At 38.9% G+C, this 288,358-nt stretch overlaps 4 protein-coding genes, 1 long non-coding RNA gene, 2 other non-coding genes and 3 pseudogenes across 7 annotated transcripts; 7 read left to right on the top strand and 3 right to left on the bottom strand.

Moving 5' to 3' along the window:
• The first annotated feature begins 13,379 nt into the window (after positions 1-13,379).
• On the top strand, positions 13,380-13,845 carry LOC143670482 (iron-sulfur cluster assembly 2 homolog, mitochondrial pseudogene; annotated as a pseudogene).
• Positions 13,846-62,482: 48,637 nt separating this feature from the next.
• Positions 62,483-171,149, bottom strand: ZNF182 (zinc finger protein 182). Its single transcript, XM_077146076.1, has 11 exons — positions 170,488-171,149; positions 169,921-169,980; positions 153,048-153,174; positions 152,707-152,799; positions 146,847-147,057; positions 143,407-143,601; positions 141,565-141,623; positions 109,600-109,679; positions 72,710-72,836; positions 72,306-72,398; positions 62,483-65,398 (listed from the first exon to the last, which is right to left on the bottom strand). The coding sequence occupies exons 2-11, from the start codon at positions 169,933-169,935 to the stop codon at positions 63,768-63,770; spliced, it is 2,631 nt and encodes an 876-aa protein (XP_077002191.1). The 5' UTR covers positions 169,936-169,980; positions 170,488-171,149; the 3' UTR covers positions 62,483-63,767.
• Positions 145,427-148,298, top strand: LOC143671116 (sperm acrosome-associated protein 5-like). The gene is made up of 4 exons (XM_077146080.1): positions 145,427-145,657; positions 146,053-146,211; positions 147,942-148,020; positions 148,120-148,298. The coding sequence occupies exons 1-4, from the start codon at positions 145,513-145,515 to the stop codon at positions 148,217-148,219; spliced, it is 483 nt and encodes a 160-aa protein (XP_077002195.1). The 5' UTR covers positions 145,427-145,512; the 3' UTR covers positions 148,220-148,298.
• Positions 170,676-191,116, top strand: LOC143671117 (uncharacterized). The gene is made up of 3 exons (XR_013169491.1): positions 170,676-170,957; positions 171,633-171,827; positions 190,481-191,116. It is a non-coding gene; the product is annotated as an uncharacterized LOC143671117 (long non-coding RNA).
• Positions 191,117-193,131: 2,015 nt separating this feature from the next.
• Positions 193,132-204,805, bottom strand: ZNF630 (zinc finger protein 630). Its single transcript, XM_077147022.1, is given in 13 exon segments — positions 193,132-193,259; positions 193,262-193,345; positions 193,348-193,506; positions 193,509-193,574; positions 193,577-193,753; positions 193,756-194,049; positions 194,052-194,123; positions 194,126-194,368; positions 194,371-194,685; positions 194,688-194,774; positions 194,939-195,032; positions 195,292-195,401; positions 204,799-204,805. Coding segments are annotated over 13 exon segments (1,836 nt in total).
• Positions 204,806-210,843: 6,038 nt separating this feature from the next.
• LOC143672062 (putative protein SSX6) lies at positions 210,844-276,067 on the top strand. The gene is made up of 9 exons (XM_077147021.1): positions 210,844-210,868; positions 211,743-211,878; positions 212,342-212,456; positions 212,796-212,894; positions 215,172-215,221; positions 215,877-215,932; positions 218,410-218,597; positions 219,305-219,409; positions 275,755-276,067. Exons 2-8 carry the CDS (start codon positions 211,810-211,812, stop codon positions 219,403-219,405), a joined length of 678 nt encoding a protein of 225 aa, XP_077003136.1. The 5' UTR covers positions 210,844-210,868; positions 211,743-211,809; the 3' UTR covers positions 219,406-219,409; positions 275,755-276,067.
• On the top strand, positions 216,085-216,155 carry TRNAD-GUC (transfer RNA aspartic acid (anticodon GUC)). Its single transcript has one exon. It is a non-coding gene; the product is annotated as a tRNA-Asp (tRNA).
• LOC143672061 (cell division control protein 42 homolog) lies at positions 233,836-273,752 on the bottom strand (annotated as a pseudogene).
• Positions 237,399-237,562, top strand: LOC143672298 (U1 spliceosomal RNA). Its single transcript, XR_013169766.1, has one exon. It is a non-coding gene; the product is annotated as a U1 spliceosomal RNA (small nuclear RNA).
• Positions 274,537-283,025, top strand: LOC143672059 (sodium/potassium-transporting ATPase subunit beta-1 pseudogene; annotated as a pseudogene).
• The last annotated feature ends 5,333 nt before the right edge of the window (positions 283,026-288,358 follow it).

Genomic DNA, 288,358 nt, shown 5'->3' with positions numbered 1-288,358 from the left:
AATAGAAGGAGACTCCAATATACCAAACTCCACTATAGATAGAATAAGCAGACAGAGGATCAATGAGGAAATAGATAACATAAACAATATGATAAATGAATTAGACCTAATAGACATATATATAGATGATTACACCCCAGAATACCAGTATACACTCTTCTCTAGTGCATATGGAACATTCTCCTTTATAGATCGTATGCTGGAACAAAAAATGAATCTTCATAAATTTAATAAGATTGAAATAATCCAAAGCAGTTTTTCTGACCACAACAGAATGAAGCTGGAAATTAATAGTCACAGAGTTTTCACAAATAATTGGAGATTAAATAACACAATATTAAATAATCAGTAGGTCAAAGAAGAAATTGCTAGAGAAATCAGCAAATATCTGGAGACAAATGACAACGAGAATACAACATATCGGAATTAATGAGATGCGGCAAAGTCAGTGCTGAAAGGGAAATTTATTGCCCGAAATGCCTATATTAAAAATCAAGAATGAGCAAAAATCAAGGACTTACTTGCTCACCTGGAGAAGTTAGAGGAAGGACAGCAAACTACTCACAAAGCAAATAAAAGAGGAGAAATAACAAAGATTAAAGCAGAAATAAACAAACTGGAAAACAATAAAGCAATAGAAAGAATCAATAAAACTGAAAGTTGGTTCAATAAAATTGATGGACCACTAGTCAGACTAACAAAGAAAATGACATGATCCTATACTTAGAAAACCCCGAGAAATCTATGGCAAAGCTATTTGAGCTAATAAATTCAGCAAAGTGGCAGGATACAAGCTCAATGTAAGAAAATCAGTAATGTTTCTATACCCAGGTGCTTTGGTTTGTTAAAGCCAACAGAGGGCAATATACCAGAAATGGAGCAGGTTTTAAATAGGGAATTTAATAAGTTACAAATTACAGTTCTAGTGTTGAGAAATGTACAAATGAAAGCATCAAAAATAGGTTACCTTCTCTCAAGAAAGGCTAACGTTGTCCGAAATACCTCTGTCAGCTGAAAAGGTATGTGGCTGGCATCTGCTGGTCCCTTGTTCCTGGGCTCCATTGCTTTCAGCCTCTGTTCCTGTGGGGGTTCCTCACTTTGCCCCTGCAGTGCTGGCTTTCTTCTCTTGGCTTCCCTTTGCTCTTTCCAGATTCTGACTTGCTTAAAGTCTCATGGAAGCTACATGGCTATGTCTGCTGGACTCCAAGCATCTCCAAATATCTGTATCTCTGATCCCCAGGTGTCAGCATCTGGGTCAGCTCTGCTGCCTCCAAAATGTTTCTCTTTTAAAGGACTTCAGTAAACGAATCAAGACCCATCTGAAATGGGTAGAGTTACATCCCCATCTAATCAAAAGGTCACACCCACAATTGGGCATGCCACATCTCAGTGGAGATAATCTAATCAAAAGTTGCCACCTACAATATTGAATCAGGGCTAAAAGAAACAGCTTCTCTAACAAGCACAACAAGCAACAACTTGTCTGAGGAAATAGCTAAAAAGAAAAATTTCCCTTCAAAATAGCAACCAAAAGAATCAGGTATTTAAGAACAAGCCTAAGGAGGGATGTCGAGGACTTGTACACAGATTATTACAAAACATTTTAAAAGAGATTTTAAAAAATGGTCATATGTTAAGAATGTTTGTGTTTGTTGTTATATTTTTTTAAAAAATTAAAAAAAGAAATCATGGAAGAACTAAATAAATGAAAGAGCATTTCGCTTTCATGGCTTAGAAGACTAAATATAGTTAAGATGTCAAATCTACCAAAATTGATTTATAGATTCAATGCAATGCCAATTAAAATCCCAAAAACTTACTCTGCAGAAATAAAAAAACAACAACCAAATTTATTTGGAAGGGAAGGTGTCCGGAATAGCTAAAAATATCTTGAGAAAGAAAAATGAAGTGGGAAGTCTGACACTAATTGACTTTTAAGCACATTACAAAGCTACAGTAGTCAAAACAGCATGGTACTGGCATAAAAATAGATATACTGGCCAATGGAATTGAATAGAGTGTTCAGAAATAGATCTTCTCATCTATGGACAATTGATCTTTGATGAGGCAGTCAAGCCAACCCACCTTGGACAGAGCAACCTCTTCAATAAATGGTGCTTGGAGTACTGGATATCCATATGCAAAAGAATGAAAGAGGATCCATATCTCACACCCTATTCAAAAATTAACTCAAAATTGATCAAAGACCTAAACATTAGAACTAAGACTATACAACTTTTAGAAGAAAATGTAGGGAAATACCTTATAAAACTTGTAACAGGAGGCAGTTCCCAAGATCTTAAACCCAAAGCACAAACACTGAAAAAGAGATAGAACTCCTCAAAAGTAAACACTTTTGTGCATCAAAGAACTTTTTCAAGAAAGTAAAATGGCAGCCTACACAATGGTAGACAGTATTTGGAAACCACATATCAGATAAGGGTTTAGTATCCAGAATATATAAAGAGATTCTTGAAATCAACAACATAAAGACAAACAGCCCAATTAAAAATAGGCAAAAGGAACTGAGTGTGGGACATGAATGGACATTTGCACACTGGTGTTTCTGGCAACAGAGTTTATGATCCACAATGAATGGAGGTGGACTAAGGGTACAACGACTGAGGAATGGAAGGGGGAACAGTGTTGTATACATACAATAGAGTACTGAGTGACCACAAGAAGAAATGGAGTTGTGAGGCATGTACCTAGATGAATGAACCTTAATGAATGAAATGTCAGGAACAAAAAGACAATTTTATCATGCCTCAATCATATGGACTAACTATCATATAAAAATTCAGTGAACTAAAGTTGTGAGCATGGGTTATCAGGTTGGGCTTATTGTAAAGGGTCTTAGATTGTAAGCTTTTACAGCACTCACATATATTCAGGAGGTATAATTGTTAATTCTAAATTCTGAGATACTGAGCTGTTTGTATATAACATGGTCTTTCCCAGAAACTCCGGGTATTTACTTGACACGTGAGACTCAAAGTAAGAGCTCTGAAGCTATGAGAGTCAGCAGTACCCTACTCAGGAACTGTTTTTAAAAGTTGAAAAACTGATCAGACATTGAGTAGAGATATGAATGAAGCAGAGCTGGATAAGACTAAGGTATATCAGAAGACTGGGAAAAGGATGATATTGTTCATATTTTAAAACTTCAACTTCTGTGTGAGACTAAACGGAGATACATTTATTTGGCGCCAAATTTATATTTTGGGTGGTGCATTTCCTAATTTAACTTCTAAGATCAGTTTAATTGAACACTATTAAGTACATGGACTCTTGAACAGGACATGAGGTTTTTTGGTTTGTCCAGGTCAGTGTGATGCCCTGAGAAACCCTAGAGTAATTTGGACAGTGAATAAAGAAGTATTTTTCAAAGTCCCCTTGGGGGAATGGGGAGAAAGGGGGAAATATTCAACTTCCCCATTTGGAGAATTCCTGATACTCTTGCAAGCAGTGCGGACAACAAAATCAGTAAGCCAAGCTCTCGATCTTAGGGTTTGCTCCCATGAAACTTATTCCTGCAAAGAATAGGCTAAGCCTACTTAATATTAGGCCTAAGGGTCACCCCCAGAGAACCTCTTTTGTTGCTCAGATGTGGTCTCTCTCTCTAAGCTGACACAGCAAGTGAACTCACTGCTTCCCCCCACCTTGTGGGACACGACTCCCAAGGGTGTAAATCTCCCTGGCAACATGGGACAGAAAGCCTGGTATGAGCTGGAACCTGGCATCAAGGGATTGAGAAAATCTTCTTGACAAAAAAGGAGAAAAAAGAAATGAGGAAAAATAAAGTGTCAGTGGCTGAAAAATTTCAAACAGAGTCAAGATGTTATACTGGAGGTTATTCTTATGCATTATACAGATACCTTTTTTTAGTTTATGGCGTATTGAAGTGGCTAGAGGCCTTGTTTATTGAAGATGATTGTATAAAGATATAGCTTTCACAATGTGACTGTGATTGTGAAAACCTTGTGTCTGATACTCTTTTTACCTAGAATATGGACAGATGAGTAAAAAATATGGATAAAAATAAACAAATAATAGGGGGGAGAAAGGTTAAAATATATTGGGTAGAGGAGGAAATACTAGTGGTCAATGAGAGGGAGGGTTAAGGGCTAAGGTATGTATGAGTTTTTTTCTTTTTTCTTTTTATTTCTTTTTCTGGAGTGATGCAGATGTACAAAAAATGATCATGGTGATGAATACACAAGTATGTGATGATACTGTGAGCCATTGATTGTACACCATGTATGGAACGTTTGTATGTTGTTTTATCAATAAAACTATTTTTAAAAAAGTGAGTGATACAAGCTAACATTTATCCTTTTAACTGAACTTAGATATTTCAGTGCTATTAATTATGTTCACAATATTGTGCCACCATCACCACTATCATTATCAAAACAGTTCCATCCTTCCAAATAGGAACTCTATAAATTTTAAGCCTTAACTCCTTATTTCCTATCCCCATCTTGTTTCTTGGTAACCTATATTCCAGATTCTGATCCTAGTTTGCTTATTGTTATTATTTCATATCAGTGGGATCATGCAGTGTCTGTCCTTTGTCTCTAGCTTATTTCACTCAACATGGCTTCTTCAGGGTTTATCCCTGATGTAACATGTATATACGGTAATAGAATAAAACTTTTTAAGAAAAATCCGTTGAATGACACTACACAAAGAGTAAGCCCTAGGCTAAATCACGGACTATGGTTAATAGTACAATTACAAAAATGTGGTTTCATCAATTGCAACAAATGTTCCACACCAATGCAAGGTGTTAATCATAGGGTGGTTTATGCGAATACGCTATTTTATACATGATTATTCTGTAAACTCACAAATTCTCTAATGAAATAAAAGTGAATGATAAAAAAGAATGTATGTTTGTATGTTAAGTTTTATCAATAAAAAAAGAAAGAAAATGGGCAAAAGACATGAGTAGACACTTCTCAGAAGAAGGAATAGAAATGGCTAAAAGGCACATGAAAAGATGTCCCCAAACAGGACACCTAGGTCAATATATAAAATTCCACAAGAGTTCCATGCACTAGAGTAACCTGCCAGAAACTTACAACCTCCAGATGGGTCCCTGGTCCAGGTAAGTCCTGAAACCTAGTCCACCCTCTCCAGAACATCAGATAGTTCCAGCTCCCTACCCCATATTAGTGACAGAACCTTCCAATATAAATGAATATGAATGCTGAAAAGATGAAGGCTATTAGAGAAATGTAAATCAAAACCACGATGAGTTATCATCTGACACCCACTAGAATGGTCATGATAAAAAAAAAAAACAAACAAACAATAAACGACAAGTGCTGGATGCGGAGAAAGAGGCACACTTATCCACTGTTGGTGGGAATGTAGAATAGTGCAACCACTCTGGAAGGCTGTGTGGCCATTTCTCAGGAAGGTAAGTATAGAATTGCCATATGATCCATCAATCCCATTGCTAGGTATATATTCAGAGGAACTGAGTGGGCAGTGTGTTCCACAAGAGGCTAGGAGTGGGGTTGCCATGTGATCCTGAAACCCCATTACTAGGTATATAACTGCAGGAACTGAGAATGGGAACATGAATGGGCATTTGCATATGCTATGTATGGTTAGAAATGTTCAGGATTCCCAATGGATGGAGGTGTCCTAAGGGTACTAAGGCTCAGGAATGAAAGGGGGAACTGTGGTTTATACATACAATGGACTACTAAGGGGTCCCAAGAAGAAATGGAGTTGTGAGGTCTTTAACTAGGTGAATGAAACTTAAGGACAGTATGAATGAAATGTCAGAAACAAAAAGACAAATATCATGCCTCACTCATATGGATAACTATAATACACAAACTTGGCGAATTGAAGTTGAGAGCATGGGTTATCAGGTTGGGGCCTATAATAAAGGGTCCTAGATTGTAAACTCTTATAGCAGTCACATATATTCAGGAGTGGTCACTGTTATTTCTAAATTCTGAGATACTAGGCTATTTGTATATAACCTGGTCTTTCCTTGAAACTTGGGGTATTTGTGTGACACCTGAGACTCAGAGTTAGAGCTCTGAAGTTATCAAAAGCAGCATTACCCATACAGCAACTGGTAAAAAATCTGGAAAATTGATCAGACTTCATCTAGAGATATAAATGAAGCTGATCTGGATAAGACTAAGGTAAATCAGAATACTAGATAAAGGATGATATGGCCCATATTTTCAAACTTCAACCTCTGTGTGATACCACAGGGAGAGATGTTTATTTGGTGCAAAATTTGTATTTTGGGTATTGCATTATCTAATTTAGCTTGTATGATCAATTTACTTGAACACCATAAGTACATGGAATCTTGAATAGGGCATGAGATCCTGTTAGTTTGTCCAGGTTAGTGAGATGCCCTGATATATCCCCAAGTAATCTGGGCAGTGAATAAAGAAGTATTTGCCAGTTTCCCTTGGGGGACTGGGGAGAAAAGAGGAAATATTAAACTTCCTTATCTTAGAAATTCCTGATATTCTCACAAGCAGTGGGGACAACCTGTTCAATATTCTGAGCCCTCGATCTTGTGGTTCAAACCTATGAAACTTATTCCTGCAAAGGATAGGCTAAGCCTACTTATAATTATGCCTAAGAGTCAGCCCCAGAGAACCTCTTTTGTTGCTCAGATGTGGCCTCTCTCTCTAAGCCAACTTGGCAGGTGAATTCACTGCCCTACGCCCCACCCCCATGTGAGACATGACTCCCAGGGTGTAAATCTCCCCTGGAACTTGGGACAGAAATCCCTGGATGAGCTGAGACCTGGCATCAAGAGATTGAGAAAGCCTTCTTGACCAAAAGGGGCAAAGAGAGAAATGAGACAAAATAAATTTTTGTGGCTGAGAGATTTCAAGCAGAGTTGAGGGGCTATCATGGAGGTTATTCTTACGCATTATTTAGATATCCCTTTTTAGTTTATGGTGCATTGAAGTGACTAGAGGGAAGGATATGAAACTGCTGGAGTGTTCCAGTAGTTTTGATATTTTTAAATTTTTTATTTTATAGTATAGCATATACACAAAGCAAAGAAATGAAAAAGCAATAGTTTCCAAAGCACTCTTCAACAAGAAGTTACAGGACAGATCCCAGAGACTGTCATGGACTACCATACCATCCTCTCAGATTTTTACTTCTTGCTGCTCCAGAAGATTGGAATATTTTTTTGTCACCACAATAAACTTTTTTCTTTTTTTTGAAAAGTAACATATATACAAAAAAGCAATAAATTTGAAAGCACAGCACAACAATTATTGGAGAACAGATTTCAGAGTTTAGTATGGATTACAATTTCACAATGTTAGGTATTTATTTCTAGCTGCTCTAAGATATCAGAGACTAAAAGACATGAATATAATAATTCAACAATCATACTCATTTGTTAACCCTACCTTCTCTGTACAACTCCACCATAACCTTTGATCTTTCTATCCCACTCTTTAGTGGTATTTGGGGTATGGCCATTCTAACTTTTTCAAGTTGGAAGGGGGTCTCATTAATATGAGGTAAGGAGATGGAACAAGCTGATGCTCTTAAGAGGCTGGCTTCTCCAGGTTTCAGGACTTATCTGGTCCAGGGACCCATCTGGAGGTTGTAGGTTTCTGGAAAATTACTGTAGTGCGTGGAACCCTTGTAGAATCTTATATATTGCCTTAGGTGTTCTTTAGGATTGGCTGGAATGGTCCTGGTTTGTGTTTGGCAGGTAATGATAGGTAGCAAGGTCTAACTGAAGCTTGTGTAAGAGCAACCTCCAGAGTAGCCTCTCAAGTCGGTTTGAACTATCTCTGCCACTGATACTTTATTAATTACACTTTTTTCCTCCCTTTTGGTCAGGATGGAATTGTTGGTCCCACGGTGCCAGGACTGGATTCATCCCTGGGAGTAATTTCTCACGTCGCCAGGGAGACTTTCACCCCTGGATGTCATGTCCCATGTATGGGGGAGTAGCCTTGATTTTTTAAAAAAATATTTTTATTGACAGAACTTCACACATGGACATTCCTTACGTGGTGTACAATTAGTGGGTCACAGCATCATCACATAGGTATGTATTCATCACCACGATCACTTTTTATAATATCTACGTCACTCCAGAAAAAGAAATAAAAAGAAAAAAGAAATACTCATACATACCATACCTCTTACCCCTCCTTCTCATTGACCTCTAGTTTTTCCGTCTATCCAATTTAATTTGCCCCTTATCAACCCTATTACTTATTGATTTTTTTACCCATATTTTTTGCTTATCTGCCCATATCCTCGATGAAAGGAGCATCAGACACAAGGTTTTCACAATCACACACTCGCATTGTAAAAGTTATGTCTTTATGTATAGTATATGTATGTATAGTATAGCATATATACAAAGCAAAGAAATTAAAGCACTCTTCAACAAGTAGTTACAAGAGAGATCCCAGAGTTTGTCTTGAGCTACCATACAATCCTCTCAGATTTTTCCCCCTAGCTGCTCCAGAATATAGGAGGCTAGAGGGCTTAAATATTTTTTATCATCACAACCAACTTTTTTCCTTCTTTTTTTTGTGAAAAATAGCATATATACAAAAAAAAGCTATACATTTCAAACCATAGCACCATAATAAAGTTCAAGATTTAAGGCTACTGGTGAAGTGAGGCAAATGTGCTAGAAAAAGATAGAGGACAAAGACTGAGACAGTATAATTTAAGAATGCCTAGCGTTGACAATGATGGTGATTAAATGTACAAATAAAAATACATTTTGCAAAAACAAAACAAAACAAAATTCACATGGAAGGGTAAGGAATTCCAAATACATAAAGCCATCTTGCAAAAGAAGAATGAAGTTGGAGGACTCACACTTCCCAATATTAAACTTGTTACAAAGCCACAGCAATCCAAACAGCATGGTACTGGAACAAGGACAAATATATAAACCACTGGAATAAAATTGAAAGTTCAGAAATAAACTCTCAAATCTATGGTTGTGCTGATTTGAAACTGTTATGTACCCCAGAAAAACATGTTCTTTAATCCTGATTCAATATTGTTTCCACGGAGATGTGACCCACCCAATTGCGTGTCGGCCCATTTAATTAGGTGGTTTCCATGGAGATGTGTCTCCACCCATTCAAGGTGGGGTTGCTTACTGGAGGACTTTAAGAGGGAACCATTTTGGAAAATGCTTTAGAGCTGACATAGGCAGAGACTTTTGAGATGAAGAAGGAAAACGCCCCTGGTGAAGCTGTTCGAAACAAGAAGCCAAAGACCCTAGCATAAGCCAGCCACATGCTTTCCAGCTGATAGAGGTATCCCAGACTCATTGGGCTTTCTTGAATCAAGGTATCTTTCCCTAATGCCTTAGTTTGGACATTTTCAGGGCCTTAGAACTGTAAACTTGCAACTTAATGAATCCCCCTTTTGAAAGCCTTTCCATTTCTGGTATATTGCATTCTGGCAGCTTTAGCAAACTAATATGATGGCTAACTGATTTTTGACAAGGGTGCCAAGTGCACTACTCGGGAAAGAATAGTCTCTTCAAGAAATGATACTGGGAGAATTGTATATGTAAAAAAATGAAAGGGGACCCCTACCTCACACCACATACAAAAACTAATTCAAATAACTCATTATATCAACCATGACTACCTTGCTACCTATCATAAACTGCCAACCCCAAACAGGACACCTAGGTCAATATATAAAATTCCAACAAGAGTTCCATGTACTAGAGTAACTTTTCAGAAACCTACAACCTCCAGGTGGGTCCCTGGTCCCGATAAGTCCTGAAACCTAGTCCAGCTTCTCCAGAACATCAGATAGTTCCATCTCCCTACCCCATATTAGTGACAGACCCTTCCAATATAAAAAATTTAGAGCTGCCATAGCCCAAACACTCCTAAAGAGAGGGATGGAAAGATCAAAGGGATGGTGGAGTTATACATACAAAATAGGACTTAACAAATGAATATGAACGCTGAGTCATTACATTGACATCTCTTTTAGTCTCTAATATTTTAGAGCTGATAGAAGTAAAAACCTAAAATTGTGGAATTGTAACCCATGTCAAACTCTGAAATATGTTTTACAACTAATTATGGTGCTATGGTTTGAAATTAATAGCTTTTTTTGTATATATGTTATTTTTCACAAAAAAAGAAGGAAAAAACTTGGTTGTGATGATAAAAAAATATTTAAGCCCTCTAGCCTCCTATATTCTGGAGCAGTTAGGAGGAAAAATCTGAGAGGATTGTATGGTAGCCCAAGAAAAACTCTGGGATCTGTCTTGTAACTACTTGTTGAAGAGTGCTTTAATTTCTTTGCTTCATATATATGCTATACTATACATACATATACTATACATAAAAAAGTTAAAAATTTAAAAAAATTCATGAATTTATGTTGGTATTTTCATTCAAATTTAATACTAAAGTTTTTATCTTAAATTTTCTTTTATATGTACCTCTTTTCTCATTGCATTGAATGTCTAACTTCCTAATAATGATAATATATTTGTTTTGTGCTTTATACTGTACATAGAATAGCATCCAAATTACAATATTAAAATCTATCAAGTAAGGTTTAAACTAGTTTACAGTTTCTTTTGCCTTCATCCCACTAAGGATATTCATTCAGGATTCTGTACTCAAAAGTAACCATAAAGAGAATTTTGTATGGTAATGTTATCAACTTGATATACAGATAGATTCATTTGCTTCAGTCTATTTTCAATATTGAGTTATTTTTTCTTTTAAATTTTATTTTTTGGATATGTAAAATATTTATATGATTAAAAAGTTAAAACCATAAAAAAAAGAACCAGGACTATAAAATTCCTAGAAGAAAATGTAGGGAAGCATCGTCAGGATCTTGTGTTAGGTAATGATTTCTTAGACTTTACACCAAAAGCACAAGCAACGAAAAAATACAAAATAGAAAAATGGGACCTTCTCAAAATGAAAAATGTTTGTGCTTCAAAGAACTTTGTCAAAAAAGTGAAAGACAACCTATTCAATGGAAGAAAATATTTGGAAAACACCTATCCAATAAAGGCTTAATATCTAGAATATATAAAGAAATCCTACAACTCAACAACAAAAAGACAAACAACCCAATTTTAAAATAGGCAAAAGACTTGAATAGATATTTCTCCAAAGAGAATATACAAATGGCCAAACAGCTCATGAAAAGATGCTCAACTGCATTAGCCATTAAGGGAAATCCAAATCAAAACTACAACAGGATATCATTTCAGTTCACTTCCTGGTGCCTGCCCAAGCAAAAAAACAAAACAAAACAACAAAAAATATCATTTCATACTACTAAAATGGCTACTATTTAAAAAGGGGGGAATTACAAGTTTTGGAGAGGTTGTGGAGAAATAGGAATACATATTCTCAGGTGTAGGCAAATTCTTAGGTGAATGCAAAATGGTGTTGGTGCTGTGCAAGACAATTTGGCAGTTCAGAAAGTTAAGTTTAGAATTACCATATGACGTGACAAGTCCACTTCTAGGTAGATACCTACAAGAACTGAAAAAAGGTACTTGAACATATGTTTGCACACCAGTGTTCATAGTGGCATTATTCACAATTGCCAAAAGATGGAAGTAACCCAGTTCCCATCGGATAATGAAAGGATAAACAAAATGTGGTATATGCATATGATGGAATATTATTCACCTATAAAAAAGAATGAAATTCTGATACATGTGACAACATGGATAAACCTTGAAGACTTCATGTTGAGTGAAATAAACCAGACACCAAAAGGACAAATATAGTATGATCTCACAAATGTAAAATTATCATAATAAGAAAATTCATAGAGTCAAAAACTAGAACACAGTTTTACCAGGTGCCAGGGTGGGGGTAGGGAATGGAGAATTAATGCTTAAATTGTATACAGTTTCTATTTGTGGTGATGGAAAAGTTTTGGTAATGGAAGCTGGTGATGGTAGCACAACATTGTGATTGTAATTAACACCACTGAAATATATATATTTAAATATGGTTAAAGGGGGAAATCTTAGGTTGGATAATTGAGTAAAAGTTTCTACAAACCCATAGAACAAACAGTACAACACAAAGAGTGAACCCTAATGTAAACCATGGACTTAAATCAGCAGTACAATTTCAATAATATTCTTCTATCAATTTTAACAAATGTACAACACTAATGTATGATGTTAATAATAGGGGGTGTATATGAGAACTCTGTATTTTCTACATGATTTACCTGTAAGCATATCACTTCTCTTAAAAAAAAAGTAATTGCTGCCACTAAGTATGTATACATGCATACACATTTTCTTCAAAGCATGGACAAAAGAACTATGGAAAAATGAGATATCACTGAACCTCAAAACCCATTCAGCCTTATTGACTGTGCAGCAGGTACCCCTTGCAGAGACAGCACCTGGAGACCACCTCACCTTGCCTGCTAGGCCCTAAGACGGGGAAGTGGTTGCCCTTAGGCCACCAGGCAGAGCAGGGACTGGTGTGAGCCCAAGGACTCTGGAGAGTGCCTCCTGGTCAGAACTTGGAGGATTTGAGAGCTCTGACTGTATCTAACTTATCTTTATGCTCAATGACATGTCTGGTGTAAATATTTCATTAAACACCAAGGGGAATAATTGAACTTAGGGAGGGAGAAAAAGTTGGGGTGAAAGGAAGACAGGATGGGAGAGAGATGGAAGAAGAATGAAAAGGAGGAAGTGGCAGAGGAGGTGTGAAGAAGAGGTGGAAAAGAGGGAGAAAGAGAGAGGAGCATAGCGAGACGAAGGGAGAGAGGAAAGAGAGAAGTGAATAGACAGAGGGAGAAGGGAGAAAGGGAGCAGACTGAGAGGGATATAGGGAAGAAGGAGGGAGAAAGAGGGGGATATAGGAAGAGAGAGAGGGAGGGAAGGAGATGGTTAGGGGAGAGGGTGGGAAGCAGGGAGGGAGGCCTGGGGGGTGGACAGAGACAGAGATGCAGAGGGAGAGAGAAAGCAAGAAGGAAAGGAAGGGAGAGAGGGAGGGGAAGAAAAGGGAAGAGAGTGAGACAGGAAGGAGTAGAGAGAGAAAAAGACCAGAGGGTTTGAGGAAGAAAGAAAAGTTGTTACAGAGTAAGGAAAGGAGAATATGGAAGGAAGGAGAAAAGAGAAGGTTGAATAAAGGAGGGAGGGGACGCCAAAAGGGAGGAGAAAGGGAAAGAGGGAGCAAGGCAAGGAGGAAGAAAGCGGAAGGAGAGAGGAGGAGGGAGGGGAATGAGGGATAGAGGGAAGGAAGAAGGAGAGAAAGGGAAGGAGAGAAGGAAGGAAGGAGAGTCCTCTGGGACACTGTACTAGGTTGAATAGTGACCCCCCAAAATTCATGTGCCGTTTGTGGTAGAAGATGGCAGGTGCCGGGACGTTATCCTTAACGGCCAGGGTGCTGAGAGCAGTCACCCGCTGGCCGCTGGCCGAAGGCTCTCTGCAGCCTCTCCCGGCCTCAGGCTCCTGGGGAATTGTTGTCCTCCAATCCCGAGGCCGGCAAAGGAGAGATCTGCTTCGCTGTTACCTGCTTCCAGAGGCTTCTGAAAATCACGGAGGGATCAGAATTCCTCAGACTGCAGATGGAAGGAGATGGATGCTCCAGATCCCGATACAGATGTTCACTGGATACAGTTATCGACCTCGACGACAGAGTTTTGAACAGAATGGGGGCTAGAGTGGTGGTTGACTGTGATTGCTTGGCCTTCCTGAAAGGGGCCCAGGCAGAGTTCAGCCAAGAACTAATTCAAAGCTCATTTCAGGTGTTAAGCGCTCCTCAGGCACAGCAAGGCTGCCCCGGTGGATCATCATTCTCTGTCAAACTTTGATGGGTGACCCAGAGATTGTCACTAGTCATACCAGTTTGAAGAACCTATGCTTAGAGGAATTCTAGAAGCTTCCTTCTAATCATGGTCCTCTCTCAATTTTATTAGCCCAGGAGTGCTGTGTTTTGCCACTGTTATTTTCAGAATGTGAAGCTTTTACTCTTGGCTTTATTTTTCCCTCACAATCCTGAGACCACGCCCACAAATGTTGCTGCCTCAGATTTAATAACTGGTTGAAACCCATTGTAATCTACAGAGCCTTCTAGATCCCAGAATTTGGAGCTACTGTCCTGACTTTCAGAGGCTGCTTTCACATATACATACAGCTACGTATAAAAACTTCATTTTAAGAGAAAGTCCTTATTTACATATGTTTTGGATCAGGGTCACAGATTGGCTAGCTTAAAGAGTGGTTACTAGGCCAGAGAGGATAAGTAAGGCAAATGTTCTCTTCTTCATCTCACCCTTGTGAGTATGCCACTTGATACTTGACTTATCCTTATTTTGTATGCAACTCTCCACTCTCTACTTCCTATTTGTTAGAGCAAATACGTTCTCCTTTCCTACTCATGGCTCTGATAGATTCACAAAACTAAGAACCTGTCACCCAAACAACTTGGGCCAAGCCCCTGTTGATACCTGAATCATTTGAAAACTAGCCTCTATACTCATGCAGACATGTCAAGTTTCTGTGATCATTTAATGACGGAATCTTCTCAGGATATTTTGCTTCATTCATTTTATGGTGTAAAATGTTTCTGATCTCAAGCATAAGCAGGAAATAGTACCTTTGTTGATACAGATAATAGATAATTAGGGACCTTTTCATAGGTAGGGTTACCAGATAAAGTATAGGATGCCCAGTTTAGATCTGAATTTCAGATGGACAATGAACGATTTTTTAATATAAGCTAGTCCCAAATATTGCATAGGACAGATTTATACTGAAAAATATTTGTTGTGTGTCTGGGGTTCAATTTAACTGGGCATCCTGTATTTTTATTCACCAAATTTGGTAACCCTACTTTTAGGTCACTAAAAAAAAAGAAAGCTCTTTTTAAACCCCAAATTCCAGTGAATTATAAAGTATCTATTTGGGTGTGGTACTTAAATCAGATATGGAGTTTAAAATAACTATGGTCCCTGTGTGGCAGGATAGAGGAGCCAGAACAGTGTGGACAGTGTATCCATCAAGGTTCTCCAGGGAAACAGAACCAACACAACATAAATATGTATATAAAGACATTTATTATAAGGAATTGACTCACACAATTGTAGGAGCTGGCAAGTCCGAATTTGTACGGCAACCTGGAGGTTGAAAGTTCTGGTGAGAAAGATATTGAATTCTTGAGTCCTAATTCCTTAGGCTGGAAACTCAGGAAGAAGTGGAGGATATATTCTTAAATCCTTCTAATCTCTGCAACCCTCCGTTCTCGCTATTGAGACCGCCAATGGATTGCATGAGGCCACCCTCATTATGGGGGCTAATCTCCTTTACTTAAGGTCAACTGATTGTAGATGCTAATCCCATCTATGAAATACCTTCGTAGTAAAAAAGTAGGCTAGTGTTTGACCAAACAACTGGACCCCATAATCTAGCCAGGTTGACACATGAAATTAATCATCACAGACAGCTAAAAGAAAAGAAGAAAATCCACAACAGCAACAACAACAACAAAATGATTTATTACTGCTAATGTTTAACAAACTACAACTAAGTTGATTCTGGAAGAGGTACTGGTTATATATTGGCTTGGGAGACTTAAAAGTCCATTATAGCAAAAACGCATTTCTAGACTGGATTGGAATTAAGGTCGTTTTGTGAGGCATTTTACCAGTTTTAAAAATGGAAATAATTTAGAGACAGAAACTTAGAAACTTACATTTCCAATGTGGGAAAATCTGGGATTTAGGGAAATCACACATATTGTGTTATTAGAGGAAAGAAGGGTACACTCAGAAACCAAAACCAGAAAGCAGTACAGCATGGAAGAATCTGTGTGTAACGTTATTAATACACTAAATCTGCTGCTGATACCTGGGCATAATAAAGATTTTCAGCTCAGAGAAAAAAAAATCATGTTCAACTGGAACCTCAGAATGTCACCTAATTTAGAAATAGGCTCGTTGTAGATGCAATTTGTTGATGAGGTCATACCAGATTAGCGTGGTGTCCTTATAAGAAAGTCATGTGAATACACAGAGAGAAATACATTAGGAAAAACAGCCATGTGAAGACACAGGCAGAGAGTGAGGTGTTACAACTGAAAATAAAGAAATGCCTAGTATTGTGGGCAACCACCAGCAGCCAGGAGATGCAAGAAAGAATTCTGCCCCAGAGCCTTCATAGGGAACCGAGCCCTGCCGACATCTTGATATCAGACTTCGAGTCCCCAGAACTGTGAGAGAATGCATTTCTGTTTTAAGTAAACCAGTTGTGGTAATTTATAACAGCAATCTTAGGAAAATAAGACAGGCACTGTCCCAAACTTTCAACCTTTCCATTTCCTCACACTCCATAAAAGCTCACTCTGGCCCTTCTTTTTTTTTACACTTTAATAAGACTTTAATAATATTGGTAAGAAGTCAAATGACAAAATGTCCTAGAATATGGAGTACAAAAACCTCAGAGACTAAACAAAAACTCATGCAAATATAAGACCCTTTAAAAAGATCATCTTTAGAATAAAGAATCATTTTCTCAACAAAGGTCCAGAGCATGTTTAATAAAAATTAAATGAGATTAAAGACGGAGTGCAGGGCCACGCAGTCACTAACTCCCAGTGATTAGGTGGGTGATGTTTGTGTAAACAAAGGCACCATGCCAGCAGCACAAATGAGCTCCAATCAGCAACAGATGTGCAATAAACTGCCCCCAAGTGGGATGAATTGGTCACATTTCACTTACAGGCTAGGAATTAATTTGCTCTTGGGTTGTAGAGCAGCCTTGGAAATGAACTGTGCTGACGCAGAGAGGGATAACAGACAAGGCATTTTCAGAGAGGAAGGGGCCAAGCGGGTGCCCACCTCTGCTGTCCACACACCCCTGCTGCCATCAGGGCAGGGTGTGGTCTTGGGGGCGCGGGGAAACAGGTTTGTTTCCTGCAGGAACCGCTCACTATTCAGATAAACTAAATCTAAGAACTCCATGTGTCAACAAACCAAAATTAAGAAACAAAACCAAGAGGCGTCCCCACCCCCAAAGGGACAACAAGCCGCCACCCTGCATGTGGCAGGACAGCAAGGGCGCACTACCTAGTTGTTGTTGTTTTTTTGTGGGGGGCGGTGTTGGGGGGTGTTCACTCAACCTTCAACAGCAATACTTTAGCACTACTGTCATCTGGGCCCTATTTTGTTTTTCCGAGGGCACTACATGTTCTGTTTCATTTTGGCCAGATGTTTAGATCAGTGTTGTCTGCTCATCCGCACTAAGAACACAACAACAATGATTTATTTGTCCTTCCAGCACATGGAGCAGCTGCAGAAACAGGAGGGAACTGAGGCTCAGCTTCGAGTCCAGAGATACATCTAGTTTCAGGCCCAGACACAAGTCAAGGTTCTCCCAACATTCTGAATTCTGAGCAGAGGACTAAACCACTCATCCCCCAGCCACAGGTAAGAGTCACTTTTAAAACTGAAAATACAGTCCATCACTAGATGGACTCAACAGCAGAATGGAGATGACACAGGAAAGATTTGATGATCTTGAAGATGATCTTGAAGAGCAATAGAAATTATCCAACCTGAAAAACAGAGAGAAAAAATATTGAAAAAATGAACCTGTCATCAGCGACCTGTGGGACAATGAAATGGCAAAAGGTTTAATATTCGTGTCATTGGTATCCCAAAAGGAAAGGAGAAAGAGTGCAGTGCAGAAAAAATTTTTAAATAATGATCAAAAACTTCCCAAATTTGGCAAAAGACATAAAACTACAGACTAAAGAAGCTCAACAAACCCAAGCAGAATAAACCCAAAGAAATCAATGTCCAGACATATAGAAATCAAACTGTTGAAACTAAACACAATGAAAAAATCTTGAAAGCAGCCAGATAAAAAGCAACACATTACCTATAAGGAAACAACAATTTGAATGACTGTGGGTTATCCCTCAGAATCATGGAGGGAAGACGGAAGCGAAACATTTTTAAAGAGTTGAAAGAAAAGAACAGTCAATCCTTAGTTCTATATCCAGTGAAAATATCCTTCAAGAATAAACGGGAAATAAAACTATTCTCAGATGATGGAAGACTAGGTGAATGTGTTCTAAGCAGATATCTGTAAAAGAATTGCTAGGGAAGTTCTTTAAATAGAAGGGAAATGAGCCCAGCAGGTATTAAGGAAAAGCAACGCATTTGGTTCAGTAGCTGGGTACACAGATTATTTTCCCCCTTGTGTTCTTTAAAATGTGCATTACAATTGAAAACAAAAATTATAACATTGTCTGGTAGGGCTTTTATGTCTGTAGTTGTAGCAATGTGGGTCCAGTCAGGAGGCAGAAATGAAGCAATAGGTTACACAGGGGGAAGTTTATGTAAGAATGATTAGTTATAATAAAAGACACTAAGATATAAGGAAACTCTATTTGGTACCCTAGGGCTGAAGGTAAGTGCCCAAACAAGGACAAACTTGGCAGGAGTTCAGAATTTTGTTGGAGAAGGTGTGCCTCAGCCACCTGATAGAGAAGTCCTCTGCTTTAGCAGACCAGAGACAGTCTGGAGTTGGAGTGTTGGCAGGGGAGCAGTTACCTGTAACTGGTAGCACCGGTGTGCAGAGGGAGTCTGGGTTTCGGTAAGGGCAGAAGGCCTTCAGAACACATTAGCAGTGTGGGAAGGGGAACTCGCAGGTGGAGTGGCCACTCTGCACCACAAGCAAGAGGAGCATTTGTAGGAGCAGCAAATCTGTGTCTAGAGGGTTGCACACAGGCAGGCCAAGGCTGCAAGGTCTTAGCGAGATCACTCCTGATTCTGTGTGAGCACCAGGCTCCCCTTCATCTCAGATGATTCTTTCCCATACCTAAGGCAGTTTCCTCATACACATGTACTGATCAGTCTCTGCTGACTACTCAAAGGGCACCCTTTCTCAAATATCAGGAGTTCCTTTTCTGTGCAGCTCTCTGCTCTCCTGTACAGGCCTGAAAACTCTACTGTCCTTGGTCTCCCCAGACTTCCAGCTCCAAGCCCTGAACACAGGTGGCTCGCCAGACTCCACCTGGGTTGCCCCTCCTGGTGCTGTGGAATGAAAACTCCCTGAAGGCAGTAATATGGGGCAATAGTAGGACCCACTTCATTTATTTCCTATCTCTTAGGGAACGCTCTTTCTGATGTGATGTTATATGAATTTTGACAAATGGATAGAGTTCTGCATCCACAACCAGAATTATGTTACAGAATAGTTCCATGGCCCCAAAAATGTCCTCCTAAGTTTCCTTTATAGTCAACCGCTCCCCCACTCCTTATCTCTGACAACTACTGATCTGTTTTCTGTCCCTGTAGATTTGCTTTTTCCCAAATGTCATATACATTGAGTCATATGATATATAGACTTTTTTTTTTTTTTTTTTTTTTTTTTTTTTTTTAAAGGAAAGACAGAGAGAAGGAAGGAAGGATAGAAGGAAGGAAGGAAGGAAGAAAGGGAAACATTTTTTAAACATTTTCTTGTTTTATTGTATTCTGTTTCTCCGTTTTTGTTACATGGGCTGGGGCCGGGAATCGAACCGAGGTCCTCCGGCATAGCAGGCAAGCACTTTGCCCGCTGAGCCACCGCGGCCCGCCCTGATATATAGACTTTTGGACCTGGCTTCTTTGACTTAGCAAAAGGCATTTAAGATTTGTCCATGTTACTGCATGAATATATAGTTCTTTTCCTTTCATTGCTGAATAATACTCCATTATATATATACCTGAGTTTCTTTATCCATTCACCGTTTGAAAACATCTGAGGTTTTTTTCCAGTTATGGCAATTATGAGTAAAACCACTATAAACATTTGTGAGCCTGTATGTACATGTGTGTGTGTGTGTGTGCGTGTGCGCACGCGCGCACGTGTGAAGGTTTCATTTCTCTTCGAATGGGATCTCTGGATCACATGTTAGGTATATACTTACAAAAAACAGTTTACATGATCGCTATAGATTATATAAATGAGCCAAAGATGTCCTCTGTGTAGTGGCCTTGTGTGTTATTTGCTTTTTCACACAGTCTGGTTCTGTAAGAAAAACCTGCTGATGCCCAACTCAAATCCTTACACATCCAGTTGTTTTGAAAATAGCCCAAATACGCAATTTTTAGTCATTTACAGTCAAACTCCTTTGCATACCCTGTGAAACCCCTCCCAGCTTTGCCCAGAGTCTGATCTCAGTTGTCGACTTAAGATCCTGCACTTTTAAAGTCCTACGCTGCTTCAGTCCTTAGCAGCTCTCTGGCCCAAAGGCCACAGCCATGCTGCCTCAGCACCTTCATCTAAACACTAAAGCAACACCCACCTTCTTCTCTCCTCCCTCCCCCCAAGAAATATGGGAGTTTTCCTCTAGATCTGCTTCCCTTCTGTTGGCTCCTTGTCCTGCTGCCTTCTGGAAGGTTTCCTACTTGCAAGGGCTTGTCCCTCACATGCAAATCTGTCAGTATCACCCCCTCCAATAAACAGCTTTTGTGTTACTGCCATCTAGTGTTCAAATCTTTTTCTTAGGCAGCTCTGAAATCTGCAAACTCGAACTCACTACACTATTTTCTTTTGCATTCCTATGAGCAATGTTTGAGAGGCATAGTTGCTTAGCATCTTCACCAGCACGGCTATTTTAAAGGCCTTTTTCACCCATTCTAATAGGTGCATAGTGGTCTGACTGATTTTTCTTTCTTAAACTGTTTATTTTAAAATAATTTCAAACCTACAGGACAGTTGCAAGAACAATACATTTCCCATACAGAGAATATCAACATACCACCCCCAGATACCCAAAACCACCAGTTGTAACATTTTGCCACATCTGCTACATCATTCTACCTACCTATCCATCTATCCATTTTTCCATTTATTTGTCCATATATATTTTCTAAACGTTTGAGAGTAGGTGTGTACATATCATGTTCCTTGAGCACAGAACACTTCCATATACATTCCCTAAGAACAAAGATATTCTCGTATGTAACACCTTAAGGACAGTTGTGAAGTTCAAGAATTTTAACATTGATATAAATTTTACAGATTATATTCCAATTTATTCATGTGTCCTGTAATGTCCTTTTGAGCCTTTTCTCTTCCATTACTAGATCCTTTCAAGGATCATGTAATTCATTTAATTTTCATTTTTATTGCTCTTTTTAAATTTGCAGAAACATTCAGTATCTTCACCACCTTCCATTACCAGCACTTCCCATCACCCCAAACATAGACCCTACATCCATTATGCAGTATCTCCCCATTCTTCCTCTTGCATCCTGTACTTAGGCATATTCTAGCCATTTCATGTAAGCGGAATCATACGGTATCTGTCCTTTTCGTCTCTCTTATTTCACTCAACATGATGCCCTCAAGATTCATTCATGTTGTAGCATGTATCAGAAATTCATTCCTTTTTAAGGCTGAGTAATAATTCACTGTTATGTATATATCACGTTTTGATTATCCATTCGTTGATTAAAAACTTAGGTTGCTTCTACCTTTTGGCAATTGTGGATAATGCTGCTATGAACATCAGTGTGTAAATATCTTATTGAGTCCATACCTAGAAGTGTAATTTCCAGGTCATATGGAAAGTCTATGTTTAAATTTTTGAGGAACCAACAAACTGTTTTCCACAGTGAGTATACCACTTTACATTCCCACCAACAATGTACATAGGTTCCTATTTCTTTGCATCCGTACTGGCATACATTATTTTTAAAATAATAACCATTCTATTGGATATGAGGTGGTTTTGGTTTGTATTTCCATAATGGCTAATGATGTTGCAAATATTTTCATGTGCTTATTGGCCATTTGTATATTTTCTTTAGGGAAATGTTTATTCAAGTCCTTTGCACAATCTTAATGCAATTTTACTGAGATATATTCACACACCATATAATCCATCCAAAGTATATAATCAGTGCTTCAAAGTGCCATCATATAGTTGGGCATTCATCACCACAATCAATTTTAGAACATTTTCATCACACCAAAAGAAAAAGAAAAAAGACAACCCAAAACAACCCCTACCCCTTACTCCCCTCTATTATTTTTTTGTGTTTATTTCTCATTTACCCGTATACTGGATAAAGGGAGCGTCAGTCACAAGGGTTTTACAATCACACAGTCATTTAATAAAAGCTACACAATTATACAATCATTATCAAAGATCAAGGCTACTGGATTGCAGTTCAGCAATCTCAAATATTTCCTTCTAGCTATCCTAATAAACTAGAAACTAAAAAGGAATATCTATATAATGACTCAGTAGTCATGATCATTTGTTAAATTCTAATTTCTCAATTACACCTCATCCCTCTCATTTGCTCTTTCTCTCAATCTTCAGGAATATCCAGTCAATGACTATTTTACCTTCTTCATGCTTCAGAAGGGGTGTTGACCTTATGGGGTAGAGGAATGAAACTGGTTGATGTTCTTGAAGAAACTGGTACCTCTGAGTTTCAAGGCTTATCTGGCACAGGAACAATGTGTAGGTCCTAAGTTTCTGAAAAAAATAAATTTACTAATAAAAACTTTTTTAGAGTCTTAGATAAAGCCCAGGTATTCTTTAGGGTTTTCAGGAATACTATTGGTTAGGGCTTGGCATACTGTGGTCACTTGTAACGTCTGGCTGAAGCTTGCATAAGAGTAACCTCCAGAATAACTTCTCAACTCTATTTGAAACCTCTTAGCAACTGAAACTTTATTTTGTTTCATTTTTCTTCCCCCTTTTGGTCAAGAAGGCTTTCTCAGTCCTACTGAGACCAGGCTCATCCTTGGGAGTCATGTTCCATGTTGCCAGGAAGACTTACCCCACTGGAAGTCACTTCCCATGTAGGGGAGGACAGTGAGTTTATTTGCAAAGTCTAGAATAGAGAGAGAAAGGCCACATCTGAACAACAAAAAAAGGTTCTCTGCGGGTGACTCTTAGCATAATTATAAGTAGGCTTAGCTTCACCATCCTTTGCACAATTTTAATTGGATTATTTCTCTTTTTGTTTTTAAGAAAATGTTCTACTGCAAGGAAAGAGAATTATCGATCTGAAATTCACCATGGGAAGTAAAAATATTGCTGACTCTTCTGGCTACATCACCTTGTAAAATGAGTAGCCGCTGTATGAGGAATTGCAGGGAAATTTGCATCATCAAGAGAGAGCCAAATATTTCTTATTATAAAGAGATAAAAGAAGCATTCTGTGAATTTAAATATAGAGTGTAGTGTAAGGTAGTTTCCTAAAGAAGAAACTGGCATTCCAATGATCCAGTTAGCAAGAGTTAGCAGTGACACTGACAAGAGTAGCAAAAGGTAAAGCAGGAGAGGGTGAGATTATGGTAATAGTTTGTTGACTAGAGACTAGTGGCAAAGGGTGATAAAGATAAGAGATCTGGTAACAGTATGTAGTTTCATAGTTCCAAAGAAATTCTTCTGTTGTTTCCGGGTTAACAGACATTGATATTTAAGGATTGACACATTTTGCTGTTTGCTACCTAGACATCCTTGACCTTTTTAAAATTTTACTGATATATATATTAACATACCATCTAATCACCCAAAATGTATAATCAGTGGCTCACAGTATCATCATATCGCTGAGCATTCATCACTATAATCAATTTTTTAACATTTTCATTACTCCAAATGAAAGAAGAAAATTAAAAATAAAAGTAAAAAGACCACTCAAAACATCTCATCCTCCCCTCCTCCCGACTATTTATTTACATTTTCTCTTTATTTTGTTACTCATATATATTTGTAAAATCATCTTCAAGAATCAAGGCTATTGTATTGTAGTTCAACATTATCAAGTATTTCCCTGTAGCTACTCCAATTCATAAAAAAACTGAAAAGGCATACCTATATACTGCATAAGAATAACCTACAGAATGACCTTTTGGCTCTATTTGAAATCTCTCAGTCACTGAAACTTTATTTTGTTTCTTTTCTCTTCTCCCTTTTGGTCAAGAAGGCTCTCTCAATCCCGTGATGCCAGGGCCAGGCTTGTCCCCTGGAGTCCTGTCCCACATTGCTAAGGAGATGTACATCTCTGGGAGTCATGTCCCACATGGTGGGGGGCGGAGGCAGTGAGCTCACTTGCAGAGTTTGCTTAGAGAGAGAGGCCACATCTGAGCAACAAAAGAGGTTCTCTGGGGGTGAATCTTAGGCCTAATCATAATTAGGCTTAACTTCTCTTTTGCAAGAATAAGTTTCATAAGGGCAAGCCCCAAGATCAAGGGCCTGGCCCATCAAATTGGCAGTCCCCAGTGATTGCAAGAATATCAGGTCTTCCCCAGGTGGGGAAGTTCAATATTTCCACCCTTTTCCCCAGTCCTTCAGGGGCACTTTACAAATACTTGTTTATCTTCTGCTCGAATTACTCTGGGATGTATCAGAGCATCACACTAACCTGTACAGACCACCAAGATCTCACTCCTTATTCAAGGTTCCATGTAATTAAGATGTCTGAATAAGCTGATCATACAAGTTAAATTAGATATTGTGCTACAAAAAAATATAAATTTTGCACCAAATCAACAGCTCTTCCTTTGGTCTCACACAGAAGTTGAAGTTTTAAAACATATCCAATATCATCCTTTACCCTTTAGTCTGATTTTACCTTAGTCCTAACCAGATTAGCTTCATTCATATCTCTAATTGAAGTCTTATCATTTTTTCAGTGTTTTTAACAGTTTGCTTATGGGGTAATGCTGACTTTAATAGCTGCAGAACACTGGCTCTGAGTCACAGGTGTTTTACAGATACCTGAAGTTCCAGGGAATGACCAGGTTATACACAAAGAGCTCCACATCTCAGAATTTGGAAATAACAGTTACCACTCCAGAATAGATGTGACTGCTATGAGACCTTAAAATCTAGAAACCTTTATAAAAGGCCTTCTCCTGATAACCTATTCTCTCAAGTTTAATTCCCATAGTTTGCACATTATAGTTAGTCCATATTAGTGAGGCATTATAGTATTTGTCTTTTCGTTTCTTATTTCACTCAACATACTCTCCTCGAGGTTCATTCACCTAATTGCATCAACCACTCAATAGTCCATTGTATGTATACACCATAGCTCCCCCTTCTGTTCCCCAGTCAATATACAATTAGGTCAAGTCCATCCATTGTAGATCTTGAACACTGCCGCCATAAACATAGTGTGCAAATGTCCATTCATGTCCCCACTCTCAGTTCCTTCAAATATACACTTGAAGGTTTCAGGATCATACGGAAACCCCACCCCTAGCCTCCTGTAGAGCCACCACACTAGCCTCCAGAGTGACTGCACCACTTGGTACTTCCCTACCAACAGTGAATAGGTATGTCTCTCTCTCTCCACATTTTCTCTAGCACTTGTATCTTTCTGTTTATTTTTACACAGTTTTATTCACACGTCATACAATCCAACCTAAGCAAAAAGTAAATGGTTCCCAGTATAATCACAGAGCCGTGCTTTCACCACCACAATTTATATAAGGACATTTCTGTCTCTTCCACAAAGAATCCCATACCCCTTCCTCATATCACCCACTTTGACATTTAGTTTTGGCATAGTGCCTTTGTTACATTCAATGGAAGCATATTATTATGTTACTGTTGACTATAAACCCTAATTTGTATTGATTGTATTTTTTCCATATACCATCCCATTTTCAACACCTGCAATGTTAACATTCATTTGTTCTCCCTCATACAAAAACATTCTTATATTTGTACCTTTAATCACCATCATTGTTCACTCTAGGCATTTCTAAGTTATACTGTCTCAGTTTTTATCCTCTATCTTTCCTTCTAGTGTCATAGATGACCCCAACCCTCCTTCTTCGACCAAACTCACACTCAGCTTCATTCAGGTACTTAGAATATCATGCTACCATCAGATAGTTTTGCACTATCCACTTCTGGATCTTTACAATCAATTCTGTTGAACATTCTATACTCCTTCAACATCAAATGCCCAATCTCTTAGCTGTCGGAATGCAATATACCAAAAATAGAAAGGTTTTTTAAAGGGGGATTTATTCAGTTGCAACTTAAACAGTTCTAAGGCCATGAAAATGTCCAAATTAAGGCACCAACAAAGGTTACTTTCACTCAAGAAAAGCTGATGCCATCCAGAACACCTCTATTAGCTGCGAAGGCAATTGGCTTGCATCTGCTGGTCCCTTTCTCCTGGGCTCCATTGCCTTCAGCCTCTGTTTCCTGTGAGGGTTCCTCACTTGGCAACTGTGTGCCTTCACTTAGCTCCTTCAGGACACAACTCTGGGTTCTGGCTTGCTTAGCATCTCATGGGAAGGCACATGGCAACCTCTGCTGGGCCCTGCATCTCCAAATGTCTGTATCTTATGTTGGCTCTGTCAGCTCTGAAGCAACTGTTCTCCAAATGTCTACAATTAATGTTTCTTCAGAATGTTTCCCCCTTTTAAAGGACTCCAGTAAATTAATCAAGACCCAACTTGAATGGGCAGAGTCTCATCTCCATCTAACCAAAAGGCCACCCAAGATTTGGCATGCTACTTCTTCTTGTAATCTTCTTACCTTCTAATCACAAGGTAACACAATGTGAGTGTCACGTATTCGTGGAGACATCTAATCGAAAGGGTTTCCACCACACAGTATTGAATTAGGATTGAAGGACATGGCTTTTCTGGTGTACAGAACACTTTCAAACCAACACATTTCACCCTGCAGACCCCAAAAGACATATTTTTTACATATACAAAATACATTCATTCCAATACAATATCAGAAAGGCTTAAACCATTTCAGTAACAATCAAAATACAATACAAAGTCAGAAACAATACAAAATCACAACAAAGTCAGCTACAGGCATGGTCTGTTCTAAGGCAAAAATTATCTTCTGGCTCTAGACCTGTGAAACTCAGAACAAATTATCTGCTGACAATGTACAAAGGAAAAGAAACATATGATACATGTTTCCATTGCCCTAGGAAGAAATTAAATGGTTAACAGAGGTCACCAGACTCAAATAATTCCAAAAAAACGTGCAGGGCAAACTCTATTTCAAAATCTGAGAGTCATTAATACTCAAGGCTTTAGAAAGTGCCAGTCCCACCCTTTCCAAGGGTCTGCACAGTGGCCTTGCTCTCTCTCTCTCCAAATACTGGGGTGAGTTGCAGTGCTGGAGCACATTTGGGGGAACCACACTTTCCTCGGCTCCACCCTCTCCAAACATCAGGGCAACACCTGGGATCTCTGCCATCTCCGGGGCACGTGCCCAACCCCTCCAGAACAATGGGGTGGCAGCCAGTCTCCCCTTAATCCCTGGTTTATGTGCTCCACCCTCTCTAAAGCCTGGGGCAGCACAGCAATTTCTAAGCAACAAAGCACAAGGCCAGCCCTCTGCTTCAGGGCAAACTCCCACTCTCCACATGTGTGGATGGGTCCTCTCTCCTGTCCCATGATTTCCTAGCTCCAGACCTTAGCTTCCATGGTTCTGCCTTTGAAGCCACTTTTCTTCAATTTGTTCCTTTTCTGTCTCTTTTATTTCAGACTTGCAGTGGGTCTGTTCACACAGATCTCACAAAAAATTTGTTGATTTTCCACTTAGAAGACAAGGATCAAAGCCATCAGACAATAAGACTTTCCACATATCCTTTCTGGATAACTCCATCTCCAATCCTGACTTCTTCTGAAATGGTTCACTGGTTTCATGTTTGGTTAAGTCCTCACGTGGAGCCCTATTCCCTGGGGTCTCACTTTCTGGTAGCACAGAATTTTCCAGACTATCCATTTCTGGTTTCTTTATACCCAAGAGTTCCATTCTCAACTTATCTCTTTCCTCTCACATTTTACTATAAGCTGCAAGGAGCAGCCAGACTGCATTTTCCACATTTAGTTTGGGAATTTCTTCTGCTAAATATCTAAGTTCATCATTCTCAAATTCTGCCTTCCAACCACAAAGAATCCATGCCTTCCAGTTTGCAACAACATGTTCATCATTTCTGTCTAAAGTCTCATTGGAGATGTCTTCAGAGACCACATTTCTAAGAGCAGTCTCTTCAAAGCATTCTAGGCCTTCTCTATCAAGATCTTTACAATTCTTCCAAATCTTCCCCTTATTCATTTAAAAAGCTGTTCTAACATGGCTAGTATTTACAAACTGCAGCACCCCATTTCTCTGGTACCAAAATCTGTATTCGCTTGCTAAAGCTGCTGGAATGCAATATACCAGAAATAGAATGGCTTTTATTTTTAATTTTTATGTTTTTTTTTTACATGGGCAGGCACCGGGAATCGAACCCAGGTCTCTGGCATGGCAAGCAAGAATTCTACCACTGAGCTACTGTTGCACCTGGAATGGCTTTTCAAAAGGGAAGTTATTAAATTGCAAGTTTATAGCTCTAAGACTATGAAAATGTCCAAATTAAGGTGTCCTGAGAAAGATACCTTGGCTCAAGAAAGGTTGATGGTTCCCAAACACCTCTGTCAGCCGGGAGGCACATGGTCACAGCTGCTTAGCTTTCTCTCCAAGCTTCTGGTTTCAAAGGACTTCCCCCAGGACATTTTCCTTCTGCATCTCCAAAGGTCTCCAGCTGTGTGGACTCTATAAAGTTTTTCCCAAAAATGGTTCCCTCTTAAAAGATTCCAGTAAGCAACCCCACCTTGAATGAGTAGAGACACATCTCCATGGAAACCACCTAATCAACAGGTCCCACCCACAACTGGATGGGTCATATCTTCATGGAAACAACTTAATCAAAAGGATTCCACCCAGAAACCAGAAATACTGAATCAGAGTTTAAAAACATGGCTTTCTGGGGTACATAACAGTTTCAAGCCAGCACACTTGTGCTCACAACTTTAACTCTCAAACTTCGCTTATTAATGTTAGCTATTGTTACTGAGACCATAGAGTATTTGTCCTTTTGTTTCTGACTAATTTCACTCAGCAATATGTCCTCAGGGGTCATCTATGTTGTTGCATACTTCATGACTTTATTCTGTCTTACAGCTGCATAATATTCCATTCTATGTATATACCACAGTTTGTTTAGCGCTCTCTCTCTCTCTCTCTCTCTCTCTCTCTCTCTCTCTGTCTCTCTCTCTCTCTCTCTCTCTCTCTCTCTGACAATGGCTATTCTAGTAGATGTGAGGTGATATCTCATTGTGGTTTTGATTTGCATTTCTCTAATAGCCAGTGAGTTGAGCATTTTTTCATATGTTTTTGATCCATTTATATTTCCTTTTCAAAAAAGTGTTTGGCCCATTTTTTAATTTTTTTTTTTATCGTTTTGTTGTTGACTGGTAGAATCTCTTTATATATTCTGGATATTTAACCCTTATCTGATATGTGATTTCCAGATATTGTATCCCATTGTATAGGCTGCCTTTTTACTTTCCTCACAAAGCCCTTTGATGCACAAAAGTGTCGAATTTTGAGGTGATCCAGTTTATCTATTTCTTCTTTCGTTGCTTGCAATTTGGGTGTAAGATTTAGGAAACTACCTCCTAACACAAGGTATATAAGATATTTCCCTAAATTTTCTTCTAAAAGTTTTATGGTCTTAGCTCTAGTGTTTAGGTCTTTGATCCATTTTGAGTTAATTTTGTATAAAGTGTGAGAAATGGGTCGTCTTTCATTCTGCTGGCTATGGATATTTAGTTCTCCAAACACTTTATTGAAGAGGCTTCTCTGTCCCAGTTAAGTTGGCTTGACCACCTTATCAAAAGATCAGTTGTCCATAAGGGTCTATATTTGAACACTCTATTCGATTCCATTGGTCAGTATATCTATCTTTATGCCAGTACCATGCTATTTTGACCACTATACTTTGTAATTTGCTTTAAAGTCAGGTAGTGTGACACCACTCATTTCATTCCTCTTTCTCAACATGTTTGTAACTATTCAGAGCACCCTGCCCTTCCAAACAAATTTAGTTCTGCAAAGTAAGTTGTTGGGATTTTAACTGGTATTGCATTGAATCTATAAATCAGCTTAGGTAGTATTGATATCTTTGCTATATTTAGTCTTCCAATCCATGAACACAGTGTATCTTTCTATTTATTTAGGTCTTCTTTGATTTCTTTTAGTAATTTCTTGTAGTTTCTTGTACTTTTCTGTGTATGGGTCTTTTGTGGCCTTGGTTAAATTTATTCCTAAATATTTTATTCTTTTGGATGCTATTGCCTTCTGTGTGTGTGTAGCTTAAAACAACAGAAATTTATTCTCTCATAGTTCTGGAGGCCAGAAGCCTAAAACCAAGGTGTTGTCAGGGCTGGTTCCTTCTGAAGGCTCTGGGGGAGAAACTGTCCCATACTTCCCCGTTAGCTTCTGGTAGTTGCCAGCAATCCTTGGTGTTCATTGGCTTGTGGATGCAGCATTTCAATTCCTGCCTCCATCTTTTTTTTGATTTTTTAATTTTTTAAAGATATAAAAACAAACTAACACAAACATTATTAACATATGATCATTCCATTCTACATATATAATCATATATAATTCACAATATCTTCACATAGTTGCGTATTCATCATCATGATCATTTCTTAGAATATTTGCATCAATTCATAAAAAGACAACAGAAAAAAATTCATACATATCATACCCCTTACCCCTCCCCTTCATTGATCTCTAGCATTTCAATCTACTAAATTTATTTTAACATTTGTTTCCCCCTATTATTTATTTTTATTCCATATGTTTTTCTCATCTGTCGATAAGGTAGATAAAAGAAGCTGGATGCTATTGTTTTGATTGCTATTTGGTTCTTTGGGTTCCTGAATGAAATTTTTTTCTTGATTTCCTCCTCATATTGTTCATTTCTAGTGTATAGAAACACTACTGACTTTGGGGTGTTGATCTTTACCCTGCCACTTTGCTGTATCTGCACCTAATGATTTCTCATTAAATATTGGCTCTTCTTATTACTAGTCATTTTAAGAACAGTAAGCAAGTCATTTTTCAATGCTCTGAGAGTTACAAAGATGAATGTGACTGTGTCAGCCCCTACATATCACAGGAGTGACAAGGTAAAACAGTACCAATGATATAAGGTAGAATGTTATTAGTGCATGAAATAGAGAGACCAGCATGGTGTCATGGGAGTTCAGGTGATGGTGAGACAAAATCTGTCCAAGATGTTCAAAGGAAGGCCACATGGAGGCCATACTATTTGAGCTGATTCTTAAAGAATGGGAAGATTCAGTAGACTGACCAGTAGGAGACAAGAGGAAATTCTAGGAAGGAGGCTTGATGTGGACAAGGGCAAGGAGATATGAAATTGTGGAAAGTTTTTGGAGAAGAGTGGGTCATCTAACATAATTCATGACATTTTAAGCAGGAAATCCTGGATGTGGCCCCTTCACAGGAGTGGGAACCTTAACTGGAATATGCTTGAGAGCCACTAAAGGTAGAATGCACCTGTAGCTGTCATAAGTTGTTAGGAATCACACAAAAAAAGTTAAGACGTGTTATAGAAAGCAGCCACAGAAATAAGGCAGAGTGATTGGAAATCTTTGGGCCCAGATAAGAAATTTCCTTCTTATTCCATACATTCAGAGACCCAAATCTTTGTATGCTTGCTATGTGCAGGATTATGCTAAGTTCTGGGGATACAGACAAATATAAAACAGAGTCTGCTTTGGAGGAGCTTAAAAATCTAATGTGGAGGACAACGCCATAAACAGGTGGATTCAATACAATGAGGCACCAAGAAGACATAAGTCAGCTCTGTTGGGAGGGCCTGGTGGGCCAAAGCTGCTAGCATTGGTACATGGGAGTAGTTAAGGTGGGTACAAAACTGCAGTAACAAGGAGACCTCAAAATACTTTGGCCCAAACAAGATATAGCTTCTTTTCCCACACATAACGATCCAGGGCAGATGGGTGCTTCATCTTTGAATAGGAGTAATAGGACAGTGATGTCATTCCCTAAGGACGGCTCTCTTCTGCTTGGTGAAACTGGGGCATCACCCATCCAAGTTTCAGATGGCCAGGGAAGAGCAGAGACTGCACTGGCAAGGGAATGGGTGAAATTTATTCTTGAATACACCCGAGGAAGTATCATATGAAGTCCTTTCACAGTGCAGACTCTCAGCTCTCAGGGGGCAGAGACTGATCTCTGACCCAGCAAAGAATCCAGCATGTTGCAGAGTGACTGAATGACTTAAAGAATGAATGCACAATGGCTTTCTAAATGTGATGTGTGCCCTACCACCTGGAAGTTGCTTATGGTGTGGTCCTGAGGAAGTAGAGGCGTTCCTGCAGCTAAGAATAGGAAACATGGTGGTAGGCTCAGGATTCAGGAAAGGACCCAAGGAAGTGAGAATCTCAGCCACAATTTGGGGAAGCGAATTTCACTGCAGATGAACAGAAATGATGGTGTGGCAAATACGAAGGGCTGAGGCAGGGCAACTTTGGGGTTTTCTTGGGATCAGTTTGGGCAAAGAAGGTTTCCCCTGGCTATGGGAGGAGAGATGCCGGACTGGAGGAAAGCTCAGGGAATGGGTTCAAAGGAATCCCTCTAAGTTATGATAGTAAGAAAGGGTTCTTTTCTGCCTTCAAAGTGGGGAGAGGCTTGACAATGACATGCAGGCCAGGAGCAAGTCTTCTGCTGGGGGGAGACGCCAGGCTCTTCCAGAAGAGTCCTGAGTGTGTCCCATTTATCCAATCAGCTTTGCCATGCAGCCTGTGCAGCTGGAGACGTAATATGGTGAGTGAGGTCAGGGATTTGGACTTTTTGTTTGGCACAAGATAGAAGGAGGAGTTGGAGGAAAAGATATGTCATGAATTACTGTCATGTTCTGGGCAAGCACGAATGGGGACTTGTGCTCTGTCTCACACAAAGATCCTTTATGCCTTTGAGGAGAAGGGAAATAATTTCAAGTGTCAAGGGCGAATTTTGGTGTGGTGACCCTCACAGCAGTCTAGGGTAATGACCCAGACAACCCACTCTCAGCTGTGACAGCCTCATCCTTAAAATGATTGTATTAGTTTTCTAAGTTGTCAGAATGCAATACACCAGAAGTGGAACAGCTTTTTTAAAAGGGAATTTAATAAGTTACAAGTTTACAGTTCTAGTGCCAAGAAAATGTCCAAATAAAGGTACCCACAATAGGTTCCTTTCACTCAAGAAAGGCTGATGCTGTCTAGAACACCTCTGTCAGCTGGGAAGGCACACGGTTGGTATCTGCTGGTCCTTGTTCCTGGTTCCATTGCTTCCAGCTTCTGATGCCAGTGGTTTCCCCTCTAAGCATCTGTGGGCCTTCACTTAGCTCCTCCAGGACACAACTCTGAGTTCTATCTTGCTTATTATCTCATTCGAAGGCACATGGCTACATCTGCTTGGACCTACATCTCCAAATGTCTGGGTCTTGTTTTGGCACTAAAGCAACTGTTCTCCAAGCATCTGCATCGGCTCTCTCTATTGGGACACCAGTAACATTTCTTCAGAATGTTCCCCCTTTTAAAGGACTCCAGTAAACTAATCAAGACCCACCTGGAATGGGTGGAGTCACATTTCCATCTAACTAAAAGATCACACCCACATTGGGCACGCCACATCTGCGTGGAGATAATCTAATCAAAAGGGTTTCCACTCCGATATTGAAGTAGGATTAAAGGACATGGTTTTTCTGGGGTACATAACAGCTTCAAACTGGTACAATGATAAAGCACTTTTGTTCAATATAGACACAAGATTATATAGAGGGTGAAGTAAGATAGGGAACATCAAAGTTCTGTAGAAACGAGAGACTGATACTGTCGTCCATGTAAGGAGACAGTCTTTGACTAAGCAAAGTGAGCTTAACCAAAGGTTGAAAACATTCCATGTTATTGGTCCAAATCAGACATACTGCTCTAATTCCTACTGTTCCTACCTCTTGAAGGAACAATCAGAATGAATTAATTTTAAATTTTGTATTTAGAAATAATTTTAAACATAGAGATGATTTCCAAGAATAATATAGAGAGCTCCTATATGCTCTTCAACAAGATTCAACAATTACTAATAACTTGCCAAACTTGTTTTATGATCTTTTCCCCTCCCCATTCCCCTCAATTCCCCCCAATCTAGGTGTACACACAGACGCACACACATTATTATCTCCTTTTTCCTGAACCATTATGAGAATAAGTTTCAGACATCTTGCCTCTTTGTCCCTAAATAATTCAGTGTGCATTTCCTAAGGACAAATACATTCTTTTACATAACCACCAATGTAGTACAGTGGTTAAAATCAAGAAATTTAACACTGATACCAGAGAACTATCTCACCAATAATTCTCTCTTTTTCTTGCCAATTCTGGTCCAGAATACAATACATGATCACCTGTTGCATTTAATTGTCATCTCTCTTTGGTTTCTTTTAACCTGGAACAGTTCCTCAAATCTTTCATTGATTTCCATGACCTTGACACTTTTGAAGGTTAAAGGCCCTTTCCTTTTAGAATATCCCTCAATTTGGGTTTGTCTGATGCTTCCTCATGATTGAATTCAGATTACACATCTTTGGTAGGAATTATATAGTCTCACAGAATGCTCATAGCCTAGCTCTGAGCACCCTGCTGATTGCCATGTTATAGTAATAGTAATCCTTGGTATTTATACTTCTCATAATCACCCAATGTGGGGGATATGATCACCATTCCCATCTCACAAATTAGAAAACTGAATCGCAGAAAGGCCTAGGGACAAGATGTCCAAATTTCCACATATTTCAAGTTTCTGGGGTGGGATTCACACTGGGTGACCCTAGCTCTAAATCCAGACCCCCTAATAGCTAGGCCATTGTGCAGCACCCTCTTGCCCAATGATCCAACTGTATCTAATCAAACTTTCAGCTTCAGTTGTGGATGAAGGGTGATGTCAGGAGTGGACAGATCCCTGAACATCTCACCTCCAACTCAGACAGCTTTGCCCCAAGCACAGAGGATACCCCAGGACAAAAATTGGGGGTGAGTCCATCTGGATGGAGTGAGGTAAAGTTCCCAGTCCTCCAAGTTTGCCACTAATACCCGCCTAACCTAAGCCCTTACATGGAGAATGGCCCAGCAAACGATGGAGAGGCAGGAGAGTCAGCCAACCAAACAGCCCAGGGAGGGGTGGGCAGGCCCAAGCAGAATCAGAATGACAGGTGGAGAGATGGGAAGGCCATTGCTGTACAGGAGTAGATGAAATCATAGTGGACTGCAAAGCATGGTAATAAGGATAGTAGGTAAAGTTGGCTGATGGGAACTGTGAAGGTTATGTGCAGAACCTACCGGAGTGTGTCTTGCAGGGAGGCAGGGGTTAATGGCATTGAGGGTGGGGATGTGGAGGCATGACACATAGGTGTAGTCAGAGCAGGAGTGAATAATTTGTTTTGGGCAAATTATTTGGTTTGGGGCAGGGCTGGGGTATCTGACCCATAACATGTAATTATGTCCCTGTGCTCTGAATCAGGGTTTCTCAACCTCAAAACTATTGACATTTGGGGCTGGATAATTCTTTGTTGTGTTTTGCATATACCATATTTTAATTGATTCACCAGTTAATGGACATTTTAGAATGTTTCTAATTTTGTATATTATGAATATTGTTGCTATGATTATTGTTGCTGTGAACATCTACATACAAATTTTGTGTGGATCTATGTTTTCATTTGTCTTCAGTAGTTACCTAGGAGTGGAAATGTTTGGCTTTATGGCAAGTGCATGTTTAACTTTTTAAGAAACTGGCGAACTGATTTCCAAAGTGACTGTACCATTTTACACTCCTAGCTGCAATGTATAAGAGTTCCAGTTGTTCTACATCCTCACTATTGGTATGGTCAGTTTTTTAATTCTAAACACTCTAGTGGGCGTGAAATGGTATCTCAATCATAGTTTTAATTTGCGTTTCCCTAGTTACTAGTGATGTTGACCATCTTTTTGTGTGCTTATTAGTCATTCATATACCTTTGCTTAAATTTCTGATCAAGTATTTTGCCTATTTTGGGGTTGTCTTCTTATTGACTTGTACATTTCTTTACATAATGTGGACACAAGCACTTTATGCAATATATGATTCACAAATATTTCTCCAAGTCTGTGGCTTGCCTTTTAATTTTCTTAATGATGTCTTTTGAAGAGAAAAAGGTTTTAATTTCAATGGAGTCCAATTATGCTTTTATGGATTGCACTTTTGGTATCATAGCTAAGAAATCTTGGTGTTACCCAAGATCACAAAGATTTCTTCCTGTTTTCTTCTACAAGTTTTATCATGTTAGTCCTTACATTTAGGTCTACAATATATTTGAAGTTAATTTTTGTGTATGATGTGAGATAAGAATCTAAATTCATTTTTTTTTTTTTGCATGTTGATATCCAGTTGTTCCAGGACCATTTTTGAAAAGACTGCCCTTTCTTCTTTGAATTGCTTGGTACCTTTGTAAAAAATCAGTTTTCCTAAAATGGGAGTACTTATTTCTGGACTCTTTATTCTGTTCAATCTATATGTTTATCTTTACGCCAATAGCACACTGTCTTGATTACTGTAGTTTTATACTAAGGTTTGGAATCAGGTCAAGTCCTGCAAGTTTATTCTTTTTCAAAATTATTTTGGCCATTATATGCTCTTGGCATTTTCATGTAAATTTTAGGATCTGCTTTTCAATTTCTAAAACATAACCTGTTAGGATTTTATAGGGAGTGCATTGAATCTATAAGTAAGTTTTCAAACAATAAATATCTTAGAAATATTGAGACTTCAGGGATGCCAGTGTAGTTCAGGGGTAAAATTCTTACCTGCCAAGTGGGAGACCTGGTCCATTCCCAGTCAATGCACTTCCCAAAAACAAACAAACAAGTAAAACAAGCAAACAAAAACTCAACAAATGGTGCTACAACAGCAGTATATTCACATGGAAAAATAATGAAATGTGACCCTGCCATACAGCATACAAAAAAAAAATACTGAATCTTCAAATCCACATCTCTGTGTATGGTTTTATTCATTTATTTATTTTGAGATCTTTAACTTCTTTAACTTCTCTTAGCAATTTTTTTTAGTTTTCAGTATACAGATTTTAAATTTCTTTTGTTAAATTTATTCCTAAATATTTTGTTCTTCATGATACTATTGTAAACAGAATTAGTTTTTTTAATATTCATTTGGGATTACCTGTTGTTAATGTATGGAAGTTGAATTGATTTTTGTATATTAACCTAATGTTCTGCAACCTTACTGAACTTGCTTATTAGATCTAATAATTTTTAGTGTCTGTTACTGAGGATTTTATATATATAAGATCATGTTTGTGATTAAAAGCAGTTTTATGCCTTTCTTTCCAATCTGTATGCCTTTAAGGTCTTTTTCTTGCTTTGTTGCACTGACTAGTCCTCTAGCATAATGGTCCTCATAAAATTTTGTGTAGAAGTGGTAAGAGTGCACATTATTGCTTTTTTCATTATATTAGGGAGAAACTATTCAGTACTTCACCAGTAACTATGATATTACTTTAACTTTTTTGTAGTCCCCTTTTATTAGACTGAGGAAATTCTCTGTATTTCTACTTTATTATAGTTTTTATCATGAAAGGACACGGAATTTAAAATATATATTTTTTCATTGAAATATCTTCATGTACCAAACAATCCATCCTAAGTATACAATTGATGGCTCATAATATCATGTTTAAAACATTCACATCACTCTAGAAAAAGAAATAAAAAGATAAAAAGAAACACATACATCCCACACCCCTTACCCCCCTCATTAACCACTACTATTGTAATCTACCCAAATTTTTACACCATATCCACTCCTATAATTGATTTATTTTTTCTCCTTATTTTTTAACTCATCTGTCCATACCCTGGATAAAGGGAGCATCCAACACAGGGTTTTCACAATCACGCAGTTACATTGTAAAAGCTATATAGTTGTACAATCATCTTCAAGAAACAAGGCTACAGGAACACAGCTCAACAGTTTCAGGTACTTCCCTCTGGTCATGCCAATACACCACAAACTGAAAAGGGATAGCTATAAAATACATAAGAATACCTTCCAGGATAACCTCTCGACTCTGTTTTAAATCTCGTAGACACCAAAACTTTATTTTGTCTCATTTTCTCTTTCTCCTTTTGGTCAAGAAGGCTTTCTCAATCCCATGATTTTGGGCTCCAGCTCATCCCAGGAGTTCTGTCCCACACTGCCAGGGAGATTTACACCCCCTGGGAGTCATGTCTTACATAGGGGGCATGGCAGTGAGTTCACCTGCCAACTTGGCTTAGAAAGAGAGTCCACATCTGAACAACAACAGAGGTTCTCTGGGGTGGGTGACTTATGCATAATTATAAGTAGGCTTAGCTTCTCATTTGCAAAAATCAGTTTCATAGGGTCAAGATCGAGGGCTCAGCCTATTGAATTGTTTGTCTCCACTGCTTACAAGAATATCAGGAATTCCCAGATGGGGAAGTTGAATATTTCCTCCTTTCTCCTCAGTCCCCCAAGAGGACTTTGCAAATACTTTTTTATTCTCTGCCCAGATTACTGTAGGATATATCAGGACAACACATTGACCTGTACAAACCAACAAAATCTCACTCCTTATTTATGATTCCATGTAATTATAGTGCTTGAATAAACTGATCATACAAGTTAAATTACATAATGCATTACCCAAAATATAAATTTTGCACCAAATAGCCATCTCTTCTTCGGTCTCACATAGAAGTTAGAGTTTTAAAATATTCAACATGATCCTATACCCTGCATTCTTATTTACCTTAATCCTAACCAGAACAACTTCATTCATATCTCTAGTTAAAGATGATCATTTTTTCAAAATGTTTACCAGTTCAGGAGGTGCCAAGATGGCAGCATAGCAAGGTGCGTGATTTAGTTTGTCCTCCAGAACAGCTACTGAATAACCAGGAATAGTACAGAACAGCTCCTGGGGCCACGTCAGTGACCAGACACACAGTGTACCCCAGTCTGGACCAGCTGGACTGGCTGAGAGCCCCCCCAGAACTGTGAGTTCCCCAAGCCAAGGTGCCCCTCCCCCACAGGCTGCTTCCCAGAAGGGAAAGGAAAGGGACTTTACCAGCAACAGGGGCTGAGCACAACCGGACGCCAATTGTGGAATTAATTTAAAAATTCTGACAACTAAAAATAGGCCTTCGGCTCAGGTGAACTTGGTCAAAGCGGAGGTCACTCATTTTTGCCCCGGTGCCAAGGGGGCAGGGCTGATGGAAAAAGAAGAAAAAAAGAAACAGAGGTTTTCACGGCTGTGTTTCTATGAAGTCTTGACTGCCTTTGGACACAGCAGCAGGGCTTCTCAGGCATAGGCAGAAACAAGCTTGTTTGAGGGCTTGTCCGGAGCCTGTGCCTTTCCCAGGGGAGGGCTGAAGCCCAACTCAGGTGGAATCCCTCCCTTTAGGAATTCAGGAACCAGGGCTTGGTAATTTTAAGCCATTAAAACCAGCCTACAACCTCTCCTCTGTCTCAATTACGCCCCCAGCAGGGAGAGTCTGCCAAAGTTAAAGGTACCACATCATCTTATGATGGTGGGACCTGCAGGCAGACAAGTGCCTCATATTGGGCAGGATAAGAAAAACAGAGTCCAGAGACTTCACAGGAACGTCTTTCAACCTGTTGGGTCTCACCCTCAGGGAAAACTGATGCAGGTGACTCTTTCCTCCTGATAGGAGGCCAATTTGGTCTGGGAAAATCCAGCTAGGGTCTATAATATCTAAGTAGACACTCCTAAGAGTGGTGGTGGTGGGGAAAGGCACCATACAGGCAGGGCAAGAAACAAGAAAACAAGAAGTGAAAAATTCTCCTCTCTTAAACAAAACCTAAGCTAGAGATCCAGAAAAAGCTGAAATGAATGTGAAACAACAGACAGACAATAAATTCATCCAGAAAGAAACCCCTAGGTAAAAGAAGTGAAAACAATCTCCAGAATAAACTAATTAAGGGAATTAAATGCCTAGACACCAGCAAAAAACAACAAATCACACTAGGAAAATTGAAGCTCTGGCCCAGTCAAAGGAACAAACCAACAATTCAAATTAGATACAAGAGTTGAAACAATTAATTCAGAATATACGAACAGACATGGAAAACTTCATCAAAAACCAAATCAACGCATTGAGGGAGGATATAAAGAAGGCAAGGAATGAACAAAAAGAAGAAATGGAAAGTCTGAAAAAACAAATCACAGAACTTATGGGAATGAAAGATACAGTAGAAGAGATGTAAAAAACAATGGAAACCTACAATGGTAGATTTCAAGAGACAGAGGTTAGGATTAGTGAACTGGAGGATGGAACATCTGAAATCCAAAAAGAAGCAGAAACTATAGGGAAAAGAATGGAAAAATATGAGCAGGGACTCAGGGAACTGAATGATAATATGAAGCACACAAATATACGTGCTGTGGGTGTCCCGGAAGGAGAAGAGAAGGGAAAAGGAGGAGAAAAACTAATGGAAGAAATTATCACTGAAAATTTTCCAACTCTTATAAAAGACCTAAAATTACAGATCCAAGAAGTGCAGGGTACCCCAAGGAGAATAGATCCAAATAGATGTTCTCCAAGACACTTACTAGTCAGAATGTCAGAGGTCAAAGAGAAAGAGAGGATCTTGAAAGCAGCAAGAGAAAAGCAATCCATCACAGACAAGGGAAACCCAATAAGACTATGTGTAGATTTCTCAGCAGAAACCATGGAGGCGAGAAGACAGTGGGATGATATATTTAAATTACTAAAAGAGAAAAACTGCCAACCAAGAATTCTATACCCAGCAAAACTGTCCTTCAAAAATGAGGGAGAAATTAAAACATTTTCAGACAAAAAGTCACTAAGAGAATTTGTGACCAAGAGACCAGCTCTGCAAGAAATACTAAAGGGAGCACTAGAGACAGATACGAAAAGACAGAAGAGAGAGGTGTGGAGAAGAGTGTAGAAAGGAAGACTATGAGTAAAGGTAAAAGAGAAGAAAATTAGATATGACATATAAATCCAAAAGGCAAAATGGTAGAAAAAATTACTACCCATACAGTAATAACACTAAATGTTAATGAATTAAACTCCCCAATCAAAAGACATAGACTGGCAGAATGGATTAAAAAACAGGACCCATATATATGCTGTCTAAGGAAACACATCTTAGACCCAAGGATAAACATAGGTTGAAAGTGAAAGGTTGGGGAAACATATTTCATGCAACTAACAATCAGAAAAGAGCAGGAGTAGCTATACTAATATCCAACAAATTAGACATCAAATGTAAAACAGTTAAAAGAGACAAAGAAGGATATTATGTGTTAATAAAAGAAATAATTCAGCAAGAAGACATAACAATCATAAATATTTATGCATGGAGCCAGAATGCTCCGAAATACATGTGGCAAACACTGAAAAGAGAAATAGATACATCTACCATAGTAGTTGGAGACTTCAATTCCCCACTCTCATCAATGGACAGAACATCTAGACAGAGGATCAATAAAGAAACAGAATTTGAATAATACAATAAATGAACTAGACTCAACAGACATTTATAGAACATTACACCCCACAACAGCAGGATACATCTTTTTCTCAAGTGCTCATGGATCATTCTCAAGGATAGACCATATGCTGGGTCACAAAGCAAGTCTCAATAAATTTGAAAAGATTGAAATCAGAGAAAACACTTTCTCAGATCATAAAGGAATGAAGTTGGAAATCAATAATAAGCAGAGTGCCAGAAAATTCACAAATATGTGGAGGTTCAACAACACACTCTTAAACAACCAGTGCATCAAGGAAGAAATTACAAGAGAAATCAGTAAATATTTTGAGGCAAATGAAAATGAAAACATAACATATCAAAACTTATGGGACACAGCAAAGGCAGTGCTAAGAGGGAAATTTATTGCCCTTAATGTGTATATCAAAAAAGAAGAAAGGGCAAAAATTGAGGAATTAACTGGCCACTTGGAAGAAGTAGAGAAAGAACAGCAAATTAACCCCAAAGCAAGCAAAAGGAAAGAAATAATGAAGATTAGAGCAGAAATAAATGAAATTGAGAACACAAAAACAATTGAGAAAATCAACAAAACCAGAAGTTGGTTCCATGATAAAATCACTAAGATTAATAGACCCTTAGCAAGGTTAACAAAAAGAAAAAGAGAGAGGATGCAAATAAATAAGATCAGAAATGGAAGAGGAGACATAACCACTGACCCCACAGAAATAAAGGAAGTAATGACAGGAAACTATGAACAACTTTATGCTAATAAATACAACAATGTAGATGAAATGGACAACTTTCTAGAAAGTCATGAACAACCAACTTTAACTCAAGAAGAGATAGACGACCTCAACAAACCAATCACATGTAAACAAATAGAATCAGTCATTAAGAAGCTCCTCAAAAAGAAAAGTCCAGGACCAGATGGCTTCACATGTGAATTCTTGTTGCTTCCTATTGAAACTGAGCTCGAAGGATATTAAGGAATGATGAGGAAGAAGAGAAAGAAAGACACAGACAGGCTCAGGGGGTCTGAAGCTTAAGTTTACTACAGACAGACTTCAGCCAACGTTATTCTTAACCAGATCCTGGTTATATACCGCAGGATGACAATAGGCATGCATGCATTTCCTGGGGGAACAAAGTTCTTATCTTTCAGTGTTCTTCCTTCGTACTTAAAATAACCATTTGGGGTAAACATTCTCTTCCTCCCAGACTGCTCTACATAACAATCTCCACAGTTTACTGCCGCCATCCTGAGGCCAGCTGCTCCCAATAAAACCTGCAGGTCTTGTTTTAACCCTTGGCTCCTACAAATTCTACCAAACATTCCAGAAGGAATTAGCACCAATCCTGCTCAAAACTCTTCAAAAAAATTGAAGACGAAGGAAAGCTAACTAACTCATTCTACGAAGCCAACATCAACCTCATACCAAAGCCAGACAAAGATATTACAAAAAGAGAAAACTACAGACCAATCTCTCTAATGAATATTGATGCAAAAATCCTCAACAAAATTCTAGCAAATGGAATCCAGCAACACATTAAAAGAATTATACATCATGACCAAGTAGGATTCATCCCAGGTATGCAAGGATGGTTCAACAGAAGAAAATCAATTAATGTAATACATGATATCAACAAATCAAAGCAGAAAAACCACGTGATCATCTCAATTGATGCAGAAAAGGCATTTGACAAGATTCAACATCCTTTCTTGTCGAAAACACTTCAAAGGATGGGAATAGAAGGGAACTTCCTCAAAATGATAAAGGGAATATATGAAAAACCCACAGCTAACGTCATCCACAATGGGAAAAAACTGAAAACTTTCCCCCTAAGATCAGGAACAAGACAAGGATGTCCACTATCACCGCTGTTATTCAACATTGTGTTGGAAGTTTTAGCCAGGACAATTAGACAAGAAAAAGAAATACAAGGCATCAAAACTGGGAAGGAAGAAGTAAAACTTTCACTGTTTGCAGATGATATACTATATGTTGAAAACCCGGAAAAATCCACAGCAAAACTATTAGAGCTAATAAATGAGTGCAGCAAAGTGGCAGGTTACAAGATCAACACTCAAAAATCTGTAGTGTTTCTATACACTAGTAATGAACAATCTGAGTGGGAAATCAAGAAAAGAATTCCATTTACAATTGCAACCAAAAAAATAAAATATTTAGGAATAAATTGAACTAAAGAGATGAAAGACCTATACAAAAAAGTACAAGAAATTGTTAAAAGAAATCACAGAAGACCTAAATAGATGGAAGGGCATACTGTGTTCATGGATTGGACGACTAAATATAGTTAAGATGTCAATTCTACCTAAATTGATTTACAGGTTTAATGCAATACCAATCAAAATCCCAAAAACTTACTTTTCAGAAATAGAAAAACCAATGAAACCAAATTTATCTGGAAGGGCAGGGTGCCCCGAATAGCTAAAAGTATCCTTAGAAAATAAAAATGAAGTCAGAGGTCTCACTCTACCTGACTTTATGGCATATTATGAAGCTACAGTGGTCAAAACCGCATGGTACTGGCCTAAAGATAGATATATTGACCAGTGGAATCGAATAGTGTTCAGATATAGACCCTCTCATCTATGGACATTTGATCTTTGATAAGGCAGTCAAGCCAACTCACCTGGGACAGAATAGTCTCTTCAATAAATGGTGCATAGAGAACTGGATATCCATATTGCAAAAGAATGAAAGCGGACCCATATCTCACACCCTATACAAAAGTTAACTCAAAATGGATCGAAGACCTAAACATTAGTTCTAAGACCATAAAACTGTTAGAAGAAAATGTAGGGAAATATCTGATAAATCTTACACTTGGAGGCAGTTTTCTAGATCTTCCATCCAAAACAAGAGCATTGAAGAAATAAATAAATAAACAAATGGGAACTCCTCAAAATTAAACACTTTTGCGCATCAAAGAACTTCATCAAGAAAGTAGAAAGATAGCCTACACAATGGGAGACAATATTTGGAAACGACATATCAGATAAAAGTCTAATATTCAGAATTTATAAAGAGATTGTTCAACTCAACAACAAAAAGACAGCCAATCCAATTACAAAATGGGCAAAAGACTTGAACAGACACTTCTCAGAAGAGGAAATGCAAATGGCCAAAAGGCACATGAAGAGATGCTTAACGTCTCTGGCCATTAGAGAAATGCAAATCAAAACCACAATGAGATATCATCTCACACCCACCAGAATGGCCATTATCAACAAAACAGAAAATGACAAGTGCTGGAGAGGATGTGGAGAAAGAGGCACACTTGTCTACTGCTGGTGGGAATGTCAAATTGTGCAACTGCTGTGGAAGGCAGTTTGGCGGTTCCTCAAAAAGCTGAGTATAGAATTGCCATATGACCCGGCAATACCATTGCTAGGTATCTACTCAAAGGACATAAGAGCAAGGACACAAATGGACATTTGCACACCAATGTTTATAGCAGCATTATTTACAATTGAGAAGAGATGGAAACAGCCAAAATGTCCATCAACAGACAAGTGGCTAAACAAGCTGTGGTATATAAATATGATGGAATATTATGCAGCTGTAAGACAGAATAAAGTTATGAAGTATGTAACAACATGGATGGACCTTGAGGACATTATGCTGAGTGAGATTAGCCAGAAACAAAAGGACAAATACTGTATGGTCTCCTTGATATGAACTGACATTAGTGGATAAACTTGGAATATTTCATTGGTAACAGAGATCAATTGGAGCTGAAGGGATACAAATTGTGCAACAGGACTGAATATAAAAATTCAGAAATGGACAGCACAATACTACCTAACTGTAATACAATTATGTTCAAACACTGAATGAAGCTGAATATGAGAATGATAGAGGGACGAGGGCTGGGGGCATAAATGAAGTCAGAAAGGAAGATAGATGATAAAGCTTGAGATGATATAATCTAGGAATGCCTAGAGTGTATAATAATAGTGACTAAATGTATAAATTTTAAAAATGTTTTTGCATGAGGAAGAACAAAGGAATGTCATTACTGCAGCGTGCTGAAAATAGATGATAATTAATATTTTAAAATTTCACCTTATGTTTGAGACTAAAGCAAAAAATGTTTATTTGGTACAAAATTTATATTTTGAATAGTGCATTTCCTAATATAACTTATGTAGATAGCTTGATTGAACACCATAAGTACTTGGAATCTCAGGTAGGATATGAGATTTTATTGGTTTGTCCAAAGTGATGCCCTGATGAATCCCAGAGTGATTTGATCAGTGAGTGGAAAAATATTTGCAAAGTCCCCTTCGGGGAATGGTGAGAACTGGGAGAAATTCAGCTTCCCCAAGTTGAATTCTTGATATTCTCACAAGCAGTGTGGACAACCAAAGCTATAGGCTGAGCCCTCAGTTTTTGGGTTTGTTCATAGGAAGCTTAATTCCACAAAGGATAGGTCAAGCCTACTTAAAATTTAGGCCTGAGAGTCACCCCCAAGAGAACCTCTTTTGTTGCTCAGATGTGGCCTCTCTCTCCAGCCAACACAACAAACAAACTCACCACCCTTCCCCTGTCTACGTGGGACATGACTCCCAGGGGTGTGAACCTTCCTGGCTACATGGGACAGAAATCCTAGAATGACCTGAGACTCAGCACCAAGGTACTGAGAAAACCTTCTCGACCAAAAGGGGGAAGAGCAAATGAGACAAAATAAAGTGTCAATGGCTGAGAGATTTCAGAGTCAAAAGGTTATCCTGGAGGTTACTCTTATGCATTAAATAGATACCACTTGTTAGACAAGATGTAATGGAGAGACTGGAGGAAACTGCCTGAAAATGTAGAGCTGTGTTCCAGTAGCCATGTTTCTTGAAGATGATTGTATAATGATATAACTTTCACAATGTGACTGTTTGTGATTGTGAAAACCTTGTGTCTGATGCTCCTTTTATCTACCTTACCAACAGATGAGTAAAACGTATGGAATAAAAATAAATAATAGAGGGAACAAATGTTAAAATAAATTTAGTTTGAAATGCTAGTGATCAATGAAAGGGAGGGGTAAGGGGCATGGTATGTATAATTTTTTTTCTTTTTTTGTTTTATTTCTTTTTCTGAATATATGCAAATGTTCCAGGAAATGATCATGATGATGAATATGCAAAAAAATGTTTAACAGTTACTTTATGGGTAATGCTGACTTTCATAACTTCAGAGCTGTAATGCTGAGTCTCAGGTGTCACACAAATATCCATAGTTCCAGGGAATGACCAGGTTGTATACAAATAGCTCAGTATCTCAGAATTTAGAAATTTATAATTTAGAAACTCTGGAATAGATGTAACTGCTATAAGAGCTTACAATCTACAAAAGATTACAATAGATTGTGTAAGTTTACAATAGGCCTCAACCTGAAAACCCATGCTCTGGACTTCAATCCTCTGAGTTTGTATACTATAGTGAGTTCATATAAGTGAGGCATGATAATATTTGTCTTTCTGTTTCTGACGTTTCATTCAACATACTGTCCTCAAGATTCATTCATCTAGTTGCAGGCCTCACAACTTCATTCCTTCTTGCAACTGCTCAATAGCAGTTTGAATGTATATACCACAGATCCCCCTTACATCCCTCAGTCAATGTACCCTTAGGCCACCTACGCCTATTGCAAAGTGCAAACCCTGCCGCCATAAACACCAGTGTGCAAATGTCTATTCATGTGCCCACTCTCAGTTCCTCCAAGTATATAACTAGTGATTGAATGGAGGATCATATGGCAACCCCACCCCTAGCCTCCTGTGGAGCCACCACACTGCCCTCCAGAGGGGCTGCACCCCTCTACTTCCGTACCAACAGTGAATAGGTACATCTCTTTCTCCACATTTTCTCCAGCACTTGTATCACTCTTTTCATCTTTAAACAGCTTTATTCATACATCATACAATCCAACCTAAGTAAAAAAATCAAGAGTTCCTAATATAATCACATAGCCATGCCTTCACCACCACAATCTATATGAGGACATTTCCTTTTCTTCTTCAAAGACTCCCATACCCCTCCCCTATATCACCCACTTATTGACATTTAGTCTTAGCATATAACCTTTGTTACATTCAATAAAAATATATTACAAGATTACTGTTAACTATAGACCCTAGCTTGCCTTGATTGTATTTTTTTTCCTTATGCCATCCCATTCTCAGCACCTTGAAATGTTGACATTCATTTGTTCTCCTTCGTGCAAAAAGGTTTTTATATTTGTACATTTAATCACCATCACTGTCCACTCTAGACATTGCTAAGTTATACCATTTCATTCTTTATCCTCTGTCTTTACTTCTGGTGTCATACATATCCCCAACCCTCCTCCCTCAACCATACTCAAATTCAATGTAATTCAATATATGTATATTATCGTGCTTCCATCAGATAATATTGTGCTATCCATTTCTGAATCTTTACAATCAATCTTGTTGCACATTCCATACTCCTTTAGCTCCAATTGCCCAATCTCGACCCACTTTCTATCTCCTGATAACCTGCATTCTTAATTTTAATGCTCAAAGTTCACTCATTAATGTTAGTTCATGTTATTGAGACCATACAGTATTTATAATTTTGTTTCTGGTCATTTCACCCAGCATAATGTCCTCAAGTTTCATCCACATTGTTATATGCGTCATGATTTTGTTCTGTCTTACAGCTGCATAAAATGCCATCATATGTATATACCACAGCTTGTTTAGTCACTCGGCTGTTGATGGACATTTTGGCTGTTTCACCTGTTGGCAATCGTGAATAATGCTTCTATAAACATTGGTGTGCAAATGTCCATTTATGTCCTTGAATTCAGTTAATCTGAACATATACATAGCAATGGGATGACTGGATCATATGGCAATTCTATACTTAGCTTCCTGAGAAACCACCAAATGGCCATTCATAGCAGTTGTACCATTTTAAATTCCTACTAACAGTGGATAAGTGTGCTTCTTTCTCCACATTCTCTCCAGCACTTGTTTTCTGTTTTTTTTTTTTTTTGATAACGGCCATTCTAGTGGGTGTGAGATGATAGTTCATTGTGGTTTTGATTTGCATTTCCCTAATAACCAGTGAAGTTGAGCATCTTTTCATATATGCCCCATTACCCATTTGCGTTTCCTCTTCTGAAAAAAATGTCTGTTCATGTCTTTTGCTCATTTTTTAATTGGGTTGTTTGTATTTTGTTTTTGAGTTGTAGAATCTCTTTGTATAGTTCAGATATTAACCCTTATCTGATATGTGGTTTCCAAATATTGTCTCCCATTGTATAGGCTGCTGTTTTACTTTCCTGAAAAATTTCCTTAGGATCCCATTTATCTTTTTTTTTTTTTCATTGCTCATGCTTTGGGTGTAAGGTCTACAAAGCCACCTCCTATCACAGATTTATAACATATTTCCCTACATTTTCTTCTAAAAGTTTTCTGGTCTTAGATCTAATGTTTAGGTCTTTGATCCATCTTGATTTGGTTTTTGTATAGGGTGTGAGACATAGGTCCTATTTCATTATTTTACATATGGATATCCAATTCTCCAAACACCATTTATTGAAGAGGCTGCTCTGTTCTAGTTGGGTTGGCTTGGCTTGACCACTTTATCAAAGATCAATTGTCCATAGATTAGAGGGTCTATTTCTGAACACTCAATTCAATTACATTGGTCAGTATATCTATCTTTATGTCAGTATCATGCTGTTTAACCACTGTAGCTTTGTAATGTGCTTGTAGCGTACCTTTAAAGTCAGGTAGTATGACTTTCTTTCTCTTTCTCACGATATTCAGGGCACCCTGCCCTTCCAAATTAATTTGGTTATTGGTTTTTCTGTTTCTATAAATTAAGTTGGTTTCTTGTCTATTTTTCAATATTTTTACTGTAATCCTTAACAAACATACAAACATTCTATACATAGCATACAATCAATGGCTCACAATATCATCATATAGTTGTGTATTCATAACTATGATCATTTTTTTGAACATTTGCATCTTTCTGCAAAAGAAAGAAAAAAAAATACTCATACATACCATACCCCTTATCCCTCCCTCTCATTGACCATAGTGTTTGAATCTACTGTGTATATTTTAACGTTTGTGCCCCTATTATTTATTTTTTATCCATATTTTTTACTCATCTGTCCATACCTTAGATAAAAGGAGCATCATACACAAGGTTTTCATAATCATACAGTCACATTGTAAAAGCTATATCATTATACAATCATCTTCAAGAAACATGGCTACTGGAACACAGCTCTATAGTTTCATGTACTTTCCTCTAGCCACTCCAATACCTCATAAACTAAAAAGGGGATATCTATATAATATGTAAGAATAACCTCCAGAATAACCTGTCAACTCCGTTTCAAATCTCTCAGCCACTGAAACTTTATTTTGTCTCATTTCTCTCTTCTTCCTTTTGGTTAAGAAAGTTTTCTCGATCCTTTGATGCTGAGCCCCAGCTCATCCCAGGATTTCTATCCCACATTACCAGGGAGGTTTACACCCTTGGGAGTCATGTACCATGTAAAGGGGGGAGGGCTGTGAGTTTAGTTGCCATGTCAGCTTAGAGAGAGGCCACATCTGAGGTTCTCTGAGTGTGACTCATGGGCCTAATTTTAAGTAGGCTTAGCCGATCCTTTGCGTGGATAAGTTTTATAGGGGCAAACCCCAAGATTGAGGGCTCAGTCTATCAATTTGGTTATCCCCACTGCTTGTGAGAATATCAGGAATTCTCCAAATGAGGAAGTTGAATTTTTCCCCTTTCTCCCCATTCCCTCAAGGGGACTTTGCAAAAGCTTCTTTATTCACTGGTCAAATCACTCTGGGATTTATCGTGGCATAACCTGGACAATCCAACAAAATCTCATGCCCTATTCATGATATTTTTAGCTATTCAGGGTACCCTGCCCTTCTAAATAAATTTGGTTATTGGTTTTTCTGTTTTTATAAATTAAGTTGTTGGGGGTTAAATTGGTATTGAATTGGATCTATAAATCAGTTTGGGTAGAATTGGCATCTGAATTATATTTATTCTTCCAGTCATTGAACATGGTATGCCCTTCCATTCGTTTATATCTTCCATAATTTCCTTTAGCAATTTCTTGTGTATAAGTCTTTTGTGTCCTTAGTTAAACTGATTGCTAAATGTTTACTTCTTTTGGTTACTATTGTAAATGGATTTTTTTTTCCTGATTTCCTCCTCAGAATGCTCATTGCTGGTGTATTGAAACACTATGGATTTTTAGGTGTTGATATTGTACCCTGCCACTTTGCTGTACTCATTTATTAGTTCTAGTAGCTTTGCTGTAGATTTTTTGGGATTTTTTTTACATATAGTATCATGCCATCTGCAAACAGTGAGAGTTTTATTTCTTCCTTTCCAATTTTGATACCTTGTATTTTTTTTTTTCTTGTCTAATTGCTCTGGCTAGAACTTCCAACACAGTGTTGAATAACAATGGTGACAGTGGGCATCCTTCTCTTGTTCCTGATCTTAGAGTGGAAGCTTTCAATCTTTCCCCATTGAGGATGACGTTAGCTGTGGGTTTTTCATATATTCCCTTCATCATATTGAGGAAGTTCCCATCTATTCCTATCCTTTGTAGTGCTTTTATCAAGAAAGGATGCTGAATTTTGTCAAATGCCTTTTCTGTATTGCTCGAGATGATCATGTGGTTTTTCTACTTTGATTTATTATGTGGATTATTGCATTAATTGATTTTCTTGTGTTTCACCAGCCTTGTGTAACTGGAATAAATCGCACTTGGTCATGGTGTATAATTCTTTTAATGTGCTGCTGGATTCAATTTGCAAGTATTTTGTTGAGGATTTTTTTTCATCTATATTCATTGAAAAGATTAGATTGGAATTTTCTTTTCTTAAAGTATCTTTGTCCGGCTTTGGTATTAGGGTGTTGTTGGCTTCATAGAATGAGTTAAATAGCTTTCCCTACTATTCAATTTTTTTTAAAAATTTGAGCGAATTGGTACTGATATTTTCTTGAATGCTTAGTAGAATTCACATGTGAAGCCATCTGGTCTTGGACTTATCTTTTTTGGGAGCCTTAGCATAACTGATTCAATCTCTTGCTTGTGATTGGTTTGTTGAGGTAATCTGTTTCTTCTCGAGTCAGTGTTAGTTATTCATGTTTTCCTAGGAAGCTGTCTATTTCATCTATGCTGTCTAGTTTGTTAACATATAGTTGCTCAAAGTATCTTCTCATAACCTCCTTTATTTATGTTGGTTCAGTGGTTATGTCCCCTCTCCCATTTCTGATTTTATTTATTTGCATCCTCCCTCCTTTTTTGTCAGCCTGGCTAAGGGGCCATCGATTTTATTGATTTTCTCAAGGAACCAGCTTCTGGTTTTGTTGATTTTCTCTATTGTTTGCATATTCTCATTTCATTTATTTCTGCTCTATCTTCGTTATTTCTTTCCTTCTAATTGCTTTGGGGCTAATTTGCTGTTCTTTCTCTAGTTCTTCCAGGTGAACAGTTAATTTCTCTATTTTTGCTTTTTCTTCTTATTTAAGATAGGCATTTAAGGCAATAAATTTCCCTCTCAGCACTGCCTTTGCTGCATACCATAAATTTTGATACATTGTGTTTACATTTTCCATTGCCTCGAGATATTTACTGATTTCTCTTGTAATTTCTTCCCTGATCCGTTGGTTGTTTAAGAGTGTGTTGTTTAGCCTCCAAATATTTGTGAATTTCCTGGCCCTCTTCCTTTCATTGATTTCCAACTTCATTCCGTTATGATCTGAGAAAGTGTTTTGCATAATTTTAATCTTTTTAAATTTATTGAGACTTGCTTTGTGACCCAGCATATGGTCTATCCTTGCAAATGATCCATGAGCACTTGAGAAAAAGGTGTATCCTGCTGTTGTATGCTGTAATGTTCTGTAAATGTTTGTTGAATCAGGTTCATTTATTGTATTATTTAAAAATCTCTATTTCCTTATTGATCCTCTGTCTAGATGGTCTATCCTTTGATAGAATGGTGAATTGAAGTCTCCAACTATTATGGTAGATGTGTCTATTTCTCCCTTCAGTGTTGTCAGTGTTTGCCTCATGTATTTTGGCTCACTCTGGCTTAGTGCATAAACATTTATGATTATTATGTCTTCTTGTGGAATTGTTCCTTTTATTAATACATAGCATCCTTCTTTATCTCTTTTAATTGTTTTACATTTGAAGTCTAATTTGTCAGATATTAGAACATCTATCAATGCTCTTTTCTGGTTGCTGTTTGTATGAAATATCTTTTTCCAACCTTTCACTTTCAATCTCTTTTTGTCCTTGAGTCTCTTGTAGACAGCATATAGAAGTATCCTATTTTTTAATACCCTCTGCCAGTCTATGTCTTTTGATTAGGAAGTTTCATCTATTAACATTAAATGTTACTACTGTAAAGGCAGTACTTCTGTCATTTTGTCTTTTGGATTTTATGTGTTATATCTTATTTTTCCTCTTTTCACCTTTACTGATAGTCTTCAGTTCTACACTCTTCTTCAAGCCACTCGCTCCTGTCTTTTCCCATCTGCCTGTAGTGCTCTGCTTAGTATTTCTTGCAGAGCCAGACTCTTAGTCACAAACTCTGCCAGTGACTCTCTGAAAGATACCCTCAATTCTGAAGGAAAATTTTGCTGGGTATAGAATTCTTTGTTGGCTGTTTTTATCTTTCAGAATCAAAAATATATCATACCAATGCCTTCTTGCCTCCATGGTTTCACTGAGAAATCCACACAGTCTTACCAAACTTCCTTTCTGTGTGATGCATTGCTTTTCTCTTGCTGCTTGCAAAATTCTCTCTTTCTCTTTGACGTTTGGCAATCTGATAAGTGTGTGGAGTTAGGTCTATTTGGATCTATTCTTTTTGGGTTACGCTGCCCTTCTTGGATCTATAATTTTATGTCTTTCATAACAGATGGAAAATTTTCAGTAATTATTTTCTCCATTAGTATTTTTGCCCCTTTTCCCTTCTATTCTCCTTCTGAGACACCCATAACACATATATTCATGCACTTCATGTTGTCACTTAATTCCCTGAGACCCTGTTCATATTTTTCCATTCTTTTCCCTATCTGTTCTTTTATGTGTAGGATTTCAGATGGCTTGTCCTCTAGTTCACTAATTCTTTCCTCTGCCTCTTCAAGTCTACTGTTCTAGGTCTCCATTGTTTTTTCATCTCTTCTATTGTGCCTTTCATTCCCATATGTTCTGCCATTTGTGTTTTCAAATGTTTGAGTTCCTCTTTATGTTCACCCAATGTATTCTTTATATCCTACATCTCTTTTGCCATATCTTTCCTCAACTCGTTGATTTGATTTTTGATGAGACTTTTGCATGCCTCTTCAAACATACTGAATTAGTTGTTTCAACTCATGTATCTTATTTGCATTTCAATTGTTGATTTGTTCCTTTGACTGGGTCATATCTTCAATTTTTCTAGTATGATTCATTATTTTTTGCTGACATCTAGGCATTTGAGTTCCTTAGTTTATTCTGGAGGTTGTTTTCATTCTTTTACCTAGGGTTTTCTTGTTGGTTGGTTTTGTTCTCTGTCTATTTTTTGGCATTCATTTAACTTATTCTAGACCTATAGCACAGCCTCTATTTAACTTATCAGAATTTTCAACTCTTGTTTCTCTGGTTTTTGCTCTGCCTGTATGTAATCTTTTTTTGAGGAGCATTTCCTTAGATATGATCAACCCCAGTCAGGTTTTCTCAAATCAGACAGGCCCACATCTCAGGGTGTAACCAGTATCAAGTTTCCCTGAGGGTGAGACCCAGCACAGGTTATCAGACTTTCCTATGAAGCCTCTAGACTCTGTCCTTTTCCTATCCTGCCCTGCCTGTGGCACTTGTCAGCCTGCTTCTTTTCACCACGCTAAAGTGATGTGCTGCCTTTCATTTTCAGCAGACTACCACTGCCAGTGGTGTGGTTAAGACGGAGGCTAAGGTAGAAGATGGGCTTAAGTTGCTTCTGTTTTCCAGCCCCTGGGGCCTGAATTCCCTGAAGGAGAGCCACCACTTGAACTGAGCCTTGCTCCCCTTTTCTTGGAGAAGTTATACCCTTTAGGAAATTATCCCCATTCACTTGACTAGTTAATTTGTCTTTCAGATATGCCTTAATTCTACCCTAACCTGGGGCAGCGCTGAAACCTTAGAGTGCCTGCAGTTCTATCTAATAAGATGTTAAGAAGTAAAAAACGGGGAAAAAAGAGGTGAAAACAGCCTTTTCAGACCCAATTCCAGCTCCCAGCGTTTGTCGATCAAGAGCTGGAGTTGGTATATGTCTCTATGTGTCCCCCAGTTCTATATGTCCCTTTTCTTGGGGCCCAGCCCTTTTCAGTATTTTGTGTTGCACAACTCAGAAAGCCTCTGTTTTTGTTTCTGTCAGACCCACCCCCCCCTCTCCCAGAGCAAAAATTCCTGGTTCCTTTAGTGCTTACTCCAGGTTTATTTGTGCTAATGTCCTGTTTTCAGAAGTCTGAATTTGATAATTACTTCCACAATTGTAGCTTGATTGAGCTGCCTTCCTTGCTCCTAGTAAGGTCTGTTTCTGTTTCCCTTGGAAACAAGCCTGCCATGGCCATGGGAGAGGGATGCCAGCCTCTGCAGCTTGGGAGACATACAATTCTGCACGGGATCTCAGCCATTCCACCCATTCCACACTGGTGGACAATGTGTGTCTGGTCACTGATGTCCACCCAACAGTTGTTCCATTCACTTCCTGGGTATGTACTAGCTGCCCTGGAGTTTGAGCCAAATTCCACACTGCACTACACCACCATTTTGCCCTGTCCTCTCAGGGCATAGAATTTGTTGTTGTTGTTGTTTTTAAATTTTTTTATTTATAGTATAACAACATATATTCAAAGCAAAGAAATAAATGGTCAGTCTGTGTACTTACTTGAAACTCTTACATTATGTTTTAATTTTATTTTAAATCTGTGATATGTGTAAACCGAAACACTGGATTTTCAAATTTATACTTAAACTGTGCACTGCAGCATTTTTAAAAGTAAAATGTATTCTTATTTTTACACAAGTTTACGTGCCAAATAAAACATATTAATATATGGATAATAATTTATTTAACTGGGATTTGTAATGATGTCTGTATAAGTTGTTTCCAGTATTCCTTCTTAGAAACAATGTGGCATCACTTCTCAGTCTTTTGACAAAGATCAAGTGTAGAAACAATGTAACAGTGAATATCCTCCTGAACAGTCAGGAAGATGACCCCCAATAATTCCCACCTTCTGGTGTCCATGACTTTGTGTAGTCCCCTTTCCTTGAGTGCAGATGGGCACATATGACTTTCTTATAATAAACAGAATATGGCAAAAGTGATAGACTGTCACTCCCTTGATTAGATTACAGTTTATAACAAATTTGATGAGATATTTGCTCTTGTGATTACGTTACAATATATGACTCCATCTTAGCAAATTGTAAAGATAGATTTCCCCTTGGTGGCATTGAAAAAGTAAGCTGTCATGTCAAGAGAGGACTTATGGAGAGGGATACACGATAAGGAACTGGGGATGGCCTCCAGAATCGAAAGTGGTCCCCAGCCAACTACCAGCAAGAAAACAATCTTACAGTTGCTAAGAGATGAATTTTGCTAGCAACCTCAGGGAGCTTAGAAGCAGATCTTTCCCCAGTTGAGCCTCTGATGAGACTAAAACCCCAGCCAACACATGGATTTCAGCCAGGTGAGACCTGAAAGTAGAGAAATCAGATAAGTTGTGCCCAGACTTCTACATAAACAGTGATACCATAAGTATGTGTTGTGTTAAGCTAAGTTTGTGGTAATTTGATATGCAGCAGTAGAAATATACTATATGCTACTTTGGGCATAGGTGCAAGAAGACCTATGAGATGATTTCCTAGAAGTGGAGTTTCAGGATAAGTGAGTATGTTTGCTTTAGTCTTCGGTACATATCCCCTCTAAAGAGGATGCACCCATTGACACTGGCGCTAACTGTGTCTGACAGGGTTAACTTGTCCACACTCTTGGAAAGTTGATACAGGAGTCAAGTTCGTTGGTTACCATACTTCGATCAGTCCCCCATTGCCAACCTCTCACCCCACTCCAATCCTCCTAGAGGCTTGATATTTCTAAGTCCGAAGACCTTTTGAGCTTCTGTTTCTCTTGTTTAGCTGGGTCTGTGCCCACTCCAGCTACTTTTCAGAAATTTATGGTGCTTTCATCTCCTGATATCTCCCCTACTCTTCCCATTGCCCATGTGGTGGGTTTATATATTAAAAAAATTCTTTGGCATTTATTACATCTGTGTTGTATGCAGGAGATGAAATAAATGCTTGTGGTCAATCTGTGTACTTACTTGAAACTCTTACATTGTGTTTTAATTTTATTTTAAATCTCTGATATGTGTAATTATGTTCCTTTGCTCATTCCTAATGCTGGTTGCTTTTATCTTTATCATCTTCATATTTGTTTGATCTATAGACTCTTCCTAATGAGTTGTCTATCTATTTTAGTGGTCTTTTGGTTTCATTATCATATCTACGTATTTTCTATTGAGTAAATATCTCATTTTACTCATCAATGAGGTTGACCATTATATCATGTGCTAATATTGGTGATGTGGATATCCTTCTTTGTGATGTGTATGTCCAAGTTATCTGCCCATTTTTTTGTCATGTGGTCTTTGACTTATTAATTTGTTAACAGATTTTTATTTGATAAGTTGTATTTTCTTGAACAATCTAGAGTTCCTTACTTTATTAGTCTTTTCAAAGAACCAGCTTTGATTTTCACTATTGTTTTCTGTTTCACTGATTGTGCTGGTTTAAAATTTGTGTACCCCCAGTAAAGCCATGTTCTTTAATCCTCATTCAATATTGTTGTGTGGGATCTTTTTATTGTTTCCATGGAGATGTGACCCATCCAACTGTGGGTGGTACCTCTTGATTAGGTAACTTCCATGGAGAAGTTTCTCCACTAATTCAAGATGGGGTTGCTTATTTGAGTCCTTTAAGGGGGAACTATTTTTTGGAAAAAGCTTTACAGCCCACACAACCAAAGATCTTTGGAGATACAGAAAGAAAATGCCCCTGGGGAAGCCATTTGAAGAAGCCAGTAGGGAAAGCTAGCAGACCTCACCATATGCCCCCCCCCCCCCCCAGCTGAGAGAGAAATCTTGAAGGTCACGGGCCCTTTCTTTGAAGTTATCTTTTCCTGGATACCATAGTTTGGAAATTTCTATGGCCTTAGAACTGTAAATTTGCACCTTAATAAATTCTCTTTTTAAAAACCATTACATTTCTGGTACATTGCATTCCATTTGCATTTAGCAAACTAAGACAGACTTTGGTACCAGAGAAGTGGGATGCTTCAGTTTGCAAACACCAAACATGTTGGAACAGCTTTTTTAATGAATAAGGGGAAGATTCTGAATAATTGTGAGGATCTTGATAGAGAATCCTAGAATTCTTTGAAGAGACTGTTGGCAGAAATATGGACTCTAAAGATATCTTTGACAAGGTTTTGGACAGAAACAGTGAATGTGTCATTGAAAACTGGAAGGAAGGCGATCTTTGTGGATGGAGGCAGGATTTGAGAACGATGAACTTGGATATTTAGTAGAAGAGATTTCCAAACTAAATGTGGAAAATGCAGTTTGGCTGCTCCTTGCCCCTTATAGTAAAAGGTGACAGGAAAGGGATAAGTTGAGAACAGAACTCTTGAGTACAAAGGAACCAAAAATAGATGGTTTGGAAAATTCTGGGCTTACAGAAAAGTAGACTCCAGAGAATAGTGCCCCATGTGAGTATTTAACCAAACGTGTAACAAGTCAGCCATTTTAGGAAAAGTCAGGATTGGAGATAGACTCATCCAGGAAGGATTTATGAAACTCCTATTGTCTACTGGTTATGATCCATGCATACTACATAGAAAACCATAGTTCTGTATAAAGGAAACCACTGCCAATCTGGACTAAACAGGACAGAAAAGGGACAACTTGAAGAAAAAGTAACTTCAAAGGTAGAACCATGGATATAAGGTCTGAAGCCAAGAAGCTTCAGGCCAGGAGAGTGGACCCACCCATGCACTTGGAGAGGGTGAGTTTGCCCCAAAGGCAGAGGGCAGGCCTTCTGCCTAGATGTTCTGGAAGGCTTATGGTGCCCCAGGCCTCTGAGAGGGTAGAGCACATTCCTTGGGGATTAGGGGGAGCCTGGCTGCCATTCCATTGTTCTGGAGGGGTTAAACGTGTACCTTGGAGATGGCAGAGATCCCAGCTGCTGCCGCGATGTTTAGCGAGGGTGGAGCCAAGAAGATGGTCTCTGCAACGTCCCCCTAGGTTGCATTTAGAGAGAACAGGGATGCTCTATAAGCCCCTGGAAAGAGTGAGACTGCCACTTTCTAAAGCCCTGAGGATAAATGACTCAGACTTTGAAATCTAATGGAATTTACCCTGCAGGTTGTGTTCCTTCCAATTTCTCCCTATAGAATTGGAAACATGTATCCTATGACTGTTTCTCCTTTGTTTGTATATTGGTAGCAGATAACATGTTCTGAGTTTTTACAGGTCCAGGGCCAAAGGATAATTTTGCCTTAGGACAGACCATGCCTGTGTTGACTTTGATGAGATTATGTACTGTTTCTGACTTTGTATTGTTATTGAAATTGTTTAACGCTTTGTGATTTTGTAATGGAATGAATGCATTTTGTATACGGAAAAAACATGTATTTTGGGGGTCCAGAGGGTAGAATGTGGTGGTTTGAAGCTGTTGGGTACCTCAGAAAAGCCATGTTCTTTAATCCTCATTCAATATTGTACTCCATGTATGGAATGCAAGTTTTCACCCCGATGACCTGGGTTGGATTCATGGTAAGATTGTGGCTATATTACAAAATAAAAAGATAAATTTTATAAAATTCTTCCTTGCAGACTCCAACTCCACCACCTCAAACAATAGAACAGACCAAAGCGAAAATTGACTATGTTGATATACTATCACCACTTTTATAAATGGGAAAGCTAGTAGTTTCGTCAGTTCTCAGCCCCAGATCAGCCATGTTGGAGTCAGAAATATTTTCCATTTTTTAAATTGAAATTTTAAGTTATTCATTTTTAAGTACTCAAGTAACATGGTATAATTTCCCCTAATTTTATTTTGCAAATGGTACCATAAGTTTTAAATGGGAAACGAGTTTTTGTGAAAAACACGATTCATATAATGAATTCAAATGTGGGAAACCAAGAAAACTAAAGTAAATTCACCATAATTCCCACTGTTGACAGACAAATCCCAGTTGGTTTGTCAATTTCCTTCCTCTCTGAGCACATATAAAAATGATAAGTAGAACATGGAAAACTGACATTCTTTGAGGACTGTGTCCCTAGCACAGACTGTTTCCACACCACATACCTGTGGTCACTGAAGGGACCTTGGGGCAGCTCCTCTCTGTGCACAAACTCTAGTGGCCACATCCTGCTTCCTGGACTCGCTCAGTCCACACCTATTCCCCATTATCAGGATGAGATCCTGCATCACTGAAATCCCCAGACCCTATAATTCCTGAAGCCACAGACCACCATCATTCTCTCACTACAGAATTATGCCCACCATTGACTGCCCATCACTCCTCTTTTCACTATCCCATTCACTACACTTTACCGTCACTTGCACTACTCTTCACTCACAACATTCACTCCACTCTGCCCCCATTCAACACTTTTGCTCACACTTTGCCTCATATTACTCCCAACTTATGAACATTGTCTGCATTTCCAACATTCACTCAGCCTGTATTCATTTCCATTCTCCCCAACATTACTCACACTTATGTATACTCTATTGTCTCTTCTTCAGTGATTCACTCCACCTAATATTTCTCCCATTTACCTCTAGTCTTCCCCTTATTCATCCACGCTCTGGCTCTCATTATCCCATTCAACCACACATAGCCCTTCATTACTTTCCTCTCTCTTCCCCTAATTCCAGTCCATTTATTCATCCTGTTTGTTCTCATTCTTTTGCCTCTAGGTCTGTGCTTCAGCCACCTCCATTCACCCAAAGGCTGCTGTGCTGGTTTGGAGCTGTTATGTACCCAACAAAAGGCCATTTATTTTAATTCATGTGGGTGGGATCTTTTGTTTGGTTCAATTGAGATGTGACCTAGCTCATTCAGGGTGGGTCTTAATTCCTTTACTGGGGTCCTTTATGGGGCTGTGAGAAAATGCCCACAGACATTTGGAGAGAGCCACTGAAACCAGAACCTAGGAGAGGAGGGCCAGAAGATGTCACCATGTGCCTTCCTATGTGACAGAGTGTGATAGTTAGGTTCAGGTGTCAACTTTACCAGGTGATGGTGCCCATTTCTGTTGCTGTGGACTTGATTCATCAACATGTGAAATTCATCTATGGCTGATTACATCTGCAGTTGGCTAAGGGGGGGTGACTTCTACAATGACTGATATTTAATTAGCTGGAGGCTTAAAAGAGAGGTCAGAAGGGAGCTGAGCACAGCAGGGCCCAAGCAGCTCAGCATACCTCATCTCAGCACTTGCAGCTCAGCCCAGACATTTGGAGATGCAGAAAGAAATCACCCCAGGGAAGGCCTTTGGAACCCAGAAGCCAGGAGAGAAGGCCAACAGACATCACCATGTGCCTTCCCATGTAACAGAGTACCTTAGATGAAAGCTAGCTGCCTTTCCTCTGGAAAACCATAAATTTTTAACTAAATAAATCCCCTTATTAAAAGTCAATCCATTTCTGGTGTGTTGCATTCTGGCAGCTTTAGCAAACTAAAACACAAAGGAACCCTGGATGTCAGCAGCTTTCCCTCAGAGAAAGTATTTTCTTCTTGATGCTTATTTTTGACATTTTCATGGCCTTAGAACTGTAAATTTGCATTCCAGCAGCTTCACCAAACCAAAACAGCTGCCAAACAGGTTTCCATCTGTCTTGCTGAAAGCAAGAGCTCAAGATCCACCTGACATGGCAAGACCTTACCCCCACCCCCATCCTACTGCAGGTTGGCCTTTGGTTGCCTGAAACCACAGGAAGATTCCCTCTCAATAGAAAGATGAAATGTCTTCATTTCCAGTGCCCTTGAGTATCCTCCCAGCAGACTGTGCAGGCCAGTCAGCCCATTTATTCCCCAAGTTCCTGCTCCCTAGAAAAGCATTGAATGTGGTGTCTGAATTACATACCCTATGTAAGTGTGAGCCCATAGCTCATTTCCATGCAGGATAATGCCAGCAACAAACAAAGCCTGGGAGGACACAGACAGGCTCAGGTCTAACTAACCCACCTGTTAGGTGAAATCTAAACGCTGGCCATCTTCAGGGTTTGCACGGCTTGGGTTGTCCAGCTCCACCACAGAGCTATCCCCAGTGAAAAACCACAAGAAAGCATGAGGACCACAAATATGTAATTCATACAAATATGTAATTTATTCTGAAGCAAATGTGCTGATATTACCTGGTCTTTGACTGTGTCCATTCAGACCATCACTCTAAATCTTTACCTCACGTTGGAAAATGTGTTTCACTAGTAGTGATGTGACCACATAGTAAACCTTTCTGTGGATTTGTGCTTTACATCTCTTGTAAAAAAAAAAAAATATATATATATATATATGAAATAATTTAATTTTGTTAAGATATGGAAAAACATTGGTGGTCTTTAGTGAAGGATATTTTCACAGGTGTTTCGATGTGCATACTAAATTAGAAATGTGTTGCAGTCTAAATTATTCGAGGTTTACATAATGTGGTCCGAGCTGACCTGAGAATCACTTTATTTGGCCCCTTCAAGAAAGTAATGTCAATGTGCTTTAGGAACTGATTGGATACATTGCTCTGTCTGCCTATTTAATTTACTCACTCTTTTTAAAAAAATTAAGCTCCATATTGAACATATCTATATTAAATATATTATGAAATCCTGACTCTAGAATCTGGGTTGATGATAATATTAATACTATAAAATAAAAATATGCTTGTTAAAATTTTTATTTATTTTTGAAAAGGTAGCAGTACATCCACATAGTAAAATTTTCCAAAGTTATGAAAGGATATAGTTTTCCCTCCAAATCCCATCCCTCAGCTGTCCCCTTCCCCTTCCCAGAGGTAATCAATGTTACCAGTTTCTTGTGTATCTTTCCGGAGATAGATTATGAATATACTATCAACTATGTACTTACCATTTTCTCCCCTTTATATATAAGTGCTAGCATATACTATCCTGCATCTTGCTTTTCTCGCCTAATAACGTATCTTAGAGATCATCCCATGGCACTATATAAACGCTATCCAAATTCTCTTTATTTTTTCATTTTTGTCTACCTAGGAGTTTGCTGAATGAAAATAACATGATTTCAGGAACCACACCTTGGTGGTGTTATTTGCACAGTCTTCACACTTTTGAGTTCACAAATACTGCATCAATACCTTTGTGCACTCAGCATTTTGTGCATGTGTGAGTATAGACATTGCCTGAACTAGAATTGCTGGCTCAAAAGCCACGTGCATTTGTGGGTTCGATTACTTTTTGATGATTCATCTGTGAATGAGAAGAGTTTTTCCTGGACTTGCTATTTTCTGGAGGTTCATGTGGGGTTACAAACTGGGGCAACATTAAAGCAAATCAGAGTTTTTCTTACAACTGGGAATTTTTTTGCATTTTTGTGTTAGTTCTTTCAGATTTTACTTCTGTTCACACAGTAAATAGGGGCAGCTGTAGGGTTCTTAACAAGCAAAGTACCCTTCTCTTTCCCCCGACTCTGTCCAACTATACAAACTACTTTCTCCAAATATGGCTTGTCTGCGTGATTGCTTGTCAAGGCCCCTGCCTGTTTCTCCTTAGACCCCAAATAAGCCTAGGAAACATCCTACCATTTACATGCCCATGCACTCTGTTACCACTGTTTATGTATATATATGTGAGTTTGCGCCACCAGGTGTATCCTGAGCCTCAGATAAGAGTCTTTACCATGCTGACTCACATGTGCAGCCCTGATCATTCTCTCGCTGAAATATCCTGCACTGATTGATTTCCTCTGATTCTGGCAGCCCTCTCGTCAGAGTTTCAGCTATCTCCTAAATCAGATATAGAAATTACCCTTTTGATTCTCTTTCTCCCTATAGCTTCTGGGTGAAAACATAGATGAAAAGGGGTAAGACTAACTTTATTCTACCCTATTTAAACCAGAAATATGTTTAAAATGTTTATTAAATTGACAAAACTTTCATTCAGTGTGCATAACAGACATGGTTGATTCACTCTCTAATGTGTGATGAATTTTGACTTCCGAGTATGGCCTTTCCCATGGGCTTTCTTTCCTGTATGCGTTCTCTGATGCACAATAAGGTTAGATTTTTGGGTAAAAGCTTTCCCACATTCTGTACACTTATAGGGTTTTTCTCCAGTATGCGTTCTCTGGTGTACAGTGAATGTTGATTTTTCTCTGAAGGCTTTACCACACTCTGTGCATGCATAGGGTTTTTCTCCTGTGTGTGTTCTCTGATGTATTATGAGCTGTGACTTCTGACTGAAAGCTTTCCAGCATACAGGACATTCATAGGGTTTTTCTCCTGTATGAATTCTCTGATGTATAATGAGTTTTGACTTTTCTCTGAAGGCTTTGCCACATTCATTGCATTTATAGGGCTTTTCTTCTGTATGAGTTCTTTGATGTATAATGAGATATGATTTCTGGGAGAAAGCTTTTTCACATTCATTGCATTCATACGGTTTCTCTCCAGTATGACCTCTCTGATGTAACATGAGATAAGACTTCTGAGAGAAAGCTTTCTCACATTCATTACATTCAAAGGGTTTCTCTCCTGAATGAGTTCTCTGATGTACACCAAGGTTTGACTTTTGGGTGAAGGTTTTTCCACATACATCACATTCATAGGGCTTCTCTCCAGTATGAGTTCTCCGGTGCACAATGAGAGTTGACTTCTCATTAAAGGACTTCCCACATTCAGTACATTTATGGGGCTTCTCTCCTGTATGAGTTCTCTGATGTATAATAAGGGTTGATTTATCACTGAAAGTTTTTTTACACTCGTTACATTCATGGGGCTTCTTTCCTGTATGAGTACTATGATGTATAATTAGGTCAAGCTTCTGTACAAAAGATTCCCCACATTTAGTACATTCATAGGTTTTTTCTCCTGTATGAGTTTTCTGATGGACAATGAGGTTTGACTTCTGAGTGAAAGCCTTCCCACATTCATTGCATTCATAAGGTTTCTCTCCTGTATGAGTCCTGTAATGTATGATGACAGTTGACTTCTCTCTGAAGGCTTTCCCACATTCAGGGCACTCAAAGGGTCTCTCACCTGTATGAGTTCTCAGGTGTATAATGAGCTGAGACTTTTGGCTAAAGGCTTTTCCACATTCAGTACATCCAAAAGGTTTTTCTCCTGTATGAGTTCTCCAATGTACAATGAGGTGGGACTTCTTGCTGAAGGTTTTCCTACATGCAGTACATTCAAAGGGCTTCTCACCATTTTTAATTCTCTGATGTAGACTAAGACCTTTCTTTCGCCTGAGGACTTTTCCACATTCTTTATATCCATAGGATTTCACACCTGGATTTGTTTTCTCATACTCGGTATGGAAGAATAACTTTGCACATCCAGTATCATGTTTCTTTACTGCAGAACTTCTACTAAATAAGTCTAAACTATCTGTCATATTATTTCCAAATGATTCATGTTTATGGGGTCTTTGAACTAAAGAAACAAGATTTGTACTCAGATGAAGTGTGTTTCCAAATTCATTACATTCATGGCCAGTCTTGTTGGTAGCTGTTTTCTTGTCAGGGAATCCAACTTGCTTCAACAAATGTTTATTTCGGTTATCCTGGTGCTGCTTCTCAATCTGTTCATCAACTTGGCAGACTTCTAGAAAGAAGCACAATAAATCATCTTTACACTTTAACATTAAGCAATGGACCTTCTTTAGAAATGCCCTGCCATATGAAAGCTAATTCTATCATCTCATTTTCTCAGGGTTCTTGGAGAAAGAATTTTGACCATCAAATACAATTCTTTTACTACCCTCCCAACTGCAAGTCTTTTTCTTACCAAGAACAATCTTACCTGACACCTCAGTTTTTCTTACCTCTACTTTTATATCATTTCTGATTTCCATCAACTCTGAGGGCCTGAATATCAGATTCCTTATTGCCCTTTACTTTCACTCATCATATGAACTCTTTTTTTTTAACATGGGCAGGCACCGGGAATCAAATCCAGGTCTCCGGCATGGCAGGTGAGAACTCTGCCTGCTGAGCTACTGTGGCCCATCCTATGAACTCTTAACTGTATCTGACTTATATGGCAAATCTTACAACAACCTTGAGTCCGTGTTCCCAATGAACAAGAGAAAAATATAGAGTAATTAACCTTACAAAAACAAAGAAAGGAAAAGCAAAAAAAAAGAATGTTTGCTCAATCTGGGTTCACTTGTGTATCCATCCAATACTGCATTCACAATTTTTCAACACTACCTTCTGCTCCTGTCTATACTATTCCCTGTAAAAGTTAAGTATATTGTTAACTCCAAACTCTTCCTCATGTTCCATCACTCACTCACCTGACCCTGTCTTTTATATTTTGTTCTTTTCAGATTCTAGATAACTTCCAAAAAGCAGTTCAGTCTTTACAAAGATGCTTACTCTGATCTTCCTACATCATTTTAATTTTAATTTTAGTAATTTCTAAAGTATGCATGTGTTTACTCATTTAGATGGTTAAAAATGCAAAGCCTTGCCTTTTATATACATTTCATCAACTGCAAGCTACACCTTATTTCACATTTTAGTATCTCTGACACCCAGATACACCATAAAATCAGTGGCATGTCATAAATTAAGCAGTAGTCGTTTTTCTTTCTTAATGGTGTGTCTTGCAATCAACGGTATAAGGAGTCAATAAATTATGGTAAATACTTTTTGTACATATACTGAATTTTTTATCAGTTTTATCATTTACTTTTCTTATTTCTTCCCAAGTTTTTATATAAAAGCTTTCAAGAGTTCAAAAAAGCTAAAAGAAGAACACAATAACTACTCATGTTGTCATTGAGATTTGAAAGGTTAACACTTTACCACAGTAATACTGAATTTTTAAATGGATCATGCAGCTGTGGATACCCTCCTTATGACTTCCTGTCTCTGAATAGTAAAGCACTGCTTCTTAATCAGGGATAAACATCAGAATTACAGGGAAAAACTTCTACAAAATAGTCTTGGTAGAACCCAAACTCCACCAAGAATCTGCTCAATCTCTGAACCTTCTAAGGTGGTAAGAAGCGGTATAGCACAAGGGGTTAGAGTCATGGGCTCCAGCTCAGGATCAAATCTTGTGTCAGACTTTCATATGCTCTGCAACCTTGGAGAGGTTACCTAATCTATTTGTATGTTACTTTTCCGCCTGTAAAAGAGAAATTATAACAGAGTCCACCAAAATGGTTGTTGAGAAGATCAAATTACCTATAACAGGACATGGCACATACTAAATGTTTAAGGATATATACTAATATTATGACTATTAGCCATAACATTACAGTAAAAAGAAATAAGGACTATTTCTATATATTTAATATGTCCAAGGATATTAAGTGAAAGAAATAAGGTGCTTAGTAGGCTATAATTTTCAAGGAAGGAAGTGAATATAAATATATATATTAATATAGGCTCATACTATTAAAAAATGGAAGGATAAAATGTTAAATCTTAATAAATAGTTACCACAGCGGGGAGGAAAGAAGTGGAATGGAGAGGGAAGGAAGCTGGACTTCTTTGAATATACCTTATTTTCTAGATTTGACTTTGGAAGTAAATATTCTGTAAATATCTTATATAATTATAAGGCAAAACTGAATATAAAATCATTCCCTAATAATAACAAACATCCCCTCATCTATATTTCCTTCTGACAATGTTGAAAAATCTTGATTCTAAATACAACATGATTACCTCAATTAATCTAATGCACTATATTCATACAACAGTCTCAGAATAATATTAACAATATTATCATCAAATGTAAGATTAATAAATTAAAAATCACTAAGTCCAGAATTTTATTTGGATGACTTTTTACTTTAAAAAAAATGTACTTATTCCCTAGCTCTATCCAAAGAAAAGGCCTAGAAACAAATCTCTAACATCCAAAATGTAATCTCAAAACAATATTTCCCACTAAAAAGAACCAGGGCTTCTTGGAGAGATCACTTGTTCTAGCTCAGAGACAGGAAATATATAAAAGGAGCCTGGAACATCTTGTAACACCAAAAAGCTAGAATGCTACCAAAGATTAAGGAGCCAACTTGGAGGGATTTTCACAGACCAGAGATAGGACAGTTTGGGCTCAATAAGGATAATATAGCAATGAATTAAAACATGAAAGTGTTTAAATTCATAAGTCCATAAAAAATACTCAACAAAAGATAACTTATTGGTCACCTTTGGATGATACTATGAAATGAGCTCATTATTTTGAAAACTGGTAAATAAAGGGAAAACTCAATCACTTAGCCTGCCTTTTCTGTATAATCTCTACTTTATGGTAGCAAATACTAGATGAGGGGCAATTTATATTTAAAGAATCAACAATGAAGGAATAATAAAATCAGAATGTTACCATTTTTGAACCATTAATGAATTAATAGATCTAAGCAATAATCACCAATAACTAGGTGTGATAATGGTATCTTTATTAAAAATAGAAGTCCTTATTTTTCAGGAAACTAATGAAATATTGACAGATTAAATGATACTGTGGCTAGAATTTGCTTCAAAATAATATGAGCAAAGGGGTGCATGGGTGGTTCAGTGGTAGAATACTCGCTTGCCACGCAGGAGACCCCGGTTTGATTCCTGACGCATTTACCCACACCCCCAACACACACACAGAAAAGAAAAAGAAAATAAAAGAATATGAGCAAGGGGTATGGGTGGGAATATAGATAAAATGAGACTTATGTGATGGTAATTGTTGACAATCCATCAGATTTGTTCTACTAATCTCCCTACTTTTGCTTACAATTTAAAATGTTTAAAATCCTGGATTGAAAAAACAAGCTATATTAAATAAATCTTTACTGACAAGATGAATAAAAATGATTTTGCCCCATTCCTAACTACAATTACCAAAAATTTTACTGAGGGTATAATATGGGGTATCCAACAAAGTTAAGAAAGAATAAATCATACAACTTTTAATTTAGTGGATTAAAATTCAGAAGTATATAAAACCTCAAGTTCCTACATGCTAAAATACAGGACAGGGTGTGTATATGATGAGGTCCAAGTTTTGGTAATCAAATGCTAAGTCAGATGACAGTGCAAACTGGATTATTTTAGGAATAGTTCATGGAGGAGTAGAAAACTGAATTCAAGCTCAAAAGATCTACCATCTTTTGAATGGCAGTATACACAATAAGAAGGGCAAGTACAGGAAAGAGCATAAATTTTTTGGAAGGCATCAATGAGATTATTGCAAATGGAGTAGAGACTAACTTTTGAGAAACAGAAAGAAATAACTAAGTAAAGTAAAGTTAAATAAAAGGCAGTTATTTAAAGAAATAGAATTTAAATGTCACACAGGAAGTAATAAAGGGATATGAAGGAAGGTTTGGGAAAACATAATCAGACAAAATCAATACACAAAAAAATCAATTGTATTTCCATACACTAGCAATAAAAAAATCCAAATATTAAATTAAGAAAACAATTACGTTCAATAACATCAACAAATAATAAGACATTTTAAAATAAATTTAACAAAAGAAGTACAAGACTTGTACAATGAAAATCACTAAACATTACTAACAAAAAGTAAATGTGATCTAAATAAGTGGAAAGACATTTCATGTTCATGGATTGGAAGACTTAAGATTGTTATGATGGCAGTTCTCTCCAAATTAATCTATAGATTTAATGCAATTCCTATCAAAACCTCAGATAAGTTCTTTTCAGAAACTGAAAAATCAATCTTAAAATTCACATGGAAATGCAAGAGTCCTAGAATAGCCAAAACAGCTGAGGATTCACATTTCTCAATTTCAAAACTTACTACAAAGAGAGTATAGAACTGGTCTAAGGATACACATATAGATCAATGGAAAAGAATTGAATGTCCAGAAATAAACCCTCACATTTATGATCAACTGATTTTCAACAAGGGCTCCAAGACAATTTGACAGAGAAAGAACAGTCTTTTCAACAAATAATGCTGGGATAACTAAATATCCACATGTAAAATAATACTGCTGGATCCATTACTTCACACTTGATACACAAAAATTAACTCAAAGTGGATCACAGAGCTATATGTAAGTGCTAAAACTGTAGCATGCTTAGAAGAAAACATAGGAGTAAATATTCATGACCTTCAGTTAGGCAATGGCCCAGATATGACACCAAAAGCTCAAGCAATGAAGAAAAATAGGTAAATTTAACTAAATCAAAATTTTAAACTTTTGTGCATCAAAGTACACTATCAAGAAAGTGAAATGACAATACACAGAATGGGAAAAAATATTTGGAAATCATGTATCTGTTATATATATAATATTATATATATAACATTATATATATTATATATATATATGTCTTATATATATTATATATATATACAGATACAGAATATATAAAGAACTCTTACAACTCAAAAATAAAAGACAACCCATTTTTTAAATGGGCAAAGGACTTGAAAAGACATTTCTCCAACGAAGACATACAAATGGCCAATACGCATAAGAAAAGATGCTCTACATCTGTGGTGGCTCAGAGCTATGTACTCCAGAATAAAACATGTTCTTAAACTTAATCAATTCCTGTGGGTGTAAACCCATTTTAAATAGAACCTTTTGATGATGTTACTTTACTTATGATGTGGCCTAATTGATTCAGGATGGGTCTTAATCCTATTACTGAAGGCCTTATAGGGAAGGAAGAGAAGAGAGAAAACCAGAGGCAGCAGCTGAAAGTCAACAGAACCCAGAAGAGAAAAGGCACTATGCACATTGCCATGTGAAAGAAAAAACAAGGACCAAAGATCACTAGCAGCTAGCCCCAGAAAGCTACAATCTTCTAGAAGAAAGCGCTGCCTTGATAACAACTTGATTTTGGACTTCTCCTAGCCTCAAAACCATAAACCAATAAATTCCTGTTATTTAAGCCAACCCATTACATGGTATTTACTTTAGAAGCCATGAAACTAAAACAATATCATTAATCATTAGGGAAATATAAATCAGAACCACAATGAAATAACACTTCATATCCACTATGCTAGCTATGAGAGGGAAAATAAGTGTTGGAAAGGATGTGGAGAAATTGAAACACTCATACATTGCTGATGGTATGTAAAATGGTATAGCTACTGTGGAAAACAGTTTGGCAGTACCTCAAAAAGTTAAGTGTACCTTTTATCTATGGTATGGACAGGTGAGTAAAAAATATGGATAAGAAATAAATAATAGGGGGAAGAACAGTTGAAATAAATTGAATAGATTGCAATCCTAGTGGTCAATGAAAGGGAGCAGTAAGGGGTATGACATATATGAGTTTTTTTCTTTTTCATTTTTCTTTCTTTTGCTGGAGAGATGCAAATGTTTAAAAAATGATCAAGATGATAAATACACAACTATGTGATAATACTGTGAGCCACTGATTGTAACCATGTAAAGAATGTAGGCCAAGAATGTTCGAATGTCAAGAATGTTTGTATGTTTGTTCGTTGTTTATAATAAAAATATTTTTTAAATAAGTTAAGCATACAGTTATAATATGACCCAGCAATTCTACTCCTAGGTATATATCTAAGAACTGAAAACATATGTCCACATAAAAACTTGTATATGAATGTTTGTAGCAGCATTATTCTTAATAGCCAAAAAGTAGGAAACAATCTAAATGCTATCAACAGATAAATGGATAAGTACAATGCAGTATATCCATATAATGGAATATTACTCAGCCACAAAAAAGAATGAAGTACTGATATAGTCTACAACATGGATAAACCTTGAAAACATGCTAAGTGAAAAAAGCTAGATATGAAAAGACACATACTGTATGATTCCTTTCATATGAAGTGTTCAAAATAAGCAAATGCACAGAGACATAGAATAGATTAGTGGTCCAAGGATTGGGGACCTAGGGGAATAGGAAGCAAGTGCTAAGGGATAGGGGTTTCTTTTTGTTGTAATGCAAATGTTCTAAAATTAGGTAACGGTGATGGTTGTACAACTTGGCAAATTATAACTTTAAGAGTGAATTTTATGGTATGAGAATTATATTTCAATAAATTATTTTTAAAGAGATAAGGTGTTTTGGAAGGAGTAATTCTGACAGGAACATGTAAGCTGAACAAGAATGAAATCATGTAATCTGATATGGAATTAGAACATTAGGTTCCAAGCCTATGATTTCTGATAAATCAGTGAGAAATGAGGTTAGTGGAAGTGGCAGGAGCAGGATAGAATATCTTCAAACAAGCACATGCTGATATGAAAAAAAAAACCCACCTTTAATCACCTAGAAATAGACCAAAAAAAACTAGGAATAAATGAAATGATACTTGATTGAAATCAGGAAAGAAATTGAAGAAGACAAAATCATCTCATAAATGAATATTAAAATGCAAGGTGCCCAAGGAATATTAAAATGCAAGGTGCCCAAGAGTTGAATGAAAATTTAATAAGGGGCATTAAACAAAGGCAAGATACTCCTGGAAGCCCTTTCTGAGGTTCTCAACCCTGACTGACAAGCTAGGACCTCACAGTAATCCCACTTACCTGGAAAGCTCCAAATTGAGATTTTTACTTCTGCTGGGGACGGCTCTTCTACCTCCAATTTGAGGATAAGGTCTGGTTTGGTAACCTGACGCCCTGTTAGTGAGAGATGATAGAGATACCTCCTTGGTCTTCTGAGTCTTTAAGAAAGAGGAAGTTGCAGTTTAGGGCAATACAAGAGCACTCTCCCTTGACATACCATTAATTGCAAATCCTTTAACCTGGGTTTTAAGTTCACACATATCCTGTAAGGGGAGCAAAAGGGGAAAAGGACTTTGACCCCTTGAATTCAATGTCAAATCTTCAAGCGGTTCAGAGACCTTGTAAGTTTTGGAAATTGAGAAAGAACAGGCCCCATATTAGACACAAGAATTACAAACGGAATTGCCTGAGGAAGCCATTCTTACCCACAGAGACCAGGTTTCTGTAGGTCTCCAGCATCACATCTCTGTACAGGGTCCTCTGTGGAGGATCTAGGTACTGCCATTCCTCCTGGGTGAAATCCACTGCCACGTCATCAAAAGTCACTGGTCCCTGTAATTGCACATTCCTTTTATTCTAAAATTCTGAGCACTACGTGATGTGGATAGAATGTGGAACTTCTGATTTGGTTCACCATTCATTATAACAACTTAATACAGGATATCTACTTTATATCAAGTTAGACCTACTCTTTGGGAGAATCATAAATCGTGGTAAAAAAAATCCCATTAAGTAATAAAATAATAAAGACAATATGGTATTGCTACAAGAATAGACAAATAGTCCAATGGAACAAAATAGAGAATCTAAACATGAATGGATACATGATTTATGAATACATTTGATACTTGAAAAGCAGTGGGGAAAGGATGATCTTTTAAATAAATGTGGATGGGTTATTAGATATCTATATAGGAAAAAAATGAAATTTAACCCTTAACTCTTACCATACACAAATATCAGCTGCAGATAAATTTAAATCTAATGTGAGAGGAAGCAAAGTGTCTAGAAAATAATATAGGAAAATACGTTATTTATATATTACAAGCTTGGGATAAGGAAAAATTCTAAAACAAGACAAAAAAGCATTAATCATAAAGAAAAAGACTCAAATGTTACAACACTGAAAGAAAGGCAGTGAAAAGGCAAGCCATTGATGGGGAGGAGACTACATGCAACATTCACAATTGATAAAGGGATCTTATCTGGAATATACAAAATAACTCCTACAAATCAGTAAGAAATATACAAAAGACATAACAGAAAAATGGACAAGAAATATGAATAAGTATTTCACTAAAAAGGAAAACCAAATATGACATAGGAACATAAGATAATGCAAATGTACTCAACCTATTAACAATCACATAAATGAAAATTTAAGCCACTCTGAGATATCACTATGCACCCACCAGAAAGTTTATACTTAAGGAGATTAAAATAATATAAGATTGTGGAGAAATGGGAACTCTCACATGCTATGACTAAAAATGTAAAATGGTATAAATGCTTTGAAACAGCCTAGCATTGAGTACTAAAGTTAAAAATTTACATACACTATGACCCAGTAGTTCTACTCGTAGGTACATATATACCTTAGAGAAAATCATGCACAAGTAAACCAAAAAGCAAATACAGGGATGTTCATAGAAGTATTATCTAATACTGTGTAAAACATCCAAATAGCCATCAACAGTACAGTAAATATATTTGTGGCACAGTCATTTAATGGATTACTATACAGTAATGAAAATAAATGAACTACAACTGGTGAATCTCAGATGTAATGATGAGCAAAAGAAGCCAGACACAAAAGAATACATACTGCAAGGCTAATCCATGATTTTAGAAGTCAGGACAGTAATTATCTTTGAGAGGTGGCACTAATTGCAAGAGGGCATGAGAGAGAAATTCTGAAGTCCTGATGATGTTCTGTACCTTGACCTGGGTGGTAGCTACATCAAATTCATCAAGCTGTACACTTATAAACCTTGTACTTTTCTTTATGTAAGTTATACTTACATTAAAATGATATTTAACAAAAGTGCTAAGGCAATTCAATGGAGAAAGGACAGCCTTTCTCCACTGAATTGCCTTTACAACAAATGGTGCTGGAACAATTAGATATCCATATGGAAAAAAAATGAACCTTGATCCATACCTCCAAACCTATATTAAAAATAATTCAAATAGATTATAGACCTATATCTAAAATCTAAACTTTAAAAATTTCTAGAAGAAAATATGAGAAAAATATTTTTATTTTTAAAATAACATTTTTAATCAAAGATTTCTTAGCTATGACAACAAAATTCAAAAAGACAACATTAAGAGAATGAAAAGACAAGATATAGACTAGGAAAAAATATTTACAAACCACATACCCAGCAAATGAGTTTTATTGAGAATATATAAAGAATTCTCAAAGCTCAATAATAACTAAATGGTCTGTGGTGGTTTGGAACTGATATGTACCCCTGAAAAGGCCATGTTCTTTTAATCTATTCCTGTGAGTGCAGACCTAATGTGGATGGGAACTTTTGGTTAAGTTATTTCAATTGAGATGTGACCCAGCCCATTTAAGGTGGGTCTTAATCCTTTTACTGGAGTCCTTTATGAGGATAAAATACAGAAAAAGCCCAGAGAGTTCAGAGAGAAATACCTAGAAAAGTTTAGAAAGAGAAAAGCCCCAGAGAAGCAAGCAAAGAACCACTGAAGCCAGAAGCTGAAAGCAACAAAACCCAGGAGAGAAGGACCAACAGATGCCGGGCCATGTGCTTTCCCGTGTGACAGAGCTGTCCCAGATGCTAGCAGCCTTTCTTCAGAGAAGGTATCCTCCTGTTGATGCTTTAATCCGAACATTTTCACAGTCTTACAATTGTAACTTGTAAGCTAATAAATCCCCATTGTTAAAAGCCAATCATTTTCTGATAAACAGCATTTCAGCAAACTTAGCACACCAAAACATGATCCAATTAAAAAAACATGGGCAGGGCGGGCCGCGGTGGCTCAGCGGGCAAAGTGCTTGCCTGCTATGCCGGAGGACCTCGGTTCGATTCCCGGCCCCAGCCCATGTAACGAAAAACGGAGAAACAAAATACAATAAAACAAGAAAGTGTTTAAAAGATGTTTCCCTTTCTTCCTCTCTTCCTTCCTTCTATCCTTCCTTCCTTCTCTCTGTCTTTCCTTTAAAAAAAAAAAAAAAAAAAAAAAAAAAAAAAAAAAAAAACATGGGCAATAGACAGATACTTCTCCAAATAAGATATGCAAATGACAAATAAGCACAAGAAAAGATGCTCAACATTATTAGCCTAGAAGGAACTGCAAATTAAAACAACAATGAGATACCACAACACACCTACTAGCATGGAAAAAACAAATGACAATACCAAGTGCTGGTAAGAATACAGAGCAACTAGAACTATCATATTTCATAGGTAGACATAAAAATAGTGCAGCCACTTTGAAAAATAGTTTGCTAGTTTCTTATAAAGTTAAACATATAGTTACCATATGACCCTGCATACTCACTCTTATGTATTTATCCAAGTGAAATGACAACTTATGTAAACCCAGAAACCAGAACATTTATATAGCAGCTTTATTTGTAATCAACAAAAACTGGAAATAAAACCCAAATGTTCTTCAACCAGTGAATGTATAAACAAATTAGAACAATATAATGTAATACTACTCAGCATTAAAAATGAACTACTGATACATGCAATATGGGTGAACCTCAATATATTGTGCTAAATGAAAGAAGCCAGACTCAAAGGTTACAAACTATATAATTCCATTTATATGACCTTTGGGAAAGGTAAAACTATAGAGACCAACAATAAATCAGTGATTGCCAGGGGCTGACCACAAAGAGGAAATATTGTTCTATAGCTTCATTATGATGGTAGTTACATAATTATATGGGTTTTTTGAAACTTGCATAACACTTGGGTAAGTTTCACTGTATATAAATTATACTTTAATCTTTGAAAATGAAAAAAAATAAAGGGCTTCCCGTAATCTATGATAAATATATCTGTATAAACCCAAATCTTTCCACACGTCCTCTAAAAACCTGTATAGATCAACATGAAGAGCAAATAAAACCATGCATAACCTACATCTTCAGTATAACATAATAACAATAGACAATGCTACAAATTTCAAATCATCTATAAGTAAAAAATAAGTAGCAAAATAAAAATAAGTATCAAATTCCACAACACTTTCAAAACTCCTGTCATAAACCTTTCCAGAGTATGAAGCAGGTCCAAAAAAGATGGTAAAGAGAAGAGAAGAGGGGAGTAGAGGGCCTAAGGATGAACTAAAATCAATCTTAGAAAGAAAAAATGTACCATAAGTATGAAAATACTGAAAAACTGTTCAGATATGTCAGAGCACCAGTGTCTCAAATGTGTGTGGGACACAAAAAATGTGTGTGGGACACAAAAAGCATCACTTCTAAGGGAGAAAAGGGTAAGAAGGAAAAAAGCACCTTTCAGAGACTGCATGGTAAAGGGAAAAAACAAGAGGAGAAATTGAGTCATGTGAGACAATCCTTTTTCCCACTGCCAAAATAAAACATCATCCATTAAAGAAACTGCACTTCACTTCACTGACAAGAGGCTGCTCTTTAACTAGTAATTGTGTAAGCCACCCCAACCCTATACCCTGTGCTCAGATAGACAAAAACAGTATGAATCCATTCAAACGTTCTTTAAGAACAATAGAAAATGAGAAAACAGGTCAGGTAATTAAAAATTCACCCTACATAACCAAACACAAAGCAGAAGAAAACAGAAATTCAGTATTCCAAACTGGATAAAATATCTTCAAACAAGCACATGCTGATATGAAAAAAAACCCCACCTTTAATCACCTAGAAATAGACCAAAAAAAACTAGGAATAAATGAAATGATACTTGATTGAAATCAGGAAAGAAACTGAAGAAGACAAAATCATCTCATAAATGAATATTAAAATGCAAGGTGCCCAAGGAATATTAAAATGCAAGGTGCCCAAGAGTTGAATGAAAATTTAATAAGGGGCATTAAACAAAGGCAGGAAAACAACCAAAAGAATAAAAATGAGATAAGTGAAGACAAAAGGATCACAAAGAAAGTGGTTGAAGTGGAAGACAGGCTGAAAATTTAACATACTGATACTGGAATCCCTGACGAAAAAAACAAAACAATGGAATAGAACTAATATTTAAAACTATAATCCAAGAAAACTTTCTATAAATAAAAGAAGTAAAAAAAAAAAAGAACATAAATGTGTTCCATAAATAAAACACATTGAAACAACCCATGGAATACTTGACCTGCAAAAGTCAACACTGATACATATCCTGAAAAAACTCAGTGGACATAAAAACAAAGAAAAAAGTCCTCAGGGCCTCCAGGCAAAAAGACCAAATTACTTAAAAAGGTAAGAAAATTCAGCTAGCATCAGAGTACAGGAGAGTAAAATAAAAAGCCAGACAATAGTGGATTGGCATTTTCAAGAAACCCAAGGGAAAAAAGTGTGAACCAAGGATTTTTATATCCAGCCAAGCTGTCCTTCAAGCATCATGGCTTTAGAAAAACAGTTTTAAATGTTCAAGAACTCTGGACATAGTATCCTCAAAGGCCCTTTTTGAGGAACTTACTAGAGAAATGAGCTTTATACAACCATAAGATGACTGAGGAAACTTCATCAAAAGGACTGATCATGAGCATTTAATATATTTAATTGTAGATTCTAGATCTAAATAAAGGGGTACAAGGGTAGTTCAGTGGTAGAATTCTCGCCTGCCATGTGGGAGACCTGGGTTCAATTCTTGGCCCATGCACATCCCCCCTGAAAAAAAAAAGAAATTCAACAAATGGTGCTGCAATAACAGGATATTCACATGGAAAAAGAATGAAATGTGACCCCACCATACAGCATACAAAAAAAAATAGACTTAAATAAAGGTGGGGCAAGTATGGAAGAATATGTAAATGTTATATAGTTTACCAAAGTGGTTGTAAGGCAACTTAAAAAAATGTGAACAGAAGGAGAAGGGAAAAGGGAAAATAGAATAAATTCATTGATCGTTGTATAGGCAATATATGGGAATCAAAGAATACTATTAAAAACTTCCGAGCTAGAGAATAAAAGGTAAATTTTATTAAAACAACAACAACAACAACAGGAGACTAAGGGCATTTTTTAAAGGATTAAGGACAAAGGAAACCACTAAAACAAAAATACAAACTTTCCTAAATATCAAAATAATTTTTTTAAAAAACAGAGAAAACACATAAGGAAGCACAGAAAATATAGCATAATACACATAGTAATTATAGCCAAAAACATCATATCAAATAAACACATAGTAATTATAACATAAAACAGCATACCAGAATTCAGATAAAATACATCAGTCAAACTAATAAATGTGATTAGGATTAACTAGCCTATTAAAAGAAAAAGATTTTGAGATTGGGTCACAATGCAAGACCCAGGTATGTTATATACAAGGGACACACCTAAAACAAAGTGATTTAAAATAGCTAAAAGTACAGAGATAGACGAAAGCACATCAGATGAATGAAAACAGTAAGAAAGCAGGGTTTGATATCTTGACATCAGAATTCAAACCAAAAAAGCAAAAACATATTAAACATGGCAAAGAAGGGCATTATAAGCAAACACCTATGTAAAGCATAAAGTACAAGAGATGCAAAGAGAAACATACTAACAATAGGAGATACCACTCTCAGTACAAGTCAGATCAAATAGGCAAAAATTAAGAATACAGATGACCTAAACAACAGAATCAGTAAGACAGATCTCATGGCTATCAAAGTACATCCCAATCAAAGGAAATACACCTTTTTCTCAAGTTCATGTGGAACATTCATAAAAATGATCATATGTGTCACAAATCAGTAAGCTCCATTAAGTAGAAATATTGCAAACAAAATTTGGACAACGACGTAAGAACTAAAAGTTAAAAACTAAAAAATCTTCCACCTTGAAATAAAAAAAACAACTTTAAACAATTATTAAGAGAAGAGGAAATACAAACAAAAACAAAATTTCTCAAATTAATAACAAAAACACTACATTTCTATGGGATATGTTAAAGCAGTGAACAGAGAAAAATTCAAAACTTTAAACACTGATATAAATAACAGTGAAAGAATGAAAATAAATCAATTAAATTCCCTACCCAAAACCCTAGAAAAATAGCACAGCAGTAAAGCAAAATTAAGCTCAATAAAGGAAACAATAGAGATAAAAGTAGAAAGTTGACCTAATCAAGAAGAAAGAGAATAAAGTACAAATATTTAACATTAAAAAATGACTAGAGACAACAAACACTGAAACAGGAAAAAAAAAATTTTAACCCTAAAATACCTGTGTATCTCTGTGCAAACGAATATGAGAACTTGGAGGAAATGGACAATTTCTTAAAAGAAATACATTTTAACAAAATTCACCCCAGCAAATATAGTAAGTTTAAAGCAGACCAAATTACATAGGATAAAGTTAGTAAACAACTATCCCACGAAAGTTTGACAAAGAATTTTACCACACCTTCAAAGCCCAGACAATACCAATGCTACAAAAATTCTTCCACAGCACAGAAAATGAAAAGCTTTCAAATTCTTTTCATGAATCAATTATCTTGATACATAAACTCCTTCAAGATTGTACAAAACAGGAATACTGCAATAACATAGATCAGTCTTACTTATGAATATTAAAGGAAAAATCCTAAATATAAGCAAAAAAATGGAATCACATTAAGTCAATATTATAAGATGACCAAGTAACATTTATTTCAGGAACACAACGACGGTTCAGTATTTGATAATCCATTAATATAATTCACCATTTAAACAGATCTAAGGAGAAAATTTGTATAATTACCTCCATCAATGCTGAAACAAAAAAGTTGGAACAAAATTCAATACCCGATCCTGCTGAAACACCAAAGACTGAAATTGATAGTAATTTCCTTAAAGTAACCAAAAATAGATAGGTGATTAGATAGATAGATAGATGATCAATAGATAAATAGATATAAATACAGATATACATCAACTCTAAAGTCACATTTTACTTAATGGGGGGATTATAGAGGCATTTCCACTAAGGTCAGGAACAAAGCAAGAATACCTACTGTCACCCCATTATGTAACACTGTACTGGAGGAATTAGCTAATGAAATTAGACATGAGAAAACAATTAGAGTCCTAAGAATTGAAAAAAAAAGTAAAACTCAATTTGCGGCTGTTATGAGAGTGTATCTAGAAAACAGTAGAAAGTCAAAAGTAAAACACAGTCATTCGAAGAATACAGTAAGGTGTCAAGATATAAAACAAACATACAGAAATCAGTAACCTACAAACATCAGTTAGAATATGTAAATAGTAGGAAAAAAACATTTATAATAGTAACAAAGAAAATATGAAAAACCTATGAAAAAAACTTTAGAATATTCCTGAAAGACACAAAATTACACTTCAATAAATGAGAAGACATCTCCTATTCTTGGAAAAAGTCATACAAAATCACAAAGATGTCAGCTATCTCTAACTCATAAATTTAATATGATCCCAATAAAAAATAAGCTTTTAATGGTGCTAAACAAGGTAATATTAAAGATCACATCAAAAAGTAAATACATGGAGCAAATAAAAGGAAACACCTAAAACTGTGGAACTGTAACCCATACCAAACTCTGAAATCTGTTCTATAACTACTTGTTACAATGTACTTTGAAATTTATTGCTTTTTTTGTATATATGTTATATATCACAATAAAAAATGTAAAAAAAATACACAAGAATAGACAGAAAAACACCAGAAAATAAACTATGAAGGAGGAGTAACCTACCAGATACTAAAACATACTTTGATACAAAAGCATGGCGTGAAATGGTGCTAGGACAACTGGAGAGCCATATACAAAAAGATGACATCGGATTGATACTTCAAAACCATACATAAGAATCAACAACAAATGAATCAAGGAGCTAAATTTAAAAATGAAACTATTAAAAAACACAAGAAGAAAGCATGAGTGAATACTCCTATAACCTGAGTGTAGCCTTTCTAACTATGAATCAAAATCCAGATGCATAAAAAATGGAAAAATTCAACCAAAAAATATCAAAACACTTTGCAAATCCAAATATATAAGCAAAGGCCAAAGGCAAATGACAAAGTGGGGTAGGAGAAGGGAACTGTTGCCTCCTAACCCTATACCAGAGATAAAGGGTAACATCCTTAACATATAAAGAACTCTTAAAAATCAAGGAATATGGGATTATAAGAAATAGTAATGTATTGTAGGTAAATTTGATTGAAAGTGGTTGTTTAAAGCCATGCATGTAAATAAGTTCATGTATGAACTACTACAAATGTAAAAAAAATAATACAGGAGTATAGGGGAAAAAACATAGCTATTGCAAACTATAGACTATAGTTAACAGTAATATTTTAATATTCTTCATCAACAGTAGCAAATTTATTATACCAATACTATGAATCAACAATAGTGGAGAATAAGGGGTATAGAGGATTTAGATTTTATTTTTTATTCTTATTTCTGTTCTGGAGTAATGAAAATGTTCAAAAATTCATCATATGAAAAAAATCAATCATATGGATGTATGCACAAATACGTGATGATACTGTGAGCCAATGATTGTAATTTGAATCATTTGTGTGATGTGTGAATATATCTCAAAAAAATTGAAAAAAAAATCAAGGGACATACCATAAACAAAAATTAACTCAAAATAGACCAACAACCTAAATATAAGAGCTAAAACCATAAACCTCTTGGGAGAAAACATGGGGGTAAATTTTTATGAACTTGGACTGGACAATGGCTTCTGAGATATGAAACCAAAAACATGAGTAACAAAAGAAAAAATACATAAATTAGACTTCATTAAAATTATAAAAATTAAATATAAAAAACAAAAACTTGTGCATTAAAGGACATTATCAAGAAAGTGAAAAGACAGCTACAGAATGGGAGAAAATTGTTGTAAATAATATATTTGATAAGGGTTTGTTTTAGTTTGTTAAGTTGCTGGAATGCAATACACCAGAAACAGAACAGCTTTTAAAGAAGGAATTTATTAAGTTACAAGTTTACAGTTCTAAGGTTGTGACAATGTCCTAATTAAGGCCTGGAAGATAAATGACTCTCAGTCTGTGAAATCTAATGGAGTTTGCCCTGCAGGTTTTCGAGACTGCTTGGATCCTGTGACCCCTGTGTTCCTTCCTGCCTATGAAATGGGTATATGTATCTTATGACTGTTCCTCTTTGTATGTTGGCAGCAAATAACTTGTTTGAGTTTCACAGGTCCAGAGCCAGGGGAGAATTTTGTCTTAGAGCATACCATGCGTATAACTAACTTTGATGGAACTTTACATTGGTTTTAACCCTGTATTGCATTTGATAATTATTGAAATGCTTTAAGGTTCTCTGATATTGTTATGAAATAAATGCATTTTGTATATGGAAAAAACATGCTTTTTTAGGGACCAGAGGATGGAATGTGCCGATTCGAAAAGGTTTATATACCCTAGAAAAGCCATGTTTTAATCCTAATCAACCTTGTGGGAGCAACGGTTTCTTCTAATCCCTATTCAGTACTGTATGTTGGAATCTTTAATTAGCTTATCTCATTGGAGTTTTGACTCAACCAAGTGTGGGTATTACACTTGATTACCATTCCAGGTAGGTCTTGATTGGGTTTACTGGAATCCTTAAAAAGAAGAAGCACTTTGGAAAAAGCTGGAGAACAACAACAGAGAAAGTCAGGAGATTCTGAGAGACCAGAAAATGCCACAGAACCACAAAGCAGATAGTCTACCAGCTAGTGACTTTTGGAGATGAAGAAGGAAAATGCCTCCTGGGGAGCTGGAGAGGAAGTTAGCAGATGACACCATGTTCACCATGTGCCTTTCCAGATGAGAGAAAAACCCTTACCGTGTTCACCATGTGGCTTTCCACTTGAGAGAAAAACCCTGAACTTCATCGGTCTTCTTGAATCATGGTATCTTTCCCCGGATGCGTTAGATTGGACAGTTCTATAGACTTGCTTTAATTCGGACATTTTCATGGCCTTAGAACTATAAACTTGTAATTTATTACAATTCCCCTTTTTAAAAAGCCATTCCATTTCTGGTATATTGTATTCCAGCAGCTAGTAATCTAGAACAGTTACCTTTACTCAAGAAAGGCTGATACCATCCAGGAACACCTCTGTCAGGTGGGATGGCACAGGGCTGGCATCTGCTGGGGTCTCTGACTTCTAGTCATCTCTATCAGCCAGGAAGACACATGGTGACATCTGCTAGCTTTCTCTACCAGCTTCTTCAAACGGCCTCCCCGGGGGCATTTTCTTTCTGCATCTCCAAAGGTCTCTGGCTGTGTGGGCTCTATTGGCTCTAAAGCTTCTTCCAAAATGGTTCCTTCTTAAAGGGCTCCAGTAAGCAACCCCACCTTGAATGGATGGAGACACATCTCCATAGAAAGCACCTAATCAAAAGGTCCCACCCACCTAGAGATACACAGAAGCTTGAGATGGGTGAACAATAGGTAATAAGGTTGAACTTAACTGTAAGGGAATAGAGAAAAGTGAACGTGGTTCACTAATGGGTCTATAATCAATATTACCATATGGAAGGAGAACGTGATTGAAAGGTGTTCTAGTTTGCTAGCTGCTGGAATACAATATACCAGAAATGGAATTGCTTTTTAAAAGGGGAACTTAATAAGTTGCTAGTTTACAGTTCTGAGGCCGAGAAAACATCCCAATTAAAACAAGTTTATAGAAATGTCCAATCTAAGGCATCCAGGGAGAGATACCTTGGTTCAAGAAGGCCAATGACATTCAGGGTTTCTCTCTCAGCTGGAAGGGTACATGGTGAGAAGTCTGCTAGCTTTCTCTCCTGGCTTCTTGTTTCATGAAGCTCCCCAGGAGGTGTTTTCCTTCTTCATCTCCAAAAGTCACTGGCCAGTGGACTCTCTGCTTCAGATTCTGCAGTGTTCTATGCTCGCTCAGAATCTCATGGCTTTCTCTCTAGTTGTTCTCTAGCTTTTTCCAAAGTGCTTCTTCTTTTAAAGGATTCCAGTAAACCCAATCAAGACCCACTTGGAATGGGTGAAGACATTTCTCTACCTAATCAAGCTTAATACCCACACTTGATTGAGTCACATTTCCACAGAGATAAGCTAATTAAAGTTTCCAACATATAGTACTGAATAGGGATTAGAAGAAACTGGTGCTCCCACAGATTGATTACGATTAAAACATGGCTTTTCTAGGTTACAGAAACCTTTTCAAACTAGCACAAAAGGGGTTGTATAGACTCACGTGTACCGCCAATTAACACTACAAATATAAATAAATTCTTGCATGAACTACTGCAAAGGTATTGTTCTGGTTTGCTAGCTGCCGGAATGCAACACACCAGAGACGGACTGGCTTTTAATAAAAGGGGATTTATTTTGTTAGTTCTTCAGAGGAAAGGTTGTTAACTTTCCACTGAGGCTCTTTCTTACGTGGAAGGCACAGGATGGTCTCTGCTGGTCGTCTCTCCAGGCCCTTGGGTTCCAACAACTTTCCCCAGGGTGATTTCTTTCTCCATCTCCAAAGGCCTGGGCTGAGCTGCAAGTGCTGAGATGAGGAATGCCGAGCTGCTTTGGCTGTGCTACGTTGTGTTCTCTCATTTAAGCACCAGCCAATTAAGTCAAACGTCACTCATTGCAGCAGGCACGCCTCCTAGCCGACTGCAGATGTAATCTGTAGCAACAAATGAGGTTCAAGTACCATTGGCTTATGTCTGCAGCAACAAGACTAGGTATGCTCACCTGGCTAAGTTGACAACTGAATCTAACTAACACATGTCCACCCCTTGTCAACTTGGCAACTTCAAGCATCACCTTAGACAGGTGCAAAAAATTCTCTTCTTGCTGTGGACCTGTGAATCTCAAAACAAGTTGTCTAATTCCAAGATGCAAAGGAGGATACTCACAGGATACAGATTTTCATTTCCATAGGGAGAAATTGGAAGAAACACAGATGTAAAACCTGCAGGGCAAGCGCCACGGAATTTCAAAGTCTGAAAGTCATTCATCCTTCGGCTTAGAAAGTGGCAGTCCCACCCTTTCCGAGGGCCTATGCAGTGGCCTGCCTCTTTCCAAATCAACCTCGGGGAACATCGAGGAGACCACCTCTGGGCTCCACTCTCTCCAGGCATCAGGGCCACCCCTGGGCTCTCTGCCAATTCTGGGGCACACGCTCAACCCCTCCACATGGTGGCAGCCAGGCTCTCCCAGTCCCCCAAGGAGCGTGCTCTACCTTCTGTAAGGCCTGAGGCTACACAACTCTTCCACTGCAACAGAAGAGAGGCTCATCCTCACCCTTCAGGGTAAACTAACCCTCTCCATGTATACAGGTGGGTTCATTCTCCTGGCCGAGGTTTCTTGGCTTCAGACCCGAGCGTCCATGGTTCTCACTCTGCAAACTCCAGTCTCTCCCTTTTGTGTCCTCCTTTGTCAAGATTGGCAGTGGTTCCATTTACACCAACAGTCCCTTCATGCACTCCAGGTCTTCTCCATAATTCTCTTCACAATTCCTCCAAAATCTTCCCCTTAGCCATCCAAAACATCGTTCAAACATATCTGGCTTTTGCAAACCGCGGCAGCACCCCACTCTCCAGTACCAAATCTGTTCTGGTTTGCTAGCTGCCGGAATGCAACACACCAGAGACGGATTGGCTTTTAATAAAAGGGGATTTATTTTGTTAGTTCTTCAGAGGAAAGGCAGCTAACTTTCCACTGAGGCTCTTTCTTACGTGGAAGGCACAGGATGGTCTCTGCTGGTCGTCTCTCCAGGCCCTTGGGTTCCAACAACTTTCCCCAGGGTGATTTCTTTCTCCATCTCCAAAGGCCTGGGCTGAGCTGCAAGTGCTGAGATGAGGAATGCCGAGCTGCTTAGGCTGTGCTACGTTGTGTTCTCTCATTTAAGCACCAGCCAATTAAGTCAAACGTCACTCATTGCAGCAGGCACGCCTCCTAGCCGACTGCAGATGTAATCTGTAGCAACAAATGAGGTTCAAGTACCATTGGCTTATGTCTGCAGCAACAAGACTAGGTATGCTCACCTGGCCAAATTGACAACTGAATCTAACTAACACAGGTATGACTCTTTGCGAAAAGTGTATAATTTGGGGGTATAGGAGGAAAAACATTATCACATGCTGTTCTAGTTTGCTAGCTGCTGGAATGCAATACACCAGAAACGGAATGGCTTTTTAAAAAGGGAATTTAATAAGTTGCTAGTTCACAGTTCTAAGGCTGAGAAAATGTCCCAATTAAAACAAGTCTATAGGAATGTACAATCAAAGGCATCCAGGGAAAGATACTGTGGTTCAAGAAGGCCAATGAAGTTCAGGGTTTCTCTCTCAACTGAGTAGGGACACAGCGAACACAGTCAGGGCTTCTCTCTCAGCTGGAAGTGCACGTGGTGAATATGGCATCATCTGCTAGCTTTCTCTCATGGCTTCCAGTTTCATGAAACTCCCCAGGAGGCGTTTTCCTTCTTCATCTCCAAAGGTCGCTGGCTCGTGGACTCTCTGCTTTGTGGTGCTGCATCATTCTCTGCTCTCTCCGAATCTCTTTCATTCTCCAAAATATTTCCTCTTTTATAGTACTCTAGAAACTTCTCAAGACCCACCCAAATGGGTGGAGGCACGTCATCACCTAATCCATCTTAACAACCACTCTTGATTAAATCACATCTCCAGGGAGATGATCTGATTACAGTTTCAAACATACAGTATTGAATAGGGATTATTCTGCCTTTATGAAATGGGATTTAGATTAAAACATGGCTTTTCTAGGGACGTACATTCTTTCAAACCAGCACAGTCTACCCTCTGGACCCTAAAAAAGACATGTTTTCCCCATATACAAAATACATTCATTTCATAACAATATCACAAACCCTTAAACCATTTCAGTAGCAATATACATGAAATACAAAGTTAAAAACACACAAACTCCTATCAAAGTTAATTACAGGCATGGTCTGTTTTAAGGCAAAATTATCCTCTGGCTTTGGACCTTTGAAAACTCACAAGTTGTTTACTGCCAACCATAGAAAAGAGGAACATTCATAGGATACATATGACAATTTCCATAGGAAGGAAGGAACACAGGGGTCACCGGACCCACACAATTTCAAAAACCCACAGGGCAAAGTCCATTAGATTTCAAAGTCTGAGAATCATTTATCTTCAGGGCTTTAGAAAGTGACAGTCCCACCCTTTCCAAATGCCTACGCAGAGGCCTGCCTCTCTCTGAATGCAACCTTGGGGGACACGGGGGAGACCACCTTTTTCTAGGCTCCACCCTCTCCAAGCATTGGGGCTACACCCAGGCTTTATGCCATCTCCGGGGCACATGCTCAACCCCTCCATGTGGTGGCAGCCAGGCTCTCCCCAAACCCCAAGGAATGTGCTTCACGTTCTCCAAAGCCTGAGGTGGCATGACTCTTCCACTGCAACGAGGTAGAAGGCCCATCCTCTGCCTTTAGGGCAAACTCATATGGGCTATGTTTAACAGGAAAACATCAACAGTACTGCAGCCACACCAGGGGTACATAATAGGGAGAGGGACAAGAGGTAGGGGGAGGTCTGTATTTTCTTTTTGGTGAGGGTGTGTTTATTGGTTCTCTCTCTCGGAAACAATGAAATTATGTAAAATTGATGGACTGTTTGCTTAGGACATTGTACATGAGGCCCAGTAGATGGAGATGGCTGAAAGATGCACTGACTGAGAAGTAGATTGGTGAACGAAAGTGTAAATATATGGTCGAACATTGTGCTACTACAAAAAGGAACGAAGTTGTGCAGCATGCAACAATGTGAATGAACCTGTGGGACATTTGGTGAGGCAAAATAAGCCAGAAACAAAAGAGCAAATATTATATGATCTCATTTAGAAAATACTTATAAGAAAACTGGGGCCTAGATTTTAAGCTCTTATAGCAGTCACATTTAGTCCAGAGTGGTACTTGCTATTTCTGGATTTTGAGGGGCTGTTTTATATATGTATAAACTTGTATTCAGAGATAAGAATGAAGCCAATCAGGTCAGGATTAAGGTAATTCAGAATACAGGGGTAAGGAAGACATTGCCTGTATTTTAGAACTTCACTTATACTTTGAGACCAAAAGAAGAAGGTATATTTTGTCCAGAACCCAAATTTTCTGTAGCACATAATCTAACTCGATCTGTCTGGATAGATCATTTAAACAATCCAAATAAATGGAGCCCAGAATATGAATGAGAACCTTTAATCCTTTATAGCTTAATATTAATGCCTGGATACACACCAGAGTATATTAAGCAGATCATCTAAAAAGTACTGGTGGTGGAAACACATTACCTGCTCATGAATAGAAAAGTTAAATACAGTTAAGTTGTCAGTTCTGCCCAAATTGATCTACAGATTCAACACACTACCAATCAAAATTCCAACAACCTACTTTGAAAACTTGGAAAAGCTAGTTACCGAACTCATTTGGAAGGTAAAGAGAGTATGAATAGCTAAAAGTATCCTAAAAAAAGAAGAACAAACTGGGCAGATTAACACTTCTTGAATTTAAAACTTATTATAGAGCCACAGTAGTCAAAACAGCATGGTACTGGCACAAAGCTAGAAGGATTGACCAATAGAATCGAATCACAAGTGCCGAAATAGACCACCAAATCTATGATCAGTTGATTTTTGACAAGGCCCCTGAATCCACTGAACTGGGTCAGAAAACTCTTTTCAATAAATGGGCATGGGAAAACTGGATATCAATAGCTAAAAGGATGAAAGAGGACCCTTACCTTATACCCTACACAAAAATTAAGTCATAGTGGATCAAACACCTAAATATAAGAACTAGACCATAAGGCTTCAAGAAGAAAATATAGGGAAACATTTTCAAGACTTAGTAATAGAAGGGTAGCTTCCTAAACTTTAAACCCAAAGCACAAGCAACAAAAGAAAAAAATAGATAAATGGGAACGCCTTAAAATTGCATACTTCTGCACCTCAAAAGACTTTGTCAAAAAGGTGAAGAAGCAGCCAAGTCAATGGAAGAAAATATTTGGAAATCACACATTGGACAAAGGTTTGATATCCTGTATACATAAAAAAATCATACAACTCAACAACAAAAGAACAAACAACCCAATTATAAAATGGGCTACAGATATGAATAGGCATTTTTCTGAAGCACAAATACAGATGGCTCAAAAATACATGAAGAGATGCTCCTTTTCATTAGCTAAGGGAAATGCAGATCAAGACTACAAGGAGATACCAATTCACACCTATAAGAATGGTTGCTATTAAACAAACAGGAAACTATAAATGTCAGAGAGAATGTGGAGAACCTGGGACACTTATGCACTGCTGGTGGGAATGTACAATGGTGCAGCCACTATGGAAGACCATTTGGTGGTTCCTTAGGAAACTAAATATCAAGTTGCCCTATGACCTGGCAATACCACTACTTGGCACATACCCAGAAGAGCTGAAAGCAGTGACACAAACAGACATTTGCATTCCAATGGTCATAGCAGCATTATTCACAATCGATGGAAACAATCCAAATACCCATCAACAGACGAGTGGAGTAACAAAATGTGGTATATACATACAATGGAATATTATGCAGCAATAAGATGAAATAACGTCCTGAAGCATATGACAAGATGGGAAACTCTCGAGGACATAAGGCTGAGTAAAACAGGCCAGACACAAAAGGAGACTTAGAGATACATAGAAGCTAGCAACGGGTGAATGGTTAGCTAATGAGGTTAAACACAAATGTAAGGGAATAGATAGAAGTGAAGGCAGTCTTGAGTGGGTCTGTAAGTAGTATTACCATATTGAAGGTGAACAAGATGGAAAAGGGTTGTATAGACCTATGTGTCCCACTAATTAACACTAGAAATATAAATTAGTTATTGTAAGAACAACTTCAAAGGTATAATTCATATACAAAGAGTGTTTAAGTCCAGGATACAGGGGGAAAATTGCTGTTGCGTGCTATAGTCTATGTTTAACAGGAAAACATCAGCACTACCACAGCAAGAACAGGGGTAAATGATGGGGGGAGGGACAAGAGTTAAGGGGACGTTTAGATTTCCTGTTTGGTGAAGGTGTGTTTATTGCTTATCTTTCTCTTGGGAACAATGAAATTATCTAAAATTGAGAGTGTTGATGGATTGTGGACTTTGGACATTATACAGGATGCCTAATGAACACAGGTGGCTGAAGGATACACTGACTGAGAAGTAGACTGGCGAACGATGGTGTATACATATGATTGAATATTGTGCTGCTACAAAAAGGAACGAAGTAATGAGGCATGCAACGATGTAAATGAATCTATGGGACATACAGTGAGGTAAAATAAGCCAGAAATGAAAGAACAATTATTATATGGTCTCCTTTAGAAAATGCCTAGAAGAAAACAGGGATCTAGATTGTAAGCCCTTATAGCAGACACATATAGTCTGGAAGGTAGTTATTATTTCTGGATTTTGAGAGGCTGTTTTATATATACCTGGTATTTAGAGATAAGAAAAAAGCTGATTAGGTCAGGATCAAGGTAATTCAGAACACAGGGGTAAGGAAGAAGGAAGACATTGTCTATATTTTAGAATTGCACCTACTCTTTGACACCAAGGGAAGAAAGTTTATTTTGTCCAGAACCTAAATTTTCTGTAGCACATAATCTAACTCAACCTGTCTGTATAGCTCCTTTGAATAACTGAAACACAGGGAGCCCAAAATAAGAATGGGGGCCTTTAATCTTGCACAGCTTTATGTAATGCCTAGATATATCCTAGAATATATTAAGCAGATAATCAAAAAGTATTGGCAAAGTCCCTTGAGGGATGGGAGAAAAAATATGGAACTATTAAATTTTATCACCTAGGAATCCCCTGATACTGTGTTAAACATTAGGGACACCCAAATCAATAGGTCAAACCCTTGATCTTGAAGCTTGATCTTGTCAAGCTTATGTACATAGCGGAGAAGCTTAGCCTACCTATAGGTATGCCTAAGAGTTACTGCTGGAGGACCTGCTTTGTTGCTCTGATGTGGCCTCATTCTCTTTAAGCCCAACTCTGTAAGTGAAATACTTGCCCTCCCCACTACGCAGGACATGACATCCAGCCCTGACATGATGCAATCAACAATTCCATCCTAACCAATAGGGGTAAAAGAAGTGTAACTAACAAAGTATCAGTTCAAATAAAGTCAAGAGGCTACTCGGGAGGTCACTTTTAAACAAGCTTCAGTTAGACATTTCTACCTATCATAACTTGCCAAACCCCAATCAAAACCATTCCGGCCAATCCTAAAGAACACTTAGGGCAATATGTAAGATTCTACAAAGGTTCCATGCACTAGGGTAACTTTCCAGAATCTTACAACTTCCAGATGGGTACCTGGATCAGATAAGCCCAGAAACATAGAGGGTCCAGCCTCCCCAGAACATCAGATAGTTCCATTTCCCTACCCCATATTACTGACAGACCCTTCCAACATGAAAAAATTAGAATGGCCATAACCCAAATACCCCTAAAGGGTCATATAGAAAGATCAAAGGTGATGGTGGAGTTAAACAGAGACAGTAGGGTTTAACAAACGAATATGACTGCTGAATCATTAAATTGATATTTCTTTTAGTCTCCAGTATCTTAAAGTAAGTAGATGTAAAAACCTAAAATTGTGGAATTGTAACTCATACCAAACTCTGAAATCTGTTTTAGAACTAATTTTATGCTGTGCTTTGAAATTTATTGCTTTTTTTGTATATATGTTATTTTTCACAAAAAAAGAAAAAAAAAGTCAATTGTGATGATAAAAGAATATTTATTCCTTCTAGCCTCCTATGTTCTGGAGCAGCTAGAAGGAAAAGTCTGAGAGGATGTGATAGTAGCCCATGACAAACTCTGGCATCTGTCCTGTAACTACTTGTTGAAAAGTGCTTTGAAAACTATTGCTTTTTTCTTTCTTTGTTTTGTATATATGTTATACAATAAAAAAGCAAAAAAAAAAAAAAAAAAAGTATCGGCAAAGTCCCTTGAGGGATGGGAGAAAATATATGGAACTATTAAACTTTACTGCCGGGAATACCCCGAATACTGTGTTAAACATTAGGGACACCCAAATCAATAGGCCAAGCCCTTGATCTTGAGGCTTGATCTTGTGAAGGTTATGTACGTAGTGGAGAAGCTTAGCCTACCTATAGGTATGCCCTTAGGCATCACCTCTGGAGGACCTCTTTTGTTGCTCAGGTGTGGTCTCTCTCTCTCTAAGCCCAACTCTGGAAGTGAATCTATTGCCCTTCCCCCATGTGGAACATGACATCCAGGGATGAAAGTCTTCTGCAACATGGGAGATGACTCCCAGGGATGAGCCTGGCCCTGGCACAGTGGGATCAACTATGCGATCTTGAACAAAAGGGGGAAAAGAAGTGTAACAAATAAGGGATCAGTGGCTGAGAGAGTTCAAATAGAATCAAGAGGCCACTCTGGAGGTCACTCTTATGCAAGCTTCAATTAGACATTGTTACCTATCATAATTTGCCAAACCCCAACCAAAACCATTCCTGCCAATCCTAAAGAACACCTAGAACATCATATATGATTCTACAAAGGTTCCAGCCACTAGGGTAATTTTCTAGAAACCTACAACCTCCAGATTGGTCCCTGGACCAGATAAGTCCTGAAATGAAGAGGGGTCAGCCTCTCCAGAACATTAACTGGTTCCATACCCTTATCCCATATTATCAACAGCCCCTTCCAACATGAAGGAGTTAGAATGGGCATAGGCATAAATAATATCCCTCAAGAATGGGAGAAAGATCAAAGGTGAGGGTGGAGTTAAACAGAGAAGGTTAGGTTTATCAAATGAGTATGAGTGCTGAATCATTATATTGATATTTCTTTTAGTCTCCAATACCTTACAGCATCCAGAAATAAAACTCTAAAATTGTGGAACTGTAACCCATACCAAACTCTGAAATCTGTTCTACAACTAATTGTTGTGATGTACTTTGAAATTAATTGCTTTTCTATATATAAGTTATTTTTCACAAAAAAGAAAGAAGGAAAAGTATAACAGTGAAGGTAGGATTTAACAAATGAGTATGACTACTGAATCATTGTATTGATATTTCTTTTGGTCTCCAGTGTCTTGGAGCAGCTAGAAGAAAAAATGAAAAATCATGGAACTGTAACCAGTACCAAACTTTAAAATCTGTTCTATAACTACTTGTCAAAATGTACTTGGAAATTTATTGCTTTTTTTGTATATATGTCATATTTCACAATAAAGAAAATGTTTAAAAAAGGTCCCACCCACCATTGGGTAGGTCACATCTCTAAGGAAACAAGAAAAATGATCCCACCTAACAATATTAAATTAAGGTTAAAGAACACGGCTTTTCTGGAACTGTTGTGGAAACACAATAGTTTCAAACCAGCACAGGATTTAATATCCAGAATATGTAAAGACTTACAATTCAACAACAAATGGACAAACAACCCAATTTAAAAAATAAGCAAAGGACTTAATCACAAATTCACAAATGCTCACAAGCATATGAAAAGATGCTCAACATCATTAGTCATTAGGGAAATGCACTTCACACCCGTGAGGATGGGTACTATCAAAAAAAAAAACAAAACAGAAAACAGCAATTATTGGAGAGGATATGGAAAAATTGGAACCCTTGTACATTGCTGGTGGGAATATAAATGGTACAGCAGCTGTGGAAAGCTGTTTGGCAGTTCCTCAAAAAGTTAAACATAGTTATGATATGACCCAGTAATTCCATTCCCGAGTATATACTCAATAGAATTGAAAATAGGGACTCAAACACATACATGTATGCTAATGTTCACAGCAGCATTATTTACAACAGCCGAAAGTGGAAACAACCCAAGTGTCCATCAACAGATGAATGAATAAACAAAATGCAGTATATTTATACAATGGAATATTATTCGGCCATGAAAAGAAATGAAATTTTAATAACTGCTACAAGATGGTAAAAACATGAAATCAAAGGAAAAAAACAGGACATAGTATCTGATAGAAAAATAGGCGAAAACCCTGAAAAAGTCACAAAAAAGATAGGAAAATGGCTCTTAAACATATGAAAAGTTGATCAACTTCCCTCATAGTAAGAGAAATGCCAATTAAAACTACATAGATACCATTTCTTACATATCAGATTGGAAAAAATTTAAAAGGCTGATGTACTCTATTGGCACAGCTATGGAAAAACAGGCACTCTCATATGTTGCTTTTGGGAATGCAAAACAGTATACCCCCATAGAAGGGAATTTTGAGATATCTAACAGAAGAACACTGTATCTACCATTTGACCCAATAATATCACCTTTAGGAATTTACACACCAGACACACCTGCACAAAAAGGAAACAACATATGCAACAAGGTACTTATTTCATTGCAGTCTTATTCTTAATTGCAAAATGCAGGAAACAAACTAAAGTCCCAAGTACAAAACAAACTGACTGAATAAATGGTACCTCATCAATGGAATACTACACAACTACAAAAAAGAATGAGAACAATATCTGTAAACCTACATGGAGAAATTTCCAGGATATACTGTTAAGGGAAAAGCAAAGTGCAAAAGAGTATATAAATGAAGTATACTACCTTTTGTGCAATAAAAAAGATAAAATAAAAAATAGATTCATCTATTTGCCTATTTTTAAAAAGAAACATCATAAATAAATCAGAAACTGACAAGATTGGTTATCTCCAGAGTGGAGTGAAAATGGAGTGGCAGATACAAGAGAGATGTGACAATTCTGAGTATACTTCCTTATATAGTTTTGTATGTTCAAATCATGGTACCATTTTTCACATAAAATTAAGAATAAAATTAAATAAACAAAGATAGAAAGAAATAAAATCTAAAATGGAATAAAAACAGATAACATAAACCTAACCATATACCAAACAAATAACATAAGCCATACTATGTAGGAAAAAAGAAAAAGAGAAACTAAGCCAAGTAACTTTAGAACAGAGAACTTTAACTACGTATCTTCAGTCAAAAGATAAAAGGCATGTAAACAAATCAATAAACTGTTTTTTCACAAGTGGTATGGGTATAGCAATTCTGAAATTTACTTTCTGTGTATTATAACACTGAGCAAATAAATTAATCTATTGAAGGTGGTGAGCTCATTTTTGGAAAAGGGAGATGCAAATATGGAATGAGGAAGGACTAGGAAGATTCCTAGGATAATATATTGGAATAACTATCAAAATTTGTATGTGCTGCCTCAGCATTCATCTTACTTTGGCTAAGCTTGCCTCAACACTGACCTTTGGCCTAGTTAATAAGCAGCTTTCTGGCTCTGGGGCATAAACTCCCCCAGAGCCCAAACCCCCATCTGTGCCCACCACCCACACACCTCACCCCAAATCCACAGCTGGTTCCAAATGATACCTTTGTATGTATAGACACACACAGCTCTGTCCAATGAAATGCACTAGAAGTAATGATAACAAGTAGCAATAAGCACACCTAGCACCCATAATTTGGTTTCTAATTATCAATATCCACTGCAAGCAACCAGTGCTCCTTGAAGAAATAGCTGAGCCCAGGGCTGGAGCAGGTAATGTAAGAAAGGAGGGCTTTTTGTGCCAGAAAGTAAGGAATTGCTCAGAAAATGATAGAGACACATTAAAAAGATACAAAAGCCTTGGCTCAATCCTAGGGAACACCTAGGTGTACAACCTCCAAATGGGTCCCTGGACAAGATGGGTCCTGAAGTGTAGAGGGGCCAGCCTCTCCAGAACATTGACTGGTTTCATCTCCCCTCTTCTATCCCCCATCCCATATTACTGACAGCCCCTTCCAATGTAAAAAGGTTAGTGGGCATGGCACAAATACCTCTAAAGAATGGGCAAAAGATCAAGGGTGATGGTGGAGTGATGCAGAGAAGTCAGGGTTAAAAGATGAGTGTGACTGCTGGATCATTATATTGATATTTCTTTCAGTCTCCAGTATCTGACAGCACCTAGAAGTCAGGACCAAAAATTGTGGAATTGTAACCCATACCAGGCTCTGAAATCTGTTCTTCAACTAATTGTTGTGATATGCCTTGAAATTTATTGCTTTTTGTATACATGTTATTTTTCACATAAGGGGAAAAGGCCATTTGTGATGATAAATGCACAGCTATATGATGATATTGTGAACCACTGAGTGTACACTTTGGGTGATAACATGGTATGTATATCATGTTATTGTATATCAATGGTATTGTATATCAATAAAAATAATTTTTTAAAAAAGATCAAAGGAGAAGGTGGAGTTACAAAAGAGAAGATAGGATTTAACAAATGAGCATGACTCCTAATCATTATATTGATATTTCTTTTAGTCTCCAGTGTCTTGGAGCAGCCAGAAGGAAAAACCTAAAATTGTGGAACTGTAACCCATACCAAATTCTGAAATCTGTTCTGTAACTAACGGTTGTGGTGTGCTTTGAAATTTTTTCCTTTTATTTATATGCTATTCTTCACAATAAAAAAAAAAAGGAGGGGAAAAAAAGAGCCTTGGCTCCAACTGGCCGACTAACGGACAACTCAGTCTCAAAGTAAATAATGATAGTAGTGGATTATAACCCACTGAATAAAATAAAAATCTATAAAAATAAAATAAAATATTTATTACTGATAATAAGTAAATAAATAAAGATTATGCTCTTCATTTTAGTAAAGCAAGAATAAATAAAGAAAAAATGCTAAGAGTTAGAAATCACTTGGCAGCTATAATAACTGATTCAGGCAAGATTCATCAATAGATACTGACACAAATAGGTAATAGCTTGATAAGGAACAAGATAACTTCAATCTCTGCCTTTGTCTTCACATAACCATCTTCTCTCTGTCTCATCTCTTCTTATAAGGACATCACTCATACTGAATCAGGGTGGGTAGGCCCTAATCTAATATGACCTCATCCTAACTTAATTACTATCTGAGAAGACACTATTTCCAAAGGTCACAATCACAAGTACCCGGGGTTAGGACTTCAACATATCTTTCTTGGGGACACAATTCAACTATAACACAAAGAAAAAAATATATAGTAACTTTACAGTGGATAAACCTGGCAAATGAGATAAACTTAAGCAAGTTATCAAAGTAAATATCCCCCAAAATGAGACAAATTGACATATGCCCCTTGATATGAGGCACCAAGAAAGACACAGCATCACTTATGTAGAATTTCTGCCCAAAATGCATATCCTACATCTAGGAAGCATCAGACAACCCCAGGTGAGGAATATTTTTACAAAATAAATGGCCTGCATGCTTTAAAAATGTTTCTTTGAAAGACAAAGAAACACTAAGGAACTCTTCATTAAAGAAGAGCAAGATTAAGGAAGACTAAAAAGACATGACAACTAAATGCAATGTGTAATCTTGGAGTGTATTCTGGGCCAGGAAGAATAAATTCCTATTAAAGACATCATTGGGACCACTGGAGTAAGATCTCTAGATTAGAAATAGCTTTGTATCATATTTCAATTTCCAGATTTTGATAATTATACTGTAGTTATATAAGAGTTCTTAGAATATATACACTTAAGTATTTACTGGTAAAGGAGCACGGTGTCTGTAACTTACTCAACTGTTGCAGAAAAATTTTATATATATTTAACTTTTATATATTTTTATACATATATATATACACATATAGTTTTTCTGAAATTTCTGAATAACTTACAAATGTAAATAAGTACATTTTTAAATATACATTATATATACTTATAAGTTGCATGTAAAAATATATTTACAGATCCAAGATGGCGGCTTAGTAAGGTACATGCATCTTAGTTCCTCCTCCTCCAGAGCAACTACTAGGTGAACAGAAACAGTGCAGAACAGCTCCCGGGGCCATGGCAGGGAATGAACACACAGCGTACCCCAGTCTGGACTGGCTAATCTAACTGCGAGACTCTGCTGCGGTGAGATCCCCGAGCAGTGCGTGATCCCCCAAGCCGCGGCAGCTGTGGCGGCCGGAGCTCCTCCCTCCCTCCTTCCCGGGCCGGCTGAGAGTCTCGGAGAGGCAAGTTTCCCAAGCCGCGGCGGCCGGCGCCCCTCTTTTGCGGGCGGCTTCCTGGACCGGCTATGAGTCTCGGATCAGAGGGCTACCCAAGCCGCAGCGCCCGGCACCCCTCTTTTGCGGGCGGCTTCCTGGTCCGGCTACGAGTCTCGGATCAGAGGGTTACCCAAGCCGTGGCAGCTGGCGCCCCTCTTTTGCGGGTGGCTTCCTGGTCCGGCTACGAGTCTCGGATCAGAGGGCTACCCAAGCCGCGGCACCCGGCGCCCCTCTTTTGCAGGCGGCTTCCTGGACCGGCTACGAGTCTCGGATCAGAGGGCTACCCAAGCCGTGGCAGCCGGCGACCGACGCCCCTCCCCCGCGGGCAGCTTCCTGGTCCGGTGGCGAATTCCCCAGGCCGCCGCAGCCAGCGACCGACACCCCTCCAGGGAGAGGAGGGAATTTCCGACAGTGGCAGGGACTGGGTCCAACCAAACACCAATAGGGGAATTAATAAAGGAGCCACAGGGTCCCCTCAAGCCGCGACGGCTGACGCCCCCACCACGCGCGGCCCCCCGGACCAACTGAGAGAATTGGATCGGAAATCCCCCAGGCCGCAGAAAACGGTGACCGGGGGGATCCCTTCCAAACACGTGAGAAAAAATGTGTGCCACGAGCGCCACCTACTGGGCAGGATAAGAAAAACAGAACCCAGAGATTTCACAGAAAAATCTTACAACCTTGTTGGGTCCGAAACCCAGGGAAATCTGACTAAATGCCCAGACGCCAACAGAAGATAACGGTCCATGCTCAGAAGACTGAGAATATGGCCCAGTCAAAGGAACAAACCAATAGTTCAAATGAGATACAGGAGCTGAGACAACTAATGCTGAATATACGAACAGAAATGGAAAACCTCTTCAAAAATGAAATCAATAAATTGAGGGAGGACATGAAGAAGACATGGGCTGAACAAAAAGAAGAAATAGAAAAACTGAAAAAACAAATCACAGAACTTATGGAAGTGAAGGATAAAGTAGAAAAGATGGAAAAAACAATGGATACCTACAATGATAAATTTAAAGAGACAGAAGATAGAATTAGTGATTTGGAAGATGGAACATCTGAATTCCAAAAAGAAACAGAAACTATCGGGAAAAGAATGGAAAAATTTGAACAGGGCATCAGGGAACTCAAGGACAATATGGACCGCACAAATATACATGTTGTGGGTGTCCCAGAAGGAGAAGAGAAGGGAAAAGGAGGAGAAAAACTAATGGAAGAAATTATCACTGAAAATTTCCAAACTCTTATGAAAGACCTAAAATTACAGATCCAAGAAGTGCAGCGCACCCCAAAGAGATTAGACCCAAATAGGCGTTCTCCAAGACACTTACTAGTTAGAATGTCAGAGATCAAAGAGAAAGAGAGGATCTTGAAAGCAGCAAGAGAAAAACAATCCATCACAAACAAGGGAAACCCAATAAGACTATGTGTAGATTTCTCAGCAGAAACCATGGAGGCTAGAAGACAGTGGGATGATATATTTAAATTACTAAAAGAGAAAAACTGCCAATCAAGACTCCTATATCCAGCAAAATTGTCCTTCAAAAATGAGGGAGAAATTAAAACATTCTCAGACAAAAAGTCACTGAGAGAATTTGTGACCAAGAGACCAGCTCTGCAAGAAATACTAAAGGGAGCACTAGAGTCAGATACAAAAAGACAGAAGACAGAGGTATGGAGAAGAGTGTAGAAAGAAGGAAAATCAGATATGATATATATAATACAAAAGGCAAAATGTTAGAGGAAAATATTATCCAAACAGTAATAACAGTAAATGTTAATGGGCTGAATACCCCAATCAAAAGACATAGATTGACAGAATGGATTAAAAAACAGGATCCTTCTATATGCTGTCTACAGGAAACACATCTTAGACCCAAAGATAAACATAGGTTGAAAGTGAAAGTTTGGGAAAAGATATTTCATGCAAATAACAACCAGAAAAGAGCAGGAGTGGCTATACTAATATCCAAAAAATTAGACTTCAAATGTAAAACAGTTAAAAGGGACAAAGAAGGACACTATATACTAATAAAAGGAACAATTAAACAAGAAGACATAACAATCATAAATATTTACGCACCGAACCAGAATGCCCCAAAATACGTGAGGAATACACTGAAAACACTGAAAACGGAAATAGATTCATATACCATAATAGTTGGAGACTTCAATTCACCACTCTCATCAATGGACAGAACATCTAGACAGAGGATCAATAAAGAAATAGAGAATCTGAATATTACTATAAATGAGCTAGACTTAACAGACATTTATAGGACATTACATCCCACAACAGCAGGATACACCTTTTTCTCAAGTGCTCATGGATCATTCTCAAAGATAGACCATATGCTGGGTCTCAAAGCAAGTCTTAACAAATTTAAAAAGATTGAAATCATACACAACACTTTCTCAGATCATAAAGGAATGAAGTTGGAAATCAATAACAGGCGGAGTGCCAGAAAATTCACAAATACGTGGAGACTCAACAACACACTCTTAAACAACGAGTGGGTCAAAGAAGAAATTGCAAGAGAAATTAGCAAATACCTCGAGGCGAATGAAAATGAAAACACAACATATCAAAACTTATGGGATGTACCAAAGGCAGTGCTAAGAGGGAAATTTATTGCCCTAAATGCCTCTATCAGAAAAGAAGAAAAGGCAAAAATGCAGGAATTAACTGTCCACTTGGAAGAACTGGAGAAAGAACAGCAAACTAATCCCAAAGCAAACAAAAGGAAAGAAATAACAAAGATTAGAGCAGAAATAAATGAAATTGAAAACATGAAAACAATAGAGAAAATCAATAAGACCAGAAGTTGGTTCTATGAGAAAATCAATAAGATTGATGGGCCCTTAGCAAGATTGACAAAAAGAAGAAGAGAGAGGATGCAAATAAATAAGATCAGAAATGGAAGAGGAGACATAACTACTGACCTCACAGAAATAAAGGAGGTAATAACAGGATACTATGAACAACTTTACGCTAATAAATACAACAATTTAGATGAAATGGACGGGTTCCTGGAAAGACATGAACAACCAACTTTGACTCAAGAAGACATAGATGACCTCAACAAACCAATCACAAGTAAAGAAATTGAATTAGTCATTCAAAAGCTTCCTAAAAAGAAAAGTCCAGGACCAGACGGCTTCACATGCGAATTCTATCAAATATTCCAGAAAGAATTAGTAGCAACTCTCCTTAAACTCTTCAAAAAAATCGAAGCGGAGGGAAAACTACCTAATTCATTCTATGAAGCCAACATCACCCTCATACCAAAACCAGGCAAAGATATTACAAAAAAAGAAAACTACAGGCCAATCTCTCTAATGAATATAGATGCAAAAATCCTCAATAAAATTCTAGCAAATCGTATCCAACAACATATTAAAACAATTATACATCATGACCAAGTAGGATTCATCCCAGGTATGCAAGGATGGTTCAACATAAGAAAATCAATTAATGTAATACACCATATCAACAAATCAAAGCAGAAAAATCACATGATCATCTCAATTGATGCAGAGAAGGCATTTGACAAGATTCAACATCCTTTCCTGTTGAAAACACTTCAAAAGATAGGAATACAAGGGAACTTCCTTAAAATGATAGAGGGAATATATGAAAAACCCACAGCTAATATCATCCTCAATGGGGAAAAATTGAAAACTTTCCCCCTAAGATCAGGAACAAGACAAGGATGTCCATTATCACCACTATTATTCAACATTGCGTTGGAGGTTCTAGCCAGAGCAATTAGACAAGAAAAAGAAATACAAGGCATCAAAATTGGAAAGGAATAAGTAAAACTATCACTGTTTGCAGACGATATGATACTGTACGTCGAAAACCCTGAAAAATCCACAACAAAACTACTAGAGCTAATAAATGAGTACAGCAAAGTAGCAGGTTACAAGATCAACATTCAAAAATCTGTAGCATTTCTATACACTAGTAATGAACAAGCTGAGGGGGAAATCAAGAAACGAATTCCATTTACAATTGCAACTAAAAGAATGAAATACCTAGGAATAAATTTAACTAAAGAGACAAAAAACCTATATAAAGAAAACTACAAAAAACTGTTAAAAGAAATCACAGAAGACCTAAATAGATGGAAGGGCATACCATGTTCATGGATTGGAAGACTAAATATAGTTAAGATGTCAATCCTACCTAAATTGATTTACAGATTCAATGCAATACCAATCAAAATCCCAACAACTTATTTTTCAGAAATAGAAAAACCAATAAGCAAATTTATCTGGAAGGGCAGGGTGCCCCGAATTGCTAAAAACATCTTGAGGAAAAAAAACGAAGCTGGAGGTCTCGCACTGCCTGACTTTAAGGCATATTATGAAGCCACAGTGGTCAAAACAGCATGGTATTGGCATAAAGATAGATATATCAACCAATGGAATCGAATAGAGTGCTCAGATATAGACCCTCTCATCTATGGACATTTGATCTTTGATAAGGCAGTCAAGCCAAGTCACCTGGGACAGAACAGTCTCTTCAATAAATGGTGCCTAGAGAACTGGATATCCATATGCAAATGAATGAAAGAAGACCTATATCTCACACCCTATACAAAAGTTAATTCAAAATGGATCAAAGATCTAAACATTAGGTCTAACACCATAAAACAGTTAGAGGAAAATGTAGGGAGATATCTTATGAATCTTACAATTGGAGGCGGTTTTATGGACCTTAAACCTAAAGCAAGAGCACTGAAGAAGGAAATAAATAAATGGGAGCTCCTCAAAATTAAACACTTTTGTGCATCAAAGAACTTCATCAAGAAAGTAGATGGGAGCCTACACAATGGGAGACAATATTTGGAAATGACATATCAGATAAAGGTCTAGTATCCAGAATTTATAAAGAGATTGTTCAACTCAACAACAAAAAGACAGCCAACCCAATTACAAAATGGGAAAAAGACTTGAACAGACACCTCTCAGAAGAGGAAATACAAATGGCCAAAAAGCACATGAAGAGATGCTCAATGTCCCTGGCCATTAGAGAAATGCAAATCAAAACCACAATGAGATATCATCTCACACCCACCAGAATGGCCATTATCAACAAACAGAAAATGACAAGTGCTGGAGAGGATGCGGTGAAAGAGGCACACTTATCCACTGTTGGTGGGAATGTCAAAGGGTGCAACCACTGTGGAAGGCAGTTTGGCGGTTCCTCAAAAAGCTGAATATAGAATTGCCATACGACCCAGCAATACGATTGCTAGGTATCTACTCAAAGGAATTAAGGGCAAAAACTCAAACAGACATTTGCACACCAATGTTTATAGCAGTGTTATTTACAATTGCAAAGAGATGGAAACAGCCAAAATGTCCATCAACAGACGAGTGGCTAAACAAACTGTGGTATATACATATGGTGGAATATTATGCAGCTTTAAGACAGGATAAACTTATGAAGCATGTAATAACATGGATGGACCTAGAGAACATTATGCTGAGTGAGTCTAGCCAAAAACTAAAAGACAAATACTTTATGGTCCCAATGATGTGAATCGACATTCGAGAATAAACTTGGAATATGTCATTGGTAACAGAGTCCAGCAGGAGTTAGAAACAGGGTAAGATAATGGGTAATTGGAGCTGAAGGGATACAGACTGTGCAACAGGACTAGATATAAAAACTAAAAAATGGACAGCACAATAATACCTAATTGTAAAGTAATCATGTTAAAACACTGAATGAAGCTGCATCCGAGCTATAGGTTTTTGTTTTGTTTTGTTTTGTTTTGTTTTTACTACTATTACTTTTATTTTTTCTCTATAGTAACATTCTATATCTTTTTCGGTTATGTTGCTAATTCTTCTAAACCGAGGCAAATGTACTAAGAAACGATGATCATGCATCTATGTGATGATGTTAAGAATTACTGATTGCATATGTAGAATGGTATGATTTCTAAATGGGTTAATTTCTTTTTTCCTGTTAATTAATAATAAAAAAAATTCAAAAAAAAAGAATATGCTAAAAAATAAAGTATTAAAAAAATAAAAAAAATATATATATATTTACATTACTTATAAATACAAAGAGAATAATAACTCAAAATAGGGCAAAATAAAAACAATTGGTAAATTTGAGTAAAGGTTTTGTAGGAGTTCCTTTCACCATTTCTTAAAATTTTTCTGTAAGTTTAAAATTACATCAAAATAAAATGTTACTCCAAAGAATGAATAATGATAGGAATGAATTACAACTCACTGAATAAAAAAGAAACCCCAAGTCCATACTAATAATGAATAAATAAATAGGTGAAGAAAAATCTTTCTTTATAGAAGTATGCTAACTAATGTACAATGAATGACAGAGTTAGAAAGATCACCATTCTGTGGCCATCAGACAACAATCATCAATGGACACCAAAACTATTTTATAAAATGAGTTTGTAAAAGACTACTGGAGAATAGGACAGTTACACAGTCTCATAATAGTATGCCACATAGGCGGTGCAACGGTGGCCAGTGGCAGAATTCTTGCCTGCCATGCCAGAGACCTGGGTTCATTTCCCAGAGCCTGACCATGAAAAAAAAAATAGTACGTCACAGATTACTTACAAAAGGGAAAAGGTAAATTTACAATGGAAAGAACTGGCGGACACCATCTTAGCCATGTGTGCTAGTTTGAAAGGATGTATGCACCCTAGAAAATCCATGTTTTAATCCTAATCCCATTTTGTAAAGGCAGCCATTTCTTCTAATCCTTATGCAGTACTGTATGTTTGAAACTTGAATTAGATCATCTCCCTGGAGATGTGATTCAATCAAGAGTGGTTGTTAAGCTGGATTAGGTGGAGATGTGCTCCACCCATTCCAGGTGGGTCTTGATTAGTTTATTGGAACCCTATAAAAGAGGAAACATTTTGGAGAAAACGAGAGATTCAGAGAGAGCAGAAAATGCTGCAGCACCACAAAGCAGAGAGTCCACCAGCCAGCAACCTTTGGAGATGAAGAAGGAAAATGCCTCACAGGGAGCTTCATGAAACAGGAAGCCAGGAGAGAAAGCTAGCAGATGATGCCATGTTCGCCACATGCCCTTCCTGCTGAGAGAGAAACCCTGACTGTGTTTGCCATGGGACTTCTCACTTGAGAGAGAAACTCGGAACTTCATCTGTCTTCTTGAACCAAGGTATCTTTACCTGGATGCCTTAGACTGGACATTTCTATAGACTCGTTTTAATTAGGACATTTTCTTGGCCTTAGAACATAAACTAGCAATTTATTAAATTCCTCTTTTTTAAAAGCTGTTCCGTTTCTGGTATATTGCATTCCAGCAGCTAGCAAACTAGAACAGATTTTGGTACCGAGAGTGGGGTGCTGCTACAGTTTGCAAATACCAAACATGTTAGAACAGCTTTTTAAATGGATAAGGGGAAGTCTTTGGAAGAGTTGTGAAGAGTTTGATAGAGAAGGCCTGGAAAGCTCTGAAGAGACTGTTGGTTAGAAATGTGGACTCTAAAAATACCTCTGACCAGGCTCCAGATAGAAATGAGGCATATGTTATTGCAAACTGGAAGGTAAGCAAATCTTGCTTTAAAACAGCAGATAATCTGGCAAAATTGACTAGTGGCTTTGACTGGAAGGCAGATTTTAAAAGCCATGAACTTGGATATTTAATAGAAGAGATCTCCAAATTAAATGTGGAAAGTGCAGCCTGGTTTCTCCTCACAGCTTATAGTGAAATGCAACAGAAGAGAAAGAAGCTGAGAACTGACCTCTTGAGTATAAAGAAACCAGAAATTGATGTTCTGGAAAATTCTGGGCTTCCAGGAAGGGAAACCCCAGAGAATATCACCCCATGTGAAGGTTTCGCCAAATGTGGAAACAGCTGGCCAATTCAGAGAAAGCCAGGATTGGACCTGGAGTTATCCAGGAAGGATTTGTGGGAACTCCTTATGTCTGATGGGCATGATCGCTACTGCAGAGAAAGCCAATGAGAGTGCTGTGGGACCTGTATAAACAGAGACGCTGCCAGTCTGGACTGGGGGGTTCAGAGAAGGGACACATTGGAGGAAAAATTACTTCAGAGGCAAAACCATGGAGGCTGAGGTCTGAAGTCAAGAAGCCTCAGGCCAGGAGAGCGGGCCCACCTAAGCCCATGGAGAGGGTGAGTTTGTACAAAAGGCAGAGTGTGGGCCTTCCACCTCATTGCAGTGGAAAAGTCATGCCACCTCAGGCCTTGGAGAGACTGAAGCACATTCGTTGGGGTTTGGGGAGAGCCTGGCTGCCACCACACGGAGGGGTTGAGCTTGTGCCCCAGAGATGGCAGAGAGCCCGGGTGCAGCCCCAATGCTTGGGGAGGGTGGAGCCGAGGAAAAGGTGGTCTCCCCAATACTCCCCAAGATTGTGTTCAGAGAAAGACAGGCCTCTGAAAGGCCTTGGAAAGGGTGAGACTGCCGCTTTCTAAAGCCCCGAAGATAAATGACTCTCAGATTTTACAATCTAATGGACTTTGCCCTGTGGGTTTTCGAAACTGTATGAGTCCGGTGACCCCTGTGTTCCTTCTTCACTATGGAAATGCATATATGTATCCCATGACTGTTCCTCCTTTGTATGTTGGCAGCAAATAACTTGTTATGAGTTTTTACAGGTCTAGAGACAGAGGAGAATTTTGCCTTAAAACAGACCATGCCTGTAACTAACTTTGATAGGAGTTTATACTATTTTTAACTTTGTATTTCATTTGTATTGCTACTGAAATGGTTTAAAGATTTCTGATATTGTGATGGAATTAAGAGAAGTTGCAAGAATAGAACAAAGAATAGAATATACCTTCACCTCAATTCACCAATTATTGACTTTTTGCCACATTTATTTTCACTTTATCTCTCTTTCTCTGTAACTACACATGAGTGTTATGTTATTTTGGGGGTAACAGCTTGAGAGGTGATGGCAGACATAATGACACTTTTATATTTCCTATGAGCAAGGCCATTCTCCCATATCATTACATTAAAGTTACCACACTCAGAAAATTAATACAGATATAATTCTATTATGTTAGATCTAGTCTTTATTCCAGTTATTCTAATTGTCCCAGTAATGCCCTTTGACAGCTTATTACCTGATCTAGGATTTGACCAAGGATCATGTATTGTATTTACTTGTCAAGTCTTTTTAGTCTTCTTTAACCTATAACAGTTTCCTGGTCTTTTATATCTTTCATAACATTGACATTATTGAAGAATCTAGGCCAGTTGTTTTGCAGTGTCTCCCAATTTGCATTCACCTGCTTATTTCTTCATGGTTATATTATTTCAGGTTAACAATTTGGACAGGATTCCTATATGGGTAATGTTATATTCTTTTTAGTGCATCATATTAGGAGATACACACTGTCAGTATATTCCATTATTGTGATATTAATTTTAATCACATGGTGTTTGTTCTAGTTTGCTAGCTGCAGCAATGCAACACACCAGAGACAGACTGGCTTTTAATAAAAGGGGATTTATTTTGTTGGTTCTTCAGAGGAAAGGCAGCTAACTTTCCACTGAGGTTCTTTCTTACGTGGAAGGCACAGGATGGTCTCTGCTGGTCTTCTCTCCAGGCCCCTGGGTTCCAACAACTTTCCCCGGGGTGACTTCTTTCTGCATCTCCAAAGGCCTGGACTGAGCTGAGAGTGCTGAGATGAGGAATGCCGAGCTGCTTTGGCTGTGCTACCTTGCGATCTCTCATTTAAGCACCAGCCAATTAAGTCAAATGTCACTCATTGCAGCAGACACGCCTCCTAGCTGACTGCAGATTAATTGGCAACAGATGAGGTTCACGTACCATTGGCTTATGTCCACAGCAACAAGACTAGGTATGCTCACCTGGCCAAGTTGACAACTGAATCTAACTAACACAGTGTTCTAGTTTGCTAGTTGCCAGAATGCAATATACCAGAAACAGAACAGCTTTTTTGACTATGATTACTGAATCATTATATACACATTTCTTTTTAATTTTTTGTTTATTAGAGTAGCCAGACAGAAATACCTGAAAATTCTGAACTGTAATCCAACTGCCTTGATCTCTGATTATGATTGTATAACTATATAAAGTTTATCTTGTGATTGTAGAAACATTATGACTGACCCTCACTTGTACCCCTTTATCCTGTTTTTCAACTTTAGTGTCTTATGGTCACTAAAGACAGCCCCAAATGTTTATTAGTGAAAGCTTTTGAGTCAGCCTAGAACTAACCCACACCAATTCCAAAACTATCTTGCAGACGTAGCTGGATCTAACCAAATATGGCCCGTGTGACATGCACAGTAGCTTAAACTTTAACCTATAAGTGACTTATACCTCATTATAATAATAAAAATCATGCTCATCATCATTGTTAAGGCCCCATTTTCTTACATACTCTCCGTGACTAAGCGTGTAATCAATCTGTGCATGCCCAATATTTAGATCATCTCTAACCTCATCATCTCGAGCCACTGAGCTCATTATCCTAAAACCTGCCATCTTTTGGTACTATAAAACCATCAGAGTTACTGCAGTTTGGGGAGACAGAGTTTTAGGCTGATAGGCCATCTGATCCCCTGTTTTGTGCCTAGCTATAAACTCTTTCTGTCTTTGAAATCCCAGTGTCTCAGAAATTGATCATTTGAGCTCACTGTGTAAAGAACCCCCTGCTTTTGATCAGTATCATGACCACAATTTAGTCAGAATAAATATCTGCTAAATTACTAAGTTTAGTGAAAACCATGAACTGGTAAACTGTATATTTACATGTTTTACTGTTTCAAAATAAAGAAATAGATATTAATTAGATATAAAGAGTAGATTTCTAGTCTGGACAAGATGGCATTGACTCCTCTCTCCCTTCTCTTTCCCATGGAGTACAACTATAAACCTGGAAATAATGTAAAAGGCAACCAAAGGAGGACTATGAAAGGAAGGCAGACTGATTAGGCACCCAAGGACTGGAAAAACAACATAGGAGCAAGGCATCTTACAATCCCCCATACAATAATAAAAGGCAACCCAGGCCCAGCATCTCTGATCCTAACCTTGCAACAGAAGGCAGACCAGGTAGTCTCATTCTTCCCCCAGATTGAACAGGAGTCCCTCCAACAACACCAGGCAAGACCTGAGGAACCAGCAAAGGAGATTAATCGGGAGCCCCAATGACAACAAGCAACCAGAGAAAATGTTTTCCTTCCCCACTAGGTCTGAGACTTCCTTTTCCCATCTAGACACCTCCCCCACTTAGAGACACTTGGCAGCCAGGTAATAATGACAGGGGAGATCCCAACACAACAAGTACCCATCTGGGAAATGCTCTTCATCCCTGCAAGCCAAAGAACCTCTTCTCCCACTGAAAAACACCAGGCAACCAAAAAGGTTTCAGGAGGGGGGAATCCTGCCACAAAAGACATCCAGCCCAGGAAGCACTCTTTATGCCCCCATACTGGAGAATACCTTTCCCCGCCTACAGACAACAGACAATGAGGGTGGGGGATGGGCAGCTGGCAGGAGGATCCTGACACAACACAGATCCAGTTGGGAAAGGACACCGTCTCCCACAGAAAGATATAGGTGGCCAGGGGGCTCCAGCAGGGAGTATCTTGCTGCAATAAGTTCCCAGGAAGTACTCTTTTTCCCCACAAGTGAGAGAATCCCTAAACCCGAATAGATACACCCAGTTACACTGAGTGGCTAGGTAGTACCAGTAGAGGGTATTCCACCATAACAAGCCCCCAGTCCTGAGAAGCAGTCTGTCCCCAGGGGTCAGGACTCTCTTCCCTTACCTAGAAGAAACAAACAGCTCAGACCAGGTGGCACTAGCAGGGATCAATAAGAAGCCCCAGGAGCAAAACACAAATCAAGCAGACCAAATTAGCACTTGAAAGGCTCTGAAAACTAAACTGATATTAGAACTCAGAACCTGTAAGTAATATTACCTTATTGAAAGTGAACATGATTGAAAGGGGTTATATAGAGCCATGCATTCCACCACTTAACAATACAATATAAATAAGTTATTGCATGAACTACTTCAAAGGTATGAATCTTGTATAAAGAGTCAACAATAGAAGGGTATAGGGGGTAAACTACTATTGCATGCTATGGTCTATATTTAACAAGAAGACATCAACAGTACCACAGCAATACCATGGGTAAATAAATTGGGGGGGGGGTGATTTGGACTTTCTATTTAATGAGGTGTGTTTATCGATCATTTTTCTCTTTGAAGCAATGGAAATTGTCTTAAATTAAGTGCTGATGATTATACAACTAAGTGAGAATTATGTGAAACATGAACTTCTACTGTGGACATTATTCATGATGCCCAATGGATGGAGGTGGCAGAAGGATATATTGACTGAGAAGTAGAATGGCAAACTGTGGTGTATAGATATGATGGGATATTGTGCAGCTAGAGAAAGGAATAAAGCTGTGAGGCATGCAACAAGGTGAATGAATCCAACAAGGTGAATAAATGAAGGGGACATTATGTGGTACAAAATAAGGCAGAAACAAAAGAACAAATATTGTGTGGTATCTTTTAGAAAATACTTATAAGAAAATTGGGGCGTACAGCCTCTCCAAAACATCAGCTAGTTCCATCTTCCAACCCCACATTATTGACAGCCCCTTCCAACATGAAAAAGTTAGAATGGCCATAGCCCAAATACCCCTAAAGAGTAGGGTAGAAAGATCAAAGGTGATGGCGGAATTATACAGAGAAGGTAGGGTTTAGCAAACAAATATGACTGCTGAATCATTAAACTGATATTTCCTTTAGTTTCCTGTATCTTAGGGCAGTCAGAAGTAAATACCTAAAATTGTGGAATTCTAACCCATGCCAAACTCTGAAATCTGTTCTACAACTAATTTTTGTGCTGTGCTTTGAAATTTATTGCTTTTCTGTATCTATGTTGCTTTCCACAAAAAAGAAAAAAAGTCCATTGTGATGATAAAAAAAGATACTTATTCCTTCTAGCGTCCTATGTTCTGAAGCAGCTAGAAGGAAAAATCTAAGATGATGGTATGGTAGCCAATGACAAACTCTGGGATCTGTCCTGTAACCACTTGTTGAAGGGTGCTTTGAAAACTATTGCTTTTTTCTTTCTTTGCTTTGTATATATGTTATATTATACAATTTAAAAAGTGAAAAAAATAAATAAATGAAAGAATGCCTAGTAAGAAAAAAAAAAGAAAATTGGGGACTAGATGGTACTCTCTTATATCAGTCACATTTAGCCTGGATCTGTAAATGTTATTTCTAGATTTTAAGATGCTATGCTATATATATATATAAAACCTGGTATTGCCCTGTAAATTTGGCTACCAGTGTGAGATTCATAGTTGGAGTTCTGCAGCTCTGAAAGTCAGCAAACAACAACTTTTAAAGAAAATGAAAAAGAGAGTAGCCTTCAATTAGAGATAGAAATTTAGCTGATCTGTTCAGGACTAAGGTAAATCAGTACAGAGGAGTGTGATGTTTTAAAATTGTTATGTACCTAAAAAAAAGCCAGGTTTTCTTTCCTCATCCAATCTTGTGGGGGCAGACCTATTGTTTAGGGTGGAAACTTTGATTTGGATTGTTTCCATGGAAATGTGACACACCCAGTTGTGGGTATAACCTTTTGATTAGAATACTTCCATGGAGATGTGACTCTGCCCATTCTAGGTGTGTTTTGACTAGTTTACTGGAGTCCTTTAAAAGGGGAAACATTTTGAAGAATGCTCACAGCCGAGAGAAACACAGACATTTGGAGATGCTTAGAATGCCAATAGAGAGAGCAGACGCCTAGACACAGAGGTATGAAGATGCATAGCCCAGCAGCCATCACCAGTGCCTTCACATGACATCCTAAGCAAGCCAGAACCCAGAATCATGCCCCAGAGGAGCTAAATGAAAGCCCACAGATGCGTAGAGAGGAAACCACTGGCATCAGAAACTGGAAGCAAAAGAACCAGGAACAAGGACCAGCAGATGCCAGCCACATACCTTCCCATGTGACAGACATTAGCCTTTCTTGAATCAAGGTATCTTTCTTTGAATGCTTTAGTTTGGACATTTTTATGGCCTTAGAACTGTAAACTTGTAATTTAATAAATTCCCTTTTTAAAAGCTGTTCCACTTCTGGTATATTGCATTCCAGCATCATTTAACAAACTAAAACAAGGGGTAAGGGTAACATTATATTTTAGAACTTCACCTACTCCATGAGACCAAAGGAGGAGAGGTTTATTTGTCTAAAACCTAAATTTCCTGTAGCACATAATCTAATTCAACCTATCTAGATAGCTCATTTAAACAGCCCAAACACATGGTGCCAAGAATGGGAATGAGGGCTTGTAATTCTGTATAACCTAACGTAATACCTGGATAAATCCCAGAGTGTGTTGGGCAGAACATCAAAAAGTATTGGCAAAGTCCCTTGAGGGACTGTAGAAAAAATATGGCACTACTAAACTTTACCACCAGGGAAACCCCAAATACTGTTATCAAACATTAGGCACTCCCAAGTCAATAGGCCAAGCCCTTGATTTTTAGGCTTACTCTTATGAAGCTTGCTTCTGTAGCCGAGAAGTTAAACCTACATATAGTTATTCCTAAGAGTTACTTTCAGAAAACATCTTTTGTTGCTCAGATGTGGCCTCTCTCTCTCTAAGCCCAACACTTCAAGGAAAATCATTACCCTCCCCACTACATGGGACATGCCATCCAGTGTTGAAAGTCTCCCAGGTAACGTGGGAAAGGACTCTGAGGAATGAGCCTGGCCCTGGCACCATGGGATCAACAACACCTTCCCAACCAAAAAGGGGAAAAGAAATGTATCAAAATAAGGTATCAGTGGCTAAAAGAGTTCAAATGGAGTCAAGAGGCTATTCTGGAGGATACTCTTGTGTATACTTCAGCTAGATATTGCTCATTACCACGGTTTGCCAAACCCCAACCAAAACCATTCCTGTTAACCCTAAAGAACACCTAGGGCTCTATCTGAGATTCTACAAAAGTTTCATGTACTAAGATTACGTTCCAGAGGTGTCCAAGATGGCAGCTTAGTGAGGTGTGGAATTTAGTTTGTCCTCCAGAGCGGCTACTAAATAGCCAGGAACAATACAGAACAACTGCTGGGGCCATATCAGTGACTGGACACACAGCATACAGCAGTTTGGACCAGCTGGACCAGCTGCGATCCCACCCAGAACCTTGAGGATCCCAAGCCACAAAGGCTGGCACCCGTTCCCCACAGGCTGGTTCCCAGAGGGGAAAGAAAAGAGACTTTACTAACAGCAAGAAGCTGAGCTCAACCAATCTCCAATTGTGGAATCAATTAAAAAATTCTGACTACTAAAAATGGACCCCCCAGCACAGCTGAACCTCGAGTAAAAGCATAGGTTGCTGGGTTTTGCTCCTGCACAGTAGGAGGAGGGCTGATGGAAAATGAAAAAAAAAAACAAAAAACAAAAAACAGGTTTTTTTTTCAGACCGGACAGCACAAAATACTTGAAAAGGTCTGGGCCTTGAAGGAGAGGAGGGGGAGCATAGATCTGGAGATACACAGACCAACCTACCAGCTTAAGCTCTTGATTGGCAAACCTGAGGAATGGGGGTCCTGCTCTGAAAAGGATTTTTTTCTTTTCTTTTTTGTGGCTGTGTTTCTATAGCTTGACTGCTCTTTGCATACAACTGCAAGGTTTCTCAGGCTCCAACTGCCCCAGGCAAGGGCGGAATTAAGCTTGTCTGAGAGGCAAAGAGGCTGGTCAAGTGAAAGGGATTAATTCCCTGGAGGCTGTGCCTTCCCCAGGAGAGGAGTGGGGCCCAGCTCAGGTGGATTCCCTCACTCAAGGAGTTCAGACCCCAGGGATCTGGAGAATTAAAGCCATTAAGGCCAGCCTACAACCTCTCCTCTGTCTCGACCACACCCCAGCAGGGAAAGTCGGCTGAAGTTAAACGCACCACATCACTTTATGCTGGTAAGACCCATAGGCAAACAAGCTCCACATACTGGGCAGGATAGGAAAAACACAGAGTCTAGAGGCTACATAGGAAAGTCTTTCAAACTGCTGGGTCTCATCCTCAGGGAAAACTAATGCAGGTGACTCTTTCCTTCTGAGAGGGTACCAGTCTGGTCTGGGAAAATCTGACTAGGGTCTATAATACCTAAGTAGACCCCACCTGAGGAAAAAAAAGGCACCATGCAGACAGGGCAAGAAACAAGAACTGAAAAATACTGATCTGTTAAAGAAAACCTAAGCTAGAATAAACTGAACTGAATGTCCAAGAACAGACAGACAACAAAGTTATCCAGCAAGAAAATCCTAGGTAAAAAAGTGAAAACAATCTCCAGAATAAACTACTTATGGAAATTAAATATCTAGATGCCAGCAAAAAATAATGAATCATACGAGGAAAATTGAAGATATGGCCCAAAGGAACAAACCAACAATTCAAATAATATATAGGAGTTGAAACAATTAATTCAGGATGTGTTCGAACAGACATGGAAAATCTCATAAAAAATTAAAAAAATGAATTGAGGGAGGATATAAAGAAGACAAGGGATGAACAAAAAGAAGAAATTGAAAGTCTGAAAAAAAATCACAGAACTTATAGGAATGAAAAACACAGTAGAAGAGATGAAAAAAACAATGGAAACCTACAATGGTAGATTTCAAGAGGCAGAAGATAGGACTAGTGAACTGGAGGATGGGACATCTGAAATCTGACAAGTAAAACTAAATATAGATAAAAGAATGGAAAAATATGAGCAGACAGGGAATTGAATGCCAAAATGAAGCACATGAATATACGTGTTGTGGGTGTGCCAGAAGAAGAGAAGGGAAAAGGAGGAGAAAAATTAATGGAGGAAATTATCACTGAAAATTTCCCAACTCTTATGAAAGACTTAAAATTACAGATCCAAGAAGTGCAGTGTACCCTAAACAGAATAGATCCAAATAGACGTACTCCAAGACACTAACTATTCAGAATGTCAGATATCAAAGAGAAAGAGAAAATTTTGAAAGCAGCAAGAGAAAAGCAATTCATCACATAATAGGGAAGCCAAATAAGACTATGCATACATTTCTCAACAGAAACCATAGAGGCAAGAAGACAGCAGATGCTATACCTAAGACATTAAACAGAAAAACTGCCAACCAAGAATTCTATATCCGGAAAAATTGTCCTTCTAAAATGAGGGGGAAATTAAAACATTTTCAGACAAAAAAATCACAAGGAGAATTTGTGACCAAGAGACCGGCTCTGCAAGAAATACTAAATGGAGCAGTAGAAACAGATAGGAAAGAGAGGTGTGGAGAAGAGTGTAGAAATGAAGACTATCAGTAAAGGTAAAAAGAAGAAAAGTTATATATGACATATAAAATCCAAAAGGCAAAATACTAGAAGAAAGTACTGCCCTTACTGTGATAACACTAAATGGAATGGATTAAACTCCCCAATCAAAAGACATAGACTGACAGAATGGATTAAAAAACAGGACCCATCTATATGCTGTCTACAGGAGATGCATTTTAGACCCAAGGATAAACATAGGTTGAAAGTGAAAGGTTGGGAAAAAGATATTTCATGCAAACAACAATCAGAAAAGAGCATGAGTAGCTATACTAATATCCAACAAATTAGACTTCAAATGTAAAACAATTAGAAGAGATAAAGAAGGACACTATGTATTAATAAAAGGAGCAATTCAACAAAAAGACATACCAATCATAAATATTGGTATTTTTTGGTAAATATTGGTATTCCAAGCCAGAGTGCTCCAAAACACAGGAGGCAAGCAGTGAAAAGAGAAATACCATCTATCATAATAGTAGAAGACTTCAATTCCCTGCTCTCATTAATGGACGTAAGATCTAGACAGACATTCAATAAAGAAACAGATAATTTGAATAATATAATAAACAAACTAGACTTAACACATATTTATAGAATATTACACCTCACAACAGCAGGATACACCTTTTTCTCAAGTGCTCATGGATCATTATCAAGGACAGACCATATGCTGGGTCACAAAGCAAGTCTCAATAAATTTTAAAAGACTGAAATCATACAAAACAGTATCAGAAAGTAATGAAGCTGGAAATCAATAATAGGCAGAGGGCCAGAAAATTCACAAATACACGGAGGCTCAATAAAACACTCAAACTACCAGTGTGTCAAGGAAGAAATTCAGAAATAGATGGAGGCTGAATAACATACTCTTAAACAACCAGTAGATCAGGGAAGAAATTACAAGAGAAATCAGTATATATATCAAGGCAAATGAAAATGAAAACACAACATATCAAAATTTATGGGATGCAGCAAAGGCAGTGCTAAGAGGGGAATTTATTGCCCTTAACGCCTATATCAAAAAAGAAGAAAGGGCAAAAGTCGAGGAATTAACTGTTCACTTGGAAGAACTAAAGAAAGAACAGCAAACTAACTCCAAAGCAAGCAAAAGGAAAGAAATAATGAAGATTAGAGCAGAAATAAATGAAATTGAGAACATGAAAACAATCGAGAAAAACAGAAGTTGGTTCTATGAGAAAATCAATGAGATTGATAGACCGTTAGCAAGGTTGACAAAAAGAAGAGAGAGGATGCAAATAAATAAAAGCAGAAATGGAAGAGGAGACATAACCATGGACCCCGCAGAAATAAAGGAGGTAATGAGAGGATACTATGAACAACTTTATGCTAATAAACCAGACAATGTAAATTAAGTGGACAACTTCTGAGAAAGGCATGAACAACCAACAGCAACTCAAGAAAAACATAGACAACCTCAACAAACCAATCACAAGTAAAGAAATTGAATTAGTCATTAAGAAGCTCCCAAAAAAATAAAAGTCCAGGATCAGATGGTTTCACATGTGAATTCTACCAAACATTCAAGAAAGAATTAGGACCAATTCTGCTCAAACTCTTCAAAAAAATTCCCAAGGGAAGGCTACCTAAATCATTCTATGAAACCAACATCACCCTCATGCCAAAGCCAGGCAAAGATACTACAAGAAAAGAAAACTACAGACCAATCTCTCTAATGAATATAGATGCAAAAAATCCTCAAATTTTTACAAATCAAATCCAGAAGCACATTAAAAGAATTATACACCATAATCACGTAGGATTCATCCCAGGTATGCAACGAGAGTTCAACATAAAGAAATCAATTAATGTAATACACCATATCAACAAATCAAAGCAGAAAAACCACATGATCACCATGACTGATACAGAAAAGGCATTTGACAGAATTCAACATCCTTTCTTGTTGAAAACACCTCAAATGATAGGAATAGAAGGGAACTTCCTCAACATGATAAAGGAAATATATGAAAAAACCCACAGCTAATATCATCCTCAATGGCGAAAAACTGAAAACATTCTCCCTAAGATCAGGAACAAGACAGGGATGTCCACTGTCCCCACTGTTATTCAACATTGTGTTGGAAGTTCTAGCCAGAGCAATTAGACAAGAAAAAGAAATACAAGGCATCAAAATTGGAATGGAAGAAGTAAAATTCTCACTGTTTGCAGATGATATGAGACTATATGTTGAAAACCCGGAAAAATCCACAGCAAAACTGCTACAGCTAATAAATGAGTACAGCAAAGTGGCAGGTTACAAGATCAACACTCAAAAATCTGTAGCGTTTCTATACACTAGTAATGAACAATGTGAGCAGGAAATCAAGAAAAAAATCCATTTACAATTGCAACCACAAGAATAAAATATTTAGGAATAAATTTAACTAAGGATACAAAAGACCCATACAAAGAAAGCTACAAGAAATTGCTAAAAGAAATCACAGAAGACCTAAATAAATGGAAGAGCATACCGTGTTCATGGACTGGAAGACTAAATCTAGTTAAGATGTCAATTCTACCTAAATTGATTTATAGATTCAATACAATACCAATTAAAATCCCAAAAACTTACTTTACAGAAATAGAAAGACCAATAATCATATTTATCTGGAAGGGCAGGGTGCCCCGAATAGCTAAAAATATCCTGAGAAAGAAAAATGAAGTCAGGGTCTCATACTACCTGACTTTAAGGCATATTAAAAAGCTATAGTGGTCAAAACAGCATGGTACTAGCATCAAGATAGATATACTGACCAATGGAATCGCGTAGTGTTCAGATATAGACTCTCTCATCTATGGACAATTGATCTTTGATAAAGCTGTCAAGCCAACTCGCCTGGGACAGAACAGTCTCTTCAATAAAGAATAGTCTCTTCAATAGAGAACTGGATATCCACATGCAAAAAAATGAAAGAGGATCCATATCTCACACCCTCTACAAAAATTAACTCAAAATGGATCAAAGACTTAAACATTAGATCTAATAACATTAGATCTAAGACCATAAAGCTTTTAAATGCAGGGAAATATCTTATCAACTTTATAATAGGTGGCAGTTTCCTAGACCTCACACCCAAAGCACGAGCATTGAAGAAAGAAATAAATGGGAACTCCTCAAAATTAAACACTTTTGTGCATCAAAGAACTTCATCAAGAAAGTAAAAAGACAGCCTACACAATGGGAGACAATATTTGGAAATGATATATCAGATAAAGGTCTAGTATCCAGAATATATTAAGAGATTGTTCAACTCAACAACAAAAAGACAGACAACCCAATTACAAAATGGGCAAAAGAAATGAACAGATGCCTCTCAGAAGAGGAAATACAAATGGCCAAAAGGCACATGAAAAGATGCTCAACTTCCCTAGCTATTAGGGAAATGCAGATCAAAACCACAATGAGATATCATCTCACACCACCAGAATGGTCATTATCAATAAAACAGAAAACGACACGTACTGGAAAGGACGTGGAGAAAGAGGCACACTTATCCACTGTTGGTGGGAATGTCAAATGATACAACCACTGTGGAAGGCAGTGTGGTAGTTCCTCAGAAAGCTAAGTACAGAATTGCCATATGACCTGGCAATACCATTGCTAGGTACCTATTCAGAAGACATGAGGGCAAAGACACAAACGGACATTTGCACATCAATATTTATAGCAGCATTATTTACAATTGCCAAGAGAAGGAAATAGCACAAATGTCCATCAACAGACAAGTGGCTAAACAAGCTCTAGTATATACATATGATGGAATATTACGTAGCTGTGAGACAGAATAAAGTCATGAAGCATGTAACAACATGGATGGACCTTGAGGACATTATGCTGAGTGAAATTAGCCAGAAACTAAAGGACAAATACTGTATGGTCTCACTGATACAAACTAACATTAATGAATGAACTTGGAGAATTTCAGTTAAGAACAGAGACCATTAGGAAATAGATATAGGGTAGATATTGGGTAATTGGAGCAGAAGGGATATAGATTGTGCAACAGAACTGATTGTAAAAATTCAGAAACAGGGGGAGGGGCCAAGATGGTGGCTTAGCAATGTGCGCGTTTTAGTTCGTCCTCCAGAACAACTACTCAATAACCAGAAACACTACAGAACAGCTCCCGGAGCCACGATAGAGACCAGACACACAGCATACCCCAGTCTGGACCAGCTAGACCGGCTGTGAGTCTCTGGAACCGTGAGTTCCCCAAGCCGCAGCGGCCGGTGCCCGGCGCCCCTCCCCCACAGGCGGCTTCCCGGAGGGAAAGGAAAGACACTGTAACAGTAGCAGGGACTGAATCCAACCAAACACCAATTGTGGCATCAATAAACAAATTCTGACTACTAAAAACAGGCCCCCAGCTCAGGCGAAACTGGTCAAGGCAGAGGTTGCTTATTGGGCTAACTGAAAAAGAGGAAAGGGGACGAAATGGAGGTTTTCGTGGCTCTTTCTATGGAGGTTTGGCTGCCTCTGGATTCAGCGGTGGGACTACTCGGGCTGCAACTGCCCCAGGCATAGGCAGAAACAGACTGCTTTCAGGGCTGTCTCCTGCCTGTGCCTTCCCCAGGGGAGAGGTGAAGCCCAACTTAGGTGGAATCCCTCTCTCAAGGAATTCAGACCCCAGGGCTTGGCAATTTGAAGCCATTAAAACCAGCCTACAAACTCTCCTCTGTTTCAACCACGCCCCCAGCAGGGAGAGCCTTCCAAAGTTAAAGGAGCCACAACATCTTTTGCTGGTGGGACCCGCAGGCAGACAAGCACCACATACTGGGCAGGATAAGAAAAACAGAGCCCAGAGACTTACAGGAAAGTCATTCAACTTGCTGGGTCTCACCCTCAGGGAAAACTGAAGCAGGTGACTCCTTCCCCCTGATAGGAGGCCAGTTTAGTCTGGGAAAACCCGGGTGGAGTCTGTAATTACCTATGTAGACCCTTGTAAGGGTGGGGAGGGAAAAGGCACCTTACAAGCAGGACAAAAAACAAGAAAATAAGAACTGAAAAATTACCCTCTGTTAAACAAAACTTAAGCTAGAAGCCCAGAAAAAGCTGAACTGAAGGTCAAAGAACAGATAGACAACAAACTCATCTAGCAAGAAAACCCTAGGTAAGGTAAGTAAAAGCAATCTCCAGAATAAACTAATTAAGGTAATTAAACGTCTAGATGCCAGCAAAAAATAACAAATCATACCAGGAAATTGAAGATACAGCCCAGTCAAAGAAACAAACCAATAGTTGAAATGAGATAATGAAACAATTAATTCAAAATATACGAACAGAAATGGAAAACCTCATCAAAAACCAAATCAATGAATTGAGGGAAGACATGAAGAAGGCAAGGAATGAACAAAAAGAAGAAATGGAAAGTCTGAAAAAACAAATCACAGAACTTATGGGAATGAAAGATACAGTAGAAGAGATGAAAAAAAACAATGGAAACCTACAATGGTAGATTTCAAGAGACAGAGGTTAGCATTAGTGAACTGGAGGATGGAACATCTGAAATCCAAAAAGAAGCAGAAACTATAGGGAAAAGAATGGAAAAATATGAGCAGGGACACAGGGAACTGAATGATAATATGAAGCACACAAATATACGTGCTGTGGGTGTCGCGGAAGGAGAAGAGAAGGGAAAAGGAGGAGAAAAACTAATGGAAGAAATTATCACTGAAAATTTCCAAACTCTTATGAAAGACCTAAAATTACAGATCCAAGAAGTGCAGGGTACCCCAAGGAGAATAGATCCAAATAGATGTTCTCCAAGACACTTACTAGTCAGAATGCCAGAGGTCAAAGAGAAAGAGAGGATCTTGAAAGCAGCAAGAGAAAAGCAATCCATCACAGACAAGGGAAACCCAATAAGACTATGTGTAGATTTCTCAGCAGAAACCATGGGGGTGAGAAGACAGAGGGATGATATATTTAAATTACTAAAAGAGAAAAACTGCCAACCAAGAATTCTATACCCAGCAAAACTGTCCTTCAAAAATGAGGGAGAAATTAAAACATTTTCAGACAAAAAGTCACTAAGAGAATTTGTGACCAAGAGACCAGCTCTGCAAGAAATACTAAAGGGAGCACTAGAGACAGATATGAAAAGACAAAAGAGAGAGGTGTGGAGAAGAGTGTAGAAAGAAGGAAAATTAGATATGACATATAAAACACAAAAGGCAAAATGGTAGAGGAAAATACTACCCAAACAGTAATAACACTAAATGTTAATGGATTGAACTCCCCAATCAAAAGACATAGACTGGCAGAATGGATTAAAAAACAGGATCCTTCTATATGCTGTCTACAGGAAACACATCTTAGACCCAAAGATAAACATAGGTTGAAAGTGAAAGGTTGGGAAAAGATACTTCATGAAAATAACAACCAGAAAAGAGCAGGAGTAGCTATACTAATTTATGCCAACAAATGAGACTTCAAATTTAAAACAGTTAAAAGAGACAAAGAAGGATACTATCTACTAATAAAAGGAACAATTAAACAAGAAGACATAACAATCATAAATATTTATGCACCGAACCAGAATGCCCCAAAATACGAGAGGCAAACACTGCAAACACTGAAAAGGGAAATAGACACATCTACCATAATAGTTGGAGACTTCCATTCCCCACTCTCATCAATGGACAGAACATCCAGACAGAGGATCAATAAAGAAATAGAGAATTTGAATATTACAATAAATGAGCTAGACTTAACAGACATTTATAGGACATGACACCCCACAACAGCAGGATACACCTTTTTCTCAAGTGCTCATGGATCATTCTCAAAGATAGACCATATGCTGGGTCACAAAGCAAGTCTTAACAAATTTAAAAAGATTGAAATCATACAAAACACTTTCTCAGATCATAAAGGAATGAAGTTGGAAATCAATAATAGGCAGAGTGCCAGAAAATTCACAAATACGTGGAGGCTCAACAATACACTCTTAAACAATCAGTGGGTCAACGAAGAAATGACAGGAGAAATCAGTAAATATCTCGAGGCGAATGAAAATGACAACACAACATATCAAAGCTTATGGGATGCAGCAAAGGCAGTGCTAAGAGGGAAATTTATTGCCCTAAATGCCTATATCAAAAAAGAAGAAAGGGCAAAAATTTGGGAATTAACAGTCCACTTGGAAGAACTGGAGAAAGAACAGCAAACTAACCCCAAAGCAAGCAAAAGGAAAGAAATAAAGATTAGAGCAGAAATAAATGAAATTGAAAACATGAAAACAATTGAGAAAATCAATAAAACCAGAAGTTGGTTCTATGAGAAAATCAATAAGATTGATGGGCCCTTAGCAAGACTGGCAAAAAGAAGAGAGAGGATGCAAATAAATAAGATCAGGAATGAAAGAGGAGACATAACCACTGACCTCACAGAAATAAAGGAGGTAATAATAGGATATTATGCACAAGTTTATGCTAATAAATACAAAAATGTAGATGAAATGGACAACTTCCCAGAAAGGCATGAACAACCAACTTTGACTCAAGAAGAAATAGATAACCTCAACAAACCCATCACAAGTAAAGAAATCGAATCAGTCATTAAAAAGCTTCCCAAAAAGAAAAGTCCAGGACCAGACGACTTCACATGTGAATTCTACCAAACACTCCAGAAAGAATTAGTACCAACCCTGCTAAAACTCTTCAAAAAAATTGAAATGGAGGGAAAGCTACCTAATTCATTCTATGAAGCCAACATCACCCTCATACCAAAACCAGGCAAAGATACTACAAGAAAAGAAAACTACAGACCAATCTCTCTAATGAATATAGATGCAGAAATCCTCAACAAAATTCTAGCAAATCAAATCCAGCAACACATTAAAAGAATTATACATCATGACCAATCCAAGTAGGATTCATCCCAGGTATGCAAGGATGGTTCAACATAGGAAAATCAATGAATGTAATACACCATATCAACAAATCAAAGCAGAAAAATCACATAATCATCTCAATTGATGCAGAGAAGGCATTTGACAAGATTCAACATCCTTTCTTGTTGAAAACACTTCAAAGGATAGGAATACAAGGGAACTTCCTTAAAATGATAAAGGGAATATATGAAAAACCCACAGCTAATATCATCCTCAATGGGGAAAAATTGAAAACTTTCCCCCTAACATCAGGAACAAGACAAGGATGTCCACTATCACCACTGTTATTCAACATCGTGTTGGAAGTTCTAGCCAGAGCAATTAGACAAGAAAAAGAAATACAAGGCATCAAAATTGGAAAGGAAGAAGTAAAACTCTCACTGTTTGCAGATGATATGATACCATACATCGAAAACACTGAAAAATTCACAGCAAAACTGCTACAGCTAATAAATGAGTACAGCAAAGTGGCAGGTTACAAGATCAACATTCAAAAATCTGTAGTGTTTCTATACACTAGTAATGAACAAGCTGAGGGGGAAATCAAGAATCGAATTCCATTTACAATTGCAACTAAAAGAATAAAATACTTAGGAATAAATTTAACTAAAGAGACAAAAGACCTATACAAAGAAAACTACAAAAAACTGTTAAAAGAAATCACAGAAGACCTAAATAGATGGAAGAGCATACCGTGTTCATGGATTGGAAGACTAAATGTAGTTAAGATGTCAATCCTACCTAAATTGATTTACAGATTCAACGCAATACCAATCAAAATCCCAACAACTTACTTTTCAGAAATAGAAAAACCAATGAGCAAATTTATCTGGAAGGGCAGGGTGCCCCGAATTGCTAAAAGTATCTTGAGGAAAAAAAACGAAGCTGGAGGTCTCACGCTGCCTGACTTTAAGGCATATCATGAAGCCACAGTGGTCAAAACAGCATGGTACTGGCATAAAGATAGATATATTGACCAATGGAATCGAATAGAGTGCTCAGATATAGACCCTCTCATCTATGGACATTTGATCTTTGATAAGGCAGTCAAGTCAACTCATTTCGGACAGAACAGTCTCTTCAATAAATGGTGCCTAGAGAACTGGATATCCATATGCAAAAGAATGAAAGAGGACCCGTATCTCACACCCTATACAAAAGTTAACTCAAAATGGATCAAAGATCTAAACATTAGGTCTAAGACCATAAAACAGTTAGAGGAAAATGTAGGGAGATATCTTATAAATCTTATAATTAGAGGCAGTTTTATGGACCTTACATCTAAAGCAAGAGCACTGAAGAAAGAAAGAAAGAAATGGGAGCTCCTCAAAATTAAATACTTTTGTGCATCAAAGAACTTCATCAAGAAAGTAGAAAGACAGCTTACACAATGGGAGACAATATTTGGAAACGACATATCAGATAAAAGTCTAGTGTCCAGAATTTATAAAGAGATTGTTCAACTCAACAACAAAAAGACAGCTAATCCAATTACAAAATGGGAAAAAGACTTGAACAGACACCTCTCAGAAGAGGAAATACAAATGGCCAAAAGGCACATGAAGAGATGCTCAATGTCCTTGGCCATTAGAAAAATGCAAATCAAAACCACAATGAGATATCATCTCACACCCACCAGAATGGCCATTATCAACAAAACAGAAAATGACAAGTGCTGGAGAGGATGTGGAGAAAGAGGCAGACTTATCCACTGTTGGTGGGAATGTCAAATGATGCAACCACTGTGGAAGGCAGTTTGGCGGTTCCTCAAAAAGCTGAATATAGAGTTGCCATATGACCCAGCAATACCATTGCTAGGTATCTACTCAGAGGACTTAAGGGCAAAGACACAAACAGACACTTGCACACCAATATTTATAGCAGCATTATTTACAATTGCAAAGAGATGGAAACAGCCAGAACGTCCATCAACAGATGAGTGGCTAAACAAACTGTGGTATATACATATGGTGGAATATTACACAGCTTTAAGACAGAATAAACTTTTGAAGTATGTAACAACATGGATGGACCTTGAGAACATTATGCTGAGTGAGACTAGCCAAAAACTAAAGGACAAATACTGTATGGTCTCACTGATATGAACTGACATTAGTGAATAAACTTGGAATATGTCATTGATAACAGAGACCATCAGGAGATAGAAATAGGGCAAGATATTGGGTAATTGGAGCTGAAGGGATACAGACTGTGCAACAGGACTGGATACAAAAAGTCAGAAATGGACAGCACAATACTACCTAACTGTAATGTAATTATGTCAAAACACTGAATGAAGCTGCATGTGAGAATGATAGAGGGAGGAGGGCTGGGGACATAAATGAAATCAGAAAGAAAGATAGATGTTCAAGATAGAGATGGTATAATCTAGCAATGCCTAGAGTGTATAATAATAGTGAAATGTACAATGTATAAATTTTAAAAATATCAAAAAAATGTTTTTGCATGAGGAAGAACAAAGGAATGTCATTATTGCAGGGTGCTGAAAATAGATGATAATACTTTAAAATGTCATCTTATATGTGAGACTAAAGCAAAAAATGTTTATGTGTTACAAAATTTATATTTTGACTAGAGCACTTCCTAATATAACTCATGTAGATAGTTTGATTGAATGTCATAAGTACTTGGAATCTCAGGTAGGACATGAGATTTTGTTGGTTTGTCCAGAGTGATGCCCCGATGAATCCCAGAGTGATTCGATCAGTGAGTGGAAAACTATTTGCAAGCCCCCTTCGGGGAATGGTGAGAGTGGGGAGAAATTCAATTTCCCCAAGTTGAATTCTTGATATTCTCACAAGCAATGTGGACAACCAAAGCTATAGGCTGAGCCCCCAGTCTTGGGGTTTGTTCATATGAAACTTAACCCCACAAAGGATAGGTCAAGTCTACTTAAAATGTAGGCCTAAGAGTCACCCCCAGGAGAGCCTCTTTTGTTGCTCAGGTGTGGCCTCTCTCTCCAGCCAACATGACGAGCAGTCTCACCACCCTCCCCCTCTCTGCATGGGACATGACTCCCAGGGGTGTGGACCTTCCTGGCAATGTGGGACAGAGATCCTGGAATGAGCTGAGACTCAGCATCAAGGGACTGAGAAAAACCCTAGAATGAGCTGAGAATTAACATCAAGGGATTGAGAGAACCTTCTCGACCAAAGGGGGAAGAGTGAAATGAGACTAAGTGTCAATGGCTGAGAGATTCCAAACAGAGTCGAGAGGTTATCCTGGAGGTTATTCTTATGCATTAAGTAGATATCACCTTGTTGTTCAAGATGTAGTGGAGAGGCTGGAGGGAACTGCCTGAAAATGTAGAGCTGTGTTCCAGTAGCCATGTTTCTTGATGATGATTGAACAATGATATAGCTTTCACAATGAAACTCTGTGAATGTGAAAACCTTGTGTCTGATGCTTTTAGCTACTATATCAACAGAAGAGTAGAACATATGGAATAAAAATAAATAATAGGGGGAACAAATGTTAAAATAAATTTAGTTTGAAATGCTAGTGGTAAATGAAAGCGAGGGGTAAGGGGTATCGTATGTATAATCTTTTTTTTCTCTATTATCGTTTTATTTCTTTTTCTAAATCGATGCAAATGTTCTAAGAAATGATGAATATGCAGCTATGTGATGATATTAAGAATTACTGATTGTATATGTAGAATGGAATGATATCTTAATGTTTTGTTTGTTAATTTTTTTAATTAATAAAAAAAAGTTTAAAAAAAATTCAGAAATGGATAGCACAATACTACCTAATTGTAGCATAATAATGTTAGTACACTGAATGAAGCTGAATGTGAGAATGATAGAGGGAAGAGGGCTGAGGGCACAAATAAAACATGAAGGAAAGCTAGATGATAAAGACTGAGACCATATAATCTAGGAATGCCTAGAGTATACAATGATAGTGATTAATGTACAAATTAAAAAAATGTTTTTGCATGAGGAAGAATAAAGGAATGTCAATAATGCAGCGTTTTGAAAATAGATGGTAATTCATATTTTAAAACTTTAACTTATGTGTGAGACTAAAACAAAAAAATGTTTATTTGGTATAAAATTTATATTTTGAGTAGTGCATTTACTAATATAACGTATATGGACAGTTTAATTGAACACCACAAGTACATGGAACCTTGAATAGGGCATGAGATTTTGTAGGTTTGTCCAAAGTGATGCCCCGATAAATCCCAGAGTGATTTTAATAGTGAATTGAAAAGTATTTTCAAAGTCCCCTTGGGGGAATGGCGAGAAAGGGGGAAAATTCAACTTTCCCATGTGGAGAATTCCTGATATTCTTGCAAGCAGTGGGGACAACCAAATCAATAGGCCAAGCCCTCAATCTTGGAGTTTGTTCATATGAAATATACCTGCAAAAGACAAACTAAGCCTACTTAAAATTAGGCCTAAGAGTCACCCCCAGAGAGCCTCTTTTGTTGCTCAGATGTGGCCTCTCTCTCTCAGCCAAGATGGCAAGCAAGTTCACCGCCCTCCCCCTCTCTACATGGGACATAACTCCCAGGGGTGTAAACCTCCCTGGCAACATGGGACAGAGATTCTAGAATGAGCTGGGACTCAGCATCAAGGGATTGAGAAAACCTGCTCAACCAAAAAGGAGAAGAGAGAAATGAGACAAAATAAAAGTGTCAGTGGCTAAAAGATTTCAGAGTCAAGAGGTTATCCTGACGTATTTTATAGATATCCCCATTTTAGTTTAAGGTGTATTAGAGAGGCTAGAGGGAAGTGCCTGAAACTGTAGAGCTATGTTCCAGTAGCCATGTTTCTTGAAGATGAATGTATAATGATATAGCTTTCGCACTGTGACTATGTGATTGTAAAAACCTTGTGTCTGATGCTCCTTTTATCTACAGTATGGACAGATGAGTAAAAAATATGGATAAAAATAAATAAATAATAGGGGGAACAAATGTTAAAATAAATTGAGTAGATTGAAATACTAGTGAACAATGAAAGGGAGTGGTAAGGGGTATAAAAAACTAGGGGGAACAAAGGTTAAAATCTATTGAGTAGATGGAAATACTAGTGGTCAATGAGAGGGACGGGTAAGGAGTATAATATGTGTGAGTTTTTTTCTTTTTTCTTCTTATTTCTTTTTCTGGAGTGATGCAAATGTTCTAAAAAATGATCATGGTGATGAATATACTAGTATGTGATCATATTGTGAGCTATTGATTGCACACCATACATGGAATATTTGTATGTTAAGACTGTCCATGCTTGTTTGTTGTTTTGATTTGAAAATACAAAATAAGTTTAAAAAAAAAAGATCACTTTCCAGAAACATACAACCTCCAGATGGTCCCTAGGCCAGATAAGTCCTGAAATTCAGAGGACCCAGCCTCTCCAAGAACATCAAGTAGTTCCATCCCCCATCCCATATTATCAATACCCTGTCCCAACATGAAAATTTTAGAATGGGCATAGCCCAAATACCCCTAAAGATTGGAAGAAGGATCAAAGAAGGAGGAGGAGTTATAACACAGAGGATAGGATTTAACAAATCAGTATATATTTCTTTTTTCTTGGCTCTAGTGTTTTGAAGCAGCTAGAAGGAAAAACCTGAAAGTACAGAACTGTAACCCATACCAAACTCTGAAGTCTGTTTATAACTGCTTGTACATTTTGTTACAATGTACCTCAAAATGTATTGCTTTTTTTTGTATATATGTTATATTTCACAATTTAAAATGTTTCTAAAAAGTGAGGGAACAATTAAGACATTCCCATATAAACAACAGCTGGGGGGGGGTGGTTCACCACTAGACTGGCCCTATGAGACATGCTAAAGAAGAGTTCTGCAAGTTGAAAGGAAAGGACATCAGACAGTAGATCAAAGCCACGTGAATAAATAAAGATCTGTAGTGAGGGTAACTACATGGGTAAATATAATTGCAAGTACCTTGTATTTTTGGTTTGAAACTTCACTTTTTACTTCCTACAGGGTCTAAAGGGCAAATGTATAAAATGTAATGCAGAATTTGGACTTATAATGTATAAACAAGTAATTTGTGAAAAGTCCCATAAAGGTGGGAGAATGGAAAGGTATAGAAACATAGTGTGCATATACTATTGAAAATTTGGTATCAAAGCAAGCAAAATTATTAAAGATTTAAGATGTTAAATTTAAGCCCTATGGTAACCACTATGAAAACGCTTAAGAGACAGAAAGCAGAGTACAGGTTGCCAGGCGTAGTGGGGAGGGACAATAATGAGTTAATGCAAAATGAGTATAGAGTTTTTGTTTGGGGTGAAGGGAAGGTTCTAGTGATAGATGGTGATGTTGAGGGTACTAAAATGTTGTGAATGTGATTAATCTCACTGAATGGTATGCTTCGGAGGTGCTGGGATATTCGGAAGACTTATGTTGTATATATGTTTCCACAGGTTAAAAATAAAGGAAGAAAGAAAAACTAAAGAGATAATATCATATAAAGCAATACATAATAATAGAAGGGATCAAAAAATGGAGGAGAAAATGATCAAAAGGATATTATTGGGACATAAGAAAAAACTGGAATATAAAATATATGTTTTATATCACTGATAAATTTCTTGAACTTGATAACTGCACTTAAGGTGATTACATAAATTAACATCTTCGTTTGTAGGAAATGTACATGGAGTTTGTGCTGGTTTGAAACTGTTGTGTACCCTAAAAAAGCCATATTCCTTAATTCTCATTCAATATTGCTGGGTAGGATCCTTTTGATTAAGTTGTTCTCCATGGCAGTGTGATCCACCCAATTGTGGGTGGGACCTATAGTTTGGGTGGTTTCCATGGAGATATGTCTCCACCCACTCAAGGTGGGGTTGCTTACTGGAGCCCTTTAAGAGGGAACCACTTTGGAAAAAGCTTCAGAAGCAATATAGCCCACGCAGCCAGAGACCTTTGGAGATGCCGAAGGAAAACACCCTTGGGCGATCCTTTCGAAACAAGAAGCCTGCAGAAAAGGCTAGCAGATGTTGCCATATGCCTTTCCAGCTGAGAGAAAAACCCCAAACATTATCAGCCTTCTTGAGGCAAGATATCTTTCCACAGATACCTTAGTTTGGACATTTTTATAGCCTTGCCTTAATTTGGACATTTTCACAGCCTTAGAACTATAAACTTGCAACTTAATAAATTCCCTTTTAAAAAGTCCACTCTGTATCTGGTATATTGCATTCTGGCAGTTTTTACAAACTAAAACGCTAATCTAACATAGCAGCAGTTTAAAGAAGAATAATCACATGACCACATAAGTTCATAGGAAAAAGGCATTTGAAAAATTCAACATTCATTTATGATAAAAATTCTCAGGAAACTAGTAACACAAAGGAACATTCTGAACCTGATAAAAGGCATCTACAAAATACTAGAGAGAATATCAAATTGAATGTTAAAGTCTGGATGCTTTTCCCTAAGATCAAAAACAAGGCCAGTATATATACTCTCACGACCTCATTCAATAATTCAATATTATACTAAAAATTTTAGCCAGTGCAGTAATATAAGAAAAAAAGAAATAAAAGGTATACTGAGGGCAGGCCACTGTGGCTCAGCAGGCAGAGTTCTCGCCTGCCATGCCAGACACCGGGGTTCAATTCCCAGTCCCTGCCCATGCAAAGAAAAAAAAAAGGCATACTGATTAAAAAGAAAAAGGTAAACTTGTCTCCATTTATGGAAAAAATAATTTGTGTATATAGAAAATTCTAAGGAATCTACAAATTCCTGTAACTAATAAGGGAATTTAGCAAGATCACAAGAAATACAAGGTCAAAAAATAAAAATCAGTGACATTTCTATATACCAGCAATGAAAACTGTAAACTGAAGTTTTAAAAGTAATACTATTTACCATAGCTTTTTAAAAATGAAAGATTTAAGTCTAACAAAACATGTACAGAATCCGTATCTGAAAATTACCAAATGTTGATAAAATAAAGACCTAAATAAATGGAAAGGCCTACCATATTGGAGAACTGACATTTTACTATTGACATAGTAAAATGTTAATTGACATAGTAAAATGTCAATTCTCCCCAAATTGATCTAGAGGTATAATACAATTCCTATCAAAATCCTAGCAGAATTTTTTTTAGATATAGACAAGTTTATTCTAAAATTTATATGAAAAGGCAAAGGAACAAGAAGAGTCAAAACAATTTCGATAAAGTAGAATAACATTATCAGAACCACACTATTGAATCTCAAGTTGCAGTAACGAAGACAGTGTCATACTGGTGAAAGGATGTACTGATCAATAGAACGCAGCAAAATCCAGAAATAGGTCCATATATACTGCCAATTGATATTTTACAAAACTGTAAAGGTAATTCAATGAAGAAAGGACAGTACATTCCACAAATGTTGGTATAATAACTAGAAATCCATATACAAAATAGTAAACTTCAATCTATTCCTCATAATTCACAAAAATTAATTCAAGTAGGTCATAGATTTAAATATTTGTAAAACCTTAAACTATAAAACTTATAGAATAGGAGAAAATCTTCATAACCTAGTCTTAGGCAAAGAGTTATTAGACATAACAACAAAAGTACAAGAAATAATTTATAAATTGGACACTATCAAAAATAAAAATTCTTGCTCTTGAGCAAAACTATTGGGCGGGCCGCGGTGGCTCAGCGGGCAAAGTGCTTGCCTGCTATGCCGGAGGACCTCGGTTCGATTCCCGGCCCCAGCCCATGTAACGAAAACGGAGAAACAAAATACAATAAAACAAGAAAATGTTTAAAAGATGTTTCCCTTTCTTCCTCTCTTCCTTCCTTCTATCCTTCCTTCCTTCTCTCTGTCTTTCCTTTAAAAAAAAAAAAAAAAAAAAAAAAAAAAAAAAAACTATTGATGCCATGCTCGCCATGTGCCCTTCCACCCTTCTCACTTGAGAGAGAAACCCTGAACTTCATCGGCCTTCTTGAACCAAGGTATCTTTCCCTGGATGGATGCCTTTGATTAGACATTTCTATAAACTTGTTTTAATTGGGACATTTTCTCAGCCTGAGAACTATAAATTAGCATCTGACTAAATTCCCCTTTTTAAAAGCCATTCCGTTTCTGGTATGTTGCATTTTGGCAGCTAGCAAACTAGAACAACTACACAGAGAATGAAAAGCCAAGCCATAGCACGGAAGAAAATATTTGCAAACCACGTACCTGACTAAGGATTTGAACCCAGGGTGTATAAAGAATTCTCAAAACTCAAAAGTAAAAAAAACAAACAATCCAATTTAAAAATGGCAAAAGACTTTTGAACAGATACTTCACCGAAGAGGATATACAAAAATAAATAAACATATAAAAAGATGTTCAACATCACATTGCTACCTATGATAACCTGACAAACCCCAACCAGGACCATTCCAGTCAATTCCAAAGAACACCTAGGGCAATACATAATAATCCACAAGGGTTCCATGCGCTAGAGAAACTTTCCAGAAACCTACAACCTCCAGATGGGTCCCTGGACCAGATAAGCCCTGAAACCTAGCCCAGCCTCTCCAGAACATCAGATAGTTCCATCTTCCTAACCCATATTAGCGACAGACCCTTTCAACATGAAAAAGTTAGAATGTGCATAGCCCAAACACCCCTAAAGAGAAGGGATAGAAAGATCAAAGGTGAGGGCGGTGTTATACAGAGAAGATAGGATTTAACAAATGAATATGATAGCTGAATCATTAAATTGATATCGCTTTTAGTTTCCAGTATCTTAGAGCAGCTAGAAGTAAAGCCCTAAAATTGTGGAATTGTAACCCATGCCAAACTCTGAAATTTGTTCTACAACTAATTATGGTGCTGTGCTTTGAAATTTATTGCTTTCTTGTATATGTGTTATTTTTCACACAAAAAGTCAATTGTGATGATAAAAAAAATATTTATGCCTTCTAACTTCCTATGTTCTGGAGCAGCTAGAAGGAAAAATCTGAGAGGATGGTATATTAGCCCATGACAAACTCTGGGATCTGTCCTGTAACTACTTGTTGAAGAGTGCTTTGAAAACTATTACTTTTTTATTTCTTTGCTTTGTACATATATGTTATATTATACAATAAAAAAGTTAAAAACATAAAAAGATGCTCAACATCATTAGCTGTCAGGGAAATGCAAATTAAAACACGATGAGATACCACTACATAGCTAATAGTATGACTAAAGTAAAAAATCCTGACAGTACAAAATGTTGGCAGGAATGAAAAACCACTGGAATTCCTGTACATTGCTGGTGGGAACACAAAATGGTTCAACCAACTTCCAGAGAAGATGGCGGCTTAGTAAGATGCGCGGGTCTTAGTTCCTCCTCCAGAACAGCTACTAGGGGAGTAGAAACGATACAGAACAGCTCCCGGAGCCACGACAGAGATCAAGAAGACAGCGTACCCCATTCTGGAATGGGTGACTGGCTGGGAGAACCCGCTCCGCTGAGATCGCCGAGGGGCGCGGGCTTCCCCGGGGCGGCAGGCGGCCGGAGTCCCTCCCTCCCTCCTTCCCAGGCCGGCTGGGAGAATTGAACAGGTGGTCCCCTCAAGCCGCGGCGGCTGGCGCCCACCCCACGCACAGCCCCCCGGACCAGCTGGGAGAATTGGATCGGAGATCCCCAGGCCACGGAGAAAAGGTGACCGGGGTCCCTTCCAAACACGTGGCTTCCTTGTCCGGCTGGGAACGGTGCACTCCCCTGGGCCGCGGCGGCTGGCGCCCTCCCGGCACGCTTGGCGCCCCGGGCCGGCTAGGAGATTCGGACGGGCACTCTCCCGGGCTGCGGCGGCCAGCGACCCTCCCCGCGTTCGGATCCCCGAGCCGGCTGGGAGATTCAGATTGGCACTCTTCCAAGCCGCTTCAGCTGGCGAACCTCCACCACGGCGAGAGTTTTCCAAAGTTAAAGGACCCACAGCACCTTTTACTGGTGGGACCTGCAGACAAACGAGTGCCACGAGCGCCACCTACTGGGCAGGATAAGAAAAACAGAACCTAGAGATTTCACAGAAAAATCTTTCAACCTGTTGGGTCCAACACCCAGGGAAATCTGACTAAATGCCCAGACGCCAGCAGAAGATAACGGATCACGCTCAGAAAATTGAAAATATGGCCCAGTCAAAGGAACAAACCAATAGTTCAAATGAGATACAGGAGCTGAGACAACTAATGTTGAATATACGAACAGAAATGGAAAACCTCTTCAAAAACCAAATCGATAAATTGAGGGAGGACATGAAGAAGACATCGGCTGAACAAAAAGAAGAAAGAGAAAAACTGAAAAAACAAATCAAAGAACTTATGGAAGTGAAGGACAAAGTAGAAAAGATGGAAAAAACCAATGGATACCTACAATGGTAGATTTAAAGAGACAGAAGATAGAATTAGTGATTTGGAGGATGGAACATCTGAATTCCAAAAAGAAACAGAAACTATCGGGAAAAGAATGGAAAAATTTGAACAGGGCATCAGGGAACTGAAGGACAATATGAAGCGCACAAATATACATGTTGTGGGTGTCCCAGAAGGAGAAGAGAAGGGAAAAGGAGGAGAAAAACTAATGGAAAAAATTATCACTGAAAATTTCCCAACTCTTATGAAAGACCTAAAATTACAGATCCAAGAAGTGCAGTGCACCCCAAAGAGAATAGACCCAAATAGGCGTTCTCCAAGACACTTACTAGTTAGAATGCCAGAGGTCAAAGAGAAACAGAGGATCTTGAAAGCAGCAAGAGAAAAACAATCCATCACATACAAGGGAAACCCAATAAGACTATGTGTAGATTTCTCAGCAGAAACCATGGAAGCTAGAAGACAGTGGGATGATATATTTAAATTACTAAAAGAGAAAAACTGCCAATCAAGACTTCTATATCCAGCAAAATTGTCCTTCAAAAATGAGGGAGAAATTAAAATATTTTCAGACAAAAAGTCACTGAGAGAATTTGTGACCAAGAGACCAGCTTTGCAAGAAATACTAAAGGGAGCACCAGAGTCAGATACGAAAAGACAGAAGAGAGAGGTATGGAGAAGAGTGTAGAAAGAACGAAAATCAGATATGATATATAATACAAAAGGCAAAACGGTAGAGGAAAATATTATCCAAACAGTAATAACACTAAATGTTAATGGACTGAATTCCCCAATCAAAAGACATAGACTGGCAGAATGGATTAAAACACAGGATCCTTCTATATGCTGTCTACAGGAAACACATCTTAGACCCAAAGATAAACATAGGTTGAAAGTGAAAGTTTGGGAAAAGATATTTCATGCAAATAACAACCAGAAAAGAGCAGGAGTAGCTATACTAATATCCAACAAATTAGACTTCAAATGTAAAACAGTTAAAAGAGACAAAGAAGGACACTATCTACTAATAAAAGAAACAATTAAACAAGAAGACATAACAATCATAAATATTTATGCACCGAACCGGAATGCCCCTAAATACGTGAGGAATACACTGCAAACACTGAGAAGGGAAATAGACACATATACCATAATAGTTGGAGACTTCAATTCCCCACTCTCATTAATGGACAGAACATCTAGACAGAGGATCAATAAAGAATTAGAGAATCTGAATATTACTATAAATGAGCTAGACTTAACAGACATTTATAGGACATTACATCCCACAACAGCAGGATACACCTTTTCCTCAAGAGCTCATGGATCATTCTCAAAGATAGACCATATGCTGGGTCACAAAGCAAGTCTTAACAAATTTAAAAAGATAGAAATCATACACAACGCTTTCTCGGATCATAAAGGAATGAAGTTGGAAATCAATAATAGGTGGAGCGCCAGAAAATTCACAAATACGTGGAGGCTCAACAACACACTCTTAAACAACCAGTGGGTCAAAGAAGAAATTGCAAGAGAAATTAGTAAATACCTCGAGGCGAATGAAAACGAAAACACAACATATCAAAACTTATGGGACGCAGCAAAGGCAGTGCTAAGAGGGAAATTTATTGCCCTAAATGCCTATATCAGAAAAGAAGAAAAGGCAAAAATTCAGGAATTAACTGTCCACTTGGAAGAACTGGAGAAAGAACAGCAAACTAATCCCAAAGCAAGCAAAAGGAAAGAAATAACAAAGATTAGAGCAGAAATAAATGAAATTGAAAACATGACAACAACAGAGAAAATCAATAAGACCAGAAGTTGGTTCTATGAGAAAATCAATAAGATTGATGGGCCCTTAGCAAGATTGACAAAAAGAAGAAGAGAGAGGATGCAAATAAATAAGATCAGAAATGGAAGAGGAGACATAACTACTGACCTCACAGAAATAAAGGAGGTAATAACAGGATACTATGAACAACTTTACGCTAATAAATACAACAATTTAGATGAAATGGACGGGTTCCTGGAAAGACATGAACAACCAACTTTGACTCAAGAAGAAATAGATGACCTCAACAAACCAATCACAAGTAAAGAAATTGAATCAGTCATTCAAAAGCTTCCCAAAAAGAAAAGTCCAGGACCAGACAGCTTCACATGTGAATTCTACCAAATATTCCAGAAAGAATTAGTACCAACTCTCCTCAAACTCTTCAAAATAATCGAAGTGGAGGGAAAACTACCTAATTCATTCTATGAAGCCAACATCACCCTCATACCAAAACCAGGCAAAGATATTACAAAAAATGAAAACTACAGACCAATCTCTCTAATGAATATAGATGCAAAAATCCTCAATAAAATTCTAGCAAATCGTATCCAACAACATATTAAAAGAATCATACATTATGACCAAGTAGGATTCATCCCAGGTATGCAAGGATGGTTCAACATAAGAAAATCAATTAATGTAATACACCATATCAACAAATCAAAGCAGAAAAATCACATGATCATCTCAATTGATGCAGAGAAGGCATTTGACAAGATTCAACATCCTTTCCTGTTGAAAACACTTCAAAAGATAGGAATACAAGGGAACCTCCTTAAAATGATAGAGGGAATATATGAAAAAACCACAGCTAATATCATCCTCAATGGGGAAAAATTGAAAACTTTCCCCCTAACATCAGGAACAAGACAAGGATGTTCACTATCACCACTATTATTCAACATTGTGTTGGAGGTTCTAGTCAGAGCAATTAGACAAGAAAAAGAAATACAAGGCATCAAAATTGGAAAGGAAGAAGTAAAACTCTCACTGTTTGCAGACGATATGATACTATACGTCGAAAACCCGGAAAAATCCACAACAAAACTACTAGAGCTAATAAATGAGTACAGCACAGTAGCAGGTTACAAGATCAACATTCAAAAATCTGTAGCATTTCTATACACTAGTAATGAACAAGCTGAGGGGGAAATCAAGAAATGAATCCCATTTACAATTGCAACTAAAAGAATAAAATACTTAGGAATAAATTTAACTAGAGAGACAAAAGACCTATACAAAGAAAACTACAAGAAACTGTTAAAAGAAATCACAGAAGACCTAAATAGATGGAAGGGCATACCATGTTCATGGATTGGAAGACTAAATATAGTTAAGATGTCAATCCTACCTAAATTGATTTACAGATTCAACGCAATACCAATCAAAATCCCAACAACTTACTTTTCAGAAATAGAAAAACCAATGAGCAAATTTATCTGGAAGGGCAGGGTGCCCCGAATTGCTAAAAACATCTTGAGGAAAAAAAACGAAGCTGGAGGTCTCACGCTGCCGGACTTTAAGGCATATTATGAAGCCACAGTGGTCAAAACAGCACGGTATTGGCATAAAGATAGATATATCAACCAATGGAATCGAATAGAGTGCTCAGATATAGACCCTCTCATCTATGGACATTTCATCTTTGATAAGGCAGTCAAGCCAATTCACCTGGGAAAGAACAGTCTCTTCAATAAATGGTGCCTAGAGGACTGGATATCCATATGCAAAAGAATGAAAGAAGACCCGTATCTCACACCCTATACAAAAGTTAACTCAAAATGGATCAAAGATCTAAACACTAGGTCTAAGACCATAAAACAGTTAGAGGAAAATGTAGGGAGATATCTTATGAAACCTACAATTGGAGGCGGTTTTATGGACCTTAAACCTAAAGCAAGAGCACTGAAGAAGGAAATAAATAAATGGGAGCTCCTCAAAATTTAACACTTTTGTGCATCAAAGAATTTCATCAAGAAAGTAGAAAGACAGCCTACACAATGGGAGACAATATTTGGAAATGACATATCAGATAAAGGTCTAGTATCCAGAATTTATAAAGAGATTGTCCAACTCAACAACAAAAAGACAGCTAATCCAATTACAAAATGGGAAAAAGATTTGAACAGACACCTCTCAGAAGAGGAATACAAATGGCCAAAAGGCACATGAAGAGATGCTCAATGTCCCTGGCCATTAGAGAAATGCAAATCAAAACCACAATGAGATATCATCTCACACCCACCAGAATGGCCATTATCAACAAAACAGAAAATGACAAGTGCTGGAGAGGATGCGGAGAAAGAGGCACACTTATCCACTGTTGGTGGGAATGTCAAATGGTGCAACCACTGTGGAAGGCAGTTTGGCGGTTCCTCAAAAAGCTGAATATAGAATTGCCATACGACCCAGCAATACCATTGCTGGGAATCTACTCAAAGGACTTAAGGGCAAAGACACAAACGGACATTTGCACACCAATGTTTATAGCAGCGTTATTTACAATTGCAAAGAGATGGAAACAGTCAAAATGTCCATCAACAGACGAGTGGCTAAACAAACTGTGGTATATACATATGATGGAATATTATGCAGCTTTAAGACAGAATAAACTTATGAAGCATGTAATAACATGGATGGACCTAGAGAACATTATGCTGAGTGAGTCTAGCCAAAAACTAAAGGACAAATACTGCATGGTCCCACTGATGTGACCCGACATTCGAGAATAAACTTGGAATATGTCATTGGTAACAGAGACCAGCAGGAGTTAGAAACAGGGTAAGATAATGGGTAATTGGAGCTGAAGGGATACAGACTGTGCAACAGGACTAGATACAAAAACTCAAAAATGGACAGCACAATAATACCTAATTGTAAAGTAATCATGTTAAAACACTGAATGAAGCTGCATCTGAGCAATAGGTTTTTTTTTGTCTGTCTGTTTTTTTTTACTATTATTATTATTTTTATTTTTTCTCTATATTAACATTCTATATCTTTTTCTGTTGTTTTGCTAGTTCTTTTCCTTAATCAATGCAAATGTACTAATAAATGATGATCATGCGTCTATTTGATGATGTCAAGAATTACTGATTGCATATGTAGAACGGAATGATTTCTAAATGTTGTGTTAATTTCTTTTTTTTCTTTAATTAATTAAAAAATGTTAAAAAAATGGTTCAACCACTCTGAAAGACAATTTGACAGAGTCTTAAAAAGTTAAGTATACACTTACTATATGACTCAGAAACCCAATATTTACTCTAAAGAAATGAAAATGTATGATCACACAAAGACCTGTGCATGAATATTTATAAAGCAGCTCCACTCATAATTGCCCAATATTGGAAAGAACCCAAATGCTTTTCACTGGGTAAATGGATAAACAAGCTGTGGTACATTCATATCATGGAATACTACTCAGAAATAAAAAGGAATGAAATCTTGATATGCAACAACTTCAATGAATTTCCAGGGAATTATGCTGTGGGAAAAAATCCAATCCCAAAAGGTCACATACTGTATGAATCCATTTACATAACATTCTTGAAATGACACAATTGTAGAAATGGAGAGCAGATTAGTGTCCTAGGAAAGGGATAAGGAATGGGGTTTAAGAATGGGAATGAAAAGAAAGGACAGTGGGTGTGGCTATAAAAGGGCAATATAAGACACCCTGTTACAGAACTGTTCTGTATCCTGACCATATCTATGTCAATATCCTAATTGTGATGTTGTACTATAGTTTTGTTAGATGTTACCACTGGGGGAAACTGGGTAAGGGTTACATGGACTCTCTCTGTATTATTCATACAACTGCATGTCCCAAAATAAAACAGGTAATTAAAAAAAATTACATATCATATGACTCCATTTTTAAGAAAGCAAAACTCTATCAACTCAGAATAGATCTGACTGCCAGAAGTCACAAGAGGGGTGGGTAGGATATGACTACAAAGGGTAGCATGAGGCAGTCTTTTGAGGTAATAGAACTATTCTCTAACCATGCTAACTTATTGAACTGTACAACAACAAAATCAATTTTATTGTATATTAATTTTTAAAAAAATTAAAGTGAAAGGAAAAATAAGATACAGTGGGCCAAATAAGATGCCAAAGTCCAACTGAGAAAATTAATTCAGCAAAATCATTTGAAAGACAGGCAGTTTCCCTAAGATATTTCATTCTTAGATTCCATCTTGACATTATGTGCCCAGCTCATTGAGGAATGTTATAAGCAATACTTGCAGGAAAGCAACAACTGCACTTAACACAACAGTGAAGGCAATTCCACCATCCACATGAAGACTGGCAAAAAAAAAAATGTCTTTAAACTAAATTCCAGGAAATCTTTACATCCTCTGAGGACTTGGTATGCTCTCCCCTGAAGGGTAAATGTGAGCCATGTTACTGGTGACATTCCCCTTTTTGCTATGGCTGCCAGAAGGCTCAAATAATTTCTATTTTCTACAAGATATTCCTATATATCCCATAACATTCACAATAAAATAGAGGCAGATACAGTCGGACAATATACATACCTGGGACTTGGCCATTTCTCGCTTTTTTTGGGAAAGGGAAGACATGGGTGAAGGCTGAGCTGGAATTAGGGGAGAAGAGAACACATGAGAGACCCCATGAGGCTTTCAATGCCCCCAAATTACCTGCCCAGAAAAACTGTTACACTATCTGGATATGAGGCTGCTCTGTGGAAGAGCTTGGCCAACCATGTGGTTTTAACAATAACTTTTCCTCATGTGAACATTGAACACAAAAGATTTCATTTTAAAAATTTTATACATGGGTACTGACTTAGAAATTGTATTTCTAGGTATTTTCCTTAATGAAATACTTTATCATAATGGATCATACACAATTCTCTGTAAGTGCTATCATCCCAACATTGATTTCAACAACTAATTTAAAAGATTTTATATGACCCATAATAAGGAATTAATAAAAAAAATACAAGGGATGAAATATGATGCAGCTGCTAAAACTAATGTTGTTTGGAACTGTACACTTATTACCTGGGCACTTTTCTGTATATACATCACCATTTAAAGTTTTTTAAAACGTTACAGAAAAAATGTTTAAGGTGAACTACATTAACCTTCTAAATGGGAAAAAAGTAGGCTATAAAACCACAAGAAAACTATATGTTTAACATTTAAGAACACATACCCCTAAAAATTCTCTAGGAACACTACAAAAAAGTCTAAGAACAGAAATATAAATGGGGGTAAGGAGGCGAAATTTGTTCCTCTTGACTTTCTTTTCTGTTATTTCCTAATTAGTCTAGAATTAAAATGTTAATTATTTGTTAAACATCAAAAGCCTGATTTTTAAAACTACCTATTATTCTAATGAAGGTTTTTAAATAAACTTTTCATTTTGAAATAATTTCAACTTACAAACAGCTGCAGAAATAATACAAAATCCATATGGAGAACTTCAGTATACACCCCCTGGTACCCAAATCCACCAACTTTTAACATTTAGCCAACTTTTAACATTTTGCAGTATAATTCTATCTATCCACCCATCTATCTGTCTATTTTGTATTTATCTATTTGTCTATATTTGAGAATAGGGTGTATTCTGTCTATCTACCTATCTATTCATTTGTCTATTCGTCTATATTTGAGAGCAGGTTGTACAAATCATGCTCCTTGAACACTTAATACTGCCACGTACTATTCCTAAGGACAAGGATATTCACTTATATAACCATGTTAAGTATATCAAGTTCAATAAATTTAACGCTGATATAATGCTTACAGTCTACATTCCAATTTTTTCATATGTCCCAATAATGCATTTTCTCTTCCATTATTAGACTCAGTATCATATATTGATCCAGATCATACATTGCATTTAGTTGTTATTGTCTTTTAGTCTCTTTTTTTTAATTGTGGAAACATATATACAACATGAACTTTTCAATTTTAACCATTCCCCAAGCATACAATTCAGTGAGATTAATCACATTTACCATGACCACATTATAGCCCTCACCACCATCCATTACCAGGACTTTCCCATCACTCAAACAGAAATCCTACAGCCATCGTGCATTAACTCTCCAGTCCCCTGCACCCCTCCCCCACCTGTACACTACTTTGTCTCTATGGATTTGCATATCCTATTTCATATATGTAGAATCACACAGTTTTGTGTCTGATTTATTTCAGTCAACATGATGTCTTCAAGGTTCATCCATTCAGTATCATGTATCAGAACTTCATTCTATCCTAATGAAGTTTTAATCCCCATTTCCCTGAGAGCCCCCTGCACCAGGCACAGCTCACCCATCCCAGGCCCAAAACTTTGGGAGGGGCCGCTAGTCAGCTGAGTCCTTTCAGGTGCTGCTACTTTCTCACCTCACAGACGCTGTCTCGCCCAGGAACTGGATGGAGGACTTCAGATGCAGATTCACTTCAGCTGGCGCATTCACACCTGTTCCCTCTTCCCGAGTTGGGCAGCGGGAGGGGGCAGAAGGGGAGACCGGGCAAGGGGTGCTAAGGAGGGGCCAGCGGCCTGGGGGTGCGGTTGAACCCTTAGCGCAGGTCCCTGTGCTGGAAAATGTGTAAAATTCAAAAGTCAACAAGCCCTATTCAATTCTGACTATCCCCCTAACTTTGTCCACCATTGAGCCCATAGATCCTTCCCACTCACTGACTTCCCAATCTTCCATCACTCGCTCCACAAATCCCCACATCAATGTCATCCACAACCCCCTACCTCATTCCCAGTAACTCCCCATCATTCAGCCCAAGACCCCTTGTACTCGCCCCCTCAACCTCGCTCTCTCTCAACATCAGATTTTCTGCTCCCTGCAGAGGCCACCGTTACAAGAACTGTCCCCGAGAAGCACTTCCGCTTCGGGACTGACTCTCTGGCACCGCAGCCTAAGGGTTTGCCGCGGCCCTTTCTGCGCACGCTCAGTGGTGGCTTTGAGCCTGCATCTGCCAGAAGTCAACAGGAGGCCCCACCCCTCTGCTCTGCCAACCGCTAAAGTTACGGGAGCAGCTGCCAGGCGTGGAGGGAAGATGGCTGCACTATGCGTCACTGTTCTGAGGCAAGATGGCCGCGCCCAGAGTGTTTCTTCCCCTCGAGGGCGGCCATGTTGAGGTGGTGCTCAGTTTGTTCCGTGCAGCCGATCATTTCTAAAACTTCGGAGACCAGACCAATTTACTTATGACAGTGAGGGGAAGCGTTGAATTAAGCAAAATATTTGTAGCTTGAACATGGAGGGCAACATTGAGTTTGAAGAAGGTGAAATTAAACAGGAAGACGGTATGCGTGAGCAGAAGAGCTGTGTGCACAAAGTCTAGGAAGTTGGGCAAGGTCACTGGCTCCATCCAGTGGCTGAGGCGGGAATTTACATACTAGCCTTTCAGGACGGCATACAGACAGACGAAAAGGTGACAAATAAATAAACGGCGATATGGACATGAAAAAAAGAAAGAAAAGAAAACCGGAGATAAGAAGGGGTTGTGTTAAGTAGTAGCTGACAGGTTGTTTTTTTCCTGGATGGTGAAGGGCCTCCCTTTGTCGCAGGGGACAGTTATGCTGACCACAAGAAACCAGCCACACAAACATCTGGGGCAAACAGCTTTCTGGTGGAGAGCACAGCTGTTGCAAAGGTCCTGAAGTAAGACTTAGACTGGCATGTTGGAGGAACCGAAACGATGTTAGTTGTGTTGGAGGTGTAGGAAGTGTGGGCCAGGGAGAGATGGGCGGGGGTGGGGGTCTGTAGGATCTTCTTGGCCAGGAACGGAGCTCATATTTCATTCCGCAAAAAACAAGAAACCACAAAAGGATCAGATTTTTAAGTTAACTTTCTGAAGCAATCTAGCATTATATATTAACTTTTTAAATACACCTGTATTGTATATTTGACACTTTTTATTGCCTGTTTATCCCTCCCCCCCCCCCCCAAGAATGTCAGTTCCACAAGAATTTGTGTAAGCATGGTCTGTATGCTAGGTACTGTTCTAAACACTGGAAAGATAGCAGGAAAAAAAACTAATAATAATAGAGGCAGCCTGGGTTCAGACCTTGGTTCTGCAACCTGCCAGCTGTGTGACCTAGTGCATGGAACTTAGTTTCCCTGTGCTAAGTTTCTTCATCTATAAAATGGGGATAGTTACAATGCCTACCTCATGGAGTAGGCATGTATGTTGCATGTCCCCACCCTTTTCCCCTTGCATCTCTCTGACATCTCTGGGTCTCTTCCTGTCTTTGTCCCTTTCTATCTCTGTGTATATCTCAGGATCTTTCTTTCTCCTTGTGTCTCTACCTCTTGATCTCTGACAAAGCTGACAACTGGGTACACTAAGTACCCAGTCCTCTGACTTCTATGTTCCAGAATTCATCACTTTGAATGGCTCATAGAGCCCAGAGTTCCAGAATGCCCCTAGTTCTGGGCACTGCGGGGTGAGTTTAGAGTGAGGAGTCAACTAGGAGGGCTTCTGAGTATAGTAATGGAGGTCAGGGGCACTGTGGTAGTGGTCCTGGCCATGCTGATGGTTGCCTCTGTGGATGCCAAGATCTATGAACGCTGTGAGCTGGCACAGAAGCTGGAGAAGGCGGGCCTCAACAGCTTCAAAGGCTACACCGTTGGAGACTGTGAGATTCCAGTGCTTCGGGTCCCATCCAAACCCCAGGCCACCCACCACACTTAAGAGTCAGGTCCCCTTTGTCCTATATTCCCTACCTGGGCCAGGGTATGACCCTCTTGGTAAACCCGACTGGCTGTGTTGTGTGGTTTAATCAACTCTAATGTCATCACCATTACTGCCCTTACAACTATCACCTCCATCTCCACCATCAACACCCCAGCACCACCACATCACTGATATCTCAACACAATCACCAACCTCAACCCACCCACCAAACCGAGATCAGCACCCCCACAATTGGGATGACAACCAGCCCTATCCCCCACCCCACCCCCGATCCCGGCTTTCCCTATTCCCAGGCCCCATGCCTACGTGCTATCTCCCCTCCTTCCCTGACCCCAGGGTTGTGCATGGCACACTATGAGAGTGGCTTTGACACCTCCTTCATTGACCACAATCCCGATGGCAGCAGTGAATATGGCATTTTCCAGCTGAACTCCGCCTGGTGGTGCGACAATGGTGTTACACCCACCCTGAACCTCTGCTACATGGATTGTCGAGGTGAGAAAGCACTGGGGACACCCTGAAGCAAAGCCCTGCTGGCCCTACTCCAACACACAAACAGAGTCAAGGCCATAACGTCTAGGCCATAATCTCCACCTACAAGCAGAATTAGGAAAATCATGGGGAAAGGAGTGAAGTTGCCTGAGCTGTTAAAAGACACCATCCTATATCCTTACCTAGATAGCACTGAAAGGCTGAGCTGGAATGAGGGGAGAAGAGAACACATGAGAGACCCCATGAGGCTTTCAGTGCCCCCAAATTACCTGCCCAGAAAAACTGTTACACTATCTGGATATGAGGCTGCTCTGTGGAAGAGCTTGGCCAACCATGTGGTTTTAACAATAACTTTTCCTCATGTGAACACTAAACACAAAAGAGGTCCTGAAAGGCTGTCTCAGAGCTCCCAAACCTCACCCAGAATGGAAGCTATTGTTTTCTGGGACTCAGGAAATACAGGAAATTTGGCTCCATATGGAATGGGGGTAGAGATTGTCCTGATTTGGGGTTGAGGTTTTTCAGGATAAGCCAAAATGTTGGTTGAGGTTGTCCGAGCCCTGAAGGAAAAAGCAGTTGTGTCTGGCTGTTAGAACAGAAACAGTCTACCTCCATACAGAAAGGAAAGAAGAACTTACCAAACTAGAGTGTGGTGTTGTTGAGGAAAACGCAGAAGAGCAGTTAGTTGTTCAGGGGTGGCCAAAATGACAGATGAGGTTGTCCATGAGAGGCCAAAATGGGGACTGAGATTATTGGGCCCCAACCCAAATGGAGGTTGAGGTTGTCCAATTCCTGTTGACATGGCAGAAGTGGTCGCCCAAGATTGGCCAGCCTGAAGGTTGAGGTTGTCTAGGATGGGAAACCACAGGGGTTGGGGTTGTTTAAGAGGCTAACATGATTATTCAGGATTTTTGAGACTAGCTAAAATGAAGGTTAAGGCTGTTCAGTTCTAGTGAACATGGAAAGTGAGGCAGACTAGAATTAGCTCAAACAGTGATTAAGGAGGTCCTGGACCCAGCAATATGTAGGTTGAAGTTATTCACAACCAGTCAAAATGGCATTTGAGGTCATCTAGTACTGACAAAATATGGCAGTTGAGCTCATCCAATAATCAGCCACCCTGGTAACTGATGTTATTCAGGACTGGTCAACAACAACTGGTCAAGTTGTTGAGGTTATTCATAACTAGTCAGAATGGCAGTTGAGGTCATCCAGAACTAAGCACCATGGTGGTTGAACAGGACTAGGCAATGTAAAAATTGAGATCATTCATAATCAGTCAAAAGGGAAGCTGAAGTTATCCAAGACCTGACAGCATATGTTTGAAGTCACCAGGACTGACCAACCTTGCAGTTGAATAGTTCCCCAACTAGCAAACAGGTAGTTGAGGTGGGTTCAGACCAGCCAGCATTGCAGTTCAAGATCACTCATTACCATACAGAATGACAGTTGAAGTTATCCAACACAGAATTTTCAGATTGTCTGAGACCAGCAAACATGGCAGTCAGGGTCATCCAGGATCAGTCAACATGGGTTAAGGTTTTAGAGAACTAACCAATATGGCAGTTGAGGTAATTCATAACCAGCTGACAAGTGAGTCAAGATCATCTAGAATCAGCCAATGAGATATGGAAATTATTCAGGCCCCAGGGAACCAGAACACTTGGCCCTTCTATACACTGTCACCCTGTACCCTGTGCACCAGATAGCTATTGTCCCCTTCTTCCTTCCAGACCTGCTTAACCGCCATCTTCTGGATGATATTCTGTGTGCCAAGCAGGTCGTGTCCTCACAGAAGGGAATGGATGCCTGGTGAGTTCATGGAGATGGTCTAGACCCTGGGCAGCCTGGGCTAGTGGCACCACACCCCATCAACCTGTCCACTTCATCCTCCCACCCTTAATTTCCCAGGGATTCTTGGAAGCGGCATTGTTCTGGCCATGATTTATCTGAATGGCTCAAGGGATGTGAGATGCGTGTGAAAATTCACCCAGTGAAAACAAATTCATGACTCGGATTCCCAGAGATACAGATTTTCTTTTCTTTTCTTTCTTTTGTGGATTTAATAAAGGATGGTATCTCTAAACAGTACAAAAGACTCTCTGATGCCTGGCTTCCTTCAATTTTCAAACGCCTTGAGGTACCCCCATTCAATCACTACCCCATATACTGACATCTCTAATGAGGGAATACCAGATCACTCAGGGAGACAGTATAGAATGTGATGTAAGAGCATAAGTTCTCCCAGGTTCAATTCCCAGTTCTACCACCTACTAGCTGTGTTGCCTTGGGCAAGGTACTTAATTTCTCTGTGCTTCAGTTTCCTCATCTGTAAAGTAATAGTGATGATAATGATAGAAACTATCTCATGGAGATTTGGGGATGGTTAAGTGGGTTAAAGTTTATTAAACATATAAAGTTCTTGGTTACAGGTTTGGAACTACAGAAATGGGGAAGATGTGATATGAAAATTGGCTTTCCTTAAGAAGTATCACTCTCAGCTGAGGTCACAATAGGGTCTTCAATTGAGGCAGATGCATCCCCATCAGGGGAAAATGGAATTGGTTTCCATTTTATGGGAAGTTCAGTAGGAATTAGGAGTTTAAATCCTATGTCCTCCCACATATTGTCATTCTATTTCTCATGATCAAAGTCCTAAGTTTCAAATGACAAAGTGGGAATTTTGAATACAGGAATTCAATGTATACACAAGGTAACAATTTTTCTTTACAGAATGTCTGGTATTTGAACTTGCCATTCTTTCTCTTTGTCCCAGTTAGCCCACTGTAATCAGCCACCCTCACTGTCCTTGAATACCTCGTATCTTTCCTACCCTTTGGTTGGGGGTGGAAACTCAATTACCCAAAGCCTTGCTTCCAGTGTTCACTTCATCCAAGCACAGATAATCATTAAAACAGCTATTTGTCACTGCATACCAAGGAATGCCCAAGGCCCCTTCCTAAATGCCAGCTAGATTTCCTCTGCCTTCAACCCTAAACAGCCTAGATAACCAAATCTTACAACTCCCTGTGGGTCTACAGAGGGTGCCATCGCTCTGAGTTCCAATTTCTGAATGTGACCAAGTTGTGCATCAAGAATAGCAGAAACTAACTCTGGTGAATTTAAGATAGAAATGGATCTTTTAAAAGCCTTGAACAGGAGTAAGAAAATAAAGACAATAAATAAATAAATAATAGGGGTATGGGATGTTTGGGGTGTTCTTTTTTTTTATTTTGACTTGTATTTTTATTTATTTTTTTGAGTAATGAAAATGTTCTAAAATTGACTGTGGTGATAAATGTGCAACTATATGATGATACTGTGAGCCACTGATTGTATACTTTGGATGATTATATAGTATGTGAATAGACCCCAATAAAATTGCATTTTTTAAAAAAAGCACGTGGGTCCCAGAAAAACCAAGAAATGACAACTTTTGTTCCACATAGTATAGGGGAGCCATAAAATGGAAATCGGTTTATCAAGAAGGCATTGTTGGAATTGACGTTATGAAGTAAAATGTTTTTCTTAGCATGAAAATAAATCCTACCAGGTAGCTCAGGTATTTCTAGGAAGGTTACATGTTCCAGCACAGAAAGGGAGCAGACTGTATGTAAACACAGCCAAAATCATGCCCACAGAAAGAGCTTAGGCAGAAAAGCTGGCAATATCTGCTGTTACTACCTATGAGAACTCAATTTGATGTCTCAGTATTGTTTTATTTACATTGTTCTGGTAATGCTTCCTTTCTAATAATGTGGAACATTTACAGCTATTTTTGTTGCTGTTCCTTCAGTGGTTATTTTTAAATCTGTAACATTTTATTATTTGGTAAACCTTCTTTTCTATGAGTATTCCTCACTATGAGAGATGATAAAACAGCCCTTCTTAATAATAGATTTTAATTTTTTGTTTGAGTTTGGTATTAAGTATTGAAATTTACCTCCCTTATAGCATTTCAATGGGACTATGCTTATTGAAATTAATTAAATAGGGTTTCGTTGATACATATGCCCAGATTAACAGTGAGGTTTGGCTTCTCGTTGAAGGATCTTATATATTCAAGGCTTCAAAAGATTTCACAGTTTAATGACTTCTCCTATGTGAAATGATCACTCAATATATACCCATGATAGCAATAAGAAAATCCAAGTTTTTTGCTTCAGGACCTTGGAATTCCTTCTGCCTGGAATACTCTTCCCCCTAGTATGGCTGGCACCTTATTTTTCAGTTCTCAGTTCAAATGAGAGGCTGCTCCGACCACCCTAGCTAAAGCATGATCCCTACCTCACCTTTTTCTGTCTTAGTGTGGTGTTGTAGCTCCTGGAAGATACTCATGTATTTCTAAAAGAATAAATTAATGAAATTATTGAATTCTCAGGGTTTCTGAGATTTCTGATGTACTATATATGCTTAGGCTTTTCTATGAAGGATTTTTCATTTTCAGTTCTTTCATAAGATTTCTCTTCTCTCTTGAGTTCTTTGATCCACAGGGCACTTTGACTTCTGGAAGGTTTTTCTCATATTCAGGACAGTCATAGGGTTTCTCTCCTACGTGAGTTCTCTGATGTACAGTGAGTTTTGACTTCTCTCTGAAGGCTCTACCACACTTACTACACTTATAGGGTTTTTCTCCTGTATGAATTCTTTGATGTATAATGAGATATGATTTCTGGGAGAAAGCTTTCTCACATACATTACATTCATAGGGTTTCTCCCCAGTGTGAACTCTCTGATGAATAATGAGATATGATTTCTGGATGAAAGCTTTCTCACATTCATTGCATTCATACAATTTCTCAAAATTTTCTCCTGAATGAGCTCTCTGATGTAACATGAGATACGACTTTCGGGAGAAGACTTTCCCACACACAGTACATCCATCAGTTTTTTCTCCTGTATGAATTCTCTGATGCGCACTGAGACTCAACCTAAGGGTGAAGGCTCTTCCACAGTCTGAACACACATACGGTTTCTCTCCTGTATGAGTTCTTTGATGTCTGCGCAGTGTTGATTTCTCTCTGAAGGATTTGCTACAATCATTGCATTCATAGGGTTTCTCTCCTGTGTGTGTTTTCTGATGTATACTGAGGTGTCCCTTTTGATTGAAGGTTTTCCCACATTCAGAACATTTATAGGGTTTCTCTCCTGTGTGAGTTCGTTGATGTATGATGAGCTTTGCCTTTTCTCGATAGGCTTTGCCACATTCATTGCATCCAAATGGTTTCTCTCCTGTATGAGCTCTTTGATGTACATGCAGTGAAGATTTCTGTCTGAAAGATTTGCCACAGTCATTGCATTCAAAGGGTTTCTCTCCTGTGTGTGTTCTCAGATGCACACTGAGGTGTACCTTCTTATTGAAGGCTTTTCCACATTCTGTACATTCGTAGAGTTTCTTTCCTGTATGAGTGATCTGATGAACAATGAGGAGTGAATTCTTATTGACAGTTTTTGTATACTCAGGACATTCATAGGGTTTCTCTGCAGTTTGAGTTATATGAGGCTGAACAAAGGATGAGTTATGATTAAGGTTTTTCCCATACTCATTATGGTCATGGAGTTTCATTACATTATTTTTCTCATGCCTGCCATGAATTAATAATTTCCCATATCCATTATATTCATAATGTTTCTGTGCTGCAAAGCTTCCATTATGACTGAGTAAGCCTAAATTATCGTTAAAAATTTTCCCATATGACTTATATATATATGGTGCTTGTACTGAAGAAAATACCCATGTGCTCTGAGGAAGTGAGTTTACAAATCCATTACACTCATGACCTCTCTCCTTAGTCACAATTTTCTTGTTAATGGATATGGTTTGCCTCAAGTGCCTGTTTGGATTTTCCTGGTGCCTCCCCAGCTGGTCATCAACTCGCCAGACTTCTAGGAAGAAAAATAAACCATACTCTGTGAATATACTTTTGTCAGAAGTAGGCCTCTGGTAGGGTTGACTTTTATTTTATTTTAGATCTAGATACCAGTCAGAAAGAAATTCCAAGTGCATTTCTCTCCTATACATTTGTGGAAAAAATGACCTTGAGGAAAAAGAACAAACTGCTCTAATAGAAACTGGAACACGAAAGTAAGAATATGTGAATTTGTTTAAGAAAGATGCCTTAAAATTGGGGAGAAAAGCTGAAAATTGATTTAGGGAGCTATGAGTAGGAAGAAAAGATGTTAGAAAAATAGCAAATCCAGGATTTGAGGGGTAGGGGTGCTAAAATAGAATGAAAACAGCTTTTCAGGAAGGCTGGAAACAACTGAAGTAACCAAGAGAATAAGTAGAAGGATTAGGCAAGACTGTAGTTGAGTTCCTCGCCATCTCATTCAAAGCTTATTGTGAGACAATAACTCACCAAACTAACAATATGGATAAACACCAAAGGCCCATATTCTTAGGAAGATATTATGAACTTTCAAAGATATCTAGTCCTCACTGACCTACTGTAATCTTACTCTCCTCATCTCCCATCTGTTCACTTCTTACCCACTTACCTATACAACTTGTACTTGGGATTTCTCTCTCTACTATCCAAAGCCCTCCTTTCTCCAATGAGGCAATCACGTCTGGTTTGGTAACAGGATACCCTGTAATGAAAAATGATACAAAACTTGGGCACATCTGTGTGGGCTTCAAGGCCTCAAAATAATTAGGAAGGTACATTTTAATGAGGGTAAGTTTCACATGGGAAGTGAAAATACAAACACCTTATTTAGTCTAAAAGGAATTAGGAATCCTTAATTCCTGGAACTTGAAGTCAAAGTATTGAAACACATCAGAGATGGAAAGTTATCTATTGGGTACATTGTGAATTACTCAGGGAAGCCGTCCTTACCCAGAGAGACCAGATGGCTATAGTTCTCTAGCATCACATCTCTGTACAGAGTCCTCTGAGTAGGATCTAGTTGATTCCACTCCTCCTGGGTGAAGTCCACAGCCACATCTTCAAATGACACTGATTCCTATAATTGCATACTTCTGTTCAATCAATTTGATAGAAATTAAAGTGATATTTTTTAAGAAGGAGGGAATATTCTTGAGAGAAACTATTATTTAATAATTTCAAAAAAACCTTCTCTAATGTTTTGCAATAGCAAAAGACGTTTATAATATAGATACTAAAAAGAATTTCTACAAATCAATAAGGAACAGATAGTAATTCAATAGAAAAATTAGAAAAATATTTGAACAGATACTTCACAAAAGAGGATATTCAAATGGCCAGTAAACATGAAAAGGTGCTCAACACCATTAGTCATCATGGAAATGCAAATTTAAACCACAATGGGGTATCACAATATACCAACAGAATGGCTAAAATTAATGCCAACAACCCAAATGTTGACAAGGATGCAGGGAAAGTGGTACTTTTATATACTGTTGCTAAGAGTAAAATAATATACTTATTTTGGAAAATAGTTTGGCAGAATCTACTAAAGCTCACCATATCTCTAGTCTATGAATAGGCAATCTCACTCCTAGGTATACACCCAATAGAAATGCACAAATATGTTTGCCAAAAGACATGTACAAGATTATTCATAGAAGTATCATTTGTAATTGCCAAAAATGGAAACATCCATCAGCAGTAGAATGGATTAACAATTACTACATAGACACACACACACACACACACGATGGAATACGATACAATAATGGAAAGATAACAAACTACCAATACATTAATAACATGGATGAATCTCAGAAATAATACAGTGAACAAAACAAACCAGATTCAAAAGAGTATATAATATACGATACCATTTATATGATATTCAAGACTGGCAAAAATAATCTACAGTGATAAAAATTAGAAAGTGGTTACATATTAATCAGGATAGTGATTAGAGGTGGCATAAAGGAGGCTTCTGGGTGGCCAGTCATTTCCTGTTTCTTATTCCAGGTATTGGTTACATAGGTGTTTTGATTTGTGGAAATTTATCAAATTATACTTTATACACTTTTCTCTATGTTATACCTCAATAAAAAGTCTACCCCAAAATATTTTTATCTAAGTTCCATAAAGAGTTGAAGAGAAAAAAATCATTAAGATAATGATTTAAAACCTCACAGGAAAAAAGAGCACTGTGGAAAAGAACAATTTACAAAAGAAATACAAAAAGGAAAAAAATATGAGAAGATACTCAACTTCATTGATAAATAAAAACAAAAGAAATAAGATATTTTCAACTATCAAATAACAAGGATTAACAACATAACAAAAAGATTAGAAAGGGTATTTTCATTATTAATAAGGCAACTTGGCAATGTCTATGAATATTCAAAATGTACCAACCTTTTGAACCAGAAAGTCTCAGCACAGTATATAAAAACAGATGACAAGAGAGATCACTACCATGCTGCAACTGATACTACACATAAGTCCTTCAATACAGAGTTGATTAAATAAATCTTGGCATATGCACATGAGAAAAATATGCAGCTGTTGAAAATATCTCTATGCCTGAAAACGTAGAGCTGTGTTCCAGTAGCCATGTTTCTTGAGGATCATTGAATAATGATATAGCTTTCACAATGTGACTGCGTGATTGTGAAAACCTTGTGTCTGATGCTCCTTTTATCTACCTTGTCAACAGACGAGTAGAACATATGGAATAAAAATAAATAATAGGGGGAACAAATGTTAAAATAAATTTAGTTTGTAATGCTAGTGATCAATGAAAGCAAGGGGTAAGGGGTATGGTATGTATATTCTTTTTTTTCTGTTTTCATTTTATTTGTTTTTCTGTTGTCTTTTTATTTCTTTTTCTGAATTGATGCAAATGTTCTAAGAAATGATGAATATGCAACTATGTGATGATATTGAGAATTACTGATTATATATGTAGAACAGAATGATCATATGTTAATGTTTTTGTTTGTTGTTATTGTTTTCTAATTAATAAATAAATTTTTAAAAATAAGTAAAAATATATATATATATCTATGTCCTGATACTAAAATATTTCCTATAAGAAGATACTCATTGTGTAGGGATTATCACAGCTATGCCAGTGACCAGCTATGCAACCCCATGCCACTTGCTTATCCATGTTGGCATTCAGTTTCCTCATCTGTAAAATGTGGATAATAAGAGTATCTGCTTCATAGGCTTGTGGTGAAGATTAAAGGTGATCATGGGTATAGTACCAGGCACACACTAAGCTCATTACATGTTGGCTCCTATTACTGCCACTTCTATTATCATTATCATCATTTGTATTATTGTTATCCTTACTACTACTACCATTATCAATATCATTATATAAAGGGAAAATAGCAAATTGCAAAACAGTTTCTATAATATGAGCAAATTTTAGTAAAAGGAAGACTTATGTGTATGTGTTATGTGTATATGTATGTGTATATACATGTATGTATATGTGTATATATATATATATATAAAGAGACAGAAATTAATCAAATTCTCACCATAGAATTGGTTATCTGGAATAAATGGTGATATGAGATCATGGGATATTTTCCCTTTTTAGACTGTATATTCCTCTAGAGTTTGAATTTTTGTGCCACTTCTAAACCACTTCTCCAGTAAGAAGAAAAAATGACAAAATAGGCATTTTTTTAAAAGAGCAGAAAACTTCCAGAAGATGGCAGAATAAGGACAGGCAGAACTCCTCTGTAATAAAACAACTAGAGAACAGGCAGAAACTGTCCATTAAGCAGTTCCAGAGCTTTGGTAACCAGAGAATGGCCATTGCAATAGATAAAGAAAAGCTGGATGAAAAAGCAGAGAAACTACAACTGAAATATAGGGGTGGGTATACTCAATGACGACCACCCCTGAGGCTGTGTACCTGCTGAACCAGGCAACCAAAAAGCAGGGCTCTCCTACTTTGGCTGCCAGCTGATGAAGTTAACCCTCTCAGAAATGCAGCCTACAGTCCTGCCACAATCGAACACAGAAACCAGCAAATTCATTATATCCACATACAGAGATCCCACTGTGTTATCCCATGCCCATACCTTATCCCTGAGACCAGCTGCAGTGGGTGCCCAGATTTGGGAGAGATAGGGAAGGCCGCTCCTTGGAAGAAGAGGGGGACACAGAGTATTGCTGATTTGACAGTTGGCCAATGAGAGAAACCATCTGGGTCCTGCAGCCTTGATTATTTGACTGGGCTGCTTACATGGGCAGAGAGGCAGGGTGAGGGAGGGAACTGCATTGCAATGCCAGGCCTCCTTCCCCTACCCCTCAGACAACTGTGCACCAGACTGGGTCTTGGTGGCCAGTGAAACACAAAGCACTCCTGGGTCAGATGCTGGTTGGTAAAGTTGACCCCCTTAGTCCTGCAGCCTGGAGTCTTTCCACGCAGGAGTCTGGGAACCGCCAGCTCGACTGTACCTACAAACAGACCCTGCCATGGTGCACAGTACCCATCTCCATTAGAGCAGCAAATTAATCCCAAAGCAAACAGAAAAAAAAAGTAATAACAAATATTAAAATGGAAATAAATGAAATGGAGAACAAAAAACCAATAGAGAGAATCAGCAAAACCAAAAGTTGGTTCTTTGAGAAGATCAGTAAAACTGACATTAAGCTCTGGGAACTGCACTTTACAGCACTCCTAGAACCGTGCATGCGCACAACCCTCAACCTCACTTCCCACCTCTGAGAAAGTGCCGACCTGCGCAGCCAGGTCACATCTGCCCCCAATCCACAAAGGCGTAACACCAACCTGCTACCACAGCTCTATGCATGCGCACAAAGGGCCCCGCGCCTGAGACCGGCACACACCAGGGTTACGCCCCCCAGACCGGTGCACCCACACAGCTGCATCCTCCCTGGCCGCTGGGTGACCACATTCACAAGCATCAGCGAAATATCCCCAACCTGCGCCCATACCTGCCCTGAAACAAATCACTATACTGAGTGCTCCACCTTGTGCCCTGCCCCCTGCTGTACAACCATCCCACAAACATAAGGCCTCAGACTACTGAAAGAAATCAATTCCCAAAGTAAATCAATCAAGAGATATATATGCCACGAAGACAGCAGAAGATCACTAAGCATATCACAATGCAGACAGATATAGCCTTGCCTGAGGACCAAATTAAAACACCAGAGGAGACACAGATGTCAGAACAACTAATCAAAGATGTTCATACAACTCTACTTGTGGGATGGCAAATGACATAAAGGAGATCGAGAAGACAGCAGAAGAGCATAAAGAGGAATTTGAAAGAATAAATAGAAAAATAGCAGATATCACAGAGATTAAAGACTCTGTTGACCAAATAAAAAACTAGAGGCCCACAACACCAGATTTGAAGAGAGAGAAGAAAGAATAAGTGATATAGAGGACAGGATAATTGACTTTGAAGACTCAAAACAGCAAATGGCAAAAAAGATGGGAAAAAAATGAATGGGAACTCAGGGAAATGACAGACAAAACAAAGCGCACAAATATAAGAATCAATGGTGTCCCAGAAGGAGAAGAGAGGAGAAAAGGACTAGGAAGAGTAGTTGAGGATATAACAGTGAAAACTTCCCACCCTCATAAAGGACATAAATAAACAAGTCAAAGAAGCCCAAAGAACTCCAAACAGAATAAATCCAAATAGGCCTTCCCCAAGGCACATACTAATCAGTCTGTCAAATATGGAAGAGAAGCAGAAAATCCTGAAAATGGCAAGAGAAAAACAATCTACTACATAGAAGGGAAATCAAATAAGACTGAGTTCAGACTACTCAACTAGCACCCTGGAAGAGAGAAGGCAGTGGTATGATATATTCAAGATCCAGAAAGAGAAAGACTTCCAGCCAAGAATTCTGTACCCAGCCAAAATGTCTTTAAAAATTGAGGGAGAGGGCAGGCCATGGTGGCTCAGCAGGTAGAGGTCTCGCCTGCAATGCCGGAGACCTGGGTTCGATTCCCAGTGTGTGCCCATGTAAAAAAAAAAAAAAATCGGAGTGATTAAAGTTTTCACAGACAAAGAAGTCCTGAAAGAATCTGTCAACAAGAGACCATCCCTACAAGAAATACTAAAAGGAGTTCTGCCATCTGAAAATAAAAACACAGGAGAGGGAGGTATAGAGGAGGGCATGATATTGAAGAGTACCACTAAGGGTAATTAAAAGAATACAAAGAGAAAGAGGGAAAAGAATATATAGATCTGACAAGTAAAATAAAAAAGATATGATAGGGGAATCAAGAAATGCCTTTTCAGTAATAACTTTGAATGCTAATGAACTAAACTTACCAATTAAAAGATACAGATTGGCAGAATGGATTAAGAAACATAATCCAGCTATGTGCTGCTTACAAGAGACTTATCTCAGACACAAGAATACAAACAGATTGAAAGTGAAAGGATGGAAAAAGATTTTCCATGCAAGTGGTAACTAAAAAAAAGCATGAGTAGCTATACTACTATCATAAATGTTAAGATATCATAAGAGACAAAGAAGGACACTATATACTAATTAAACGGTCAATTCACCAAGAAGATATAACAATCATAAATGTTTATGCTCCCAATTAAGGAGCTCTAAAGTACATGAGAGACATTAGCAAAACTGAAGAGGGCAATAGATGCTTCAACAACAATACTAGGAGACATCAATGCACCACTCTCCTCTGTAGAACAACCAGACAGAAGATCAACAAGGAAATAGAGAAGATAAATCCTTGATAAATGAATTAGACCTAACAGACATTTACAGGCCATTGCACCACAAAGCACAAGGTTATACATTCTTCTCTAGTGCTCAAGGAACATTCTCCAGGATAGATCATATACTGGGGTACAAAACAGGCCTTTATAAATATAAAAATATTTAAATTATTCAAAGCACTTTCTCTGATCACAATGGGATGAAACTGGATCTCAATAACCACCAAAGAACGAGAACATTCACAAATATATGGAGATTAAATAACACACTCTTAAACAAAAGTGGATCAAAGAAGAAATTGCTAGAGAAATCAGTAGCTATCTGGAGATGAATGAAAATGATAATACAATTTATCACAATTTATGGGATGCAGCAAATGATGTGCTGAGAGGGAAATTCAGTGCCCTAAATGCCTATATTAAAAATAAGACAGAGCAAAATCGAGGACTTAAAAGCAAACCTGGAGGAACTTGAGAAAGAACAACAAACTAACCCCAAAGCAAATAGGAGAAGAAAAATGACAAAGATTAAAGCAGAGATAAATGAATGGGAGAAGAAACGAACAATAGAAAGAATCAGTAAAACCAAAAGTTGGTTCTTTGAGAAAATCAATAAAATTGATGGGTCACTAGCAAGACTGACAAAGAAAAAAAGAGAGAGGATGCAAATGAACAAAATCAGAAATAAGAAGGGGTGCGTTACCACAGACACTGAAGAAATAAAAGAAATCATAAGAGGATACTATGAACAACTATATGCCAACAAACTAGACGACTTAGATGAAATGGACAAATTCCTGGAGACACACAAACAAGCTGCACTGACTCAGGAAGAAATAGAAGATCTCAACAAACCAATCACAAGTAAAGAGATTCAATCAGTCTTCAAAAATCTTCCTACAAAGAAAAGCCCAAGGCCAGATGGCTTCACAGGAGAATTTTATCAAACATTCCAGGAAGAACTAACACGAATCCTGCTCAAACTTTTCCAAAAAATTGAGGAAAAAGAACTCTACCTAACTCATTTTATGAAGCTAATATCATTTTAATACCAAAGCCAGGTAAAGATGCTATACGAAAGGAAAACTACAGACCAATCTCCCTAATGAACACAGATGCAAAACTTCTCAATAAAATATTAGCAAATCGAATCCAACAGCACATTAAAAGAATTATACACCATGACCAAGCAGGGTTTACACCAGGAATGCAAGGATGGTCTACACAAGAAAATCAACTAATGTAATACAGCACATTAACAAATCAAACAGGCAAAATCACATGATCATCTCGATTGAAGCTGAAAAAGCATTTGACAATATTCAGCATCCTTTTCTGATAAAAACACTCTAAAAGATAGGAATCAAAGGTAACTACCTCAATATGATAAAGGGAATATATGAAAAACCAATAGCCAGCATCATACTCAATGGAGAGAGACTGAAAACTTTCCCCCTTAAAATCAGGAACAAGACAAGGATGCCCACTGTCACCACTATTATTCAACACTGTGCTAGAAGTTCTAGCTAGAGCAATCAGGCAGGACAAAGAAATAAAAGGCATTCAAACTGGAAAGGAAGAAGTAAAACTCTCATTATTTGAAGATAATATCATACTATATTTGGAAGATCCTGAGAAATCTACAGCAAAGTTACTTGAGCTAATAAACAAATTCAGTAAGGTGGCAGGATATAAAATTAACGTGCAAAAATCAGTAACATTTCGATACACAAGCAATGAGCTAGCTGAGGAGTCAGTTAAGAAAAAAATTCCATTCAAAATAGCAACTAAAAGAATCTAATACTTAGAAATCAACTTAACTAGGGATTTAAAGGACTTGTATGTAGAAAACCACATAACATTGCTAAAAGAAATCAAAGCACATCTAAATAGGTGGAAAGACATTTCCTGCTCATGGATAGGAAGGACAAATATAGTTAAGATATCAATTCTCCCCAAATTGATCCACAGATGCAACACAGTACCAATCAAAATTCCAACAACCTATTTTGAAGATTTGGAAAAGCTAACTACCAAATTCATCTGGAAGGAAGAGAGACCCCAACTAGCTAAAAGCATCCTAAAAAAAAAAAGAGGAACAAAGTGGGAGGATTAACACTCCCTGACTTTAAAACCTATTATAAAGCCACAGTTGTCAAAACAGCATGGTACTGGCACAAAGACAGAAGCATCAACCAATGGAACCAAATTGAGAGTGCAGAAATAGACCAGTAAATCTCTGGCCAACTGATTTTTGACAAGGCCCCCAAATCCTCTGAACTGCAACAAAATAGTCTTTTCAATAATTGGGCATGGAAGAACTGCACGTCAATAGTCAAGAGAATGCAAGAGGACCCCTATCTTATATCTTACCCAAAAATTAACTCAAAGTGGAGCAAACACCTAAATATAAGAACTAGCACCATAAAACTTCTAGAAGAAAATGTAGGGAAACATCTTCAAGACCTAGTCACAGGAGGTAGCTTCCTAAACTTTACACCCAAAGCACAAGCAACAAAAGAAAAATTAGATAAATGGGAACTTCTCAAAATCAAATGCTTCTGCACCTCAAAAGACTTTGTCAAAAAGGTGAAGAGGCAGCCAACTCAATGGGAGAAAATATTTGGAAATCACATATCAAACAAAGGTTTGATTTTCCTGTATATACGAAGAAATAAAACTCAACAACAAAAGAACAAACAACCCAATTATAAAATGGGCTAAAATATGAATAGGCATTTGTCTGAAGAGCAAATACAGATGGCTCAAAAGCACATGAAGAGATGCTCATTTTCACTGGCTATAAAGAAATGCAGATCAAGACCACTATGAGATACCACCTCAGACCTATAAGAATGGCTGCTAGTAAACAAACAGGAAACTAAATGTTGGAGAGGATATGGAGAAACTGCATAAGAAACACTTATGCACAGCTGGTGGAAATGTTTAATGGTACAACCACTATGGAAGACTGTTTGGTAGTTCCTAAGGAAACTAAATATTGAGTTGCCCTATGACCCAGCATAGGGGTATATTCCCAGAAGTTTTGAAAGCAATGACACAAACAGCCATTTGCACACCGACGCTCTTGGCAGCATTATTCACAATTGCCAAAAGTGGGAAACAAACCCCAAAATCGCCAAAAGTGGGAAACAAACCAAATGCCTGTCAATAGACGAGTGGATCAACAAAATGTGTTATATACATATGATGGAACACTATGCAGCAGTAAGACAAAATGACATCCTGAAGCACAAGACAAGATGGATGAGCACTGAGGACATAATGCTGAGTGAAATTAGCCAGATACAAAAGGATAGATAGTGTACGATTCCACTTTTATGATCAGTATAAAGGTATGATCAGGGTACTCAGAGATACATAGAAACTAGAGATGGGTGAATCATTAGCTAATGAGGTTGAACTCCAATGTACAGGAATAGACAGGTGTCAAGGTGGTTCTCTAGTAGGTCTAGAAGTAATATTACCATATTGAAGATGAACAAGATTGAAAGGGGTTGTATAGACTTATGGTCCTACTGATTAACACTAGAAATATGAATTAGTTCTCACAAGAATTACTTCAAAGATATGATTCTTGTATAAAGAGTGTTTAAGTCCAGGGTACAGGGGGAAAACTGCTATTGCATGCTATGAGCTATGTTCAAAAGGAAACCACAGCATCAGCACTACCACAGCAACATCAGAGGAAATAATGGGGTGAGTTCATTGGTTTTCTGTCTCTTGGGAACAATGAATTATCTTAATTTGAGAATGTTGATGGACTGTGGTCTTTGGGACCTCTACATGATGCCCGATGAATGCAGGTAGCTGAAGGATGCACTGACAGAGAAGTAAATTGGTGAATGATAGTATATGCTTATGAACGAAGGTTGTACTTCAACAAAAAGGAACAAAGTCGTGAGGCATACATCAATGTGAATGAACATGCGGGACATTTGGTGAGACAAAATAAGCCAGAAACAATAAAATAACAACGGTATGGTCACCTTTAGAAAATGTTTATAAGAAAACAGGGGCCTAGATTGTGAACTTTTAGAGCAGACACATTAAGTCCGGATTGGTGATTATTATTTCTGGATTTTGAGAGGTTGTTTTACATATATAACCTGATATTTAGAGATAATAACAAAGCCCAACAGGTTGGGGTTAAAGTAATTCAGAACATAAGGGTACGGAAGACAGTGTCTGTATTTTAGAACTACACATACTCTTTGAGACCAATGGAAGAAAGGTTTATCTGATATGGAACTGAAATTTTCTGTAGTGCATAATCTAATTCAACCTATCTGTATAGCTCATTTGAACAATTAAAACACAGGAGGCAAAGAATAAGAAAGAGGTCCTTTAATCCTGTATAGATTATTGTAATGCCTGGAAACATCCTAGAGTGTATTAAGCAGATAATCAAAAAAAGTATTGGCAAAATCCCCTGAGGGAGGGGAGAAAGAACTATGGAACTATTAAACCTTACCATCAGGGAACCCCCTGATACTGTGTCAAACTTTAGGGACACCCAAATCAATAGGCCATGCCCTCAACCATGAGGCTTACTCCTGTGAACCTTATGTAGGTAGCAGAGATGCTTAGACTATCTATAGTCATGCCTAAGAGTTACTTCTGGAGGACCTCTGTTGCTCAGATATGGCCTCAGTCTCTCTAAGCCCAACTCTGCAAATGAAATCATTGCCCTCCGCCCAACACGAGACATGACATCCAGGGGTGAAAGTCTCCCTGGCGACATGGGAGATGACTCCCAGGGATGAAACCAGACCTGGCACTGTGGGATCAACAATTCCATCCTGACCAAAAGGGGGAAAAGAAATGTAATTAATAAAGCATCAGAGGCAGAGAGTGTTCAAATAGAGTCGAGAGGCTACTCTGGAGGTTGCTCTTACGCAAGCTTCAGTTATAAATTGCTACCTATCATAACCTGCCAACCCCCAACCAGGACCATTCCAGCCAATCCTAAAGATCACCTAGGGCAATATATAAGATTCCACGAGGATTCCAGGCACTAGAGTAACTTTCCAGAAACCTACAACCTCCAGATGGGTCCCTGGTCTACATAAATCCTGAAACTGAGCCCAGCCTCTCCAGAACATCAGATAGTTCTATCTCCCTACCCCATATTAGTGACAGGCCCTTCCAATATCAAAAATTTAGAATTGCCATAGCCCAAACAACCCCAAAGAGATATATGGAAATATCAAAGGTGATGGTGGAATTATACATAGAAGATAGGACTTAACAAATGAATATGAATGCTGAATCATTAAATTGGTATCTCTTTTAGTCTCCAGTATTTTAGAGCAGCTAGAAGTAAAAACCTAAAATTGTGAAACTGTAACCCATGCCAAAGACTGAAATATGGTCTACAACTAATTGTGGTGCTGTGCTTTGAAATTTATAGCTTTTTTTGTATATACGTTAATGTTTACAAAAAAAGAAGTGAAAAAAAGTCGATTGTGATGATAAAAAAGTATTTAAGCCCACTAGCCTCCTATATTCTGGAGCAGCTAGAAGGAAAAATATGAGAGGATCTTCTAGTAGCCCGTGACCTACTCTGGATCTGTCCTTTAACCACTTGTTGAAAAGTGCTTTGAAAACTATTGCTTTTTTATCTCTTTGCTTTGTATATATGTTATATTATACAATAAGAAAGTTAAAAATAATAATAATAAGATCGACAAACCCTGAACTAGACTCACAAAGTCAAAAACAGAGAAGATGCAAATAAGTAAAATCAGAAATGAGAGGACAGTCATTACCACAGACCCCATGGAAATAAAAAAGATCGTAAGAGGATACTATGAACAACTGTATGCCAACAAACTAGACAACTTAGATGAAATGGACAATTTCTTAGTAACATATGAACAACTTATATCAACTGGAGAAGAAATAGAAGACCTCAGCAAACCAATCACAAGTAAAGAGATTTAATCAGTCATCAAAAATCTCCCTACAAAGAAAAGCCCAGGACCAGATGGTTTCCAAAGGGAATTTTATCAAACATTCCAAAAAGAATTGATACCATTCCTGCTCAAACTCTTCCAAAACACTGAAGATATAAACTCATTCTATGAAGTGAAAATCACCCTAATACTGAAACTTGATAAAGATACTACAAGAAAGGAAAACTACAGACAAATCTCTTTAATAAATATGCATGTAAAAATTCTCAACAAAATACTTGCAAATAGATTCCAATGGCACATTAAAAGAATTGTACACCATGACCAACTGGGTGTTCCACATATGCAAATGTGGCTTAACAAAATAAAATCAATTAATGTAATATGACACATTAAGAAATCAAAAGGAAAAATCATCTCAATTCATGCTGAAAAGGCATTTGACAAAATTCAGCATCCTTTCTTGATAAAAACACTTCAAAAGGTAGGAATTAAAGGAAACTTCCTTAACATGATAAAGGGCATATATGAAAAACCCGTATCAAACATTTTACTCAACAGTGAGAACATTCCTCTAAGATTGAGAACAAGACAAGGATGTTCACTGTCACCACTGTTATTTAACATTGTGCTAGAAGATCTAGCTAGAACAATTAGGCAAGAAAAAGAAATAAAAGGCATGTAAATTGGAAAGGAAGAAGTAAAACTCTCATTATTTGCAGGTAACATGATCCTATATTTGGAAAATCCTGAAAAAAACAAAACAAAACATGACAAAGCTACTTGAGCTTAGCGAATTCAGCAAAGTGGAAGGATACAAGATCAACATGCAAAAATCAGTAGTGTTTCTATACACTAGTAATGAGCTATCTGAGGAGGTAATTAAGAAAAAAATTTCATTTACAATAGTAACTAAAAGAATCAAGTATCACTGCTACCCATCATAACTTGCCAAGCCCCAGCCATTCCAGTCAATCCTAAAGAACACCTAGGGCAAGGCATAAGATTCTGCAAAGGTCCCATGCACTAGGTGTTGCTTCCTATTGATACGGAGCTCGAAGGATATTAAGGAATGATGAGAAAAAAAGAAAGGAAGAAAGAAAGAAAGACACAGACGGGCTCAGGGGGTCTGAAGCTTGAGTTTACTTCAGACAGACTTCAGACAACTTTATTCTTAACCAGATCCTTGTTATATACCACAGGATGTCAATAGATATGCAGGCATTTCCTGAGGGAGCAAGATTCTTATCTCACAGTGTTCTTCATACTTAACATAGGGTAACTTTCCAGAAACCTACAACCTACAAATGGGTCCCTGGACCACATAAGTCCTGAAACCTAGAGGGCCCAGCCTCTCCACAACATCAGCTGGTTCCATCTCCCTACCCCATATTACTGACAGCCCCTTCCAATGTGAAAAAGTTGGAATGAGCATGGCCCAAATACCCCTAAAGAGTGGAACAGAAAGATCAAAGGTGATGGTGGAGTTATACAAAGAAGGTAGGGTTTAACAAACTAGTATGATTGCTGAATCATTATATTGGTATTTCTTTTAGTCTCCAGTATCTTAGAGCAGCTAGAAGTAAAAACCTAAAATTGTGGAATTGTAACCCATGCCAAACTTTGAAATCTGTTCTACAACTAATTGCTGCCCTGTGCTTTGAAATGTATTCCTTTTTTGTATACATGTTATTTTTCACAAAAAAGAAAAGAAAGTCAATTTTGATGATAAAAAAAATAGTTATTCTTTCTAGCCTCTAATGCTCTGGAGCAGCTAGAAGGAAAAATCTGAGAGGATGGAATGGTAGCCAATGACAAACTCTGGTATCTGTCCTGTAACTACTTGTTGAAGAGTGCTTTGAAAACTATTTCTTTTTTCTTTCTTTGCTTTGTATATATGTTATTTATACAATTTAAAAAGTTTAAAAATAATACTCAAGTATCTAGGAATAAACTTAACCAAGGATGTAAAGGATTCACACACAGAAGACTACAAAACACTGCTAAAAGGGATCAAAGAAGACCAAACTAGGTAGAAAGACATTCCCCTAAATGCCGTTAAGGTGTCAATTCTACCCAAATCGATCTACAGAGTCAATGCAATACCAATCAAAATTCCAAAAATGTATTTTGCAGAATTGGAAAAGTTAGTTAGAACAAACTTATTTGGAACAGAAAAGGGCCTCAAGTAGCCAAAAACATCCTGTAAAAGAAGAATGAAATGGGAGGACTCATACTTCCTTACTTTAAAGCTTATTATAATGCTGCAATGGTCAAAACAGCATGGTACTAGCATAAAGATAGACATATTAATCAATGGAATCAAATCGAGAGTTCAGAAATAGACCCTCAGACCTATGGTTAATTAGTTCTTGACAAAGCCCCCAAATCTACTGAACTAGGACAGAACAGTCTCTTCAATAAATGGTACTGGGAAAACTGGATATCCATATCCAAAGGACTGAAATAAATTCCCCACCTCACACCCTATTCAAAAATTAACTCAAAATGATCAAAGACCTAAATATAAGATCCAATATCATACAACTCCTAGAGGAAAATTTAGGGAAACATCTTCAAGACTAGTAATAGGAGGTAGCTTCTTAGATCTTACACCCAAAGCACAAGCAATGAAAGAAAAATTAGATAAATAAGAACCACTCAAGATTGAATACTTCTGTGCTTCAAAGAACTTTTTCAAAAGGGTGAAAAGGCAGCCAACTCAATGAGAGAAAATATTTGGAAACCACATATCAGATAAAGGTTTGATATCCAGTATATATAAAGAAATCTTACAACTCAACTATAAAAAGACAACCTAATTATAAAATGAGCAAAAGACATGAATAGATATTTCTCCAAAGAGGAAATACAAATGGCTAAAAAGCACATGAAAAGATGTTCATTTTCATTAGCTACTAGGAAAATACAGATCAAAACCACAATGAGCTATCATCTCACACCTATGAGAATGGCTGCTATTAAACAAACAGAAAACTACAAGTATTGGAGAGGATGGGGAGAAATAGGAACACTTATTCACTACTGGTGGGAATGTAGAATGGTACAGCCACTGTGGAAGACAGTTTGGCGGCTTCTCAGAAAACTAAATAATGAGTTGCCCTATGACCCAGAAATTCCACTACTCAGTATATACCAAGAAGATATGAAAGCAGGGATGTAAACAGACATTTTCACAATATTCATAGGGACATTATTCACAATTGCCAAAAGATGGAAACAACCCAAGTGTCCATCAACCAAGAAATGGGTAAATGAAACATAGTATAAACATGCAATGGAATATTAATGAGCAGTAAGAAGGAATGAAGTCCTGAAGTATGTGACAACATGGATGAACCTTGAGAACATATTGCTGAGTGAAATAAGTCAGAAAAAAAAAGGATAAATATTGTATGATTTCACTAACATCAACTAACTAGACCATGTAAACTCATAAAACTTAGAACATAGGTTACCAAGAGATAGAATGGGTCTAGAAAATGAGGGGCAGTTGCCTAATACATACAGAATTTTCAACAACACTGAACTTAAATGTTTGGAAATGGATAGAGATGAGAGTAGCTCATTATTGGGATTATAAGTAGTAGTGCTGAATTGTAGGTCAATTTGGTTGAAAGGGGTTGTTAACAGTCATGTATGTCAGTAAAAAAAAGTTAGAGGTTAAAATAACGGATTGTATAAAACAGTGAACCTTATGGTGCACATTGTAATTAATATTACAAATATAAATAAGTTCTTCCATAAACTAGTACAAATGTACAACAATTGTACAAAGGGTTAATAAGAGTGGTAAATAGGAAAAAAGTACCTATTGCAATCTACAGACTATAGTTAATAGGAATATCTTAATATTCTTTCAACAGTTACAAATGTACCACACCAATACAAGAGATCAATAATAGGTGGGGATAACGCTTACGGAGTGTTTTGGGTTTTCTTTATGTCTATTTGTTACTTTTCTTTTTGAAGTAATGAAAATGGTCTAAAATTGAGTGTGATGATGATTGCACAACTAAGTGATGATACTGTGAGACACTGATTGCATACTTTGGATGGATTATTTGGTATGTGACTATATCTCAATAAAATTTGCAGTTAAAAAATGGGAGGCAGAAGAGAAAGACCAGAAAATGGTTAGGGACAGCATGAACTGAGAATGTTTTAATGGACAGAAAATTTTTGTCAGAGAATATAAGCCTGACCTATGGGTTGCTCAGGCTGTACTGAAATCTCGGCTGAAAAAAAAAAATCATTGGAGCATAATTTGAAGGTTGTGGGGTTTATTGAGTCTTCCTGCCAATGAAGGTTTTATTCCTGTATTGAGCCAAAACATAAGAAAACTGTTTGTGAAGACACGGCCTTGATTTCCTGAAGAGTCACATCCTATTAGTTCTGCTCTGGCAGGATACCTTTAGCTGACATGAAGAAATACTTTAAGCTACAAGCTACATTTGTTTGTGTTTATACAATCCTGTCCCTGTATTCATCATAAGATTGCTAATGGGGACCTGGCTGGCCCATTAGAGAAATGTCTTGAAACTTCAACATCAGGAAGGATTTGCTTCTGAGGAAGTGGCTTATTTCTCTGTATGGGTGAGATAAATACATGAGTGTGTTTTTTTCTCTTTATGTCAAAGCTTCCAAGAAGCTCAGAAAAATAACGACAGCTCAACATAATTATATTGGAGCCTATGAGCTACATAATTTCAACCTTGCCCTGGTCTTGCTCTACCTTCTCTAATTCTAATTTTGTATGTGTTTATACATTAATATTTTATGATATAAAAATACATTCATATATGCATATATATAATATAATCTCTTATATAGTACTTATTATGAACACTATGCAGTATTATCAACATTAACTCAACTGGGCTTCACTATAACCATACAAGGTAGGTATTATTATCATCATCATCACCATCATCTTCATTTTACAATTGGGGAAACTAAGATACAGACTGGTTAGGCGGTTTGCCTAAGTTCACAAAGCTGTTAAGTACAGCTTGGCTAGACAGTCTGTGGTCTTAGTCACTACACAGTATTGCTTCCTTGCTTCTAAGTGTCCTAAATTAGGTTAGGGGAAAAAAGTATATAAAAACTTACCTGGAACTTAGTCATACCCAACTGTTGTGAAGACCGTCAGAGGCCTAAGAAGGCAGAGCTCTTGAGATGGGAGAGAAGAGGAGAAAAGTTACAAGCTAGGGGGGGCAAGGAAAACCCAAGTCGTAAATTCTTTGAATCACCCAGGCCAGAAATGCACACAAGCCATCTGGTAAAATAGCCAAGCCATAACCAAGAAAAATGGGAAAGTCCATTTGTTTTCCCCATAGATCCGCATCACTCAACATCACAGCCCTATCACTTATCCCATAGTTCTCCTAACACTCACTCCCACAGATCCTCATCATTAACTCCCCAGACTCCCCTTTCAAACACCCCACATACCCCATCCCTCACCCCACAAACTCTCCTCACTGACTCCGCAGACAACCCCGCCCCATTCACTCTCCCCACAAACTCATTCACTCAGATTATAAACTCCTCCCCCCTCACCTAACCCAGAGACTCTCATTACTCATCTCAGGGCCCCTTCTCTCCCACCTTTTTCGTCTTTAAAGAGCACACGCTGGTCCCTGTTACTCCGCTCGCACACCACCTCAGCCCTCTCACTTCTGCCTCCGCTCTGAGTGACTTCTTGACCTCCTGGTCTGCTATTAAGACGTGAATTATTTTCTGGCAAGGTCCGCTTGGTGCTTCCAAAATCAGTCACAACTTCCTTCTACAGCCACTTACTTCGCCCTTTACTCCACCGTATGTATGAGCCTCACTGTGTCTGCTCATGCGCAGTAGCCCTTACTGAAGCCATCGTTGCTAGTCGCTACGATTGAATTCCACCATAACCTCAACTTTTAGATAGCTGGCAAGAAATATGGCCGCCGCAATTAACCCTGATGTCAATGAAGCAGACATCTTTAGAGTTGGTTACCATTCCGTACACTGGAGAAATATGCTTCTTAAGGTTTGAAAGAGATAGTATTTCGAGAGGAATTTCGCATCCGTGGCGGTAAGAGTGGGGTCTTTCGTACAAAGGCTGATGATAGGCGAATTATGCTCGTGTTTGGAGAGTTTGACAGAAACTGGTATGTAAAAATTTAGAGCCGGGGACCACAGCGACCCCATCGGGAGATACCACTGCAGATCTGGAGGGAGGCCTGGAATGGTACTGTCCTGGGAACTTTTACCGAGAGAAGAGAAGCAAAGCGGGAATGATATTTTCCTCTACCGATCAGTACCGCTAGGGAGCTGGGTGGAATGTGTGCGGGTGGTCGCCCTCTTAGATTATACTAGAGAGATGGGGAAAAGCCGGAAGTAGTACAGATAATGTTGGGCTGGCCCAGGGTGGTATGGTCTTCTTTGGAAGATACCATTGGTGCACGTGGGGGAGAAGGCGGAGGGATGGTACAATTCTGCCCTCAGAGAAAGAGACTTGAAGACAGTGACATCGGGAAATGTAGTTGCTGGGAGAGTCGGAGACAGAAACCTGGGGGCAAAAGGGCCCGGACAAGTTGAGGTCCTAGGTGAAAGTCTCCTAGTGCTGGAGACTAGGTGAAAATCCAGATCTTATGGTGCCCTGTCAGGCTCACTTTGCATCCACTACTTGTGACCTAGAGAACTCTTAAAGGGCTTTGATTCAGAGTCCTAGGGGTGGTGCTGAGGTCTTCAGTGAGGAGATAGACAGTGCTAAGGTTCTGGATACATTTGCATGGGAAGGACAAAATGTACCCAGCAATTAAGGAGATGATTTTTTTTTTCAGGATATTGCAGTAGGAAGAATGATCCTTAATGAGGCACATCTCCAAAGGATTTCACCTACAGAGGCTGGTGAACAGAGGAGTTATTCATGAGTCTTATGGAAGTCCTGAGGAAGGATGGAGACAGACACATGTTAACTTGGAATGTGCAGAAGCCTTCTCTAGGTCTCTGTTAACTAGGACATCAAAGCCTCTCTGGTCAGTCCTTAAATATGGGTCCCTGTTCTTTCTTTCTCCATCAGTGTCCCTATGTTCTGACTTGGCACCCATGCCTCTGTTAACTCTTCAATCATAAAAATCTTCTTGGTTTGACCTAAAGCTCAGGCCCTCATTGAGTAGTTCATCATTACTGCCCTTCAAGTTTCTGTTAACTTTTCCACCACCAATGTCTCTCTGGTCTGACCTCAATCCCAGGCTTCTTCAACAATTCCACCCTCATTGCTTCTCTGATCCAGGCCTCTGTTATTTCATTCCATCAACAATTATACTTTGTGAATTCAAACATTTGCCTCTGTTAACTCTCATACCTTCAATGACCCTCTGGTGTTAACTAGAACCCAGGCCTATTTTTACTCTTCTGTCACCATTATCCCTCTGCTCTGACTTTCTATCCTGGAATTTATTGACTGTTTTGCCCACCAGTGCCCTTCTGGTCTATATTTTGAACCCTTCTGCTAACAGTTCCACATCAATGATTCTCTAATCTACATATCAAATCCTAGGTCTCTCCATCATTATGACCTCTGCTCTGATTGCAGACTTAGGCTTCTGTTAACTCTTCTGCTATCGAGGCCTCTCTGGTCTAGTGGACCTCTGAAATCTCTCCCACCATTAATGTCCCTTAGCTTTTACTGCGAACTCAGGCACTTGGTAATTGTTCTAGTGGCAATGCCTCCCTGGACAGACCACAAATTTGAATATTTGTTCAATTTTCCCAGTTTATGCTTCTATGATCCCATCTCAATTCTGGAGCTTTCCTATATAGTCCACTATCAATGCTTTGCAACTTTCATTTTGAATCAGCTGGGTGGCTCCCTTGCTGGTCTCACCTGGGATCTCTCATATGGCTGCAGTCAGATGGTGCCTCCACCAGGGCTGGATGATCTAGGAAGGCTTCACTCACATATCTGGTGGTTGTGCTGGTTATCATATGACCCACATATCTCCAGCAGACTATCCAGGTTTTACTCTATCTCAGAATTCCAAAAGCTGCAGACGAGAGGGCAATCTTCACTACACTGAGTTTTTCAAGTTCATCTTGCATCACATTTGCTGATGCCCCATTGACCAAAGCAAATCACATGGCTGAACCCAGAGTCATTGTTGGAAGGGACTGTACAAGAACAGAAATACCAGGAGAAGTGACTCAATGTGAGGCGTCTTTCACTGGAAGGCATTAATGTAACAATCTGCCACAACTGCTTAATGTTTCCCACATCACTGACCCACTGATTCAAAAATCAAATTCAGGACTCTGTTAACTCTTTCACCATTAATGGCCTGTGGTTCTTAAATCAAATCTGTGACTTTGTTAATTCTTCCACCGTCAATATCCCTCTGATCTGGATCTTGTTCTTGGATGTAAAGAACAAATTTCATCATAAATGTCTATTTGGCCTCACCTCAAATTGAGCCTTGTTATGTTTTCTATCATCAATGCTCCTCTGGTCTGATCTAAGACCTCTGTCAAAATTCCACCATCAATGAATGCTCCTCTAGTCTCATCTTGAACCTAGGTTTCTCTTTACTCTTCCATCATAAAAGTTCCTCTGCTTTAACCTTCAGTCCAAAACTCTGTTAATTATTCAAATGAGAGGATTCTTCTTTTAGGACATTGAGCCCAGTCCTCTATAAAATCTTCTACAATGTCTCCATGAGTTGATATTGACTCTAGGTCTCTGTTAACTATTTCCCTATTAACGTTCCTATAAGTAGGACCCATGCATGTATTAGTTTTTTCAACACCAATGCCCCTCTGGTCTGACCTTGAAATCAGCCTATATAAACAATCCACGATTAATGCCCCCTGGTTCTAGAACTTTAAACTAGACTTCTGTGAACTCTTCAACAATAAATACCTCTCTCATCTAGATATCAAATCCTGGGCCTCTGTTAACTCTTCCACCATCAATATTCCTCTATATTAGATCTGAAAACTAGACCATTGTTAATCCTCTCACCATCAATTGCACCCTAGTGTAGGACTCAAATTTTTGTATTAACTCCTCTACCTCTAATGTCTCTTGGATCTGATCTGAAACTTGGGTGTCTTTTAACTATTTTGCCATCAGTATTCCTCTCTTTTAAATTTAGAACCCAGACTTCTAAAAACACATTCACCACCAATACCCCTTTACTCTTACCTTTGAATATGGGCCTTATTAAATATTCCAACATCTGTGTCTTTCAGGTCTGAACTGGACCCCAAACCCTTGTTTACTATTGTACCATCCTTGTCCTTGTGTTCTGACCTTGAAGTTGACCTTCTTAAAACTATTCAACTATTCTCTCCATGGGGCTTGTATTATTTTGTAACTGTCCTTTAAGTTTGTAAGTATTTCAAAATAAAATTTTTTTTTAATGTTTAAAAAAAAAATCTATTCCACTATCAATGACCCCCTAATCTGTACCTCAGTCCTGGGGTCACAAATAGCATGTGGTTTCTATGTCTCATGAGTAGCTTAATCATCTGTAGCACTGCTTTTTTTTTTTAACTTTTTTATTATATAGTATAACATATATACAAAGCAAAGAAAGAAAAAGGAAATAGTGTTCAAAGCACTCTTCAACAGGTAGTCATTACAGGACAGATCCCAGAGTTTGTCATGGGCTACCATACGATGTTCTCAGATTTTTCCTTCTAGCTGCTCCAGAATATGGGAGGCTAAAAGGCATAAATGTTTTTTTTTTATCATCACAATCGACTTTTCCTCCTTCTTTTTTGTGAAAAATGACATATATACAAAAAAGCAATAAATTTCAAAGCACAGCACCACAATTAGTTGTAGAACAGATTTCAGAGTTTCAAATGGGTTACAATTCCATAATTTTAGGTTTTTACTTCTAGCAGCTCTAAGATACTGGAGACTAAAAGAGATATCAATTTAATGATTCAGCATTCATATTCATTTGTTAAATCTTATCTTTACTGTATAACTCCACCATCACCTTTGATCTTTCCATCTCTCTCTTTAGGAGTGTTAGGTTATGGCCATTCTAAATTGTTCATATTGGAAGGGTCTGCTCCCTAGCATTAATATGGGCTAGGGAGATGGAAATATCTGATGTTCTGGAGAGGCTGGGCCCTCTAGGTTTCGGGACTTATCTGGTCCAGGGACCCATCTGGAGGTTGTAGGTTTCTAGAAAGTTACTCTAGTGCCTGGAACCCCTGTAGAATCTTATATATTGCTCTAGGTGTTCTTTAGGATTGGCTGGAATGGTTCTGGTTGGGGATTGGCAGGTTATGATAGGTAGCAAGGTCTACCTGAAGCTTCCATAAGAGCAACCTCCAGAGTAGCCTCTCGACTCTATTTGAACACTCTATGCCACTGATACTTTATTAGTTACAGTTCTTTTCCCCCTTTTGGTCAGGATGTAATTGTTGATCCCACAGTGCCAGGTCTGGATTCATCCCTGGGAGTCATCTCCCATGTCGCCAGGGAGACTTTCACCCCTGGATGTCATGTCCCACGTGATGGGAGGGTAGTTATTTCCCTTGCAGAGTTGGGCTTAGAGAGAACGTGGCCACATCTGAGCAACAAAAGAGGTCCTCCAGAATAACTCTTAGGCATGCCTATAGGTAGTCTAAGCTTCTCCACTACCTACATAAGCTTCACATGAGTAAGCCTCAGGATCGAGGGCATAGCCTATTGATTTGGGCATCCCTAAAGTTTGACACGGTATCAGGGAATTCCCTGATGGTAAGGTTTAATAGTTCCATATTCTTTCTCCCATCCCTCAAGGGACTTTGCCAATACTTTTTTATTATATTCTTAATATACTCTAGGATGTATCCAGGCATTATAATAATCTATACAGGATTAAAGGACCTCTTTCTTATTCTGGGCTCCCTGTGTTTCAGTTGTTCAAATGAACTATACAGATAGGTTGAGTTAGTTTATGTGCTACAGAAAATTTCAGTTCCAGACCAAATAAACCTTTCTTCCTTTGGTCTCAAAGAGTATGTGTGGTTCTAAAATATAGATACTGTCTTCCTTACCCCTGTGTTCTGAATTACTTTAACCCCAACCTGATTGGCTTCGTTCTTATCTCTAATTATCTTATCTCTATATATCCAGAAATAATAATCACCACTCCGGACTTAATGTGTCTGCTCTAAAAGCTTACAATCTAGGCCCCTGTTTTCTTATAAGCATTTTCTAAAGATGACCATACCATTGTTGTTTTTTGTTTCTGACTTATTTTGTCTCACCAAATGTCCCACATGTTCATTCACATCGTTGCATGCCTCACGACATTGTTCCTTTTTGTAGCAGCACAACCTTCATTCATAAGTATACACAATCGTTTGCCGATCTGCTTCTCAGTCAGTGCATCCTTCAGCCACCTGCATTCATCAATCATCATGTATAATGCCCAACGTCTGCAGTCCATCAACACTATCAATTTTAGATAATTTCCTTGTTCCCAAGAGAAAAAAAAACAAATAAATACACCCTGGCCAAATAGGAAATCTAAACCTCCTCTTAACTCCTGTCCCTCCCCCCATTGTTTACCTCTGCTGTTGCTGTGGTAGTGCTGACGGTTTCCTTTTTGAACATAGCATTTTTTTTTTTTAGTCATGGGTAGGCTTTGGGAATTGAACCTGGGTCTCCGGCATAGCAGACGAGACTTCTGCCACTGTTGCAACGCCTTTGTAGCATTACTTTTAATGATCCCCAGCATTCCACCCTTTGGAGGTACTGTATTCTTTCCCCAATACCCCATAATTGGAATTTGGGTTATTTCTAATTTCGTGGTGTTAAAAACAAAGCTGTGATGAAGGTTCCTGAAGTTCAAGCACTGGGAACATTCATAATTATCCCCTTAGGATGCAGCTCTAGAAACAGAAATAGAATTATTGGGTCATATGGGGAGCAACAGTTGTTTATGTGAAAAGGCAACATTTTCACAGCTCCCAGTGTAAAGATGCTTACCAACTGATTTCTGAAGACTGTTCTGCTCCCTGGGTCATTTCTTAAGAGAGTTATTTGTTTATTCCTATGCAGTAAAGGGTTAATTCAGAAGGCCTGGATTGCCCAAACCCTGCACATTCCAAAGGTCTTCAGGACTGGCCTTTGACAGGATCTTAGTAGATAACATCTGAGCCTTTGGAATATTCGGCCTACTAAGTGTCTTTGTATTCCTGAGGTTTTGGGTCACACCATATAGTTTATGCTCATAATGTTTTTTGTATTCCTGGAGCTTGGGGCCACACTATTTCAGTTTGATCTCTGAGGAGCTGGAGACTGAACAGTAAAGTCAGTCACCAAGGCGCTCCATGCCTTAATGACTGACCCCCAATAAAAACTGGACACTAAGGCTCCGATGAGTTCCCTGGCTGGCAATACTTTATACAAATTATCATTCATTGTTGCTGGGAGAATCAAGTTCTAGTGTTATGTCTCTACTGAGAGAGGATAACTGGAAGCTCACATCTGTTTTGTACCTGGACACTGCCCTATGCATCTTTTTCCTTTACTGATTTTAATCTATATCCTTTTACTGTAATAAACTACAACCACGAGCATAACAGTATTTTTTAGTTCTTTGAGTTCTTGTAGAAAATCATGGAACCTGAGGGTGGTCTTGAGGACCTCTACAACAGTATTCCCTACTTGTTTTTGCACACAACAAAATGGAAAACGGCAAAATATTGTAAAAGAGGGTCAGAGAAATTTTGAGAGAATAAAGAGATAAATGGCTCATCTAGCAATACTCCTACTGTACAAATTGATCTGCACATTTGTCTGTGAGCTTCCTGGCAACCACAGGGAAAAGGACAACCACGATCAGCTAGCTACACGATATGCACTCTCCATAAAGAGAAAACGGATCAATTTCTTAGGAAGTAAAGATTTCCATGTGCTAGGCCTAAGAAATTTCACTGTTGATTCTTTCTAAAGATCAGTGATTTTCAGATCAGTTTTCTCCCAATAAGACCACTTTTAGTGAAAATTCTCTTGCAGAGGGTTTCAGGGTATGGAATGGGTTTTCCTGGCTTCCTGTGGCTTCTTTACTATCATCTCTATATGTGGGTTCATGTCCCAACTCAAGGCAATTTCCTTTTCTTGTGCTCTTCTACTTTAAAAATGTTTATTTTTTTTCCTTCCCACAGACATAGTCTAGGAAAGACAAACTCAACAAACTCACCAGGAATGTGTCAGGGAACAAAGGAGTTCAGACAAAGGCTTTATTTTGGGAAGAACCAGAGCCTCCCAGGCAGCATTTCAGGAGAGAGAGAGATGGCTACCCTGAGGTATGTGTGTGGGGGGGGGCGGGGATTGTGTTTTTAAGGCTTAGGGTTAGGGAGTTGGGGAGCAAGGGTTAGGCAGGTCACTGTTGGATAGTTTTCAGGAATAAGGGGCTAAATTAGGAGTTGGCAGCTTTCCATTGGTAAAGTTTAAACTTCAAAGGCTGCCTTATGTGCACAGGGTTGTAAATGCTGGAGGGTGGACAGCGAGTAAGGGGAGTTTACACAAGAATGCATTTGCCAGAGAGTGGAGGCTGAATAATGGGAGGTTATCACAAGAGTGCAGCTGATGGAGGGTGATGGACACACCTGGCTGGCACAGGTTGGGGTGATAGAGGCTTTCTGAAATATTTGCCAGGGGTAGGTTACATCATGGGGGGAAGGGGTCCTGTCCTCCAGGCCTAACAGTCTACATGTGGGGAAGAATTCAAACAATATAAATAGGTAATTATAAAGGTTTGCCAAAGCTGCTGGAATGCAATATACCAGAAATGCATTGGCTTTTTCAGTGGAAATTTATTAGGTTACAAATTTACAATCCTAAGGCCATGAAAATGTCCAAATTAAAGCATCAAGAGAAAAATACCTTAATTTTGAAGAAAGGCCAATGGCATCCTGGGTTCTTCTGTCACATGGGAAGGCACATGGCTGGCATCTGCTGGGCCTTCGCTCCCGGATTGCAGTTTTTCTCTCTGAGCTTCTGTGGGTCCTTGCTTGCTCCTCCGGGGACGCCCCTCTGAGTTCTCTGTGTTCTGCGGGTCCACTCTTAGTGTCTCTGGGACTTTTCTCTCTCTCTCTCTCTCTCTCTCTCTCTCTCTCTCTCTCTCTCTGGTTTCTGCATCAGTTCTCTTGAAAATATCTCTAAGCGTTTATTTTGTCTCTCTAAATGTCTATGGGCTCTCTTGGCTTTTATTGTCTTTTTATTCTCTCACAAAGAACTCCAGTAAAGAGGATTAAAACCCACCTTGAATTGGGTGGGTCACATCTCTATGGAAACAACCTAATCAAAAGGTCCTGCCCACAATATGTCAGCCCCGACAAGAATGGATTAAAATAATTTAGCTTTTTCTGGGGTACATAACAGATTCAAGACAGCACAGTAACATTAGGAAGAGAAAATCCTCTGTAAAAGTAAAATCCTCCATATTCTAACACCTTCCTCCAACCCGATCCCACCCCAATTATAGGGTTTGAAGATGATCCTGCCAGCTTTGTTTAATATACATATAAGCCTATCTATATGTGTATAGCTTTGTGTGTTAATGAATGTTAGTGTCTCATTATGGTTTATATTTTCCTCAACCAAAAAATTATGTGTTCTATCCTGCAATTTTCTTTGTTAATGGCAGATTTTGCATAATTTGGAGAAATGTTTATGTAAACTTACAAATCTTCTCTTTTGTGGTATAGGTTTGATCCCATACTTAAAAAGAACTTTGAAAAAAAAACACTTTGCCCCTAATCAAAACCACAATGAGATACCATCTCATACCCACCAGAATGGCCATTATCAGTAAAACAGAAAATGACAAGTGCTGGGGAGGATGTGGAGGCAGAGGCACACTTATCCACTGTTGGTGGGAATGTCAAATGGTACAACCACTGTGGAAGGCAGTTTGGCAGTTCCTCAGGAAGCTAAGTATAGAATTGCCAGATGACCCAGCAATACCATTGCTAGGTATCTACTCAGAGGACATAAGGGCAAAGACACAAATGGACATTTGCACACCAATGTTTATATTAGCATTATTTACAAATGCCAAGAGATGGAAACAACCCAAATGTCCATCAACACATGAGTGGCTACACAAGCTATGGTATATTCACATGATGGAATATTACACAGCTGTAAGACAGAATAAGTCATGAACCATGTGACACCATGGCTGGACCTTGAGGACATTACGCTGAGTGAAATTAGCCAGAAACAAAAGAACAAATACTGTATGGTCTCATTAATATGAACTAATATTAATGAGTGAACTTGGAGAATTTAAATTAAGAGCACAAGTTATCAGGAGATAGAAATAGGGTAGAGATTGGGCAATTGGTGCTGAAGGAATACAGATTGTGCAACAAGACTGATTGTAAAAATTCAGATAATAATAGCACAATACTACCTGATTGTAGGACAATAATGTGAGTACACTGAATGAACCTGAATGTAAGTATGATTGAGGGAGAAGGGCTGGGGGCACATAGGAAACCAGAAGGAAAGATAGAGGATAGACTGGGATGATGTAATTTATGAATGCTTAGAGTATACAATGATGATGATTAAATATGCAAATTAAAAATGTTTTTGCATGAGAAAGAACAAAGGAATGTCAATATTGCAGGGGGTTGAAAATAGATGGTATATGGGAAAAGGTACAGTCAATGCAAAAAGCTAGAGTCTATAGTCAGCAATAATGTTGTAATATGCTTCAAATGAATGTAACAAAGGCATTATGCCAAAACTAAATGTCAACAGGCAGGGGCATTGGGAAAGGGCTATGGATTCTTTGTGGAAGGAAAGGAAATGTCTTCAGATAGAGTATGGTGGTGAAGGCATGTCTATACACTTAGGCTGATTGTATGATGTGTGAATAAAACTATTTAAAAATGAACAGAGAGAAACAAATGCTAGAGAAAATGCGGAGAAAGAGATGTACCTATTCACTGTTGGTAGGGAAATGAGAAGTCTAGCCCTTTGGAGGGCAATGTGGTGGTTCTAAAGGAGACTAAGGATGGGTTTGCCAAAAAAAAAAAAACTTTTCCAGTAAGAAATTATAATCCCGAATTTTCCTGGTTCTTCTGTGTTTCTCTTATTCATTTTATGGTTTCAATTGTTTAGGCTTAAAATTTGTCACATGTGGAATTCATTTTCATGTAATGTGTGAGGTAAGGGTCAAACTATATATTTTTTGCATGGCTGCTTAGTTTTGAATAATCTATCTTTCCTCCGTATATGTGAAGTTTAACCTATATCATATTATTAAATTCCCATTTGTATTTGGATCTCTTTCTGAATTTTGTTTTGGTTCACTGATTATTCTGCTAATAGAAGGATTTTACATTGTTTCTCTTGTAAAGTGCAAAGTATTATCTAGATGTATACTAGGCATTCTACACATTTCACTGTAGTAAAAATAATCAAAATAATCAGTTCAGACTGAATATGCATGTGACATTAAAAAACATGACTGTGGACTTCTCCCAGAATGAGTGGGAGAACCTGGGCCCTGTTCAAAGGACCCTGAACAGAAAAGTGAAGCTGGTGACTTACAGCCATTTGGTCTCTGTGGATAAGGACCCCTATCCTCTGTAATTTAATGGACCTAATCTATATCTCTGTCATTCAGAGCTATCCAGGCCAAGATATTTATGTTTTTCCCTTAAATGTGTCTTCTTCTTTTATTACCTTTATGGTTTCCATTTTTATTAATGTTCACATTTTTGTTATATCTGGAATTTATTTGTATGCATAGTGTGAAGTAGGGAACAATCTTTGATGGGATGCTGGGGGTGGGGGCAGTTTCACTGACTGACATCTGAAACTATTCCTGATCTGCATGAACTTCAAAACTGTCAAGGTCAAGCCAAGACTTTTATGATTTTCCCTTAACAGGGTTTCTTGTTTACTGATAGAAACATTTAGGGCTATCATATTTCATCTGAATATAACTTCATTAGACTGTGATCCAGTCTAATGGCATTCTGTTTTTAATAGATAAAGTTAGACCTGTTTATTGATAGGTCTAACATATCTATTTAGTCTTATGTATGTTAGGTATGAGATTATTTAATTATTTTCTAAGCTTTTTTGTTTGTACAAATGATGTTATAGATCAATAGATAAAGTCTCCTATTACTACATGTTTCTGAATATTCCTCTATTTCTTACAGTTTCTGTTGTTATTGCTATAAATGTTGATGCTATGCTGTTTGGGGGCATATATATGTATTGCTATGAAGACTTTCATTTTGAATTCCATACTTTACCATTGAAATTGCCTATATTGTGGGCAGACAATGGTGGCTCAATGGCAGAATTCTTGCCTGCCATGCTGAAGACCCAGGTTTGATTCCAGGAGCCTACCCATGCCAAAAAAAAAAATTGCCTATATCAGAGGTGGGGCAAGATGTTGGCATACTGAGGTGTGGAATTTAGTGCATCCTCCAAAACAGGTAGTAAATACCCAAGAACTATACAGAACAACTTCTGGGGGGACATCAGTGACCAGACACACCGCATACAGCATTCTGGACCAAGTGGGGTGGCTGAGATCACACACAGAACTGTCTCCCAAACTGTGGAGGCCAGCACCCCTCCCCCATCGATATGACAGGCTGGTTCCCAAGGGAAAAGGAAACAGACTATACTGGGAGCAAGGGCTTAGCTCAATCAAGCTCCAATTGCAGAATTAATTAACAAATTCTGACTACTGAAAATAGGCCCCAAGCACAGATAAACCTAGAATAAGCACTAAAGGAACCATCAGTTTTCACCTTGGCAGAGAGGGCACAGGGCTGAAGGAAAAAATTAAATAAAGCTTTTTGAGCTGGACAACACAAAATACTGGAAAAGGGCAGGGTCCCAAGAAAAGGAGGCACATAGAGCCTGGGGATACATAGAGCCACTTGTCAACTCAAGCAAGCATTTGCAGGCTCCAGCTCTGCCCCAGGCAGGGGTGTAACTGAGGAACATCTGAGAGACAAAATAACTAGTCAGGTGAAAGGGGCTCATTCCTTAAAGGGCATATCTTCCCCCAAGAAATTGGGGCAGGGCCCAGTTCAAGTGGAATCCCTCCTTCAGGGAATTCAGGCCCCAGGGGCTGGAAAATAGAAGTAATCAAAGCTCCCCTACTACCTCACCCTTGTCTCAAGGATGCCACTGACGGGGGAGTTTGCTGAAATTAAAGGCACCACATCACTTTATGCTGGTGTGATGTCCCAGGCAGACAAGCACCACATGCTGAGCAGGAAAGGAAAGAAAAGAGTCTAGAGGCTTTATAGGAAAGCTTGACAACCTGCTGGGTCTCACCCTTAGGGAAAACTGATGCCGGCTATTCTATCCTCCTGAGTCATGGGCCTGTCTGGTCTGAGAAAATCTGACTGAGGTCTATAATATCTGAGAAGACTGACCTCAAAAAAAAAAAAGCAAAAGAAAAAAAAAAAGAACAGAGGCTCCATATAGGCAGGACAAGAAACAGAAAAACAACTTGGCCAGGTGGTGGTGGTACCTGATTGTCTGGTCGGGGCAAGTGCTGGCCTGTCTGTTGCTATGAGAACATTTCATGGACTTAAATCATGATCATGTTGGCTGCATCCACAGCTGATTGCTTTTGCAATATGCTAAGGAGAGTGTCTTCTCCAATGAGTGATGCTTAATCTAGTCACTGGAAGGCTTTTAAGGAGGATTCAGAAGAGACAGGCTCTCTTCCTGCTTTGGCTGGTGAGCCTCTCCTGTGAAGTTCATTGTGGACCTTCGTTGGAGTTGCCAGCTTGTGGCCTGCCCTGTGGACCTTGGACTCTACATTCCCATGGTTACATGAGACACTTTTATAAATTTTATATATAGAGATATTTCCTGTTGATTCTGTTTCTCTAGAGAACCCTAGCTAATATGAAACCAACAGCTGAAGGCCAGCCCAGAGAAGCAAAGTGAGGAACCCCCACAGGAACAGAGTCTGAAAGCAACAGAGCCCAGGAGCAAGGGACCAGTAGATACCAGCCATGTGACTATCCAGCTGAGAGGTGTTCTGTATCCATCGACCTTCTTTGAATTAATGTACCTTTTTCTGGATTTCTTAGTTTGGAAATTTTTATAGGCTTGGAACTGTAAACTTATAACTTATTAAAATTCCTTTTTAAAAAGCCATTCCAGTTCTGGTATATTGCATTCTGACAGCTTGCAAACTAAAACATCGAAAATCCCAAAAAGCCTACAGCAAAGTTACTAGACCTAATAAATGAGTATAGCAAAGTGGCAAGGTACAAGTCTGTGCTGGTTTGAAAGTATTATGTATCCCAGAAAAGCCATGTTTTAATCCTGATACAATCTTGTGGAGGCAGCCATTTCTTTCAACTTGATTAAACACTGTAGGTTGGAATCTTTTGACAAGATTATCTCCACAAAGATATGGCACACCCAATTGTGGGTGTGATGTATGATTAAATGGAGATGTGACTCCCCCCATTTCAGGTGGTTCTTGATTAGCTTACTGGAATGCTTTAAAAGAGGAAACATTTTGAAGAGGAAGCCAGAAAAGACAGAAACCTCAGAACCAAAAGAAACTTCATAGCAGGGCTGACACAGATGCTGATATTTGGAGAACAGAGACGCAAATATTTGGAGATTCTTGGAGTGCAACAGACATCACCATGAGATGTTAAGCAAGCCAGAGCCTTGAGAGAGTCAAGGGAAGCCAAGAGATGAAAGTCAGCCCTGGAGAAGCAAAGTGAGGAATTCTCACAGAAACAGAGGCTGAAAGCATGGAACCCAGGAGCAAGGGACCATCATGCCTTCCCTGCTGACAGAGGTGTTCCAGATGCATTAGCCTTTCTTGAATTGAAGTATCTTTCCCTGGATGCCTTAGTTTGAACATTTCCATGGGCTTAAAACTGTAAACTAGTAACTTATTAAATTCCCTTTATAAAAGCCATTCCATTTCTCGTATATTGCATTCCAGCAGCTTGCAAACCAACACAAAGTTCAACACCCAAAAATCAGTAGTGCTATACACTAGTGATGAGCAATCTGAGGAGGAAATCAAGAAAAAATTCCATTTACATTAACAACAAAAAGAATCAAATATTTAGGAATAAATTTAACTAAGGACAGTTATAGACCTATACACAGAAAACTACAAGAAATTGCTTTTAAAAAATCATGGAAGAACTAAATAAATGGAAAAGCATTTCGTGTTCATTGATTTGAAGACTGAATATAATTAAGATGTCAAGTCTACCCTAATTGATTTAGAGATTCAATGAAATACCAATTAAAATCCCCAAAAATTTACTCTGCAGAAATAGAAAAACCAACGAACAAATTTATTCAGAAGGGAACATTCCCCAAATAACTAAAAATATCTTGAGAAAGAAAAATGAAGTGGGTGATCTCACACTACCTGACTTTAAAGCATATTATGAAGCTACAGTGGTCAAAACAATATGGTACTGGCATAAAGATAGATATACGGACCAATGGAATCAAATTCAGTGTTCAGAAAGAGACCCTCTCATCTATGAACAGCTGATTTTTGATAAGGTTGTCAAGGCAACCCATCTGGGACAGAGAAGCCTCATCAATAAATGGTGTTTGGAGAACTGGATACCCATAAGCAAAAGGATGAAAGAGGATCTATAACTCATACCCTATACAAATATTAACTAAAAAAGGATCAGAGACCTAAACATTAGAGTTAAGACCATAAAACTTTTAGAAGAAAATTTAGGGAAATATCTTATAAATCTAGCAATAGGAGGTGGTTTCCTAGATCTTATACCCAAAGCACAAGCATTGATAAAATAAATAGATAAATGGATTTCCTCAAAAGTAAACATTTTTGTGCATCAAAAAATTTTGTCAGGAAAGTAAAAAGGCAGTCCATGCAATGAGAGATAATATTTGGAAACATATCAGATCAGGTTTTACTTTTTTTTTAATTTTAAATTAAAATTTTTAAATTAATTTTATTTAATTAATTTTAAAATTAATTTTTTTAAATTAAAAAAGTACAACAAAGAAACACAAACATTCCTAACATATAATCATTCTGTTCTACATATATAATCAGTAATTCACAATATCATCACATAGTTGCGTATTCATCATCATGATCATTTCTTGGAACATTTGCATCAATTCAGAAAAAGAAATAAAAAGACAACAGAAAAAGAAATAAAACAAAAACAGAAGAAAAAAATTATGCGTACCATATCCCTTACCCCTCCCTTTCATTGATCACTAGCATTTCAAACTAAATTTATCTAAACATTTGTTCCCCCTATTATTTATTTTTATTCCATATGTTCTACTGATCTGTTGACAAAGTAGATAAAAGGAGCATCAGACACAAGGTTTTCATAATCACACAGTCACACTGTGAAAGCTATATCATTATACAATCATCATCAAGAAACATGGCTATTGGAACACAGCTCTACATTTTCAGGCAGTTCCCTCCAGCCTCTCCATTACATCTTGAATAACAAGGTGATATTTACTTAATGCATAAGAATAGCCTCCAGGATAACCTCTTGACTCTGTTTGGAATCTCTCAGCCATTGACACTCTGTCTCATTTCACTCTTTCCCCTTTCGTTCGAGAAGGTTTTCTCAATCCCTTGAAGCTGAGTCCCAGCTCATTCTAGGATTTCTGTCCCACGTTGTCAGGAAGGTCCACACTCCTGAGAGTCATGTCCCACGTAGACAGGGGGAGGGTGGTGAGTTTGCTTGTTGTGTTGGCTGGAGAAAGAGGCCACATCTGAGCAACAAAAGAGGCTCTCTTGGGGGTGACTCTTAGGCCTAATTTTAAATAGGCTTGACCTATCCTTTGTGGGGTTAAGTTTCCTATGAAAAAACCCCAAGACTGGGGGCTTAGCCTATAGCTTTGGTTGTCCGCACTGCTTGTAAGAATATCAAGAATTCAACTTGGGGAGGTTGAATTTTCCCCCATTCTCACCATTCCCCAAAGGGGACTTTGCAAATACTTTTCCACTCACTGATCAAATCACTCTGGGATTCATTGGGGCATCACTCTGGGCAAACCAACAAAATCAGATAAGGTTTTAGTATCCAGAAGATATAAAGAGGTTCTTCAATTCAACAACAAAAAGGCAAAGAACCCAATTTTAAAAAATGGGCAAAAGACATGAACAGACACTTTTCAGAAAAGGAAACACAAATGGGTAATAGGCATATGGAAAGATGCTCAACTTTATTGGCTGTTAGGGAAATACAAATATATATATATGTATATAAATATATATATACAAATCAAAACCACAATGAGGTATCATCTGACACCCACTAGAATAGCCATTATAAAAAAAAAACAAAAACGGAAAGTGACAAGTGTTGGAGAGAATTGGAGAAAGACATGCCCTAGGTGGGTTTTAATCCTCTTATTGGAGTCTTTTGTATGAGAATGAAATTCAGAGAAACACACAGAAGCTGAGAGAGAAAAACACAGAAGGTCAGAAAGAAAGCCCCAGATAAAGAAACCTAAAGTTGCAAGTGAGCAAACAAACAAAAAAACAGGAGAGGAGGACAAGCAGATGCCACCATGTGCCTTGCCATATGACAGAGAATTCTACGATCACTGGATTGCCTGTTGATGCCTTGATTTAGACATTTTCACAGCCTCAGAACTGTGAACTTGTAAACTAATAAATCCCCATTGTTAAAAGCCAGCCTATTTCTGCTATATTGCATTTTGGCAGCTTTAGCGAACTTAAACAGTGTAGAAAGCAGCTTGCAGAACTCTCCTACAGAATACTGTGGGAAAACACTCAAGCTGTGCTACTTGAGGCAAGGAATTGATGACCAGAAACAGAAAGGGCAATGCCAGGACCCTGAAGAAACTGTTTCCTACAGAATAGGGAGCATTCCGAACTGTGTAAATGGGGGAATTCCTAGGACCATGCCTAAGACAAGACACAAGCACATGCACATGCACAGAAAGCCTCAGGGAGGCCTCTATGCTTTGGCTCCAAGTTTTTTCCCTAAACCCATTGTGTGGATAAGCCGTGAAAAAAGAGCACTTGCAAAGTTCAGTCTGCAAAGACTGGGAAAGGTGTTTTCTTTTTTTGCTTCTTCTGTTATTTTTCTTAGCTCCTGACAGTCAAGGAAAATTTGGTGTTTTAGTTTCCTAGGCTGCTTAAGCAAAAATCATACAATGTGTTGGATTAAACAATGGGAATTAATAGCTTATGGCTTATTTTAAAGCAGTTTTATTGAGAGATATACACTATACAATTCATCCAAAGTATATAATCAGTGGCTCGCAGTAGAATCACAGAGTTGTGCATTCATCACCACAATCAATTTGAGACCATTTTCATTACTCAAAAAAGAAACCCATACCCTTTATAACCCCGTATTACTGACACTTAGCATTGGCGTGGTACCTTTGTTACAACTGATGAAAGAACATCAAAATGTTACTGTTGGTTATAGTCCACAATTTGCATTATGTGTAGTTTTCCCATATACCACCCTATTATTAACACCTTGTAATAATGATGTACACTTATTCTAATTCATAAAAGAACATTTTTATATTTTACTATTAACTACATTCTTCATCCACAAAGGGATTCCTGTATTATATAGTCCTATGCTTTATTCTCTGGCTTTCTGTTTTAGTTTGCTAAAGAAAACATGTCTTTTCTGCTGTACATAATTTCAAACCAGCACACTTTCTTTCTAGTGACATACACATCCCTTAACTTCCCCCTTTCAACCACAACACATGCATAATTCAGCGCTGTTGGTTACATTCACAATAATGTGCTACCACCACCACATCCAAACAATCCATGATTTCCACGATTTCCAAACATTTACAATCAACCTAATTAAAAATTTTTCACAAATTAAGCATCAGCTCCCCATTCTCTGTCCTCATTGTAGCTCCTAGTAACCTATATTCTAGATTTCAACTCCATGAGTTTGCTTATTATAATTAGTTCATATTTGTCCTTTTATGTCTGGCTTATTTTACTCAAGATAATGTCCTCAAGGTTTATCTATGTTGTAGCATGCGACAGTACTTCATTTCTTCTTATAACTGAATAATTTTCCATCCTATGCATATACCACATTTTGTTTATCCATTCATAGCTTGATGGACACTTGGGTTGTTTCCATCTTTTGACAATTGTTAATAATGCCACTGTGAACTCAGTATGAAAACGTGTGTTTACATCCCTGTGTTCAGTTTTTCTGGGTGTATACCTAGTAGCAGGATTGCTGGGTCTATGATAAATCCATACTTAGATTCTTGAGGGACTACCAGAGCATCTTCCACAGCACTTGCACCATTTTACATTGGTGAAATGATGAGTGGGTATTCCTATTTCTCTACATCTCTCCAACACTTGTAGTTTTCTGCTTTTTTTTTTAATAATGTCCATTCGAGTAGGTATGAAATGATATCTTGTGGTTTTGATTTGCAATGGTTTTGGACTCATAATGTATAAACATGTCATTTGTGACAAGAACTAAATAAAGGTAGGGGCTGAAGGGTGACCACTGTAAGTTAGAAGAACCACAATATAAGCAGGAAAGTCAAGGAGTTTATTTGCATCTTCAGAGTTAAGGGTCTAACCCTCGTCCAGAAGCCAAGTCCTGCTATCCCATCCTTGGCCTATAACTTGGAAGCCAGGTGTTTTACATAAAGCTAGTGTCATTTACATCTATAATTACCTGTTGACTACTAATTAATGAGCATGTTCCTAGAGTTATTTAATTCTATGCTAACTACATACTATTTCATACATTGCATGTTCAAAAATGGCAGAAAGTCCCCACCTCTAGGTGTGTCTTTTACTGTGCCAATAAGGCAGGAGTCCCCAGAAGGCTATTTTGGGGGCTACTGCACCTGCGCTCACAACCAGTGAAATCCAGCTTCTCTGTTTGACCAAAAAAGCAGATTATAGTTAACCATATGTGCAGGATGTTGGCCTAAGTACAGACATAAAATTTTTATAATTTATGTACATTTCATTAGTTTTGAATGCTGGGCACTTGGTTCCCTTTGTTCCACAGTTCTAGCTGCTACCTGCTTCCTCTTTGCAGCTTTAACAGTTTTTAGTAACCCTAGAAACTCCAATGGCTTTTTACACAGCCACTCCAACAATTTGTGTAAACTGTTGACGTTAACTTGGTATCAAAGCAAGTAAGATTACTATAGATTTAAGATGTTAAATTTAAGCCCCATAGTAACTACATAGAAAACGTAAGAGAATATTCAGGCTTATAGAGGCAGGAATTAGAGTGCAGGTTGGCATGGAGAGGAGGTGGAATGGAGAGTTAATGCATAATGGGTGTAGGATTTCTGTTTGGGGAGATGAGAAAGTTTTAGTAATGGACGGTGGTGAGGGTATCACAATATTGTAAATGTGATTAATCCTATTGAATGCTATGATTGGGAGTGGTTAAGGGTCAGTCCTTTAGGGTCAGTCCACAGAGTCACAGAGACCCTAACCTGGCCCAGCATTGTTGGAGGATGTGGTGGCTTGAAGCTGCTATGCACTCCTGAAAAGGCCATATTCTTTTAATCCATTCCTGTGGGTATAGACCTGTTGTGGGTGGAACCTTTTGCTTAGGTTATTTCAATTGAGATGTGACTAGCCCAATTAAAAGTGGTTCTTAATCCTTTTTACAGGAATTCTTTAAGAGGATAAAGGACAGAGAGTGAGAAAGACCCAGGAAAACTTAGAGAAAAGCCTCAGAGATGCTTAAAAGAGGATCCACAGAAACTCAGAGAAGAGGCCCCTGAAACTAGAAGCTGAAAGCAATGAGATCCAGGAGTGAAGGACCAGTAGACACCAGCCACATGCCTTGCTATATGACAGAGGAACCCAGAATCCAGCAGACTTTCTTCAGAGAAGGTGTCAGTCTTCTTGATGCCTTAAGTTGGACATCTTCATGCCCTTAGAACTATAAATTTGTAAGCTAATAAATTCTCATTGTAAAAGCCAACCCATTTCTAGTAGATTGCATTCTGGCAGCTTTAGCAAACTGAAACAGGGGCATTACTGGGACACAAGAAAAAATGGAAGTATAGACTGTGAGCTTTATGTCAATGTTAAAATTCTTGGACTTGACAACTTCACTTGAGGTGGATACATAAATGAATAACATTGTTCTTAACAAATGTACATGGTAGTATTAAGTGTTCAAGGAGCATGATGTATACAACTTACATTCAAGTGTTCAGGAAATGGATTGATAGATGGCTAGGTACATAGAGTGATACAGAAAATGTGGCATAATGTTAAAATTGGTGGACCATGGTATCTCGGGGAATAGGAATATGTTGGAGTTCTCTGTATGGAGTCTGTATAATTTTTGTAACTGTCCTGTAAGTTTGAAAATATTTCACAATAAAAGTTTTTTTAAAAATAACTCAACAAAATAGGGACAGATGGATACTTCCTTAGCATGATACATTACCACTCTCTCAACTAAAAGCCTACATAATGTTTTATAGGGAAGCAATAGAGGCATTTCTAAAATGCAACAAGCACCATTGTTTAACATTCTTCTGAAAATTAGTTTAGGCTTTAGTCTCTTGAATCAGTATGTAGCTGGATTTTGTTTTATCCAATCTGACAACTTTGTCTTTTAACTGGTAGGTAGATTACATTCATATTTATTGTGATTTGTGATATATTTGTATTTATTTGCACAATCATACTTTGCACTTTCTATTCTATATTTATTTTTGTCTCCCTCCTTCCCTTTTTTGGACCTAGTGAATTCTTGTCTTTTTTTTTTAAACATCCACCTGTGATAGGCAGAATAATGACCATGAAAGATATCTGCATTTTAATCTTTAGAACCTGAGAATGTGTTAGCGTACATGGCAAAAGGATCTTTGCAATTATGATTAAGATTATGGATTTGATACGAGGAAATTATCTGGTATTATCTAGGTAGGTCCAACCTCATTACATGAATCCTTAAAAGCTGAAAATCTTTTGTAGCCATAGTCAGAGAGAGACGTGGTGAGAAGACAGTAGAGAGAGGACAGGACCTGCTCCTGGTGGGAGAAGACTATATAAACCTGGGAACAAAAGTGCTTCAGTCAGTGGAAGAATAAGCTGGAAATAAACCCACATCCATCTAACTGTATCTCTTAATTCATGTTTCTTTGCATCTCAAATCCCATCTCCCAGGTATTAGGCATTATTGAGATTATGGTTATCAGGATTAATCTAGTTTTCAGAAAACTCTTTGGAAGCATCTCTCCCTTTGCTATGCCCTGGAATAGAAGAAGCACACCCAAAACAATGCATACAAAGGAAACCAAGACTTTGTGTTGAAAGATTAACAACACATAAAAGCAATGAAAACAAGATGCATAATAGGAAATAGGCTGAGAGACATCAGATCAAATACATGTGTAACATTTACATCAAAATTGGCCAAAACAGTAGAATTTCCTACCGAAAAATAGAATGCTCTCATATTGGACTGGAAATAGCTAAAGTAGTTCTCAGATGAAAATACACAGCCCAAAATACATCTATAAATAAACCAGAAAAGGTGAAATTAATTGAATTACATTTTCAACTAAAGAAGTTAGAAGAAGAAAAAAATAGAAGAGTAGGTGGAAGATTTTTAGTGAAAATAAAAGCACAAATGAATGAATTAAAAAGTAGACAATGGTATAAATTCAAGAACTGGTCTTCAGGTGTACAGGGAATTTAAATAAAACTTCAGCATTAGTTTAGTTAATTTACGAAAAAGAAACCATGAATACACTCTATGAGAAATTATACTGGAGAAATGACCACAGATATAGAGGAAATTAAATGACTCATGACACAATTTTCCTCAAAATTATGCAAATATATTTAACAATTTTGATGGAATGGATGACTTTTAAAGACAATTACAAGGACTGCATTTATCTATGTATTGATAGATATATCAGTGTAAATACATACATAATCTATACAGACAAAATATGGAAAAATAGAGAAAGTGAAAAAGAGCTACCCGTAAAAAATGCACCATACTCAAATGACATCACTAGAGGATTCTATAAATGTTTAAGGACCAGAAAACACCAAGACAGTGAAAATTGTTCCAAGCTTATATTCTTTGAAGGGAGTTTAGACACTTCAAGGGTGAGCAATTCCATTCCATATTCCTAATGCTGAAAATACTCTGAGGCCCTGACTCAATCATTCTGCAGAGGGGTGATAAGACATGCTAAGGAATGTATGAGTCTATTCTACAGTATAGAAGGTACCACATTTTTCCATGTTTAACATATCCATAGGATTTCGCTCATCATGAGTTTTCCTATGCACGATACAGTCTGACTTTTGGAAAAAGGCCCTCCCACAATAAGGTTTCTCTCCTATATGGATTCTGATGTCCAGTGAGGTGTGCATGCTGGCAGAAGGATTTCTCGCCTTTACTGCGTTTGGAGTATGTGTTCTCAGTTAGGTGATCATCTGTGATTTCTGGGAAGAAGTCATCCTATATTCAGCATATTCAGAGGGTTTCTCCCAATATGGGTTTTCTGATGTATAACAAGTGGAGACTTCTCACAGACGGCCTTCCCACATTCACTACATTCATATAGCTTCTCTCCATTATGAACTCTTTGATATATACTGTGATGTGACTTCAGGGAAAAAGCCCTTCCACATTCAGTACATTCATAATTATCTGATGAATAATGAGAGGTGATTTCTGGAAGAAAGCTTTGCCACATTGACTATACTCATAAGGTTTTCCCTTGTATGAATTCTCTGGTGTATAATAAAAGGTGATTTCTGAGAAAAGCCTTTTTCACATTCAGCATATCTGTAAGGTTTCTCTCCAGTATGAAGTCTTTGATGTCAAGAGAAGTGAGACTTCTGGGAAAAGGCCTTCCCACACTCAATACAGACATATGGTTTCTCTCCTTTATGAATTCCTTGTGTCCTATGAGTTGGGACTGCTGGCAGAAGGTTTTCCCATATTCATTACACTTATAGGGTTTCTCTCCAGTATGTGTTCTCTGATATATGATAAGCTGTGTCTTCCGAGGGAAGGTCTTCCCACATTCAGTGCGTTCATAGGGTTTCTCCCCAGTATGAGTTATCTGGTGTATAAAAAGATGAGACTCCTCACAGAAGACTTTCTCACATTGACCGCATTCAAAGGGATTCTCTCTGGTATGAACTCACTGATGTATAAGATGTGACTTCTGGGAGAAGGCTTTTTGACAACACATTCATAGGGTTTCTCCCCATTATGAAGCCTCTGATGCACAATTAGGTGTGATTTCTCACTAAAGGCTTTTTATAATCTTCACATACATATAATTTCTCACCAACATGAATTCTCTGATGTATAATGAACCACAAATTCTCGATAAAACCTTTCCCACACACAATACAAGTACTGGGTTTCTGCCCAGCTTGAACTTTCTTATACTGAATATAAGCTTGTTTATGGCTGATAAATTTTCCACATTGACAATCTCCACAGAGTTTCATTCCAGTATGAATTTTCTCTGGCACACAACAAGAAACACTATAGTAAGTGATCTCCCACATCCAAATATTTCAGTGGAGTTCTTTCTTGCATAGCTCCTGTTATAATTTAGTAAGTCTAAACTAAGCCTCAAACTCTTTTCATTTGAATCAAAATTGTGGAGGTTTTTACCTGAAGGATCAAAGTCTGTGCACCTAGCAAATATGTTTCTATATGCATCATATTTGGAGGCTTTCTTCTCAGTCAATGTCTCATTGCTGATGCCTGTGACCTGCCTGAAAACCTCATCTTGGTTTCCTAGATATGTATCTATCTGACCATCAATATGCCAAACTTTTAAAATAGAGTACAACGAATTACTCTTTGGAGCCTTTCCAATTTCTCTCTTTGAAAGGAAAGTCCTCCTGAAATGATCTGCTGGGAAGATTCATGGCTTTTCTTCTTGTCTGAAAGAAAAAGGTAAAATTAAGAAGATACAAAACATAGCAATGGAAAGAAGCACTAGAAAGGTGGCTGCTGCAGATGGCTGTTGTAAAGAAAGCCTGATAAATGTTATGGAAGAAAGGAGGCCATTGATGTCAGGCAAGAAGAAGATGCCCCCTTTATCATCTACTCTATTCTCACCTAGACAATTCTCTCTGTATGAGCCACAGGTCATCTCCCTGTCCCAATTTGAAGATTATATCTGGGTTTGTACCTGAATAAATTATGATAGTCTTGGCCTTGTATCTCAGAAATGCATGAGGAGAAGGAGTAGTTTCAGGGGCCTCTCAACAAAGACGGATCCTTAACTCATACCATGCCCAAAAATAAATTCCAGAGGCAACAAGAATATAAACACAAAAAAACTGAAACCTCAAAATAAAACATTTTGTTAAGGGAAAATAACAAAAGTCTTGGTCTTCACATCTCTGAAGGATAAGGAGGATTAGGTTCATTAAGTTACATAGGGATTCTGCCCTTACTGACAGAGACCAGGTGGCTATAGGTCTCCAGCATCACATCCCTGTGCAAGGTCTTCTGAACAGGATCCACTTGCTGCCACTCTTCCTGGGTGAAATGCACAGCCATGTCCTCAAATGTCGCTCATTCCTATTATAACATATTCCTGTACAATCTGCTCATTGTTCACAGGTAAACCACAGTAATGCATGTAGGATGCCTACTGTGCACATAGTTGGGTAGCATACTTTATGAGAGAAACACTGGGAAATCCTGGCATTAGCAAGGAAGAGAATAGAGAGTCTAGAAATAGGTGCAAATGGGAAACTTGAAAATATACTAATGGTGGCATTATAAATAAGAATGGAGGGGATAGATTATATAAAACTGGGTAGCAATAAAAATTCACATATAAAGCTGGATTCCCAACCTCACACTCTACACAAAAATAAATTTGAGCACAAAAAAGGTCTTTATAAATTTTAAAATATTGAAATTATTCCAAGCACTTTCTCTGATCACAATGGGATGAAGCTGGATCTCAATAACCACCAAAGAACGAGAATATTCACAAATATATGGAGATTAAATAACACAATCTTAAACAACCAGTGAGTCAAAGAAGAAATTGCTAGAGAACTCAGTAGCTATCTGGAGATTAATGAAAATAAGAATACAAATTATCAGAATGTATGGGATGCAGCAAAGGCTGTGTTCTAGTTTGATAGCTGCTGGAATGCCATATACCAGAAACGAATCTCCAGGGAGATGATCTAATTACAGTTTCAAACATACAATGCTGAATAGGGATTAGAAGAATTGGCCGCCTTTACAAAATGGGATTAAGATTAAAACATGGCTTTTCTAGGGTACATACCTCATTTCAAACCAGTACAAGCTGTGCTGAGAGGGAAATTTATTGCTCAAAATGCTTATATTAAAAAACAAAATCGAGGACTTAACAGCAAACCTGGAGGAACTTGAGAAAAACAAACTAACCCCAAAGCAAATAGGAGAAGAGGAATAACAAAAATTAAAACAGAAAGAAATGAATGGGAGAATAAGCGAACAATAGAAAGAATCAATAAAACCAAAAGTTGGTTCTTTGAGAAAATCAATAAAATTGATGGGCCATCTGATGAATCCCAGAGTGATTTGATCAGTGAGTGGAAAAGTACTTGCAAGTCCCCTTTGAGGAATGATGAGAACAGAGGAAAATTCAACCTCCCCAAATTGAATGCTTGATATTCTCACAAGCAGTGTGGACAACCAAAGCTATAGGCTAAGCCCCCAGTCTTGGGGCTTGTTCATAGGAAACTTAACCCCACAAAGGATAGGTCAAGCCTACTTAAAATTAGGCCTAAGAGTCACCCCCAAGAGAGCCTCTTTTGTTGCTCAGATGTGGCCTCTCTCGCTCCAGCCAACACAACAAGAAACTCACCACCCTTCCCCTGTCTATGTGGGACATGACTCTCAGGAGTGTGGACCTTCCTGGCAACGTGGAACAGAAATCCTAGAATGAGCTGGGACTCAGCTTCAAGGGATTGAGAAAACCTTCTCGACCAAAAGGGGGAAGAATGAAATGAGACAAAGTGTGAATGGTGGAGAGATGCAAACAGAATTGAGAGGTTATCTTGGGGGTTATTCTTACGCATTAAGTAGATATCACCTTGTTATTCAAGATATAATGGAGAGGCTGGAGGGAACTGCCTGAAAATGTAGAGCTGTGTTCCAGTAACCATGTTTCTTGATGATGACTGAATAATGATATAGCTTTCACAATGTGACTGTGTGACTGTGAAAACTTTGTGCCTGATGCTCCTTTTATCTACCTTGTCAACAGACGAGTAGAACATATGGAATAAAAATAAATAATAGGGGGAACAAATGTTAAGATAAATTTAGTTGAAATGCTAGTGATCAATGAAAGAGGGGGTAAGGGTATGGTATGCATACATTTTTTTCTGTTTTCATTTTATTTCTTTTTCTGAATAGATGCAAATGTTCCAAGAAATTATTATGATGATGAATATAGAACTATGAGATGATATTGTGAATTACTGATTATACACGTAAAACGGAATGATCAAAATAGGAATGTCTGCATTTGCTTTGTGTTTTTTTGGTATTTTAAAAAATAAAATAAAATGAATTAAAAAAAATTGATGGGCCACTAGCAAGATTGCAAAGGAAAAAAAAAGATGATGCAAAAAAGCAAAATCAGAAATGAGAAGGGGTGCACTACCACTCATAAAAGGATAGTGTGAACAACTATACACCAACAAATTAGACAACTTAGATGAAATAGACAAATTCCTGGAGACACACAAACAAGCACTGACTCAGCAGAAATAGATCTCAACAAACCAATAGCAAGGAAAAAGATTCAATCAGTCTTCAAAAATCTTCCCACAAAGAAAAGCCCAGGGCCAGATGGCTTCACAGGAGAATTTTATCAAATATTCCAGAAAGAACTATCACCAATTTGGCTGAAACTTTTCCCAACAATTGAGGAAAAAGGAACTCTACCTAATTCATTTTATGAAGATAATATCATTTTAATACCAAAACTGGGTAAAGATGCTATAAGAAAGGAAAACTACAGGCCAATCTCCTTAATGAACACAGATGCAAAAATTCTCAATAAAATATTAGCAAATCAAATTCAACAGCACATTAAAAGAATTATACACCATGACAAAGTAGGATCTACACCAGGAATGCAAGGATGGTGTGTTAGTTAGATTCAGTTCTCAACTTGGCCAGGTGAGCATACCAAGTTTTGTTGCTGTGGACATAAGCCAATGGTACGTGAACCTCATCTGTTGCTAATTACATCTGCAGTCGGCTAGGAGGCACGACTGCTGCAATGAGTGACATCTGACTTAATTGGCTGGTGCCTAAATGAGAGAGCACAACATAGCACAGCCTAACCAGCTCGGCATTCCTCATCCCAGCACTCGCAGCTCAGCCCAGGCCTTTGGAGATGCAGAAAGAAGTCGCCCTGGGGAAAGTTGTTGGAACTCAAGGGGCTGGAGAGAAGGCCAGCAGAGACCGTCCTGTGCCTTCCACGTAAGAAAGAACCTCAGTGGAAAGTTAGCTGCCTTTCCTCTGAAGAACTAACAAAATAAATCCCCTTTTATTAAAAGCCAATCTGTCTCTGGTGTGTTGCATTCCGGCAGCTAGCAAACTAAAACAGATGGTTTAACACAAGAAAATCGATTAATGTAATACAGCACATTAGCTAATCAAACGGGAAAAATCATACGATCATCTCAATTGACGTTGAAAAAGCATTCAACAAATTCAGCATTCTTTTCTGATAAAAATGCTCCAAAAGATAGATATCAAAGATAACTACCTCAATATGATAAAGGAAATATATGAAAAACTGATAGCCAGCACCATACTCAATGGATAGAGACTGAAAGCCTCCTCTCCCTAAGATCAGGTAAAAGACAAGGATGCCCAGTGTCACCACTTTTACTCAACTTTGTGCTAGAAGTTCTACCTAAAGCAATCAGGAAGGACAAAGAAATAAATGGCATCCAAATTGGAAAGGAAGAAGTAAAACTCTCATTATTTGAAGATGATATAACAGTATACTTGGAAGATCCTGAGAAATCTACAGCAAAAGTTACTTGAGCTAATAAATAAATTCAGCAAGGAGGTGGGAAATAAAATAAATGTGCAAAAATCAGTAACATTTCGATACACAAGCAATGAGCTAGCTGAGGAGTCAGTTAAGGAAAAAATTCCATTCAAAGCAGCAACTAAAAGAATCAAATACATAGGAATGAACTTAACTAGGAATGTAAAGGACTTGTACACAGAAAACTACATAACATTGCTAAAAGAAATCAAAGAAAATCTACATAAGTGGAAAGACATTCCCTGCTCATGGATACGAAAGCTAAATATAGTTAAGATGTCAATTCTCCCCAAATTAACCTACAGATTCAACACAGTACCAATAAAATTCCAACAGCCTACTTTGAAGATTTGGAAAAGCTAACTACAAAACTCATCTGGAAGGAAAAGTGACCCTGAATAGCTAAAAGCATCCTTAAAAAGAAGAACAAAGTGGGAGGATTAACACTGTCTCGCTTTAAAACCTATTATAAAGCCACCAGGGTGGAAACAGCATGGTACTGGCACAAAGGCAGAAGCATTGGCCAATGGAATTGAATCAAGAGTGCAGAAATAGACCACCAAATCTATGGTCAACTGATTTCTGACAAGACTCCCAAATCCTCTGAACTGGGACAAAACAGTCTTCTCAATAAATGGGCATGGGAGAACTGAATATCAATAGTCAAAGAATGAAAGAGGACCCTTACCTTACACCCCATACAAAAATTAACTCAAAGTAGATCAAACACCTAAATATAAGGACTAGCACCATAAAGCTTCTAGAAGAAAATGTAGGGTAACATCTTCAAGACCTAGTAAAGGAGGTAGCTTCCTAAACTTTATACCCAAAGCACAAGCAACAAAAGAAAAATTAGATAAATGGGAACTTCTCAAAATCAAATACTTCTGCACCTCAAAAGACTTTGTCAAAAAGGTGAAGAGGCAGCCAACTCAATGGGAGAAAATATTTGGAAATCACATATCAGACAAAGGTTTGATTTCCTGTATATATAAATAAATCATACAACTCAATAACAAAAGAACAAGCAACCCAATTATAAAGTGGGCTAAAGATATGAATAGGCATTTTTTCTGAAGAGCAAATACAGATAGCTCAAGATTGCATGAAAAGATGCTCATTTTCACTGCCTATAAGGGGAATCCAGATAAAGACTACAATGAGATACCACCTCACACCTATGAGAATGGCTGCTAAAAAGCAAACAGGAAACTATAAATGTTGGAGAGAATGTGGAGAAACTAGGACACTTATGCACTGCTGGTAGAAATGTATAATGCTACAGCCACTATGGAAGACTGTTTGGCAGTTCCTTAGGAAACTAAATATTGAGTTGCCCTATGACCCAGCACAGGGGTATATTCCCAGAAGATTTGAAAGCAGTGACACAAACAGCTATTTGCATGCCGACGCTCATAGCAGCATTATTCACAATCGCCAAAAGTGGGAAACAAATCAAATGTCTGTCAATAGATGAGTGGATCAACAAATGTGTTATATGCATACAATGGAATATTATGGGGTAGTAAGACAAAATGACATCCTGAAGCACATGACAAGATGGACGAGCCTTGAAGACATAATGCTGAGTGAAATTAACCAGATACAAAATGATAGATACTGTATGATTCCACTTTTATGACCAGCATAAAGGTATGATCAGAGGCTTATAATACAGAATACAGGGTACTTAGAGATACATAGAAACTAGAGATGGGTGAACCATTAGCTAATGAGGTTGAACTACTCTGGAGGTTGTTCTTATGCAAGCTTCAAGTAGACCTTCCTACCTATCATAACCCGCCAACCCCCAACCAGGACCATTCCAGCCAATCCTAAAGAACACTTGGGGAGATTTATAAGATTCCACAAGGGTTCCAGTCACTAGAGTAACCTGCCAGAAACTTACAACCTCCAGATGGGTCCCTGGTCCAGATAAGTCCTGAAACCTAGCCCAGCCTCTCCAGAACATCAGATAGTTCCATCTCCCTACCCCATATAAATGACAGAAATGTCCAATATGAAAAATTTATTTATATTATTTTTCAATAAAAAGAAGGAAAACCATCGATTGTGATGATCAAAAATATTTAAACCCTTTAGCCTCCTATATTCTGGAGCAGCTAGAAGGAAAAATATGAGAGGATCATATGGTAGCCCATGACAAACTCTGGGATCTTTCCTGTAACCACTTGTTGAAGAGTGCTTTGAAAATTATTGCTTTTTTAATTTCTTTGCTTTGTATATAAATCATACTATACAATAAAGAAAGTTAAAATAAATTTGAGGGAATTCTGGGAAGATGGTTTAATAAGATAGATTGAGTTCAACCCTGTTCCAAGAAACAGCTAGAGAAGGGACCAGAAGGCAACTGAGACAGTGATTCCAGGGTGTAAGTAACCTGGGAGAGTCTTCTGCACCATATAGGGTGTCCCTGGTTGCAGAAGCTGAGGAACTGAGGAGCAGAGAACCGGAAACCATCTGGTTGGTACAAACAGCCTAACATGGAAGCCTGGAACCCTCAGGAGTGCACGGATGGGGAGACAAGGACTAGGAAGTAAGCCAAGCCACATTCCTTCAATGCAATACCTTCACCAGCACAGCCCCCAAACCCACAACTCACCCTACACCCCGTGCATCTGAACCCTGTCACCCACCCCCCCAACCGTGCTCCAAGCGCCTCTGCCCCGCCAACCCCTCATGCACGTACCCACTCCACAACCCCACCCCAAGCACGTGCACGCCTGCCCCAGCCCAACCCACCTCTCCTGCAAAAGTGCAACCTCTCTCCACCCCTCCCGACCCCTACCTCCCAGTCCCTGAACCTGCAGGCAGTAGACAGTGCATAAAGGCTGCGGGTGCTTACCTCTGTATTCAGGCTACACCAACCCCCAGCTCATACACTTGTGCAGCTCTACCCCACCCCACCTGAGCTCTGCACATGTGTACATCAGTTTACAGCCCTCCCAGACCTGCATATGTGCACAACCCCAGTCATATCCCCCAGCTTTGGGCAAGCACTGACCTGTGCAGCTGTGTCAAATCCGACCCCAGCCCATGAAAGTGTAAAACGGACCACTACCATAGCTCTGTGCATGTGCACAAAGGCCCCACGCCCTAGACTTGCACACACCAGGGCCATGCCTCCTAGACCCATGCATCTGTACAGCCACACACACACACACTCCACCCCTGCCACTGGGCATCCACATTCACAGTCACCAGTATAGCATTACCAACCTCTGCCTATACCTGTGCTGCAGTGTACATCACCGCATTTTTGTGCCCACCCTGCACCCTGCATCCTGCTCCACATTCATCGAGCAAATACAACGCTTTAGACTACTGAAGGAAATCAACTTCCAAAGTAAGCCAATCAAGATATTTACATGCCGTGAAGACAACAGATCACTAAGTATATCATGATATAGCCAAAACCTAATCAGCAAATTAAAACACCAGAGGAGACACAGACATTGGAACAACAATTCAAAGATGTTCATATAACTTTACTAACTAAAATAAATGGGATGGCTAATGACATGAAGGAGATCAAGAAGACACTAGAAGAAGATAAAGAAGAGTGTGAAAGGATAAATAGAAAAATAGCATATATAAGAGAGATTAAGGATGCTGTAGACCAAATAAAAAACATGCTAGAGACACCCAACAGCAGATTTGAAGAGGAAGAAGAAAGAATAAGTGAACTAGAGGATAGGACAACTGATTTTGAACACTCAAAACAACAAATGGCAAAAAAAGATGGAAAATTTTGAATTGTATCTAAGGAAAAATTTGAATGGTGGACAAAGCAAAGCCCAAAAAGGTAAGAATCATTGGTGTCCCAGAAGGAGAAGGGAGGAGTAAAGGGCTAGGAAGAGTAGTTGAGGATACAATGGGGGGAAGCTTCCCAACCCTTATAAAGGATATAAATATGCAAGTCAAAGAAGCTCAAAGAACTCGAAATAGAATAAATCCAAATAGGCCTTCCCCAAGACACATACTAATCAGTCTGTCATATATTGAAAAGAAGCAGAAATCCAGAAAGTGGAAAAAGTAAAGCAATCTACAACATACAAGGGTAATCTCGTAACACTGAGTTCAGACTACTCAACTGGCACCATGGAGGCAAGAAGGCAAGGGTATGATATATTTAAGATACTGAAAGAGAAAGACTTCCAGCCGATAATTCTGTACCCAGACAAATTGTCCTTCAAAACTGAGAGAGAGAGAGCAAAGTTTTCACAGACAAACATATCCTGAAAGAATTTGTCAGCAAGAGACCAGCCCTACAAGAAATACTAAAGGGATTTTTGCCAGTTGAAAAAAAAAAAAAAGACAAGAGATAGAGGTCTAGAGGAAGGAACAGAATCGAAGAGTACCAGTAAGGGTAACTTAAAAGATAAAAAGAGAAAGAGGGAAAAGAATATATATTTCTGACAAATAAAATCCAAAAGATAAGATGATGAATTCAAGAAACACCTTTTCAGTAATAATTTGAGTATTAATGGCCTAATTTACCAATTAAAAAAAGATATAGATGGGCAGAATGGATTGAAAATATAATCCAGCTATATACTGCTTATAAGAGACTCATCTTAGGCACAAGGATACAAACACATTGAAAGTGAAAGGTTAGAAAAAGAAGTTCCACGTAAGTTGTAACCAAAAGAAAGCAGGAGTAGCTACACTAATATCAGACAAAGTAAACTTTAAATGTGAAGACAGCAAAAGAGACAAAGAAGGACACTCTATATTAATTAAAGGGGAGATTCACTAAGAAGAATTAACAATCGTGAATGGTTATGCTCCCAGTCAAGGAGCTACAAAGATATGAGACAAACATTGGCCAAACTGAAGGGAGCAAAAGATGTTTCAACAATAACAGTAGGAGATTTCAATATACCACTCTCTTCTATAGGACAACAAGACAGAAGATTAACAAAGAAATAGAGAAGTTAAATAACTTGATAAATGAATTAGACCTAACAGACATATATAGGTCATTACACCCCAAAACACTACGATAAACAATCTTCTCTAGTGCTCATGGAACATTCTCCTGAATAGATCACATGCTGGGGCACAAAACAGGTCTTTATGAATTTTAAAAATTGAAATTATTCAAAGCACTTTCTCTGATCACAGTGGAATTAAGCTGGATATCAATAACCACCAAAGAATGAGAACACTCACAAATATATGGAGATTATATAACACACTCTTAAACAACCAGTAGGTTAAAGAAGAAATTGTTACAAAATCAGTAGCTGTCTGGAGACTAAAGAAAATGAGAATAAAACATATCAGAACTTATGGGATGCAGCAAAAGCTGTGCTGAGAGGGAAATTTATTACCTTAAATGCCTATATTAAAAAATGAGAAAGAGCAAAAATCAAGGACTTAACTGCTCACCTGGAGGAACCTGAGAAAGAATAACAAACTGACCCCAAAGCAAATAGAAGAAGATAAATAACAAAGATTAAAGCAGAGTTAAATGAATGGGAGAACAAAAGAACAATAGAAAGAATCATTAAACCAAAAGTTGGTTCTTTGAGAAAATCACTAAAATCAATGGGTCACTAGCAAGACTGACAAAGAATTAAAGAGAGAAGATGCAAAAAAAAAAAACAAAAACGAAATCAGAAATGACAAGCAAGGGGTGTGTTACCACAGACCATGGAGAAATAACAGAAATCATAAGAGGAAACTATGAACAACTATATGCCAACAAACAAGACAACTTAGATGAAATGGACAAATTCCTGGAAACACACAAACAAGCTACACCGACTCAGTAAGAAATGGAAGATCTCAACAAATCAATCACAAGTAAAGAGATTGAATCAGTCATCAAAAAACTTCCTACACAGTGACAGAATACTCACCTTTCATGCGTGAAACCCAGGTTCGATTCCCTGACTATGCACCTCCCCCCCAAAAAAAACTTCTTACAAAGGAAAGCCCAGGGTCAGATGGCTTCATAGGGGAATTTTATCAAACATTCTAAAAAGAACTAACACTAGACCTCCTCAAAGGTTTCCAGAAAGTTGAGGAAAAAAGAACACTACCTAACTCATTTTATGAAATTAATGTTAATACCAAAATTGGGTAAAGACGCTGTAAGAAAGGAAAACTACAGGCCAATCTCCCTAATGAACATAGATGCAAAAATTCTTAACAAAATACTAGCAAATAGACTCCAACAACACATTAAGAGTTATACACCATGACCAACTGGAGTTTATACCAGGTATGCTAGGATGGGTCAACACAAGAAAATCTATTAACATAATACCCATTTGATCAACAATTCTAAAGGGAAAAATCACATGATCGTCTCCATTGATGCTGAAAAAGTATTTGACACAACTCAAAATCCTTTTCTGATAAAAACACTTCAAAACATAGGAATCAAAGGTAACTTCCTCAATATGATAAACAGCATATTTGAAAAAACCAATGGCCAGCATCATACTCAATGGAGAGAATTGAAAGCTTTCCCCCCAAAATCAGGAACAGGAAAAGGATGCCCATTGTCACCACTATTATTCAACATTGTATTAGAAGTTCTAGAGCAATCAGGCAGGACAAAGAAATAAAAGGCATCCAAATTGGAAATGAAGAAGTAAAACTCTTATTCTTTGCAAATGACATGAGACTATACTTGGAAAATCCTGAGAAATTTACAGCAGAGTTACTTGAGATAATAAACAAATTCAGCAAGGTAGCAGGATATAAAATTAATGTGAAAACTCAGTAACGTTTCCATATAAGCAATGACCTAACTGAGGAGTCAGTTAAGGAAAAAAATCCATCCAAAATAGCAACTAAAAGAATCAAGTACTTAGGAATGACCTTAATGAGGGATGTAAAGGACTTGTACACAGAAAACAAAATAACATTGCTAAAAGAAATCAAAAGAGATCTAAATAGGTGAAAAGACATTCCCTGCTCATGGATAGGAAGGTTAAATATAGTTAAGATGTAAATTCTACCCAAAGTGATCTACAGATTTAGCACAGTACCTATCAAAATTCCAACAACCTATTTTGAAGACTTGGAAAAGCTAGTTACCAAATTCATCTGGAAGAGAAGGAGACCAGGAATAGCTAAAAGCATCCTAAAAAAGAAGAACGAAGTGGGAGGATTAACACTTCCTGACTTTAAAATTTATTATAAAGCCACAGTGGTCAAAACAGCATGGTACTGGGCAGGTCACGGTGGCTCAGCAGGCAGAGTTCTCACCTGCCATGCTAGAGACCCGGGTTTGATTTCTGGTGCCTGCCCATGCAAAAAAAAAGGAAAAAACAGCATGGTACTGGCACAAAGATAGAAGGATTGACCAATGGAATCGAATTGAGAGTGCAGAAATAGATCACCGAATCTATGGTCAACTGATTTTTGACAAGATCCCCAAATTCACTGAACTGGAACAAAACAGTCTTTTCAATAAATGGGCATAGGAGAACTGGATATCAAAAGCCAAAAGAATGAAAGAGGACTCTTAACTTGCACCCTATACAAAAATTAACTCAAAGTAGACCAAACACCTAAATATAAGACTAGCACCATAAATCTTCTAGAAGAAAATGTAGGGAAACATCTTCAAGACCTAGTAAAGGAGGTAGCTTCCTAAACTTTACACCCAAAGCACAAGCAACAAAAGAAAAATTTGATAAATGGGAATGCCTCAAAATCAAATGCTTCTGCACCTCAAAAGATTTTGTCAAAAAGGTAAAGAGGCAGCCAACTCAATGGGAGAAAATGTTTGGAAATCACACATCGGGTAAAGGTTTGATAACCTGTACACATAAAGAAATCATACAACTCAACAACAAAAGAACAAACAACCCAATTATAAAATGGGGTAAAGATATGAAAAGGCATTTTTCAGAAGAGCAAATACAGATGGCTCAAAAGCAAATGAAGAGATGCTCATTTTCACTGGCTATAAGGGAAATGCAGCTCAAGACTACAATGAGATACCACCTCACACCTATAAGAATGGCTGCTATTAAACAAACAGGAAACTATAAATATTAGAGAGGACGTAGAGAAACTGGGACACTTATGCACTGCTGGTAGGAATGTATAATGGTACAGCCACTATGGAAGATTGTTTGGAGGTTCCTTAGGAAACTAAATATCAAGTTGCCCTATAACCCAGCAATAGCACTACTTGGTATATACTCAGAAGAGCTGAAAGCAACGACACAAACAGACATTTGCACACCGATGTTCATAGCAGCATTATTCACAATCACCAAAAGATGGAAACAAACCAAATGCCCATCAACAGATAAGTGGATCAACAAAATGTGGTATATACATACAACGGAATATTATGCAGAAGTAAGACAAAATGATATCCTGAAGCACATGAGAAGATGGATAAGCCTTGAGAACATAATGCTGAGTGAAAGACGCCAGATACAAAAAGATAGATACTGTATGATTCCACTTTTATTTATCATTTTACCCATGATAAAGGTAAATTCAGAGGCTTATAATACAAAATATAGGGGACCTAGGAATATACAAAAACGAGAACGGGTGAACAGTCAGCTAATGAAGTTGAACTTAAATGTAAGAGAATAGATAGAAGTGAAGATGGTTCACTAGTGGGTCTCTAAGTAATATTACCATATTGAAGGTGAATATGATTGAAAGGGGTTGTATAGACCCACGTGTCCCACCAATTAACACTACAAATATAAATAAGTTTTGCAGGAATACTGCACAGGTGTAAATCTTGTACAAAGAGTGTATAATTTCAGAGTATCAGGGGAAAACTGCTATTGCATGCTGTGGGCTATGTTTAACAGGAAAACATCAACAGTACCACAGTAATACCAGGTGTAGATAGCGGGGCGGGAGGAGAAGAGTTACAGAGAAGTTTGAATTTCCTATTTGGTTAAGGTGTGTTTATTGGTTATCTTTCTCGGAAACAAGGAAATCATCTAAAATTGAGATTTTTTTTAATATACTGCTTTTTTGTATATATATTATTTTTTTTCTCCCTTAGTGTCATAGAAAATACCTTTATGCAATAGGCTTCTGCAGTAACCTATGTGCACAATAAATTTCAGTGCTGGGTGTGTACTGAACTGTCATCATCGGGTACCACCGACAATGTGGAATGTGATGTTTACTTGGCAAAACACTAACCACTGGCAAATTTGGAAGAATTCCCTCTCGTTTCCATCATCACCTAAAACTTTACCTTCTTAAACTGTAACGTACTAATCATATACCTAAGCATATACAAAATGTTAAACATTTATCTAATGATCCTCTGTCACGATGGTGGAATTCTTTAACCTGGCCATGGTGCCATTTATTAATAGGATTACTTTCTTTCTATACTGGTTTACTTGTATTCTGTTGTTTACTGTACTGTTACTGTGAATTATGGATGCAATGTCCGTCCTATGGTCAATGCCAACCGCTGTGTGGGGGTGGATTGTGGCAACCCAGGGGTGAGGACCCCCTCCCTTAGATTATGAAAAAAAAAAGAAAATGAAGCCTTAAGCTGTAGCAGCCTGTATGACCAAAGCTCAGGTTAGAAGAAAAGCAGCCTCTCCAGTGTGTGTGTGGGGGGGGGGGGGAGGGGGCAGGCGGACCAGGAATGGTCAAGCCACTTATCTAGTTATGCATTAAACAGAAGTTAAAACCTAAAGATTCTTCTGGCCACATCTTAATCAAAATCGCAAAGCCCCTTAAATCATGAGACCCCTCTTGCATAGAATGTTAATCTATACCCTGAATGTTCCTGGAAAGCCTTAACATGTTCTATATTATCTACAAAGAAGCCTATAAATTTTTGTTCCCACCTGCCCCCACCCCCCACACACACCCCCACCCTTCACATCACTAGATTCCCCTTAGGGCACCTATGCTCTCATACTCAAGGGAATATCTTTGTTTTGGGCCCTTATAACTGACCTGTTAACTTTTCCCTAATCGTAGAGCTCTACCCTCACTCCCCAGACTGCTGCCTCCACAGCTGCTTGATTCTGCCTTATGTAAGTCTCTTAATAAAATTCATACCTCAGTCAACGCCTGGCATTTTCTTTGATCTTTAAGTTGAACAGACTCCCACGGGCCAGAACATAGGGATATAGAAGCCTTGTGAAGGGCTGTCATGGATCAGTTTCTCATTGCTTCTCTGCCATGAGGCAATTTATCATTTATCTCCCTAGTTTCAGTAGAATACAAGACTTTCTGCCTCATCCCTCTTGGGGTACAGCTGCAGGTATAAATCCACTTGACTGCAATTTAAGCTAACTGTTATATGTCCTATGCCTCAATGTCATCCCATGGGACAAGGCTGACACCATGCTTATCTTGCTTTTGCTGTCTGTGTAAATAAACTGTTCGAATCCATTTGCGCTCGTTGCTTCCCTACCAACCAAATCTATGAGAGTATGGCAAGCCGATTTTATAGCTGTAGTAGTGATATTTGGTTCACAGTTAGTAACTACACTGCTGCTTAAAGACTGCTTGACCACTTAACAGTGATGCCTCTTTTTAGGAGGAAAAAAATTTAGACCTCTTCATGAAAACGGTTGAACTTTTACATTGTTAGTCCAAACACAAGACTCAATGCCCTCATAACTAGATGAACTCTTGGGGATTCCCCAGGAAAGGAACCACAACTTTAAAAGTATGAAACTCTGATCCTTTCCATCTCAAATACTCAGTTTCCACTTCTGTATAAAGAAGAATGTGGATGGTTTGGACTAGATTATGTTAAAGGTTCTTTGCAGTTCTAAGATGCATTCATTCATTCATTCAACAAAACAACAAATATTTGAGACAACATAGAAGAATAATTAAGAGCCCAGAGTTTGGACTTAGTGTGACCTGGATTTGAACACCAGTCCTGCCCAGGCAAACTGTGTGACTGTGGGCCTCTTAGAGCCTCATTCTCAACATCTGCACAATAGGATGATAACAGTACTTAACTCCAGGGATGGTTGTGGGGATTAAATGGAATGATTCACATACAGGGTTTTGTGCTGGACACAAAGGTTATTTGGGTGAGCAGAACAGACCCTGTTCCTGCCCTAAGACATTTCTCTGCCATTCTGGGAGGGGCAACCTAGAAAGATCACGGCTGTGAATGGAATATCCAGGCGGCAATGGGAGCCCACACTGGTGGTGGGGAACTTCCTGGAAGAAGTGACCTCTAAGCTTCCTGAGGGACACAGAAAGTACCAATTACATGGATATGATTAACGTTACTTATTACTGTTAATGGGTAAAGCATGTTTACGGTTCTTGGCTATTCACACTGGTGGTGGGGGTGGGGGAGACTTCCTAGAGAAAGTGACGTCTAAGCTCCCTGAGGGACACAGAAAGTACCAATTACATGGATACGATTAATGCTATTTATTACTATTAAGGGGTAAAACACGTTTATGGTTCTTGGCTATTCTGGAAAAAGTGGATTTATAAGTTAAAAACAAAAATAATAATCCTATTCAAAATTCTTAGATTAGTACCGAGGTCCTAGAAAAGACCCGTATCTGAAGACGTCAGAGACTGATGGGAAGGATTTGAGATGGCGGCCTACCTCGTATTTACTAAACCATTTATTAAATCCAAACAAAAATGCACAGCCAAAGCTAGAAACATGTAGGCTGAGTGGAAAGAGAGAAATCGGGCATGCATGTTAACTGGCATTTACCCAAGTCTACGAAACGTGGCAAAGGGCGAAACTCTGCTTAATGAAGGGAAAATAAGTCTCTGCCCCCTATGAGCAGTCTCAGCCCCTGGAGCCTGGACTGGTAGATCCCACATCTGCCTCACTTTCTCCCCGCCTCCTTCCTGATCTCTGATTGGCCAGATCAAGTTCAACATTGCTCTGATTGGTAAATTGTCCCTAGGCGGTTAGATCGCCAATTTTTTTCTCCTAGTTGAGTGACCCTTCACCACAGCTTCACGCGTGAGGTAGGTTTCTCTGAAAGACAGCCTACACAGGTTAAGGGGGTCAAGTAGCAAGACTGGGAGCCTCTGCCAGGCGCTCAAGAGGTTAGGCTTTTATTGTGCCCCCCCTCCCCCAGATCTTCAAGATCCTTAGATCTTGAATCTGAGAGACGACTAAATCCTTTTAGAGTGAGGAATTCCCAAGATCCCTGTCAGGCGAAGGTAAAGCTAAAATTAAATATCTTCAGCCTGCAAGATTCCCTAATTGATTTTTCCGAGGGAAGCGAAACTTCCCTCAGCCTGAGAACCCCACCCCCACCCCTCCACCCCCCCACCTCTGCCAAATCATCCAGAAGTCCCTAGATTTCCTCAACCAGAGATAATGCCAAATGATCTCTGCCTAAGAGACTTATTTCTTGCCTCCTCTGGAGTGAAGCAGCGATCGCCTTGGTTTCAGAGACCCCTAAATTTTCTCTTTCTAAGAGACCCCTAGTGCTCTTCATTTGGTGAGCACCCAGTTGCTGCCAGAAAAACCATATGATCTCTGGGATTCACCCTTCTCCTTAGGAACCTTCTGGATAAAACTGCATGTTCCCCTCACTGCTTCCCCAGCGGGGGTCTTTATATCTTTCATTCAGGACAAGCCAAACTCCAGAGGAACTACTAACCAACCCCTGTAAAAGGCAAAGATTCAAGTCTATTTGGGTCATACCCACAGAAAATCTGTCATTTCCTAATCAATTCTCCTAGAGACCCCCGGCCCCCTGCTCTCCTCTGACTCCACCCCCCACCACCATGTCCCTCAGGGACAGAGAAGCCCAGCATGGAAAAAACAGAACCTTAATTCCAGGTGACTGACTGACCTACAGCCTTCCCTCAGTGCTTTCTCTCTCCACAGGAGCTTTGGCCTTGTGGCTGGAGAGACTAGGCTGTGTTCCTTTGAGATCACACCAGTTCTTAGCACTATGAACAGTGACAACTCCTTTAAAAAGAGTCCCAAGGATGATACCCCCAGAGTGGAGAAGAAAAGCAAGGTGAGGTGATCTGGAGAAGGCAGAGGAGTGGCCCAGGGGACAGGGTAGGATGACTTGATTTCTGAGGAGGTGAGGTCATAGATACTGGGGACAAGGAACAAAGACTCAGGGGGAGATTTAGAGCCTCCGTAGCTTCCCACCCTCACTCTGTCCTCTCCAAAAGGAGTGGAAACAACAGATCTGTAACTTACACAAACTTTATGTTTGATGGCTCTCAGTTTATTCTGGGAGATGTGAGGAGAGCAAGCCATAAGCATTAAGCAGCTATTGGTATCAGGAGAGAAGCTAGGGAATGTCATTCATGTTCTTTCAGTTAGCCGTGACAACAACCAGCACAACTGAATATTTATCCCCAGTTCACAGATCCAACACAGAAGTACTATGGCAGAGGAAGAGGCCCTGGCTGGATATCAGCTATGTTTAGCAGAACCGCTGGCAGAATTTCTTTTTCTCTCTTCTCTAGGCCTTCAAGAATATTTCCAAATACTTCACTGAGGAAGAGTGGGCAGAACTGGGATATTCGGAGAAAATCAGCTATGTGTATTTGAAGAGAAACTATGAAACCATGACTAAGCTAGGTAACAGGAAGTTCTGGGTACAGACAACCTGGGGACAGGTGAACATCCCTCGATCCCTTTAAATCCTATGGCTTCTTCTTAGACTGCAGCAAGAGGCCCACACTTTCTTTTTGTGTGGGAATAAATCCCCAGGCAGCTTCAGAGCATTTATATCCTGTGCAGTGATGGTAGCAAACACTGGCTGCAATGGACCTCAGACCTGAAATCTGCACCTTACTCTTCCATCAGCCTTTGTTCTGATCCACCTGACTGAGCCTTACTATTTGTGATACACCCCATTATCCCCCACTTCATTCCTCCTCTCATTTCTTAAGGAACAAATATTTTGCTTCTTTCTAGGTCTTAACACCACTCTCCCAGATTTCATGTGTCCTAATAGACGGCCCATCAGACCTAAAAGAGAAGATTATGTTGAAAATTGGACCTCTGGAAATCAAGGTGAGTGGACAGGAAGGGCCACTTCCTGGTCTTCTGGAACCCAATTGTTTTTAAGTCTAACTGGTTGGGAAAGATTCTCAAAAGTCTGTTCCCTCAAAAAAACATCAAGCTGGGGGTTGGGGGTTATATGCAGATGGTTAAGTACAGCGTGAAATCGTTCATATAAAATTCTGAAGCATGTAAAACAAGAATATATATTCTTACAGGGAAAGGGTGAGTGGTCTCAGCACAGTCAAGAGAAATCCTCCTAGATTGGCAAGGAGGCAAAAAATATATAGAAGGCATTGGAAAGGATTGGGAAGGAAGTAAACCTGTCTTTTGTTGCAGATGGCATGATTGCATACTTAAAATTATAAGGAATCTCTGGCAGTGCAACGGTGGCTCAGTGGCAGAATTCTCGCCCTGCCATGCCAGAGACCCGGGTACAATTCCCGGAGCGTGTCCATGCTGAAAAAATATATATATATGTATAGGATTTCCAGAAAAGCAACTAAAGCTAATAAATGAATTATTTTAATTATTTTAAAAAAAGAAAAGAAAAAGTACATATATTCTATGGATAACATTGTCTTAGTTGCCTGAGCTGATATCACAAATACCACACACTGGGTTGAATTAAACAATGAGAATTTATTGGCTCAGAGTTTTGAGATTAGGAGAAGTCCAAAATCTAGTTATCAGCAACACTTGCTTCCTTCTGAGGTTGGTGGGGTTCTGGGGGTGGCTTCAGACAATCCTTGCAGTTCCTTGGAATTCCTTTCACATGGTGATGCCCTCTCCTTCCTTTTCTGGGTTCCCACTTCCCACTTCTTCATGTGGCTTTCTCCTTAAAAGATCTCCAATAAGGTCACACCTTATCTAAAAATAACATTTTCTGAAGATCCTATCTACAGTGGGCTCACATCCACAAGGACATGGATTAAGATTAAGAACATATATTTGTTGGAGTGCATAATGCAACTTACCACATATATAATAAGTTTTTAAAATCCAATGAGAGTAACATATCCAATTCAGGAGAATAACTATAAATAGAGGAGGATGGAGGGCAGGGGGTCTAGTGAGGGGTGCACAGGTGGCTTCAGCTGTGACTTTTTATAGAGTTTTTTTATATATTGAATAAAGAAATCAGAGAGATCTGAAACAGTTGTGGCATAATGTTAACATCTGACTGGACCCAGTGGTAGATGCTCACGTTTCCCATATTCTCCATAAGTTACTGTGTGATTAATGTATTTCATTTTTTGAAAGGATATATTGTGCTTGCCACTGTTAATGAATAAAAGGACAATTAGGAAAATTAATTAAAGTGTAAATCCGCCCAAAATTTCCAGAGTAAATTTCAGAACAACTCATAGAAATTAGGAGAGAAATTGAGTAATCCATTATGTAATGACATATTTTCCTGTATTTTATCAAAACTGAATAGTCTTCTCATCCCTAATCAGACCTGATTCTACGTGTTGAACTTGGGGGATAGTCTGAGAGAGTGATTCCCTCCCTCTCCTAACTGAGCCTCCTCACTTCTCAGTAAGCTGACACCACACAGGGTGGAAAAAGTGGCAGGTTACAGGGGAGAAGTCTTTATATTATTAAATGAGTGTGTATGATCATTATAAAATGGATGTGATGTGCTTACTACTTCTGATGCTCTGATGGTGCAGTTGTAAGAGGACAGGGTCAAAATGTCCAATCCATCCCTAATAGGCCTCTGATCCCACCTATATATGCCAGATTCTTCAAGCACCCAAAATTACCATAAGAGATCTGAAGAGCTAGTGTTTGAGTATACAAAGTTTTTGACATTAAAGAAGAGTCTTTTTATAGGAAACATTTCAGAACCATTGAACTAAATCATCCATGGTTCATCACCCATTTAACAAATTTATGGAGGGGTAATGTACAAACCATAAATTTCACCTATTTTAGGTGTACAGTTATTTTTAGTTGCCACACATCTTTAAGTGAAAACAGTTCAAATTCCCAGCCAATCAATTCTTTGGGAAAAAATTAAGAGATATGAAAAGGAATAGGATGAGGCTGTGATGGATATAGGTCCACATTTTATAGGCCATCAGAAAACCATGAATTGATTCCACAAATAAATGCATACACCATACCTAAAGATAAGGCAGAAACCAGTCTAAACTAACTCCTTGACAATGAGTAGACTCATAACCCCTTGCTTCAGAATTCCTTGATATACTACAGGAGTCTCTCTGAAGTTTGGTAATATTTACCAAACAACAAAATTTATGATTTATCACCCTCTTTTAGATGAACCACCTCAGGTGACTTCCAATGTGCAACAGAGAAAAATACTGAAGGTGAGTATCTCCCAAATCTAAAGAGCAAGAGAACCTTTCTCCCTCCATGGATGTGGATATTGTTAAGAGCGGAGGACTGTAGAATGTGTCCTAGCAACCATTGCCTCTCTTTTCTGATCTCTTTATCACAATGTCTGATCAGTAGTTTAATAATAATTAACAACAGGTGTGATAGCTAATATTTCTTTTCATAGTATGCTAGCAATTCACATGGATTAAATAATTTAATCCTTTAAAAAAAACCTATGGGGCAGGCCACAGTGGTTCAGCAGGCAAGAATGCTCGCCTGCCATGTCAGAGGAACCGGGTTCGATTCCCCGTGCCTGCCCATGTGAAAAAAAAAAAAAAAAAAAAACCCTGTGGCTTTGTCTTTATTACTATCCCCAAGTAATAATGAATGTTCCTTATTATAAATAATAAGAAAAAGATAAGATGAGGATATTATGGTACAGATAAGTTAAATAATTTGCCTGAGACCAGTGGCAGTAGTTTAATCCAAAGCACCAATTCATTTAAGAGTTCATTAAATTTTTCATATGTTTCTGAAGTTTTGGCTGTTCCCTCCATAGGGCTTTCACCTACAAATCACTGATGCATCCATTTAGTTACCCACTATCACAAGAGAAAATAACAGCTCCCCTCTGCTCTGTTGTAGAGTTCGCTCTCCCTTCGCTTTGGAATTATTGCTCTAACTGTAGTCCCCTCCCTACTGTGATCTCCTTGAGAGCCTTGTCTGTGCCTGATGCATCTCTGAAGCCTCAGTCTCAACCCAGGGCTCCCAGAGGCACCTGAATGTTTTTTGAAAGAGTGATTCCACAGTTTCAGATTAAAAACTCTACTTTAAAAGGTGAAGGGAAGGCGGTGCAAGGGTGTTTCAGTGGTAGAATTCTCGCCTGTCATGCAGGAGACCCGGGTTCGATTCCCGGCCCGTGCACTTCCCAAAAACATAAATAAAAAAAAAATCAACAAATGCAAGGGATGAATCCAGACCTGGCACCGAGGGATCAACAATTCCATCCTGACCAAAAGGGGAAAAAGAAGTGTAATTAATAAAGTATCAGTGGCAGAGAGAGTTCCAAAAGAGTCGAGAGGCTATTCTGGAGGTTGCTCTTATGCAAACTTCAGTTAGACCTTGCTACCTATCATAACCTGCCAACCGCCGACCAGGATCATTCCAGCCAATCCTAAAGAACACCTAGGGCAATGTATAAGATTCCTCAAGGATTCCATGCACTAGAGTAACTTTCCAGAAACCTGCAACCTCCAGATGGGTCCCTGGTCCAGATAAGTCCTGAAACCTAGCCAAACCTCTCCAGAACATCAGATAGTTCCATCTCCCTACCCCGTTTTAGTGACAGGCCCTTCCAATATGAAAAATTTAGAATTTCCATAACCCAAACACCCCTAAAGAGAGTGATGGAAAGATCACAGGTGATGGTGGAGTTATACAGAGAAGATAGGATTTAACGAATGAATATGATTGCTGAATCACTGAATTGATATCTCTGTTAGCTTCCAGTATCTTAGAGCAGCTAGAAGTAAAAACCTAAAATTGTGGAATTGTAACCCATGTCAAGGTCTGAAATCTGTTCTACAACTAATTATGGTGCTGTGCTTTGAAATTTATAGCTTTTTTGTATTTGTTATTTTTCACAAAAAAAGAAAGAAAGAAAGTCGATTGTGTTGATAAAAAAAAAAATATTTACGCCCTCTGGCCTCCTATATTCTGGAGCAGCTAAAAGGAAAAATATGAGAAGATCGTATGGTAGCCCATGACAAACTCTGGGATCTCTCCTGTAACTATTTGATGAAGAGTGCTTTGAAAACTATGGCTTTTTTATTTCTTTGCTTTGTGTATATGTTATACTATACAATTTAAAAAGTTAAAAATAAAAAATAAAATAAATAAAAATAGACCATGAAAGCTAACTCCCAGCAAGTCATCTTCAGTGCCCATGTCAGATGGAGCTGTTGAAGATAATGAACAGTGAAGTTCCTCCTAAAGGCCAGTTAAGTGATCATAGAGGCCAATAGGCAAAGAGAATCATCCCAAGAGCAGAACCAGAGATTGTTGAGTTTGCCAACTGAGGAACTCACTTCTCTGCTGACCAAGGTATCTTCTTTATTTATCTTTATTGCAATATGACACGTGTTATGGACTAGTGACTACCTTGTGTTTTCCATTCTTCCCATTCCATTTCTGAAAAATGCTAACTGCACATATCCTATTCCTTCCTTATATTTTTTATTGAGTAAATTAAATTTGATGAATTTTTAAAAATTCAACAAATGGTGATGCAATAATGGGATACTCACATGGAAAACTAATGAAATGTGACCCCGCCATACAGCATCTAAAACAAAAAAATAAGAAGGTGAAAGGATCCAAGGAGGTATCTGAATTGGATTGCAAATGTGAAGACAGTTGAGGGGTGAATGCAAAGAAAGACCACAAGAGAAAGTGTTACTCTTTTTTATGATAACCATATTCCAATGTTTACAAGCTTAGAAAGTACATTCACCCAACTTCTTTTACATTCATTGTTCACTATTTCATAAATGAGAAAGTTAAATGAAAGGAAATTTGAGATTATTGGTCAGTGACACATGCATATCCTGATGCAGACAGAATTGGTACAGAAACCAACTCACCAAATTCTATATTAAATGCTCTCCCCAGCGTAGTGCAGTATGCCACATATGCAATATATATATATATATATATATATATATAACTGTCTAGATTAATTTTTGTGAATCATTCTTTTCCTCTCTCTTCCTTGTTTCCATCTTCACACTTCCATTATTTTCCAGAAGTGTTTTGTTCCCTCTATACACTGTTTTTTTACATCTCTCATCCACTGTCTACTAGCTTATATTCAATCCCCTGTATTTTATAATAGCCCTTAGACCTTCCTCTCACACACTTTGTTGATTCTTAGTATGCTGTTCTTCCCCAGATCTTCTGTATAGCATACTCCCACTTACATATTTGAGAAGGTTTCTCTCTGGAAAGAGCATGCCGACAAGAGTTTTAGTTGTGGAAGCACCGTTCATTTAGGTCATTCCTTTTTCTTCCAACTCTTAGATTCTTCATGATTTAGGTATGAATAATGTAACCATCTCCCAGGGCTTTTGAGAACATTAATTAAGGGATTGCATGTGAATACACCTTTTAAGCACTAAAGCACTAGAGAAATGCCATTGATGCTGTTTATATGTGACTTTCACGTTAAAAAGGTGATGCCCCAGAAGCCATCAGAGGAAAAAGATGGTTCAAAGGGAGCGCCAGGAGAATCAGTCTTGAAGAGCAATGGTCTTGACTCGGAACAGCCTCAGAAACAGTTGTGCCCCACTGGAAAAGCAAGTACCTCTGGTGAGCAGAGTAAGCGGGTGGCAGGTAAGAGAAAAATATTAGGGATCACATCTCTCTGGCTTCTCTGGCTATGTTCCAGTGTATGATCTAGGTGTGTGGGATGACTCTGGACAGAAACTGAGTAGGAACTGGACTCAGGAGATCACCAAGGTCCAGCTGAGATGTTAGAGCATGACTTCCAAAGTCACAGACTTGAGTTGTCATCCTTATAAAAGCCATGTGGTTTTGGGCAAATCTCAATTCTCTGAGATCCGATTCCTAGTCCATAACATGGAAATAAAGACTCTTAGTCCATAAATAGTTTGACAACATTAAATTAGATGTAGAAGTCCTGACAACAGGAAAGGTGCTTAAGTAATTTCATCTGTGATAATCTGGGAATATATGTTATTCGTTGTTGTATCCCCAGCCCTCAGGTCAATACTGGACACACAATGTGCCATTAACAAAAATGTGCTGAATGTATGAATGAATGTTTTGGTAAGTAAAGAGGTTGGGAATCGAAACCTGACAATGGGAGGAGCCAGAAGCTAACTTTAACTGGCATTTGGTCTGTATTGGTACGGGACTAATGTCTCAGCCTCTCTGAGGCAGAAGATGTGAAAAACAGAGTGTAGAAAGCCCGTGGGCACTTGGGAGGGAGGAGGCATCTCCTTTTCTGATAAAACAAGGACCAACACTTCCCAATCCACTCTTCTCCACCATAGGACCCAGAAAGGAGGAGATTAAAGTCTGGACTCACAGGTTGCGTGAAAGGAAGAATCTAGTAGCTTATGAAGAGATCAGTGACCCAGAGGAAGATGACTAACTCTGTAAGTGAGCCTTCAGTCCATCCCCCATACCTCTGAAAAATGTACCATTCTGTTGTGGTACCAGGATCCCATCCTGTCACTTGTTCCCCATATCATTCTTTCCTCCTATTCTGGGGTGTAGACTTGAGGTTAAATGATGAGATTTTCCATGGTCTTTCAACTACCTGCTCTATATATCCAGAGATCTTCCCTATTCAGTATGCCCTGGGCTCCCAGACTCCAGGTCAGCTCCTAATATGTAGTCCACACCTTCCTTTAGCCTAGGAATTCCTATGATAGGTGAGGAAGATGCCATGGCATGAGCAGGAGGTTTGCTTTGAGGAGCAGTGGGAGGCGCATGTAGATCGTGAGGTAGGGCAGAATTGGAGGGTGCAGGGTCTTGCAGATCAGAATGAGGCATTACGTACTCTTTATCTTCTTCATGTCCTCCCTCAATTTATTGATTTGGTTTTTTTTTTTTTATTTCCAAAATACCAAAAGTCAAAGGAAAATATTTTTTAATTAATTTTTTTAAAAATACCAAAAAAAACACCAAACGTAGTATTGATTTGGTTTTTGAAGAGATTTTCCATTTCTGTTCGTATATTCAGAATTAGTTGTCTCACCTCCTGTATCTCATTTGAGCTATTGGTTTGTTCCTTTGACTGGGCCATATCTTCAATTTTCCTGGTGTGATTTGTTATTTTTTGCTGGCGTCTGGGCATTTAATCAGATTTCCCTGAGTGTGGGACCCAGCAGGTTGAAAGACTTTCCTGTGGAGTCTCTGGGCTCTGTTTTTCTTATCCTGCCCAGTATGTGGTGCTTGTCTGTCTGCGGGTCCCACCAGCAAAACATGTTGTCTCTCCTTTAACTTTGGAAGACTCTCGCTGCTGGGTGTGTGGTGGAGACAGAGGAAAGGTTGTAGGTTGGTTTTATTGGCTTTAAATTGTGAAGTCCTGGGATCTGAATTCCTTGAGAGAGGGAATCCACCTGTGTTGCGTTTCACCCCTCCCGCGGGGAAGGTTCAGTTGGTAGAGAGCCCTGAAAGCAGCCTGTTTCTGCGTTTGGGGCAGTTGCAACCTGTGTAATCCCAGCACTGAACCCAGAGGCAACGAAGCCTCTGTAGAAACAGCCGCAGAAGGCTCTGTTTTGCCCCCTTTCCTCTTTTTCAGTTAGCCCAATCGGCCACTTCCACCTTGATCAGTTTCGCCTGAGCTGAGGGCCTATTTTTAGTAGTCAGAAGTTGTTCCTTAATGCCACTATTGGTGTTAGGTTGGGCTCAGTCTCTACTACTGTTGGAGACTCTTTCCTTTCCCTCTGGGAAGTCGCCTGTGGGGGAGGGTCGCCAGCCGCCGCGGCTTGGGGAACCGCTGTTCCGAGGCTCCCAGCCGGCCCGGGAAGCCGCGTGTGTGGAAGGGGCTGCGGTCGCCAGCCACCGCGGCTTGGGGAACCGCTGTTCCAAGGCTCCCAGCCGGCCCAGGAAGCCACGCGTGGGGGAGAGGTGCTGGCCGCCGTGGCTTGGGGAACCGCCGATCCAAAGCTCCCAGCTGGCCCGGGAAGCTGCGTGTGGGAGGGCCACCGTGGCTTGGGGAACCACCGAGCCAAGGTTCCCAGCCGGCCCGGGAAGCTGCGTGTGTGGAAGGGGCTCCAGTCGCCAGCCACCGCGGCTTGGGGAACTGCCGCTCCGAGGTTCCCAGCCGGCCCAGGAAGCTGCGTGTGTGGAAGGGGCTCCAGTCGCCGGCCACTGCGGCTTGGGGAACCACCGCTCCGAGGCTCCCAGCTGGCCTGGGAAGCCGCGCGTGGGGGAGGGGCGCCGGCCGCCGCGGATTGGGGAACTGCCAATACAAAGCTCCCAGCCGGCCCGGGAAGGAGGGAGGGAGGGGCTCTGGCCACCAGCCGCCATGGCCCGGGGAAGCGCGTGCCTCTCAGGGACCTCACCGCAGCGGAGACTCTTAGCTGGTCCAGCCATTCCAGAATGGGGTACGCTGGGTGTCTGGTCTCTGTCATGGCTCCGGGAGCTGTTCTGTACTGTTTCTAGTTCTTTATTAGTTGTTCTGGAGGAGGAACTAAGACCCGTGCGCCTTACTAAGCCGCCATCTTCTCCGGAAGTCTCAAAAAGCCCTTATCTTGTGCCTTTGTGACTGTAAGAGTTGTTGCTCCCTTTATCTGTCATTTTCTTGTAGGGTAAAGGCCCTAGGACTAATGAAGAATTTGAAGTCAACCATTAACTAGTTTCAGTCCTTGACATTTGTAAATTCTAACAGCTAGACTCTGCTATTGAAAGATAACTCGTCTCCCTTCCTTTCGATTTACATTTTTTTTTTTTTTTTTTTAAACATTTTTAAACATTTTCTTGTTTTTATTGTATTCTGTTTCTCCGTTTTTGTTACATGGGCTGGGGCCGGGAATCGAACCGAGGTCCTCCGGCATAGCAGGCAAGCACTTTGCCCGCTGAGCCACCGCGGCCCGCCCCGATTTACATTTTTAGTTTAGAAGTGATAGCTCTGCCTCCCCTCCTTTCAGGTTATTTTCTTCTATTGAAATGATAATAACACTGCCTCCTTTTCTGCTTTGAACTTGGTATTTGAAATTGTAATGATCTCATCTCCCCTTGCTAAAATCCTTAAAAACCTTGAACCCCTTAAACTTAGTGTTCCAGTTTGCTAGTTGCCGGAATGCAACACACCAGAGACGGATTGGCTTTTAATAAAAGGGGATTTATTTTGTTGGTTCTTCAGAGGAAAGGCAGCTAACTTTCCACTGAGGTTCTTTCTTACGTGGAAGGCACAAGATGGTCTCTGCTAGTCTTCTCTCCAGGCCCCTGGGTTCCAACAACTTTCCCCGGGGTGACTTCTTTCTGCATCTCCAAAGGCCTGGGCTGAGCTGCTAGAGCTGAGATGAGGAATGCCGAGCTGCTTAGGCTGTGCTATGTTGCGTTCTCTCATTTAAGCACCAGCCAATTAAGTCAAACGTCACTCATTGCAGCAGACACGCCTCCTAGCTGACTGCAGATGTAATTGGCAACAGATGAGGTTCACGTACCATTGGTTTATGTCCACAGCAACAAAACTAGGTATGCTCAGCTGGCCAAGTTGACAACTGAATCTAACTAACACATGTCCACCCCTTGTCAACTTGGCAACTTCAAGCATCACCTTACATAGATGTAAAAAATTCTCTTGCTGTGGACCTGTGAATCTCAGAACAAGTTGTCTGGTGCTAAGATGCAAAGGATATTCACAGGATAGAGATTGTCATTTCCATAGGGAGAAACTGGAACACAGATGTAAAACCTGCAGGGCAAGCGCCGTGGGATCTCAAAGTCTGAAAGTCATTTATCTTTCGGCTTTAGAAAGTGGCTGTCCCACCCCTTCCAAGGGCCTATGCAGTGGCCCGCCTCTTTCCAAATCAACCTCGGGGAACATCGAGGAGACCACCTCTGGGCTACACTCTCTGCAGGCATCAGGGCCACCCCTGGGCTCTCTGCCATTTCTGGGGCACACGCTTAACCCCTCCACATGGTGGCAGCCAGGCTCTCCCAGTCCCCCAAGGAGAGTGCTACGCCTTTTCCAAGGCCCGAGGCTGCACAACTCTTCCACTGCAATGAGAGGGGAGACTCATCCTCGCCCTTCAGGGTAAACTCACCCTCTCCATGTATATGGGTGGGTCCACTCTCCTGGCCGAGGTTTCTTGGCTTCAGACCTGAGCTTCCATGGTTCTTACTCTGCAAAGTCCAATTTTTTCCTTTTGTGTCCTCCTTTGCCAAGATTGGCAGTGGATCCATTTACACCAACACTCTCTTCAAGCCCTCCAGGACTTCTCCATCAATCTCTTCACAGTTCCTCCAAAGTCTTCCCCTTAGCCATCCAAAACACAGTTCCAACAGATCTGGCATTTGCAAACCGCAGCAGCACCCCACTCTCCGGTACCAAATCTGTTCTGGTTTGCTAGCTGCTGGAATGCAACACACCAGAGATGGATTGGCTTTTAATAAAAGGGGATTTATTTTGTTGGTTCTTCAGAGGAAAGGCAGCTAACTTTCCACTGAGGTTCTTTCTTACGTGGAAGGCAGAAGATGGTCTCTGCTGGTCTTCTCTCCAGGCCCCTGGGTTCCAACAACTTTCCCTGGGATGACTTCTTTCTGCATCTCCAAAGGCCTGGGCTGAGTTGCGAGTGCTGAGATGAGGAATGCCGAGCTGCTTAGGCTGTGCTACATTGTGTTCTCTCATTTAAGCACCAGCCAATTAAGTCAAATGTCACTCATTGCAGCAGACACGCCTCCTAGCTGACTGCAGATGTAATTGGCAACAGATCAGGTTCACATACCATTGGTTTATGTCCGCAGCAACAAGACTAGGTATGCTCAGCTGGCCAAGTTGACAACTGAATCTAACTAACACACTTAGGGAGACAGATTTCGAGCTGCTAAGCCATCTGCTCTCCCACTGGGAACCTAGTAATAAACTCTTTCTTTGAAACCCTGGTGTCTCAAGAATTGGTTATTTAGTGCATCGGGCAAAAGAATCCATGGTCTTTGTCCAGTAATACTGCCAAGCACAGCATGCTCACAAGTTTTTGGAAATCTCTGCCCCTGGACCCATCAGACCTCTCATGTTCTTCTTTCTGACACCCTCTCCCTTGGGTGGCTGTGATAGCCCACAGTAGGCCCTGGGGTTCCCTTGCCTTTCTGTCTGCCCTGTATATTTTTGTCCTCCTCTCCTCCGACTACCACCAGGACTTCCTCTCTGGGAGCTCCCTGTCTTAGAAAAATGATCCCACATCCTCTACCCTGAGATTTGGGATAAAACCTGGGTCTCTTGCAAGATTCCTTCCCACCCTCCATCCTACATATATCTGTTCTTCTTAATGTCTCACCATAGGTTTGGCTTATGGTGGTGCCAAACCTAGCCCTGACTGCACACACCAGCCCTGAGAACTCCTGCAAGAGGCCTGATATCCGTGTGTGCCTCAGTCTCTCACCTATAAAATGAGCACAGCGATGATAGTGTCCGTCTTCAGTCGTTGTGAGGATAAGTTGGAGAATCCATATGAGATGCTTAACATCAGGCCAGATCTAGTGCAAGCACAAGATGAATATTAATTGCACTTTCTGTAATTATTATGGAAGGTGGAGTGAGCAGGGAGAACCCAGGGAACCAACTCCCCCACCCCCACCCCATTCCTGTAGACGGTGTTCCTAGTGGGGAGAAATGCAGACCTCTGTGTCTGGGACCTGTCCCACACAGAGCTGTGACCATGAGTGACGAGACAGTGTTAGATTCCGAGAAGCTGGCGGGGCCTCAGGTGAACTGGGAGGCCAGGGGGAAGCCAGATCTGTGGGGAGCGGTGACCCATGGGAGAAAGGCTGGGTTGCAGGAGCATGCTGACCAGAGAGGATCATTTGGGTGTCCATGTCTGTCTACACTCCAGGCCATGCTTCCTGCCCCACCCGTCTGCCATTGTCTGTGGCTCAGGACCCCTGGGTCTGGAGCACCACAGAGTGATGAGCCTCTGAGGCTTTTGTGTCTCCCAGGGTGAAGTCCTTCTGTGTGAGTCCCCCTGGGTCCTGAAGGTTTTAGGAGACCCAGGCCCAGCTTCAGGGCTGCTGTGTGAACAGTGATCCTATGTCTGGCAGCTGTCCCAGTGTGTGTGAGGGAAGGGGTAGTCCCCAATTCCTGACCTACTCTGAGCCATGGAGATCATCAGCGTCCAAAGTGTGCCTTCATTCCTGCCCTTTTCCATGAGCCTATCTCTTCCCCCTCACCCCTTTGATCCAAGCCTATCCTGCCAAGGGGCAGGTCCAGAGGTGGGACTAAGGTAACCATATGGTGGATGGAGGCTTTAGCAGGAGAGTGGGGCATTTCCAAGGCTGAGTGGGAGCTGGGAAGCTGAGGCAATGGGCTACAGATCATCAAAACAGCAAGATCTTGCCTCCATCTGGGGCTGATATTTGATGTCCCATGCAAGGTAAGGCTGCCTTGTTGTCTGCCCAAACAAACAATGTTTTATTCCAAAATAGATTTCCCTCTTCCTTTCCCCAGAGCTGATTGTTCCATTTCTGTGCTCTGCAATGGCATGTCTGGGAAAGGACTGTTCCATCAACTCCTCATTCCCACCCCAGCCGTAAGCCCTTGGTTGTGAGACCCTTGGTGGGCAGTTTCCTTTGCCCAGTGGATTTTTCTCTCTGCATCACAACTGAGCAGACTCTGCAATTCTTGATTCCCACCACATGTCTCACAGTGGACCTTTTCCTTCCTTATTACCCCACCATCCTCAGCTGACTATTTCAAACCTGCCTCCTCCCACACCTCCTCAAATGGACGGCCTGAGCCCTTGACCCTCAAGATCTTTCAGAAGGTAAAGGCCAAGGCATCCAACCACCCTGCCGCAGAATCCCCAGACCCAGGATTGGGGCGTACAATGTCTGTTAAAGTAAAAAACTGGAAAGAGCCGTCATCAGAATGTCAGTTCTACGTGGGCAGGGACATTTGTCTACCCTGTTCCCTCATGTCTTCCCAGCACATAAAACAGTGCTCACCGCTGACGCTGCAATTCCACTTGTATCCTAAAGAAAGACTCACACAAGGATGAGAGGAGTAAACAACTGGTAATGACTTGTAAATGTTTATTGTCAGTGACTGTTGCAGGGTAAATGAATGACGGGGGATCACAGCATGGAGTGACTTCTGGACAGGAAATTGAATGAGGGGAACCAGAATGGCCCTCACTAGTCTCAGAACTGCCCTCATTAGACCACCCCAGTAGTCTGGGGTTGGGGGAAGGTGAACACTTGACAACACTTGTTTTCTGAAGTACGTGCAAGGAAGCATGGATAGAAATATGCAAACAAAACGCTAACATCTAACAAAGTGCTTAACTTTTCACTGCTGTGAACTCTTTCACTTGCTGTACACTTGATGGCCAGGAGTTCACAATCATACATAGCAGGTATAGTAGAAGATCTGCCCATGTTCTTGAAAGGCCACCAGGTTCTGCTCTTCTTTATGGGCACATGCCACATACTTGACGTTAGGGTAAGGAGAGGGAAGGAAATAAGTGGCAGTGAGTGCCCATTGCCTGATAAAAAGAAGAAATGGAAAGTCTGACAAAACAAATCACAGAACTTATGGGATTCAAAGACACAATAGAAGAGATGAAAAAAACAATGGAAACCTACAATGGTAGATTCAAAGAGACAGAGGATAGAATTAGTGAACTGGAGGATGGAACATCTGAAATCCAAAAAGAAACAGAAACTATAGGGGAAAGAATGGAAAAATTTGAGCAGGGGCTCAGGGAATTGAATGATAATATGAAGCACACAAATATACGTGTTGTGGGTGTCCCAGAAGGAGAAGAGAAGGGAAAAGGAGGAGAAAAACTAATGGAAGAAATTATCACTGAAAATTTCCCAACTCTTATGAAAGACGTAAAATTAAAGATCCAAGAAGTGCAACACACCCCAAAGAGAATAGACCCAAATAGGTGTTCTCCAAGACATTTACCAGTTAGAATGTCAGAGGTCAAAGAGAAAGAGAGGATCTTGAAAGCAGCAAGAGAAAAACAATCCATCACATACAAGGGAAACCCAATAAGACTATGTGTAGATTTCTCAGCAGAAACCAGGAAGCTAGAAGACAGTGGGATGACATATTTAAATTACTAAAAGAGAAAAACTGCCAACCAAGACTTCTATATCCAGCAAAATTGTCCTTCAAAAATGAGGGAGAAATTAAAATATTTTCAGACAAAAAGTCACTGAGAGAATTTGTGACCAAGAGACCAGCTCTGCAAGAAATACTAAAGGGAGCACTAGAGTCAGAACCGAAAAGACAGAAGAGAGAGGTATGGAGAAGAGTGCAGAAAGAAGGAAAATCAGATATGATATATATAATACAAAAGGCAAAATGGTAGAGGAAAATATTATCCAAACAGTAATAACACTAAATGTTAATGGACTGAATTCCCCAATCAAAAGACATAGACTGGCAGAATGGATTAAAAAACAGGATCCTTCTATATGCTGTCTACAGGAAACACATCTTAGACCCAAAGATAAACATAGGTTGAAAGTGAAAGGTTTCGAAAAGATATTTCATGCAAATAACAACCAGAAAAGAGCAGGAGTAGCTATATTAATTTATACCAACAAATGAGACTTCAAATGTAAAACAGTTAAAAGAGACAAAGAAGGATACTATCTACTAATAAAAGGAAAAATTAAACAAGAAGACATAACAATCATAAATATTTATGCACTGAATCAGAATGCCCCAAAATACATGAGGAATACACTGCAAACACTGAAAAGGGAAATAAACACATCTACCATAATACTTGGAGACTTCAATTCCCCACTCTCATCAATGGACAGAACATCTAGACAGAGTATCAATAAAGAAACAGAGAATTTGAATATTACAATAAATGAGCTAGACTTAACAGACACTTATAGGACATTACATCCCACAACAGCAGGATACACCTTTTTCTCAAGTGCTCATGGATCATTCTCAAAGATAGACCATATGCTGGGTCACAAAGCAAGTCTCAACAAATTTAAAAAGATTGAAATCATACACAACACTTTCTCGGATCATAAAGGAATGAAGTTGGAAATCAATAATAGATGGAGTGCCAGAAAATTCACAAATACGTGGAGGCTCAACAACACACTCTTAAACAACCAGTGGGTCAAGGAAGAAATTACAAGAGAAATTAGTAAATATCTCGAGGCGAATGAAAATGAAAACACAACATATCAAAACCTATGGGATGCAGCAAAGGCAGTGCTAAGAGGGAAATTTATTGCCCTAAATGCCTATATCAGAAAAGAAGAAAAGGCAAAAATTCAGGAATTAACTGTCCACTTGGAAGAACTGGAGAAAGAACAGCAAACTAACCCCAAAGCAAGCAAAAGGAAAGAAATAACAAAGATTAGAGCAGAAATAAATGAAATTGAAAACATGAAAACAATAGAGAAAATCAATAAGACCAGAAGTTGGTTCTATGAGAAAATCAATAAGATTGATGGGCCCTTAGCAAGATTGACAAAAAGAAGAAGAGAGAGGACGCAAATAAATAAGATCAGAAATGGAAGAGGAGACATAACTACTGACCTCACAGAAATAAAGGAGGTAATAACAGGATACTATGAACAACTTTACGCTAATAAATACAACAATTTAGATGAAATGGACAAGTTCCTAGAAAGGCATGAACAACCAACTTTGACTCAAGAAGAAATAGATGACCTCAACAAACCAATCACAAGTAAAGAAATTGAATCAGTCATTCAAAAGCTTCCCAAAAAGAAAAGTCCAGGACCAGACGGCTTCACATGTGAATTCTACCAAACATTCCAGAAAGAATTAGTACCAACTCTGCTCAAACTCTTCAAAAAAATTGAAGTGGAGGGAAAGCTACCTAATTCATTCTATGAAGCCAACATCACCCTCATACCAAAACCAGGTAAAGATATTACAGAAAAAGAAAACTACAGACCAATCTCTCTAATGAATATAGATGTAAAAATCCTCAACAAAATTCTAGCAAATCGAATCCAGCAACACATTAAAAGAATTGTACATCATGACCAAGTAGGATTCATCCCAGGTATGCAAGGATGGTTCAACATAAGAAAATCAATTAATGTAATACACCATATCAACAAATCAAAGCAGAAAAATCACATGATCATCTCAATTGATGCAGAGAAGGCATTTGACAAGATTCAACATCCTTTCCTGTTGAAAACACTTCAAAGGATAGGAATACAAGGGAACTTCCTTAAAATGATAGAGGGAATATATGAAAAACCCACAGCTAATATCATCCTCAATGGGGAAAAATTGAAAACTTTCCCCCTAAGATCAGGAACAAGACAAGGATGTCCATTATCACCACTATTATTCAACGTCGTGTTGGAGGTTCTAGTCAGAGCAATTAGACAAGAAAAAGAAATACAAGGCATCAAAATTGGAAAGGAAGAAGTAAAACTATCACTGTTTGCAGACGATATGATACTGTACGTCGAAAACCCGGAAAAATCCACAGCAAAACTACTAGAGCTAATAAACGAGTACAGCAAAGTAGCAGGTTACAAGATCGACATTCAAAAATCTGTAGCATTTATATACACTAGCAATGAACAAGCTGAGGGGGAAATCAAGAAACGAATCCCATTTACAATTGCAACTAAAAGAATAAAATACTTAGGAATAAATTTAACTAAAGAGACAAAAGATCTATACAGGGCGGGCCGCGGTGGCTCAGCGGGCAAAGTGCTTGCCTGCTATGCCGGAGGACCTCGGTTCGATTCCCGGCCCCAGCCCATGTAACAAAAACGGAGAAACAGAATACAATAAAACAAGAAAATGTTTAAAAATGTTTCCCTTTCTTCCTTCCTTCCTTCCTTCTATCCTTCCTTCCTTCTCTCTGTCTTTCCTTTAAAAAAAAAAAAAAAAAAAAAAAAAAAGATCTATACAAAGAAAGCTACAAAAAACTGTTAAAAGTAATCACAGAAGACCTAAATAGATGGAAGGGCATACCGTGTTCATGGATTGGAAGACTAAATATAGTTAAGATGTCAATCCTACCTAAATTGATTTACAGATTCAATGCAATACCAATCAAAATCCCAACAACTTATTTTTCAGAAATAGAAAAACCAATAAGCAAATTTATCTGGAAGGGCAGGGTGCCCCGAATTGCTAAAAGTATCTTGAGGGAAAAAAACGAAGCTGGAGGTCTCACGCTGCCGGACTTTAAGGCATATTATGAAGCCACAGTGGTCAGAACAGCATGGTATTGGCATAAAGATAGATATATTTCAATGGAATCAAATAGAGTGCTCAGATATAGACCCTCTCATCTATGGACATTTGATCTTTGATAAGGCAGTCAAGCCAATTCACCTGGAACAGAACAGTCTCTTCAATAAATGGTGCTTAGAGAACTGGATATCCATATGCAAAAGAATGAAAGAGGACCCGTGTCTCACACCCTATACAAAAGTTAACTCAAAATGGATCAAAGATCTAAACATTAGGTCTAAGACCATAAAACAGTTAGAGAAAAATGTAGAGAGATATCTTATGAAACTTACAATTGGAGGCAGTTTTATGGACCTTAAACCTAAAACAAGAGCACTGAAGAAAGAAATAAATAAATGGGAGCTCCTCAAAATTAAACACTTTTGTGCATCAAAGAACTTCATCAAGAAAGTAGAAAGACAGCCTACACAATGGGAGACAATATTTGGAAACGACATATCAGATAAATGTCTAGTATCCAGAATTTATAAAGAGAGTGTTCAACTCAACAACAAAAAGACAGCCAACCCAATTACAAAATGGGAAAAAGACTTGAACAGACACCTCTCAGAAGAGGAAATACAAATGGCCAAAAGGCACATGAAGAGATGCTCAATGTCCCTGGCCATTAGAGAAATGCAAATCAAAACCACAATGAAATATCATCTCACACCCACCAGAATGGCCATTATCAACAAAACAAAAAATGACAAATGCTGGAGAGGATGCGGAGAAAGAGGCACACTTATCCACTGTTGGTGGGAATGTCAAATGGTGCAACCACTGTGGAAGGCAGTTTGGCGGTTCCTCAAAAAACTGAATATAGAATTGCCATACGACCCAGCAATACCATTGCTAGGTATCTACTCAGAGGACTTAAGGGCAAAGACACAAACGGACATTTGCACACCAATGTTTATAGCAGCATTATTTACAATTGCAAAGAGATGGAAACAGCCAAAATGTCCAGCAACAGACGAGTGGCTAAACAAACTGTGGTATATACATACGATGGAATATTATGCAGCTTTAAGACAGAATAAACTTATGAACCATGTAATAACATGGATGGACCTAGAGAACATTATGCTGAGTGAGACTAGCCAAAAACTAAAGGACAAATACTGTATGGTCCCACTGATGTGAACCGACATTCGGGAATAAACTTGGAATATGTCATTGGTAACAGAGACCATCAGGAGTTAGAAACAGGGTAAGATAATGGGTAATTGGAGCTGAAGGGATACAGACTGTGCAACAGGACTAGATACAAAAATTCAAAAATGGACAGCACTATATTCCCTAATTGTAATATAAGTATGTTAAAACACTGAATGAAGCTGCATCTGAGCTATAGTTTTTTTTGTTTGTTTGTTTGTTTGTTTATATATATATTTTGTATTTTTTATTTTTATTTTTTTCTCTGTATTATCATTTTATTTCTTTTTCTGTTATCTTGCTATTTCTTTTTCTAAATCGATGCAAATGTAATAAGAAAAGATGATCATACATCTATGTGATGAAATTAAGAATTACTGATTGCATATGTAGAATGGAATGATTTCTAAATGTTGTGTTAGTTAATTTTTTTTAATTAATAAAAAAAATCATAGGGGGGAACAAATGACAAACTAAATTTAGTTGGAAATGTCAGTGATCCCCGACAGGGAACGGTCAGGGATACGGTACAGCGAAATGTTTTCCAGTTTTCATTTCATTTCATTTCCTGAGCAGAGGCAAACTGTTCGTAGAAACGATCATGATGATGAGTATGCAAGTATGTGATGGCATTGTGAACTACTGATTGTATACATAAAGAAAAGAACGATCTAAAAAAACAAAAGATAAGGGCTTTTACAATCATTTCAGATATCAGGGCAGCTGAATTATAGTTTAGGGATTTCAGGTATTTCCCTCTGTCTACTTCAATATGCCAGAAAGCAAAATAGAATATAATGACTCAGTAATCAAAATCATCCCTTAAATCTTAATTTCTCGGTTACAGCACTGCAGGGAGAGGTAGGGGCTCCCCAGGTTAGCTCTATCTGTGATTCAGAGGCTCTGCAGGTGGGACCAGCACCAGGCAGGGCAGCTCACTGAGACTGCTTTAAAAAAAAAAAAAACAGGGAAATTTTCCTTAGGTTCTTTATATAAATATAGGTCCTCCCACCTCTATCCTGCACTTCTTCTTCCTCCTCCTCCAAGTGACAGAATCAAATTCTGAGATTCAGGGAGACTCTGCTTATTCCAGACCCCAGAAGTCAGCCTATACATGGTCCAGGCTGCTGTTGGGGCTGGACCCAAACAATCCCCTCTCCCTGCCAAGCCTGGGACCCAGTATGGAAGGATGTCCTCTTCTGACGACATCTAAAAATTGCTTTTTTTCTTTTACTTGCTGGTCTTCATTTTGTTTCTTTTTCAATCATTTTCCTAACTGGTTCTAAAACCGAACCCTGTTGCTAGTAGAGAATTGAGAAACTGCAAAGGATGTGTGAGAGACAAAGGTTAGCTCCATTGCAAGAAGAGAGCTCTGAGCTTTATTCACCTACGGTAAAAAAAAAAATACATTTTGCATTGTGATCCAACACAAAACACGCGACTCAAAACAAACAGCTCACAAGACAATACCGACCCTTTATGCAGGTGATGTACTCATATTTTCTATTCAGTTCTGGGCTGCACTGTGTTAGCTTATTCTAATTCATTAAAACAATATTTCTGTTCAGGACCCACTACAGAGTCCTGTTGACCTGCTTGCGAGTCAACCTGCCATTTAGAAAGTTCTTTTCCAAGGTCCCAGAGTATATCCACCAGGCAATCTTGTGGGGAGTCAGGAGCAATAAATCAGGCCCTAGCAAGAAGAAGGTATCCGGAGTCACAAGATCCAGGGCGGGAAGTTCCCAAGAGTTAAAAATTGAACAATAATCATTGTTAAGAAACAAAAAGAATGGGATGTATTGTGCAAGAGCAAATGGCATTTCTCTGCTTCTGTAGATAAGATTGCTTGCTTACAGCTGCAAACCAAGATGTGGCTAAAAAGATAATGTCCTTTTTCCTGCTTCTGTGGATACACTTGTGGTTTTTACCTTTATAAGCCCCCCTTGAGAACTCCTCGGGGCTGCTCTCTGATTCCTCCTTCTTGAGTTTCTGAGGCAGTCGCGGGCCTGGTCGGCTAATAAAGACTCCTAATTGGGTTGCAAATTGCTTTGACTTGTGTGGTCTCTCTTTTGGTGCGCCCCACAGCAATCTGACCCTCCTACTCCTAAAGAGAAGGATCCAGGTTGCCTTGTGATGACCCACTGAGTAAGAGTCCTCTGGGAGATGGTGACCTGGAGGCTTCCTGCTCCCTTGGTCCAGACCTGACAAGGAGGGGTGGGGAGGGCGGCAGGGAGGTGGAATACAGTCATCCCAGGGTTCATCCTCTTGGTGAGGAGGGATAAATGGTCAGGATGGGCTGGGTATGCTGAGATGACAAACGATCAGTTTATTTTATTTCTCACTTGTGCTACTTGTGTTTGGTAGGTGAGCTGGTGTCCTTTACCACATTACCCACACACTCACTCCAGGACCCAGGGAGGCAGAGCAGCCCCACCTGGGAAATTGTCAGTCAGTGGGTAAGCATGAACTGGTTCATCAAAAGGCCAGGTCTGCTGTGCACTGGGTCACATCTGCCTCCAAACCACACAGGCACAACACCGATGAGCTGCCCTGAATTCTGCAAATGCCCACAAAGGGCCCCATGCCCTAGACCAGTGCACACCAGGGACCTGCCCCACAGACCCATGCATCTGCACAGCCACATCCTCCCCATCTCTGGGCGCCCACGTTCACAAGCACCAGGGTAGCATCCCCAGCCTGCACCTATATCTGTACTTCAATGCCTCACCGCACTGTGGTGCTCCGCCCCACACCCTGCATTCTGCTCCACATCCATTCCACAAGTACAAGACTTTAGACTACTGAAGGACATCAACTTCCAAAGTGAACAGTTCAAGATATTCATATGCTGTGAAGACAGCAGAAGATCACTAAGCATATCATGATACAGACACATATAGTCCAGCCTAACAACCAAATTAAAACACCAAAGGAGACACAGATGTTGGAACAACTAATCAAAGATGCTCATACAGTTCTAGTAAATAAAATAAATGGTATAGCTAATGACATAAAGGAGATCAAGAAGACACTAGATTCTTGCCTGCCATGTGGGAAACCTGGGTGTGAGTCCCTGCCCAATCACTTCCCAAACAAAAACAAACAAAACAAAAATTCAACAAACAGTGCTGCAGTAATGAAATGTGACCCTGCCATACAGCATACAAAGAGAAAAAAAAAAGAAGACAATAGAAGATCATAAAGAGAAATTTGAAAGAATAAACATAAAAATAGTAGGTATCACAGAGATTAAAGATGCTGTAGATCAAATAAAAAATGTACTAGAGATACACAACAGCAGATCTGAAGAAGCAGAAGAAAGAATAAGTGAACTAGAGGACAGGACAACTGATTTCAAACACTCAAAACAGCAAATGACGAAAAGGATGGAAAATTTTGAATTGGATCTCAGGGAAATGATGGACAAAACAAAGTGCACAAAAAATAAGAATCATTGGTGTCCCAGAAGGAGAAGAGTAGAATAAGGGCTATTAAGGTTAGTTGAGGATATAATGGGGGAAAACTTCCCAACCCTTATGTGGTAGTTAGATTCAGTTGTCAACTTGACCAGGTGAAGGTGCCTAGTTCTGTTGCTGTGGACATGAGCCAATGGTATGTGAACCTCATCTGTTGCTGATTACATCTGCAGTCGGCAAGGAGGCATGCCTGCTGTAATGAATGGTGTTTGATTTAATTGGCTGGTGCTTAAAAGAGAGCTCAACGTAGCACAGCCCAAGCATCTCAGCATACCTCATCTCAGCACTCGCAGCTCAGCCCAGGCTTTTGGAGATGCAGAAAATAAACACCCCAAGGAAAGTTGTTGGAACCCAGAGGCCTGGAGATATGGTCAGCAGAGATCACCCTGAGCCTTACCCACGTAAGAAAGAACCTCAGTTGAAAGTTAGCTGCCTTTCCTCTGAAGAACTAATGAAATAAATCCCCTTTTATTAAAAGCCAATCTGTTTCTGGTGTGTTGTATTCCAGCAGCTAGCAAACTAGAACACCTTATAAAGGACATAAATATGCAAGTCAAAGAAGCTCAGTGAACTCCAAATAGAATAAATCCAAATAGGCCTTCCCCAAGACACATACTAATCAGTCTGTCAAATGTTGAAGAGACGCAGAGAATCCTGAAAGCTGCAAGGGAAAAACAATCTACTAAATACATGGGTAATCACATAAGACTGAGTTCAGACTACTCAACTGGCATAATGGCCTCGAGAAGGCAGTGATATGATATGATAAGATCCTGAAAGAGAAAGACTTCCAGCAAAGAATTCTCTACCCAGCCAAATTGTCCTTCAAAACTGAGGGAGAGTGTGGGCCATGGTGGCTCAGTGGCAAAGTTCTCACCTGCCATGCCAGAGACCCAGATTCAATTCCGGGTGCCTGCCCATGCAAAACAAACAAACAAAAAACTGAAGGGGAGATTAAAATTTTCACAGACAAACAAATCCTGAAAGAATTTGTCAATAAGAGACTGGCCCTACAAGAAATACTAAAGGGAGTTCTGCCAGTTGAAAAAAAAGACAAGAGAGGGAGGTCTGGAGAAGGGAACAGAATTGAAGGGTACTAGTAAGGGCAACCTAAAAGATAAAAAGAGAAATATAGAAATGAATGTATAGATCTGACAAATACAATAAAAAGATAAGATGATGGATTCAAGAGATGCATTTTCAGTAATAACTTTGAATGTTAATGGACTAAACTTACCAATTAAAGTATACAGATTGGCAGAATGGATTAAGAAATATAATCCAGATATGTACTGCTTATAAGAGACTGATCTTAGGCGCAAGGATACAAATACATTGAAAGTGAAAGGATGGAAAAAGATGTTCCACACAAGTTGTAACCAAAATAAAGCAGGAGTAGCTATGTTAATATCGAACAAAATTGACTTTAAATGAAAAGACATCATAAGAGAAAAAGGACACTATATATTAATAAAAAGGGCAAGTCATCAAGAAGAAATAACAAATGTTTATACTCCCAATCAAGGAGCTCCAAAGTACGTGAGACAGACATTGGCAAAACTGAAGGGAGCGATAGATGCTTCAACAATAATAGTAGGAGACTTCAATTCACCACTCTCCTCTATAAAGAGAACAACCAGACAGAAGATCAACAAGGAAATAGAGAAGTTAAACACCTTTATAAATGAATTAGACCTAACAGACATATATAGGTCATTGCACCCCAAAACACAAGGTTTTACATTCTTCTATAGTGCTTATGAGACATTCTCCAGGATAGATCATATGCTGGGACACAAAACAAGTCTTTATACATTTAAAAACATTGAAATTATTCAAAACACTTTCTCTGATCACAATAGAATGAAGCTGGATTTCAATAACTACCAAAGAACGAAAATGTTCACAAAATATATGGAAATTAAATAATACACTCTTAAACAACCAGTGGGTCAAAGAAGAAATTTGTAGAGAAATCAGTAGCTATCTGGAGATGAATGAAAACGAGAATACAACATATCAGAACGTATGGGATGCAGCAAAGACTGTGCTGAGAGCAAAATTTATTGCCCTAAATGTCTATATTAAAAAACAAGAAAGATCAAAATCGAGGACTTAAATGCTCACCTGGAGGAACTTGAGAAAGAACAGCGAAGTAACCTCAAAGCAAATAGAAGAAGAGAAATAACAAAGATCAAAGCAGAATTAAATGAAGGGGAGAACAAAAGAACAACAGAAAGAATTGATAAAACCAAAAGTTGGTTCTTTGAGAAAATCAATACAATCAATGGGCCAGTAGCAAGACTGACAAAGAAAAAAAGAGAGAGGATGCAAATAAACAAAATTAGAAATGAGATGTGTTACCACAGACACTGAAGAAATGAAAGAAATCATAAGAGGATACTGTAAGCAACTATATGCCAACAAACTAGACAACTTATACGAAATGTATAAATTCCTGGAAACACACAAACAAACTGTGCTGACTCAGGAAGAAAGAGAAGATCTCAACAAACCAATCACAAGTAAAGAGATTCAATCAATCATCAAAAATCTTCCTATATACTTACCCGGCACAGGAGACACCATGATCACCTAAGTGGTTTTCCCAGGGTGAGACTTATCCATTGCACTCCGGATGTGTTGACCCCTGCCATTTCCCCAAATGTGGGAAACTCAACTGCATAATTTGTGGTAGGAGGGGACTGCATTCGCACTCTCCCCTAAAATAAAAGAAAAAAAAAATCTCCCTACAAAGAAAAGCCCAGGACCAGATGGCTTCACAGGGGAATTTTATCAAACATTCCAAAAAGAACTAACACCAATTCTGCTCAAACTTTTCAAAAAAATTGAAGAAAAAGAAATACTACCTAACTCATTTTATGAAGCTAATATCATTTTATACCAAAACCAAGTGAAGATGCTATAAGAAAGGAAAACTGCAGACCAATCTCCCTAATGAATATGGATGCAAAAATTCTCAATGAAATACTAACAAATCGAATCCAACAGCACATTCAAAGAATTATACACCACGACCAAGTGGGGTTTATACCAGGAATGCAAGAGCGGTTCAACACAAGAAAATCAATTAATGCAATACAGCACATTAAAAAATTGAAAGGGAAAGATCACGTGATCATCTCGATTGATGTTGAAAAAGCATTCGACAAAATTCAACATCCTTTTCTGATAAAAGAAACATTTCAAAAGATAGGATTCAAAGTTAACTTCCTCAATATGACAAAGGGTATATATGAAAAACCAATAGCCAGCATCATACTCAAGGGAGAGAGACTGAAAGCCTTCCCCCTAAGATCAGGAACAAGACAAGGAAGCCCTCTGTCACCGCTATTATTCAACATTGTACTAGAAGTTCTAGCAAGAGCAATCAGGGAGGACAAAGAAATAAGAGGCATCCAAATTAAAAAGGAAGAAGTAAAACTTTCACTATTGGCAGATGACATGATATCATACTTGGAAAATCCTGAGAAATCTACAGCAGAGTTACTTGAGATAGTAAATTCAGCAAGGTGGCAGAATATAAAATTAATGTGCAAAAATCAGTAACGTTTCTATATGCAAGCAATGAGCTAGCTGAGGAATCAGTTAAGGAAAAAAATCCATTCAAAATAGCAACTAAAAGAATCAAGTACTTAGGAATGAACTTAAAGAGGAACATAAAAGACTGGTACACAGAAAACTACATGACATTGCTTAAATAAATTAAAGAAGATCTAAATAGGTGGAAAGACATTCCATGTTCATGGTTAGGAAGGTTAAATGTAGTTAAGATGTAAATTCTACCCAAATTGATCTACAGATTCAACACAATACCTATCAAAATTCCAACAACCTACTTTGAAGACTTGAAAAAGCTAGTTACCAAATTCATCTGGAAGGGAAAGAGGCCACAAATAGCTAAAAGCATCCTAAAAAAGAAGAATGAAGTGGGATGATTAACACCTTAAAACTTATTATAAAGCCACAGTGGTCAAAACAGCATGGTACTGGCGCAAAGATAGAAGGATTGACTAATGGAATTGAAACAAGAGTGCAGAAATAGACCACCAAATCTATGGTCAACTGATTTTTAACAAGGCCCCAAATCCACTGAAAGGGTACAAAACAATCTTTTCAATAAATAGTCATGGGAGAACTGCATATCACTAGCCAAAAGAATGAAAGAGGACCCTTACCTTATACCCTATATGAAAACTAAAACAAGGTGGATCAAACACCTAAATATAACAACTAACACCATAAAGCTTCTACAAGAAAATTTAGGGAAACATCTTCAAGACCTAGTAATAGGAGGTAGCTTCCTAAACTTTACACCCAAAGTACAAGCAACACAAGAAAAAATAGATAAATGGGAACTCCTCAAAATCAAATGCTTCTGCACCTCAAAACACTTTGTCAAAAAGATGAAGAGGCAGCCAACTCTATTGGGAGAAAATATTTGGAAATCACATATCGGACAAAGGTTTGATATCCTGTGTACACAGAGAAATCATAGAACTCAACAACAAAAGAACAAACAACCCAGTCATAAAATGGGCTAAAGATATGAATAGGCATTTTTCTGAAGAGAAAATATAGATGGCTCAAAAGTACATAAAGAGATGCTCATTTTCATTAGCTATAAGGGAAATGCAGCTCAAGACTACAATGAGATACCACCTCACACCTATAAGAATGGCTGCTATGAAACAAAGAGGAAACTAAATGTTGGAGAGGATTTGGAGAAACTGGGACACTTATGCACCACTGGTGGGAATGTATAATGGTGCAGCCACTATGGAAGACCATTTGGTGGTTCCTTAGGAAACTACACATCGAGTTGCCCTATGACCCGGAAATAGCACTACTTGGTATATACCCAGAAGAGCTGAAAGCAATGACACAAACAGACATTTGCACACCGAAGTTCATAGCAGCATTATTCACAATTGTGAAAAGATGGAAACAATTCAAGTACCCATCAACAGACGAGTAGATTAACAAAATGTAGGATATACACACGATGGAATATTATCCATCAGTAAAATGAAATGATATCCTGAAGCACATGACAAGATGGATGAGCCTTGAGGACATAATACTGAGTGAAATAAGCCAGACAGAAAAGGATAGATACTGTATGACTCCACTTTTATGACCATAGTAAAGGTAAAATCAGAGGTTTATAATACAGAATATAGGGGACTTAGAGATGGGGCAGGCAACGGTGGCTCAGTGGCAGAGTTCTCACCTGCCATGCCAAGACCCGGGTTCAATTCCCGGTGCTTGTCCATGCAAAAAAAAAAAGAAGAAGAAGCTAGAGATGGGTGAACGGTTAGCTAATGAGGTTGAACTCAAATGTAAGAGAATAGATAGAAGTGAAGGCAGTTTTTGAGTGGGTCTGTAAATAATATTACCATATTGAAGGTGAACATGATTGAAAGGAATTGTATCAAACTGTGTGTCCCATTGATTAACATCAGAAATATAAGTAAGTTCTTGCAAGAACTACTTCAAAGGTATGATTTGTGTACAAGGAGTGTTTAAGTCCAGGGTACAGGTGGAAAACTGCTATTGCATGCTATGAGCCATGTTTAACAGGAAAACCACAGCAACATCAGGGGTAAATAATGGGGGAAGGAAAAAGATTTAAGGGGAGGTTTAGACTTCCTATTTGGTGAGGGTGTGTTTATTAGTTATTTTTCTCTTGGGAACAATGAAACTATCTAAAATTGAGAGGGTTGATGGACTAGAGTTTGAGCATTATACATGATGAGTAATGAATGCTGGTGGCTGAAGCATGCTCCAAGAAGCAGACTGGCGAACGATGGTATATACATATGATTGAATATTGTGCTGCTACAAAAAAGGAATGAAGTCGTGAGGCATGTAATGATGTGAATGAACCTGTGGGACATTTGGTAAGGCAAAATAAGCCAGAAATGAAAAGAACAATTATTGTATGGTCTCCTTTAGAAAATACTTATAAGAAAACAGGGGCCTAGATTGTAAGCTCTTATAGCAGACACATTTATTCCAGAGTGGTAATTATTATTTCTGGATTTTGAGAGGCTCTTTTATATATCTATAATCTGGTATTTAGAGATAAGAATGAAGCCGATCAGGTTGGGATTAAGGTAATTCAGAACACAGGGGTAAAAAAGACATTGTCTATATTTTAGAAACCCACCTACACTTTGAGACCAAAGAAAGAAAGATTTATTTTATCTGGAAACCTCATTTTCCTGTAGCATATAATCTAACTCAACCTGTCCCGATAGCTCATTTGAACAACTGAAAAACAAAGAGCCCAGAATAAAAATGAGGGCCTTTAATCCTGTATAGCTTAATGTAATGCCTGGATACATCCCAGGGTATATTAAGCAGATAATCAAAAAGTATTGGCAAGGTACCTTGATGGATGGAAGAAAAAATATGGAACTATTAAACTTTACTGTCCGGCGCCGTCTCGCTCAGCTTCTGGTCCCCGGCCGGCGGAGGGAACAGGAGGGAGAGAGAGACAGACGCAGACAAACCGACTCAAGTGACAGACACGGGTTCGAGACACGCTGCAGTTGTGAGCACAGACCTTTACTGGAGCTAAGCTTGCAAGCTCTGTTACAAATTCCGTGCGGGACAGAATACCCCACGGGGGAACAACCTCTATGCGGCCGTCAGGTACGGCTCCCTATGGGTCGTCTCCCCCCACCCTGTCCGGGTAACCTCTTATATACTGTGCCCAAACCCAATAGGTTAGTGCCACGTATACAGAGGTGATTGGAAGATAGGGTTGGTGGGCGCGTGCGTCATACGCGGAAACAGGATGCGGGCGCCATCTTGACTCACTCGATGGGCGGGGGGGAACTCTAGAGCAGGCCGCAGCGTGTCCACTAGGCCAGACCCGGGAGGCGGCTCTCCACATTCTCCCCTTTTTTTATTTATTTTGACCCAGTGTCTCCATTGATGAGTGTGCTCCCGTGGGCCTGAGTGGCCCACTACATGTTTTGGTGCTTTGGGGAGTCTGGACTAGGCTTGCTAGGCACCAACCAGAATGCCACCTCATATAGAGACCGGAGAGCCCGTGAGCTGGAAACCACGTGACTCTCCCTGCAGTGCTTCGCCTCGCAACTGGGTTATGAGGGGGGGCAGGAGAGCGGCAACCAGAATCGAGAGTGTCGCTAGGTGTCTCTGTGCAATGGCTGGAGTCTAGTCTGGCCAGGACTGCGACTTCGCCTAAGAGATCAGCCTACGACCAAAATTATGACTGCTGGTGCCGCCTTTTATACCCGGGACACAGCCATGGGCCTTGCAGCGGGTCTTGCTTTCGAGCGTCCCGCCCTGAGTGGCTGGGATGGGTCATATGGTGAAATGGGGGACTGGGCAGCAGGGCGGTCGTTGTCAGGAGCACCAGGGGCGAGTAACATAGCCAACATGGTAGTAACACGCAATTGCTGCTGTGTCTGGAACAAGCGTTCTAACAAGCATTTAACAGTGACTAATCCCACTAATAGTCCCACCGCTACGAGAATCCAAGTAGTCAAATTGGGCCAGGAGAACCAAGAGGTGACTCGGTTCCACAGACTTTGTACAGTCTCGCCCAGTTTGGAAAGGTCGAAGGCAACGGGGGTTAACTTGATCTTCCCAAGCACTTTAAGGTCTGATTCCACCTGTTGGGAGAGCGGGGGGTATTAAAACTGGTCCCCCCTTCTAAACAGTCGAAGGGTGACCGGCGTTTTCGTTGCCATCTCGTCAGTCGCCGCCGTCATCAGCAGAGTTGGAGGCCTGATCTGATGGTTCAGGTTGAAGGCTTGTTGGTTTTTTGGGCAACAGCTCCGTGGCCTCCTCGGGCGATGTCACGGTTCTCACCAGTCTTTCCGGAACCCACACTGGTTGACGTCCTGGCTCCTGGGGAAAAACACAAACAGAGCCTCTGGCCCAGCTGAGCACGGGGTCAGGGCCTTGCCACTGTCCCGACAGGACATCCTTCCATCGAACTAGACCTCTATGTGGAGGACTCGGAGTGGTGTGTTGAAGGGCAGGTGTCATTCCCTGTGAATTTTCATTTAAAAAATTGTACGTAAACAAGGCTATAGGCAGTTGAGCCTTTGGGGACAGGCCGTGACCTATTCCCCCTTTCTGTTTCTTTAGTAAGTCTTTGATGTCTAAGATGAAAATAGACCAATGCTCTGGCAGAGCTGAGAGAAGGGGCAACCCCATCTGAACAGGTCCTAAGGACTCCATGCAATTATTAATGGCTCTTAAATCATGTAACAATCTCCATCTGCCTGATTTTTTCTTTATGACAAAAATAGGGGTGTTCCAAGGTGATGTGGAGGGAATGATGTGGCCCTTTTTTAGCTGATCTGACACTAGAGTGTGTAATGCTGAGAGTTTTTCCTGTGATAAGGGCCACTGAGGCACCCAGACTGGAGTCTTAGTTTTCCACCTTAGTTTTATAGGTGTGGGTGGGAATCTCTCCTCAGTGGCCCCTAGGAAAAACCCAGGCCTCGTCTGTCAGAATTGGAGACAGCTTGTATAGGCCTTGCGCGCTCGTGCAATGAGGCTCCTAAGCCTTTGCCGGGGACATATCCCATTCCTTTTAACAAGCGCTTAGAAGTTGGAGAGCAGCCACTGGTCAAGGTAACGTCCATCTGGGTTAGAATGTCTCTTCCCCACAGGGAAACGGGCAGGGCTAATACATAAGGCTGAAAACTACCTTGATGTCCTTCCTCATCTGCCCAGTGGAGGGCAGTGGCACTCAGCATGGGTGCTGAGACCTGGCCTATTCCTCTAATGGTGTCCTCCGCCTTGCACGTCGGCCAGGTGGAGGGCCAGTCTTGTTGTCTTATAATTGATCGATCGGCCCCGGTATCTAGCAGGCCCAGGAAGGATCTGCCTTGTACCTTAATAGTCAGCATGGGTCGAGACTCCAGAGACATATGGAGGCCCTCAAAAACTTCTCCAGAAGACCCAAATCCCTTATCTCTTCTCTGTCTGGGTCTACTCGGAAAGAATGTATGTAAGCTGGGTAAGAGCAAGAGCTGTGCCAGCTTATCACCTTTTGCAATGACCAGAGTACCTTGCTGAGATTGTACCATAATTTGGGCGTAACCTGTGAAATCTGAATCTACAACGCCTGGTATGACTGTTAGTCCTTTCAGGGCTGTGGATGCCCTCCCTATTATGAGCCCAACAGTCTTCGTTGGTAAGGGCCCTTTAAAGGAGGTCCCTATCAACTGGACACCCATGGAGGGGGTCAGTACGAGTCTGGAGGTGGCACAGAGGTCCAGTCCTGCTGATCCAGGGGATGCGCGAATTTGGACGGGTGTTGTGTCGCCGGATGGCATGCAGGGGGGTCCACCGAAAGGGTGGACCCCCTCTGCCCGTTTTTTGGGTCCTGTTCAGGACGGCCAGAAAGGCGCACACCCTGCGCATTGAAGGCTGACCTACAGTCTTCTGCGCGATGGGGTCCCTTGTGGCAACGGCCACATAGCCTGGTTGCCGCATATGGTCTACCAAACTGTTGAGTGGCAGGTGGTTGGCCTTTATTGGGACAGTTTCTCTTAATGTGTCCCAACTGGCCACAATGATAACATCCTCTTGGCTTTGTTCCTAGGTCTTTGGATTTCTTTGCAGCTACTTGTAAGGAGCTGGCTAGCATGGCAGCTAGACCTGCATTAGTTAACGGGCTACCAGCATCTCTGCAGAGCCGAACCCATTCCGTCAGGTTTTTTCCTCTGTTTTGTGCTAGGATAACTTTACATTCCTTGTTGCACTGCTCAAATATCATTTGTTTAACTACAGTCTCTGCCACTCCTGGATCTGAGAAAATTCTCTCAGCCGCAGTTTGCATTTTGGCTACAAAATCCACGAAGGGTTCTGTGGGGCCCTGATGTATGTTGCTGAGTGAGGCTTGAGCCTCTCCCTCACCTGTCAGCTTTTTCCAGGCTCCTACGAAACAACGGAAAATCTGGGCGTAGACTTCTTGAGGGAACCCTGTTGGATTCTGGGAGTGGGCACCTTTCCCCAATAGCATATCTGCATTCCATCCGCCATGTCTCCCCGCTGCGTTTTTCGCAGCTTGCTCCTCCGCTAACTCTTCGAACCATGCTTTCCAATCTATGTATCGGCCCTGGGGCAAGCAAGCACGGGCCAGCTGATATATATCTGCGGGCGTATGATTCAGGGTGGAAAGGTTTTCAACCATATTCAAGGTAAAAGGAGCATTGGGGCCATACTGATGGACAGCTTGCCTCAATTCCCTTAAAACTTTGTAATCATATGGCTCATACTGGTTATTACCTTGGGGATTGATAATAACCGGGTACGTCTCTGAGACTGGTTCTGGCTTAAGCGGCTGGTAACCACCCATCATACCGAAAGGTCTAAAGGCTGAAAAGGGGTTCCATTTCCAGAAATGTCTCCCTCCATCACTTGGTGACGTAAGGTCTCGAGGGCTCGCGTACGCAGGCGGGGGGTACGGCTGTAACTGCCCTTCCCATGACCAGCCTGCAGGGGGCTCCGGATCTCGCAATGGAGGGCAGACGGAATTACCTGATGCTGCCACTCGAGGGAGCCCTTGCCTACCATCCACCGGAAGGCGCCGCGTCTCTAGGGGCGCAGCGGTAGGCGCGGGCGGGGCGGAGGGCAGCGGGGGCGAGACCGGGAGCCCCCCCAGATCGATCAGCAGAGGTGCGCCTGCACTCTCGGCCTCGTCACCATCTGACTCTGAGTCAGAGTCGTCTGAACTAGCGCCAGACTCTGGCGGCTTACAAGTGGGCGGCTCACTTTCACAGGAGCCGTCCGCTAAAAGGGTCTTTAAGGGAGCTAACAAAGGTAAACTTCCGGACTGCCCCATGTTTGCAGTCGGCACTGTACTTTAATCACTCGGAGAGCTCTTCCGAGTCCCCGGGGCTACCTGAAAGCCCGCGGGCCTTAACTCTCACGTAATAAGAAGTACTCACCTTCTCGCGGTGATCAGGCGCGGGAAGTCCGCTGCGAGCTCAGGATGCACGTCCTTCTCAGTTCAAGAAGAGACAGTACGGCTCTCCTTGCAGAAGAGGTGTCGAGAGAGGAGGGTCCCCGTACGGGCCACCACTTGTCCGGCGCCGTCTCGCTCAGCTTCTGGTCCCCGGCCGGCGGAGGGAACAGGAGGGAGAGAGAGACAGACGCAGACAAACCGACTCAAGTGACAGACACGGGTTCGAGACATGCTGCAGTTGTGAGCACAGACCTTTACTGGAGCTAAGCTTGCAAGCTCTGTTACAAATTCCGCGCGGGACAGAATACCCCGCGGGGGAACAACCTCTATGCGGCCGTCAGGTACGGCTCCCTATGGGTCGTCTCCCCCCACCCTGTCCGGGTAACCTCTTATATACTGTGCCCAAACCCAATAGGTTAGTGCCACGTATACAGAGGTGATTGGAAGATAGGGTTGGTGGGCACGTGCGTCATACGCGGAAACAGGATGCGGGCGCCATCTTGACTCACTCGATGGGCGGGGGGGAACTCTAGAGCAGGCCGCAGCGTGTCCACTAGGCCAGACCCGGGAGGCGGCTCTCCACACTTTACCACTGGGGAAACCCTGGATATATGTGAAACATTAGGGACACCCAAATCAATAGGCCAAGTCATTGATCTTGAGGCTTACTCTTGTGAAGCTTATATAGGTAGCAGAGAAGCTTAGCCTACCTATAGGTAAGCCTATAGTTACTTCTTCTTTTGTTGCTCAGCTGTAGCTTCAATCTCTCTACGCCCAACTCTGTAAGTGAAATCATTGCCCTCCCCCCTACGTAGGACATGACATCCAGGAGTGAAAGGCTCCCTGGTGATATGGGAGATGACTCCCAGGGATGAGTCCAGCCCTGACACTGTGGGACCAACAATTCCATCCTGACCAAAAGGTGGAGAAGTATAACTAATAAAGTAGGCAGTGGCTGAAAGAGTTCAAATAGAGTCAAGAGGCTACTCTGGAGGTCACTCTTACACAAGCTTCAGTTAGACATTGCTTCCTAGCATAGCTTCCCAAACCCCAACCAAAACCATTCCAGCCAATCTTAAAGAACACCTGGGGCAATATATAAGATTCTAGAAAGTTTCCATGCACTAGGGTAACCTTCCAGAAACTTACAACCTTCAGATGGGTCCCTGGACTAGCTAAGTCCTGAAACCTAGAGGACCCAGCCTTTCCAGAACATCAGCCAGTTCAATCTCCCTATCCCAAATTATCCGCAGCCCCTTCCAACATGAAAAAGTTAGGATGGCCATGGCCCAAATACCCCTTTGCTTTGTATGTATATTATGCAATAAAAAATTTTTAATAAAAATTCAATTTAAAAGGCCAGGTCTGATGTCTCAAGGATAGGGGGTGGGGGTGGGAGGGTGGCAGCAATATTTGGCAATGTCTGGAGGCAATTGTGGTTACCACAACTGGGGGTGACGGTGGTTGAGGGTTTGCAGCTAGTGGATAGAGAGGCCAGGGATGCTGCTTAAGCATTCTACAATGCACAGGACAGACTCCACCCCCACCCACCCACCCCCAAGAAAAGAATTACCAGGCCCAAAACGTCAATGGTCCCAAAATTGAAAAACCTTAGCTAAAGGAATGGCATTTAAATGGAGAGATTTTAGGCATCAGGCAGAGGAGATATCTCAGTGAGATAGCACTTCACAAGGCAATAATAACAAAAAGCTCATTTATTGAAGATTTAATTGTAGCAGTAACCCTTTGAATGTAATCTTAAAACTATAAGCAAGCTGTGAATGTGAGCTCTTGGTCTTACAAAGGAGCAATATCTAAATGTAAAGTCTGCACCCAGATATGAATAATCTTTCATCTATTGTTCCAGACCTGAAGGTATCATGTCCTAGGTGTCACAGAGTATGTAAATCCTAAAGGAAGTACTAAATAACTGAGATAAGGAACTAATGAAGTTTTCTAGACCCCTGTTACCTGTTACCCAAGATGATTATCTTTCTTTGTCTCTAATGTGTACAAAATCCAATTGAAAAATCACTAAGGAGAGGCAGATTTTGGAAACCTTCCCCTACTCTCCTGTCAGCATAAATAAACTGCTTTTTTCTGCCTCAGCCATTCGATGTATCTGTACATTTGATGGCACCAAGTGATGAGCCCAGATTTGGGGAGGGCCAGTCTGCAAAATAGAGGGGAGACTGGTGGAGGTAAAAGAAATATATACAAATATTTATTTTTGCCCACTACCTTTCTTCCTAACTTCCATTGGATATGTGAAAATGTCTTTTGCTCATTTAAGAGCTATTCTGCATTTTATAGAATCTAAGTTTCCATCAATTATAAAACACAAAATTATTTTATGTACCACTAGGGACATAATTTATGTCACTGATTGTAAGATGCATCCTCATTTCAGAGATGTTAAAATATGGGAAAATAGGCATCTTAGAATCATTGAAATACAATAGTCTATATTCTATTTTTATTCCTCTGGTGATTATCCTAAAATTTCAAAATCCACTATATATACTCAATGTCTCAAAATTCTATCTGTCTAATATCTTCCCCCTTAAACAAGTAAAGACCCTTAACCTGTACTCACCTCCTTCTGTTCCCCTGCTCACCTTCAATATTGGCATCTACCATAGTTTTGTTCCATAAAGTTGTGGACACGGTTGGGGGAAATTTTAAAATAAAATCTCTTGCCAACCCAGAAAATCCTCTCCACAAATGTGGAAAAGAGAACAAATGCTTATTTGTAGAAAAAGAGAACATAATGCTTCTTATTGAATAAGCATTAAACCAGACTGTGATATATCACAGGCAATCTGCTACTGAGATTGCAAAACCAGAATAAAATCTCACCCTTTATATATTGCTCAGCCAATCCATTTTTATACTTGTATTTAAGATTAATGGTAATTTGTCTCATGTTACAGATTTCATAGCACCACTTGCTATGCATTACTTCACAGTGCAACTAAATTTACCTTGTAATTGAAGTACTCATCTATGCTACTCCAATTAACCAACTTTGTCCAAAGGAAGAATAAAACTCTTAATCTCTATGACATGCAAGTACTTATGGCTTGGAACAACTGATCAAGGAGATTGGGTGCTATCTTCCTTGATGTTTACATTCAAAAAGATGGCTTCCAGGCCCTTAAAAGAAACCTTTCAGGGTTATATAAGGTTAGCAGGAGGCTTATTTAGCTTTATAAAATTATTCACATGGATATCAAAAGGACAGAGGAAGGATTTACAAGTACTAGATTTTTCAAGAAAATGCTCTAAGAAAAGGGAAGGGGGGCACAGTCCCAACAGGGAAATTTAAATTTTACTTTTATTCACCCTTACAGTTTCCCCCTTTCATTACACTTTTATAGTAGCACTGGAATGGCCCATCCCTATTGCCATTTCTGCCTTTCTTTAGTTTGCAGCCATCTAAATAACCAGCAAGTCTGTATGGTAAAATAACAAAGCAAATATCAGAAACAACTGTCTGAATTTAAAAATTCAGCATATCATTTTTTTACTTTTAAACTTTTTATTATAAAATATAATATATACACAAAGCACAGAAAGAAAAATGCAGTAATTTTCAAAGTGCATGTCAACAAGTAGTTACACAACAGATCCCAGAGTTTGTCATGGGCTACCATACCATCCTCTCATATTTTTCCTTCTAGCTGCTCAAAAACACTAGAGGCTAGAAGGAATATTAATCTAGTGATTCAGCAGCTATACTCATTTGTTAAATCCCATTTTCTCTGTTATACCACCTCCTTCTCCTTTTTATAAAATATTTTTATTGAGAAATCTTCACACACATATAGTCCATATATGGTATACAATCAATGGCTCACAATATCATCACATAGCTGTATATTCATCACCATCATCATTTTTAGAACATTTTCATCACTGAAGAAAAAGAAATTTAAAAAACCCTCATAGTGCTCAAATATAGACCCTCTCATCTATGGACATTTGATCTTTGATAACGCAGTCAAGCCAACTCACCTGGGACAGAACAGTCTCTTCAATAAATGATGCCTAGAGAACTGGATATCCATATGCAAAAGAATGAAAGAGAACCCGTATCTCATACCCTATACAAAAGTTAACTCAAAATGGATCAAAGATCTAACATTAGGTCTAAGACCATAAAGCAGTTAGAGGAAAATGTAGGGAGATATCTTATGAATCTTACAATTGGAGGCGGTTTCATGGACCTTAAACCTAAAGCAAGAGCACTGAAGAAAGAAATAAATAAATGGGAGCTCCTCAAAATTAAACACTTTTGTGCATCAAAGAACTTCATCAAGAAAGTAGAAAGACAGCCTACACAATGGGAGACAATATTTGGAAATGACATATCAGATAAAGGTCTAGTATCCAGAATTTATAAAGAGATTGTTCAACTCAACAACAAAAAGACAACCAACCCAATTACAAAATGGGAAAAAGACTTGAATAGACACCTCTCAGAGGAGGAAATACAAATGGCAAAAAGCCACATGAAGAGATGCTCAATGTCCCTGGCCATTAGAGAAATGCAAATCAAAACCGCAATGAAATATCATCTCACACCCACCAGAATGGCCATTATCAACAAAACAAAAAATGACAAGTGCTGGAGAGGACGTGGAGAAAGAGGCACACTTATCCACTGTCGGTGGGAATGTCAAATGGTGCAACCACTGTGGAAGGCAGTTTGGCACTTCCTCAAAAAGCTGAGTATAGAATTGCCATACGACCCAGCAATACCATTGCTAGGTATCTACTCAAAGGACTTAAGGGCAAAGACACAAACGGACATTTGCACACCAATGTTTATAGCAGCATTATTTACAATTGCAAAGAGATGGAAACAGCCAAAATGTCCATCAACAGACGAGTGGCTAAACAAACTTTGGTATATACATACGATGGAATATTATGCAGCTTTAAGACAAGATAAACTTATGAAGCATGTAATAACATGGATGGACCTAGAGAACATTATGCTGAGTGAGACTAGCCAAAAACTAAAGGACAAATACTGTATGGTCCCACTGATGTGAACCGACATTCGAGAATAAACTTGGAATATGTCATTGGTAACAGAGACCATCAGGAGTTAGAAATAGGGTAAGATAATGGGTAATTGGAGCTGAAGGGATACAGACTGTGCAACAGGACTGAATACAAAAACTCAAAAATGGACAGCACAATACTACCTAATTGTAAAGTAATCATGTTAAAACAATGAATGAAGCTGCATCTGAGCTATACTTTTTTAATATATTTTTTGTATTTTTTATTTTTATTTTTCTCTATATTATCATTTTATTTCTTTTTCTCTTATCTTGCTATTTCTTTTTCTAAATCGATGAAAATGTACTAAGGAATGATCATACATCTATGTGATGATATTAAGAATCACTGATTGTATATGTAGAATGGAATGATTTCTAAATGTTGTGTTAGTTAATTTTTTTAATAAAAAAAAAACCCTCATATATCCCACACCCCATACCCCTCACTCTCATTGGCCACTAGTATTTCAATTTACCCAATTCTTTACCTTTTATCCCCTCCTAATATTTATTTATTGTTATCCATTTTTTATTATTCATCTGTCCATACCCTGGATAAAAGGAGCATCAGACACAAGGTTTTCACAATCACACGGTCACATTGTAAAAGCTATATAGTTATACAATCATTTTCTAAGAATCAAGGCTACTAGAAGTGTAACAAATAAGGTATTAGTGGCTAAGAATGTTCAAATAGAGTCGAGAGGCTGCTCTGGAGGTTCTCTTATGCAAGCTTCAGTTAGACATTGCTACCATCATAACTTGCCAACCCCCAACCAAAACCACTCCTGCCAATCCTAAAGAACACCTAGGGCAATATATAAGATTCGACAAAGATTCCATGCACTGAAGTAACTTTCCAGAATCTTACAACCTCCAGATGAATCCCTGGACCAGATAAGTCCTGAAACCTAGAGGGCCCAGCCTATCCAGAATATCAGCTAGTTCCACCTCCCTACCCCGTATTATTGACAGCCCCTTCCAAAATGAAAAAGGTAGAATGGGCATAGCCCAAATACCCCTAAAGAGTAGGGTAGAAAGATCAAAGCTGATAGCGGAGTTATACAGAGAAGGTAGGATTTAACAAATGAGTATGATTGCTGAGTCATTATATTGATATTTCCGTTAGTCTCCAGTACCTTTTACTTAGCCAGAAGTAAAAACCTGAAATTACGGAAATTAACCCATTCCAAACTCTGAAATTTTTTCTACAACTAATTGCTGTGATGGACTTTAAAATTTATTGCTCTTTTGTATATATGTTATTTATCACAAAATAAGGAAAAAAAGAGAAGTAGGAGTATGACAGAGATGATAGGATTTAACAAATGAGTATGGCTGTTGAATCATTATATTGATATGTCTTTTAGTCTCCGGTGTCTTGGAGCAGCTCGAAGAAAAAATGAAAAATCATGGATTTGTATAACCCATACCAAACTTTAAAATCTGTTCTATAACTACTTATTAAAATGTACTTGGAAATTTATTGCTTTTTCATATATGATATATTTCACAATATGAAAAACACTAAAAAAAAAAAAAAGAAAATAATCAAGGGGGCGGTGCAACCACGGCTCAGTGGCAGATTTCTCGCCTGCCATGCCAGAGACCCAGGTTCGATTCCTGGTGCCTGCCCATGCAAAAAAAAAAAAAAAAAAAAGAATCAAGGCTACTGGAACACAGTTCAACAGTTTCAGGTTTCAGGTACTTCCCTCTAGCCACTCCAACACACCATCAACTAAAAAGGGATACTCATATAATACATAAAAATAACCTTCAGGATAAGCTCTCAACTCTGAAATCTCTTAGCCACTGAAACTTCATTCTGTCTCATTTCTCTCTTCCCCTTTTTGGTCAAGAAGGTTTTCTCAATCCTGTAATTCTGGGTCCTATCTCATCCCAGGTGTCCTGTCCCATCTTGCCAGAAGATTTATACCCTTGGGAGTCATGTCCCATGAGGGGGAAGGGCAGTGAGTTCACCTACCAAGTTGGCTTAGAGTCAGTATATCATTTGACTTGGGGGGAAACCTTTAAATATGTCATACCAATGGTGAATGGTTAATTAAAGTTAATTCCTGAGTAGCAATGCACAAAAATTCTCTTTCATCACGCATTGATTTCACTGTTGTCTTTATTGCTTAAGCTTTCTTAAAGCATGCTGTCTTAAATCTTCTGAGACTTTGTATGCCTCAGACTGACTTTATTCTACCCTCTATAAAAGTTTATTTCTTTCAACATTGTGAAATTACCACACCATTGTCTTCATGCTTCCAGTGTGGTGTTTGAAAGGTCTGCTATCACTTTATTCATATGTAATTATAATCACAAGTAACCCGTGATTTCTCTCTTGCAGTCTTAAAAATTTTCTCTGTCTTGCATATTCTTAAATGTCATTGTGTCTAGAAGTGCGTATATGTGTGTGTTTTATCCATTCTGTTCAGCATGCTATAATCCCTTTAAAAATGAGGTCTTTTATCTAATTTTGAGAAATTCTCATTCAGTAATGATTTAAGTATTTCCTCGTTTCCGATCACCATGCTCTCTCCTTATGAAGCTATTATTAGATGAATTTTGACATTTATGTTTGTAGCCTCCCTGTTAATTAACTTTTCTTTCATTTACTCTATCTCCATCCATACCTGGTGACTTCTATGAGAGTTCTTCAGACTCTTTTCTTCAGTTTAGTAACTGCTTTTCAACTGCATCCGTTCTAATATTCAACCTATCCACTGAGTTATTTACTTGAGCAATTGATCTTTCTCTTTCATATCCAGTATCTCTAGTAAATTTTTCTGTATAGCTTTTCAGTCCTGGGGAGATTTGTAAGCCTGGACACTCATAAGAGTTTGGAAGATTGGTAAGTCTTAGAGAAGGGTGCATCTTGAGATGCCACATGGGCTCAGGCAATCCTTCTTCATTTCCCTCCCAAGCCTATGACTCCCTAGGGAAGCTTCTAGGACTTCTGCCTTAGCAACCTAAAGAGGGTGTGTAGGAAACTGTGGTATATATGTTCAACGGAATATTCTGCAGCTGTAAGAAGGAATTAAGTCCTGAAGCATGCAACAACATGGATGAAACTTGAGGACATCATGTTGAGTGGCATAAGCCAGACACAAAAGGACAGATGTTGTATAGTCTCACTGTGGTAGTTAGATTCAGTTGTCAACTTGGCCAAGTGAAGGCACCTAGTTCTGTTGCTGTGGACATGAGCCAATGGCATGTGAACCTCATCGGTTGCCGATTACATCTGCAGTCAGCTAGGAGGCGTGCCTGCTGCAATGAATGACGTTTAACTTAATTGGCTGGTGCTTAAATGAGAGAGCTCAACGTAGCACAGCCCAAGCAGCTCGGCATGCCTCATCTCATCACTTGCAGCTCAGCCCAGGCCTTTGGAGATGCAGAAAGGAATCACCCTGGGGAAAGTTGTTGGAACCCAGAGTCCTGGAGAGAAAGCCAGCAAAGATCATCCTGTGCCTTCCCACATAAGAAAGAACCTCAGATGAAAGTTAGCTACCTTTTCTCTGAAGAATTAACGAATTAAATCCCCTTTTATTATAAGCCAATTCATCTCTGGTATGTTGCATTCCAGCAGCTAGCAAACTAGAACACTCACTAATATGAACTAATTTTAATGAACAAATTCTGGGAGTTATAATCTAGAGTATAGGTTAGCAGGAGATAGAAAGAGGATAAAAAATGGGCAGATGATGTTTAAGTTGTACAGAATGTTTAGTGAGGTTGATTGTAAGTGTTCAGAAATGGATGGAGGCGATGGTACCACAATACTATAAGTATAATTAACAGTGCTGAGTGTGAGTATGGTTGAAAGGGAAAGTCCAGGGTTCTGTATGTCATTAGAAGGAAAGCTAGAAGATAAAACATGGCTCGGTACAACATAGCAAAACCTGTTGTAGATGATGACTGTAGTTAATTGTACAAGCATAAGAAAGTTCTTACATGAACTAAATTGTACATCACTAGTACAAGGTATAGGTATATGGGAAAAAATACAATTAATGCCAACTAAGGATTGTAGTTAACAGTAACATTGTAATATTCTTTCATCAGTTGTAACAAAGGTACTATACAAAAGCTAAGCATCAATAATAGGGGAATATAAGAGGTATGGGATTTTTTTTCTGGAGCAGTGAGAATATTCTCAAATTGATTGTGTTGGTGAATGCATAACTATGCAAATATACAAAGTACCATTGATTGTACATTTTGGATGGATTGTATGGTGTGTGAATGAAACTGAGAAAGAAAGAAAGAAAAGAAAAATAGGATGTGTAGAGAACAAGGGATAGGGATATTATGCTTTGTTGTAACTGCTAGCTCAGAGAGTGAAGGGAGAGATGAGGAGGGAATACTCATTTACTGGCCAGCCAGACTCAAACTTTTTCTATGAGCTTCCAACCCCACTATGCTTCAGTGTTATTTTGCCATATCAGGTTGGCACTGGACCAAACTTGCCAATTTTCTGGCCTGTGGTATTGTTCTGGTTTGAAGCTCTTATGTACCCTAGAAAAGCCATGGCCTTTTTCCTAATCCAATCTTGTGGGGCAATTGTGGATGTGTCCTTTTGATTAGATGGAGATGTGACTCTGCTGATTCAAAGTCAGCCTTGATTAGTTTACTGGAGTCCTTTAAAAAAGGAGACATTTTGGAGAAAACACAGATGCTTCAAAGCTGACAGAGATACAAACATTTGGAAATGCTTGGAGTGCCAACAGAGAGAGAAAACACCTAGACACATGGACGTTTGGAGATGCAGAGCCCAGCAGAAATTGACACATGCCTTCCCATGAGATACTAAGCAAGCCAGAACCCAGAGTTGTGTCCTGTGTCCTGAAGGAGCTAAGTGAAGGACCACAGAGGCTTAGAGAGGAAACCACTGGCATCAGAAACTGGAAGTCACAGAATCAGGAACAAGAATCAGAAGACGCCAGCCATGTGCTTTCCCATGTGACAGACATAGGCCTTTCTTGAGTTAAGGTATCTTTCTCTAGATGCCTTAGTTTGAACGTTTTTATGGCCTTAGAACTGTAAAACTGTAACTTAATACATTCCTTTTTTAAAGGCCATTCCATGTCTGGTATATTGCATCCAGCAACATTTAACAAACTAATACATATATTCACAAGACAGATAATGAGCCTTCCAGAAAATGTGAGGCGAGAAAAGAACACAATTAGAAAGCTTCACCTCAGCTGATCCTCTATATGTGGCCATCTCATCCCCCACTGAGGATCAAACCATCATGAGTTTGTTGCTGGGAGCTGTTCTGAAATCCAACAACCTCCTCACGGCTTCTGTGGCATCTGCAGGATTGGGTGTGGGGAAAGAAGTCCACATGGTACACCATCTTCAACTGGAACCAGATTTGCATTTACATTTGAATAAGCATTTTAAGTCATTAATAATAGTAACAACAGCAGTAGCAACTAAAATATATTTATAGCATTTATACTACATGACAGGTACTGGCCTATGTGCTTTATGTATGCTAGCTCATTTTATCATCATAGTGATTCTATGAGTTAGATATTGTAGCTGTCCCCAGTTTACTCTTGAGAAAAGTTTACTCTTGAGGCTGAGAAAGTTTGTGACTTACACACAGGCACAGTGCTAGCAAGTTGAGAAGCCATAATTTGAACCCATGCAGTTTGTTTCCATAGTTTGCTCTCTCAAGGCTAGTGCTCCTAATGATTCTACCATTCTACTATTAATTAGAATCTATGTCCATCCACTGAACAAGAAAATAACTTCCAACAGGACTGAATGCAAAAACTCAGAAATGGACAGCACAATACTACCTACTACCTGACTATAATACAATTACGTTAAAACACTGAATGAGGCTGAATGTGAGAACGATAGAGGGAGGAGGGCTGGGGGCACAAATGAAACCAGAAAGAAAGATAGACAATAAAGATTGAGATGGTATAATCTAGGATTGCCTAGAGTGTATAATGACAGTGACTAAATGTACAAATTTAAAAAATGTTTTTGCATGAGGAATGTCATTACTGCAGGGTGCTGAAAATAGATGGTAATTAATATGTTAAAATTTCAACTTATGTGTGAGACTAAAGCAAAAAAATGTTTATTTGGTACAAAATTTATATATTAACTAATATAACTTAAGTAGATTGCTTGGTTGAATGACATAAGTACATGGAACCATGGGTAGGACATCAGATCTTGTTGATTTGCCCAGAGTGATGCCCTGATGAATCCCAGAGTGATTTGATCAGTGACTGGAAAAGTATTTACAAAGTCCCCTTTGGGGAATGGTGAGAATAGGGGAAAATTCAACCTCCCCAAGTTGAACTCTTGATATTCTCACAAGCAGTGTGGACAACCAAAGTTAGAGGCTGAGCCCCCAGTCTTGGGGGTTGTTCATATGAAACTTAACCCCACAAAGGATAGGTCAAGCCTACTTAAAATTAGGCCTAAGAGTCACCCCCAAGAGAACCTCTTTTGCTGCTCAGATGTGGCCTCTCTCTCCAGCCAACACAACAAGCAAATTCACCAACCTCCCCCTGTCTACGTGGGACATGACTCCCAGGGGTGTGGACCTTCCTGGCAATGTGGGACAGAAATTGGAGAATGAGCTGTGACTCAGCATCAAGGGACTGAGAAAATCCTCTCAACCAAAAGGGGGAAGAGTGAAATTAGACAAAGTGTCAATGGCTGAGAGATTCCAAACAGAGTCGAGAGGTTATCCTGGAGGTTATTCTTATGCATTAAGTAGATATCACCTTGTTACTCAAGATATAATGGAGAGGCTGGAGGGAACTGTCTGAAAATGTAGAGCTGTGTTCCAGTAGCCATGTTTCTTGATGATGATTGTATAATGATATAGCTTTCACAATGTGACTGTGTGATTGGGAAAACCTTGTGTCTGATGCTCCTTTTATCTACCTTGTCAACAGACGAGTAGAACATATGGAATAAAAATAAATAATAGGGGGAACAAATGTTAAAATAAATTTAGTTTGAAATGCTAGTGATCAATGAAAGGGAGGAGTAAGGGGTATGGTGTGTATGGTTTTTTTTCTGTTTTCATTTTATTTCGGTTGTCTTTTTATTTCTTTTTCTGAATTAGTGCAAATGTTCTAAGAAATGATCATGATGATGAATATGCAACTATGTGGTGATATTGTGAATTACTGAATATATATGTAGAATGGAATAATCACATATTAAGAATGTTTGTGTTTCCTGTAATTTTTTTTTAAAAAAACACACCTTTAATTCCAAAAAAAAAAAAAAGAAAATAACTTCTCTTCTCTTTCCTACCCCTCCTACTCCATCTTCCATCTTTAATTATCTGGAATTTTAGCTCAAGATTGTAATTTAAAAGTCTTATAATAAAAACTTATTTAGAGGTGGGACAAGATGGCAGCATGGAATTTGGTCTATCTTCTAGGGTAGCTGGTGAATGGCCGGCAACTGTATGAAACAACTGTTTGAGGGACTTCAGTGACCAGTTGCACATTGTGCACTAGTCACGAATGGTGTAACGGTCGAGATCCTGCTCAGAATTGTGAGTCGTCCAAGTTGTGGTTGCTGGCGCCCCTCCCCAGTGGGCATAATGAGCTAGTTCCCTGAAGGAATGAGAGGCTTTTCTTGGCCCGCTGAGACCACCCACCCTGCCGGGTGCTGCAAATAGCCAAGCACCAAACCCCAACCAGGATCATTCTAGCCAATCCTAAAGAACACCTAGAGCAATATATAAGATTCCACTAGGGTTCCGTGCCCTAGAGTAACTTTCCAGAAACCTACAACCTCCAGATGGGTCCCTGGACCAAATAAGTCCTGAAACCTGGAGGGGCCAGCCTCTCCAGGACATCAGATAGTTTCATCTCCCTACCCCATATTATTATTTTTATTTATTTTGTATTATCAAACCGAAACAACATACAAACATGAACATTCTTAACATACAAACATTCCGTGTATGGTGTACAATCAATGGTTCACAATATCATCATATAGTAGTATATTCATCACCATGATCATTTTTTAGAACATTTGCATCACTCCAGAAAAAGAAATAAAAAGAAAAAAGAAAAAACTCACACATACCATACCCCTTACCCCTCCCTCTCATTGACCACTACTATTTCCATCTACTCAATAGATTTTAAACTTTGTTCTCCCTATTTTTTTCTATATCCCTTACCACTCCCTTTCATCGTTCACCAGTATTTCAATCTACTCAATTTATTTTAACACTTGTACCCCCTATTATTTATTTATTTTTAATCCATATTTTTTACTCATCTTTCAATATTGTATATAAAAGGAGCATCAGTCACAAGGTTTTCACAATCACACAGTCACATTGTAAAAGTTATATCTTTATATAATCATCTTTAAGAATCTAGGCTACAGGCACACAGCTCAATCAACAGCTTCAGGTACTTCCCTCTAGCCACTCCAAATACAGCATGAACTAAAAAGGGGCATCTATACAATGCATAAGAATAACATCCTGGATAATCTCTCGACTCCATTTGAAATCTCTCAGCCACTGAAACTTCATTTTGTCTCATTTCTCTCTTCCCTCTTTTGGTCAAGAAGGCTTTCTCAATCCCTTAATGCTGGGTTCTGGCTTATCCTGGGATTTCTGTTCCACACTGCCAGGGAGATTTGTCCTCCCATATAGGGGGAGGACAGTGAGTTCACCTGCTGAGTTGGCTTAGAGAGAGAGGCCACATCAAAGCCACAGAAGAGGTTCTCTAAGGGTGAATCTTAGGCCTAATTTTAAGTAGATTTAGCCTATCCTTTGCAGGAATAAGGTTCAAAGGGCCAAACCCAAAAATTGAGGGCTTGCTGGATTGGTTTGGTTGTCCCCACTGCTTGCGAGAATATCAGAAATTCTCCAAATGGGGAAGTTGAATATTTTCTCCTTTACCCCCAGTGCCCCAAGGGGACTTTGCAAATTCTTCTTTATTCACTGCCCTAATTACTCTGGGATATATCGGGCATCACACCAACCCGGACAAACTGACAAAGTCTCCTGCTCAATTCAAGATTTCATGTACTTATGGTGTTCAACTAAACTGACCATACAAGTTAAATTAGGAATTGCACTACCCAAAGTATAAATTTTGCACCAAATAAACATCTCTCCTTTGGTCTTACACAAAAGTTGAACTTTTAAAACATGCATGATATCGTCCTTTACCCAGTCTTCTGATTTACCATAGCCCTATCCAGATCAGCTTCATTCATATCTCTAGCCAAAGTCTGATCACTTTTTCAACTTTTTAAACAGTTCCTGTATAATGTACTACTGACTTTCATAGCTTCAGAGCTCTAAGTCTGAGCCTCAGGTGTCACATAAATACCCAAAGTTTCTGGGGACATATACGAACATTTTTTTAAACTTTTTCAAACTTTTGTATTGTATAATATAACGTATATACAAAGCAATGAAAGAAAAAAGCAATAATTTTCAAAATAGTTACAGGTCAGATCCCAGAGTTTGTCATGGGCTACCGTACTATCATCTCAGGTTTTTCCTTCTAGCTGCTCCCAAATAGAAGAGGTTAGAAGGAATAAATATTTTTTATAATCACAATGGAATTTTTTCTTTTTTTGTGAAAAATAACATAAATATAAAAAAGCAATAAATTTCTAAGCATAGCACCACAAGTAGTTGTAGAACATATTTCAGAGTTAGACATAGGTTACAATCCATCACAATCGACTTTTTCCTTCTTTTTTGTGAACAATAACACATATACAAAACAGCTATAAATTTCAAAGCACAGCACCACAATTAGTTGTAGAACATATTTCAGAGTTTGACATGGGTTACAGTTTCACAGTTTTAGGTTTTTACTTCTAGCTGCTCTAAAATACTGGAGACTAAAAGAAATATCAATTTAATGATTCAGCAACCATATTCATTTGTTAAACCCTACCTTCTCTGTATAACCCCACTGTCACCTTTGATCTTTCTATCCCACCTTATGGGTGTTTGGGCTATGCCCATTCTAACTTTTTCATGTTGGAAGGGGCTATCAATAACATGGGGTAGGGAGATGGAACTAACTGATGTTCCGGAGAGGCTGGGCCATCTAGGTTTCAGGACTTATCTCAATAAAAATGTTTTCAAAAAATAAAAAAAGGATATCAAGAAGACACTGGAGGAGTATAAGGAAGAATTTGAAAGAATAAATAGAAAAATAGCAGATCTCACAGAGGAGAAAGATACTGTAGACCAAATTTAAAATACGCTAGAGACACGCAATAGTAGATTTGAAGAGGAAGAAGAAAGAATAAGTGAGCTAGAAGAAAGGATGATGGAACTTGAATGGGAAAAAAGAACAAATGGCAAGAAAGATGGAAAAAATGGAACAGGATTTCAGGGAAATGATGAATAAGAAGAGCACAAATATAAAAATCATAGGTGTCCCTGGAGGAGAAGAGAAGAGTAAAGGACTAGGAAGGTTACTAGAAGAGATATTGAGGGAAAACTTCCCAACCCTTATAGAAGACATAAATATGCAAATCAAAGGTACCCAACGAACCCCAAATAGAATAAATCCAAATAGGCATACTTGATAAATGCACAGCTATATGATGATATTATAAACCATTGATTATATCTTTGGATAATTACATGGTATGTGAATCTATAATATACATCAATTTAAAAATTAAAAAACACACATACATCAAATCATCAGTGAAATCCAAAAAAAAGATAATAAACTTAGTCAGTATTATCTTTTTTAAGTATAATTATACTGACAATTTTTAAATCAGTCAAAAGATGCTATTTGCTGTGCATTTACCATAAACTAGCTACTCTGCTAAAGGATTTGTTTGTTTAGTAGCCATCTAATGTAATGTCATATCATTACCCCTATTTTTTCTGGATACAGTGCCTCTTGCTAATGGAACCCACAATTCCAATCCCTCTATTATGTGGTTTGCACAGGAGCCGCCATCTTACCAACCATGCCTTTTAGCCACAGTTCATGACTCAAGGTTGGTTACCTGATCCAAGAACAGCCAGTTAGAACTCATCCTTGAGAATTTTGAATTTAATCCAGAGAGGATATGGTAACAGGAATCACAAAATCTGAACTCAGGAGCTAATAGCAGCCAGGGTTCTACCTTACTGAGGGAAGTAGTAAGGAAGAATAAAACTGACACTCAGAGAGACAGATATGAAAGCTGGGGAGAGAGCAAGAGAAAAAGAATCCTGGAGTTATTTAAGATCTTGATTTCAATTGTTTTTGAGGATCAGCTGTATCCTTGTGGTTTGGTTGTTCATCTCCTTCAATTCATTTCCCTTTTTCCTTAAGTAAGTTTGAGTTGTATTCTTGTCATTTCTAATAAAAGCATTCTTATTAACACAAAAAAGAGTATGCATTCTATTCCATTGTATAGCTATTCCATAATTTTTATAACAGGTTCCTTAATAATGGTTTCCAAACTTTTATTACAAAAAAAAATGCTGCAATACTGGACTTGTACATGTAAAAAAAAAAAAAAAGCATACTCCAAGACTCCAATCAGACTGTCAAATGTTGAAGAGAAGCAGAAAATGCTGAAAGCAGCAAGAGAAAAAGCTATCTACTACCTACAGGGGAAACCACGTAAGACTGAGTTCTGACTACTTAGAAGGCACCATAGAGGTGAGAAGGCAGTGGTATGATATATTTAAGATTCTGAATGAGAAAGACTTCAAGCCAAGAAACCTTTATCCAGTCAAGTTGTCCTTTAAAATTGAGGGAGAGATTAAAATCATCTCAGACAAACAAATGTTGAAAGAATTTGTGAAAAGAGACCTACCCTACAAAAAAATTCTAAAGAGAGTTCTACTGGTTGGAAAATAAAAAAGATAGGAGAGGGAGGAGGGTATAAAATTGAAGAGTATCAGTAGGGTAAATTAAAGGATAAAAAGAGAGAGAAAAGGACAAAAATATATAGATCTGACAAGTAAACTAAAGGAATAAAATGGCAGATTCAAGAACTGTCTTTACATTAATAACTTTGAATGTTAATGGACTAAACTCACCAATTAAAAGATACCAATTGGCAGAATGAGTTAAAAAACAGGATCCATCTATATGCTGCTTACCAGAGACTCATCTTAGACCCAAGGACATAAATAGATTGAAAGTGAAAGGATGGAAAAAGATCTTCTATGCAAGCTATAACCAAAAGAAACCAGAAGTAGCTTTACTAATAGCAGATAAAATAGACTTTAAATGCAAAGATGTCATAAGAAACAAGGAAGGACACTACATTTTAATAAAAGGGACAATTCACCATGAAGAAATAACAATCATAAATGTTTTTGCTTCCAATAAGGCACTCCAAAGTACACGAGGAAAACATTGGCAAAATTGAAGGGAGCAATAGACTTTTCAACAATAGTAATGGGAGACTTCAATACACCAGTCTCCTCTATACACAGAACAACCAGATAGAGGATCAACAAGCAAATAGAGAACTTAAACAATTTGATAAATGAATTGGACCTGAAAGGCATATATAGATCACTACACCCCAAAACACCAGGATATACATTCTTCTCTAGTGCTCATGAAACGTTCTCTAGGGTAGGTCATATGCTGGAGCACAAAACAGGTATTTATAAATTTAATAAGATTGGAATTATTCAAAGCACTTTCTCTGACCACAACATAATGAAGCTGGAAATTAATAACTACTAAAGAACCAGAACTTTCACAAATACGTCTCAAATCTATGATCAAGTAATCTTCAACAAGTCCCCCAAATCCACTGAATTGAGACAGAATAGTCTTTTTCAATAAATGGGCACGAGAGAACTGGATATCAATAGCCGAAAGAATGAAAGAGGACCCCTATATTACACCCTATACAAAAATTAATTAAAAATGGATCGAAGATCTAAATATAAGAGCTAGTACCATAAAACTCTTAGAAGAAAATATAGGGAAACGTCTCCAAGACCCAGTTATAGGAGGTAGCTTCTTCTTCTTCTTCTTTTTTTCAAATTTAAACATTACTTTTAGTGTGATGCTGACACCAGCTGTGCAGAAAGGGCTCTGGAGAGATGTCCATAGCAGCACACACCTGCGGCCCTTATTTCGGTTCTGGAGACTCCAGGACAGCCAATATTGCTTCATCAAATACATTCTTTAAGCCTTTTTGTGTGAGTGTGGAACACTCCACATATTTGAAACCTTCAGGTCACAGGCTAGCATTTCAGCAGTCTCCAAAGTGATAGGCTTCTGTTTGTTCTTGGCAAGTTTCTCAATAGTACAGGGGTCACCTCTGAGATTATTTTGGGTCCCAACAAGCAAGAAAGGAGTCTTTGGACAGTGATGAGTTATGCCAAGTACCCACTTTTCTTTCACATTTTCAAATGAGGACAGAGAGAACACGGAAAAAGAAACTAGAAATACATTTGTTTGTGGATAACTCAGCAGTCATAATCTGTCATAATCTTCTTGACCCGCGGTATCAAAAAGTCCAACAGTATATGGCTCTCCACCAATCGTAACTGTGACTGCATAGTTGTCAAAAACAGTTAGTACATATTCAGATGGAAAATTGTTTATTGCGTAGGATGTTAGGAGACATGTTTTACCAACAGCACCGTCACCCACAACAATGCACTTAATTGTCAGAATTGCTGAAACAGTTTTGTATCCACTTTAAACATTTCAAATTCGATGTTGACCTCAGCACCTCTGCCGGGGTATTGGCAGCAGTGCACAGAGTCAAGAGATTGAGAAAACCTTCTTGACCAAAAGAGGGAAGAGTGAAATCAGACAAAATAAAGTGTCAGTGGCTGAGAGATTTCAAACAGAGTCAAGAGGTATAGGAAAAAAATAGGGGGAACCAAGCTTAAAATATATTGGCTTTTATATATTTTTATATGAGTTTGCTTGCCACGTTGGCTCAGAGAGAGAGACGCCACTTCTGAGCAACAAAAAGGTTGTCTGGGGGTGACTCTTAGGCCTTAGACTTAGCCTATCCTTTGAGGGGATAAGTTTCATAGGAAAAAACCCCAAGATTTAGGGCTTGGCTATTGATTCGGTTGTCCCCACTGCTTGCGAGAATATCAGAAATTTTCCAAATGGGGACGCTGAACTTTCCCCCTTTCTCCCTATTTCCCCCAAGGGGACTTTGCAAATACTTCTTTATTGACTGTTCAAATCACTCTGGGACTTATTGGGGCATCACACTGGACAAACCTACAAAATCTCATGTCCTATTCAAGGTTCCATGTATTTATGGCATTCAATTAAACTGTCCACATAAGTTAAATTAGGAAATGCACTAGTCAAAATATAAATTTTGAACCAAATAAACATCTCTTGCTTTAGTCTCATGCAGAAATTATGAATGACCATCTATTTTCAATGTCCTGCAATATTGACATTCCTTTGTTCTTCTTAAGCAAAAACATTTTTTAATTTGTACACTTAGTCGCTATCATTGTACACTCTAGGCATTCCTAGATTATACCATCTCAGTCTTTATCGTCTATCTTTCCTTCTGGTTTCATATGTGTCCCCCAGCCTTCCTCCCTCTATCATTCTCACATTCAGCTTCATTCAGTGTACTTAACTTATTGTGATACAATCAGGCATTATTGTGCTAACCACTTCTGAATTTTTATAATCAGTCCTGTTGCATAATCTGTATCCCTTCTGCTCCAGTTACCCAATATCTACCTTTTTTCTATCTCCTGAAGACCTCTGTTCTTAACTGAAATTCTCCAAGTTCATTCATTAATGTTAGTTCATATCAGTGAGACCATACAGTATTTGTCTTCTTGTTTCTTGCTAATCTCACTCAGCATAATGTATTATCCTCAAGGTCCATCCATGTTGTTACATGCTTCATGACTTTATTCTGTCTCTGTCCTCTGAATTGATACGTAGCAATGGTATTGCCAGATCATATGGCAATTCTATACTTAGCTTCCTGAGGAACCGCCAAACTGCCTTCCACAGTAGTTGTACCATTTTACATTCCCACCAACAGTGGATAAGTGTGGCTCTTTCTCAACATCCTCTCCAGCACTTGTCGTTTCCTGTTTTATTGATAATGGCCATTCTGGTGGGTGTGAGATGAGATCTCATTGTGGTTTTGATTAGCATTTCCCTAATAGCCAAGGAAGTCGAGCATCTTTTCATGTGCCTTTTAGTCATTTGTATTTCCTCTTCTGAGAAGTATGTGTTCATGTCTTTTGCCCATTTTGTAATTGGGTTGTTTGTTTTCTTGTTGTTGATTTGAACAAACTCTTTATATATTCTGGATATGGACCATTATCTGATATGTCATTTCCAAACATTGTCTCCCATTGTGTAGGCTGCCTTTTTACTTTCTTGACAATATCCTTTGATGCGCAAAAGTGTTTAATTTTGAGGAGTTCCAATTTATCTATTTCTTTCATCAATGCTCGTGCTTTGGATGTAAGATCTAGGAAACTGCCTCCTGTTACAAGTTTTACAAGAGATTTCTCTACACTTTCTTCTAAAAGTTTTATGGTCTTAGCTCTAATGTTTAGGTCTCTGATCCATTTTGAGTTAATTTTGGAATAGGGTGTGAGATATGGATTCTCTTTCATTCTTTTGCGTGTGGATATCTAGTTCTCCAGGCGCCATTTATTGAAGAGACTCTTCTGTTCCAGATGAGTTGGTGACTGCCTTATCAAAGATCAATTGTCCATAGATGAGAGGGTCTATATCCGAACACTCCATTTGATTCCATTGTTCAGTATATCTATCTTTATGCCTATACCATGCTGTTTTGACCACTGTAGCTTTGTGATATGCCTTAAAGTCATGTAGAGTGAGACCTCTAACTTCATTTTTCTTTCTCAGGATATTTTTAGTTATTTGGTGCATCCTGCCCTTCCAGATAAATTTGGCTATTGGTTTTTCTATTTCTGCAAAGTAAGTTTTTGGGATTTTAATTGGTATTGCATTGAATCTATAAATCAATTTAGATAGAATTTACATCTTAACTATATTTAATCTTCCAATCCATGAATATGGTGTGCCCTTCCATTTAATTAGGTCTTCTTTGATTTATTTAAGCAAGTTCTTGAAGTTTTCTTTGTATAGCTTTTTGTATCCTTAGTTAAATTTATTCCTAAATATTTTATTTTTGTGGTTGCAATTGTAAATGGAATTTTTTTCTTGATTCCCCCACAGATTTCTCATTACTAGTGTATAGAAACACTATAGTTTTTTTTCATTTTTTTATTTTTTAGCCTTTGTAGAAACACTACAGATTTTTGAGTGTTGATCTTATAACCTGCCACTTTGCTGTACTCATTTATTAGCTCCAGTGGTTTTTCTGTGGATTTCGGGGGGGGGGGGTGATTTCAACATAGTATCATATCATCCGCAAACAGTGAGAGTTTTACTTCTTCCTTTCCAATTTGGATGCCTTGTATTTGTTTTTCTTGTCTAATTGCTCTGGCTAGAACTTCCAGCACAATGTTAAATAACAATGAGGACAGTGGACATCCTTGTCTTGTTCCTGATCTTAGCAGGAATGTTTTCAGTTTTTCCCCATTAACGATGATGTTAGCTTTGGGTTTTTCACATATTCCCTTTATTATGTTGAGGAAGTTCCCTTCTATTCCTATCCTATGAAGCTTTTTCAACAAGAAAGGATGTTGAATTTTGTCAAATGCCTTTTCTGCATCAATCGAGATGGTTATGTGATTTTTCTTCTTTGATTTGTTGATATGGTGCATTACATTAATTGATTTTCTTATGTTGAACCATCCTTGCATACCTGGGATGAATCCAACTTGGTCATGGTGTATAATTCTTCTAATGTGCTGCTGGATTCGATTTGTAAGAATTTTGTGGAGGATTTTTGCATCTACATTCATTACAGAGATTGGTCCGTAATTTTCTTTTCTTGTAGTATCTTTGTCTGGCTTGGGTATGAGGGTGATGTTGGCTTCATAGAATGAGTTAGGTAGCCTTCCCTCCTCTTTAATTTTTTGAAGAGTTTGAGCAGGATTGGTACCAATTATTTCTTAAATGCTTGGTAGAATTTACATATGAAGTCATCTGGTCCTGGACTTTTCGTTTTGGGGTGCTTCTTAATGACTGTTTCAGTTTCTTTACTTGTGATTTCTTTGTTGAAGTCATCTATTTCTTCTCAAGTCAATGTTGGTTGTTCATGCCTTTCTAAGGAAGTTGTCCATTTCATTCATGTTGTCTAGTTTATTAGCATAAATTTGTTCATAGTATCACCTCATTATCTCCTTTATCTCTGCAGGGTCAGTGGTTATGTCTCCTTACCCATTTCTGCTTTTATTTATTTGCATCCTCTCAGCATATAGATGGGTCCTGTTTTTTAAACCATTCTGCCAGTCTATATATTTTGATTGGGGAGTTTAATCCATTAACATTTAGTGTTATTACTCCTACAATTTTGTCTTTTGAATTTTATTTGTCATATTTAATTTTTCTTCTTTTTACCTTTACTGATGTCTTCATTTCTACACTCTTTTCCACACCTTTCTCTGCTTTCTTTTCCTATCTGTCTCTAGTGCTCCCTTTAGTATTTCTTACAGAGCTGGTCTCTTGGTCACAAATTCTCTCAGTGATTTTTTTTGTCTGAAAAGGTTTTAATTTCCCCCTCATTTTTGAAGGACAATCTTGCTAGATATAGAATTCTTTGTTGGCAGTTTTTCTGATTTAGTATCTAAATATATTATACCACTGTCTTCTTGCCTCCATGGTTTCTGCTGAGAAATCTATGCATAATCTTATTTGGCTTCCTTTGTATGTGATGAATTGCTTTTCTCTTGCTGCTTTCAAAATTCTCTCTTTTTCTTTGACATCTGACATTCTGATTAGTAAGTGTCTTGGAGTATGTCTATTTGGATCTATTCTGTTTGGGATACACTGCACTTCTTGGATCTATAATTTTAAGTCTCTCATAAGAGTTGGGAAATTTTCAGTGATAGTTTCCTCCATTAGTTTTTCTCCTCCTTTTCCCTTCTCTTCTCCTTCTGGGACACCCACAACACATATATTCATGTGCTTCATGTTGTCATTCAATTCCCTGAGGCCCTGTTCATATTTTTCCATTCTTTTCAATATATTTTCTTTTGCTTGTTGGATTTCAGATGTCCCATCCTTCAGTTCGCTAATCCTATCTTCTGCCTCTTCAAATCTAATATTGTAGGTTTCCATTGTTTCTTTCATCTCTTGTACCGTGCCTTTCATTCCTGTAAGTTCTGTGATTTGGTTTTTCAGACTTTCAATTTCTTCTTTTTGTTCACCCATTGCCTTCTTTATATTCTCCCTCAATTTTTTTTTCTTTTTCTTTTTTTTTATTAACGGAAAGAAAAAAAAAGAAATTAACACAACATTTAGAAATCATACCATTCTACATATGCACTCAGTAATTCTTAACATCATCACATAGATGCATGATCATCGTTTCTTAGTACATTTGCATCGGTTTAGAGGGACTAGCAACACAACAGGAAAAGATATAAAATGTTAATATAGAGAAAAGAAATAAAAGTAGTAATAATAGTAAAAAAAAAAAAAACCTATAGCTCAGATGCAGCTTCATTCAGTGTTTTAACATGATTACTTTACAATTAGGTAGTATTGTGCTGTCCATTTTTGAGTTTTTGTATCTAGTCCTGTTGCACAGTCTGTATCCCTTCAGCTTCAATTACCCATTATCTTATCCTGTTTCTAACTCCTGCTGGACTATGTTACCAATGACATATTTCAAGTTTATTCTCGAATGTTGGTTCACATCAGTGGGACCATACAGTATTTGTCCTTTAGTTTTTGGCTGGACTCACTCAGCATAATATTCTCTAGGTCCATTCATGTTATTACATGCTTCATAAGTTTATCCTGTCTTAAAGCTGCATAATATTCCATCGTATGTATATACCACAGTTTGTTTAGCCATTCTTCTGTTGATGGACATTTTGGCTGTTTCCATCTCTTTGCAATTGTAAATAACGCTGCTATAAACATTGGTGTGCAAATGTCCGTTTGTGTCTTTGCCCTTAAGTCCTTTGAGTAGATACCTAGCAATGGTATTGCTGGGTCATATGGCAATTCTATATTCAGCTTTTTGAGGAACCGCCAAACTGCTTTCCACAGTGGTTGCACCATTTGACATTCCCAACAACAGTGGATAAGTGTGCCTCTTTCTCCACATCCTCTCCAGCACTTGTCATTTTCTGTTTTGTTGATAATGGCCATTCTGGTGGGTGTGAGATGATATCTCATTGTGGTTTTGATTTGCATTTCTCTAATGGCCAGGGACATTGAGCATCTCTTCATGTGCCTCTTGGCCATCCGTATTTCCTCTTCTGGTAGGTGTCTGTTAAAGTCTTTTTCCCACATTTTGCCTTTTGTATTATATATATCATATCTGACTTTCCTTCTTTCTACACTCTTCTCCATGTCTCTCTCTTCTGTCTTTTTGTATCTGACTCTAGTGCTCCCTTTAGTATTTCTTGCAGAGCTGGTCTCTTGGTCACAAATTCTCTCAGTGACTTTTTGTCTGAGAATGTTTTAATTTCTCCCTCATTTTTGAAGGACAATTTTGCTGGATATAGGAGTCTTGGTTGGCAGTTTTTCTCTTTTAGTAACTTAAATATATCATCCCACTGTCTTCTAGCTTCCATGGTTTCTGCTGAGAAATCTACACATAGTCTTATTGGGTTTCCCTTGTATGTGATGGATTGCTTCTCTCTCGCTGCTTTCAAGATCCTCTCTTTCTCTTTGACCTCTGACATTCTAACTAGTAAGTGTCTTGGGGAACGCCTATTTGGGTCTAATCTCTTTGGGGTGCGCTGCACTTCTTGGATCTGTAATTTTAGGTCTTTCATAAGAGTTGGGAAATTTTCAGTGATAATTTCTTCCATTAGTTTTTCTCCTCCTTTTCCCTTCTCTTCTCCTTCTGGGACACCCACAACACGTATATTTGTGCGATTCACATTGTCCTTGAGTTCCCTGATACCCTGTTCAAATTTTTCCATTCTTTTCTGGATAGTTTCTGTTTGTTTTTGGAATTCAGATGTTCCATCCTCCAAATCACTAATTCTATCTTCTGTCTCTTTAAATCTATCATTGTAGGTATCCATTGTTTTTTCCATCTTTTCTACTTTATCCTTCACTTCCATAAGCTCTGTGATTTGTTTTTTAAGTTTTTCTATTTCTTCTTTTTGATCAGCCCATGTCTTCTTCATGTCCTCCCTCAATTTATCGATTTCGTTTTTGAAGAGGTTTTCCATTTCTGTTCGTATATTCAGCATTAGTTGTTTCAGCTCCTGTATCTCATTTGAACTATTGGTTTGTTCCTTTGACTGGGCCATATTTTCAATTTTCTGAGTGTGATCCGTTATCTTCTGCTGGCGTCTGGGCATTTAGTCAGATTTCCCTGGGTGATGGACCCCACAGGTTGAAAGATTTTTCTGTGAAAACTCTGGGTTCTGTTTTTCTTATCCTGCCCAGTAGGTGGCGCTCGTGGCACACGTTTGTCTACGGGTTCCACCAGTGAAAGTTGCTGTGGGTCCTTTAACTCTGGAAAACTCTCACTGTAGGGGAGGTTCGGCAGCCGAAGCGTCTTGGAAGAGTGCCAGCCGGCCCGGGGGTCCAAACACCGGGAGGGTTGCTGGCCACCGCAGCACGGGAGAGCGCCCGACCGAATTTCCTAGTCAGCCTGGGGTGCCAAGCATGGCGGGAGGGCGCCAACTGTCGCAGCCCGGGAGAGTGCACTGTTCCCAGCCGGACCGGGGAGTCACGTGTTTGGAAGGGACCCCCCGGTCACCGTTCTCCGCAGTCTGGGGATTTCCGACCCAACTCTCTCAATTGGTCTGGGGGGCCTCGCGTGGTGGGGGCGCCAGCCTCCGCGGCCCAAGGGGACCGCCTGCCCAATTCTGCCAGCTGGCCTGGGAAGGAGGAAGGGAGGGACTCCGGCCGCTTGCCGTCCTGCCCGGGAAAGCCCGCGCCCCTTGGTGATCTCACCGGAGCTGGTTCTCCCAGACAGTCAGCCGTTCCAGGATGGGGTACGCCGTCCCTTTGATCTCCATCGTGGCTCCGGGAGCTGCTCTGTATTGTCTCCACTCCCTCAGTAACTGTTCTGGAGGAGGAAAGGTGAGGGTGGCAAGGCTGTCGAGGCCAGTGGTGGAGGAGCCGGTGAAGGTGGAAGAGGGCACGGTGGTGGTTGGAGAGCCGCCGGAGCAGGAGGGGGAAGAGGGGAGAGGAGGGCAGGCGGGCCGGCTGCTGCGGGGCCGGCGGATAAAGAGGGAAGAGGAGGGTGGGCGGGCCGGCTGCTGCGGGGCGTGGGCGCCGCGCGCCGGGCCGGCGGACAAAGAGGGGAGAGGAGGGCGGGCCTATATTCTCCCTCAATTTAACTTGATTTTTTATTAGATTTTCCATGTCTTTTGAACATCCTAAATTAGTTGTTTCAACTCCTGTGTCTCATTTGAATTGTTGGTTTGTTCCTTTGACTGGGCCATATCTTCAATTTTCCTAAGTATGACTTGTTATTTTTTGCTGACATCTAGGCATTTAATTTCCTTGATTAGTTTATTCTGTAGATTGTTTTCATTTTTTTACCTAGGAATTTCTTGCTGGATGGCATTGTTTTCTATCTGTTCTTTGACATTCAGGTCAGCTTATTCTAGACCTCTAGCATAGGTTTTATTTAACAGATCAGAATTTTTCAGCTCTTGTTTTCTTGTTTCTTGCCCTGCCTGTATGGAGCCTTTTTTTCCCTTAGGAGGTCCACTTAGGTATTATAGACCCCAGTCAGATTTTTCCAGATCAGACTGGCCTCCTCTCAGGAGCAAAGAATCATCTGCATCAGTTTTCCCTGAGAGTGAGACCCAGCAGGTTAACAGAATTTCCTATGAAGTCTCTGGACTCTTCATTTTTCCCTTCCTGCCCAGTATGTGGTGCTTGTCTGCCTGCAGGTCCCACTAGCATAAAGTGATGCAGTACCTTTAATTTCAGCAGCCTTTCCCTGCTGGGGGCGTGGTTGAGACAGAGGAACGTTTGTAGGCTGGCTTTAATTGCTTCAGTTTTCCAGTCCCTGTGGTCTGAATTCCTTGAGGGAAGGATTTCACTTGAATTGGGCCCCACCCCTCTCCTGGGGAAGGCACAGCCTCCAGGGAATTAACTCCTTTCACCTGACCAGCCTCTTCATCTATCAGACAAGCTTAATTCTGCCCTTGCTGGGGGCAGTTGGAGCCTGAGAAGCCTTGCAATTGTATCTAATGAGCAGTTAAACAGTAGAAACAAAGCAAAAAAATCCTTTTCAGAGCAGGACCCCCCTTTCTTTGGCTTGAAGTTGGTACATTGCTGAGTATCTCCAGGTCCTACATGCCCCCTCTTGTTTTTAGGGTCCAGACATTTTCAAGTATTTTGTGCTGTCTGCTCCAAAAACCTCTGTGTTGTTGTTGTTATTGTTTCCATCAGCCCTGCCCCCTCTGCACAGGGGCAAAAACTAGTAACTTTAGCTTTTATTCGAGGTTTATCTGATCTGGGGGCCTATCTTCAGTAGTCAGATTTTGTTAACTAATTCCACAATTGGATCTTGGTTGAGCTCACCCCCTTGCTGTTAGTAAAGTCTCCTTCCTTTCCCCTCTGGGAACCAGGCTGTGTGGGAGGGGCACCGGCCTCCAAGGCTTCGGGGACTGGGTGAGATCCCACCTGGTCCAACTTGTCCAGACTGGTATATGCTGTGTGTTCGGTCACTGATGTGGCCCCAGTAGTTGTCTGTATTGTTCCTGGCTATGCACTAGCTGCTCTGGAGGACAAACTAAATTCCACACCTCATAAAGCTGCCATCTTGGTATGTCTCCATGGGTATTAACTTTTGATTAGATGGAGATGTGACTCCACCCATTCCAGGTGGAATGGATGGTCTCAATTAGTTTACTGGAATCCTTTAAAAGAGAAGCATTTTGCAGAAGGCTTCAGAATGATGAGGGAGCTATGGTAGAGCCACGAGAACCCAAGAACCCACACTGCCAGAGACTTGGAGATGAAGAAGGAAAATGCCCCTGTGGGAGCTTCATGAAACAAGAAGCCTGGAGAGAAAGCTATCAGACATTGCCATGTTCACCATGTGCCTTTCCAGTTGAGAGAGAAACCCTGAATGTCACTGGCTTTCTTGAACCAAGGCATCTTTCCCCAATGCCTTTGGTTGGATATTTTTTGTAGACTTGCTTTAATTGGGACATTTTCACAGCCTTAGAACTGTAAACTAGCAACTTAGTAAATTCCTCCTTTTAAAAGCCATTCCATTTCTGGTATATCACGTTCCGGCAGCTAGCAAACTAGAACACCCAGCTTTACCAATACTTGGTATATGCCCAGAAGAGCTGAAAGCAGTGACACAAACAGACATTTTCTCACCAAAATTCATAGCAGCACTATTTACAATTGCCAAAAAATGGAAGCAATCTAAGTGCCTATCAAAGACTAGTGGATAAACAAAATATGGTATATACATTCAATGGAATATTATGCAGCATAAGACAAAATGAGGTCCCAAAGCATATGACAGTATAGATGAACCTTGAGGACATAATGCTGAGTGAAGTAAGCCAGACATAGAAGGATAGATGCTGTATGATTTCGCTACTATGACTCTGGTAAAGGTAAGCTCAGAAGCTCACAATGTAGATTACGGGGGACTTAGAGGTACATAAAAGCTAGAAATGTATAAATGGTTACCCAATGAGGTTGAACTTAAATATAAGGGAACAGGTACAAGTGATGGTAGTTCATTAGGGAGTTAATAAGTAACACTGCCATATTAAAGGTGAATACGATTGAAAGGGGTGGTATAGAGTCATGTATCCCACCAATTAAATCTATAATTATAAATTCACTCTTGCACGAACCACTCCTAAGATTTAATCTTGTACAGGGAGTTAACAATAGAAAAGTATAGGGGGAAAACTAATATTGCATGCTATGGCCTATAGTTAACAGGAAGACATCGACAGTACTACAGCAATATCAGGGGTAAATAAACTGAGGGGAGGGACAAGAGATGGGGGAGATATAGATTTGATATTTGGTGGAGCCATGTTTATTGGTTCTTTTTCTCTTTGGACCAATGAAAACTGTCTAAAATTAAGAGAGCTGATGATTGTACAACTAAGTGAGGACACTGTAAGACACGGATTGTTTATTTTGGACATTATCCATGATGCCCAATGGACGGAGGTGGCCAAAGGGTGCATTGACTGAGAAGCAGAAAGGCCAACTGTGGTGTATAAATATGATGGAATATTGTACAGCTAAAGAAAGGAGTGAAGTTGTGAGGCATGGAACGATGGTGAATGAACCTTGGAGACATTATGCTATGCAAAATACATCAGAAACAAAAGAACAAATATTGTATGTTCTCTTTTAGAAAATACTTATAAGAAAATTAGGGCCTGGATTATAAGCTTTTATAGCAGTCATGTTCAGTCTGGAGTTGCGTTATTTCTAGATTCTGCGAGGTTACTATATTTGTATAACCTAGTATTTCCTTGGAACTTTGAGTATCTCTTTGACACCTAAGACTCAGATTTGCCTTTTTTAATGGCTATTTATGGTGTCTTTTGACTTAGTAATTGTACCAGTTTGAAAGGATTTATGTACCCTAAAAATGCAATGTTTTAATTCTAACAAGTGTGAGAGCAATGGTTTCTTCTAATCCCTATTCACTACTATAGGTTGTGAACTTGGTTAGGTTATCTCCATGGAGATGTGACTCAATCAACTGTGGGTATTAAACTTGATTAGATGAAGATATGTCTCCACCTATTCTCAGCGGGTCTTGATATGTTTACTGGAATCCTATAAAGGAAGAAGTATTTTGGAGGAAACTTCAGAACACCGCAGAACACAAAGCAGAGAGTGCCTTTTGAGAATGACGAGTCCACCAGCCAGTGAACTTTGGAAATTCTGAGAGAGCAGAAAATGACAAGATCCAGAGCCCACACCGACCCTGGGGGAACTTCATGAAACAAGAAGCCGGAAGAGAAAGCTAGCAGACTTCGTCACGTGCCCTTCCACTCTAGAGAGAAACCCTGAACATTATCAGCCTTCTTAAACCAAGGTATCTTTCCCTGGATGCCTTAGATTGGAAATTTATATAAACTTGTTTTGATTTGGACATTTTCACGGGCTTAGAACTGTAAACTTGTAACTTATTCAGTTCCCTTTCTTAAAAACCGTTCTGTTTCTGGTATATTGCATTCTGGCAGCTAGCAAACTAGAACAGTAATACTTTAATTTTTGCATCTTTAAGCATGTCATATTTATTGCTCATAGCCTTGGCATAACGGCAAGAAATGCCACCCCAAGATTTATAACAATATTTTCCTAAATTCTTCTAGTTTTCCATGAATTTACATTTTCAGATATAAAGATCTAATTTTTCTTTAATTTCTTATTTTATATGGTGCAAGGTAAAGATTTCATCTTTATGTTTTCTAATTGGATAGGCATTTGTCAATAATCATTTATTATACGACCCATATGATCCATCTTTTGCACCCTGTCTGGAAATTCATGCTAAAGCTTTATATATAGGTTGGTCTGTTTCATGACTTTCCATTTTGTTTCACTAATTGGTCTGTTGCTGCTTTAATGAATTACTGCAAATTTAGTGGCTTAAAACAACACTAATTTATTATCTTATAGTTCTGTGTATCAATATGAGTCTCAATGGACTAAAATCAATGTATCAGGTGGGGCTACATTTCTTTTCAGAGCCTCTAGGGGAGAAACTATTTCCTTGCCATTTTTGCTTCCAGAGGCTACCCACATATTTTTGGTTCATGGTCCCCTTCCTCAGACTTCAAAGCCAATAATGTTACCCTGGCTCTGCTTCTGTCATCACATCTCTTTCTCTGACTCTCTCTCTCTTCTTCCTCCTTCTTACACTTATGATTAAATCCTTACTGACTACATCGGTTCCACCAAAATAATCCAGAATAATCTCCCTATTTTAAAGTCAGCTGATTAGCAACGCTAATTCTACATGTAACTTTAATGCCCCTTTGTAACCTAAAATACTCACAGGTTCCAGGTACTAAGAAGTGGATAGCTTTAGGGGGCCAATATTGTGCTTACCACATTATGCCAGCCCCTTTACTGTGACCTTAAAGTACATTTCAGGATTCATTAGGAGTATAACAGGTTTTTGTTCTTGCTTTGGTTTTAATTCTTGGCTATTCTAATTAGATTTATTCTGCTGCAACTCGGTTTTCCATTGGAAAACTTTGGAATCAATATGTCATAATCCAAAAAGAAACTCCTGGATTTTGTCCAGAAATTGAATTAAATAGACAGTGTATAAAATAGAAAGTGCATAAAATAAATGACATCTGCATAATATTGAGTCTTCCCATCTAGAAACAGTATTTCTGCAAGTTTATCCTCATCTTCTTCTCTTATGTTTTTGAGTTATGTTTTATAGTTTTGTTACTATGGTCATGCATATTTCTTCTTCAGTTTATTCCTGTTGTGTTTTTTTAAACTACTTTTGTTCCCATTGTAAATGGGATGTTTTCCCCCATTATAATTTCTTTCTAGGTATTGCTGATATAGTAATACAAATTTGGATATTTCCTTTCTTTTTTTATTTTTAAGAATTTTTTTATTTTGAAATAATTTCAAACTTACAGGGCATTTGAAAAACTAATACAAACCCCATACAGAGAAATCCAACACACCACCCCTACCCCCCACATACGCAGATCCACCAATTTCAACATTTTGCCACCTTTACTGTGTACGATCTATCATCTATCTCTCTATCTTTCAGCCTGTTTATCAACTTTGTGAACATTTGAGAGCAGGTTGCACACATCATACACCTTGAACACATAATACTTCCATGTACATTTCCTACAAACAAGGATATTCACTTAGGTAATCATCTTAAGTGCAGTTATCAAGTTCAGGAAATTTAACATTTATGTAAAGCTTACGTTTTATATTCTAAAATTTTCTTACATCCCAATAATGTACTTTGAGCCTTTTCTCCTCCATTCTTAGGTCCCATCTACTATCATATATTGCATTTAATTGTCATTATCTTTTTAGTTTCTCTTTCTTTTTTTTAAATTATGAAAACATATACAACATAAATCTTCCCATTCCAAACCCTCCCAAGCATACAGTTCAGTGGGGTTAATCACATTCATAATGTTGCAGTACCTTTACCACCTTCTGTTACTAGAACTTTCCCTCCTCCCCAAACAGAAACCCTGCGCTCATTTTGCATTACCTCCCCATTGCCCCTGCCCCCTACCCCTCGTAATCTATACTCTGCTTTCTGTATATATGAGTTTGCACAATCTCTCATAATTTCTTTACCATCCATCCTAAATCTCTAATAATCTCATTTGCTTTAATACCAATTTAACTTCAATAGTATACATAAACTATGTTCCCTCTGTCTCCTCACCTTTCTGTGGTTATTGTCACAATTACGTATTTATTTATATTTATCCATGTCATTACCTTTACCAAAGATCATTATTTCTTTCTGTGGCTTCAGTCAATTGTCTAGTATCCTTTCTCTTCAACCTGTAGAACTCCCTTTAGCATTTCTCATAGGGATGGTCTAGTAGTCACGAACTTTCTCTGCTTTTGTTCATCTGGGAATGTCTTTATACCTCTCTCATTTTTAAAAGACAGTTTTGCCAGTTACAATTTGGCCAGTTACAGAATTCTTGGTTGACAGTGTTTTACTTTTAACACTTTAAATATGTCTTCTCACTGCCTTCTTGCTTCCATGGCTTCTGATAAGAAATCCTCGATCTTAATGAGGCCCCCTTGTATGTTACAAGTTGCTTCTCTCTTGCAGCATCCAGTCTTCTCTCTTTATCTTCGGCATTCAATAGTTTGAATTATAGCATGGTGGAGTGTGGGTCTATTTGGGTTTATCCTGGTGTGGGAGTTTGTTGAGCATCTTGGATATGTATATTCATGTCTTTCATTAAATTTAGGAAATAACCATTATTTCTTTGAATATTCTCTGTCCCTTTCTCTCTTTCTTGTCTTTCTAGGACACCCACAGTGCGTATACTGTATGCTTCATGGTGTCCTACAGATTCCTCAGGCTCTGCTCACTTTTCTTCATTATTTCCTCTTTCTGTTCCTCAAATCAGATTATTTCAACTTCATCTTCAAGTTCACTTACTCTTCTGCCAACTCCAATCTACCAATGAACCCCTCTGTTATTTAGTTCCTTTTAATAATTTCCATCTTTCTATTGATATTCTCTTTTCCTCGTTTCCTTTAGTTCCTTGTCCATGTCTTCCTTTAGCACTTTGAAAATATTTAGGACTATTTTTAAAAAGTCTTTGTCCATTATGTCACAGCTCTGGTCTTCCTCATAGATAGTTTCTAAGGCTTTAATAATCTCCTTTGCCTGGACCATCTCTTCTTCTTTCTTTGCATGCTTTGTAACCTTTTTTTGAAACCTGGACATTTTGCTATTTTAGTGTATTATCACTGGAAGTTAGACTTCTGAAGTGTTTATTTCTTACACTTGCACTAGGAAACAATTTCCTCACGTTCCAGGGAATGTGTAACCTACAGTCAGCCATCCTTGCCCAGGTAGCATGACCTGACTGCTGCCCCACCTGTTCCCTAGTAGAGCTCAGTGAGTATAAGGACCCCAAGCCCCGGCCTCACCCTCTCCTCCATGTTGACAGCAAGTCACTGCACATAGCTGCCTACAGGGCTGCCAACAGATCACTCTGGATATTTATTTTCTGTCCATGCCACTTACTGAATTCTCTTTTTAAATCTAACCCTCCTTGTTGATTTTCTTGGCCTGCCTAAGTAGATAATCCCATTCTCTGAAAAATATTATGTTCACCATCATTTACAATATTTATACCTCTTATTGCATTGGGCACAATGCTCAGGCCAATGTTGACGAATAGTGGCAATAGCGGGCATCCTTGTCTTCCTCTTGATGTGACTGTGAAAGCCTCTGGTGAAAAGATGGCAAATAGGTTACAGCATGTGCTCTCACTCCAATGGAATGGAAGTGACTTCCTGAAGTACTGTCAGAAATGATTCTGTGGCCATATCTGGGCTTAGAAAGAGTGTCTTTATTGATTACTGATGCTTTCCAAAGCAAGAATAGAGTGGTTACAAGTGTCATTCCTGATCAGTACAATGTTTGATTGTGTGTTCTCATAATTAATTATTATTATATTAATAAAATTCCTTCCATTCCTAATTTATTAAGAGGTTTGAAAGGAGGAAATGGGTATAGAATTTCATTAAGTTGTACATTTATTGATATCATCATATGATTTCCCCATTAATCTATTAATATAATTAACTATATTAATAGTTTTCCTAATGTTTGAACCATCCTTAATTTGGAATAATTTCGATTTGTCACGGTGTATTATTGTTTTTATACATTTCTGAATTGTTTTTGCTATAGCTGTATATACTTTATTTTTGATTAATTAAAATATAGAATTCAAAAATGGAAATTTGATAATAGATTCATTGAAATTTATTGTATATATGTATAAATATATATACACATGCACACTCCTTGCTTTCTTTTCCTGATGGAACCCTGACTGATACATCCAGAAAACCCTAAAGAATCTACAAAAGAAGTGTTAGAGCTAATAAACAAATTCATCAAGGTTGAGGGATAATAAGATCAATATACAAAAATCGATTGTATTTTATCCACAAGCAATGGGTAATCTGAAAATGAAACCAAAGAAAACAATTCCATTTACAATAACATCAAAAAGAATGTAATTCTTAGGGGAAAAAATGTATCAAAGGAAGTGTAGTATTCATCTGTAAAAAAAATAAAAGAAGTGTAGTGCTTGTATGCTGAAAACTACAAAACAAAGTTCAAAGAAATTAAAGACCTAAATAAATGGAAGAAGATCCTATATTAATGGACTGGAAGACTTAATATTGTTAAGATGGCATAGCTACTCACATTAACCAACAGATTGATCACAATCTCTTATCAAAATTCCAACCTCTTTTCAAACAGAAGTGGACAAGCTGTTCCTAAAATTCATATGGATTTGTAAGGGTCCTAAAATAGCCAAAACAATCTTGAAAAAGAATAAAGTTGGAGAACTCACACTTTTCAATTTCAAAACCTATTACAAAACTGCAATATTCAAGACAATGTAATACTGGTATAATGATAGATAAATAGATTGATGGAATAAATTGGAGTCCAGAAATAAACCCATACATCTATGGTCAATTGATTTTCAACAAGGACACCAAGACCATTCAATGGAGATAGAATTGCCGTTTCGGCAAATGGTGCTGGGACCACTGGATATCCACATGCAAAAGATTGAATTTGAACACACATCTCATACCATATACAAAAATTAATGCAAAATGGATCAAAGATATAAAAGTAAGAACCAAAACTATAAAATCTTAGAGGAAAATATAGATATAAATCTTCATGACCTTGGATTAAGTAACAGTTTCATAGATATGACATCGAAACCACAAGCAACCAAGAAGTAATAAATAGGTTGGACTTCATCAAAATTTAAAACTTTCATGCATCTAAGGACAGTATCGAGAAAGTGAAGAGAAAAACCTCTGGAATAGGAGGAAATATTTGCAAATCATATATCCAATAAGGGACTTCTATTAAATTACATAAAGAACTCTTACAACTGAACAACAAAAAGACAAACAACCCAATTTAAACATAGGCAAAGGATTTAAATAAACATTTCTCCAAAGAAGATAAACCAATGTGCAATAAACAAATGAAACAATGCTCAACATCATTAGACAGTAGGGAAATGCAAATAAAAACCACAATGAGGACTCACTCTGGGAAAGTTACAGGAGGAGGGGAGGGGGTCAAGCACACCTCCCTAGGGGCAGCGGGAGCAGACGCTGCGGGTTTGCGGAGCCCAGGACTCCCCGAGTGCTTGAGGAGAGCGTGACCCACCAAAGAGAGCCAGCGAGCCGTAGTGAGTCCACCAATAGGTGAGGGGCTCAAAGCCGCCCAGTCCGCACAGTAACGCCCTCCTCCCTCCGCCCCGAACAGGCTATGCCTCTCCCTCCTCGCGTTCCTGCCTAGCCCTCTGAGAGCCGCAGTGGCAGCGACGGGTCCAACCTGCTGGAGAGTCAGACCCAGGACACCAGGCAGCAGGAGAGGACCGAGGGCGCACGCCGCAGTCACCCACCCTCAGCCCCAGTCCCAGCGGCAGCTGCTGACAGGGGAAAAGCCAAGGAGGACAGGAGCTGGAAAAAAATTCATTTGGAACTCGGAAAAGGAGTTTGGGGGCAGGACTGATAGCAGTTGGTTTAAGATCCTTCTATTCTACGTAATATTTTATGGCTGCTTGGCTGGGATCTTCATTAAAACCATCCAAATGATATTGTTCACCATCAGTATCACCGGGTGGCCCCACCGGGATTAACACAGATTCCTCAGATCCCAAAGACTGTAATTTCCTTTCATCCTAACGACCCCAAGAGCTATGAGGCATTTGTGCTGAACATGGGTTCCCAGATAAAACAAAGATTCAGCCCAGAAGGATGAAATGACTTTTGAAGATTGTGGCAATGTGCCCAGGGAACCCAAAGAACGAGAATTTAACAATGAAGGAGGAGGGCAAAAAGTCTGCAGGTTCAAGCTTGAGTGGTTGGGAAATTGTTCTGCATTAAATGATGAAACTTTTGGCTACAAAGAGGGCAAATCATTTGTCCTTATAAAGCTCAACCAAGTTCTAGGCTTCAAACCTAACCCTTCAAAGAATAAATCCTTGGAGGCTTAGCCAGTGATGAAGTACAATCCATATGTCCTGCCTGTGCAGTGCACTGCAAGCAAGATGAAGATAAGGACAAAGTTGGAAACATGGAATATTTTGGACTGGGTGGCTACCCTGGCTTTCCTCTGCAGTATTATCCCTACTATGGCAAAATCCTGCAGCCTAAGTACCTGCAGCCCCTGCTGGAAGTACAGTTCACCAAGCTTACCATGGACACTGAAATTCTCATAGAGTACGAGGTGTATGGTGAGAGTGAAAAAGACAGTTTTCAGGGACGTTTTAATGTGAAAATTGAAGTTCACAACTGATAACAAGCACAAATCTTTCCCACTAGCCATTTAAAAAGTTTTAAAAGATACAAAAACAAGGTCTGATTTATCTTTAAAAAAAAGTGTGATGCATATGGGAGCTACACTTAATCTATAGGCTTTACCCTGGTGTTCTGCATTTAATAGATTAGAATGTAAATTTAAAGTGTATCAATAGTAACAAAATATTTATTCTACTGTAAATGACAAATGAAAACCGGGCCTTGAGATGCACCCATTTTTACTGTAAATTATGACTCCATAACTGACTTGTAGTAGGCAGTGTTTCTGTTCTCTAAGTAGTGCTGATTTATGTATTTTATTTAGTGTGCAATACTATGGTCCAGATATTTGCACTCTTGCAAAGACGGAGATGAGGGAGATGAGAGGCAATAGGCAATGTGGGACCATTTGCTTTTATAGACTAGCTTTACTTACTCCCCTCCCCCTTCCTTGTTCAGAACTTTCTCTTCCTTCCCTTCTCTACAGGGTGGTGCTTGGTGGTAGATAATGCATTTGGGTGGGTTGATTGGCTTCACCCTTCTCTGTAGATGACTCTCTCAGGTGGAGGTCATTTGGTTCCACCTGCTTTGCTTTTTATAAAGTTCAAAATAAAGATTTTTTTTTCAATCAGGTGACTTGTTTATTTCATACATTACACTTTTTCTTGCAGAAAAACATAAAATTGTACAACTGCATAAATATAAAATTCTTTCACCATGAAAATGGTTAAAACATTCATAAAGACACAGCACCAGCATGTGTTGCCTCCAGAGAAAGGAAACAAGGAGTTAAAAGAAAATATATATAGCGAATTACTTAGTCTTATCACTAGCTAAAGTGATAGGCTGAACCAGATCTCATACACAGCTTCACAACATACTGAAGGACAAGGGAAGAAATGACAAGACAGCATTCAATACAAAGCACAACACAACTCACCACCTTTTTGTGTTTTTCTGTAGTGTCACTTAAAATTTAAAGGGCAGTTCCTCCCATGAAAACCCACTTCCAGCACTAGGAAAAAAAAAAGACACCACCACAGGAAAAGACTACGGAGTGTGTTAAAAACGCTTGTTGATGGGCCATTATTTTTGAAAGAGCCACCCCCCCCAAAACGACAACAACAACAACAACAAAAACCCATACCAGTTTTATTCCCATTGAGTATTTACACCTTGCGCTGGTTTGAAAGGATGTATGCACCCTAGAAAAGCCATGTTTTAATCAAAATCCCATTTCATAAAGGTAGAATAATCCCTATTCAATACTGTATATTTGAAACTATAATCAGATCATCTCCCTGGAGGTGTGATTTAATCAAGAGTGGTTGTTAAGCAGATTAGGTGACATGTCTCCACCCATTTGGGTGGTTCTTGATTGGTTTATTGGAGTCCTATAAAAGAGGAAACATTTTGGAGAATGAAGGAGATTCAGAGAAAGCAGAGAAGAACGACATAGCCACGAGAAGCAGAGAGCCCACAAGCCAGCGACCTTTGGAGATGGAAAAGGAAAGCGCCTCTTGGGGAGCTCCATGAAACAGGAAGCCAGGAGAGAAAGTAGCAGATGATGCCGTGTTCACCATGTGCCCTTCCAGCCCAGAGAGAAACTGTGACTCTGTTTGCCATGTGCCTTTCCAGATGAGAAAGAAACCCTGAATATCATTGGCCTTCTTGAACCAAGGTATCTTTCCCTGGATGCCTTTGATTGGACGTTTCTATAGACTTTTTAAATTGGGACATTTTCTTGGCCTTAGAACTGTAAAGTAGCAACTCATTAAATTCCCCCTTTTAAAAGCCATTCCATTTCTGGTATATTGCATTCTGGCAGCTAGCAAACTAGAACACATCTTGAACAGCAATCCTTGCTCACATAAAGTAGAAAACAGGTACAATAAAGAATGGCTTGAAAAATGACCATAGTATTGCACACCAAATAAAATACATAAATCAGCACTACTTAGAGAACAGAAACACTGCCTACTACAAGTCAGTCATGGATGCCTTTGATTGGACATTTCCATAGACTTGTTTTAATTGGGGCATTTTCTCGGCCTTAGAACTGTAAACTAGCAACTCATTAAATTCCCCTTGTTAAAAGCCATTCCATTTCTGGTATATTGCATTCCAGCAGCTAGCAAACTAGAACACAGGGGAATTCCCAGGGCCACATATGTATTCCCAAGACAAGCTGCATTCACAGAAAGAATCAAGGAGGACCCTATGCTTTGGCCTTGGGTTATTCTCTAAACTTCTATACATAAGCTCTGAAGAAGAGGTCCCTACAGTTCAATCTGCAAAGACTGGGAAAGGTGTTTTCTTTTTGTTCTTTTAATTGTTGTTGCTGTTAGCTCCCGGCAATCAAGGAAAGATCTATCATAACATGAGCTGGATACAAGCTTAAGGAGCAAAGTATAAATCCCAGTGATGACACAATAAAATATCAAAATGTTCAAAATTCAACAAAAATTACAAAATGTACAAAGAAAGAGGAAGCAATGACCCAAGCAAAAGAGAATATTAAAGCATTAGAAACCATCAATGAGGAGGCTCACACCTGGAACACACCAGACAAAGACTTTTTTAAAATGTCCTAAATATGCTCAAAGAGCAAAAGAAAAACAGGGAAAAAGACCTAAAGGAAATCAAGAAAATGGTAGATGACTATCAATAGAGAGATGAAACTTATGAAAAGGAACCAAACAAAGCCAAGGGCCAGAGTAAAAGAAATGTAAAAGATTCCCTTGAGGAGTTCAGCAACAGATTGGATCTGGCAGAAGAAAGAATCAGTGAATGTGAAGATAAAACAATTGAAATGATCCAGTCTGAGGAGCAGAAAGAAGAAAGAATGGATGAACAGAGTCTGAGGAATCTACGGGACACCATCAAGCCTACAAATAAGCACTTTGTGGGAGTCCCAGAACGAGAAGAAAGAATGAAAGGGGCAGAGAAAATATTCAAGGAGATAATGGCTGAAAACTTCTCAAATTTAATGAAAGACATGAATATACACATTTAAGATGCTAAACAAACTCCAAACAAGATTGTATTAGTTAGGGTTCTCTAGAGAAACAGAATCAACAGGGAACACTTGCAAATATAAAATTTATAAAAGTATCTGACGTGACCGCAGGAATGCAGAGTCCAAAATCCACAGGGCAGGCTGCGAAGCCGACGACTCTGATGGATGGCCTGGATGAACTCTGCAGGAGAGGCTCACCAGCCAAAGCAGGAATGGAACCTGTCTCCTCTGAGTCCTCCTTAAAAGGCTTCCCATGATTAGATTTAGCATCACTAATTGTAGAAGACACTCCCCTTTGGCTGATTACAAATGGAATCAGCTGTGGATGCAGCTGATGTGATCATGACCTAATCCTATGAAATGTCCTCATTGCAACAGACAGGCCAGTGCTTGCCCAATCAGATAAACAGGTACCACAACTTGGCCAAGTTGACACGTGTCCCTAACCATGACAGTCCACCCCTTTTCAACTTGGCACCTATATATATATATCGCCTTAAACCATACTTAATTTCCAAATGTAAACAAATAAGCACACATTTTTTCTTTTACCTGACAATACTCAACTATCCTGCATATAACTGGAAACACATTACATCTCTCCAGAATAGGGTGCAAATCCTTTGGCAACATTCATTCTTAAACTTGATATCTTACAACTTAAATAGTATAACATGAACAAAACAGAATTACAGTCCTCGTTTCTGTAACTGATCACATGGTCGAAGTTCATATTTATCATTTCCTTCTTCCACTACCCAGTCCATGTTCCCTTTCCCCTCAGCAAGCACTTCAGCTGGCCATGGTTCTTTGCCTGGTGGGGTGACCCAAACCTTCATTCCTGAAGTTTCAGAGCCATTAGTAGTCCTGCCTGGATTGTGTTGTTGCAGTTTTCCATTGATTTTAATCACAGGGCATGGTAGTACTAATAGACGCCCTAGGGGATCTCCTATATTCCAAGAAAACTCTTCTTTACCTCCATTATGTAGTTGCAGTCCTACTTCCTTCTGATAGTCAGGGTCAATTACCCCAGACAATAATGTAATCCCCTTCTTGGCTTGTTGATCCAGAGGCATAAGTAGCCCAAAGTGACCAGGTGGCAATCTTAACTTCCAGTTCAGTGGTATCACTGTTGTTTCTCCTGGAGGAAGCACACCCCGTTTTGGAACTAAAACCTGTAGACCAGAAGAAATCAGGGTAGCAGGGACAGGAAGCAAAAATTTTCCTAGTGGATCACTAGGGGTAATAGTGAGTTGTACTACACCCATTTCCACCCCTTGGTTCCTGGACCCATGGATCCTGGCTATAGGAGAAACAGCACCATACAGCGGACATTGATTCAGAGCATATACAGCTTCCTGGAGAACATTACCCCAGCCTTTCAAGTTTTTGCCACCTAGCTGGCACCGTAATTGAGTTTTCAAAAGGCCATTCCACCGTTCTATCAATCCAGCTGCTTCTGGATGATGGGGAACATGGTAAGACCAGAGAATTCCATGAGCATGCGTCCATTCCCGCACTTCATTTGCTGTGAAGTGTGTTCTTTGATCCGAAGCAATGCTATGCGGAATACCATGACGATGGATAAGGCATTCTGTAAGCCCGCGGATGGTAGTTTTGGCAGAAGCATTGTGTGCAGGGAAAGCAAACCCATATCCAGAGTATGTGTCTATTCCAGTTAGAACAAATTGCTTCCCCTTCCATGAAGGGAGTGGTCCAATGTAATCAACCTCCCACCATGTAGCTGGCTGGTCACCTCAGGGAATGGTGCCATATCAGGAGCTGAGTGTGGGTCTCTGCTGCTGGCAGATTGGGCACTCAGCAGTGGCTGTAGCCAGGTCAGTCTTGGTGAGCAGAAGGCCATGTTGCTGAGCCCTTGCATAACCTCCATCCCTACCACCATGACCACTTTGTTCATGAGCCCAATGGGCAATGACAGGAGTTGCTGGGGAAAGAGGCTGACTGGTATCCACAGAACGGGTCATCTTATCCACTTGATTATTAAAATCTTCCTCTGCTGAAGTCACCCTCTGGTGTGCATTCACGTGGGACACAAATATCTTCATGTTTTTAGCCCACTCGGAAAGGTCTATCCACATACTTTTTCCCCAGACCTCTTTGTCACCAATTTTCCAATTATGGTCTTTCCAAGTCCCTGACCATCCAGCCAAACCGTTACCAACAACCCATGCATCAGTACACAAACGTACCTCTGGCCAGTTTTCCTTCCAAGAAAAATGAACAACCAGGTGCGCTTCTCGAAGTTCTGCCCACTGGGAGGATTTCCCTTCACCACTGTCCTTCAAGGACAC

Source organism: Tamandua tetradactyla, chromosome X (assembly GCF_023851605.1).
Source record: "Tamandua tetradactyla isolate mTamTet1 chromosome X, mTamTet1.pri, whole genome shotgun sequence".
Lineage (NCBI taxonomy): Eukaryota > Metazoa > Chordata > Mammalia > Pilosa > Myrmecophagidae > Tamandua > Tamandua tetradactyla.
This window is presented reverse-complemented; position numbering and strand designations above follow the sequence as displayed.

Coding starts and splice junctions, on each gene's coding strand:
- ZNF182 (XM_077146076.1), bottom strand. Junction 72,399..72,709: donor CAGAAACCTGGTCTCTGTGG/GTAAGAATGGCT, acceptor TCTCACTAACAG/GGCGTCAGGTTACCAAACCA. Junction 65,399..72,305: donor CTCAATTTGGAGCTTTCCAG/GTAAGTGGGATT, acceptor GCTTCTTTCTAG/AAGTCTGCCAAGTTGATGAA.
- LOC143672062 (XM_077147021.1), top strand. CDS start 211,810: ATGAACAGTGACAACTCCTTTAAAAAGAGTCCCAAGGATGATACCCCC. Junction 215,222..215,876: donor AACAGAGAAAAATACTGAAG/GTGAGTATCTCC, acceptor GCTCTGTTGTAG/AGTTCGCTCTCCCTTCGCTT. Junction 215,933..218,409: donor ACTGTAGTCCCCTCCCTACT/GTGATCTCCTTG, acceptor TAAGCACTAAAG/CACTAGAGAAATGCCATTGA.
- LOC143671116 (XM_077146080.1), top strand. CDS start 145,513: ATGGAGGTCAGGGGCACTGTGGTAGTGGTCCTGGCCATGCTGATGGTT. Junction 145,658..146,052: donor AGGCTACACCGTTGGAGACT/GTGAGATTCCAG, acceptor CCCTGACCCCAG/GGTTGTGCATGGCACACTAT. Junction 146,212..147,941: donor CTGCTACATGGATTGTCGAG/GTGAGAAAGCAC, acceptor TCTTCCTTCCAG/ACCTGCTTAACCGCCATCTT.